General features: G+C 52.9%; 8 protein-coding genes across 18 annotated transcripts; 2 read left to right on the top strand and 6 right to left on the bottom strand.

Moving 5' to 3' along the window:
* Window positions 1-55,536: 55,536 nt before the first annotated feature.
* On the bottom strand, window positions 55,537-88,862 carry SDC3 (syndecan 3). Of its 2 annotated transcripts, XR_014185953.1 has the most exons (6): window positions 88,735-88,862; window positions 64,314-64,431; window positions 63,357-63,958; window positions 61,754-62,024; window positions 59,921-61,127; window positions 55,537-58,208 (listed from the first exon to the last, which is right to left on the bottom strand). XR_014185953.1 is itself a non-coding variant. In XM_082071493.1 (5 exons), exons 1-5 carry the CDS (start codon window positions 88,819-88,821, stop codon window positions 60,961-60,963), a joined length of 1,245 nt encoding a protein of 414 aa, XP_081927619.1. In that variant the 5' UTR covers window positions 88,822-88,862; the 3' UTR covers window positions 55,537-60,960. The 2 variants fall into 2 exon arrangements, 1 of the variants encoding a protein (XP_081927619.1); XM_082071493.1 differs by having other exon boundaries at window positions 55,537-61,127.
* Window positions 88,863-91,903: 3,041 nt separating this feature from the next.
* PUM1 (pumilio RNA binding family member 1) lies at window positions 91,904-147,409 on the bottom strand. 8 transcript variants are annotated; one of them, XM_082071404.1, is made up of 22 exons: window positions 147,250-147,409; window positions 142,235-142,608; window positions 132,262-132,330; window positions 126,656-126,764; window positions 124,095-124,273; window positions 121,992-122,158; window positions 120,820-121,090; window positions 117,931-118,024; window positions 116,618-116,734; window positions 111,226-111,377; window positions 109,491-109,629; window positions 108,374-108,517; window positions 107,155-107,448; window positions 104,770-105,006; window positions 103,103-103,370; window positions 102,497-102,626; window positions 101,674-101,808; window positions 100,196-100,333; window positions 98,468-98,593; window positions 98,014-98,135; window positions 96,461-96,653; window positions 91,904-93,618 (listed from the first exon to the last, which is right to left on the bottom strand). In XM_082071404.1, the coding sequence occupies exons 2-22, from the start codon at window positions 142,595-142,597 to the stop codon at window positions 93,487-93,489; spliced, it is 3,579 nt and encodes a 1,192-aa protein (XP_081927530.1). In that variant the 5' UTR covers window positions 142,598-142,608; window positions 147,250-147,409; the 3' UTR covers window positions 91,904-93,486. The 8 variants fall into 8 exon arrangements, with proteins under 8 accessions (XP_081927530.1, XP_081927532.1, XP_081927533.1 ...); XM_082071406.1 differs by having other exon boundaries at window positions 101,680-101,808; XM_082071407.1 differs by having other exon boundaries at window positions 116,618-116,722.
* A 4,897-nt stretch (window positions 147,410-152,306) lies between these two features.
* NKAIN1 (sodium/potassium transporting ATPase interacting 1) lies at window positions 152,307-175,819 on the bottom strand. Its single transcript, XM_082071582.1, has 8 exons — window positions 175,571-175,819; window positions 159,515-159,652; window positions 159,250-159,330; window positions 158,535-158,732; window positions 157,875-157,935; window positions 156,087-156,168; window positions 153,164-154,286; window positions 152,307-152,601 (listed from the first exon to the last, which is right to left on the bottom strand). The coding sequence occupies exons 1-7, from the start codon at window positions 175,622-175,624 to the stop codon at window positions 154,277-154,279; spliced, it is 624 nt and encodes a 207-aa protein (XP_081927708.1). The 5' UTR covers window positions 175,625-175,819; the 3' UTR covers window positions 152,307-152,601; window positions 153,164-154,276.
* Window positions 175,820-180,744: 4,925 nt separating this feature from the next.
* Window positions 180,745-189,234, bottom strand: SNRNP40 (small nuclear ribonucleoprotein U5 subunit 40). Its single transcript, XM_082071338.1, has 10 exons — window positions 189,015-189,234; window positions 188,217-188,346; window positions 187,821-187,914; window positions 187,086-187,251; window positions 186,469-186,591; window positions 185,386-185,506; window positions 184,588-184,670; window positions 184,094-184,155; window positions 182,876-182,979; window positions 180,745-181,147 (listed from the first exon to the last, which is right to left on the bottom strand). The coding sequence occupies exons 1-10, from the start codon at window positions 189,201-189,203 to the stop codon at window positions 181,098-181,100; spliced, it is 1,122 nt and encodes a 373-aa protein (XP_081927464.1). The 5' UTR covers window positions 189,204-189,234; the 3' UTR covers window positions 180,745-181,097.
* A 244-nt stretch (window positions 189,235-189,478) lies between these two features.
* Window positions 189,479-198,165, top strand: ZCCHC17 (zinc finger CCHC-type containing 17). Of its 3 annotated transcripts, XM_082071731.1 has the most exons (8): window positions 189,479-189,628; window positions 189,728-189,847; window positions 190,619-190,676; window positions 191,067-191,167; window positions 191,541-191,632; window positions 192,119-192,219; window positions 192,375-192,523; window positions 197,436-198,165. In XM_082071731.1, exons 2-8 carry the CDS (start codon window positions 189,806-189,808, stop codon window positions 197,613-197,615), a joined length of 723 nt encoding a protein of 240 aa, XP_081927857.1. In that variant the 5' UTR covers window positions 189,479-189,628; window positions 189,728-189,805; the 3' UTR covers window positions 197,616-198,165. The 3 variants fall into 3 exon arrangements, with proteins under 3 accessions (XP_081927857.1, XP_081927859.1, XP_081927858.1); XM_082071733.1 differs by having other exon boundaries at window positions 189,485-189,825; XM_082071732.1 differs by having other exon boundaries at window positions 189,493-189,825; window positions 192,375-192,530; window positions 197,442-197,619.
* Window positions 198,166-198,981: 816 nt separating this feature from the next.
* On the bottom strand, window positions 198,982-202,021 carry FABP3 (fatty acid binding protein 3). Its single transcript, XM_082071473.1, has 4 exons — window positions 201,825-202,021; window positions 201,253-201,425; window positions 199,373-199,474; window positions 198,982-199,264 (listed from the first exon to the last, which is right to left on the bottom strand). Exons 1-4 carry the CDS (start codon window positions 201,895-201,897, stop codon window positions 199,211-199,213), a joined length of 402 nt encoding a protein of 133 aa, XP_081927599.1. The 5' UTR covers window positions 201,898-202,021; the 3' UTR covers window positions 198,982-199,210.
* Window positions 202,022-204,053: 2,032 nt separating this feature from the next.
* Window positions 204,054-205,725, bottom strand: LOC309449387 (cAMP-dependent protein kinase inhibitor beta-like; the record flags this gene model as incomplete). The annotated part of the gene is made up of 4 exons (XM_082071462.1): window positions 205,699-205,725; window positions 205,073-205,228; window positions 204,607-204,758; window positions 204,054-204,136 (listed from the first exon to the last, which is right to left on the bottom strand). Exons 3-4 carry the CDS (start codon window positions 204,749-204,751, stop codon window positions 204,054-204,056), a joined length of 228 nt encoding a protein of 75 aa, XP_081927588.1. The 5' UTR covers window positions 204,752-204,758; window positions 205,073-205,228; window positions 205,699-205,725.
* Window positions 205,726-220,266: 14,541 nt separating this feature from the next.
* Window positions 220,267-226,181, top strand: SERINC2 (serine incorporator 2). The gene is made up of 10 exons (XM_082071245.1): window positions 220,267-220,373; window positions 222,981-223,142; window positions 223,702-223,889; window positions 223,977-224,056; window positions 224,175-224,312; window positions 224,435-224,604; window positions 224,695-224,785; window positions 224,912-225,047; window positions 225,288-225,497; window positions 225,818-226,181. Exons 1-10 carry the CDS (start codon window positions 220,335-220,337, stop codon window positions 225,954-225,956), a joined length of 1,353 nt encoding a protein of 450 aa, XP_081927371.1. The 5' UTR covers window positions 220,267-220,334; the 3' UTR covers window positions 225,957-226,181.
* The last annotated feature ends 55,398 nt before the right edge of the window (window positions 226,182-281,579 follow it).

The following is a 281,579-nucleotide window of genomic DNA, read 5'->3' as shown; positions in this document are numbered from 1 at the left end:
CTGCAAACTGTCACAGTCCCCTAAACGCCCATGTCCCACGTGTCCTTGTCTTCGAACGCAGTCCCAGACACAGCCCTCCAGCTAACCAGAGCCGACCTGCACTTACATTTCCAGCTGTTACGTACTGAGGAGCCTCTTGTGTCCTTGGATACAAACAGTTTCAGGAACGGAGCCAAATCACACCCCAGGCCACAATTTATTGTGTTTTTTTAAGAAAACGGGAGTGTAATTGATCTCTGCACAAACTCTCCAGAAAAATCAGCTCCACGCAAGCCTTATCTCAGTCCTGCTTACAACATCTCAGCATAATGGGGGCTATTTATGTCCCTGACTCCTCTAAAATAAAACACATTCTTTAAGCCATTTGCAGGCAAGATCATCTCTGTTTCTTCAGCAAATGTATAAATAATGATAACGCAGCCAGAAACACGCTTTATAACTGGGTCTTTGGTAGCACAGGGAGTTGCATCAGCCTGTGCAGATGTTCAGCCTCCATGGACAGGCACATGGTGCCTCTCTGTTATAGTCCAAAAACCTTTTGCAAACAGAGAGGAGATATTTGTATTCTTGCTCTTTCCGGAGGCATCGGTCCCTCAGAAACACAAATGGATCATATTCATTTCTCTTTATCTTTCACTACAGCCCAACACCTGGCTCTCCAGAGGCGCCAAACACTTCCAGTCCCCTTTGAGACAACCACTCACCCACCCTCTGCCCCCCACCATGACTTACCACAGGACTGCTCCTGGGTGGGTGCAGGCAGCACAGGGCCTGCTTTTCATGGTGGGAATTACCGACACCTGCACCCACTTGCATTTCACCCAGGTGAGCAAATTCAGAGCTGTAGTGACCCAACCTGCACGGCCTTATGACAATATAGAGATTTTCATCTAGACACCACACAGAATCACAGAATCATTTTGGTTGGGAAAGACCTTTAAGATCATCAAGCCCAACTGTTAACTGTTTAATTACAGAAGACTCCCTTAAAACAAGTTGCAGACAGAGCCCGCCCAGCTCAGCTTCTCTGGAGCAGCCACATTTCTGTGTTCCTCCTCAATATTTGTTTCTGTTAATAGATGGAACTCCTGCCTTCCTGGGCTTCTCTCAGGTGGCTGCGATGCCCCCAGACTGCAGGGGGAGGCAGCGACACCACAGGATTTGCCCACACTCCCAAAACCTTATGCAGCAAAGACAGAGCTAAATCCCAAGTCCCAAGCTGGGTTTCAGGTTTCTTTAATACTGTCAAATATTTTTATTGTTTCTGCTTTATTTTGCACTTAGCGTGAGACAGTCTGTTCCCAGGAGAACAGTTAAGATCGCATTTGGCACATACCAGTTGTCCCCCACGCCACTCATCAGAATAAGCAGCAGAGTCCTATGGGGACAGGGCTGAATTAGGCAGGATGCAAATTACCCCTGACTCCTGCATACACGTTGCTCTGCACTGCTGAGAACACAAATGCATATTAGCAATGCAGTTATCAGAAGCATTAACAAGAGGTCTGGAAAGGGATGGATGGAGATGTCTTTAAGTACAGGAGAGCAGGAAGCAACTTGTAGGAATAATGTATGTTTTCACAGTGTGGAGAGCAGTGGGCTGGTTGGAAGATCATCCCCACTATCACAAATCTTGACTGGAAGATCATAGTGGCAGATTTATTCACAAGGATGAACAAGACCCGGGTGTTCATACTCAGGAACATCCTTTTGTCTGAGTGCATTGCAGGCTGGCACATTCTTACTTGCTGCTGTTGAGCCTTTGCTGCTCTGTGTGAATAAAAGCCACCCCGTGTCTGGGTTTGGTTTTCTAGTATTCCCTCCCTCCCCTGTACCTGTAACTCTCAGCGGCTGCAACAGCAAGTGCAACAAATGATGATTCTTCAGTACAAAGGTGGGAACCCCTGTTTCTAAATGAACTCAGCAGAAAAACAAACAAGAACAACCTGATGCGTCCTCCGGCTTTTAGGAATCCAGCCTGCAGAGCGCAATTAAGAGCAAGATCACTCAGCAGTGGCTTTCCAAAGCCTCTTGCGTTGCTTTCCCCCGCCTGGCAGGAGAGAAGGGAAAACATCAGCCTTCCTCGGTGCAGCGCTTGATCGTGAACTAATGCGCAGCTCAGAGCCCAGACGAGGGAACTGAACCAAATCTGATTAATTAGAGTATCCAGACAGGCAGAATCCTTCCTGTGCTCTTCTCAACACAGCAGCAGAGATTACATTTTACCTTCACTCAACAGCGAAGGAAGAACCAACATCCTCTGGGGATGGCTCTTACGCCTGCACTGCCGCTGTTGCACTTGGTTTGAAGCAGCACTGGCAAGGGAAGGCTCATAGGGATGCTGGTGGCTTTCAGATGCTGGGCACAGAATAAAATACAGAATATACAAGGCAGGAGCTCAGATCCACTTTCAGAGTGGGCAGAAGCTACTGCCCGTTTGCTGCCAAGTGTTTGCTGACGTTTTGTAGCTCAGCATCTCACAGACTGTGACCGTGTCACCGAAGTCATCTCCCTGGGGAAAGCAGAGACTGGATGAAGGCTGAGGAAGATGTTCCCACTACATTAAGGTCACTGTTGGTTTCAAACCAGCCAGGACCTCATGGTACCGCAACACTCAATACTGCTACAACCACCACTGCTCTGCATTAGACAACCAGAGAAAGCCTCTCCCATTCCTATAGCGCCAACTGCCCAATGTAAAGGCTGTTATAGCCTCGTAACACACTTCTATCAGTTCTGCTAATGCTGGATTTGGAGCCAGAAATAGATTTCACAGAAGCTGTGCTGAACATGTAGCACCATCAAAGGGCTCTTTGCCGGGGCTGTGGCGCAGATGAAGTCTCCTTTACAATTTTTGTGGAGTAGGTGATCATAAACAACAGCCTATGAGTATATTTACACCAGCAAATTGGGCAATGTTCAGCCATGGGCCTGTGCCATTAAACAGGGCTGTCTACGCTCTGAACTGCTAAAATGGCCCTAATACTGTTCCCAGCAAACATTTAAATAGTTGTTCCTGTTTTGGAAGGAAAGGTTCCTGTCCTGAGCCACTCTCGAGCCGTGCCCTGGGACAGCCCTTGTTGGTACAGGCCCGTGTAATGCCAGGGAGAGTTCTGCTAATTGTGAAGTCTGCTCAAGAAATGCCCTGTCCCTGTTCCTGTCCCATCTGCCAGTGGAGATGGAGCTCGCAAAGGCAGATGGAAAACAGACAACCGGCCCCCTCTGCTACCCCTCTCTGGAGGGATTTACGGACTATTTGCAGTCACCGTGGGTGCATCCGCACCTTCCCAAGTCTAACACAGCAGCGTGTTCATCAGCAGGAACGTGCCGGCACAGCGGCCCAGGAACAAAGCAGGTAAAGAACAATAGGAATTCATTAAGCAGCACAGCAGAGCGCTTGGCTCTGATTTCACTCCCTTCCTAAGGTTTGTGGAGCTACTAGGAGGTAATTTGGTCGTGTGGTAGGAGAAGTGACTTACTCAGCTTTGAGGCTGTTGATTTGTTTTGGAGGTTTTTCCTTTTTATTCCTCCCAGCCTTTTCTGATTTCTCTTTCAACAAATGGTGTTAATTTGTTAACTCAGGTTTGTTGACTTGGTTTATCCTCTGCCATGGCATGATGCCATAAAGCCCCTAACAGCATGGGTGAGAGGAGATAACTCCCAGGTGGACTGGAAAACTCAGATTATTGCAGCCCGACCTGAATGAGCTCAATTCCTAGAAAATGCTGAATGCCCAGACCTGAGATTCCCAGAGTTTTTCATTGCTTTTGAAAACTTTTATGTGAAGAATGGTACTGCTTGTGGCTGGCTAGTTAGATCATAGAGTCGTTCATTTTTATAATGCTCTCTGGTGGTTTCTAGTCTGGGAAATTTAGTTAGGAAACTTGTTTTAGACTTTTTCTTCATATTCTTGAAAGAGCAGCTCCAAGAAGGTATAAATCATAGACCTGAAGGGCTGTTTAACCAGTTCTTAAAAACTTCCAGGACTGGCAGTTCCTTAACTGCTCTGGAGCAGCTCAAGTCTCATCCTTTAAAACAAAACCTATTCCTTTTCAAAGTCACAAATTACCACAAAATTGTTCTTCATTTCACACGTAATACAGCACTGCAGTATCTCTGAAATCAGGCAGCAGCCATTGCGTGCAAGCGATGAACTTCTTAATGAAGCCTGTAGCTAAAATGGCTTCTGTGGTATTTATTGTGAAGGTCTTTTGGACAACCGGACAGCAGAAGCATCGTGCAGCTGCCGAAAGCACGAAAACAGCAGTGAAAATAGGTATCTCGGCCTGAATTTCCTTGCTCTGTGGTGTGGTACATGCGAGCTGGCAGCTGCTTTATGGGTGAACTGAGGGGTTAAGCGGCTCGGGAGCGCAGCGGGAGACACACGTTAACGTTACGAGGCGGTGTCACTGCCCGCTCCTGGGAACAGAGGCACGCTGCAGACGTGCAGCACAGCGCTGTCCACCGCCCACCCTGCCCTTCAAACCGCTCACGCCTAGAAAACACTCACAGAGGGACAAGGCTGCGCCAGCGTTTCCCTGCAAACCCCCAGGCAGCGGAGCGCTCGGCTCCAGCCTCCAGCTTCCTTTCAACAGCTCTCCGAGAGCCTGAAGGATCCTGCATCCTTCCAAGCATCCCCGCGACGCCCCATCTCCGCAGAGGGTGCTGCTGCCAAGGCTCAGCCTCTTGACTTCCTCTTGTGGTGGAGTTTCTCCTTGTCATTCTGACCCCATTCAGTCCTTGTACTTAATGAATTCCTGGCACTTTATTAACGAGAGATATCCAAGTGTGATAAAGGCCATTTTTACAGCGTTGGATGAGTTGCAAAGAAAAGCAGAATCGAATGCTGTCATCAAGGAGATGCTTAGCTACAGATTATAAGAAATCTTTACACAGCAGAAAAGAAAATCTTGAGGTGCGGAAATGGGACTTGGCAGTTTGAGACTCCAGTCCTTGTTTTGTCATGGACACCCTGTATGACTTTGCTGAGCCTCGAAGGGTCTAATCCTGTGAAGTGCTGGTCCCTTTTCTATTGATCCAGCAAAATTCAGCAGCACCTGCCATTTTGTTTGTATGAAATTTATTCAATTATTTTCTTTCTGGTACAGAGTTGATGTGTTCTGACTTTGCTGCATTAATGAATTGTAACAGGCAGTGCCCACTTCAGCTTTTTCTTGCCATATCCACCTGCATTATCTGCTCCGTGATGGGCGTTTCTATTCCTGCTCTCATCTCTGCTGTCTTTTTCACTCCAGCCCTTTCCTGCTGCGTTGTCTTTTCCACCCTGCGTTTGCTAATGGGGAATATTCCTCCTTTGCACTTCTAAGGGCTCTTTCATCCAGGGATCCCGAAGCATCCAGCCTCCTCAGTGCCCCTGTGAAGCAGAGAAGGTAACAGCATAATTCACACGTGCACATGGCAGAAGCATTGAAGAGCTAAACGGATGCAGCCAAAATGCGGAGGTGCAACAGCAGGAAGGGTCTGAAGAATCAGGATGGTGTGGGTTTGGAAAGGGGCAACCTTGGCCAGGGTCTGACAGCCAAACCAAAGGACATGACCTTCCCTAAGGGCAGCCGGTGTCCCCGCTCCCGCACAGCACTTGCAGGGGCCGAACAAGAGCCTTCTGCACCACGTTTAGGGGACAGTTTCCCAGCATGAGGGCACAGCAGTTTGCCACCACTCAAGAGTTTTGATTTGGTCCCTGCGTTTGTCCCACGCTGATGCATTTGGTTGTTCCAGACACATTCAAAATGCAAATAGAGACAGATCCTAGAGAGGCTGAATGTCATCCCTCTATGTCTTTACTTAAAATCAAATCCAGCTTCATTTTAATGTCCTCCTTGGGCTGGGCTTAGCAATAATTTTCACTTGTATGAATACGCTCACAATGTGTGTATACATATTTATGCCGCTCCAACAGGAAATAAAAAGTCATCAATAAAGCATATTATTTCTACAACTACAGCAATAACACGAGCAGCGACAGCAGGCATAGAAAAACACCATTTCTCCGGGGGTTTGGCAGAGCGCGGGTGCTGCATTTAGCCCTGTATGATATTAGCTCTGGAAGACTGAGCATCCTGCCCAAAATACCATCCCGGAGAACTGGACCTGTAGCATCCCATGTGTTTCAATCAGCTTGGCAAGTCACGGCTGGGGAGCTGCGGAGGAGAGCAAAGAGCAGAGGAGAGGATAACGTAACCCCTGCTCCCTCCAGCTGAGCTGTACGACAGCATTTCAACAGCGGCGGATTAACAAGCTCCTTCTCCCGCTCCGGTCAGTGGAGGATTGCGGGTGCGCACACCGCTGATGCTCAGGCTGTTTCCTACCCAGAAGGGGCACCGAGGTCCTTCTGACGGTGACACGGTGCAACTCTTGTCCTCGGGGCTGATCTCTGGCAGGTGGCAAAGAGCGCTGGCCGCTGGCTCCCTGCTGCAGGAAGAGCTGCTGTCACACGCCTGCTGTGCATTCAAATCCAGGCTTCCAGGGAGGAGGGGAACACGCTGGGTCATGCTGTCAGAGCAAAGAGCAGCTTTTACACCTATCGGGATGTTCTCCGGCCATCTCCTCCTCCTCTATACATTAAATTTGTCCCTACACTTTGTCGGCCAGTGTTGGCATATGGAGCTGGGAACCAGATGGGCTGCTTGCCCTTAAGGTAGGTCTGGAGATAGCTCTGCCGCACGGCTGAGAAAGAGGATTTGTGTGTCAAGAGCCCTCGAGACCCCAGACCCCTCGCTCTCCCGCAGATCTGTATGGCCCTGCGTCAGTCACTTGGGACATGCCATGCAGATGGACCCAGGCTCCTTTGCCCAGCCTGATTTTGGCCAGTGTGAAGCGTTTCAGATGCTCCATCACCCGCGTCTCACAGCACCCTGAGGGCAATGCTACAGCTTCTCCCTCACTCTTCTCTCCCATCCATTATTAGGTTTTATGTTCTGTTGCATGACAGAGAAATACCTTTTCTGGATGCTCAGCTCTTTGCACCTGGAAAAGATGGACAGACCCTGCTCAGACTGAGATCTTGGGAACAAAGGCCGTTTCCTCCTGCTGATCCCTGCAGCCCCAGCAGGTCCTGATCTTCATTAGGACTCCAGCTTCTGGTGTAATTGAGTTACAGTTTAATGTACTGAATGCAGGATACTGGAGTCCAGTTCAAGTGGAATACATCGTAATGCATTAAGCATTTCTCTTCAGATAAATAACTGGAGAAGATGTGTTTCCATTATTTGTGCATGCCCTCATATAGAAATGGCAGAAAGCCTAGGAAAGGATTACGTTCTTTTTTAATTCAATAAACAAACATATAATGATGTCTTCTGGGAACTTCTCTGCAGAAAAAAGCAGAGATTTGCCTCCCTGCTCCTAAACTCTGATACTAGCAAAAAATACCCAGAAAAAGGGTCTTTTTATCCAGGCTTCAGGGCAAGAAGAGAGCTTTATCCTCACTGCTCCTGCGCAGCAGCTCTGGGGTAAGCCCGGCAGTTCCGCTCATCTGGGATCCTCCACTTGGGTTCAAAAGCCTTTTCTCTAAGGGCAGAGCAGAAGGTCCCCATTTGAATTTTGTCCCCTCCAGCCCTGGGCAGGCTGCATTTACAGTCTGTGGTTTAGATCAGGAAGAGACAACAGGGGCTGATTCCTTCATCAGGAGAATTTAATTAAGCCTGCTGCTTAAATACACAACTCCAAACACTCTAAATATAGGTTGTGCTTTATGGAGGGAGAAGAGGCAGAGAAATCCTTTATTGAGATACAGAGCAGAGATGTCAGCAGCAGAGCCTCTGAAGCAGCAACATACCCAGCTGCCAGAGGCGTCTCTTAAACCAACTGTTTCTTGGTGGGAGAGAACAGCAGATTCAGCGCCATCATCTTCCCTGTGTCCAGCGATATTCATGAGCATCTGTCCCTTGTCTCTGCAGGGAAAGGCTCGGCTGGCCCCAGGAAGGACGGGAAAGCCCTGTTTGTGGTGCTCACTGGGTCTTTTATGGCAAACCCCCCTTTTTTTTGCTTCAAAGATTTCACCATGATAAAATCACCCAATTCAATAGAAAACTAATCCATAGAAATTCACTAAAATTAGTGAATTAGCTCCCATTTATGGATGTAATTAGGTGTCTGAGACCTGGCTGGAGGGCGGTGGGACTCTAGGCTGGTTGATTCACAAGCCCTGTGGCCGGAGCTGTGCCATCACCCCCGCTGCCAACCAAACTGAACCAAACGCTGGCCAAAGGACTTATCTGAGGTTATCAGGAGAATCCATGGCAGAGCAAGAGCTTTTGACCGTGTTAACCTACCACGAAGGTCTGTACCTTCATGCAAGCAGCCTGTCTCCGAGCACAGCTGCAGCCTTCTCTGATAGCTCATTTAGGAGCAGTAATTTTCCCAATGAACAACAGACAGATGTATTTTCCTTGCTGTTATGATCACACTTGTAGGTGATGGCAATAAACCAGCCGTAGTTGTATTTCAGCTGGCTGAGAATCAGGAGAAAGTACCTGAAATGAAGCATCTCTGCCTCCTGTGCAAGCCGTCTAGAAAGGTGCTTGAGGTAAGACAGCAGCTGATCTAATTCCCATCTGGCAGAGCCTTCGCTCACAGACAGGCCGGCCCTTCCCACAGCGCCCCACGAACAAGGAAAACTCGCTGCGGTGATAAACTGGGCTGTGGTGGATCTTGTCCACCACCACCAAGGACAGTCCGCTGCTCTGTGCTCCACCCTCATGGCCAAAGCAGTTATAAGGCAGCCGAAGCAGTGACAGCTTTCAGAAGGGGGAAGAAACCCTCCCCGTAATCCCCAGCTAAGCTCTTGCATCCAACCATTTCAGCAAAGGCCGTTTCTGCGCCATCTGCCAGACTGCAGCTAAATCTGTGCCCCAAACACGCTCCTTTCCTGAGTCCTCGGAGGGGATTCGGGACCCAGCAGAGAGCTGAGAGGAGAAACACGCTGCTAGGGCAAATCTGCAACCTTTCACCTTACCGTGAACGGTGCTTGACAACATCTTAAAATAGATGGATCTGTGAAACTGGGTAGATCTGGAGCATCTCAGGAAGAACAGACTCTCTCTCTCTTTCTCATCCCTTTGTTTCTGCCGGCTAACGATGCAGACAGAGCTGAGCAGCTCTGGATCTTCCTCCCTTTCTCAGGCTCTTGCCCTGTTCATAAGAGAGGTTCAGTCTGTCTCGGGAGAACAACTGGCTCCAAGGAAAGCCAAGGGCAGCCAGAGCACGTCCCCCTCCCTCCACCTGCCAGAGCCTACAGAGAAACCTCTGCAGCAGAACACAAGATGCGAGCCAGGAGAACTGTTCCTAGAGGAGCACCGCTGGGCTTTGAGCGTGTTTTTTGTGCTGATAGAAGTTATAGGAAAAAAAAGAATAATAATAAAAAAGGGCAGGGATGCCCCAGTCCTGGACAAGACAGGTCTCAATCAATAACCCTCAAAATGGGATCTGCTCAAGATGGAGCATCCAAGGAGGTTAAAAAGCTCAGGGCTTGTGGCTTTTGTCTGCTTGTCTTTCCTTCCCAAGCTTTGCCCTTCATTTGACTCGAGGGATATTACACCTGTGACAGCCCAGTCCCAGCACAAAGACCCAGTTCAGTGACGTACTCACAGGCTTTGCCTTGGTCTGGATACTTTTTTAAAGCATATTAAGTTTACATCAAAACTTCTTCCAGTTTTCCAAGACATTCCACTCCATCGGAGGAACATCTCTACCCCAATGGGAGCAGCAGGAGTGTTGTAAAAGTCCTCTCCCCAGCTCACTGTGAGCTGAACATTTTGGGTTGAAAGCTGAAAAACTTGGTTGTCTGTATTTGACTTTGTATCAGTCTCACACATACCTGTACTTAACGTCATCTATCAGCACAGGGTCATCAAACTCGTAACAGTCTCAATATTACTGTGCAATTTCCCTCTCTTGCTGCAAGTTCTCCCTGCGAATCCCAGAGAAGATATGAACACTACATTTAGGCTGAAAGAGTCAAAGCTTAATCTCAGTGCAGGACACATAAGAAATAATATCAATAAGAGCACTTCCCCCCCCGCCGCCTTCTGTATTATCGAAACAGTAGAGATCGTGTTATCAAAATCGACTTGACAACTCTGACCAGAAAGCTGAGATGGAGAGAAAGGGAGGTGATTAGAAGGGAGAAAGTCTGGACCCATAGCTGAAGGCAACATCTGCAGTTTCTGCTGCTTCTTGCTTGTGTGACTGCGGGATTGCCACCCCAGGACGAGTCCCAGGGAGGGCACGGCTGCAGACCAGGCAAGGGGGGGCATTTTGGTGCTGCTGCCGAATTCTGGCACTCACGGCAAGGAACAGATCTCGGCATGTGCAACCGAGCAGCGCTCCGAGGGCAGGGCTGCAGAGGCTTCCAAAAGCACAGCTGAAGCAAAGCATCAGGCAGACGACAGGCCCTGCCCGCACCATCTGCCTGCTCCCTGCCTCCCCAGGCAGGAGGAACAGCCCCTGTTCTGCCGACGGGCGCCGTGGGTGCCAGAAGAGGCGCCGTGCACCGCGCAGAGCTGGGAGCAGCTCGTGCCTCTGGCCCAGAGCAGGGGAGCCTCCCGTCCCTCAGCCCCGCTGAGATGACCTGTCAGAGGCACTTACAGACTTAATCTGTCTTTACGGTGAGGGAAAGGAGGTTCGGGACACAGCAAATTGATCCAGGTGTGGAAACGTTGCTTTAATGATATCTGCAGAGGGAGCTGGAAGGCCACTAATGGTCAGCCCTGGCTCAAGGAGCTCTCCTGCACTTCAAGAGCTTGTGTTCGGTGCTTCCAGGATCTGCAAAGTCAAGGGCATGTCCTAAACCCAGTGACATCAGTGGGTGTCATCTCCACACACCCTGAACTGAGGAATCTCATGGTCTCCCACTGATTTCCACGCTGATTCCCACAGGGCCAGGGCTGGACCTGGGATCTGCAGCACGCGGGACATTTTTCAGTCAAGACAAGGAGCCCTGGGTCCTGTGAGGGAGATGGGAGAGGAAGAGCGTGGAGAGGAAACCTGCCTGGGCTGCAGAGCACTGGCTGGCTCTTCCTTTAGGATCTACTGGTGGCCATTGCGGGAGACACAGCAGGATGGGCTCATGTAGGAAGGACCCAGAGGTCAAAATACATTCAAGAGGCAGCAGATTCAGACCTGATGTCCACCTGTCTTTCCCCAAAGAGTTCAACAACCAGACCCCTACTGACCTCTGTGTAGGAGATGGGTAACCCCAAAGAGCTTTAGCCTTATATTGAGTATATTCCTGACAAGCTCCTGGAGCCACTGGTTCTGTTTACAAGCCAGAAACATTGCGGTGGTTGCTTCACCTGTCCCACTTGGCCCCAGCTTGATCATCATCACCAGCACCACAAAATCCACCCTGCGTCACACCCGCGGTGGGAGTTGTGCTCTGCCAAGTGCTCTCAAGGAAACGTAAGGCAGAAAGCCCCTGAGCTTCTTTAATTTTCTCCCTTTGCTCCAGACTGGACAGATTTGTGTCACACCAAAATCCAGTTAAGTCAGTCAGCATCGCTAAACCCTCCAAGCCGAACTAATGGATGTCACCATCTCACCAAACAGCCCAGCAGTTCTCCCCTGCGATGTTTGCAGGGAGATCTGCTCCACGGGATGGGAGAGGGCTGTCATCAAAGCCCACGGCCACGTTCCTCCTCCGCTCAGGGGAAGCACAGCCGAGGATGTGCGCCATCAGGGGGTGTCCTACTGGGACTGACCCTCAGACCCCTGAAGAAAAGGTTTGAAGTGGGTAATTAGCTTTGATTAAAAGCCTTTTGCTGTGGCAGAGGCTCCTGTGATTTGCCTGGAGGGGACAGAAAAAAGAGCGGAAGGAGCAGATGTTTGGATTTGCTCCCCACAGACGGGGTGGGATTCAATCCGCTTTGACTGTCTCGTCCTTCGCCCGGCTCCCAAGGCAACGATGCCGCAGCACCGCTCGCCTGCATCCTCTCCCCATCCCTCTGCAATGGGCTGCAGGGAGGGGCAGGCGACTGCAAAGAACGCTGAAATGGGCACTAATTACTGGGAAATAAATACTCCCACCCCACCTATGGTATGAATGCTGCACGCCTTGATAAAGGTCAGTAATAGACCAAGGAGACTGTAGAGTGATCACAGATGTGGAGGAGCATCCAAGTGATGAGCCCTCAGTGGGAGAGAAACTGAGGCAGCACCTCTGTGGCTTTATGTCCCCAAACGTGATGTGACATTGTCAAGGAGCTTGTCTGTAAGGCACGGAAAACCAGCCTCATGAAATACTTTGATATCTAGAGTTGAAAAGAGCTATTATTTTTATTATTCCCATATGCTTCCCTTGCGAGGTGTAGCCATTGGAGTCCTCAATATATTTTCCCGAAGTACAGACGATAAAACAATAACCGTAAAAGTTAACAACAAATCCAATTCTGTGGTGCTGCTGGGACCATCCCTGTGAGAGGAGATAATTCAGTCATTTCCCCGCTATTGCTCCCAAATTAAAATGAATCAATTCCTCCAACGTCAGCTTGTTTATCATGTCTGCAGGCTGTCAATACACAGCAAGTTCCTCAGGTCCTGTGGGTTCCTCCGACTTCAAAAAACTCAATCTGTCTTTGAGATAGCATCATTACAACAGCTAAAATAATAGTAATCCCTCTTCACAACCTACATATTCAAATCCATCTTTGCAGGTGCACCACGAAACCCAGTGCTGCTGGAAACTTTCTGTCCTTGCTCCCATCAGGTCCCAGCAGAGGGCCAGGGTGGCCCCCAGGGAACACAGGAAGCCAGAAAACCAGCAGTTTGTTCTGGTAGGAACCGCTGGAGTGGCCAGGAATGGGGAGAGAGAGGGAAGGAGGTGGAGAAAGGTGCGGGCTGTACACAACACAGCCGTATCTGCGGGTGGTGCTACGGAGCGGCTGTTGTTTACTTGGTTTTTCCATTTGAGAACGTGGACTCACTGTCGCTAAAACTTTTCATGGGAGCACAGCAGCCTCGACAGCATCCTTTCGAACAGACGATCCCCTAATGGTGCAGCGATGCCCCTCTTCCAGAGCAGTTTCAACCGCCAGTGCGTGTGAGAGACTTTTGAAGGCAGAAACGGTGTTTCTGTGTTGTAGCCCTTCAGTGGATTTTTTCCTCCAGTACCTTACGTGACTTTGAACTCAAAGAAACTTTCAGTGCCTGCAGGATCCTGTGGCGAGGAGTTCCACCGGATAAGCGCCTCTTGCACAAGGAACAGCCTCCTGTTGTTCATCTGAACCTACTTCTTGTATCGGGAATGGACCATGAACAACAGTCCCTTGTTCAGCTGCCCCCAGGCTCTGTCCCCTGTCCCAGCTCCATTTCAATGCACACTTTGCATGGCAATGCCAGAAAAGAGGTTTTCACAAAGTCTCGTGCCAACATCCCTCTTCTTAGAGTGAAATCCCATCCAGGACAATGCATTATTGGTTAGGAAAGGGGAGAGAAGATGATATTCAAACCGCACAGCCCTGCAGTGCTGACGAAACCACCCGCAGCTGCCAAATCCCCGTTTCCCGGGGGCGCGCTCGGCTCCGCCGGTCGCCTCCGCAGCAGCAGGTGCTGCACTGGGGCAGAAGGATGGAAAGGCAGCAAAAGGTCAAGTGCTGGGCTGTGCTGTGCAAGCCCGGCTGGCAGCGCCCGCCCTCAGCGGCACGGGTTCACTCAGCCAGCTGAAAGGTTATTCAGGCTTTAGCAAAGCTCAGGAATGAATCTGCCAAGCTCTTGATCCAGAAGTTCCACCTACAGCAGTACAAAAGGGTTAATTGAGCATTGGTGGCCATGAGTAAACAGATACATGGTGGCTGGAAAGCTCACTGGGGCAACAGGATTTTTCTAAACACGGATCCGCACCAGTTACTCAGAATAAAATTCTCTTTTGTCCTGCCAGAAAACGTTTCCAGCAAGCAGAGAACTGGAGGGCTGGGGGGATCCCTGCACCAAGCGCCTCGGCACAGGGAGGAACAAGGCTCTGCAAGTACACGGAGGCTTTTTGCTCTGGCCCAGCACACACAGGCTGAGGCTGTGGATGCAAAGACAAAACGGTTTCTGTGCTCATTCTGCTGCTGTAAGTCAGGCTTGTGGGACATGGCGACCCAGCATCACATCCGTCCTCAATCAGCCGGCCCAGCGGCACCCCAGACAGTGGGGCTGGAACACAACCCACCACTGCGTGGATCTCCAGAGAAACTTCTTCCTCCGCTCTTCGTTATAAAACTGATAAATACAAGTAACTGTCGCACAATTAGATTTCCCATCTCCTCCGACTTCTTAATCACATCAAGATTAATTATCGGCACTCTTATGGTTTTGCTTTATGGGTTTCAGTTGCTTGTCTGTTCTTTTGGAGCTGCTCTGAGATGAGAAGAGCCTTTGAAGTGGCTTAAATGTGAAGATCCAGACAGCAGTTTTGTTAAAGTTGCCTCCTCTTAACAGTCAGTTTCATTTTCTCATCGGGGTTGGATATTCTGAAGTCATTTAATTGCAATTTAATCTTCCCACTTTCTCCTCTGATATATTTCGGTGCAGTTCACCGGGTTGTATTTGCCAATTCATTAACAGCCTCTCTGATATTTGACATTTCACTTTAGGGAAATGCAGGTATGCGATCTTTAATATTTTGAGGATTTCTTAATGAGATTTAGGGCCTATGGGCTGGGAATTCTCTCCTTTTCTTTAATTTGGATGTTTACTTCAGGGCAACTTTGGGGCATTTTTCTTGAACGTTTTGACAATGTGCAGACCTGGCCCGGGGATCAATGGAAAGCAGCAGCAACATTCATGAGAGAGGAAACTCGTAGCTCGTGTTGCCTCCTGAGCACACGGGGGTTAAAAGTCGGGAGAGTTTCCTGGTTCCAAATCCCAAACCTTTTTCTAAGGTTTTTTTAAATTCCAGAAGCATCCTGGGTCATGCCCGTTGCTCTGCTGGTGCAGTTTTGGTTTGGGGCCAGCCGGGCTTGCTATCCTCGGGACAAGGTGTGATAGCACGAGTTATGGCATCCATGCAGCAACTTATATTAAGTGATCATTATTAGAAATGTAGAGACAAATATGCAAAAGTTTGGAAATACCAGAAATTAAGGCTGCCCTTACCTCCCTAATTAGGCCCCTGGTGAGCGTGCATCAAGTCCCAGCATTAATCACCTCCCCACAACGCTCCAGCGTCCAACGCTCTTGCAGCACTTTTAAAATTCCAAACTATTTCTTTTCCCGTTCCCCTTGCAGAGCGCACGTCCCTTCCCGCGCAGCAGCGCCTGCGCCTCCCGCTGCAGACGAGGGCCGCGGGTACCGATGTGCTGCTTTGGGCAGGAGCCAGCGGATGGGTCCAAACAGCCGCCTGAATGCCATCAGCACAACGGGCACCTGGCGGAGAGTTTTGTCTGGCAGGAGGGCTGTTGAATTTATTTGTTCCAGAGCTGTCTCCAGATAAAGGATGTTTAATTTTGCTGTCTTTTCTTGCAAGTAACATAGAGCAAAGGCTCCTCATATTTCCCAGCTCTGCTGCCAGACCACACCATGGAGCTCCCCAAGCACCCATAGAACCAGGCACCCAGCACCCAGGAAGCTGCTCTTAGGGTGACCTGTGGCTCTTCCAGCGTTTTTTGGACTGGAGAAACACTGGAAGATCCCAGTTTCTATGTATCAAGAGGTAGGATTAGCTGGTGGCTGCAAAGCACTCTAAAAGTCAGAGAGAAATATAGCTCCAAGTAGGGTAATAATTAAACTGACGGGCTAGTGATGTTTATGACTGGATCGAACGTGGCCGTGAGGTGACCTGCCCCATGGAGAGCTCAGACCCCGCAGTTTCTCAGGGGTGCCCAGAAGCTGCCGATGCTGGGGATGAGATGGAGACGCAGGGACGGTGTCACCTCTCACCAGAGGGGCACCTGGGCACCGTCGGTGATGCCAAAGTGCACCAGAGGGAGAAAACAGGAATATTTCTGCAGAAAGAAGGTACCGCATCAGAGCTCATATATAATTTCCAACTATAAATCCAGACTATGTGATGTTTTTTGTTCCCCACATACTCTCCCTCCTTAATAACAATATATACGGCTAACCATATGCATTGGCTTATTGCCTCTGAAATGAAGCTTAACCTAATAACACTGTCAAAAGTGGAAACACTGTTTAGTCATTAATGGAATTCTAATAGCAAAGTCATTAATTGCAACCCAATAACACTTCTCCATGCCAGTGCCTTACTGCAATTGTTTGTGCTGAAGAGGCCCAGACTTGCGCCGGCATCTCCTTTCCACATTCAGCAGTGACCAGGACCGGTACCTTCTATCGCCCCGTGTGCCTTTGGGTCAGGGGATTTTCTGCTTGTTATTCACTCTTAGGAAATTTTAACAAGTCTGCACAGGCTCTTTAGAGCTAATGTTGCATGAAATGCAGGTATAAACCAAGGCAGACAGCTTCATAACTACAAACATGCTCTCAAACTGCTTCCATCACCCCGTCTCTTCCCAATGGTTTTATTATGTAAAATGGTTGAGTCTGGAGAAAACCCACCACTGCCAACACAGCAGTGTCAAGCAGGTATTTAATCTGTTATTTAGATATGAAATTTAAATGAAATCACACTGTATCCAAACAAATTCCCAACAAGACTTGTTACCACTGAGTTGCCACATTGAGGAAGTTATTAAAATTGCCGTTTTTTTATTGCAAGAAGGATTTATTTACCCCAGGGGCACCTCATCAGTAGGAATTAGTTCCAAGATACCTGCCTGTGAATTAACCCATGGGGAGCAGCCCTCTTAATGCCTGTACCACCCTTGGAGAGGGGCCGTTAACAGTATGGCGCATGAAAAGGAGCAGAGATGCTGCACCATTAGGCCCGGTCCAGAGATAACGTTTATACTTTGCACTCTTCCCATTTCAAAAAACTATATCAATGCAGAACAGTAAACTTCACTGCCATGAACGTCTCACCCGAACAGGACGCGCATCTTCCAAACAGCTTCAGTTTAAACTTCACTATCTTGAATTTAAAGCCGGTGAAGTGTCTGAAGCGTGTGACAACTCCGGCTGTCACCGATTACCCAAACACACTTGTTCTTTGGATTTTTTATTTTCAAATCTCATTGTAAACTTGCATTTCATGTTTGTTAATGCTGGTTGCTGGTGGCTGAAACCCTTCCCTTCATCTCCCGCCTCCTGTCACCTGTTACCATGTGCTTGGATTAGAAAAGGGGGACCCCAGGGTGGTGCGATGGCTGAAGAAAAAACACCCACATTGAAGCCCAGACCTTCTTCGCTCCTGTTCTGAGCTCTCCTGCTCTGCTGGGTGACGACTGCGTGAATTATTTTCAATAAAACAGAGCAGAACAGTCCACATCCATCTCCTCAGAGGAAGGGGACAGACTTGATTAATTTTAGTGAAGCATGACGAGGTCAGAGGTATATTACTGTTAATTCATCTACATATTGATGAGATGTCCAGCGTTTTCCGGAGGACCCAGAGCAGGACACACTCAGCATTGCAGAGCCAAGTGTGCTGTCACAGCCCCGTCCTGTAATCCTCGGTGTCACTGGGCCATTTCAGCCCATTTGACAAAGGGGTAAAGGTCTCCAAACCATCAACACCTTACAGCTCGCTGCAGAAAAGGAGAGATCTGAGCGCTAAAACAAAGATCCAGTTTTACTACCCTAGAAATGCAGACATTTACAATTCTTTGCATATGGAAAACTCCTCTTGGTCCATAAGTTCATTTTATATAGTGTGATACGCTGCAGAAACCCACTAACATATCTCATACATCTATACGTTATTGCCAAACGCATTGCGAAACAGGCCTGCTTGCCCAGTGTTTAAAGTTTGTTGTATGACACAGTGTGCCCCAATCTGCTTAAGAGCCTGTGAAAGTTTTCAAGTGCGCACACGCGACGTTCCTGACGCCTTAGCGCCCCGGGAAGCAGCTCAAAAACTCCCGTCAAGACTAAACTGGTGTCTTGAAATATCAGGGGAATTTCCTTGCAGCTTTGCGCCCAGACTTGTTTTGGCTGAGAAAGTGTCAAAGACTGTCATGTCCTTGTCTTTATAGATTAGATGCTTTTGATCGCCTCTGCTTTCATAAAGCAGTTCTTGAGCTGCCAGCAGAGATAGATCTTCTCAGAGGCCCAGGGGATTGTGATTAAATTAGAGGTCGGTGTTGGCATCTTAAAGCCTTGAGCCTTTCTGCCCCCCCTGGCTCCTGCTGGACCCCCCACAAGCCCCCGTGATCCTGTAACTCAGCCCCTTCCCATCCTTTCTCACCTTTTTTGGCTGAAAATACCAAAGAAACGAAGCCTCCCCATGCAATAAAATCTTCCAGCAGGGGTAACAGTCTACTGGATCAGAGCCGTGCTCCTTCCAGGCCAGCGCCAGTTCCAGCAGTAAGAAGGAGGGGGTATCTATGAAGAACATCACCCTAAACCATCACCAGCACCCTGTTTGCACAGGACCAGCCTGTACCTGGGGGAGCAGAGCAGGCTCTGGAGAACGGAGCGGAGCTCGGGGTGGGATGGCTCCTGGTGCCACAGAGCGGGGTCGGTTGGTGATGGGGGTCTCTCCAATCTCACATCTCACTCGCCAGTGAGTCCCAGTTGCCAGCAGACGCCCTTAGTGGAGGTTTATCTGCCCCTCCCCAGAGCCAGCCGCACATCTCCATTTGCTCTTCTCTCTGTGCTTTCAGTTCTACTTGGATACACAATATTTTCCTAAATCTCACCTTGTTACTGACACACTAAAAAAACAACCTTCCCTCCTCCCTGACTTCTCTGTGAATTTAACATCCAAGTGCTGTTATTAAAGCTCCATTACTTTTACAAAATGCGTGACAGATCATCTTGTGGTACCCTGTGAAGTACTATAAATAATTAAGCTTCAACTAGACTTGTCAAAATAAATGAGCAGAGTAGACTCTACTCTGCGGTGCCTTTTATTTTGTTTGTTTGTGTTGCTCCTTTTACTTTATCCGCTAAATTGCAAAAACACGGTGATCAGAGCAAGGGGCTCCTGCCACCGGCCTCGTTACCACACCCCAGGGATTAACCCCCCGCTTCCCAACTGGCAGGAGGTTCGGTGTCTTCTGCAATGTCCAGACTTGGAGGGGATTTGGTGGCCAGGTGCCTCTTCCCAGCAGCGTCACATCGGGGGAGGAAGCAGAGCTCCCTCTGGAAGGTACATGGCTCCTTCCCAGTGACTTTTGAATTATTCATCGGGAATTAATAGATTTGACAAATCCAGGCTTCTCTGCATGAATTACCCACAAAGCAGGAGAGATTACGCTTTTCCCCAAAATTTATCTTTTTCATTTACAAATTGATCAGCAACTAAAATTAGCGCAATGAGGCTGTGCGGGAACTTCATCCCAAGGCTGCACCAGGAGCACGGTCCGTGCATGGGCTGGGAGTTCACACCTGCATCCCAGGGAGGACAGAGGGGTGACACCAGAACTACACCCCCAAAACTCTGCCTGGGTGCTGAACTGAATGCGGCTGACAGATCGCTCTTGCTCAGTGCTGCGGTTCCCCTTTGCCAGCTTGAGCTCTTGCTCACGTCTGATTTTGAGGTGAAACTGTGGCTCCATGCCAGACCTGAGGAAGTGTGCTCAGAACAGTGAATTTGCGCAGCAATGGGCAAAGCAGCGGCGCTCAGAGTCACCCTCCGAGCGAGGATGAGCCGCCGGGGAGCTGAGCTGCGCTCCGGACGCCAGGCAGCCCGGCGGGTCGTTACACGTTACCAGCATTAATTATCCCCCCTCCCCTGTGCAGGCACCTCCGCCAGTAATGATCACCCATCAGCCAAAGGGCCACCCTTGCTTTTCTCTGCCTCTAATTCCGTAATTGGAGGGGAGGAAAAAGGGAAGAAAAATCAGTGCTGAAGTGTAAATCACCACGTTAATCTCCCTGGCGCTAATTGTGTGTTTATTTTGAAGGGAGGGGCGGCTGGTGGGCAGCCCTGGGTAACTGCTCTCAGTTCATCAGCGCAAGCAGCTCCCGGGAGGTTTTCAGGAGGACGTGGGGGGGTGAAGATGTCCCTGCTCGTGGCAGGGGCGGCACTGGGGGAGCTTTGAGGTCCCTTCCACCCAAGCTGTTCTGTGATTCGTTATGATTCCGTGATCTGGTTGTGCAAGGGGCGGGGCAGGGACCACAGAACTGTCCCGTGCCGGCCCCTTGGCCAGCCCTGCGGAGTCAGCCCCGTGCGCCACGGCGGGCGAGGGGAGAGCAGAGCAAAGCCCGGAGAAAAGCCCCTTTGTGCCAGCGCCCTGGAGGAGACGTTTGAATGCGCCACTATCAAAAGCTCCTTTTAGGATCCATTTCGCTTAGCTGCCAGTTGTTTTTCAGTCCATTCACATCGCTCTCCTCTGAGCGTCTCCCAACTGTCCCGGAGCAGGACAAAGCTGGGAACGTCCCTTGCCAGGGGACACTGCGGTTGCTGGAATCAGACCAGCACAGGCAGCACCAGTCAGTCTGAGCACCCCACAGTGCAGAAATCCAGACCCCGGGGGCAACGGGAAGCCAGGATTTGCCCCTGTAACTTGTTTCCGTTCAGACAAAAAGACAGACATGGCCAAGCCCCTCACATCCTTCCCTACAACTTATTATAATGTTTGTTATCTGTCCTGCCTCCCTTCTCTTGCTTTGCAGCTACACATGCAGATGTCTGTGCTGCAATCCCAGCAGCCTAAGAGGCACCAACAATTCAGCGTTTTCCCAAAGCAGCTCCGTCCTTGCTCTCAAGCACACAGCCCAGGGACCCAGCCCAGGGACCCTCCTGCTCATCGGCACCAGGGGAGGCACTGGGGGTGACGGGGAGACCTTTTCAGTGTTTCTGTCCTCGCATTAGGGCTGTACAAGTCCTAGAAAAACCCACAGAAACGCATCTGTTCTGGTTTTCCGTGCTCTCCATCTGCTCTGGTTTTTCCTCCTCTCCATTTTCCTCTGTGGACACAGGGAAGCTTGCTGAGCCTACAGATATTTTTAAGTTTCAACACTCTCTCTTGCTAGAGGCTTGTTTGTGCAGTTTCTTATACCTTGGGCTCGGATATCTCTGCGCCTATTTTATTCATGGTGATTCAAGGCTAACAGCAACACACGCAAGTTTTACCTTAAACCTCCTATTCCCAGCTGCAAGTCTGCAGAGAGCAGCACACGCTTGACATGCTCCACGCAAACAATACTCTTCGCACTACCCACCTTGAGGAGTATGATCTCCTGAAGTACCTTGAGAGATAAAGTAACCATTTTCCTGTACACTGCTGACTTGAACTCACATTTATTCAGCTTAAACGTGGTATCAAGCTCTACCGAGCGACTTTCATGCTAAAAATAATTGCGGTTTTCCAAATGCATTACAGAATTTCTTACAAGATGGAAGTCCAGGGAGTATTCCCGAAACCAGAATATAAGGCTAAAGAAATGAAAGAATAATTTAGAGCCTTAGAAATTGGATCATTTATTTTTTCTTAATATTACAAAATTCATAAAATCAATGATTCATGGAAATATTTGCCTGGCCATCAAGTCAGCTTTGTAACAGGGTAAATAATTGAGATGCATTTATTACATTATTTATTTGAAAATTCACAACATAAATAATTCAAAATCAGCTAATTATCTCAAAACTGGAGGCTAAAGGGAGAAAGCACAGTCCATTAGCTACGGCCGCCCGACGGAATTTGATTCCACTTCCCGGGAGATGCAAGAGGCCGGGTTTGGAAACCAGCGGGGACACGGGCACTGGGAGCCGGCCCCACGGGCACAGCGAACGTGGCTCCTGGTGCCCCAAATGCGGGTCCCGTCCCCGGGACCTCAGGCTTCGCTGCTGAACCGGGTGCAGGACAAGCTGCTGCCCGCGCTGGTGACCGATGTCCCCCCGGGTCCCCTGTGCCCTCCTCCCTGCCCCTGGCAGCCCCCATGCCTGGGCCAGGCCTTTTGCATCACAGCATCTGGGTATTTTCCACTCCTGTCAAGACTTTTGCCGTCATTAGCTGAGTGCATGTTGCAAAAGGCATTTATCACTGACTGGAAATGTTGACTATCTACAAATATATTATAAACACAGATTATTTTTTTTCTGCCTCTTCTGACGCTAGTTTCCGAAATGCACCAGCTTCATTGTTAGAAGTACAGCCTCTTCCCTCCCTCCCGTCTCCCCCCTTTTTTAACCTTCAGGTGAAGTCTGACAGATACATGGCTGCTGCTTTCAAACCCTGAACCTCGTCAGGAACCCTGGACTAGAGGATTTCCTCCTATCAGACCTGCTTTTGCAGTTTAGGAAGAGATGAGTGTCTGGGGTACGAACACAAGCAAGAATTATAAAACAACATTATGCCTCTGTTTTATAAAGTGCCACACAAGCAAATGAAGACTTATGCACCTACTTCACATAAAGCATGAATTTCCTATTACGTAGTGCTGTTATTATAATTGTAGCAGCAACAGCAATTATTCTTAATAGATGTTTTGCGCAACAGTGACCGGAGATGTCACCTGAGAGGAAGCCCCCGCCGTGCCGCAGTGACCCCCCGGGGTGATGGGACTGTCAGCTCCGGGAAGTGATGTGTACCCATGACCGCCCTAGGCAGTTCTGTCACCCGGGCTCATGTCACCGGTCACCGGGTCCCAACCTTCGCTTGCCTCTGTGTGCAGGCGCAGCACCTCTCTCACAGCACCCTGCTTGTTTCTCAGCGCATCCAGCGGGAAAACAGCCCATTCCAGCAGCCCAGGGCATCTCCCCACGCCCAGGACCAGGCTGCACAATGTCCCCTGGAGCAGGGGGACCCCCGTTGGGCCGGACTGGAGGTGCTGGGGCTGCTGTGCAAAGCAGCCGGTGCCGCTCTGATCTGCATTCTGCCGCTGTACAGTGCCACCCACCTCTGTGCAGGGGAGGGCAAAGGCTTTGGAGAGATTTTCTCTCACAATACCTCTGAAATCTCTCCTCTGATCAGTATGCCGGGGCGTACTCCATTCAGCAGACATCTCCTTGTGCTGTCCTTTGCCAGAAGACTCAGAGTTTCCCCTTCTCCTTGCACAGAGCTGCCTTTCAGCTCGAGACCTGCTTTAGTTTCAGGCTTTTCTCTCCCCAGAGGAGTCATTAGCTCCAAGTCATGTCTTGTTTTGCCACCAGTTACACAAGTCTGGAGTGATGGCCCCTCTTTGAGCGCGGGTTCAGCCCTTGGCTCTGCAGCCGTCTCTTTCGGTGACATTGGCAGTTGTTTTTACCTAAGCCAGCTGTGTCCACGGCTTGTCAGCCTTAGAAGTGCTTCCATCTGGATGCAATCTAGACCTCATGTCACCCTCAGGAAGCTGAGAAAGCCACTGGTTCTGGCAAAGGAACAGCACAGCTATTCTGGACAGCTTGTCTGGGCTGAGCTGTGATGTTCTTCTCCTCCTGGGAGCCGCGAGAGTCAGATCCTGGCTCTTCACGCCGTGCAGCTCACTGGAACCACTGCGGGTGTGACATCTACCCATCCAGCAGCGCATCCCACCAGGGACAGCAGCTGTCCCTGAAGAACTGGGTTCTAAATGGCCACTGCCCTCCCTGCTAACCTCCCTTCATTCTCTTACGAGTTGCCTCTGCAGAGCTTACAAGATAATAAAAGAAGTAGTGATCGTGCAGCTGATTCTTATGGCTCTGCCTGTGCCAGAGCCTCCTGCCCACCCAGCACAGGTCAAGCTCCCAAAACAGCCCGACCTGCCACGGGGAAAGACGACGTCCAGCGCTCCCAAATCTGGGCTGTCCCCACTTCACCGTGACCTGCAGAGCGTTTCAAGATCCCCCGTGTTGCTCAGGGAGAGAGTCCCCGTGAGCCCCGCTCTGGTGACAGTGACATTCAATAACCAGACACAGGGGGGGATGATGGCCCGCGCTCGGAAACAATATCTCCCCTAATCCCCAAATTGTGTCTCCTGGGGATCGTTAACCAAATATCTTGTCCACAGCTTAATTGTAGCCAATTATGCCAGCGGGGAAAAGTGCACCTTCATTGTCTGGACACAAAGAGGAGCTGAGCAGGAGAGCTGGGATCAATCTGCTCAGAGAAAATGTAACAAATGGGCCTTTGTCAATATCTTTCCTCATTTTTTTTTTTTCTTTTTCTTTCTTCTTTTTTCGTTTTTTTCATTTTTTTGGCTTATTGCCAGGCCCAAGAAACTGGGTCAGGGGTGACAAGGGGACCGAATTGAGGTCAATCGGAGGGAAAAAACACCAGGCAAATTCAAAAGGCGTGGGTTTTGTTCAGATTTTAAGTGTTCCTTTAAACTCCTTACAACTGAAAGGAAGAACAGCCCTAGCTGGAAAGGTCCTGCTGGGTCTAAAGGAAAATAGCAGGGTCTGCTTTCCAAGTGTTTGAGTTGGGGGAGGGCGAAGGTGTGCTGGGAAGATTTTGGTGTCTCAATCGTGCTTTTCAATGCGAGGGAAGCACCGCAGCGAACTGCGGCGATGGCTGAACAGCCTTCACATCCCAGTGCATCCCAGTGCACCCCGTGCACGGCGGCAGCTCGACCAACCCTTCTACATGTGCCCCATGACTTTGCAGCGCATGGGGAGCTGGTTCCAGTTTGGCCGATGCCCGTCTCGTCTGCCCAGCGCAATGGGCACCCGACTGCAGGCTGGAACCAGAACTGTCATAGAATCATAGAACGGGTTGGAGGGACCTTCCCTTCCACGTCTGGGATCTGCTGGCGTGGCCTCGGACCTCCAGGATGTTTAAAGGGAGGGAGGGGAAATGCAGAAGAAAGCTGCTAATACAGGATGAACAAAAGCAAAAGAAATACCAAAGCCTGTGGCTAGAAAGAGGAAAAGCAGACGCGGGGCCAACGCAGCCACAGAACGGGCCGGGCAAAGGGCGGAGGAAGTGCCAAAGAGCGAATCTGTGTGTATTTTCTATTAAAGTGCTCTGAAAGGCAGACAATTCATTGTGCGTCTGCCTCATCTCCTGCACCAATTAATTCACTAATAGAAAAATTTCACACAGCCTCATCAACCGTGCTCTTCCTCTCATGACTGCTTTCCATCGGCTTATACATATTTAAAATATCTCTTAGATCTGCAACACTGAGAGAAACTCCTTTCCGAAAAAGTCTCCGACCAACAGAGCCCATCGTTTAACACCAGGACAAAAGACAACGCGATGGTGACGTGCAGGATACAGCGCTGGGCTCACATCCAGCCCAGGTTGGTGGCAACCAAGAATCAACACTTTCTTATGGTGTTCTCAAGAGTTTTCCATTAAAGGATGGAGGACTAGGGTCAGATAATCACGGAATACGCGGGCAGCTGCAGGAGGGGTGTCAGCAGGGGGTGCTCTTCACCTGAAATCACAGCCCCACTTGGGGGGATCAGGGGAAGCTCCTGTGTCTCAGAGCATCCTCTTCAATGGTGACGTCTTGGCCACTCATGACCATTGAACTGCCCAGAGACCTGACTGCAAAACCAGCACCTCACCCAACAGCTCCATTCCCTGGGACATGTCCTGGCCATGAACGCAGGCTGATTTGTTTTAAATGTCAACGCTGCTGCTCATGCGTACACAGAGAACCGGTGGGTTGGACGTGGTGCCCTCCTGCGTTCTGTCAGCAGAAAAATGAATGGTCCTGTCCAAAAAAGGGTGTTTGGGTGCCTCCTTTTCCTCCTAACCAGTGGCACAGAAGGCTCGCAGCTCGGCTGTGAGTGGACGCTGCCTTCCCATCATCGTCCAGCAGCATTTCGCAGGTCTCGGGGCTGGTGTGTGTTTGTCTGCGGGGGATCAAGCACCAGCCCCTGTGTAAGCAGTGGGATGCTCCCAGCGCGGCTGTCAGGCCTCCGGTGTCGGGAGCATCAGTGATGCTGACAGCTGGGGATGCGGAAAAACCAACATTACAAACTGAGCCTAATTGGTGTGGAGCTCTCGGAGAGCAAACAGAGACACTGGGGTGCCCGAGTCTGCGATCAGAGTGGTGACATTTCCCTGGAAACAGCCCAGAGCTCGGCTCGCTGAGCACCCGGGGGCAGCGCTGAGCCCTGGGGGCAGCGCTGAGCACCCGGGGGTAGCACTGAGCACCCAGGGGTAGCACTGAGCACCCAGGGGCAGCGCTGAGCCCCGGGGGCAGCGCTGAGCACCCAGGGGCAGCGCTGAGCCCGTGCGTGCTCTGATCTCCCCAGCTGGTCTTTGCAGGAGTGTCCACTCCAGCCTCAAGACCTAATTTTGATGTTTCTGCAGATAAATCCTCATTCCAAAGCAGCTGGGTCTGACACCATGTGAAATGTGTCTGCTTTGTGCCAGACTTCCTGACCCACTGATGTTTCTGGCGTGTTTTCAGCTCTTCTGGCCAGCTGACAACTGTCAGCATTCAGACATTTCTTAAGTAATTTTTCCTCCATCACAGGGTCTGAACCTCCTCTCACCTTCCCTGATACCAGGAGCTGATGTTTGGGTAGAGCAAAGAATCCAACATGCTCCTAAGGCCATTTGGTGACGCAAGAAGAAGAGCAAGGAGGTTCAGGTTAATAGATAATATTTACAAAAAATGTAATTTCTTAAGACAGTCTTTGGAAAGCTCAAGTAATCCGTTCAGGCTGTGTGTGACAAGCATCCAGCCAAGAACTACACCATACCCTGGGTGCACAAGCCAGCAGGCAGCACGATTTGTATGCACGGCCCGTCTGGGCAGAACTGCTCTGCTCTACAGAGCTTTCTCAAAGGGGAGAACTGTTGGGTCGGTGTTTGTTAAACGCGCCGTGTTCACCCTCAGAGCAGCGCACAGTAAGAAACCAGAGCGGCTACATCTCCTTGGGGGAAAAACGTGGTGCGGAGGGGTGGCCCCGGGCACCCGGAGACGTGGAAAAAGCCTCCGCCAGGAAGGAATGAGACCAAGGAGGTCAGCAGACGAAGAAAAACTCTGCTTTCTACTTCACGGGGCCAAGAAGCCTTTTGTCTGCTCTCCTGCCACCCCCAAAATACTCCGTATAGGCTGTACAGTCACTCCGCTCAGTGAAAATGAGGCAATTTCCACAAATCTTTATTGCATTTATAATTAAGAGGCACCACTATTTCCTCCCAGCTGAATTGCCTTGGAAGATCAGGGCTTGAAAGGGGCTTGCTTTGAAACAAGGGCGATTGCTGTTCAATTGGTTATTGATTATTAGCCCATTCTCATTCCTCAGGAAAAGGAGGCACTGAGACAGAAATACTCTGCCTGAGATCTAAGACCTTGCAACAGCTTTGAGAAAAACGAGGATTATTTATTGAAGCACTGGGCCAGTAAAAGCAAACGTGATGGTGTCTATCGATATTTGATTAGGATTTCATTAAGGGAGCAGAAATATATTATTAAATAAAACTACTACCCATTATAGAAAATAAAACGTTACGCTGCTGTCACATATAGCCCATGATCTCTATTCTGGCCCCATCTCTGACACTGAATCCATGACCGAATGATGCTGCTGTACTGGAAACCTCGCCTCGGATTTTCAAGGCAGAGAGATGTGCTCGTGTGCAGAGACGCGCAAACCCACGGGGAACCCCGCACCGGCCCATCCCACCTCCTCAGTATTCATGGCTACCGATGAATATTTTACAAGGCTTGAAATATTTACGGTTGGAGTTGACCTTTTTTTTTGTTGCTGATGCATCACGCGTGGTTAGATGTGATCGTTCCGCGGTGACATCTACTGAGCCATGAAAAAGTCACAAACGTCATCAAAGGCTGGTGCACCACGAGGAATGCTCCCTCCACCAAAAAAACCAAATGGGGCTGTGGGAAGAGCCTGTCCTGACATATCTACTGTCCTGGAGCAGACCCGAGGAACGTTTCCATTCCATATTATGTTTTGCAGCTGAGTGACCTTCCGTGCCAGCCAAGTCCAAAGATAAAAGAGGGTCACAGCTTCCTCCTGGGACCGAGACAGGTTTGGGAGCCAGGAGCATATAAGAAAGATGGGGACATTCCGTGAACAGGAGCCCGTCCGCCAGCAAAGCAGCTGGTGGTGTGTCCCCAGCTTGCAGGAGAGCACAGGGCAGCCCATCCTCAGCCCCAGGCTGTGGGTTCCCGTCAAGGACTGGATCTCAGGACCAGCTCCAGCCCAGTACAGCCCAGAGCAGCCCAGCCCATCACAACTGGACCAGGACAGCTGAAAGCTGCTCGCAGCTCTTCTCCCATCTGCTGCTTCCTGGCACAGAGCAGCAGCCGGGCAAAGCCTTGGGGACCTGCACCCAGGCCCACTTCGCATTCGAGGCCATCTCACGTGCCTCGAGCTCCCAAGCAGCCCAGAGCAGCTGCAATTACTAAATAAAATAAAATCAAAGTGTCAGAAGATGCCACTTAGAGCAGCATTAAGCACAAGCAATCAGGCCATGCACCAGCAAAGGCTCCCGGTTGCACAGTCCTCAGCTACTCTGCTCCGATTTTGAGAGAGAAACTGCTAACCCTGAGCTCACTTTGAGCTCATTTAAATCGAGTATTAACAACTCATCTTCATTTTTCACCTCTCATACTTTTCTCCCTTTTTTCCCCTCTTTCCAGCCCATTTCTTCTTCTCCTTCTGCCTTCCTTCCCCTTCTCCCCCTGCCCTTTTTTCCCTAAAGAAATGAACTGAAGATGAAAAGTATCTGTTCTCTGTTTGCTTTGCGACTATTATGACTGTTCACTGTGCTTCTGCTGTCTGAATTCTGGAGACAGGGCGCAGTAAATGGGATGTTTAATCTTGCTGTCAGGGCCATATATCATTCCCCAAGCTCCTTCTGGGGTAACAAGAGCTGCTCAATTGACAAAACAAGCCAAGGAATGAATAAACCAACAGAAAACATTCAGCCCATGCTATTAATCCCAAAGAGCCAAAGGCAGATGCGGAAGGAGAGAAACGCACACCAGTGACTCCTGGTCCCTGTGGTTTTCTGGAGGAGTTTTGGCCATGAGGAAGGTGAGATGCTCCGAGCACATGTGCCTTCCCACAGCATCCCTCCCCAAACGTAATGCTCCGTGAATCCCACCGGCTTGCGACAGACATGGGAAGCAGCAGCACTTTGCCCTCCTCCCACAAGTCAAATTTCCAGGGCGAGATGGACTTAATTTGTGTCTCCTTGCAGTGGTTTCCCCTCGCAAGTGCCTGATGTTGGAAGGCGCTGCTGTCAGCGGGATGGAGGGTTCGTTCAGGGGCTGGAGGGCTGAGTGGCAGTGGCAAGGCCAGGGTTGTACTTGGGGAGCAGCGGGATGCCTGCGGTGCTCTCGGCACATCCTGCTGCTCATTGCGAGCAGAGGGTGCCTGTGGGTGCCCGCGCGTCCCGGGTGGCAGCGGGTCACACAGACGCTGGCAGGTTATTTATCTCTGTGCTTTCAGGCTGAAAACAACCTGTCAGACTAAGCTGCTCTGTTAGGCGCTGAACCGTGATTTCTTCTTACGCCTCCCTCTGAAACAACCAGGAGTGACCATTTTTAAGACCTCCCACAGGGATGCTGAAACCAGTGCAAAAGCCAGAAGTCTCCAGAATTTGTAGCTCTGGAGGAGCCTCACACCATCCCCAGCCAAGGAAACACCCCAAACGTGGATCCAAACACCTCACCTGCCTCCAAACTTCAGATACAGTCCCCGGAGACCTTGGCTTGGTCCTGGCAATGCCTTGGCCATGATGAGGCTTAGGGAGATGGATCAGAAGATGTTGGCCTAAAATGAATGGGCTGAAAGTCGTTTCCCACTTTCCTGGTGCTTGACGTGTTCCAGATGCAATAGTCCAACAAACACAGGAGCAGCAGAGATTGATAACGTGGTGTGCTCAAGGTCAAAGAGCTGGGCGCTGACTGAGGTGCTTTGCCGTGAAATATTCAGCTGGGTATCAGCACATCCGTGTGATGAATGTGTGTTGTGTGTAACATGCATCACCCCGGACAGACCTGCTGCTGGTGGCGGGGGGGGCAGAGCTGCACCAGGGAGGGGGTGGGACGTGCTGTGCTACCAGCAATGGTATTTTCAGTTCCTGGACAGATCATTGCTGCTGGAGGGGTCCCTGTACTCTGCAGTCTTTCCGTCCCCTCCACAGGGGGAGGACGGGAGCATCTCCAGGAGGCACGTGCCCCACAGGCCCTTGTAGCATCCGGGATGATGAAGATGTTTGTTAATGGAGCTGAGATAAAAGGCAAGACTCATCCAACAGCGAGAAGTTTCTGGAGATGCCCACCAGCATAATAATTGCAGTATTAAGCATTCAGAGGGTACTTAGCAATGCTATCGTATGAGGCGGGACTATCAGACGGCCAATAACGCATGCACAGAGCCACCCGATCGCGGAGCAGCGGCAGGGGGAGAGGAGGGAGAGGGGATTTAGAGCATCTCTACCTGCTCGAGCCGTGGGGGTGGGGGACGAGAGCAAGAGAAACTATTTCAGAGCTGAATGGAAACGCTTTTAAGCATAAACAAATGAAACATCTGAGATCCCAGATGCTGGCGGGAATGGATGCCAAGGTCGGTGTTTTTCCTCTGTGCATTCTAACGGAGAACGGCTGCCAAGCCTGCGGGAGCGGCGCAGGACGGAGCCTCCCAGGGAAGCGATTGCTTTCACCTGCAGAACTCGAAATACCCCATCCCACCTTGGCCCGGGGAACTCGCAGCTCATCCCGCCAGTGCCTCAGATGCCCAGAGCCTGGCAGGAGCATTGAGGTGTGACCTGGGTGCACGGAGAGCTCGTGTCCACATACGCACTGATGGGGTGGCTCCAACACAGCCCACAGGAGCCGTTCGCAATGGAAATCAGTTTCGCAGAAGCAGAAAGATCCATCTCGCGGTGCACAAAGGCTTTACCAGCCCCTGGGACAGCTGGGAGGCCGCGTCACCTGAGTGATCACTATTCCAGCCCCATCTCCGACACTAAATTCATGACCAATGACTTTAATCCATTCAAAGCAGTTCTTCCCCTGTGCCTCAGTTTCCCCTGCCTTGAAACAGCAACACCTTCTTGATATCTTTAACCAATTTGATTTGGGGGTTGGGGGTCAGCTCTGAGTGGTGCAGAGCAGTGCGAAATTATGGTGCTTATCAAAGTTAATGAGGATTCACATATGTAAAGCTGCAGTGGACCAGACAGGGCACTCAGCACACCAGGATGAAACCCTGAGGATTTCAAGCACTCACTGCTATTCTCGTTTACATGACCACTTGATCAATAGCACATATCTACTATAAAAAGTGGAGCGAGGGATGTAGGATATGGAGACATAGAGAGAAAACATCTGTGCTTGCAGACATTATTTAGAAATGAACCGGGAGCCCTGAGCTTGCTCTGCACAGCCCGGTTGGCAGGGCCTGCGAGGTCCGCTCCACAGCACTGAGGGGTCCAAAGGAACCCAAGAAAGAACTAAAGAAAACCATTAAAAATGCAGCCGTTACTTCTCCTAAGAACACATTCTGCGTGCATTACCTTTCTTCATACCTACACAAGCAGCAGCGTGTTAGAAGAGGACCATGGGGACCGTGGCACCCTCCTGAGCAACAATGAACAATAGAAAAAGACTAGAAAAACGAACAATCCCCCCACACAACCTAGACAGGGATCTGCTGTCACTTCCAATCAAAACACTCATCAGCATCCTATTTTCCCCGCACTGCCACCAGCGCTGCGGTGCTCCAGCTGCCGTCTCCAGGCTCCCCCTGCAGCAGGGACACGAGGGTGTCACCTTCTCCTCGGCTGGATTCCCACCGCCCGGACCTCCCCACCGAGGACCCGCAGCTCCTGGTCTGGGCAGCCTGGGCCAGCAAAGCTCCCCCAGTTCCCTGCGTCTCCCATGCGGGATCTCCCACAGTCCAGGTTCCCATTAGCTTTCTACAGTCAAAGCTTGTTGAATTAGTCTTCGCAGGATGACACAACCAGCAAGGACCTCGTCTGAATTGCACAAGGCTAATGGAAAGATGCCCTTCAATTCACACCCCTGATATATCGGGGGGTTGAGGTGGTTCTGAAGGTGGTTCTGCACCCTCCAGAGATGCTTCCTGCATCCCAAAATACATCTCTGGAGTCACTAGAATGATTTGCTGCCTCCATCAGTGGGAGGATGGAACCCGACTTTGATGGTCACCAGGGGAGCGATGACTCCCCGCCTGCTCTTGCTGGTAAGGCCTGGAGTAGTTTAGATTATTCAGAAAATAAAGGGTATAAAAAGTGACTCTGGATCCTAGTTAAAGAGCCGAATTAAACCGAAAGAGAGCCTGGAAACAGCCAACAATGGGTGCGACCTAGAGCTAAGAAATGCACAGCACACAAGGCCTCGCTCAGGAGGACTGCAAAGAAAATATGTTTTCCTGGATTTTTTCTTGCTCTCAAGTGTGCGAAAGCCACTAGACAATCAGTCTGGATTAGCGAGACATCTGATTAAAACGAGCGCCAAGAACAATGGTTGCTGATGATGAGTAAGATTGGATTTAGGTCACATCAAAACACCGTGAATAAATCATCCCAGTAAAGACCAATTACACCAGATTCTTTGATTGACGAATAGAAAGAAAAAAAACCCAATCTGATGCATTTCTAGGCATTTCTTTAACCTTTCTCTGCCCAGAACTAACACAACAGTTTTCCAACAAAAGGCCAACAAGGAGTAACTTCCTTGCTTTTTTTTTAGCAAATCCAAGATTCTATCTTAAATCATCCTTTAAAATAACGACTAAATACAGGGATCTTTAAGCTGGGTAGTACATGTTCATTCTGGCTTATTGTGTTAGATGTGTACCTTCCCACAGCCAACAGCCTTCATCCATCTCCTACATCAAGTGCCTTTTTATTTGCCACCAGTTATTTTTACTCAATCTGTGCTCACTGAGCTCTTAAATTATTATTTTAAAAAATAATCTCCCTATCATCTCACTTGAAGATACAAAGAACAACCCAGGAACAAAAGGAAATTCTCCCTCTTAATGGTTCATTGACTTGGATACAAAGCTCAGCCTGACAAAGCCTAAGTGGATTGCAGAGTTCTGCCTGCTCTAAGCAGCTGGTTCATCCTAGACTTAACCAAACGCCCACTGCCTCAGCAGCTTCTCACCCACCAGAGCCCCAGCACCCTAAATCTCCTATTGACTGCTGCACCTATGAGGGCACCCTCAAAATCTGAGCTTAGAGGTACAAAAACTGCTCTGCAAATGCGCGTCCCTTTCTGCACACTCAGAACCAGCCAAGGGCCGTTGGGCAAACCCTCCTTTTGGACCCGGTCCTTGAATCCTTGAGCTCTACCCAGAGTTTCCTGGGTCCTTGTTTGCCCTGGGAAGTCCCAGCTCACCGTGCACAGCCCTGTTGGTGCCTGGGCATTGCTCTCTTGTTTTAATGATCCCCAAGGCTGATGCAGAACGATTCCTATTCTGTAATAAATACGCCTGGATTGCCCCCAAGGTGAAGGAGAAAGGATTAGTTACTAATCTTTCCTGATAGAGCAGACCAAGTTAACAAGCTTATTGATTTTGGTAAATAAAGCTCTTTCTGTCGCTGCCTTGTTTATATAAACACAAACGTATATTTAGATAAAGCGCATATTGCCAGCCCCGTGTGCAGCATCCCTGGTGCACGCTGGACCAAGCCACTCTCCAAAGGTCTTCAGATCCCTTGCTACCACCAAAAATATCACTGCAATATGCCACATCTTTGCTAAATGTCTGTGAAGCACTTACTGGTTCCTGTTTCCAGCAGAAGCCCCGAGCATCTTGCTCCAACCTGCCCCGCCGGGGGACGCGCTTGCTGGGAATCGATGGTATAATCCATTTTGTTCTGTCTTGCAATACACTCCTACACTTAATCCACAAGGACACCGTGGTTTTGGTGCCAAATTAGTGCTGGCACAGAATATGTGCATCACCTGCGCCTGGGAAACCACCTCCACAGGTTCCTGACTGTATCGCATTTGGCATCCTTTACAGTCCGGAGGTTACGCAGAGTTCAGTTGCAGCCTTGACATCAGCGCTGGAGCACCACGGGAATTCGGTTCACAGCCTGACATAACACTGAGAACGACCTTCCTTCCTATAAAGACATGAATTACAGCAGATATTTAAGTATATATTACTAGCCACTGTAACACAAGAATATGTATGATTAATCATATGGTGGGTACATCCATATTCTTGTATTTGTGTGACAGCCCCAGCGCAGTCTGGCAAAACTCACATCCTGACACAAGCGTATTCTTGACGAACAATGTTCTTAATTACCCACGTAAGCAGTCAATCACTGATTTCAGTTCCATAAACTGGTGACCAGATAAGGTCAGGAAGAACTCAGCTTTTTAAAAAAAGTTCATAGAAGATAAAGACAAGTGAAAGGGAAATCAATAAAAAGATTAAGCCATTTCTATGAGTCACCTAAATGAGACAGCTACAAAGGAGAGAGGAAAAAAAAGGTATTTGTCATTATAAGCAAAAGGGGAGATGGTTTCATGAAATACTTTTTATTCTTTTCCCAGATGCTGCCTACCCAAAACTCTTTGAACAAGAGCTCACTAGAGCAGCCCGGACATTAAAGCCTCTCCCCCCACAGCCGCGTTAGCGGAGCAGTGGGGCTTCCAGCAGAACCAGACACAGCTTTCCTGCTGGTAGAGCAACGTCAAGCACAAACCAACACAAACATTTAAAAATCTTGCAGGGCTTCTTTATACACCGCAAAGAAATCCCAGCATGGCAGGATTCGCTTGCTAACAGGCGGCCTTTGAAGGTCACCTTAAAAAAATCCCGGGAGAACGCAAAGCGCGGAGCAGAGACCGAAACGCCTTAAAAGGAACTTTCCCGGCCATCAATTCGGCCCTTGCTATTGCTGGCAGCCACATAATAAAACCTATTCATAAAGCTCCACTTCCAGCTCCGTGGGTTTCTTGCCGCCACCGCTCCTGCTGGAGCCTGTTCCAGGGTCTCGCTCCTCCAAGCTCCAAGTCATTCTAATTTCCGGACTGGGTTTATTGATGGCCATTTTGTAAGGGTTTGGTCACGGGCCAGCCTTGGCCCTTGGTTCTCCTCCCCGTGCTGAGCTGCTCTGCTCGGGGACAGTCACCGCATCGCACCCTCCGCGGCCCTGGGGCAAACGGGACCAGCAGGTCCCCCCATGGTCCTTCTGCAGTTGAACCCGAGTTCTCCAACCGGACAACTTGCGAAAAGAGCAGCGACTGCCTCCGTGTGTTGGATCAGTTATGTGAAGCCAGGAATTATTCTTGACATCAGGAGGGAACCATTTCCTCTGGCAGGCAGGCTCCAGGTTACACCAGTCATCATACCGGTACTGCAGCACCGCACATCTCCCTCCCCTCGAGAGAGGAGATGTCCCGAGATAAAGAACGGAGCTGCCTGTCATGCCAAGACCTTGGAGGTTTACCTGGATATATCTCTTTACACGGGTTCTATATCAGGTGGAGAGAGCAGCATTCATCTCCTCCAGCAATATCAGAGCAAAATCTGCGCTTTACTGGTCTGCCACCGGGCTTTGCAGCGAGACGGGGCCCTGGCAGCGCCGGAGCTGACAGGCTCTACCGCCTCCACTGCGATGCTCCGAGCAGCATCATCGACATCTCCAAGAGCAGGAAATAATTGAAGCGGAGACAAAGAGCTTCAGGAAATTGTAGCAGCTTCGACAGCGATTCTTATGTAAACATAACTGAATTACGTTTATGTAAGAAAATATTGTATTTGATTTTTTATTACATAGATATTTTTGCCCCGGGATCATTTGAATTGCCTGTGGGTTTTCTTATGTTTCCAGTGTTTAATAACAAGGCTTCAGCGACAGAACATAATACGACACGCCACTCGTGAGCCGTGACGGAAACAACGCGGCGCATGAGCCGCTCCTGCCGTGCGGCCGTGACACGGAGCGTGTCCTGGCCATGCAGGAACCAGTACGAGATGCTACTTTCATTTGGACCATTTCCCACTTCTTGAACAATTAAGCCAGTTTCTACTTGCTACTCATGGAGAGAAAATTTTCTAGGGAGTCGCCTGTTTGTTCTGTAATGAAAATGTGACACTTCAAACAAGAAGACAAGTACTTAGCACACTAATTAGAGCGGAAACTCTTTTCAATATCCAAGGAAGGTGATTCCAGTCTAACAGTGAGCAACAAACACTACAGTTATCTACTGCCATACAAGCCTGCATTCTCACCTCCCTTTAAACATCTCAAAGCCCTTTGCAAACACTCATAAATTCAAATTGTTGATTTTTTTCTCTATCTCCATCTCAAAGGCAGGTGTGAAATGAGGGAGGGAAGGGTTGCAGCCGTGAAGGGGTTAAAATGGCTTTCCCAAGGCACCATGTGCATCCCTAAGCAAAGCAGAACCTGTAGCTTCTGTGTCTTGAACTGCACCGAAGGCAACGGGGGCTGTTCATCCACAACACGCGAATAAGACTCGACACACCAGTACCTGCTCCATAAATCCAGACATCACCAACGTGACTTTACAACACCCCTTCATCCTAAATAATGCAATAGATGTAAATGAGAACTGATGTGTTCATATAGATACATTTTACATAGACATCGCATTTACATATTTGCAGTCACAACAGATTCAAAGATTGATACTGATACCCAGTATAGTTTTATGGTATCTATTAAATGAATTACCCTCTCCATCAGAGAGCTATATGTGATGGCGTATTCTCCCCTGAACCAATACAAACAGGGCTGGGAGTGGAAGAAGTCATTTAGATAGAGTGCTCTAAATGTCAGGTCTGCCATCTATGTTATTAATATGTGATAAGTGGACTCTAGGTGATGCTCACTGTGCGATGAGCGTTATGAATGGAACAAGCTGCATCTACAATTAATATTCCTCTTGATATATAATTTGTAAGTGTTTTAGAGAGGCTGTAAACAGGAAAAGCTTGCATAGAGATGAATGAATTAAAGGGAAGGGAAACGAAGAAAGCGAGCAAGCAAGCAAGAGGAAGGGATGGACTAAACCCCACACATTTACTGGTGTCCCACAGACCACCACTGGGCAGCTCCTAAAACCCAGGTCCTTTGGCACATCATGAAAGTAACAGAGAAAACGCTAGTTAGAGTAAACCAGGTAACTTCTAAACCCACGCTTCTTATCCTTGTTCAGAGAAAACCTAAAAAATATGTGTCGTGGGGATGGACAGAGACCGCAGGAGGATCGGGGTGAGGCCGAATCCCACCAGGGAAAACTCAAAGCATCATTTTGACCTTTCCCCTGGTGATAGTTGCTGTATAAAAACAGAACAGCGAGTCAACACGGTCTAAATAAATGATGAGAGGCAGCCAGTGAATACAAAAGAGAGCCAGCAAAGCACCCAGGTAACAACACGGTAATGAGCATGGTGCCTATTATATGCAAGTGCTAATTCCAGCGCATGAATGGCGTTGCCTCCGTCTCGTTTCCCGAGCATCCCCACAGCGGTGCGTCTGAAAGCTGACAGCGCCTCTGCTCACCTGCCCTCTGGACAAACCGAGGGCTGTCGCTTCCATACCTAACAGCCGGCATCTCCCACCAGAGTAAATCCACACCGAACGCGACATGAAAAACCAGCATGCAGTGTGTGTGCTTCGTGTGAGTGACAAACCGCTCCTGACAGCCCAACTCATGCTTTTCCAGCAGGGATCCCAGAGGATCCCCTCTTGACAGGGCCTTCCACGTGCCTGTAAGAGAAGCTGGGACCAAAGGGGCTGGGGGATGGAGGACCAGACGGTCCCCAGTGCCTCTCCTCTCCTCTCCTCTCCTCTCCTCTCCTCTCCTCTCCTCTCCTCTCCTCTCCTCTCCTCTCCTCTCCTCTCCTCTCCTCTCCTCTCCTCTCCTCTCCTCTCCTCTCCTCTCCTCTCCTCTCCTCTCCTCTCCTCTCCTCTCCTTCCATCACCGGGAGCCTTCTGGGAACCGCCGCTGGGACACAACTCTCATTTATCCCTCTGTTCACAGGGACTGGGCATTATTTACTGAAGCTGCTCAACGCCTCAACAGCATTTGGAACAAGTAGGAAGTGCTGCATTTGTAAAGAGAGAGTCAGAGAAGACAGGAAGAAAAGACCCCCAGTAATTGCTCCTATCCATCATGCTGCCTTCTCCGCTTCGCTCCCACCAGCTCTGCTGCTGTTGACACAGACTCTGGGCACTCCCAGCTGGAGTGGGGATGACTCGTACACTTCTGCCTTCCCTTAATTCATGTTATTTCTTTCAAAGTCAAGCAAGATGGAAGCAGAGCCCTATTAATTCTGCAGATGGATTTTGCAGCGAGGTGGGGTGGAAAGGAGAGAGCTGGGTGCAGGAAGAAGCACCAGACCCGCCATCGGCACAAACACGCGGGGGAGCGTGCACACACCCCTGCACATGCGCAGAACTGGTGCTGCTGCTCGCCCTGGTCCCGGCTCGGCTGCTCTGCATCAACCAAACGTGTTGCAAAGCCCCGTGCCACGCTGGCAGCTTTTCAGTCGAGTTTGATGAACGTGGGAGCGGGGATTTCAGGTTGTGTACGGCAAAGACACACACTGGACAAAACACCCGAATCTTTTAACATCAGCTGAACACGTGAGCCGAGACTAAAGCAGCGTTGGACCAGGGAGAACATGAATTATTATATCCACCGCACTATCCCCTGCAGCTGGCGAAGAGGAAACCATCTGTGTTTATCTTCTGTTGGCCTTCACCTATGGCAAATAGTTTTTCTTAATTTCTAATATGGACTACAGCTTTTGAAAATGTTTTCTTTAAAGCAGCTATTAAGAATGAAGGGTTAAAGTTGCCGCTTTGTATCTGTAACGTGGTGCGGTATAACCTGCAGCTAAATTACAGCGGGGCAGACAAAAGGGCACCGAGTCCCCGCTGGCCTTGCAAAAAATTGCTCAGGTGCGCTCATGCATCTTCCTGAGCAACATCTCCACCAGTGAATCCTGCTTGCTGAGGTGGCCCTTAATCAAACAAGCAGCTATTACCTGTGACATGGCCAGGAATTTGATGGTTTCCCCATCATCAGCAGGGAAGGAGAAATGCTTTACACAGTGGCTAGAAAAATCCTTTAAATCCAAAAATCAAAGGGCTGTGAGAACAGCCCTGGAAGAGGAAACGTCTCCAGGAGAGGTGATCATGTATTTCATAGCAATTTCTTTCAGGCATTTCCAGGCAGGTCATTCTTACCAGGGATGACTCTTTACATATGTCCTCTACCTCTGAGGTTAGAATTTAGTGTTGAAAGGAGCTGGACAACTGTTTCAGTGAGCACGGGTGGTGTGTGGGATGAACAGACACAGGTTCCCATTTTCCTCTCATTCCCGCAGAAAGCCAACCTGGAGAAAGAGCTGGGTGGGTGTTGTGCAACACGCGGGTAACGTGGTAGTAAATGGTACGTAGGCAGGAGTCATGCAGTGGCAGCATATACCTGCTACATATACATGAATACATGAGGGACATCTTCTCTAGGGCTGCTACAATAGCAGTTGTAAGAGGAATTTAGAGACACGTGTGGTAATAATCTACAGTGGCTCCAATACCTGCGTCTAATGGCCTTGGTTTCTCAAAACAAGCCGTTCTCGGGCACCAGCAATGGGGATGCATGTGGTTTTTAGCGGCTCTTCCCTCAGCAGCCGGTGCGTTGGCAGCCGGGTCTCCCGTGGGCAGACAGACACCGGGGACACGAGTGCCCGATTCCACGCTATTTCCGAAGCGGTGACCTATATACGAGCCGCGCGCAGCAGATACCGGTCAGAGCCGACGAGAGACGCGTCTCGCGCGGCTGCGGAGCCGCTCGCACAGGAAGGGTTTCGGAGCCGCTCGCACAGGAAGGGTTTCTGCCGGGGTCGCCCGCCCTGGCGGGCAGAGCTCCCTGGTGCCGGGCTCCGTGATGCGCAGGAGCGCGTCGGTGTGCGCAGCGACCGAGCTGAGATGCGAGCATCTGAAATGCTGGAGAACAACCCGTGTTAAAGAGGATGCGATCACGCACAGCTTGCTGACACCACAGTTCAGCAAATGGTGCCATTAGCAGATGAGTCGATTTTATGGGAACTCCATACACACCCTCTCCCTTTAGTAGGGCCGGTTGCCCTTTGCTGCTGAGCTGCTGCGACGGGTCCGTCACGGGATGCGCTCAAATCCTCCCCCTCTCATGGCAGAGAATCCCTGTCTGCGAGCACCCAAGGGCCGTTGGACTAGATGACCTCTGAGGGTCCCTTCCAACCCATTCTGTGATTCTAAGCAACCTCTGCCAAACCTTCTTGAAACAGCCCACGGAGAAAGACAAAGAACCCCAGACCACTTTGGAAGGTATTTGATCTTTGGAAATGCTGCTAACAGCATGACCCCACTTTTGGGGAATTCCCAACCAGTCCCAAATCCTCATCGTGCCCTGCATGGGGCAGGGACCCTCCCCACCGCCCCCGAGCCCCAGCCGTGCAGATGGAATACGAGCAGCTCCATCACACAAGCTCCTGACGTTTGGTTAAATGGGGGTTCCCTGTCACTTTGCAGAGGGTCCTTCAAAACCCACAGAAACACACGCCGCATTGCCTACAAAATCACACAGTTTCAGACAGATCTAATAAAAATATGGGGGGAAAAAGAAAGACTGCAATAAATACAGCAAAAGGTGATGTTTCACAGTAGGTTCCAACCATATGTGACAGTGGGGGAGCTGGTAGAAATCAGGCTGCAATAGAAACATCACCTTTTGAACGAGATAGTCTATCTGCTAAATCAGTTCCCTCTCTCATCAAATTAAACCCGCAGCCCATTTAATCAGGAAAGTCAAAGCCAGAGCCAGTGTCTCGGGGGAAGTTTTATTGGAAGCAGGTTCTATCTCTGTGTGAAGGAAGGAAATATATATATGAGACTGCATACTAATACTAAAGGATTTGTCAGGAGGAAGAAAAGAGGCAACTGTTCTATTTCCCCACAGAAAATTATCTAGGTTGGGGAAACATGAACTGACCCAGTTCTTGAATTTCTTTTTTAAGCATAGAGAAGTAAACCTTGTTACCATGTTTCTGACCTAACATATGATCTTTGAAAGGCACAGCAAAATTGTAATAGACTTAAAATTGGAGGGAAGCAGGCTAGGATGAGGGTACATACTGTGGTATCTATCCTGAGAGGGGGTTTGAATTAGAGTCAGTCCCAAGAGACAATGTCTTCTTGCCTCGGTGCTTCCCGGCAGCACGTGGTTCCTGCATCCCACCTCTGCAATGGGCTTTGAGCTCTTCTGGGATGAATCCTTCCCTAGGGAGCACAAATCCCTCTATAATAACAGCCAAACAACGCTAACAAGGAGGTATGGCAGAGGGGGAACAAACAGGAGAATAAACCTGGAACGGAAATGGACAGAGGACGATACTTCACTGCCTAAAATCAAACCAGCCTCTGGGAAGGAAGAAGTTGAATTTAAAGCAACCATTTTGGAGATAAAGACAACGCTAAAATTACTGTTCAACATTATCCCAAAAGGCAGATAATGCCTAGATTACATCTCCAAAGTTTCATCGCCTTAAGCTATAGGCGAAGGAGGAGGGGGAGTGCAGGGCACAGGGAGGGGGGGTTGATTTCCTAGGACTGCCATGAGCCACGCTGACTTGGACTCCAATCTCCGGTGTGTTCAATATGTAGATTGACTTAGGCTTTCTCATAAGTAATTTAAGAAAACAGCATCTGGGAAAATAAATAAATAAATAAATAAATGAGTCTTAAGTAATGTAAAGTCCCTGCAAGCACAGGCAGCAGCAGGTCGGGTCTCTAGCACAGGCAGCGGCGGTGACGCAGTGTCTGGCAGGGGGCCAGCGCTGTGCGGCGGAAGAAGAGGATTTCCTGCCTCTATTCCCATCCATCGTCACTTGCTGCTCGCCTTTGAACACAGCTGTGTGTGTGGAGATGCAGACGCCTATGGCTGCGGCAGGAGCCCTCCTAGAGCTCCCGGCCCCCAGGGTTTGCTTCTTTCCCCCCCGGCCATCGCTGGCTGATCCAGGAGGTGCCCCGAGCAGGGGCCAGAGAGGAAAGGTCCCGTCTGGCACCTCAGGAGCAGCCGGGTAATGGTTCAAAGAGCAGGATTCTCGTTGCTGCCACTCCCGGGAGAAAAATCAACATCTCTCCTTCATCCTCCCTTTGTCTGGCCTGTCTGCTTAGGGTCCAACTCAGTGAAGCATTTAAACGAACGCTTAAGTCCCATTGATTTCGAGGGGATTACGCACACAGCCTGAAATTAAGCATGTTTTTAAATGCTTTGCTGAACCAGGGCCTGAAAAATGTGGTTTGCGGTAGAAGAGGATTCTCCTTGTGTCTTCCCAATGCCTCGGCTGAGCATCCTCAGAGCACACTGGGACCAAATCCGGAGTTGTTTTCCAAGATGTAACAAAAGGCACCTTCCTGACCTCCAAACAAACTTTGTGTGATACGCTGGGATCCTTTGGGTTTGCTTTAAAAACTGAAAACCAGAGGGGAGCATGGTGGCCCGACCCATGTTGAGCTTTACTCCACAAAAGCTGAGCTGCTTCTCCTGAACTTTTCCACCAACTTTCAACCTGAAGGAAAAACCGAGCCTAGGACACTTCAATCCAAACTTGAAACACTTGGCAAAATGAGAAACAATTGAAATCAGAGTCATAGGGGCTAATGCAAAGGGGGGGTGATGCTACTACCCACCCAACATAGTCTCTTCTTCCACAAATTTCTTTGTGATCTTTAGTTGGCACTAAGTAACCACATTTTAGTATTAAAACTGCAATTTGTTCCAAATGCAGTGGCTACGGGAATGCCACATCCTATTCTTAACAGCTCCATGATGTATCCACAGCAAGCCAAACCCTGTTCTCAATTACCCCAGTGTAAATTCACAGTAACTCAGTACATAGTCCTCTGTGGAGGGAGTTTAGCAAACAGATGTTTTTGAAATCACATTGCAAGGATTTGCATATGTCATGATAACCAAAAAAGCTGCCAATTAGCGCAGAGGAGCCATCCATAGCAGACACTTCTGTCAGCTCGGTGGAGGTGAAACCTTCAGGTGCCACTGCCCGCGCTCTGGATGGCAGAGATTTGGCAAACTGAGATCATCAGACAACACTCGTTTTATGCTCCCACCCACATGCAGAGACACCATTTTACAGCAGCATAAATCCAGGAGCGGGAATAGGAGCTCTCAGTGCTGTCCCTGCTGCTGTCCCACTGCCCGGGATGGGCCAAGTCCCATCTCTCAGCATCTGCAAGCGCTGAGCCGCCGGCTGCCCCGCTGGAGAACACGCTGCTCAGCACGCTGCTCAGCCCGGCAGCGGCCGAGCAGGGCCCGGACGGGCTCGAGGGCAAAGCTCTTGAGAAACACCCACCGCTCAGCAGCGGGAGCGCGCCCAGCCCGTCCGCAGCAGAGCTTCCCTTGCGTGACTCCCCCTTTCACGCGCCCGGATGCCGGCGAACCCCTCGCCAGCGGGACAGTCGCTGGGGAGGACGTGCCGGGGGTTTCCCAGCCACCACAGAGCTCCCATTGTGGAGGGAACACAATGGAGTCACCACAGAGCACATGGGCAGGGCCGGGCTGGGAGAGCAGCGCTTTGATGTGCCGGAGGAGCTGCTGTGGGGTCGTTAACCCCTGGGGCTCAGCACAGCGCTGGCTCTTCCCTCGGTCCCCTGCAAAAGGGCCCTTCGACTGATGGATCCCATCTGACACGGGGGATGCTGAGGAGAGCTGGGAACCGAGTGTCGGGATGCTTGTGCCAGAGTGCACTTGTTACTGAGGGTTAAATCCAGGCTTCACCCAACATAGCCCATCGCTGCCATCCAAGCGGGCAGAGCCTTTACTACCACATCTCCAGACAAGCAGAGCAGACAGGAGTGTGTTTCAACTTGGCTTTAAAGACAAAGCAGGAGCAGCCATGGCTGGCTTTATTGCTCTTGTTTTACAAGCATATGTTGTTTGGGAAACATCTGAAACGAGCGCAACCCGACACAAGGCACCCTATGCAAAGCATCCTCTGTCAAAGGCGGAAATCTCAGACACGTGTCTGAAAAAGACTTGAAAGCTTTTTGTCGTTGTGTTGCTGGTGGTAATTTTGTTAAAAAAAAATAAAGAAAAAAATAAAGGGAGAGCCTCCTTTTTTCAAGAACTCGCCCAGATGTTTGTGGTTTGGGACTTTTCCCCTTGGTGCCTGCTTAGTCTCATGTATATTGAAACCTGCTCTGCTCACACGAACAGGGGCTCTGAACCGTTCAAAGGGTCTGGAGCGCAGCCGCTCGCACGGAGCTCCGCGCTGCTCCCCGCGGGGGGACGGGGGCCAGCGGCGGGAGGAGCTGCGAGGGCAGCCCGGCCCGTGGAGACAGAACGCAGGGAAACGGAGCTTTGAAGCAAGAAGTCCCACAGACACACGCAGGCATCTCTCCAGCATAATGTTCCCAAATTCTTCAATGGTTTTACGGGTGGAGGTAGAAAGCACAGCCCACGTCCCATCATAAAAGAGTCAAGACCTTCTCCAAGTGTCCCCCAAGCTGTAACTGCCTCCTGTCTCCCATCAGGGCACCGTGTGGCTGCTCCAGATGTCACCTCTCCTCTGCAAACACTTACTGCACAGTTATACTTATGTATATAGTGAAGGCGGCTTAAGACAATAGAGACAAGAAGACTAAGAAACCCACTTGGCATCAGGATGAAATACGGTGCATTTAGGAACAGTTGTGGTGCAATGGCAGGGTAAGAGCCTGGAAAGATGCAGACCTTCAAAACTACTTGAATTCCCCCTCCAGAATTCGTGCCGCCACATCCAGAAAGGCACCGTTTTTCTGATAGATGGAACCGACACAGAAACTTGGATTTGCTGCCTCCTCAAAGGGCATCAGGAGGAGCTGGTTACTACCCGAGTGCCAAACGCCTGCACAGCCGCCTCGCAGCCCCAGCCGTCCAGTTAGAGTTGTCACTCTTTTCCACCCTGAAATACAGTTTGACCTGAAAGAGCATTTAATTGCAACATTTTCCAGCCAGCCAGGAACTGTCAAATGGCTGATCAGAGCTGAGCACAAGCAGACACTCTGCAGTTGCAAGGCAGAAAACCAGCTAATTATCCCCAGATTATACAGACTGCAGGAGCTGGTGCTGAGGGAGCTGAGCTATCCAGTGGGCTGGTGAACCGAGTCCTCTTGGCTCAGCAGTGTCAGCTCAGACAACAGGAATTTGGCTGCTGCCGTCCCAACATGTCCACCCACCTCGTCCCTTCCATTCCAAGGGACATCAGCATCTCAGGCTGATCCAGGCCGCATGGCTCATCCAGCTGGCGGATGTCAGCAGGAGGAGATGCACGGCCTCTCCAAGGTCAATAAATAACGCCCCTGGAACAGCATCCTCCAGCAGGGAATACGCATGGCTGAGGCTGGAGAGAGGGAGGAGAAAAGCCCCCCTGCTCTCCACATCCATCACCGCTAGACTGGCCTGAAATGGATCCAGGCAGGATAGATGTCGCTAAGTAGGTACATCTTTCAACAGGCTAACGAGGAGATGTGTTAAATCTTAGCAAAGACACCTGAATAATTCAGCAAACAAAGCTGAGGCAGGTGAGAGAACGGGAGGGAGCTGAGTTCACAGCTCTGAAAAACCCAGAAGCATCTGAACCGTCACACCGGCTGCAATGGCAGCCCCACGGTGCTCGACCGTGTGGGTTTGGGCTCACGGGTGCTGTTCACCACACAGTGCCCAGAGGCCTCATCCTGCTGTCACGGGACTGGTAGCAGAGCCAGGCTGAAGATGGGGACCCGCAACGCCCTCAGAGAGAGGGTCCTGAGGATCAGATCCCTCCTCAAACCTTAGTCCTCACCTCTCCTCCCTGCCTTTTTACACATATTTATATACATAATAATTCCTAAATGCTAAGAAAACATAATGCTGATACCGGAGACCTCTGTTTTTTTCCGTGACTCTGATGCCCCGGGACAAGACAAAAAGGTGCAGAACTGCCTTGTGACCGTCAGCGCAAAGGGCATGGCGCTTCCCCCGCACCCCTCCCCGGGCTGAGCTCCTGGGTCTCTTTCTGGTGCAGTCAGCTCCAAGAACCCCACGGGTACGAGTTTACCTGCAAGACACTTTCCTTCTGCAGGAACGTGCCCCATCAGACCAGGGTGAGGCTGGATCTGGCCCTCAAGGCTGGAGGAAGAGTCTCACCCCGTGTGTTACCCTCCCCTACTTCCCTCGTCTTGCTCTCAGGACTGGACACCTGCCAGCGATCAGACAATTTAGCACCAAGTGTCTCTCTACTGATGTTTCCATCAAGACGGGGAACACGAAAGGCTTCGCTGATTTACTGAGGTTCGCTGGTTTTGCGCCTTGACAAGAATTACTAAAAGAATCTCATTACAACCTCCTCGGTTCTCATGGGCCTGGCACGGAGCCACCGGAGCTCGGTGTCCATCAAAGCCTGGCTCGTGGAAGCCCAAAGGGCCGGCAGAGCTGTTACAAAGAGACTCCTTCTCGTCCGGTTGTAGCCGCGGCATTCGTGTGGAAGCAGAGGGAAGGCTGGAGGATCAATGGGGGGACGCGGGCGCTCTGGGGGGAGCGGGACATGGAGCTGAGTGTTCGCCTCCGCCTGCCCTCGCCCAGCTGCCAGCAGGACAATCACAGCTCCGGTGGCTGGTTGAGCATGACCTCCCCTTGCCACAAAACCCCCTCCAAGATATTTGTTGCTGCGAACAAGGCACTGCGAGGATTTCTTCTCACTTTTACACGCGCTGCTTGTCAAAACAGCAGCGTCCAGCTTGTTAATGTTTCTTTATAACATTTACACAGCAGCTGCTTTTCTAGTGGCCGTTAAGATGATTCCACTTGGCCGGTGCCTCCTCACCTCCTGTTTGTGTCACAGTAATCTGGCTCGGCGTCTTTTGGAAAACCAGTTGCATTTTATGAGGGCTTAAATCTGGAGTCATCCCCACAGGGCTTCCTTTAAATGTTTTCATCGTCTCCCTTTCCCCTGCTCTGCAGACTCCATCACAGGAGAAATATTTTCAAAAGCTGGGTTAACTTGCTGAGCCGTCATTATAAATCCAAAGCAAATAGGCCTGAGATGTTCCTTGCAGGCCTTTTATTCAGTGAAATGAGTTCAGCATCACAGCAGTTGCTTTGCAAATGCTCTGCAAAGCTTTGAGTCTTGCCCATAACCGTGAGGTCTCTGTGCTGCCTGCTCCTGGGCCCAGGTAGGTACCAGCAGAGCTGAGCAGCAGCACACGGTCCCTTCCCATCCCCACGGGCACCAGCACGTGCCAGCCCTGCTCCCATGAGCCCTCCCTGCCTTATCTGTTGGTTCACCTTGACCTTGAAAGCGGGGTGCAGGGATGGACCTGGATCTGGGTGATGCCAATGAGTCAGTCCCTCTCTCTGCCCTTTCAATGCTTTGTCTCTGGGGAGTACGGCTGCTGCAAGGCAAGCGCTGGCTCTGCTCGCCAGATCCTCAGCTGCCACCTGAGCAGGAATAATACCTTTTGCGTTTAGTCACATCTAACGCAGGCTAGACGGGAGGAAGTTCTGCATGCTCCTTCAGCTGCTCTTACAGGTGGGTCCTCTCCATTCCATCAACTGCTGTTGTGGCACATCCTTGTGCTGAGAGATATACGAACACAGTTTGTTCAGCCTCTGGTGAAGGCAGATGAAACCCTCACTCAATTTCTGAGATTCAATCGTGCTAAAATCTATCAATTAACTAAAGACATTGGTGCTTGCTAATGTCAGACTAATTAAGACATGCTTCAAGCACTTCCTATTAGTTATTCTTGTGGTTATTAGGTGTGGAGGAGATGTGTATAAATAGATGAGCTCTCTGCTAAGGCAGGAAAAATTGTTGCAAAATTAGGCTCTGGTGGTGTGTTCTGAAATGGAGTTTGAGCAATATTGCTACTTAGCAAAAGAGGGATTTAATCTGTATGTATATATATTATGTATATATTAGCCATATGACAGGAGCATATTGAAACCTCTCAGGGGATTAGGACCCTCTTACATTATGCACTGTATGACAAACTGTAGCTACCTAAACCAGAAGGTTGGCTTTGAGTGTCTTTTGAGCACAGATATAAATCAGACACTGGTTGTACCTGGGGCTACTGGAATTGGTCTCTACCAGAAGCACGTGTTGAACGGAGCGTGGGACACGGGAGCTGGAAGAGCAGAGCACCGCTGGACCTTCCCCTGCTGGGATGCTGCGCGGCCGCACAAGCGGCTCCTGGTGCCTCCGTCCTCAGTCACCTGCAGCCCTGCCGGCGACCCCAACCCGCCGGAGATACCGTGAGCAGCCCCAGGGAAAGAATTCCGCTATAGATGTAGTGGAAATAGGTCATAAGAAAGTTCTGAGGGGAAAGTTGCCATATAGGTTTAGCTTTTATTAGACTCCTGACTATTCAGACAGGAGGAAAAGGCTATAAAAGTCCCAGCTACAAGGAAATCTTCCCTTCTCCGGTTAGACCAGAGGACTGACCCATGGGGTCTCTAGGAAAACGAAGGCCTTCATCTGTGCTCCTGCTGTTAGAAAGCACAGCGACAGCGCTCTGTGGTTGGAGAAAGTCTCTGTTCGCCCTTCCCAAGCCCCTGAGCCGTCCAGCATCCCGAAGGAGCTGCTCTTTAATCAGGCGTCTGAAATAGCAAACACAAGAGTCATCCGGGGAAGACAGCCCTACAGTTAAAAGAGGAACTTACTATGAAGCCTGAAACTAAAGAGAACCCACCCATGAGTCTCCTCCTGCAAGTTATTCTTTTCTCTATCCAGTAAAAACCTCAAGGGATCAACTCCCACTAAATTACCCTCTTCTCTGCCAGCCAGAAACTTGTACGCATCACCTCCCACTGAATCACCCTCCTCTCTGGCCAGCCTGAAACCTCCACGGCTCACGGCCCCTTGAACTCCTATGCCAGCCACAATTCATCCTTTCTGTCGAATTTTCATCCCCAGGTTCTTCTCCAAGTGAAAGATCTGAGGATCCATTAAGGAAAATGAAAACAATCTGTGGGCTTCTCGAGATGTCCAAAGCAGCTTTGCACCGCCAGCTCCTGCCCAAGCCCGGCCTCTGCTTTTGCTGCTCCTTTAAAGCTCCCTCAAATGAAACAGGTATCAAGAGTTTTCTCTCTTTTCTTGAAATAGCTGCAGCTTTGGGGATTATTTCCCCCTGTTCTCACAGTCTGCATTGGACATGTAAAGCTTCAGCGGCTGCCTGGCTCCAAATCGCTCCGTCCACCCACCGCAAACCGCTGTGTACATTGGTGTTGTGATTTTCCTCTTCTCCATGTTCCCAACCCAGCTGGAAAGGAGCTTGGGGGAAGACCCCAGGTCCTGCTCTACGGCTCCTGCACCAGAGCAGGACCCTCCACCTTGGCAAGTCCCCCCAGCTCCGTCCCGGCCCCACGGCAGCCGCCCCCAGACCTCGGTGCTACAAACACGGGTTAACGTTCCTGCCTGGCTACCGAGACTCAGTGGGATAATTTGCATTTCAGCAACATGAACCCCTGGCAAAACCTTCAGCCTGCTCAAATCTTCCCACGCCGGGCAGCTCTGCAGTCGCATTTCTGCTCGATCCTCCTCTCGGCTCCCCCAGGAAGGACAGAGTCACATCCCAGCAGAGTCAGTGGGCCCCGAGATGTGCAAACTATGGCCATGAGAAAGAAGCAGCATTAAACATTTTTCTTTCCCCTTAAATCTCTGGTGAAGTATTTGATCTGGCAGCCTCTCCTACATTTATCACAGAAGATAATCTTTGCCGTTTTGGGCTAGTGATAAGGAAAAACTGCCTGTTATCAGCCGAGCAGCTCGTCTCAGCAGGAGACGTCCCATCCTGGGCACATCAAGGCAGATTTCATTATTAAAGAAGCTGTTTGTTTGCCCTGATCTATGGAGAAAAAAAAAAGGAAAAAAATTAAAATGGCCATTTCTTTTGTTCTCCACAAGCAGCAAATCAGCGTTTCTGCTCCGTCTCCATTACCTGCTCGGTGATTGTCACCGCTGAGTTTCTGCTCCGTCTCCATTACCTGCTCGGTGATTGTCACCGCTGAGTGCCTGGCGAGACTGGCGAAGGATGCTAAGAGCTTTCCTTCCCCCTTTTGCAGCACCATCTGCTTTTGTCTTCTGCAGGCAAGGAAACCTCCGCTGCTTTTAAGGGGGCGGGGTGGTGTAAATGTAACCCCGACTTTATTTTTAATGTGATAAATGGTAAAAAAATAATCAAACGGCCTTTTGCATATCCAGCGGTTGCCCTCAGCTGCTGCAGGAGCTGCTTTGCTTGCAGCAACACCCTTTGTCCCGCGGACCCCTGGGCTCCCTGCCCTTCGCCTCCTGAATTAGCGAAACAAGGTGAGAATTGGGGTGTTTCCCGGGCGGTTTGGGAGCAGCTGTTTGCTCAGGATCTCCGTCCCCCCTCACCTCAGGGCAGCTCTGAAGGGGGTGGGCGACAGCAGCTTCCTACGGAAACGCTGCAGAAATCTGGAAACCCAAACCAGTACAGATCGTTCAAAGTCCTCCAACAGGCGGATGGGGGGGACTCCGCAGCCCAGGTGCGCGGCCCCTGCTCCCATCCCTGCCTCCAGGATATTGTTACTCCCCTTTGCTGCAATTTGAACTCATAATGTCTTATCTTCTTCACCACAGACATTGGAAATCAGATTTTAGTTTCATCACACAATTAACATTCAACAAAACCAACACTTTTTAAGGGAAAGATCTACTTCACTGCCCTTCTTAATGCGAATATTTTGGAGTAATTTGAAATTATGCAGCTTGCCGTTTCCAAAGATTACACTGTAAGTTTTCCCATTTAAAAATGACAAACCATTTGGAAATGTAAGCCAATTGCCACACCATTTCCTTGCAGAGCCATCGTTTTAATTTGGGCTATTTCAGAACTACTAGAGAAAAGCCTTCCCACTGAACAGGTGGGATTGTTTCCCCACCACCTGTCCCTGGTTTTGCCTCCCAGGTCCCATCAGACACCTCACCAGCCCTCACTGCTGGGACTTCTAGGAAGCTCATAATTTCATATTTCCCCCCCAATCAAAACCAGTTCAACTGGTCATTTGTAGCTCGCTGCCTTGGCTATCAGTGCAGATGTGTGCACACAGAGATGAGTTTTCTGCTTCACAGGGCAGAGTCCGGGGGATCCAGGCTGCAGCAACTGTCCCCATGTCCCCACCCCGGGTGCAGTCACCATTCACTCGGCCTCCCACACAGTTCTCCTCATTTGAGCTTGTGGTACAAAACGTTTCAGCAGATTATTCAGCACCTCCAGGAGCTCTTGAGGAGGCAGAAATAATGAAAATATATTAATTAGGCTATTATTAATTTATTCTAATTTTTAGCTGCTGACATCCTGCTCGGCACCAGGCTGGGCTCCAGCTGGTGGGGCTGCAGTTGCAGATGGCAAGAGCCATGGAGAGAGGATTCTGTTGGAGCCCCGCTACACCCCAGGTAAGCGAGGCATGGGGAGCGGGGAGGAGATGCAGGGGCTGCTCAGGTACCTCAATAACAGCCCAGAATTTCCATACTGATTACATTTCCTGCCCAAGCAGTTTACACAGTCGATAGTATCTTAGAGGAGAGATGGTCACAGCATAGAGAACAGTTTAAGGATGTGAATAGTGTTTTGTCAGAGCATAGTTAGGTGAGATGGGAAGGTTGTGGTCCAAAATCATCTTGGTGGAGCAGGAGGACCCAGAACACATGCTGGCCACAGTTTTATGTCACATCAGACAGGATCAGGGCTTTGTGTGCATGTCCACATGGCCGTGCAATGCACTCTGTGCCTGAACCATCCCCCAGCTCCTCATCACAACCCACCGAGACCTTTCAAACAGCCGGTTTCAGGAACGTCCCTGCCCGGGGCAACACTCCCCATGCAGAATACACAGGAGGCACAAGCGCCTCCAGCCCAGCTGCTTCCCCAGCTGTTCCGCTGATTTTGCCTGTTGAACTCACTGCCTGCAGGGGGTTTGGGTTCAGAGTGCTGGGCTGTTGCAGAGGGGAATGCCCTGGGGTTTGATAACGTGGATTCAGGCTGAAACGGGGGCCCCGGGCTGAGCAAAGACCTCGTGTTTCGGAGCAGGAATTAACTCCAGAGAGTTACAGCCAGGAAAAGCGCTCAGCTCCAGTTCAGAGCCTCAGAAGGAATCATTTCCATCCTCAGCTGACACTATTACAGAAATTATTGGATTCAAGAGACAGGAGAGAAATCACTGCGTGTGTTTCAGTTTCCCCAGTATGTGACTAAACAAAGAGTTCAGCCAAAAAGCCTAAAACTTCAGGCGCAGTCTCCAGGATTTCAGGGTCTTGCCAGCAAACTCCCCGCCTTCCCCCACCCGCCGTGTCCTCACCCACCGCAGCTCCTCCGGGGACCCTTCTGTCCTGGGGCATCCGGAGACCCTCCCCGTGCCCCAGGTGCTCGTTAGAACCGCTCCCGTGCCCCGGTGCGCACACTCGGCTGTGAAAGCTCGGCCTTACCAGCCACCCTGAAAGCGCTTGGAACTCGGGCCAAACTGAGATCGAACGCAAATAAAGGTGTTAATTCCCAGCATACAAAATTAGGAGCATCTTACCTGGCACGGGAAACATCCGGCAAATCGGTTAATGAGCTGGTTCGCAGCTGCACGGATCATTTGCATATAAGGGTTACCGCCCACGTTCCTTAATTGGGCTCCTGATATTTAAAGGGAAAGGTGTTACTGAGAGTCGTGGGGCAGCTGGGTGGGGTGCGGGGGTCATGGCACCTTGCTAAATGGCTTCTCAAGTTATTTCCCAATTTCTACAGATTTATTTTAACTTTTTTTAAGCAGAACGCTCCTTCTGCGGCAGGAAGTCAGCAGGATTCCCCAGCCGTTCTCCTGGCCAGGTGAGCTTATGCAGATCAGACCTGTAGGCAGCTCCCCAGCCGCTGTTGTAGCAGGGTGATGGTGCCTTTCACCGCTGACACAATCCTTTTCCTAAAATTCACGGTTTGGAAAACTAAGAGGCTTCAGTTCCCTGACCACGTCAGGAAATACTCTGCATGGCGGGAGGAGTGGGGCTGCTCATGCTTTCCTCTGGAAGTCATTGGCAGGGATGGAATTTGGTCTGAGGCTTATCAGAACCAGCTGATCCAATTCTCTGTTCCCAATGACTTAGTGCTGATGAGAAACAATTGCAGAAAATAATGAGAAAGGCAGAATCAGATTGCAGTGTTTGGATTTTTATCTAAATGGAACACTTAAGTTGTTTTAGCCTTTATTACTATTACTGTTTTGTTACAGGCAGTAGCACAGGGTCCCTATTATTTTTAATTGGCTTTGTTCCTCGTTAGATTGAACACAGATTGTCAACCAGCAGAATTTCTCGTTGAATACAAATCCAGGCACCAAATGTCCAGGCTCCAGCAGTCCTGGGTAAACACTGATTTTTCTGGACCTTTCTATTGAGGGAAATATCCCACCAGGGAATTCTCTGTCCTCTCGGACGTAGGACACGGGGCGAACTGTCCTGTCCGCCCGTCATGAGGATGGATGCAGCCTCAGGAAAAACAGCACCTGGTTTGCCATGGGAGGAAATGCCTCTGGGCAGGGCGGGGGTGGGTGAGGGACAGTGCAAATCCCAAAAGTATGTTATCAGCACACGTGCCAATTGTCCTGAAGCAGGTAAATAATGGGAAATGTTTGACTGCTGGATTAGTTGGCTATTAATATCTGCTGATGCTCAGGAAATGTTGTCACGCAGAGCAGGAATAGGCTGCTCTTTGCCTCGAATCCTGTACAATGGCCCAAAAATACTCCGAGGCGGCATTCTGGAGCCACTGGCGTCTGCCATGCCCGATATCCATCGCTCCCACCCGGCTGTCCTGTCCTGGAGACCGGGACGAGGAGCTTTATCCGGCCATTCTTAGCTGGGATTTTATTTTTTATGTATAAATATATATCATTTTTTTAGAGGACTTCCTGCCCTTGGAGAATAGGGAAAAGAGTCAAGGGGGAAACACAGGGGAGGAATTTGCTGAGCCCAGTGATGAGCTGGGTGGGAGGGACCCCAGAGGGAAGAGGAAAAGACAGGAGTGAGGGTGCGGGTGTTGTTTGTTCACAGCGGTGCAGAGGACTCTGAAACAGGACTTGGTGCGTGCAGGATCAGACCTGCGGGGGGGCAGGGAGGAGGTGACTTTTTTTAATACCTTTCCAATTTACGAAGATCACTTGGAATTCTGGCCCTGTCCTCTGATGTACTCGCTGTCCCTTGCAGCAATGTATTGTCTGCAAATTTAATAATAATCGGTGTTAGGCCATCATTCAACTGTTAAGGAAAATATTGAATAAACCTGCCCCCCGGAGAGATCCTGTCTGTGTACCCACTCAATCTGTCCGTTTGGACAGTGAGCTGCTGATGAGCACTCCCCAGGTACCTTACAACCGAGTTTTCCACCCAGCCTACAATAAACTGCATATAGACGAGGGCGTCCTGTGGGACAGTGACAGCACCTCGCTGCCCTGGCCGTGTTGGACACAGACAGGTCCCTGTCTGTACACAGAGCACAAAAGGACAGTGGATTGATTTGACACATCGGTTCCTGACGAGTCCATCAAAACCAATGTCTTCTGGGTGCTTACCAGCAGCGGGACTGTTTCATCCAACGTTTTACCCAGGACAGTGGTGACAATTGTGTGTATGTCCACGCTCTTTCAGCTCAGGGTTGGTGTCTCGGGGTCTTTCCCAGCTGTGGGCAGCACTGGACACTCAGGTGGGTGTTGTGGCTGTTCGTGTGCAATTGTCTAAAAGCCCTTTGAACCAAGAGGGGGTTAGTGCCTCTGGCCTGCTGGTTTGCAAGGTGAAGTCTCAATTACAGTGTTATTTTTGTACACTCTGCTCATGTAGCAGAGATTTGTAAAGGGTAAGTCACAGGGAGCCCCATTGCTGCAAAATAAATCCCCACTTGGGCTATTTGGGGTTATCCCACCAAATCCTGGAGGTCTGCAATGGTGCTGGGGGAAGGGAACTTTCCCATAAGTGCCGTTTGGTGGGAAAAAAATATATACAAGCAATGGGGCCGTTAAACACATCCAAGTGTCTCCTTGCGGAGGCCAAGGGCACCACTGCCGGATCCCTCACCGTGTTCCTTCCAGGAGCTGCTTTGGCAAGGAGAGCCAAGACCAGCACTAAACCCGGCAGGCGATCTGCAGCACAAAGCCAGCGGAGCCCAATGAGGAGCCCAGCTAAACCCGGCCGGCGATCTGCAGCACAAAGCCAGCGGAGCCCAGTGAGGAGCCCAGCTAAACCCGGCCGGCGATCTGCAGCACAAAGCCAGCGGAGCCCAATGAGGAGCCCAGCTAAACCCGGCCGGTGATCTGCAGCACAAAGCCAGCGGAGCCCAACGAGGAGCCCAGCTAAACCCGGCCGGTGATCTGCAGCACAAAGCCAGCGGAGCCCAATGAGGAGCCCAGCTAAACCCGGCAGGCGATCTGCAGCACAAAGCCAGCGGAGCCCAACGAGGAGCCCAGCTAAACCCGGCCGGTGATCTGCAGCACAAAGCCAGCGGAGCCCAATGAGGAGCCCAGCTAAACCCGGCAGGCGATCTGCAGCACAAAGCCAGCGGAGCCCAATGAGGAGCCCAGCTAAACCCGGCAGGCGATCTGCAGCACAAAGCCAGCGGAGCCCAGCGCCGACAAGGTTTAAATGACTTTATTTCTTCTTTCTCCTTTTATAAATGGGCACAGCACAGAAATAATTAAAAAAAATAGACAGTACCATTACAGTGCTAGATCCATTGGCAAAGGTTATTTTTATAGTCTTTTTTAAATTATTTTTAAAGTTTTGGCCATTGAGTAAGAACAAAAACAATTAACAAACATTTTATTTTGTTTTTGTTTTTTTAACAGACACTATGAAGCAATTTAAGTACTAAACTCTAAAAGAGTTATGTACATACAAAAAAAACCTTCTGTTTAAGATATGTTTCCTATTAAAAATATTTACATGCATTTTTTCCCCTCCCATGTTCACTGAAAGGTAAAACACTTGTAGTTTCTTGTATTCTTAAAGACTTTTCCATTCTCCTATTGGGAATTTACGTCAGCTCCAAAGAAAAAGCAAAGTGGGGTTCACTTGTTGTTGGGTTTTTCTTTTTCTTTGAATTATTTAAGTCTTCTGGAAAGGGGTATTTATTTTTTTTAACATATATCAATGGAATTTTTTTCTTTTTTTTTTTTAATTTATACAAGAATGTTTCACGTTTATTTACACGAGAACCAATGGGAGGCGGTTCCTCCTGGAGCAATGGCCGCGAGCGTTAGTGGGAGACAAGCGCGTGGTTTTTAAAAAGCAGTTCTATCAAACTGCGGTGGATATATAACTGTCTGCAGGCAGCGGTTCTGGCTGGTTTGATTGTCAGCTGTAATTTATGACTTAGACCAGGGGACCCAGCACAGGGGTGGGTTATGCACATGGAGTCTCTGCTACCCTTGGGGTCTCTGGAGATGCAGCAGATGAGCAGTGGGGAAGGTGGGGGAGAGAACCGAGCTCTGGGCATGGCACGGGCAGCTCCGGGGGGGTTCGCCCCAAAATAAAACTAAGTTTAAAAAAAAAAAATAGAAAAAAAGGTACACTCCAGCCTGGGACTTCTCTACAGAGACTGGGGGGGGCGCGTCCCCGGAGCCGCAGGCACAAGATATGGGGGGTAAAGTGGAGGAAACGTGGGGCTTCAGCTGCTTTGCCAGCAGCCTGGGCTGTGCTTGGGCTCTGCCGGGGATGCGGCAAAATGCCCCTTATCCCAGCCCTGGTGGACCCCGACCCAGCGGCCGGGATCGGGCCCTCGCTGGGACAGGGGGACAGACGGACGGAGCCGGCAGCGCAGGGACAAATCCCGCGGCAGAGGATGGGGCCGAGGGCTGCGGAGCCCAGCACGGCACCGGCTGATGAACCCCCCTCCTCATTCACAGGGTTTGCAGTGAGCCTGTGCACGCGCGTGGGCTTTGTACACACGCGTATATACATATATACATATATATTAATTACATACACATATATATACATACAGACGCCACACGCGGCCCTGTCACGGCAGCCGCCAGCCCGGCCGAGCAGCTGGCGAGACGCCGCTGATTCTCAGCAGCCTTTCAGTGCCGCAACTTCAATGTCACTTTAGGAGCTGCTGGAGCCTCGTGGAAACCTCGGAGCCCGGAAACGCTGAGCATCATAAAAAGGGTGATAATTTAAAAATCCATTCTTGATTTTAGCTAATGGTTTTGCTCCTATTAAAGCCTCCGCGTGGGTGACTCATGGCAGGGGTCGGAGAGCTCTGAATGGTGCGGGTGGGGAGCAGGAGCCGAGGCGCACGTGGAGCAAAGCGGCTCTTGCACGGGGACCTTCAGCACCCAGCAGGCAAAATGGGGAGGGAATGGGAAATGGAGAGGCAAACCAGCACTCAACAGCACACATCCAGCCCAGTGCTACCACTGGGAGACCTCCCGGTGCAGAGTCCTGCTGCTGCTTTTTGAAAGGTCCAAAATCAAAGAGATTTTTGGAGGAAAGGGGCAGCTCCCAGCCCTGCAAAACTTGTCCGGGGCTGGGTTCAATTCCATCCCGTCCCCCTTCCAGCCCACCCCCTGCCCCATTTGGGCTCTCACACACATTTTCTGGTCCTCCCTTCCCTTTGAGCCCCTCCTGCTGCCTCCTCCTTATTTATATGGCCCGGGAGTCACCGGTTACTTTCCCATTCTCCTCCAAGACATTGGCTGCCACAAATCCCAGGAACAAGAGACCAAAACCCAGCACAGCTGGGAGAGGAACCGGCACCATCTCCCACACCTGGCGACTGCAGCTCTCCTAAATGCATCAGGCTGGCACAGCAAAGTCTTCCTTCAGTGCATCTATCACACACACACACAAATCTGGAAAAGAAATGGCAAAGCAAACGAAAAAGCAAATAAAAAGCCCGCACGGGCCACCCAGGTCCTCGGGGCGCACAGCTGGACGGAGCAGCACATCTGGGCTGCCCCGCTGGGACACGCAGCTGCTCGTGGGCGATGTGGCTGCGAGGGACGCGCAGGGGCGGGGGAAGGAGCCGGATTCGTGCGGAGGGGATGGTGGGTGGGATGCTCCAGCGCCCGTCAGAATTGAGTTTCCTACAAACCTGCTCCGTGGCCAAATCAAGAGCTGAGAAAAGATGGGTTATTTTTGCTCCCAAGCATCCAACAACTAACCCGCTGCTCCGGGGAGCTGAGGTGACCGGAAAGGCTCCGTCGTGATTTATCCCCCAGAAAAGATGGGCTCCAAACCCAAGAGCCAGTCTCCTCGAGCTCACATCCCCTCTCCAGGCAGAGAGCAACACAGCGAGCGCCTGGAAGCAGCAAACATCCCATGAATTAAGCATTTAGTCAGTTCTGATTGCCAGTTTCATTGCCTTCACCTATTTTTTTTTGTTTCCGCATGTGGTCATCTGGTCCTTTCAAAGGCTGCCAGAGGAAGCCGAGCCTCCTCCTCAGCCTTCCTCACTGCTGGATCTGCAGCGGCTTTAAGTGCCAGGATTACAACTTAACACCAGCCGAGCGAACCGAGGTTAAGCTTGAGTGAATAAAAAATTGTATTATAGAACTCCGGACTATTAATGGGAAAAAAAAAAATAGAATGAAGATTAGGGAAGCAGCTAAGAAAAGCAGCATTTAAAAGATTAAGCTGGGAGGGTATTTTTAATGCAAGCTCAAAAGATTAAGTCCACGTTTTTCTGAAAGATGGTGATTTTTGGGTGGCCTTGATACTTGATGTGCCCAACTCACTAAATGATGAAGAGGCTCAATTTCTGCTACTCCCCAACAGTCAAGGCCCTTTGTGTAGTCCCGAAAAGACCCAAACCCATCAAAACCATGAGTTAAAACTCTCTTTTTGGAGCAGGTTGGAGAAAGTGGCTCTTGGAGCCAGGGTGGCACCAACCTTCTTCGGACACGTGGTGCCCCCTTCACAGCAGCAGCAGCATCATCATCCTTGTTTTCCACAGCCGGGATGGACCCGAAACATGGGCAAACACACACACACACCCCCCTACACCATCTGCCTTTCAGCATCACCACCCAAGACATCAATGGGACCATCTCCTCTGAATTAAAAGAGCCAAACCAAGGCTGATTTGGAGGCTGACGTCTCTAAACCGGGATTTTACAGCCGGGCTGTGCACGGGGTTCCGCTCCCTGCCCGGCAGCGAAGCCGGGTCGGCATTTCGGGTCACTGTCCCTGCACCCCAAACCTCACATCTCCACAGCCACAAAGTCCACCAGCCATCAGACGCAGTACAATGAAAATTTACAGGGATTTCTATTTATACATATATATATATATATATATAGCTGTGTATGTATGCAAGTATATATATATATATATATATATATATATATATAAAATATGCATTTGGCCTCTCAAATTCTAACACAAAGAAGCACTTCTGTCTTGTAGCCTCCACCAGGGTCATAAATCCCTCTATCCACTGACACGCTGAGGGGACAAACTGTCACCATGTCTGTCCAGGTTAATTAATTCATGATGCAACAGAGTCAAATCAACCGTGTTTTTCCCATTTTCCTGTTTAAATTGCTCTAAGAGCAAAGCCTCGGTCTCCATGGGGCACCATGGAGCTCGCGACCATCATCAAAACAAAGCTCCTTGACTGCGGCACAAACAGCGCTTCAGCTAATTAAAAGCCAACTCATTGCAATATCTAATTGACTTTTCTGTGCAGAGCTTGCTCCAGACAAATCCTGCCTTTCTGGAAGGGACGGTCGGGCCCTGCTGCTCTGCACCTTCAGTGGCCTCGGAGGAGACACCTGGGTGACAGTGGCTTCCAGGAGCTTTTGCTCTCGGGCTCCTGGGGGCCCCGGGGGTTATACTGGGATTTAAGCAACAACAGAAGAAACGCAAATCATCATCTCCGGGTCTTGCAAAAGAGGCAGAGCAGCCAAGCTGCCCTGGGGCTGAGCGGTGGCAGGTCCCCGCTCTGCCTCACCTCTGGGGTGAGCGGCCCTTGGGGACCCCTGCCCAACCCCCCAGGGGACAGAGTGTTACCTCCGCTTTGCATTTATTTTCCTATGTCGTGTCTCAGGCCTTGCAGAGCTGTTTAATCCCCTCTGGAGGAGCTGGGAGAGGGTTTAGCTCCTCCACTTCCAGCTCCCCCCAGGCAGCGTCCCGCTCCGTTTCACAACCAGCGCTCTGGGTCGTACTGCGCAAGCTGAGATTTATTGGTCACAGTGAAAACGCAGCTAAAGCAAAGTCCCTTCTCCACCGAGCCCCTCGGCGGGCGGCGACGGGCGGGTTCTGCAGATTCCGGGTCCCTGGCTGTGCGCCGTGATGCGGTGAAGCGAGGTGGCGGCAGCGCGAGATACCCCCATGCAGCTTCTTGCCGCTCCACAAGCTCTCCGAAGAGTCGATGTAAGGGGGTCATTTCCAGCGTATTGGCCAGGTATGTGTATATTTGTTTTTTCACCACTCCAAGAGCAAAGCCCGGGGCATCAGGTATTCCAGCCCCTTGTGCTTTCTTCGAGGTTCAAAGTGTATCTGAGAGCCGCATCCTCTCTTCAAACAGAAGCAGAGAGCAAGGTAATTCCTGCAAAGCAGCCAACCCCGTTCAAAAAAGAAAATGCAAAATAAAAACAAGAGAGGGGAATGAAACGTCCCTCCTTTCCAAAGGAAAAAAAAGATAAAATAAAGAAGATAAATCCAAACCAACACCCCTGCGCCCCAGGGCTGGCAGGAGGCGTCCGGATCCCAGAGTCCGTTGTGTTGGTGGGTAAGCCCGGTGAGCTCCGGCCGCTGTCCCGGCCGCTCCCGGACTCGGGCTCCTCGGCGCCGGCTCCTCGTCCCGTCCCTCCCGCGCACCAAGGCCAGCGGGGTCGGGCTGAGCTCAGCGACGCGCGGGGCGCTCCGTGTTTTCATCATGCCCAAGATGGGTTTTCTCCTTTAGCTGTTGCGGGTTTTGCTTTTTAAATTCACAGTCTGATCCAAAAAAGAGAGACAGAGAGAGAGAAAGAGGGAGACTGGATGAAGTAGAGGAGGAGGGAGAGTTTGGAGCGGGGAGGGAGGGAGCACGAGGCACGCCGGCTCTCCTTCTACGCGTAGAACTCCTCCTGCTTGTCAGGCTTCTGGTACGTCACGTTGGCTTGTTTGGGCTCCTCCAGCGTGTAACTGCCCTCGTCCTTCTTCTTCATCCGGTAGATGAGCAGCATGACGAGGAAGGCGGCAAACAGGGCTCCCACCACGCCGCCCACGATCACCGCTGCAAAACAGAGAGGCACGGCCGTCAGTGCCACCATCAGTGCCACCCGCAGCCCCAGCGCCGCTCACAGCACCACTCTGAGCTCAGAGCACCGCTCAGCACCGCTCACAGCACCACTCTGAGCTCAGAGCACCGCTCAGCACCACTCACAGCACCACTCTGAGCTCAGAGCACCCGCTCAGCACCGCTCAGAGCACAGGTCATTCAGGGGGATCGTTTGGGATCCCTGCTTGGTTTTGTGCTTTGCAAGTTTGCGAGCAACCTTTCTCCTGAAATCTATGGTTAAGAAAACTGCAAATGAGGGTGATGGGCTAATGCAATCATGCAATCACAGAAGAGTTTGGGCTGAAGGGCCCTTCCCAGCTCCCCCAGTGCCACCCCTGCCTTTTCAGTCCGGAAAGGCCGCAATAAGGTCTCCCTGGAGCTCCTCTTCCCCAGCCGAACAGCGCAGCTCTCTCAGCCTGTCCCACAGCAGAGCTGTTCCCCCCCTTGCATCGTGAGGATCGTGTTCCAGACTCGACACTGCCCCTTCCAAAGACTGACCCCTCTCCTGGCTGGCCAGCCCAGCTCTCTGCCCCCCAGACACACCAGCTCTCCCCGCACAGGCCCCCGGCCCCAGCTCTCACCTATCAACACTTCTTTCCTCTCCAGGATGTTTTTCTGGGGCAGCTGAGCGGCCGAGTTACCCGAGTCTATCGTGTTGTCCATCAGCCCCGGCTCCGGGTTCTTGCCCAGCGCGGGGCCGGACGGCGGCGTCACCACGGCCATCACCTCGTTACCCAGCTCGGGACGAGTGGTCTCCTCCTCCTCCCGGATCTCAAAGTCCCCGCTGGGGCTGCTGCTGACCGGGACCTCCAGCTCATTGTCGAGGCCTGTCGTCACCTCCCCTGGCTCCATCTGGGAGAAAGGACAAGATGGAGCAGAGGACAAGGACCAGAGGGCGGCTCCTGCCTCCAGCAGCTCTGCTAGAAGGACATCACAGTACTGATGACAGTGGTCCTCTGAGCAGAGCACGTGGGGGATAGGGTTGGGGTGTCCCTTCCGTGCATCACTGAAATGGATGATTCTATTGCAGAGCAAGCAACACAACCCGATATCTTGATGGTGACCAAAAGGCTGAGGCCACCATGGCTCCATTCCCTTCTCTGAACTCACTCCAGCACCTCAAGGACATTCTTGGCCTGAGGGGCCCACATGAAGTGATGCAACCCTGGAGAGCAAATACAGGCTGGACCGATGAGCCCCTCCATCGCCCTCCCACCCAAACCTGACCAATTCATCGCCTCCTGCACATCCCCACACCTGCAGCTCCCTCGGGGGCAAAGTCCCCCATACCTTCCCCCTTATCCCAGCAGCCTGACCTACTACATGTCCACATGCTGAGCTGGACCACACTGAGCATCCCTGAGCAAAACGTCCCCAGGATGCCACCTTCATGGAGCAAACGGCTCCCTCCACAGCTACCTCAGGATGTCACAAATCAGGATGAGCAAAGAGCTCGATAGGCCAAAGTTGGAGAGGGTGAGCAGGAGCCCTCTCCATGTCCCACCGCCCCTGGCGTGAGCGCATGGCTCACTGCTTCCCACAAGCACGCGGTTTTGTGACAGAGATTAATTGAAGGTCAGCAAGTGCCCGGAGCGCTATACGTACATATACCTACACAGAAAAGAGGGACTAGTTTAGACAAATCACTCCACCCTTCAGTCACAGTGGTTTTCAAAGGGCCCCCGAGGGGCTCTGAATGCGAGATGGATCAGCGGATTAAATCCCCCGTTCAGGGTGCCCGACGGGCTGGAAATGCACCGTCAAGTGTAATTGTGGAGTGTTTGTGCCTCACACTGATGGGCTGTGAGTTGGGAAACAGGACAATGAGCCCAGACACCCAATCCAGAGGAAAGTGGATCTTTCCCCATGGTGCAGTGGCACCACCAGCCCTGACACCTCCTGCCCTGGGAAACTGCTCTGGAGCAGCTGGGCAAGGTAGAGATGGGGGCAACAGGGATGTGTGGCACACCCATGGGTGCCCATATCCCCCATCACTTCTCACACCAGTCCCATCACCACGTTCTGCCCATGCTAAACCCTCCCACCCTTTAATCTCTACTCTTCAGCTCCCGAATGTTCCACTCTCAGGATGGATCCACCCCAAACGCTTCCCATTGCCATCCCTTGGCTTCAAAACACAGTCCATAAGCCCTTGAGCAGGTGAGAAGGGCTCCTGCCTCCTACCTGGGGGGCCTCTGTGGGCGGCAGCGTGGCAGGACTGGATGGCAAAGCTGTGCTTTTATCTGTGAGGTCTGCAGTCCTGGAGGTGCTTGGCTTTGGCAGGGACCTGGGCTTGGCTGTGCTGCTGGGGACGAGCCGCGGTGTGGCCACCTCTGTTGATGTGCTGGTTTCGAGGACGGAGGTGGTGGGTGTCTCCAGGGTGGTGGCTCGGGTGGTGGCTGCCTTGGTGACAAAGGGGGGCAGGAACCTCCGGATGGTGGTGGGTTTGGCGGTGGCCACGGTGGTGCTGGTGGTGGTGGCCACGGTGGTGGTGGTGGCAGCCGTGGTGGTCGTAGTGGTGGTCGTGGTGGTAGGGGAGTCGCTGGCAGTGGTACTGGTGGTGGTTGCTTTCCAACTGGGGACCACGGGTGTCTCTGTCACCCTAGGGATATACAGGACGCTGGTTGTCTGCTCGGGGGTGGTGTCCTCAGCAGGGAACGGTTCGAAGGGCGTCACCACGGGCTGCACCGAGGTGACGGGCAGCACGGCCGCCGTGGTGGGGAGCGTGACGGACGTGTCCGTGGTCAGGCCGCCTGCCGTCTCGAGCCCCGACTCCTGCTCAAAATCTGAAAGAGGGCGAGAAAAGCAAAGGGTGAAGCTGCTGCTGCCCTGGCATTTCCCAGGGCTGACATCCCCGAAAACCCAAGAGAATGGGCTGGTTATGGGCTCAGCAGAAACCAAGGGCTGCAAATTCCCAGGTGGTGGCTAAAGCTCCTCTCTAGGGTCAGTGAAAGCTCTACAGCATTGGCACATTCTGTCGTGCTGGGGAAAGGCTGATCCTGTCCAATATGACCAGAGACAGAAGTAGGAAATGGAGACACCTGAGCCCAACCTTTGGGACTGTTCCCTTTGGTTCTGTCCAGGAGAAGGCAGGAGGGCGGCTCCGGAGATGGGCAACGGGTGATCCCCATGGCTACTTACACCCTGAGCCGGAGCCTGAGTAGACATCGTCCAGTTCATCGTCCCCAAATGGGTCATCGTCCCCGGAGCCCTCCAGGTCCACGGGCCTCTCGTAGTTCTCATTGCGCCAGCGCTGAGCCTGCAGCCGAACGGGAAGAGACCAAACCATGAGCGGTCCCTGCAGCGACACCCCCGCGCAGCCCCCGTGGGGTGACACACGGTGACTGTCCCTATGCTGGGGCAGTTCTGGGCCCCTCACACCAAGAAAGAGCCTGAGGTGCTGGAGCGAGTGGAGAGAAGGGAACGGAGCTGGTGAGGGGCTGGAGCACAAGTGTGATGGAGCGGCTGAGGGACCTGGGGGTTGGACTCTGATCCTGACGGTCTCTTCCAACCAAAATGATTCCGTGGCTCTAAGATGGATCGGGAGCACAAGCTGTTGCTCTCCAGCTGAGCCACCCCGAAACATGTTGGTTTGGTTTTTTTTCCTCAAAACAATTTGTTGTTGCAAATCTTTCAGCCAAGCTGACATTTTGTGGAGAGCTCACATTGACTCCAGTAACATTTCCCATGGAAATGAGCCCTCTGGAAAAAGGGAGGAAAAAAAACAACGGCCTTTGGAAACACTTAGAAAAATTCCCTGTTTGGCTCCCCAGCTAGCTATTGTTTCAGTTTAGATTATTTTCATGTGATTCCTGGCACAGGTGTGAGAGTAACACACTGTCAGCTGCCATAACTTGGACAGTCTCAATATGAAACAATATCAGACTTCAAATACTCCACAGCGCTGCTAAAACGTGAAGAGCCCTTGCTAGTAGGACTCTTAAACATCTTGTTTTGCAGATCAAAGTATCTCCCTTTTGTGTTGCAAGGAAGGAGTTTGACACTTCATTACAAACCAAACAAGTAGGCTTTGATCTGCAAGACAGCATCAGATGTTCCAAGATGTAACAAGCCAGGTTAGTACTTAAATTTAAAACAAAGGGGTAGAAGGGTCCCCTTTACCTATTAGAGCATTTTACCTCTTGACAACAGCTTCGAGATTCTTTGTTTTCGTTCTCAAATGGAACAAAAAGGAGTTTTGTAAAGTACAGAAGGTCCCATGACACAGAAATTTGGGATTTGACTCAGTTTTTAACCCCACGTCTCTTCTCCTGGAGCCCATGGGCTGGAGGGGGAGAGCGACCCGCAGCTCTGGGCTGTGCTGGGGCTGCGAGGAGCGAGGACACTGCCAGGGCTGCCGGGTGATCGGTGCCCCAAGCCCGAGCTAAGGAGACACCTGCTGCCCAAACCCTGCCTGTGTCGTCACCGGGGTGCTGCAGATGTACCCCTTGTGTCACACACCCACAGTGACAGCGCGAGCACATCCCTGGGGACATAAATCCCCCAAGAAGGTCAAGGGGAGTTGGGCTTTTAAGTGTCTGTGTCTCCTGAAAGCACTGTAGAGCTTGTCTGAGTCTGGTCCTTTATCTCCTGCAGTAGCATCTCTCTTCCCTGTCACCACCAGTGATACCCTGCCAGTCCCCAGTGTGCCACACACTTGCCAAACCACTGGGAATACTCAGGTCTTTGCCCCAAAGATAACGCACCATCCCGGAGCTTCAAACACGGGGTCCCCTTACACACCCCCACTCCACGGCTTGGCTGGCGCGCCAGGAACGGCAGCCAAGGGCCGCAGCAGCGCAAATCACACCCAAATCCTGCGCTAAGAGCCTTGGAAAGCGAGTGAGAGCTCAGGCCCTTTGGCCCCGCACCGTCGGAGCTGAGCAGGGAGATTAGAGGCGCTTCGGCCCCTCTCCATCCTCTGTGCGTATCCAACCCCCCCGGCACGGCGCATGCCGCATCTCTCCCCCTCCTCTTGCTTCATCAGGGTGGGTGATACCATTTTACAGGTGAAAAAATGTAAAACTCGGGTAAAAAGTCCCACTGACACACTCAGCACCCCCACGAGCAGTTTCCCACACTCACCTGAGGATTTGCATACTTAAAAGATGGGGAAACCAAGGCAGACACGGGACCCGCCCGCCGCCCCCGCAAACCGTACAAACACACTCCTACAATCCCCTCTGCATCTTCGGACGTGTCCTGGGGGACGGGGACCAGCTGCTCTGGGCCTTCCTAAACGCCCTGCACACCCTTGCTCACGCGGCCCTCCTTCCCCAGGCAGGGAGGAGTAGGATGTTCTGTTCTGTAGGGTGTTCCCACTCCATGGCAGAGCTTTTGCAGAATCTCCTTAAATTCCTAAAACTTGCCCCAAACATTAAACCCAAAATGCACCGCCATTGCAAAAACTGCCCTGCTGAGTGTGTGGCTTCACATGGGGAGGAGGGGAGCCTTAGAAACCCATCTCTAACCACGGGGAGAGGCTGGCGAACCTCCCCGGGATGCTCTCAGGCCCTTTGCCGGTAGCCATCGGCATGGCAACAGTCGCCATGGAAACCACCTCCTCCATGGTGACGCATCCATGGCTGGTGCGGGGCGATGGGTGGTGTCCTCCAGCACATCCACCCAAACTGGGGCTGGGGTCTCCTTCCCAGGGGTGTCAGAGGAAAAGAGGAATGAAACAGCCTCTTGGGTGAAGTGGGGACAAAAGCCGCTTTCGAAAGCACGAGGAAGCTCCCAGGGGACAAATCCCGGCTCGAGTCCCAGCATCTGCTTTCTGTGGGACTTTGTGGGGGGTTGGAGCATCTCCCCACATCCCAGCCGCCCTGACTGGGGTTCACCTGCTCTAGTCTGGGTGGTTGGAGTGACCGGGGATGTTTCCAGCCCTCCTGGCTGTGGGCGGGAGCTGGAGAGATTTCCCTGAGGGAATCAGAAAGGAAATAAAAAGCTGAAATTTGGTGGTTTCTAAGGCAGCCAGGATGGTTCGTGCAGGTTTTTGTTTCATGTTTTCAGCATGAAACAGCCTGGAGAACAGGCTGGTGTGATGCAGGTGAGCACAAGGACCAGCTTGCTGTCCATCCTTCCCCATCCCTTGATGTCTCTGCATCCCATCCCGCTCGCCAAAACGAATGGTAAAACCAAACAGCCAGCGTCCCAAAGGTCTGTTTGCACGTCAGCCCGGTGAGGCAGCTCTGGGCAGCCCGAAGCCCCGCTCCCAGCCCCACAGCCCCGCGAGGGACAGGACGAGGTGGCAGGAGAACGGCCTTGCGGGACAGAGCAACGCGAACGCAACGGCAGAATTCAAAAGCAGCAATTTGCCCTGCGAAGGAGATGCCAAATCTGGCCACGTCAGAAAGCGCGGAGGACACAGCCAGGGTCAGCAATCCATCAGCGGCTGAACGCCGCTTTCGCTGGGAAAACGCACTTAAACTGAGAACATATCGCAGGAAAAGCGTCAATTATTTCTATGGTATTTTCCATGGGATATTTTCAGTTAATCACCTCTTGAAAGCAGCTTTTGGGTGTTTTATATAGAAAGCCTTAATAACTCACCTCAACACGTGATTTAGCGACACTATAAAGAGTTGAAATAATATGAACTCGCACATAAAGTTGGAATGAAAACATTGTTTCTGAACCTTAAGGACTCCACAATTCTTTTCCTATTACAAAAAAAGAAATCACTGAATTTCCACTCTTCGATCCAAGGCTGCGAGTTAAAAATAAATCCGTTGGAAAGTGGCTCCAGACAGCAGCTCAGCGCCACCAGGACCAGCCGCTTTGGGAGAAGACGTCGATGTCCCAGTGTGGTCAGTCCTGGTCGAGATTCTCCCTGAGGACTGATGCTAAAGACCACCATGATGCTAAAGACCATGGTTGGAGTTTGGGGGTGCAAGATGGAAACCAGGGGCTGGTGCTCATGGCCAGCAAAGATCTCACTCACAGAACGCGGTGTGAGCTTGGGCGAGCAGCAGCCAGTGATTTTGTGTAACTTCATTCTTCCCCAGATTAATTAAGCCCCTGAATAACAGCTGCCTAAACCCCAGTGCATTTTGATTTAATAGGGCGGTTATTTTATGCAAGTAAAATAATCATTAACATTTACCAAAGAGCGGCAATTATGCCGGCTTCGTATCGATTCTCCGCTGCCAATGTGGGCAGAGCTGCGAGGGGCCGGGCTGGGAGCGGCTGCTCCCCAAAACCTGCCTTCGGTTCAGTGATCGCTTGGGGAATATCACGAACCACCAGGTCCGGGTACCCTGGCCCGGCTCAGCTATCTGAACAGCATCTCTTTCTCCTCCTCCTTGGGATCATCCGTCTCATTTTTTCTATCCCAGTTCTTCAATGGATTAGCGCCAGATCCTACCCCACTACAATAAATATCCCCGAGCCAGGGTTGGCATGAAAAATAGCAAACCTTCCAATGTAAATTGTTGCCAACACCTCATCTCCCAGCACGCTTTGCTTTTCACCTCCAGGGAACTGAAGAATAAAGAAAAAACATAAACCAAACACAGCAGCAGAAGTGCCCACCCCCTGCTGCGTGTGGAGCGAGGGATAAGGAGGCACGGAGGAGCCCGGCTCGGCTCGGCTGGGGTCGCATCAGGCGGCTGAGGTGGCTCCTTGGACTCCCTTAAACCCAAAGCACCCCGGCGACCACCCTGTTTGGCTCCTGTGGTTCAAAGCCCAGCCCTTGGCCCCACAGCGGTGGGTCTGGCCAGGGCTGGTGGAGCACTTGGCTGGAAACGATGCTCCAGGCAGATGTGGTTTCCCCAAGCTCGGGTGAGCCAGCACGGGGAAAACAGACTTGTGAGCAATAGGACAAGGGTGATGGTTTAAACTAAAGGAGGGAGATTCAGGCTGGACATGAGGAAGGAATTGTTGCCCTGAGGGTGGTGAGAGCCTGGCCCAGGTACCCAGAGAGGGGGTGGATGAACCATCCCTGAGACACCCCAGGCCAGGCTGGACGGGGCTCTGAGCACCCTGAGCTGGTGAAGATGGCCCTGTCATGGCAGGGGGGGCACTGGGGGGCTGGGAAGGTCCCTGCAACACAAACCCTTCCATGATTCTATGATTCTAAAAGCCAAGCAGAGCTGGGCTCTGCAGACCCCTTGGTACCCAGGAGTGGGGAGATACCTGTTTGCTCAAAAATCCCTGTCCCACAGAGAGCATCTGCCCACCCACAGACACCCTGCCCACCCACAGACACCCTGCCCACCCACAGACACCCTGCTGGAGCAGCCCCGGGCAGGGCCGGGCAGCCCGCACCCCGCTCTCCCCTGCCCTCCACCACCTCCCCGCTCTACCTGGCCAGCCCCATTTCTTTCCGCCCTGCCGGGTTCGAGATGGGCTCCAGACTCGTGAATTCCCCTGGGTTTGCACATTGCCATGGCGACGCAGGCAGCTCCGGGCAAATCCTGCCCTCTCCGGCACGCTGCCCGCGCACCCCGGGCCCCATCCAGGGATGCACACGGGGGTCCCAGCCCCCCGACTCCAGCCACCGTTTCCTCCCCAGCTCTCAGGAGCTGCCACCATCAGCGAGAGCTGCCCCCACTCAGTCATTACAGAACTGATTTAATTTGCTCTGCTCCATAATCCTATTGCGGCTTAACGCGCAAAACTGTCTCGAGCTTTTCTCACCTTCCACAAAGGCGCGTTTCAGAGCTCGCTCCCCTCCCTGAGACTCAGCTCTCCAAAGAACTGCAAAATAGGACTTTAACTAGATATATATTTGTTTTTCCCCTGCCCTTCCTGGAGCGCGTGCGCAGGGGCTGCTGCGGTGTCTGTCCAACACCCCCCCGGCGCAGGACGCTGCTCATTGGCGTTTTGGGATTCACACGCTCCCCGTCTCGCCTCCGACTCCTCCGCAGGGACCCAACAGGGTCCCCAGAGCCACCCCCAGACCAAACCAGGGGGAAAGATGCTCCCGCGCTCCATATCCAGACCACAGTGAAAGCGTTTGGCCAAGACAAAAGTCTTCGGTGCTGTCAAGGGGTGGGGAGCTGTGGACACAGCCACATACTAAATATATATATATCTCTATCTCAGATTGGGACTTCCATGACTCCAAGGGCCACCATCACCTTAAAGATAGGTTAAAACCTCCTTGCTCTCCCCAGCAACAGTTAGAGAGCAAAAGCTCATTTCCAGCCCCATTTACTGAAAAATAAAGACCAGAAATTTGGACCTCAACACCTCAAAACTAGAAGAACAAACGAGCAAACAAAAGCCTTGGGAGCTTTTACGTCAGACCTGTTAGTGAGAGGAGCTGGGCAGAAAGTTTTGCACATCCAAAAGTTTTGTCCCATGGAGAGACAAACCCGACCCGAGGAGCTGCAGGAGCACGTGGGTGGAAGAGCTGAGGGGCAGCACCCTCTCTCCTAATTAGTCTCCTAATTATATCTGAGAGGCTTTGGGTGGGGCCTGGCCTAATTATTCACACCTAATGCATCCTCCTGCCTATTGCCCATCCAGAGTGGGTGAAAATAAATTGCTCCCCAGTTATTTTGGCCTCATAAGGGGTTTTTTGCCAATGAGTCCTGCAGAGCAATCGGGTCCTTCCAGGTTTAGCTTTTCTTCTCAACCCCAGCAGCAGAAAGGGGAGGAAAAAATAGGTGTTGGGGACAGTTTGGTACAGGGAGCCTCAGACACTGGTGTCCTTGTTCTCTGGCAGCCACCCTGCACAGGGAAACCTCATCCTGCGCCCTCCCCGCTCACATTTCCCAGCTTTTCTGTGTCAAAGCGCTGATGAACAGGCAGCAGTGCTCACAAGATACGATGGTGGCACCAGCCCTTCAAATGCAATGATTTAACACTCGGTGTCATTAAAATCAAAACAGGGATGGAGGAAGGTTTTGCATGTGCTGTGCTCCTGTCTCCTGCATTTATTGCACATCCCTAACGTGCAAGGGGGTTGGTCCCTGTTGCAACCATCCTCGAGATGAGCCCCCAAAGCAAAGCCCCAATTTTTTGCACCTTAAAAATAGATCGACGGGTGATTAGATTCGGAGCAACCGGGTGTTAGCGCTGCAGAGGGGTGTGAACACTCCAGCTCGGGCTCCTTGCAAACGGCGAGTGATTCCCAGCACACATGTAAGTACTTCTCACCGCCCAGAGTAACCCAGTTTCTGCTGTCTGGCCTCATCACTCAGCTCTCCAACGAGAATTAGAGCAGGGGGGGTTCACACCGGCCTCCCCGCCATGGCCAAGGAGCAGAGGGGACGCCCCAGAGCAGACAGTGGTCACCCAGGCCACAACATTCATTTCATCTGCGTTTTACAGCTTCAGACCAACCCACCTCCCTCCACGAGTGCTCAGGAGCAGGTCCACATTTCCCACCCCCAGCAGATCAGTGCTGGAGTTCCTCGATTTAGAAGGAAAGAGAAAAAAAAAAAAGGTATTTCCTCTTTCTAGTCTGCACACAAAGAGCCCTCAGCCCGTATTTATCTGCCCTGAACTTTATCTGCTGCAGTTATTCATCTGGAAATGTAATCAATCTCCCTCCGACAGCACCGGCCCCCTCGGCACAGCCGCCCTCCCCTCTGCAGCCAGAAGCCTCAAGCAATCAAACCTGATGTGTGAGAAAGGAAAATACAAATGCAATTTAAAACATTAAAATTCCCTGCGTGGGGCAGCTCACGTTAAAACTGCGCTGTCTTGCACGTTACCCTTTTTTGTGCAAAAGGAGGAGAAATGGTCCCAAGGGACCCGCTGGAGCACCCCAGCAATGGGGTGACCCCAAACGCGGCCACCGCTGGGACATGGGACCTGGCTCCCCACACGACCCATCTGGAAGCGCTTTGGCTCTGCGGGAAAGCTCAGGTTTCCAGATGAAAGAAAATGTCTCGAATCTGCCGAAGCTCAGAGCCCTGACCCCAGCGCTGCCCGTCTCCGGTTACGGCTCCTTGCCCAGGAAGCGCCGGCCCCGCAGGGCTCGGCTTACCCGGAAAGTAAAAGAGCTGGAGGCTTCGAGCCTTGTAAATGAGCAAAACTTCTGCCAATGGACAGAACCACCCCGTGCTCTCACCGTCCCCACTCTGGGGATGGGGGATTTAAAGGCTTTTTGCATGCGCTGGGAAATATTTCAAGATATCCCGTCCGCATGCGACATGTGTACGTGTGAAAGGGGGTTGTGCTGCTGGAAAGGGTTGTTCGAATATTTATACAGCCCGAGCCTTCTAGTTTCCTGCCCCCAGATGAGGTCCTCTTAATGAAATGTAGCTAAACAAGCCGCTTCCATTCTGCCTTTCCAATGATAATTACACTGATACAGTAAGCGGGATGGCAGCGATTCAACACCTCGCTGGAGAGATGAAAACCAGCGTCCCTAAGGCAACATCAACCAGGCAGCATCAGCCCCCAGGCCTGGGAAGAGGGTTTGTAATCAGTGGTGGGACCTCGCCGGGAGCCCCCAGTCTGAATATAGTCTGGATCTCCCCTCTTTTTGCTGAAGACTAAACCCCTTGTGCTATCGCAGCAGGACCTGGTAAAACTGCTGCATCCAGCTCGGCCGGGCTGGACGGCACCTGCGGCAGCTCCAGCCTGGACCCCCCAAGGGCTGCAGTGACCCAGGGGACAGTCACATCCCTGCGCACTTCAGCAGCTCCTGCTGGAGCAGGGACAGACCCGCAGCCCAGCTGGGGCTCCGGAGGGCGACGAGCGGAGCAGGAGCCGTGCAATGGGACTGTGCTCCATCCCACAGGCAACGGCAGCATCCCGGTGTGACATCAATGTCCCCAAGCCCCACACATCTTGAAAGGGCAGCTGTACGTGTGGGGCAGCCTGGCTCACAGGGAGCATCCTCCCTACTGTTCGAGTCACAAAGCAACTGGGCAGCAGCTCCCCAGGACACCCGGATCCTCTCCCCTCTGTTTGGGCACACGGAAAGCCAAAAAACGGTGTGTCCGGGGTGCTGGGGCCAGGACCCAGCACAGCATCCTGCCCAACACGTTCACGCACCATCTGGCCCTCACAGTGATGGGCTCCCAGAAAAAGGAAAAAATAAAAGAAGATTTTCGACTCCCTAGTCGTTTTTTTCAGATGTAAAATTGATTAAAATAAACCCAGTGATCTGACTTAGCTGTTTCTATTTAGGACCTGAAATAAGGACTTGTGAGCCCAAAAGCTTATCTGCTTTGGAGCTTTTTTTGCCCAAGCGTACCGGCTGCTCTAATAAAAGATACAGCCTCTCTGTGCCAACCTCGCACCCGCGTCCTTCGACTGCCACGCTCCCCCCGGCCAAGCGCCATTGATTTCTGGCTGGAGTAAGGAGCGAGGTCCCCAACTGCCACCGCTCAGCACGGGAGCGACAAGGGTACAACTCACCCAGCTGGAAAAGCCATGGGGCTGGTTTGGATGCGAAGGAGGCAGCAAGGCTGGGGTGCACGTGAGGCTGGAGCCCAAGCCCTGGAGGGTCCCCTTGGCTGTTTTGCTGTGGTTGGAGACAACAGGGGACCTGAGGAAGCGGGTCTGTGCTGGGGAGCACGTTTGGATGCTTAGACTGGGAATGGGGGACAGGAACGCTGGGATGATGGACAGGGGACTGCGCTCCCACAGCCCAGCGCTCCCTGGGTGCCCAGTCCCCAAATCCCAGGCTGAAATGGTGACACTCCTGCAAATCGGGCTCCCAGGTCCTCCAAATGGGGGATGTCCCCTGCTGGGGACATCAGTGGCTGCTGCCCTTGTGCAAAGAGAGCGGTGGGACACACGCCTCGCCGCAAACCCACCACAGCGCAACCCCAGCAGCGGGGCTGGTGCACCCCCGCCCCTCACAGCAGGTTTCAGCAGCACCCGTGGCCGTTGCTCCCTGGGGAGCAACCCAAGCTCGCCCTGCGCTCGGTCCCTCTGCCCGCAGCCAGTTCAGCGAGGGACAGGGCGAGGATTAAGGATGCGATACGGAGGGGATTACCCACAGCCCTCACTGGGCACCCAGATTGCCTGTGCCGCGGGGGGAGGGCAGCGCAAAACCTCGTGCCTTTGCACTCCATGGATTTTTTTATGGTGTAATAAAATGGAGGATTTACCTAAATGCTCAAATTACACCGGGGGGTGCGCATGCAGCGGCAGAAGCGAGCGATGTCCACTGCAACGGGTGAGCAACCCACGTCTGACCAAAGGGGCACTTTTTCCCCAGGAATTCATCACCCCCTGCCAGTCTCTGAGCAGCTCGGTGAGGCACTTCCACCCCCTTTTCACCCACGGGGAAACTGAGTCATGGAGCAAACGCCAGCACTGGTGTAAGTCAAGTTGCCCATTGACTTCACTAGGAAAGATGTCAGAGACGAGCAGGAATCTCACTTGCTCATCCCTACAGGCACAAGCATCAGCACCCCTGAGCACCACAAAGAGCACCCCAACCTCCCCGTTACACCCAGTAGCCCAGAACTTGCGCTCGTCCCAGCTCTGCTTCCACCTTCCCCCCTGCCTGCTTCCCAAAACGCACAAGGACACGTGTCTGTAGATAAAAAGTGGTATTTTTAGTGTCTCGTATCATTAACCTCTGGGACTCGCGGCTACGAGTGGCATCCCCAGGGACGAGGATTCCGAAGGGTGCAGCAAACCCAGGGACGGGGCACGTTTACATCAGCCAGAATGAAAACAAGGCTGTGAACCTGCACGTCGCTGGTGTGAAGAGGTTGTCCTCTGTGTTCATCCGAAATAAAGTGTTTTACACCCTCCAGGCTGCTCTGAAAACACACGCTTCTCGCAGCCTGGGAGCGGGAACACCGGCAAAGTGGCGATGGGTCTGCTCTCCGTGGCCCCAAAACCACACCAGGACCAGGCTGAGAGTGCGATTTGCCAGAACACTGAGGATTAATGCAGAGTTTCCTTTAGCAGCTCCCTCCCTGCTGCAGGGATGCTCCAGAGGATGCTCCAGAGGATGCTCCTTGCACTCACTGCATAGACATCCCGATTTCTGCCCTTTGCTCATCCAGCTGAGCCTCACTGAGCTCCATCCCCGGGTCAGGATCAGCTCCGGTTCCCGATGTGCTGAGCTCACCCAGCCTTTAGCATCTGCAGCAACGGGTTTGCACAGCACCCCACAGCCCCTTTATCCCGGCACATTCCTGTTGCCTGGCTCAAATTTTCCTGGCGGTGGGAAAATCCAAACTACAGCACCGTACCAGCTACTAGTAGGAAAATTAACTCTATCCCAGCTGAAACCTGGACACATGCAGAGGACCGCTCCCCCGCCCCCCAAAAACGATGCTCTTCAGCCCTGGCATCCAGCATCATTTGACCCCAGCCCAGATTCGAGGGGTCATATCCCAAGTGGGCAAAGCAGCCCCCAGGGAGATGTCCCCAGTGTCACCCATGGTGTCACCACTGTCCCCCAGGAGGTCATAAGCTCTAATTGCAAGACCCCTACTGGCTAATTTCCCCTCTCCAAACCCCCCCACCTCCCGTCATCCCTCCTGTCCCTGCGGCTTTATCTTCCTAAGCCGATTGCCGGTGAACCTCCGGTGCGCGGGCGCGCCAGCCGGCAGGTGAAGCAGCCGGTGCGCAGGGGGCTGCAGCAAGAGCCTGTCTGCCGGGATTAAAGGGAATTACAGCCACTGCTTAAAGGCTGTGGTGGCCGCGAGACAGAGCAAGGCAGGAGCCAAAGTGCCACCCGAGAGTCGTGCCCAGCCATGAGCATCCTCCTGGGGGCTCCCCCGACAGACATCCTCCCTGTTCTGTGCTCCCCTTATTCTTCATCTCGCAACCGGGGCAGGAGGGTTTGGTCCAAACTTTCCATAAATACAAGTGGGAGATGCCCATGAGGTGTTTTCCCTCTTTACAGGCTGAGAGAGTTGGGGTGTTCAGCTGGAGAAGAGAAGCTCCGGGGAGACCTTATTGTGGCCTTTCCGTACTTAAAAGAGACCGAGAAAAAAGATGGGGACAGACTTTTGAGCAGGACCTGTTGCGATAGGACAAGGGGTGATGGTTTTAAACTGAAGGAGGGAGATTCAGGCTGGACATGAGGAAGGAATCTTTTACACTGAGGGTTTGCTCCTGCAGGGACCAGATGGCTCGAGGGACCCTAATCCCAGCCGGCTTGGGACCTGCAGGCAGCTGGTGCAGCAGAGAAGCCGCGGGGGTAGGAAGGTCCCAAACCAAGGGACAGCACCGGAACACGGGCACTCTGGAGGGGGACAAGTCGCAGGCCGGGGCTGCAGCAGCTCCGTGATGCCGTCGAGGGGTTAATCCTCTCCCCGAGCAATGATGCAACAAGAAAAATATGTGAGAGCCCCAGCATAAATCAGGTTTAACACCCCCACAGCCTCCAAGCTGAAGGAGCTGCGTAAAACCCTGAACTTGACAATTGCATAGTCCTTCCCAGGCTTAAAACCTACCAACCAACATATATCCCACCAGCTCTACACCTGGGGAGGGCACAGCAGGGATGGGAGCTGCTGGAAGGGTTGGGAGGCAGGGGGCTGGGTCCGGGTTTGGTCCCTTCCTGCCACATTTACCATCATGGATTTAAAAAAACAAATCTCCTGTTTTTCTCTCCCTAATTATGGCCAGAAAAGCTTTGCTGTGCTGGGGAGCGTGGTCTCTGTGCTCCAGCTCCTAATTACAATGCAGAGTGTGCAAAATACAGGTCACCCGGCGCTATTATTACACACCTGGATGGTTTCCATTAATTAAGGGAGAAAAAAAAAGGAAAGCTGTGGAGGGAGATGTGCAACATGGGAGAGATGGATGTAAAAATACCCGGCGTGGGGACGAGCCGCGGGTGACTCACGGGGACTCGGCAAAGCGCTGCCAGCCCCGGGACGCCGAGCAGATGGGCCCGAAGACGGGCTGGTGGCCCGTCCCCATCTGTGCTGGGTCCATGGGGATGCTGGCACAGGCTCCCCAGCTGGGGACAATGGGGATAACGGGGGTGTCTTTGTGTCCCGGGGCGGTGCACGGTGGACAAGGGTGCTGCACGATCGGCAGGTGGGCGAGGGGAAGGACGAGATGCTCTCCCTAACGCCCAATCCCCAGCAGCAAATCAATCCAGGAGCCTCTCAACACCCTCCTCTTCCTCAGCCTTCCCACGCAATACACACATAACACACACCAGCTCCGCTGCCACCTGGGGCTGGCTCTCTGTATCCCCACAAATAACAAAAAAGGGGACATTATTTTTGTGTCCCCCAAACCTCTGACCTCAAGTCTCATCTTGTGCACAGTGAAACGTTCCCTGCAGCCCAGCCCCAGCGCTGCCAGCCTGCTGTTCCCTGCCTGCTTAGATAACAGCCCTCTGCTAAACAATGAAAACGCAAGGAAAAGAGCAATTATGCTTTTCAAAAGCCAGCCAAGCGCAGCCCAACCCTCCCACCATCCACCAGGCCCTAGTGCTGAGACAAGGGCAGGAACCAGCAGCACAGATTGGGTCTCCGTGACCCAGCAGGTCCCATCCTCTACCAGGGCACAACCCATCCCGCAGCGGGGAAAAGGCTTTGGGGTGCTTGGGGAGCCCCATCCTGGCTCCTCCAATGCTGGGAAGGCCATCACAGTATTTTAACTCATACCCCCTCCTTAATTTTCAGTGGAATAAGGAGGACAATGCTTAATTGTGTTGTGGGAAGAAGAAAATGATCTCACGGCTGTTTGTGGAAGGAAAGGTTTTGGCTGGGAACGCCTGCGCGCTGAGGGAAATCGCCCACGACGCGGGTGGGACGCACCCCAAATGGCTTTTCCGTGAGGTTTGCAGTGGGCTCAGCCCTCCCCAGGACCAGCTCAGCACGGTTATTCGGGGACGTGGGGACACAGCCCAGGGACCACAGCCTTAAAAACCTCTTCTGCTTTTGGGCACATGACGCCCTTCCCAGCCCCAGCGGCCACGGTGACTCAGGAGGCTGAAATCCCCTGGTCCGGGGCCACCACCGTGTCCCCTCCTCCCATGGGGAACCCCTCGTGGAGCGAGTTGTCCCACCGGCTGATATTGGCACAGGTCCCATGTACCATAACGTAATTCTTTTGCCCCCTAAAGAGACTAAGGAGAAATGTGGGAGCCCCGAAACAGCCCCCGGGGAGGACAGGATGGCTTTGGTGAGCTGTCACCGTGCCAGGAACGCTCCACCAAAACCGCAGCCACGGCAGTAAAAAGCCTCTTGACGACCACAAAAAGCAATTGTGGTATTTTTTGTTTTACTATTTTTGTTTTCTAAATGCCACTTCATTTTCTGGGATTGGCTTAATTGTGGCCATTAAGGTGTGCAGGGGGAACACTGAGGGATGGGGGTTGTTGTGGCGATGCTTCGTGAGAAAAATCTATGGCTGCCCCAATGCTGTGATAACCATCACCCTTCTGCTCCTAAAACTGCTGCAGCTAAATTATCAGAGCCCTGTTGCCCCTCCCAATCCGCTCTTGTGCTGAGCCACAGCTAATGAACTTCCTAATAATTAATTAGGATTAATCAGGAATATGCTAGAGCCTCTTGCATGCAGCTGCAGATTAATACCAACTCCCTCTCCCCAACAGCCCCTCAACCGCTGGCAAAAAAAAAGGAGGAGCCCTTTTCCCAGGCATCCCTTTGCCTTGTGGCATTTAATTAGGAATAATTAATCAAGGGTGGTGCTTTGCTGACCGCCGGCTCAAGCAGCAGGACGGGGTGTTTGCATGTATTTGACGGGAAGGAGTTTCTGCCCACCTTCCCCAGAGTTGTCATGGAAATTGTAATGGATGTTGATTAAGATGCTGCGCTTGCCAAATGCAAACGTGCTGCGGTTTTCAGCGGGACCTGAGGAGACTGGCCAGGGAAATGCTGCACCGGGTTAAATGGGCATCGCTGCTGGGGACCCGACCTCATTCCGGGGGGGGGATGGGGGAGATGAGATGCCCACGTCCACCCAGACAAGCTGCGCGCTTTGCAAATGCGGCTTTAGAGGGGGTTTTTCTGCCCTGACACTGGGAGGAATGAAAAACCCCAGAATACTGGGCAGCAGGGATCCAGGGTGGGATCCGCCCAAAACTGCTGCCAGAAATGCCCGTGCAGGCAGAGGAACGGGCAGGGATGCGGGCAGGCTGCTCAGCACCATCTCCAGCCCGGACCAGGAGGTGATCCCAAAGCTTCTCCCCCAAAACGTGCAGACCCGCGAGCACCCGCTGTTCACCCCAGGGGTGGGAACAGTCTTGGACCCACCTGCGGGGCCCTGGGACAAAGGAGCAGACAAGGAGGGGACAAGGAGGGGACAAGGAGTTGCTCAGCATCACCGAACCACAGCCATGCGAGTGCCCAGAAATAGCCCCAATTTCCATATGTAGGACGGAGCCGGCCATGCCAGCACGGCCACGACCTACTTTCCTCCTGCCCTGACGGGATGTGGGCATGTTCGGGGCTCCAGAGCTTCAGCTCAGCCCCCCCGAGCAGCCCACCCCCCCACACAGGGACTGCCAAATGTGCCCGTATCCCCGAACGGTACCAGCAGCCCTGCAGGGGACAAACACACCTGTATCTCTGCCCAGGGAGAAGTACAAGCACCCCCGTATGGGGACCAGGACAGGCATCCCTGCACAGGGATGGGTACCGGCATCCCTGCGTGAAGCGCCTGTTGTCCTTCATCTCCTGCCCCATCCTCATCCCAGCCTGGGCAGGGTAAGGACCCGTTTGCACCCGATAAACCCAGATGCAGCCGGCAAAGGCGCTGGGGAAGTTCATTTGGGGGCTTCCCTAATTAACCACATCCAGACACACGCAGGAGGCGTTGACCCCACGCCGGCGTCACTGCAAACACCAAAAAGAAGAAGGAACCCAATTAACTTCTTGGTGCCCTTTCATTTTCAGTCAAAATTCAGTTTTTAACGCGCTTGCAAGAGCCACAAGTTTGGGTTTCCAGATGGATTTGGCACATTTTATGGGAAGGGGGGTTTAGACCTTATCCCATCATCCAGAGCCACCGAGATGGGAGAGCGGGAGGCAGGGAGCCTGAGGATGGGAAGCACTGGGCAAAGAGCTGGAATAACACACAAACCCTGTTGTTGTTGTTTTATTTTTTAACTCTAATTGCTCTTGCTATTTTAACCGAGACAGACATTTCCTTGACGATTTTCAAGGGCTATAAATGTTTTATGTCCCTTTCCTCCCCGCTCAGACGGCAACTTCTGCTGGTGCTCAGCTCAAGCAAGACCCGGAGCGGAGCAGCTGGGGGTGCAGGGGGTGCAAAGGGACCGGGACAGCGCTGTGGGGAGAGGATCCAGCCCTGTATCCACACGGAAAATCGTCATCCCCCCACGTCGTGCCCTCTCCTTCCCCTGTTCCTAGAAGGAGGAAGGAGATCCCACTGCCCGGCCCCTGCAAGATGTCTTTCTGCTGCAGAAAACTATATATAGTGCCTAAACCCTTTGGGGGCTTTGCTGCTCTGCGAGGTATTTATAGCTGGAGGCGAACTCGGACTGCACTCGCTGGAATTGCTCCGGGAGAGGCAGGATCAGGCCTGCGCTGGGCTGAGCATCCCGCCTGGCAGCAGGATAGACCCCAAAAAACACCGTCACCCCAGCGCCAAGGCTGAGGAGCTGTGGGGGCTCACCCACCGGGGAACGGGGGCTTTTGGGGAGAGACGTGGATTCAGTAACGTCCTTCTCCGCTGGGTTACAGCACCAGGGTGCCCAGCCCTGGGGACTCACCCGGCTGCACACGCGTTTGGCTTCAGCTGGGGCTGCCGAGGGCGAACCGGGACCTTGGAGCTGGGTCAGAAGGAAGGTCCCGTGTGTGGCTTTAAACGCCTCAGCCCAGAGAGTCAGTCAGATGAACGATCAGTAATTAATCCAAATTAAAGGCAAGAGGGCAAAGAGGGGGAACTATCTGCATCGCACCAATTACAGCACTGAGGGATGCGGCTCACAATTAACACCCCAAAAATCCAGGGTGTCCTGCCCAGCAACGTGAGTGCCCGACACCCCAGTAGCACAGGGGACACCCCAACAGCACAGGGGACACCCCAAGGAGCCGAGCCAGCCCGCCCCCCCTGCCGCCAGCCCTCTGCCACAGCCTAATTGCAGCTTGCCAGGCGCTAACGAGCAACTTGCACCCAAAACAATTATTTGCTGATAAATGGGTAAAACAGCTCTTTTCAGTGCTAGAAGCAAACAGAAATAAGTGATTCCAGAGGCCGGGTGCTGCACCTGCACAGCTCCGCTCACCTGAGCGTCCCAGCCCTGGGGGACACGATGTCCCACAATGTCCCACGGCCACCAAGCCCGGCACAGGACCCCAGGTCATCCCAGTTCACTTGATGCCACAAGTCCCTGTTGGATGCCCAGATGCTCACTTAAAGCCCCGTTTTCCCCATCAGCAAATATGTGTCAGCACCCTCCCTAATGAACACCAGGCTAATTAACGCCAGGATCCCCCCAGGTCTGCACGGGATGTTTGTCATCGTCCTCTGACAGAGGCAATGGCAGCACCGCACCGGGCGGGAGCTGGGTGCAATCACTGGTGGCTAATTAGGGCTTAATTAGCACTCATTAGTGCCATGGAAGCATGAGAAGTGGGTGCTCTAGGTGCACCCAAGCACACTGCCCCAGCTGGGGTGCACCGAGCTCATCAGGCCTCAGATAGAGGGGTGCGCCCTGCAAACCTGGTTTAGTATATTCGGAATTATTTGTCCCAGATGAGGAGGGGACAAAGGGAGCGGTGACACCAGCCGAGGACCAAACACCCCAAATCACAGGGACGTGGTGGCCATTTCTGCCAGTGCCTCCAAAAAAGGGAACCTGGTCCTCCGAGCACCGCCCGAGCTGCGCAGAATCAGCCCATTTCATCAACAAATACCTGGCAGCTCTGGGTTTTTCCACTGGGCCGGCGCCAGCGCTCCGGAGCGGTTTACGTGCCCGTCCCGCCGCCTCCCCACGCTCCCGTAAGTGACATCTCGGTGACACGCAGCTCCGGCTCTTCAACACCCTCATCCCAACCGCAGGAGGTTCCCACAACACCCTCCCCGAGCACCGAATAAACGCACGTGCAGCCCGTGCATGAGGGAGAAGGGAAATTAAAAGCTGGATGATGCTGCTCACCAAAAAGCCTCCAAAATGGGGGGAAAAAAGTGTTATTCCTGCATCCTCTGATTAATCTTTATGGAGTGCGCTGGTGACGTTTCCCAGCAGCATCTCGGGACACAACAGGACAGGCAGCACCTAGAAAAGTTGTTAGGAGTCCAGTGGACACAAATTTGCCTTATATGAGCTGGAAATGGTGGACTGACACAGCTCAGGGCAGCAAAGCTCTTTGCACGCTCCGTGCCAGCGCCACTCGCTGCCTCCGCAGGGAAAACTGCCCTGGGGAGGAGAGAAACACGGGTGCTTTCTGTCCAGCTACAGCTTTCCTTGCAAAAAAATAAGAAGTAAACAAGATATCTTTTTTAAATGCCCCTTTCAGACCAAAACTCCCACTCTCTCTGCCCAAATCGCAGCCCTCTGCTGTATTTTGGACATTTGCTAAGGCGAGCGTCACGCACCAACTGAGCCGAGCTCGGGCGCCCGCCCTGCTCGGCCGTTACTCAGCCCGACCAACGTGGCTCGTGAAACCGCTCGGCTCCCTCCTCCTCCTCTGGAAAACAGCATTTTTTGGCAAATAAACTGTTTTGCCAACAAGTTGTGCTCCGTGCTGCCTGGGAGATGGTGCTTGTTCCCGCTCCAGCCTCTCCATCCCAATTCAGGTCCCACACTGGGGCTGCAGCGGGGGGGACACACGCCTGGGCTCCCCCACATTGAGGGGTTTTTTCCCCCCCTCTTGCTAAAATAATCCTTGTTTCTCCATGGGCCGGGAAAGAAGCAGCAGCCCGAGGTTGCTGCTGTTATTTTTATCTTGAAATAAATAGTTTGAGTGGCGGCCAAGCTGTTCCGAGGGAGGGAGACGCTTTGCGTCGTGGCCACAGCGATGTAAACACACGCGGCCTCCGGCCCGGCAGGGGCAGCGCAAACATCCCGGTCCGAGCGGAACGGGCTGAAATCGCCTGTTCTGGGGTGCCAAGGTGGAAAAGGGGGATGTACAGTTCGGGGAGCATCACTCCCAGAGTGGGGACCGCAGCGGTTCCCATTGCTGTTCACCCCCAAAATCAGTGCTGTCTCCTCCATCTGCTCAGTGCATTGCGTGCACCCCCACGGCTGAGTCAAATATGGGTTTAATGAGGTCCAGAATTAATCTTTTGAGTCAATTTTACCTAACAAAAAAAGAAATGCCTTGAAAGAACCAGCTCTGACAATGCTCTCACCTCCGCGACCGCAGAAAGGAGCATCCCTTTGCCACCGACACACCGCCTTCCATCTCTTTCCTTCCCAACCACAGCAAGACCCCCAAACACACAGCTTGGGGGGGCAGAAGCTGCAACCAGGCTGAGTTTGGCAGCCCCAGGAACTGTTCTCTGCCTGGATCCAGCCACGTCCCTCCCCCCTCGACTCCAGCAGCTCCGTCCTGCCCCGCGGGGGCACCGGGGGGTGCTCACCCCGCGCGGTGCGCACGGAGGTCGCCGGAGCGCTCGGGAGCTTTGCATGAGAAGCTCAGCGTAAATGTCAAATTAATTAACTGGGAAAGATGTATGCATGGCCACAAAAAGCCCTCTGTTTGCCCCGCCGCCCGCCTCCCACCTCCGCGGTCCTGGAGCCGGGCGCCGGCTGCAGCGTGCGAAACAACCGCTGGACAAATTTCCTGCCCCCTCTATGAAGCATCACACCCGGGGAACAGGCATGAACACCAAGTGAGGATGGAAAAGCTGGGGAAACCTCGCCGGTAGCTGCCACACACTTTTTCGATACCATCTCCAGGGAGCAGCATCTTCTGCCATGGCCAGGCTAACACCACCGGGGTGAAACCAGAGAAACGTTCCCCTTTCTGCCCATGAGAGCCTTGGTGGCATCGCCCATTTTGCAGGATGAATCCTTCTGCAGCAGCTCCTCGGGGTCCTGAGCCAAAGGAGCCTCGTGCGGTGTTAAAGCGGAGCAGGGAGGATGCGGAGGGAAGAGGGATGCTGAGGGATGCTGAGGGATGCTGAGGGATGCTGAGGGATGCTGAGGGATGCTGAGGGATGCTGAGGGATGCTGAGGGATGCTGAGGACCACAGCTCCGGTGAACGTACCTGCCCGCGGCTCCCGGGGGATGCCAAACCACACGCTGAAGGGGGTTTCCCAGCAATAACTGCTCCCTGTCCCCCGGACGCTGGGGCTGGGCTTGTGGAGGTGCCGAGCACCCGGCTCGTACACCAGGGAGCAGAATAAAAGAACACACACACCGGAGACACACAGGGTGCAAGGATGTGATCAGCTCCAGCCTCCCCATCCCACACCAAGCATGGGGAAAGTTTTGAGGAAGGAAGACGTGGATACAGAATTAACGCCCTGACCTAAAACTATTGTAGAGTCTTTAAAGGCTGGGACAGGGAAAGGCTCCATCCCCGCAGGACATGGTGCCTCCCGGCTGGGTTTGGTACCCGGCTCACGTTGCGCCGGGACGGGCATTCCCCGCGTCCCGCTGCCGTCTCCAGGGCTGCCACGCGTCTCCCAACCCCTTCCAAGGGAAAAGAGCCTTGGGGACACTTGGGGACTTAACCCCCACTTAGCCCACGCCACACGTGGGCAGGGACAGGAGGTGCCAGAGGACCCTGTGCCCCTCAAGAAGCTCTGGGACCATCATCATTATTATTATTATTATTATTATTATTATTATTATTATTATTATTATTATTATTATTATTATTACTTTCACTGAGTTTCCTCACAAACTTGCTCCCCTGTCATTTGTAAGCAGGAGCCGGGTGCTGAGCTCGGCTGGGAGGGGGGAGCTGGGCTGTCCCACCAGCAGGGCGGGTGGAACCACCGCGTTGCCCCAGCTCACACCGGGGAGCTCAGATCCACCCGGGGCCAGGCTGAGTCCTGGCACACTCAGCACAGGCCACACGACTTCACAGCCGCCCCCAGAGCGCCCACAAACCTCAGAAAGGAACAACCCACACTGGACACCAGGCAAACCCCCCAGGAACAAGGATGCCCTGCAAACCCCCGCATTGGTACCGGTGGGACCCAGAGCTGGGGGTGCTGGAACCCCCAAATCCTCTGAACAGAGAGGCGGATGCTTCACCCCAAATCTCTGTCTCAGGTTCCCACCTTCCCCATCAACCCTCCGGATTGTGCCAAGGGTGGATTTTCAGGGATTGCAGGGTGCAAGGGACACCGTCCCACACTGATCCTCGCCAGGAGTGCCCCACGGACACCCCAGTGCTAAATCAAATCCACCTCCCCGATACCCGACAGTGAGGAGCAGCAGCCCCAGAGCTGTCCCAGGCAAAGCTCCAGTGAGGACACAGACGTGAGTAGCCGGGATCTGTGGAAAGGTTACAGCTAATCAACGTTCTCAGTAATTAAGGTGACGAGTTGATCCCTAAGCTCGTGGCTCCGCCAGCCAGGGCCGAGCCCAAGCATCCTTCCCCAGGGCAGCGAGGGACGCGGGGTCCCCAGTGCGGGCGTCACACTGGGCGGGCTGGAACCCCCGCTCCCCCCGCATCTCGCCCAGAGTACGGGCCACCCTCGCTGATTAAAGCTCATCAGCCACTGCTTTGCCTGCGTCTCGTTACCGTGAGCACGGCTGCCTGGCGCTGCCCCCTCTGTCCCCCAAAGGTCCCTGGATGCCACTTGGCTGCCAGCATCCCGACTCCCCACCCCTGCCCTGCGCAGAGGATGAGGAAGAGGAGGAGGAATCGGCCACCCCCTCGTCCTGTGTGTGGTCTGCGGGGTTGGGAGCAGCCAGAAAACAGCCTGTTCTTGGATTCCCAGGTGTCTAATAAGGGGTTCAGCTTATCCCTGCTATGAGCATCACTGATGTGGGGGCTCCTCTCCACCTGGATCTCCCAAAAAGGTCCAGACCTTGTCCCCTCTCCAAGTGGTCCCTAGTCAGCCCCAGAGCAACGAGGCAGGGGATGGGGTCAGCGGGGACGTGTGTGAGCTCATGGCAAATCCCGGCCAAAGCCGAACCTGCGTGTCTACGACACCGTCAGGAAAACCCACTGCCAGGATCAGTCTCACCAGGGGATGCAGCCCCCACGGCGGCACACAAAGGGTTAACAGGACCGATCCCAGCGGGACCGATCCCAGGGCCAAGAGGGATCACAGCTACCACCAGATCAAAGGGAAGAGCCGAGTCCCAGGAGACTCGTTATGGTTCCCAAACACTCCAGCGAGGCCACATCCCTGTGTCGAGGTCAACGTCCCCGTTCCCGCTGTGCTCCCCGGGTTGGGGACAGGGGGACGCGGCGCTGGGCCCATCCCAGGAGCTTGTGGGCTCAGTGCCAGTGGGAGCCAGAGTTATTTGACCATTCTCCATAGTGCAAATACTAATTAATTAATTGTCCAGGTGCTGCTCCAGGGAAGGGACCAGCATACAGCACAGGGTTTGCAGGCAGCGTTACCCAGCTCCCTGCACAACTGCACCAGGGGTACGGGGGTCCCCAAATCCATCCCCATCCCATTGCCACAGGTGGATGGATGCACCAGAGCTGTGCTAAGTCACCGCGTCCCATCCTGGCAACGCCAGGGAGAAGCCAAGACTTTGTCCAACAAGACCCAATTATTTAAAAACCTCAGCAATGAGAAGGTGGGAAGATGAGCAACCTGCGCCGCCATTCACCAGCTGAAATTCCACAAACAGAGAAGAGGGAAAGCATATTGGGGGGGAGCAAACACCCATGCAACCGACCCCGTGCCCACCACGGGTGCCGGAGATGCTGGCACAACCACACGCAGCTCTGGTCACCACGGGCACCTGGCGATGGAGAGGAGCTGCCAGCACAGCTCGGGCTTCCCCGGATCAATGGCAAAGCGCAATATTAGGCTTAATAAACTGCCCTTTGATACACCGCACAAGCGGCCGCGCGGCATCACCGAGAGCTACAATATTTATCGCCGCTTGGATGAGTAAATCACGCACCTGATGGTCTTCTAAACAGCAGCCTCCTCAGAAACACCAAAGTTGCATTTGCCTCTTCAGGACGGAATTACCACTGCCAGGAAAGCCGGGATAACACCCCACGTGCACCCACAAACCAAAACCCCAGGAGGATGGGGAAGAGCTCTGGGTTACTGAACACAGCCGGTTGCATGCAGCCAGGCCCTGGGATGTTTTCCTCTGGAGCAGAGGAGGAGGAGGCGGCAGCAGCCTTCCTCCTGTTCCTCCTGGAGCAGCTGCTTCTCCTGACACGCTGGAGCACAACTGGTTGCGTGGGAAAAGCAACTCCTCGTTGCAAGAGGATCCTTCCCGGAGAGCATCACCCAACAGGCAGCTCCCAGCAGAGCCAGCCCGGGTCCCGCAGGCGCTCCCGAGCAACTCGTGGAAGAGCGAGGAGCGGGCAGGGCGCGGGCAGGGCGCGGGCAGGGCGTGGGCAGGGCGTCCCAGCCATAGTGAGGCGGCAGTGGGGAGAAGCAGTTCTGGAAGTGCCACCCAGAAACACAGACCCCTTCCTCCCGCCGGTGTCCAAACCCTCCTGTGAGTGGGGCTGGAAAACCCCCGGGAAAGAAGCCGGGCAGAGAAGGGCAATGCCTGTGCAGGCAGGGGGCAAACTGCAGGCAGGGCTTGCCTGCATCTACCCCTGTGCGGGGCTGGGGATGCAAGAGAGATTCCAGGGGGCAGGCACGGGGGGCTTGGTGCCTGCAGGAACAGAGCAAACCCCCCCAAGATTCTTCTGCCACCAGAGACTGGGAGTGGGCAGGAGCGGGATCTTCCCCCTTTGCCCCCCGCAGATTTATTTTTCAGGCATTTCCCTACGACCTTCAAATGGCACCTGTCTGCACCCCCTCCCCGCACAGCCAGCAGAGCCCCGTCCCCCTGCCCGACTGCCCCGTCCCCAGCGCCGCCCCAGGGAGGGGGACACACCGGTCCTGCCTGCGCTGCTCGCTGGGGGCTGCGGGTTGGGGGGGGGTTGCGGGCAGGGGGGGCTTGGGCGGAGCGGGGTGCTGGGAGCGCAGCCCCTCAGGAGCTGGTGCCGCCCCCCCAGGAGGGTCCGAGCTCCAGGTCGGGGGCACGGGGTCCCCGAGCTCCCCCAGCCCGACCCCACCCGAGCCCGCAGGGTGCCGGCTCCAGACCCCGCTCCGCGCCGGGTCCCAGGGCAGGGTGCCCCCCCTCCCCAGCCGGGTGCCGGTGCCCCCGCCCGGTACCGATCCACGCTCCGCACCGAGCCCGGGCCCACGCCCCCAGCCCGAGGCGGGTGCCCCCCACCCGCTGCCCATGCACGCTCGGTACCGATGCCGGTCCCACCCCCGCGCCCGGTACCACTCCCCCTGCCCGGGGCCGGTCCGTGCAAGATGCCGGTATCAACACCTCCAGACCGGTGCCGGTTCACGGACGATCCTGATACGGGTCTCAGCCCCCCCGCCCGGTACCGGTCCCCGTGCCCGGGGCCACTCCGCGCGCTGCCGGTGGCCCCCACCCGTTGCCGTTCCACGCACGATCCCGAAGCCAGTCCCGGCGCCCCGGTCCGCTCAGAGCTGCCCCGCCCGGTACCGCTCCCCCAAGCCGGTGCCGCGGCCGGTCCGCACACGGTGCCGCTCCCCCCACCCGTTGCGGTTCCGCGCACGGTGCCGGTCCCGGGGTGTCCCCCCCGCACTCACCAGCGCGGCGCGGGCGCTCAGCAGCAGCAGCAGCACCGTGAGGCTCCGCAGCCCCCGGGGCGCCGGCGGCGGCACCTCCCCGGGCATCTTCCTGCCGCAAGGACGGTGGCGGCGGCTGCAGCGGCGGCGGGAGGCGGCGGCGGGGGCGGGGAAGGGCCTTTGTTGCCGCCGCCCGCGGGAGGCGGTGGGTGGGGGTGGGTGCGGGGCCGCGCCGCCCTCCCCCCGCGCCCCCCCCGCGCCGCCGCCCCGCACGAAACGCCGGGACGGGGCCCCCGAACCTGCCCCCGGTCCCGCTGCCCCCGCCCGGCCGTGACCGCCCCGGAACCGGCCCGGGGGGAGCAGGGTTGTGGGGAGCCTGGGGCAGGCCCCTCGGGGTGGATAGAGAGGGGGATGTGGGGCAGATTGGGGTGAAACAGGGGTAGATGGGGGACGGGGGGAGGTAAAGGAGGGGACTGGGGCAAACTGGGCAGGGGGGAAGCAGATGGGAGAGACCTTGGGGTAGATGAGGAGGACCCAAGGGTAGATGCGGGGACCCTGGGGGAGATGGGGGACGGGGGTAGGTAAAGGAGGGGACTGGGGCAAACTGGGGGGGAGCCTGGGGCAGATGGGAGAGACCCCGGGGTAGATTGGGGGAACCCAAGGGTAGATGGGGGGGTCTGGGGTAGATGGGGGTGACGTGGGACAGATTGGGGTGACCCAGGGGTTGATGGGGGACCCAAGGGTAGGCGAGGAGGCCTGGGACAGATGGAGGGACCCTGGGGTAGATATACAGGGAGACTGGGGTAAAGGAAGGGACTGGTGTAAAAAGGGGGGGCCTGGGGAAGACCGGGGGGATCCAGGAGTAGATGGAGGAGGAGGAGGGTGGGAGCAGCTGGCAGGGACCCTTGCACACTGGGGGGCCCTGCGACAGATCAGGGGGGCCAAGAGTAGATACAGGAGGATCCTGGGACAGACGGGGTCACCTCAGGGTGGATGGAGATGAACCAGGGGCAGATGGGGGCTCTGGGATGTGCCTCCAGGTGGGACCCCCCCTGCTCCGTCCCCTGGGCCTGCCTTCCGTGGGACCCTCGGTCACCCTCGGGTGGGTGCTGGGCCAGGGCCACCCCCGAGGGTCCAACCCAAGAGGGGAAAATCCTCCTGGCCGAGCCGGGACTCGCTCCCAGCCCCACCAGCAGCCCCCCCACCAGCCCCACAGCACCGCGCCTCAGTTTCCCCTTTCAAAAAGCCAGCTACGCCGGTGGGAGCAGAGGACGTGGGTGTCCCTCATCACCAAAGTGACACCCATGTGGCTGATGGGTGACCCTCACCTGGCTTTGCTCTGAATTTGGGTGTTGGGTCACCCCGGTGGGCTGCGGGTGAGCTGGGAGCAGATGAGATGGGATATAACCGAGTCGTTCCTCACACGCGTGTGATTCCTCCCGGTGGCTTTCACACACTTTCTGTGAAAAAACTAAAAATATATTCTCATTAAAAAACCCTCATCTGAATGCAAAATACACGCCAGAGGGGACACGGGGGGAGCAGGGGGGTTACCTGGAATAAGGGGCATTGCCCTCCCAGCACCGCTGGTTCAGGAGGCAAAATCAGCCCCATTCGGCTCAAATTGGGCTGCAGCCCCTGGCCCGGGAGAGCTGGGGCACGTCCCCCCAGCTCCCGCGCAGCTCCCGTTCCATGGGAAACTCAGAGCAACCCGCTTCTTTGCGGGGTCAAATATGGCGGGGGGGGGGTCCTGCCTCGGGGTCCTCACCTGAGACAATTCTCTCCTTTTAAATTGCTCTGTAATCAGCGGGATCGAAATTAAGTGTTTTTCTTTCTTTCCAAGTGTATTAATACGAGGGAGAAGCTGGCAGAGTCGGGGGGGGCGGGGGGGAAACCCGGGAAAGGCTTTGGGTGGTGCAGAAACACAGCGGGGATGGGGTGGGGGCCGGGGGGTGGAGCTTGAGGCGGGGGGTCAGTGGGGGGGTCCCGGGACAGTGTGGTGTCTGGGGGGGTCTGTGGGGGTCCCGGGGGGTCCCGGGGCGGGTGTGACCGGCGCGGGCCGTTCCCGGGGCTGCACCGCCCCGCCGTGGCCGCGGCCGCCCCTGCAGCTCCGCCGGGGGAAGCGGGAGATGCTCGGGCAGGTCGGGGGTGATGAGCCCCGGGTGCGGTGGAGCCGATGTCGAGGTGGATCCCGGTGTCGAGGTGGATCCGGCTGACAGCGCAGCTCCTGGGTGACGCGATGGACCTGGGGTGTTGTGACAAACCCAGATTTCTCCATGGATTTCTGGGGTGCGTGAGGAAGAGTGTGGGCAGCAGGTCAGGGGGGTGAATCCTCCCCCTCTGCTCTGCCTGGGGAGGCCACTTCTGCAGTTCTGGGGCCAGTTCTGGGCTCCCCAGTTTAAGGAGGACAAGGAATCACTGGAGAGAGTCCAGGGAGGGACACGGAGATGCTGAGGGGTCTGGAGCATCTTTGTGATGAGGAGACACTGAGAGCTGGGGCTGTTGAGCTGGGGAAGAGAAGCTGAGAGGGATGTGATCAATGGATCAGTATCTCAGGGTGGGTGTCAGAGGATGGACCAGACTCTGCTCAGTGGTGCCCAACGCCAGGGTGAGGGGCAACGGGCACAGACTGAAACACAGGAGGCTCCATCTGAACATGAGCAGAAACGTGTTTGCTGGGAGGTGCCGGAGCCTGGCCCAGGCTGCCCAGAGCGGGTGTGGAGTCTGCTCTGAGACATTCAAACCCCTGGGATCCTGGGTGATCTGCTCGGTGACCCCGCGTGAGCAGGTGGGGCTGGGGATCCACAGAGGTCCCCCCAACCCAGCCAGGCCGGGGCTCTGCGATGAGAAGGCACCAGGACAGTTCCTGTCCCTCTCTGCAGGAGCTGAAGCGACCAAGAGACACGGGGTGGTCGGTCACCCCCGAGCCCCTGCCAGACAACAGAGGCTGCGGCTGCTCCAAGTCCCTTTGGGCTCTGAAGAGGTTTCGATGGGCTCACAGATGGGGGGAAAACGTTTAAAATGGCAAAACCCCCGCGGCCAGGAGGAGGGATGGGAACGGGGGGAGGCAGAGACACGTAGGGGCCTGTCCTGCTCTGTGTGTTCCGTGTGCCCCCCCGGCTGCTCCCCAACCCAGCGCGGCGCCTCGCCGGGGCGGCTCCGGTGAGGGAGTTTGAGGCAAACGCGGAGCCAGATTCCAAAGTTCTGTATTTTTCAAAATAAAGATCACACGTTGTTTAGAGACAATCTACACAAGAGTTACAAAAAATAGTCGCCCAGGCATAAGCATACACAGGTTTGTTAATTATACACATATGGTTACAAGTGTGCTTGCAAAAAAGTTCATTGGAAATATACACAAGGCTCTGTAAATGTACACCGTGTAGTGTTACAATTCTATATTCAAACAAGGAAAATTGACAGTATGTTACATTCACTTACAAGTAGACAAAATGCAAAATACAGTTCATCTTCTGTACAAAAAGGGAGGTGATTCACACTTTACAAGGTGAAAAGGGACTCTGATTGTAAGGAAAACCAGGGGGCTGTACTTTTGCACTTTTTGTTTCTTACTGTCACAAAATAAGCAAAACATTACTTTTTAAGATTCAAAAAAACACTATTTGGAACTGAATCATTTCTGTAGAACATTTAGAAAGGATCGCTACTGTTAACTAGGTGACAAATAAAACCAAGCATTTATTCTTCCTTTAGACATTAACTAGGCTGTATAAAGAGAACATTTCCTTCAAAAGAAAAAATTTACTTCTGGTTGAAATTACAATTTACAATATACAACACTATATGCTACGACCATAAAAGGTGTGAATATACACTGAAATGCACAGGTTTTGCTAATTCTTTTTTCTTACCAAAAAACGGGTTTATGTCGATTCAAACTTCTCCACATTTACATTACAGAGGTTTACAAATGTACAATTGTACAGTCAGAAGTATGTTCCACTACTAGGGTACATTATAGATACAGATCAGACATCAAAACAAGAAAATACTACAAATTTTTATATATGTAAAGTCTACACCAAGTATACACTATATATTTATAGAAGCAAGACCAAAGCCGAGTTGGATTTGTTTTTCCTCATGCTAAATAATCAAGTTGTGTCTCTCCAGGTTGACGGAACCACCCGGGCGGGCGGGAACACCCACCCGGCCCCGTTAAAAGCGGCGGGGGGCGCGTTGTCCACCCGGCGCCCGGAGCCGCCCCCGCGCTCGCGCTAAAAACAAAGCATTGACAACTTCCTAAACTTCATTTTCTCTTTTAACCGAAGCTTTAGCAAGTTGAATTTCTCTTTATAAACACCGTTAAATGTGTCGTTGGCGCCATTTAACTAAAATTCCAACCTCTTGCTGACTTTTGACTAAAAGAACCCGGTATCTGCCCAGATTTGCCCGCGAGGCAGATGAATTAAAAACGGTTTTTGTTTGTTTACCTCAAACCAACCACCCTGAAAGTTCCACATTTGGAATATAGATACAACAGTGAACAAAAATGTGGCCTTCCATGTACATTTGATACCTATGTACAAGTATTCTATACACCAGTAAAACAGCAGGGCAATTAGTTAATTAAAAAAAATAATTAGTACATGTTATGCATAATAAAATTAAAGAAATTTACAAAGGCTTTTTCTCTTTTCTTTTTTGTTTTAGCAGTTTAGCAACCAGAAAAGGTTTCTAGGCGTACACTGGGACGTTGCCGGTTGCTGGTTGTAGGTGCGATGGCCGGTGCGCTCCCCCCACGCCGCCGCCTCAGATGATGCCGTTGGGGGGCCCGCAGATGGGCCCCAGGTCCACCCCGTTCTTCATGTAGTACTTCTCCAGCTTGGCCAAGATGTGCTTGCCGTAGGTGTACTTGCGCAGGGTGGCGATGTGAGGCCGGATCTAGGGGATGAAAGAAGGGGTGAGCGGGTTTTAGAACTGGATTTACGGCCCCGCGGACGCTGAGCGAGCTCCGGGTGCCGCTCGGCAGCAGAGAGCGGAGGACGATAAAACGTCCGAACTATTAAAGCACCATTTGCTGTGATCACCTCCATTACCGTGACTCAAACCAATGTTCTGTAACTCACTGATATTATTTTTAGGAGGACCGTCTGGTCAAGCAGGCGGCATCGTCTTGAGCCGTATTACTGGAATCAGGGTGGATGGGGGTGTGGATGAGAACAAGGCTTGTCACACCATCACGGAATGTCCTGAGCTGGGACCCACAGGACCATGGAGTCCAACGTCTGTCCCTGCACAGGACACCCCACAGCTCACCCCGTGTGTCTGAGGACGGTGTCCAGTCTCTTGTTGAACACTGTCAGGTTGGGCCGTGACACCCCCCGGGAGCCCGTTCAGTGTCCAGCACCTCTGGGGGAAGAACCTGCTCCTCGAGTCCCACTGACCCTGAGCAGGGTCCTCGGCCCCAACTTCACTTCAACACATCTGCTAAACGCCCCAAAGAGCTGCGGGTTGGACCTGCTGCAGGGAGGGGACGCAGCGCTCCGGGCTGAACTGCAGCTCAGCGTCTGAACCTGACAATTAAAGGATTTATTCTAAGCAGAGCAGAGGTCTGGAAGCAAATTTCAGCCGCTCACAGCACCTCAGAGCAAAAGTCGCTGGCAACACCACTAAGGCAGAGCCAAGGGCCGGCCCGGGCGCAGCCCAGCAAGGAAAGGGGGTTCTCGCAGTCACATCCTTACGCTGCACAAGTTCTGGCCAGTTTCAGAGGAATGATTCATTTTCAGTACTAGATGAGAAATATCCCACACCAGCAGCACGTTCACTCAATACCACAATTACAACAGAGTCTGGAAGCCCTGGGGAGGATGGGAGCAGCAGGGGGATGCACCATCGTCCCAACCTGAGCCAGGACTGGCCTAAAACCCCACGGGAGACCCGGCCCGAACTCGTCCTGTTGCACCAGCTCAGCTCTGAACCCTTTAAATTCCTATTTCAGCCCAAGGACCATCTTGTCATAATCAGAAACCGATGCCTTTGCCTTTCCCCCGTTCCCTTCCCACGCAGGTCTGGCTGAGGCACAAGAAGCTCCCCGGCCCCACCGCTCGCTCCCCATCCATCCGTCATTCTAACATCTCTACTTTTATTTTTTTAACTGACAGAACTGGCTGTTAAATTAATTTTTCTTTTTTTTTCTAATAAAAGCATTGTCTTTAACAATAACACAAACTGCTTGTTTGTGCTAATAGCAATTCTTACAATTCAAAAGCAGCAGTCGATACGCTCAATTTTCCCCATGATTTCACTCAGCTTAATAACGGCGCTGAGATCTTCATCCTCCGCCAGTCCTGTCATCCCTGTGCTATTTCTGACAACCACACCGATAAGCTCATCAGCATTTTATTCAAAAGACATTGCTTGACGGGAAACAGAACGTGTCAGTGATGATCATTCATACCTTTTTTTTTTAATATATACATATCTATATATAGATTAGCAAAGCTACAGGTCACTCCACTATAATTAAACTGCGTATATCCCTTTCCACACATTTTTATTTCATTATCTTCATCATTTCTTTTGGACTAATACAGATTTTGGGTTAAAATAACTACTCTGAATGATTCCTAAACCTATGAGTTAACCTCTGTGGAGACTGTTTCAGCTGCACCTATGCTTTTTATATACTGATCTATACTGTTTATATACTGATAACTGCCCTGTGTAGGTAAAAATCAGCACCTTTGCACAGAAAATACCCCCTCTTTTTACAAGAAAAAAATCACTTGCTCCGTTTCACTCAAGGATTCTTAACTACACCTGATTTCATTGGGATTTCAGCACAGTTCCCTTAAAAATTAATATGGGTTTTCCACGCCAATGTCAGTATTTTATTTCTACTCTGGCTGGTCCTTTTCTCAGAGTAACAGACCCTGAAACAACGGGACTGAAGAAAACAATCTCTGTTCCACTTCACATTAAAAGCCTATTTTTTTCATTTGTTATAAAGACCCACAGGTGTGACCTTTAAAGGCAGGAAAATGAAGACATAACCTGATTTCTAGCGGCTCTTGCCCCTGAGGCCGCAGGCACAGAGCGCTGGGAGGCAGGACCGGCAGCAGCGCATGTTTCATTCCAAAACATCTTCATTTTTGACAAATATTAAGTCCTGAAACTGTTAGGCAGCCAAACACTGCAGCGTAACGCTAAAGTGTGGAAGTCTCTCACCCAAACCATGTTCAAAACTGAGAAATAGAGCATTTGATTAACGGCTCCAGGCTCAGATGTCAGAGGAACACGCGCGCGGTGCCACCAAACGTCCCCAGCAGGGCTGCACGGCTGCACGGTCCGTGCTCGGGGTTTAGGCGCTGGGGTCTGGCTCGGGGTTTAGGCGCTGGGGTCTGGCTCGGCTCACAGAGCGCAGCAACCTGCTCTCCTCAGCCCAGGCTGGTCTCAGAGAGGGCAAGAGTGTCGTCATCGCCAGCGCGTCCCCAGGCCGAGCGGCAGCAGCACCGCAGCCCAGCTCTCGCTGTTCCACCGGCGCTCGCTGCGCCACGCGCAGAACTGGGTTACTGGGTCAGGAGAGATTGCTGGAAGCAACAAGCTAGTTTTAAGTCCAAACAGCATCTCGTTATTTCACATTTTCCTATTTCAGCTGCTACTGAAATACTCGACTTTGAAATACCTCCGCTGTTAGGTAAATCTAATGGCAAAAGAAATAATCTCAGCCTTATTTTGGCAGTGACAAGCCCTACGTCCCCATCCATCGCCGGCAGCTGCTTACCTTGTGCATGACAATCTTCCGCTGCGCCGGTTCTGCCACATCGATCATCTTCTGTACCACGTAGTTGGCGTACTGATCTTTCATCATGGTGTATAAGGCACTGTGAGGGCCGTCGTTCATAGTGCACACCTCATCGATCAGCATGGCGCGCTCCGTACGGGACGCGTGGGTCACGCACTTCTCCACCACGTTGCTGGAAGAGCAGAGGAAGGACAATTCGTGAGCAGGCGACGTCTGCTGGGCTTTCCATCCGCCCCGAGCAGACCTGTCACGCTTCTGGCAAGGACGCAGCGTTTGGGAGAGAAGTTGTGCAACGTGAAACAGAACAGCAGTCCAAGAGATTCGAGCGGGATTTTGGGTAAAGGACCAGTTCGGGTTTTATTTCACCCAAATATGTGCAACGCTACAACGATGCTGTAGTTGAGATCAGCGTCTGTTCTCCTAGCGAGCCCGGCAGAGCAGCAGATGAGCTGTTCTTTGTTTTTCTCAGTGCTGGAGCACAACAGGAACCGAGGTCCAAGGTTAGAACAACAGGGAAATGCTTATTTAGGAACAAAAGATCTAAGCAAAGACAGAGAACTTCCACCATCCCGGAATGTATTAGATATTAGACTGCCCTCTGGAGAGCCAAGTTAAATACGGTATATGAAAGGGGATGGAGAGTTTTGCTGCTCTTATCTTCTGCATCCCTGACTGATAAAGCCACCGAGTGGATTGCCACAAGTAGCTCCGCTCAGGGACACCCTACACTAATTAACGCTCCATCCGGAAAGAAGTTCAGGAAAAAAGAGCAAAGCAAGTCAGGGAGGCAGAATCTGAAATAATAACATTAATACCACACTCTTCTAATTCTTGTTAATGTTACACTTCCTTTGTGTCCGTGAGTATTAAAGCACTATTTTACTTTCATAAAAAGGGGGAACACGGAGCCTTTGAAGAGCTCAGCCTTCATGTTCAAATGGCTCGAAACACACACAAAAGGAATTTACAGATGTGGGAAGTATTACTGTGTCCTGACATCCACCGAGGTACCTGGGTTTTGCTGCTGGACTAACAAGCTCAGACTGCTGCGGCTTCCCTAAGAGGATTTCATCACGTGTGTCTCAGGACAGCGAGACTCAGTGTACAAACAGCACAGATTCTTCTGTGAAAAGGGGGGATGAAAAGAATCGTTGCTACATTGATGCCCCAAACTCCCCTGAGGCTTGACACAGCATCCCAGAGACAGCGAAATGCTCTTATGGCCTGTTATCATCCAGGGGATAAGGACCACTTAAAACCGCCAAAATAAAACAAACACCACACAAAAAAACCTCTTGGTCAAGTTGAAGAACTTGGACTAGAGCTACTCTTCCACATCTTCCGCCTCCTTCATTACAAGTAAAGCTTACCTTGCCAGTCACTCATCCCAGTGTACAGAGCATTCTGTTGATAAGCAGCAAGTTATTTTCACCTCTTTTCCCCTCCCTACACCCCAACCCCAACTCTTGGGCAAGTCCAGCACGTGTCGGTGCTCCCACGGGGTGTGGAGACTTTGAGGAACAAATTCCTACCTCGCAAATTTGTGTTGACTCAACACGAGCACGTTGCCTCTGATTTCTGCTACAATCTTGCTCTTATCCTCAGGCCGACCATGTTCTAGTACATGCTGGATAACGTAGTTCCCATACTGATCCTGTTTGAGAGACAGAAGCGTGTGACAAACATGGACAGGAACCGTTAATGTCAAGCAAGGTTCTTTTAGGGACATGGGTTAGTGCCAGAGTCAGGTTACGGTTGGACTCCATGATCCTGAGGGTCTCTTCCAACTGAAATGATTCTCTGATTCTAATTAGTGAAGGTGCATTTCTTGTCTGCTACATTCTTCCCCATTCCTCCTCAGGAACGGGGTCCCTGTGTTCAGACAACCCCAGCAACAGCCCGGAACAGGCTGCCAGGAGCTTCTGGATACAAACCAGTAACCAAGAAACCTCTGCCAGCACCCACGTTCCCCTTCCCCACACTGACCTGAACGAGCTGCTCGGTGTGTTGGTGAAGCTCCTCCAAGATGGGAAGGGTTTGCTCAGGAAGACAGTGCTCGAGGATCCTCTGGATCACGCGGCAGCCGTACGGGTGTGTAGACAACGCGAAAACCTGCAACACAGACAGGCAAGCACAGGCAGCGACACATCTGTTAGCCTTTGTCAGTCCTAGAAACCTTTTGGAATTCAATGAATCCACAGCGTTTTTCCCCGAGCATGGCAGGTAACGCCGGCTTGCACGGCAGCTCCAGAGCGTCAACTGGAACCTTCTGCCCCGGGACCAACTGGGCGATCGCGGGCGCATCACAGCCCTGCCTGTACTTCAGCTTCCCCATTCATGGAACACGGCAACCAGCGATAAAGCCTCTTGATTAATAAAAGGAACCCTGGGACAGCCAAGCATTATTAGAAGCTGTGTTAAAACACAGTTTCAGAAAAATAAATCCAGCGTAACGTCCGCCAGCTACATATTTTAGGCTTTGTAAGAAATAGTATGAACCAGAAAGGCTAAAAATGCTCAGCAAAGGATTTTCTTCAACTATACGGATGTCTAAAAGCCTTAATTGCGCTTAGGAGAAGTGACAACAAAGAACCTTCTTTCTCATTGCTCAGGGATTACTAAATCCGCTGGTAAGAACATGACACATTTCATTACTGCTGCACAGTTTTCTGTGTAAAGCACAAAGTCCTATTTGGTTGCTTAAAATTAACAGAAGTAGCAAATCCGAGCACTGAAGTTAAACTGACAGTCTACAAATTTTTAATAACTACGGAGCAAACTGTGCAGGAAAACAGGACTTCAAGTGCAATTAACTGCAGGGAAACAGTCTTGAGGTGGTGAGTTTAATCTTTCACATGAAAGTTCAGATGAAACTGGGACGGCTGGTCAAAGAAATGTCAGAGCCACCAGCCGAGCTCCCGGGGCTGCTCCTGCCTCACCCGGCTCCCCAGCGAACGGCCAAAGCTCAAACTCCAACCAGCACATCTGCTGAGCGAGTTTCCAGCTCAAATCCTGCTTGTTTCGACACAGCCAAGCAAGTCCCCACTTTGACAACTGGTCCAGGGGCAGCCGAACCAGTAAAGCCTGGTTCTTGCTGAAATAACCCCGGGCTGTCCTCACACCCCTGTGGCTAAACCCTCAACACTTCAAAGTCTCCCTCCAAAGCCAATTAAGTTGAAAACGCCCAAACCAGTGATTTTTGTAATGGAAGACGAGCTGACTACAGGCAGAATAAAGGCAGTTACCCAGTGAATATCCAGGACATCAATTCAGGAGAGGATACAAGTAACTGCCCTTCTCCAGATGAAACTCCTGTTTGTCCCCCAGTGCGGGGCCCTAGGGAAGCAGCAGCTCCCTAAGCTGTGCTCACAGAGAGGATCATCAAGTTTACTGCACCCATCCCAAAATTCTGCTCACCACTGTTACTATGAAGATGAATTAATAAGAGACTTGTTTTCCCCTCCATCAGTCAAAAAATACTTGACGTTCTAGGGACACAGGTTTTTGCAAGGATGCTTCACTGTGAAATACCCGCACAAAAATGATAAGAGACACAACCAAAGAGCTTCTGTCTCCCTGACGTTGCTGTGTAAACCCTTCAACTGATGCTTGCTAAAATGCAAAACAGTTGAACAAGTTATAGCCATTCTCATGCTATTCAAAGCAACGTATAAGAACACAAAGAATGAGTCAGTGTCTTGGGGGAGGACTCACCTGCCCCTTAAAGGCGTCGATGATGAACTGCAGGGACTGAGGCTGCACACACTCGATGCACTTCTGCACCACGTGGTTCCCGTTCTGGTCTTTCACGCACTTGAGGACGTGGCCGTCCAGCTCCCGTACCATCTCATTCTATTGGGAGGAGAGGAACAAACAGAAAGCACCACCAGGATTCGCAGCTGGTACATGCAAAGTTTGCACTGCTACTCATGGTCGAGAATAGGGGAGGTATGAAGGATGCACCAGCCTATTTCCAACTGCAAGTGTTTCAGTGGCCAAGTGCTGAGAAAGAAAAATACTATTACAAACTAAAGGTGAAGCACTCCTTTCATTGAACGTGAGTTTCCTCTTCCAAGTTAAGTACCTCAATTTAAGAAACGTTACTGATCCACAGCTTACTGTGCATCCCCCATTTCCTCCTCCGCCCCCTCAACGAAATCTAAAATGCCCAAACTTCACAAACTCTTCGGCTTCACGTGTCACTAAAACGGGGTCTGCACTGGGATAAGACCTTGCTGGTATTTTACACAGGCAAGGTGAAACTGCACAGTAACTAAGGAATCCCAGCAGGTAACGTTTAAATATGACTAATGCACTATACGTGCAGGCTAAAAGCTTCACAACCAGGAAACAGAATGTTATTTTTGTGAATTTAACCATATTACAAACTGGCTGAGTTCAATTTTGCCACTGATACAAAATCAGGCATTTCAGGAGCACAAAGTACTCAAAATAACTTTCTGGAGACAGAGCATTAGTAAATCCTCAGACCAGCAGTGCCGGAGTTTGGGCTGCAGCCCATCACCTGCTGACACGCTAAGGCACCAGCTTAGCCTAGGCCTGACCTAAAGGGAAAGTGTGCTCCTAAAGCCTTGTGCAGTTTAATTTAGTAACCTACATTGAGATTCTTGCATTACCCTTCCCAACACCTTTATTACTAGCTCGCCTAGCACATTTTTCATCTGAGTTCCTCGTTGAAGCCCAGAGGAACTGCTTCATTAATGAGCTCTGGGCGGGACCCTGGCGATCATCCGCAGCTCTGCAGCGCCAGGCCCGGCTCAGCGGGAACCGGGACTCGTACATCTCACTCGGCACGAAAGTGGAATATTGACCCACATATCAAAGTAGTGATATCTCAACGAATATTAAAGACAAAACCCTGGCACTGCTTTCTTCAAGGCATTTAAAAATAACTTCTAATTCATTATCATCCCTCAGTTTCCCCTACATACATAATTTGGTTTCAGGGAATTAACAGACAATCAACACCAGTACCAGTGAAGTGGAACAAGGAGATGACAACGAGACCCAAGAACAGCGCCACATACTTATCATGCACATGAAACATAACAAACATGCTATAAACCAAACCAAAAAAACACCATCCACAAGAGGAACAGAAGGTCGGGGTTCTGGTCACCAAACGGCAAGAAACGTTAAACATCGAGAAGAAAGTTAAAATTGAGACTTACAATTACCTGCTGGTCTGGAGGAATGAACTCGAGGGCCTTCTGGATCACTCTGCAGCCGTACATCTGCAGAGCCAGGGACAGAACGTGCCCACGGATCCGCTCTGCCAGGGCCAACTTCTGCTCCAGGCTGCCAAACTGGGGAGACGAAAACCAGTCAGCACAAGCGCAAAACCCTCCCGCGGCCAAGCGGCACAGCCGCCCTCCCACGCCCAGGCCGTAAACAAGGAACAGCGCAGGACGTGAGCAGGCACAGGCCAGGCGGCTGCTGCACCTCTGCCAGACGTGTGAGAAACGCCAAAGGTGCTGGAGCCACCAAGGTGACAAGTGCCCACTCACTGCCCCTGGATGGGGCTGCTGTAAAATTACTGGGATAAATGAACCACCAAGACTTGGTGGAGGAAGAACAGACCAGACTCAAGGAGGAGAGATGGGCATCTGCTCAACCTCCGGGTATGAAACCCAACACTTCCCTCCAGCAGATGCTCTTCAGTGGAAAAGTTTCTTGTGTTCCTAAATATGTGAGTGCTGACAGCTCAGCACAGCATCCCTGAAAAGTCCTGTTGGACCTACATCTCCTGTGTATGTTGCTATTTATTCGCAGGCCTTTCGCATCTCAAAGCAAAGTGTTACTTTTCAGATCAATCTTTACGAGTCTCGCACCTCAGTCACCCCAACAAGAAGGAGGGAACAGCCCGTGGGGAGGAGATGACATCAGTGTTCGCAGGTATCCACGGTTTTAGCCAAATAAGAGTTTCTACAAGCTTGTCCAGTATTTCAGGACAGCGGGCACCTAAGCAAGACTTGCAGGGGGCTGCAGACTTACTTCGAAGAACTTCTGGATGACGTAATTTCCAAATACATCGACCATTAACTGATAGGCTGCCTGAAGGATCTCGTTGAACACGAGCTGACGTTCTGCTGGGGTAGCGCGCTCCAGTTTCAGCTGAATAAACCTGAAAAAAAAAAAAATCAACACATCTGTTAATACAAATTCCTTTCAAAAGCTTCGTACACTAAGCTCTCGCAAAACAAAATATTAAACCTATCCAGCCATCTGAAACCTCAGGGTGGTTGTGGCCAGGAGGCCCGTGGCCACACGTCATTGTCAATACCCCAAAAATCTCCTCATTCCAAGCAAATCAGATCTTAGAAGAGTAAATACATCAAGGTCTCGTGTCCAGACAGCTCTTTGAAATGAGTTTAACTATGCCAGCGGGACTAGGAGGCAAATTACGAAGTAAGCTCGATTTTAGAGGAGGAACTCCTGCTATCGCCACTGGTACCCAATACGAAGAAAGGTCAGAGTACCACATTACTTGGCTTTTCACACCTTTTCACTGTTCTGCCTCTTTGCTTGAGGATGTGATGCAAATCACTCAAAGAGCAGCTGTTCCCAAAGTTCCCCCCGGCACAGGCTTTCGAACCCCACCTGGACCCATGCTGATCCTGAGAGAACTCCATGATGTGCCCAGCGATCTCCCTCAGCTGTAAATTGGGGTAGCGGTTGTTGCGGAAGTCCTCGAGCAGCCTGCTCCGGCCGGAGGGCATCACGTCGGACATGCCGTAGCGCAGGCGGGACGAGGGGAAGAGCGTGCTGCTGGGGCTGAACAGGCTGGACGCGCTGCTCGCGCTGCGGTACTTGGCTTCGGCCCCCGGAGCAGCTGAGATGTAGCGGCCGCTCCCGTTCGTGAGCCCTCCTGCAAAGGATAAAACCACCGGGATTTCACACACCGTGAAATAAAGCTGCCGAGGGATTCGGTTTACTTCTAATTACTCCTTTTCCGCCGCAATGGGTTTCTGACATGGTTCAACCAGGGAGTATGTATCTCAGCTAAGCCCAGTGAGCTGCCCCCAAAATAACTGCGATGGGGCCGTGCTCGGGCGTAGCTCTGTGGTGTTGGTAGGATCAGCTACAGATTCAGCAAAGAACAGACTGTAACAGCTTCTGTTCTTCGCTCTGTGTCAAAACTGTCTGTTGTCAATTCCACCGCTCGCTAACCTGCTGTTTCTAGTTCCACCTTATCCTCCGTCCCCACGTTTTTTTGCAGGTTGCTGCTGTGCAACCGACTGATAGAAGAGGCTGGGCACAGAATTGAGAGAGATAAGAAAAGGGCAGCAAGGAGTACAAAAATTTTTGATAGAAAAAACAAATCACTATTAAATACAAGTAACAATAAATTAGAAACAATAAATACTTTTAAAAATCCTTTGCTTTCACAAATGCCCTACAGATTTCCATCCACACTAAGACAGTCACGGGTATGGGGAACAGGTAACACTTCACCACACAGTTTGCAAACTGCGAGACTTGACAGGAACCAAATTAAACCTTTATACAGTGTCCTTGCCTATAATTGTTGGAAATGTGCTGAGAGCTCTAGCAGAGAACTCTCCCCTCTCTCGCAGGGCTCGGGTTCCCTCTGCTGGTCACACGCCGCAAAGATTCCTTGAGCCACTGTGGTTTTTCCCGGGTGGGACAAAGTGCTCCCAGGAAAAAAGCTCTAATCGCATGGGAACCTGAGAAGCCAACGTGAGGCAGCGAGGACAAACCGCCTGAAGAACACAAAAGCTGCCAGAAGTCTCTGCTAAGAAGGGCAGAGCTTCAGGGCGAATGTCGGTAGAGCTGTCTGCAAAGAGAACAGACCCTGTCCTGGCAGCTGCGTATGAGCGGCTGCAATAAAAACATTAAGTGGAATAAAATAAAAAAGAGCTGAGTGAACTGCACTTCTCTGCCATCAGCTTTTAGGGATACTAGTGTAGAATAAAGGGGCAAAAACCCTAAAGAAGAGACAGGACTCCTGGAAAAATGTCTGGGATATGTCAGGAGAATCTAGATCTGGGAAGGACAAAGCGCAGACTCTATCCTGGGGGTTCTGAGGCGGACGTGTCACTCGGACTCACACCGTGACAACTGAGCCTATTCTGAAATGGAAACTCATCTCCATGCTCACTGGGACACTGCAGATGGACATTACCCTGAATTACTGACTTCAGGGAAAGAAAAGGACGAGCCAAAAAGAAAACCCCGCGGAGCAGCGGGTGTCTCACCGTGGTGGTCATGTCTCCGTACCAAGGGACAGCGGCTCAGGCTCTTACCCAGGTTTAAACTTGAAGATGATCCGTGTGAAGACAAGGAAGGCGGTGGAGTCTGGGAGTGGCCGGGCCCTTGGCTGGGCAGGGGCATCCCCACGGGGCCGGGAGACGAGGAGAAGCCGAGGCCGTTATAAAAACTGTGTCCGATGGGTGTCAAACTGCTGGACGTTCTCTTGTACAGGTCGCTGCTCCCGGTCAGGGAGTCCCGGCGGGAGCCGCTGCCCGTGTTGGAGTTCGCAACTGAAAAGAGGAAAAGAGAATGAGGTGATGTCGATAAACTGCCCGGGCCACCAGTCAGTACAACGGCCCCTCCGAACCTCCCTGCTCCAGGCCGGGGTTTTCCTAAGGGTGCTGCATGTGCCCAAGTGAAATGCACTCATTAAAACCATGTAGTCAATGATTGAGCAGAAATCCCTGATTTAAAAAATTAGCTTTGTATTTACAGTTTTGTAGCTTTTATACCAACAGAACACATCCAGAAATACAGCTCCAAAAATCTAGAAATCCAGGAAGATCAAGAAGATACGAATCTACCTAAAGGAAGCGACAGAACGAGACGCCAGCGAACATTCAGGCTTTGGGAAACAAACACTTGGCGCTTTGCTGCCGAACCTTCCAAAGGTCTGTGTTCTCCAGAGCTCTTCCCCCTAAGCCTATCACTTGGTTTAACAGAAGATATTAGATCACTTAGATTAACAGAAGATATTAGATCACCCTACAAGCACTGCCTCGTATTTATTCTTTGGCCATTAGAGCTAAAACAAACCCAACACGAGATTTTATCTGCTCGTGTTTACTTAAGAGTATGTACAGCTTCGTGTACATTAACTTGAAATCCTTGTGCTCACCTTTCATTCATATCAGAAAACAGCTCCTGTTTGCACCAAGCTTTATTGGGATGGAAATCAGAATTCGATTTAACACACCCCCCCAGCGTCTTTTGAAGAGTTCTCTTGACAGTCTAATACAAACTCTCTAAATGCGCTGCCAACTCGAGAAAAAAATCAATTTTGCATTAAAATCTTGTTTAATAAATAGTGAAATTGTTAACTGTAATGAACTGATCATTTGTCATGACTGCACACAAGGTCTAGAAGCGACGGCCTCACGTTTTTATTCATTGACTGAGGCAAAACAAGTTTGTGCATCTTGGCATTGAGCAAACTACTAATTGAATTCAATTAGTTAAATACAGTGAAGTGAAAGAAGTGGATGCTGTGTTTACCTGAGTCCATGAGGGTTCCAATTCTCAGGTTGGGTTTAAGAAAACTATTTAGAATAACTTCTATTTAAAACGGGTTTGATGCAGTAACAGCACGTCCTTTGGTCTCCTATGACGGAGCAGGTTCAAAAGGCACGTTTTAACTTGCCCTGCACACTGATGAAAGCAGCGAAGTTCAGGACATAATTACTACCTCTGAGACTAAGCAGTAATTAAAACAATTGTTCTACTTCAAAAAAACAAACCCACAGACACCTTCGGGTTTGCTTTTTTCTGAAAAAACAACAAAAAATCTTTGTCTCCAGCTGCCTAATCGCAACCAGTGAGTGACTTTCTTGGTGTGTGATAGAAACAATCCCCAGAATAAAACACAAAAACCACCTCAGATCAGCTTTTTGAAAATCACGAAAAGTTACTTGGGTGTTTTTCTGAGGTCAGACTTGGCACACGGGTGGACACCACCCCGGAGCCCCTTCCTGTTAGTCCAGCACCACCAAGCACACGCAGGGAAAGGCAAAGAAACTCAAAGCTGCTTAAAAACTTCATCTGTGGCAACGCAGCAGGTGAGGGGCTGGAGCACAAGTGTGATGGAGCGGCTGAGGGACCTGGAGAACAGGAGCTGAGGGGAGACCTTCTGATCTCTGAACTGCCTGAAAGGAGCTTGGAGCCAGGGGGGTCGGGCTCTGCTCCCCAGGAACAAGCGCCAGGAGCAGAGGAAACGGCCTCAAGTTGCGCCAGGGGAGGTTGAGGTTGGATTTAGGAACAATTTCTTCCCCAGAGGGCTGTGGGGCATTGGAACAGGCTGCCCAGGGCAGTGCTGGAGTCACCAGCCCTGGAGGGTTGGACATGGAGATGAGGGTCTCAGGACATGGGACAGGGATGGGTTATGGTTGGACTCTATGATCCTGAGGGTCTTCTCCAACCAACATGATCCTATGATTTTAAGAACAATAACATGTACAACAAAACAAATTAATTACTTTGGTACTTCTAATATAACATCTATTAAGTTCCACCAGAAAGTGCTGCAGCTTTTGAAAGCCAAAGTAGTCCCCAAAGGAAAACTTCCACTTGACCTGAGCGCAGCAGCTCCGTGCACCAGCGGCTCACCAGGCACCATCTGTATTCGGAGCCACCCGCTTCTCTCTTTCTTCCCCCGTTCTCACCTGCGGTCCCAAAGCCGCCCAGCGCAGAGCCCAGCGTGGCACCCAGAGAGCTGCTGCTCCCGAAGCCCAGGGAGGTGTTGGCAGGCTGGGCAGAGCCCTGGGAGAAGAGGGAGCTGCTCTGGGAATTGCTGCTGAGCGAGTTGCCGTAGAAGGAGCTGGATGCCAGGTTGTTGGTGGGCTGCTGCTGCGGCTGGGGCTGCGGCTGCTGAGTTCCCAGAGGCCGGAATGGTCCGTTTGTCGTTCCTGCCAGGCCGCCCGCTGCGCCGTTGGCTGAAGCCGCAGCCGCTGCAACCGCTGGAGAGAAAGTAATTGGAAGCACACACAGAAAAATTCATTTTCGTAGCAGCTTCAGAAGTTAAAACTTCAGTTCCTTTTATTTACTATGGATTCTTTTTCTTTCAGGATGAAAACGTCCCTTTCACAAACTCTCCTCACTTTGTATCTGAGCTCTACAGAGCCGCTGAATATCAGCAATGCCTGGTCATCACTGGTTCGTATGGCTACACACAGCAAACACACAACAATGTTCCCTTTCTCCCGGGATCTGAGATTCAAGTCAATACAGCCCCACACGTAGCAATATCCATTTAAGAGACATAAATTTTGAAACGAGTAAAACTGTCCTTCAGTGCGTGAAACGCGATCCTGCGGTGCTAAGAACATCAAAACCAAGGACTTTTGTCTCTCAGCCAATTCCCAAGTAACAGAAAAAGCAAAATAAACAAGAGCTACAAGGAAACAATTAAAAGGCCCATTTCATAATCCGTTACTAATACTGCAAGGACTGCTCACACGCAGAGATTCGGGCTGGAAAACTTCTTCTAAAGCCCTGAACTCCCCAAGAACCCTAATAAACCCCCAAACAACCCACGGCAAAGACCAGTCACATACCATTTTACACAAGCCAGGTGATCACCTGAGAGCTCTACTCAGGCTAAAACCTTTCACTACACGGGAAACTAGATGCTAACAGACAAAATTTAAATAACTGTCATACGAAACTCCGCAAAATAGCAGAGCTGGTGCGCGGCTGCCTCTGGAGGCTGCTCGGGAGGCTCAGCACACTGTGCGCACAGAGGTGTTCTCAACAAACCCCGCGACGGGTCTCAGTGAGGGCAAGTGTGTCATCACGGCCGGCGCGCCCCGCGGGTCCGGGTCACCCTCCATGGGGACGGGGCAGGTTGTCACGATCCCCCCGCCAGGACGGGCCGGGACTCACCTGCCTGCGCGGCCGAGGAGCTGATGATGACGGGGGCAGGGGCCACCAGGCGGACGGGGGCGCCCAGCCCGTTCCGGGCCCCCGCGTTCACCACCAGAGCACCCGTTTGGTCGTAGTAAGCGGCAGGAGCCAGCACGGGGTAACCTGGGGAGGCAAAGCACAGACGCGGGGTAAAGCAACAAACAATGCGGCAGGCGGATCAGTCGTCTTCGGGCGAGCACAGCACAATGAGATTGTCAAAGGAAAATCTGAATGGAAAAAGCAACAACAGCTTTTGCTCTGTATTAACAGTCTACAACTTCACACTGGTAAGGCTTCCAGGTACAAAAGACTTATTTTCTCACATTCTTATGCCACAAAAAATGCCACGTAGCAACCATGTGACACTTTCAGCACGGAGACCTGAGGTCAAAATAATCCTCTTTTCTTACATTTGACCAGCAGGACATACTTGTACATTATTCAAAAAAAATCCTTAAGTTTGCCCTTTGCCATTAAAACAATATTCTGTATAACTGGATGTCAAAAGCATTTGTACCACACGGCCTCATGGATCAGAGTTAAAATTCAGGCAGTAGCTGTTCTCTTGAAACCCCTAAATTACAGTAAACCCAGCTTCCTTTCATTAATTCTCTTGTTTTTAAGCCACTAGTATTGGCCTGGAAGAAATTATGAAGAGCAAGTCCTTATCCTGTTAAAGTCAAACACCTGGCAGGGATGGGAAGACAAGGCTAATGAACGGGACTAAGATAGCTCTGAGGTTTTAACACAAAGATCACATAAGCTAGCATGATCCACAGAGAAATCTGAAAGCAATTTCCAAGAGGAGCCAGCAATTTTTTTGGATACACAAGCAACTAATGCACTCGTACAGCAATACAGCTGATAACATTTGTTTCCATCTGTGGCAAAGAGACCTAAACCCTGATTTAAGTTAAATGCCGCACTGGTAGTTAGGGTCACATCTAACAGCCTCTTGAAAATGCCATCTAAGCCCATAGGTTAACACCAAAAACCAATAAAAACAAAACGGTGCTGCACGCCCGGCAAAGGTGCCAGCACAGACAAGATGCCACTGTCTGAGCTGTCCCGGGCACGGGGGAAGCCGCAGCCCTACCCGGCATCCCGGCCGCCAGCCCCTGGCCGAAGGCGAGCGCAGAGTTGACGGCGGCGGCGGCCACCAGCGGATCGGTCTGCTGGCCCTGCTGGTTCTGGTTGGGGGTCAGAGGCCGCTGGCTGGCTCCTCCGCGCAGAACCTGTGGAACAGAGAGGAACATGGCAGCGCTGCGGTGGCTCGGGGACGCCGGAGCAAGATGCACTCACCACACACAGCAGCAGTCTAGTGGACGTTCTCGCATGCAACGACAGCTTTGTCACAACTAGAGTGAGACAACCTGTCCCCTTTACCCTGGACAGAGCTGCCTTGGCCATCACAAACCTTCACATGGGTAAATGCAGAAGACTCATTTAAATAATACACCCCCTCTCTGGCTTACTGAGCAGAATCTGGAAATGCTCCATCATCTGACCTCTTTCATTTCTTGATATACCTGCCATAATCAGCCCTTGGTTTCACAGCCGTCTGGCCCAGCCCAGAGAACATTTGGTCTGTGCCATGACAGCACTGAGCAGAAACCTTAAAAAGCCCAATGGAGGAGCTGGGGGCTGATGACACGAGGTGACAGGGGTTTTTCCAAGCTGCCAGCCCCCGTAGAAAACAGCGACCCAGTGACATGACACTTACTCATCGGAAACAATGACCAGAGATCACACACCGTCTTTTACAGGCGGCTCTTGTGGTTTAAGCACACTGCTCTCCAAAGGGCCAACGGCAAACTGACCTTTCTGCAATGACCTGTGCCAGGTCATTTTGCTTTGCAAAAGCCTTTTACTCCAAGTGGTGATGGAACAACCTGCACCCACAGCAAGGTCAGCTTATTGAAACAGCCGTCCTTTGGCCCTCCATGTGCTAAAAGTAACATTCTGTGCCACCCCATAAAGTTATTCAAAGGAAAAAATGACTTTGTGCACTGGGAGACTGCGAGATGATGCTGAATTTAAGTGACATGTTGGTGTTTGCTGTCGCTGTTACAGCCTGAACGTGAACTCTGTACAGACACCGTGCCAGGGCACTGGGCAGAATCCATGCGACGGGCGGCAGGCTGCAGGAAGGCAAACGCTGGCGGTTTTTATAGATATGCTGTTAAGATGCTGTAAGCATCACAAATCAACTGTCCATAATCATCGCTGTAGGGTTCCAAAATATTTGTCTCAGCACTGCTTAGAAAAATTTCATCCAAAAAATATATACCATATCCTCTTACGGATGGAAGGTTTGCATTAAAAACAATACCATGAACCCGACTCATGCTCGCTTCATGGCTATAAAAGTAATAAAAAAAAATATTTAAAAGCCTACTGATGATTGCTGGTTTTACTTTAAGAGCCTGAGCCTTGGCAGCGGCTCTCTGAGCACACACCGTCCATACGGGTGAGGCTCCTGCTTTGAATGCCAAAGCAGAAATGGCTTTGAGACGCTCCTACCGCTGTTCTAACCGAGCGCACGGGTACCCGTGGGAGCTCCGGGACCTGCCGGCTGGGGAGGTTTGATCATTAACTGGGTCAGGAGCAAAGTGTTCTCCAGAACTGTGGTGTGAAATAACCACAGTTAAACCCTTACCTGCTGCTGGCCCTGCTGGCCCTTACCTGCTGCGTGCCCTGCTGCGTGCCCTGCTGGCCCTTACCTGCTGCTGGCCCTGCTGGCCCTTACCTGCTGCTGGCCCTGCTGGCCCTGCTGGCCCTTACCTGCTGCTGGCCCTGCTGGCCCTGCTGCGTGCTCTGCTGGCCCTTACCTGCTGCTGGCCCTGCTGGCCCTGCTGCGTGCTCTGCTGGCTGGCGGAGTTGGTGGCGGCGGCGGCGGCGGCCGCTTGCTGCTGGAACAGGCTGGCGGGGTAAACGCCCCAGGGCGTAACTCCATAGTACTGGTGAGGAACCACGGCCGGGCCTGAAACACCAAGGGAACCGTCAGTGTCACAAAAACACCCGCCGCTCCTCTTGGGGTTAACGAATCATCACCAGGTGAGGGCTTAAAATCCTTTGCAAATACAGAGGGATCCTGTCATTTGTATTATTTGTTTTTTAAAAGCTTAGAAGTCAGACCTGAAATTTCATCTTTACTGTTTTTTACCGTATTGGGTGAGACCAAATTCTGCTACCAGCGATCCTGTTGAAATCCCGTGTTCTTACAGTTGTACCCTAATTTTATAGTGAAGGAACAAAACTTTCTAACCAAAAGAGAAGGAAACCTGTTTAAGCACAGATATACAAGTCTCTCCTAATCTTGGCTGACACTCAGAGCTCAATAACATCTATATTTAGCTCCCCAATCAATTTTTAAAACCTCTTTGCATCTGGATAGCGTTGAATACTTAAAATACTATTTTCTAGTCACTCAGTCCCACTTTGCATTGGCAAACCACCGTAAAAGAGGCTGCATGATCCTGTATGATCCTGTATCTTTTCACATCCCTCCTCAAACTTAAGAGGTTTAAAAAAATATTTAAAAAAATCTCGGAGAGCACCAGAAAAAGCGCCTGCTGCAGATTCTGTGTGGTTTACCGAGTCTCAGGACACCACACGTTTAATTTGGTGAGAGCAGAACAGCAGCCTATATCCTTCAATAACTGCAGCTGGCAGAACGCTGAGCCCGCTGCGCTGAACCGTGGGTCCCTCCCACCACGCAACCCCGAGGTGAATCCAATAATACTTTTTAATATGTCTGTTCTGTATCATTTGGAAAGGTCAGCAGAAAAGCAGAAGCATCTCCTTTGCTTTTCAAATACATCACCTGTCCCACGGGCTCCTGCCCTTATAGCACGATGGCCTTTTGAAGGTAAAGTGCCATGGTCATTATTTGACACTGGAGAATAAACAAGTTTTTAAGTGAATTTGAAGCACACACTTGCTCTTATATGAAGTAAAAACAGCTTCTATTTTAAGAGAGTTCTAACCAAGTAATCTTATATTGCTGTTAGTTAGGTCTTACGGTAAGATACTGCAAGGAGAACAAGTGTAACACACGCACAAAATGCAACTATTTGTCCAAAGAGACTGAAAAACTATTGTCCCAAAAATGAGGGTAAAAAGAGAGAGGCAAAAGGCCACCGCGTAGTGTCAGCCTGGCTGTGGCAAAGGGGGAAAGCCAGGACGCGTGTGTCAAACGAGCTGCTCCGCAATGCAAAAGCAACTCGCTGTGCAACAGACTGGATCTCAGTGACCAGCGCTGCAGAGACTCGGCTACACCTCAACACGTTCATCTCATGTTCAACATCAAATGTTAAATTCATATTTCAGAAGTGTCAGAGTTACTCTCCTTTTGGTTTTAATCATGCTGCTTTCCCCCGTTCAGGCCTTTGGGGGGTCAGTGACACGCGGGCCCAGCAGGAGATGTTGTTACACAACAGCCTGTTTCTAACACCAGGCACTTCAACACGTGCTCAACAGTCGGATTTGTCCCTCGCACTAAAGCTCAGCCGCGAAATCCCCCCTTGCTGGGTTTACTGCCTCTCGTCAGAAGGTGACTCGTCTGCTCGCTCGGGGTTCTGTCTCGGAGCAGCAGCCACACGTTTCTTACCCCCAGGAATTCCTGTGCAGGGGTAGCTAAATTAAAACAAAAAAAGCTACAGAAAACTAATCGGTCCCACTATGGTAGTGCCCATCTTGACCTAAGTAATTACAGACATAGAGCTAATTGGTGGATTAGAACCTGTTTACATTCATGCAGACGAGATGCCAGCTGCAGATCCTGCACTCCACAGGAAAAGAGCTGCAACTGCTCCCCTTCATGCAAATAATTAGTCTGCGTTTGCCCTCAGGCTATCGGGAAACTGCTGCAACACCATTTACCTGGGCAAAATCTGGGCATCTCTCTGGCTTATTTTAATCTCAGTTCTAATTATCAAACAAGCGTAGTCTAGATGAGGTTTCTTCCTAGTTAGAGGTTGCTCATCAGATCTGCCAAAGCCTCAGGTGTTTAACAGAAGAAGAGGCACAAAGTCTTTGAAGTTTGCAGGCAGCTGGGCTTAAAAGAGCTGCGAGTCTGGCTCAGCTCATCTGAGCGCGAGTGGGCTCATTACCGAACAGCGTTCTCAGTGAGGGCAAGTGTGTCATCATCGCCAGACCCGGAGAAACGCGCACAGCGCCTCCTCACTTCGGCAGAGATTGCACCTGCTTTTACACTTATTAAAGATACACATATATAAGAAAATAAAAGCCATTCTAGAGCCTTTGAAATCAAATATTCCCACTACTACGTCTCGCACGCTGGCCACAGACACCCACAAATATTCCTTTCAAGCAACATTAGCAAAACCATCTGTAAGTGTGTTCATAACCAGCTGTTGTGCCTTGGTGGCGCAGGGGCCGTCCGCAGCCGAACCGCTGTCTGCAGAGCGGCCCCCTCGGCCAGGACCGGCACCGAGCCCCGCCAGCTCCAACGGCCGCAAGAACCTCACGGCTGAAAACGCAAATGCAACTGCAAATAGCGACTTTATCAATCACCAGCGACTTGCGAGCCGATCGCTTCCCAATTCCCCAGGAGCACCACGTGCCTTCCTCCTGTACGCAGATTATTCCGGCACCCACTTCTCTACAAAGAGCAGAAACACTTTTCTACCTGTAACACACCACCCGAGGGAACCGACATTTCCCAACGTGTCTCACCAAAGGCGAGATTTCCTCTCTGTTGAGTGACATCTGTCTCCAATGACAAAGGCAATTTCCCATCACTTTTTAAAGACAGCAGTATCCTCCCCACACGCTTTAAACTCACAATTGATTTTTCTTCTTGAGTCTGGGAAGGCCCTCCCTCTGCATTCAGATTTGTTCTGTAAAATGCTACCATTGTTGGGAAGCAGAGACTATTATCACAGGGCTGACAGTCTCACAATCACGTAAAAGCTGCCATAACGGCAGAATCTTAATTGACAGAATTATCTCTGCCATCAAACACACAAGTTTCCCCTCCGCTTTAAGAGTAACTGTGAGCAATAAACCACCAACGACTCTAAACTTACTTCTTCTATCTCATAAACTTTTCCAGTCCTCCCGATTCAACGCTCTCGTACGTATCGGGGAGGTCTTCTGACTTCATACATCATTCTACCTGTTTAAATTGCCCACGCCCTTTCAGTCATTACAGAGAAAACACCTCCAGAGCTGCTGAGTCCAGAGAGAACCGCTGCTTTTCCTCCACCAAACATCAGCAGCAGTGAGGTTTGCTATGGGCCGTTTCCAGCCGTCAGGGTGCGCAGCCCAGGGAGATGGGCGAAGTCACTCGTGTTTCTCAGGGCTGTAACATTGCGGCACATTATACATCCTTTTCTTTTGCTTTCCAGAGTCATAAAGATTAAAAATCATTCAAGTAGAGATCCTGATGCCAAGTTTTGGGATGTTTTAGGTATCCTGGGGTATGTTATTCCCCAGTTCCAATTTATACGGCCTCAATCAGATATCAGGCAGCTGCAACGCTGCCGAGAAAAAGGGGAAAAATAAAGCAGTTGTTGCCGACACACTCGCTGTTTGCAAGAGATCTGGAGGCAGTGACGTGTGGGCCTTCTCTGGAATCAAGACGCTGACCCCTGCTCCGCTGAACGGCAGCGCGTTCCTGAAGCAGCAGCACCGGCTTCAGGAGCGCGGGGGTGACGCAGAAAGGTCAGCAGAATCCTCTTTGTCTGGTATTCGCTCCCAAAGCGCCTCCTCTGACTCCAGCTGGAACCGCTATCACTCCGGCACCTCTTCCCCGCCAAGTCCTGCAGCAGCTTCCTCCTTGTGTCTGTCACCAGAGCTGGGGTCACTCATTCACTGCCACACATTCATCATCACATGAGAGTTTATCGACCCCTGGACTATTAGAAATACCCTTGTACTCCGGCTCTTGGCTTTCTGCCATTTCATCACAGCATCATCTGTTTGCCAACACCACGTTGTTACCTAATCTCGCACTGTTATTATGCAATCAGCATGCAAAATTCACAACAGCCAAAAAGTCCAAAGCTCATATTCCAATTACAATCTTGATGCTTTACATCCTTCCATATGATCCACTAAAAACACCATCTGACTGCGTAACAGTTGCTGAAATCCCATTCCAGAGCTTGACCTGATACTGGTCTCAAAGCTTAACGGCAAAGCAGCCGTTATGTAAGAACTGCTAAACACGCCAAAAAACTCACGTACCAAAGGCCAGCGCCGCCTGGCAGAACGTGATACCCACACCCAACCAACCTGTGACGGGTGTGATTTGGTACAAGCGATGTGCTGCCAGGATGCGAGTTGTAAGCAGAGGGTGGCAACAGCTTGCAGACTCCACTAAAAACCAAAAACTGCTCTGAACCAAGCAGGTTTTGTTTGAAATGTGGAAGATTTCCCTTCCCGGTGGCTCACAGAAAGAAGAGCGTGGCTATAAAGATGTTCTCCTGAAAGTGCGTTCATCCTTCGTCCTCAACGCTTAGGCAAGAACTTTATGGCACTCGCAGCAAAAGTTCAACGTACAACGTGTTCGCATGCTGCCGGATAAGCTGTTTTACCGAGCTGTCATCTCGAGATACAACAATTTTGGTTGTGACAGTTGGTGAGAATTTGGAAACTGGTACGTGAACGTTTGGGAGAAAGATCTCACATGAAGACAAGAGCCACCATCTTCGCTCGCCATCTGGAAACTGCATATTCATACATAGGCTTCACAGCAGATATGGGATGTTTTTATCTAGAAACCTAAAAAGCGTTAATTCTCAAGAGAATCTTGCAAAAAAGCAAAGGAATCATTTGCAGGATGCGCTGCAGTACATTAAGCTGAACAACAGTGAGATACAACTTTCCTGGCAGGAAAACACGTCCTCCATCTCTCCAGCATTTAGTGGGTGTCTTTTCCAAGGTATCTCCCACTACCACCAGTTACCAGAAATCCCCAAACACGCAGCAACGTTCATGTCTGCAAGTGCTGCGTTTCAGATCTGCTCTGGTTGTTTATCCTCAACAGAGATGGAGCCCGTAGCGAGCGTGACACCAGAAGCATCACATTTAATCTACAGAAAATAGGGTTTCCAAGACAAATTGTTTCACCTTGCTGATATACCATTACCTCTCCACAGAAATGACCATGTACTAATATTTAATTTTCACAATCACAGACTCGAAGAGCAGTTTGGGTACAGAGGAGGGTCAGGACAAGGGGAAACGTCTCACCTAACGTGGCCGCTGCTGCGAGTCCGGCGGCGTAGGGGTCGGTTCCCGGCGGAGCGGCGCTGATGATGTACGGGTTGGGGACAAAGGCAGCAGGGGCCAAACCTGCTGAAAACACACCTGTCAGTAAAAACAAACTGCACTAGGAATCCAGCGCTGCCGGAACACCTGGCTGCCCAACGCAACAGCTCAGCTCGCTTTAGTATTTGCAAGCTTTTTACAGGTGGTTTTCTATGGGGAGGGAGCAAACTCTGTGATTCCCAGAGTTTTAACAGAACAATATACAGAGAATACCATTTACAATAAAGAAGCTCAATTCCAAGGATGCAATGCCCCGTAAGGAAAACTGAAGTGCAAAATAATATAATACCCACACTTGCTCACGTATCTTTGCAGTGCAGACACACCCTTACTGTTTAGATGACTATTAACACCAGCTAGATATTATCTAATTGCTTGTTATTACTCCATATTTTCTATAGCAAGTTGACTGAGAACTGATCTGCCCTATTTCCGAGTTCCGTGCCCGCTCCACCATGCCAGGACCTCAGTTAATGGGTTTGGAAGGAGCTCGGGAGCGCACAGGCACTATCGCTGCCGTGCGGGCATCTCCCTCCTCTGCAAGGGAGCAGTTTAATCATTAGAGAAATTACCGGGGGGCGGGCAAGGGGCATGGGGGGGGGCGAAGCTGAGGGGGAGGAAGTTCAAAAGCTAAATGATTTTAATTCAGGTCTAGCCCTGAACTCCAACAGGCACAGGAGGGCGCTGCACAGAGCCGGGAGTGTCCCAGAGCGCTGGTATCACGCTTTCAGGTAGGAAGAAACAGCACTTCAAACTGCTTATTGTGTAAAAACGCTTAACCCTGAGAGAGTCTGACTTGAACCATCCACGAGTCGCCCTTCTACAGTCCTCCTGCTTTTCCCAGCACAGGATTAAGCGCTTCCTTCCCAGGTAATCTCTGCTGTTTTAATGACATGAATCATGTGTTTGCATAAATCACATCTTCAGCTTCAGGTCAGACCCCAGGCAGCTGAACCACAAGACGCACACTCAGGTGTATATCGAGTTGTGCTTTTCCCCTCGGTTCCCTGTGCTGTTTACTCCAATTCACACCTCGTTCAAAGGACTTCAATACCCTCCTGCTTGCATGCCAAATACCAGCTGCAAAAACATATTTAGGATTCTTTAAAACCTACCAAATCCTGCCCCCCCCCCCCGCCCCGTATTTTCCCCGATGTATTCTGAGCATTAACAGAAGTGCAGTAAAATGTAAAGCATTAAATAAACAGAATAAAAGAAGAATAAAGAAGACTCACCTATGTGGGGCTGGTGGGCCGCGGCCAAGGCGTATTGCTGCTGCTGCGCCGCCGTCAGCTGCTGCACCGCCAGGGCGTTCGGCCTCTGGAACAGCTGGAGCGACAAAACACAAACACGGCCCTTTACTCTCGCACTGAAAGCATCCTCTGCGTTCCCTTTAAAGCAATTCCTTTGCACCAGGTTTATTTTTACAAATACAGACGCTTTGCTGTAAAGGGAAACGTTTCAAAAGGAACGGAAAAAAAAAAACAAGCCCCTTTGAAATCAATTGCGCGTGATAATCCATCTGCAAAAGAAAAGTGTGTATTTCTGAAGTGCAGCTAAACCACAGCGAGGGGTTCCTCTGCCATTCAATGACTCGATGATCTTGAGGGTCTCTTCCAACCTACCGGATTCTGATTCCAACCCGTGCTCTCCCCAGCGCTGACTGCAGCCTGGGCAGCACCAGCAGCTGCCACCACATCATCTGGGTTTCTTGTAATTCATCCAGGTCCTTACTACAAACTTACTTCCCCAGTTCCCAACGCCTCTACCCAAACAAAACGTTCCCTGAATCGACCCAATAGCAAAGCATCGTTCAGCTCTGATTAAAACACCCCAGGATCCGCAAGCTGAGCAGCCGCTCAAACCAGCCGGGAGGAGCGTTCATCCCTCCGACGGCCACGAGGGCCCATCGCTGAGGCGGAACAACCCCACAAACCGCTGCGATAAGTGTCTTCTCTCTCCACTCACTTGGAAAAAAAATACACCTAAATGCTCCACAGTTTTCACTCCTATTATCTCTGCCTTTCCTTCAGACAAGTGAGCTACTGCAATAATGATTCTGCCCAGATTTTTGGCATCATTGAGAAAATAAGGAGGTTTTTATAGACAAAAGCTGGAGTTGGTTCTCAGGAGAGCAGGACAAGCAACTGCATTGTGAAGAAAATCAGAGTGCGGTCTGGACGAGTGGGTGGTGAGGTGACTGCGAACCGGCTGACGGGAGGAAGCCGGAGCCGTGGTCAATGGCGCGGACCCAGCTGAGGCCTGGATCTAGTGCAGGGCACGTGTGATGGCTTCCACACCTCCCAAAGGCAGCTCAATGATCCATTTTTGTATCAGAGGCACTAGCAAAAAACACAGAGCTACTCAAAGTATTGATATTGCACCTGCTGCTGTTGTGTTCACAACACGGGGGGAGCTCATGGAGGGAATTCCACGAAACCAGCACATCCCAGTCTCAGTTATTCCCTCACGGAAACATTGCGAGATTAGATTTCCGTAAACCAGTTTCTTCTGCAACAGAAACATCTGACATCTCTAATCAGATTACACGTGGTTAAGACGTTCCCTTCTTAATATTGCTTTTAGCTTTACTTGCTTGTAATCCCTTCCAACTACATGATGCTTCCCAACGGACCAGGAAAGACACTTTTACAGGCGGGATCCTTTCCTATTGCCCCCTGCCAGCCCAGCGGGAAGGACTAGAAGGCAGATTTCCTTCCCACGGGCAGCTGGGACCCCCGCGCCCCCCACAATCCCCGCTTCACAGACACAAGGGAGAGATTTAAATCCTGCTTTTTAAAGGTGGGAAGAAACCAATAAAAGCCACTCGACACTGTAAATGAGCCTTAATTTAAACAGAAAACACTGACAAAATGCAAATTACAGGCTTCACATTCCTAGTTATTTTCCCATCGCTAACGGTTCTTTAAAAAGCGGTTCTCTCATTTAGCTCTAACGTGTTTTTAACAAATATACAAGTTTCATTGTTTGAAAGTCATTCTTGGGAATGCCAGGCCCTGCACCAGAGTAAGAGACTTGACACCAGCTTCTCTTTGCTTCTTTCTGAGCTCTAGTGCAGCTACACAGCTTAATCATTAAAAACCTTTCCATCATTCACCTCCCAAACCTGCTGTATCATAAACCAACCGATCAAGCTCTAACACAGATATTTACATTGCTTTTAAGACCACGATATCTCTCTGAAGTTGGGTCTTTAGCACAAACCTGGCAACGGTCTCTCCTCAATGCCGAGCGCCAACGAGCTATTTGTTCAAAAGATCAGATGTTTCAGGAAAGCCAGGGCTCGTTATATACTCTCACAATCAGCTACAACAAAGGATTTTATTCTTCTTTGAGGGATATCACACTTGGAAAAGGAAAGCAATAAAAGTTTACAATCGTTACCCAAACTAGCAGGAACAGGAGTGGATTACGAGTCGATCGTTGGATTTAGGCCCAGCATTCACCAGGAGCCAACAGCAAAGCCAGGACTCGCGTTTCTTGGCCGGGATGAGAAGCTCAGGCCGCTCGCGTGGGAGAAAAGGTCAAACAAACCCGCCGGGCTGAGATAAAGTTCTGCAGCGTTGGACTCCGACCTCGGGTTTTAAACCAGGCCCAAGTCCGAGAGAGTCAGTTTAAATTCATTATTCCTTCAGTTTGCCCCGTTTGGTGCTGCGCGGATCCCAAGGCCGGGGCTGAACCGGCGTCTGGCCCTTAAGTCACTTTAAATGCTCAAGGGTGGGTCGCGGGGGGTGTTTTGTTGTTGTTGGTTTGGGTTTTTGTTGGTTGGCTTTGGTTGGGTGGTTTTGGTTTGTGTTTCTTGTTTGGTTGGGTTTGTTTTGCTGTTGTTTTCTTTGGGTTTTTTTTGTTTAGCAGTTTTTACTAATTTAAACCTCTTCTGCAATGCAAACTTAAGCTATAAACGATTGACAGAAAAGCGCTGTGATAACTCCTGTTTACTACAGGTCCTCAGGGCTGCTCTGCAGACGGCTCAGAGATGGCAAAGCCATCCCAAGTCTTCCTCCATCCCCCTCCAAACCTCCCTCTGTCCCTCTCCCCACCAGAAGAACCGGCGCTAACCCAGGACGACCCTCTCGGGACAGGGCAGGACAAGGACACGTTACCTGCTGCTGGGAGCTGTAATCGAAGAGCCCCACGGTCGCCGCGGCCGAGTCCACGGGTACTTGGGTGCCAGAATAATCAAACTGCAGCGGCTCCATCCCCACATGCTCCATGGGATCCAGAGGGACGCTCTGGGACTCCATGTTGGAGAAATCCTCCACCGGTTTGGCACCATTAGTGCTCGCCAGCTGGGCCAAACCCTCTGATCCGTTCTGGTTTGGCCCCAGCAGATCGACTTCGCTAGCGGAGTTCTGGCAGTTACCGGGTGTACGGCTATGGAAAGAAGATACTCGTCACTAAGGGTGTCCACTGAATGCCATGTCACACAGAGCCAACAGACGCTAGAGCTCACCAGAGCTGTTCAGAGATGTTGTGATAAATGGGGGGAAAAAAATGGTCTGAAATAGCTCCCTAAATGAATTCTACAGAACAATTTCTATTAGAAAAACAAACCACCACCATCCACAAAACCCCCAGCCCCACCTCAAAGACCCGTTACAGTGTAAGGGTAAAAATAATCCAGTTTCTTTTTTCTCCTCGCTTACGAGAGTCAGTCAGAAGAAGCCGGGATTTCAGAAATGCCAAAGTTATTTTTTCATCGAGCTCTCTGGTAATTATTAACCATGTGACGCTCTGGCACCGTATCTTGCTCGCAGCCTTGCAGACGTAGCTGCTATGGTTTCCTAATGCCGACCAGCAGCACTGGACTGGGCGGGCAGCGGCTCGCGTGGACGCAGAGCCAGCGCAACGCGCCCCCGCACGCCCGGTTTGCTCTGAGCTTCCCTACGTGTCGACAAGAGGCCAGCGAGAAACACCCATGCATCGATTCCATCAACAGCACCACTGCACAAGGCTTTCATCCCTGGGGAGCTACAAGGCACATCCAAAGCCCCAACTGTAATTCAGACCAGTATATAATCAGAGCCAACATCTCCAGTAGGTGGTTCCATAAGAATCCCACCCTGAGTCTTTACAAAAGACGTGAAAATCAAACCAGACTACAATATGCTCAGACTAGAGTGATCGGCTGTTACCCCCCACCCTCTCTCACTGCGTCCCTGTGTACACTGTAACGTCCTTATCGAACTGTTTCAATGACTCAAAGGCTTTTGGAAAATCTTTCAAAAAATATTAAGTGCAACCCTGGTTAATTATTCACTAACGGTGCACGTACCTGAAGTCTTTGACATCTGCGTCGATCCCATTCTGCACAGGCAAACCATTTGTTTTATCCATCACATCCCCCTCCTCCTTCAGATCTCCTAATTTATCGCCATCAAACGTGCCCTTATTTTTCTTATCCCCTTTGTCACTCTCATCATTCTCTGCATCCCTTGGCCCCTGGGCAAAAGAGACGTGATTTTAATAAGCTTAGATTTCAGATCCATTTTACTTTTATTCTGAGATGGTAACAAATCAAAGAAATATGTCACAATAAAGTGAGTCACTTGCAAACATCAATTCTTACAAATAGAAATATAAAAAAGCAAAATAATCAATCCTAATTGAAAAAGTAACAGAATTAGTTCTCACTCTTCCAAGATGGGTTTTATCCATCTTGTATTTAGTAATTCGGGATCTGCTTCTATAGGCTCTAAAAACCCCACCCCAAAATAATTTTAAAGACTATTTATCCAAGTCATCTTTCTAGATGGGATGTGGGCAGTTCAAAATTAACCTTTAAATACAACAGTGTGCACTGAAGGGCTATAAACTGAACGAGCCCCCGAAAGCCCCCGTCCTGCTGCCCAAGGTGCAGCAATGGGCTGGACAGGCGCAGGTATCTGAGCAGAGCAGGATCACATCAGCCGGGGCGTTACTGTGGATTCCAAGGCACAGCTCCTTCAGGAGCACTCCACTCAATCACCAGCTCGATCATTCGTTTCTATCATGCTAAAACACATTTTTTGAGGAGAAATGAACAAAAAAAAATGATTGAAAAAGAGATGATTTCTGTTCTGTTGAGCGTTTTAGGAGCAGCATTACAAGTGCAGCATTTCTGCCCTTAATGCCTGCATTTTGTTTCACTTGGGAGAAGAATAAAGGGTGATTATGCCAGGGGCAGAGTTTTGAACAACAAAAGGGAGAGGAAAAACAACATAATTTATGATAAAAAACAGCAAGGGGCATATAAACATATTTATCAGAGCCAGCTTTGGTGCTGTCACAAAGCCATTCAGACCCCACCTTCCACTTCATTTGAGGGAAAAGCACTTGGTACATAGCAAGGCATTGGAATCCTGTATCAACTACATCATTTTTCCATTCTCTCTAATTGGAGAGGGGATTTTCCCCCCCCCATATTTAGGAAAAGAAAGATTGTTTTAAAAGCAATCTTCTGATGCTTCTGTGTTTCTTCAATTTAAAGAGCAGACTTGGAACTGCCAATCACAAATATGGATTTGGAGCCCAATTCTCACTCACACACTGTGTGTTATTCACCAGGGAGCCCCTCTGTCTCAGAACGGGCTCCTGAGGACGGTGCTGCAGGAGACACCTCTAACCCCAATCTGGGTGATAAATTGGCTCCTTCCACTGATTGTTCATGTCTCAAAAATCATCTTGCTCAGGCTCAGGGTTCAACGAGGTTATCAGGTGCCCACTAATGAGGGACCAAAATAAGGATGAATGAAGCCAACCCACAGATAAGCACAGCAGCACAACAGTAACAAACCTACTCGGCTTTTATGTGTTCCAACAATTCCTGATCCGGCGCTGGGCCGATGAGGTAGAGCTGAGATGTGGCCAATTTCTCCTACAGGGATGGGCCTTGATTATGCCTCTCGCATCCTTAAATCGGAGGCAGCAGCACCTCTGCACCCTTCCCCACCCACAGAGCACAGGACAGCTCCATCTCTCCATGGGCAATGATACCCCGGAAGCGCTCCCCAGCCCCATGGCTGTTCTAGCTACGTTACATCTCTAGCGTCGTTACACGGAGCTTTTTGTTCTCAGCCAGCAACAAAGCAGCCACACGCTCATTCAAAAACCACAGGAATATTTGCATACTTTTCCCAACAACAAGCTTAGATGAGGTGTTATTGCTGCTGAAGAACCTGGGAACGTCAGCAACCGTCACATCCATCTCCCACACCACGTCCCTCAAGTCAAGAACAACAGTTATTCTGCTAGCTGACCCGTTTTACAACAGATAGCTGAACTAAGAGCAAATAAAGAAACATCTGCCTTTAGGAATGGATTAACGAAGGACAAACCAAGCAGCAAATGGAGAAAAGAACATGATGGGAACTCAAATGTTAGAATCAGGCAGACTTACAAATCCTCCTTTCCTTAGGCAGGAGTCTCCTGGAGACGAGCTCAACACGTACTCCACCATGCTAACGCCAAGCCCGCCACTCTCTGAGCGGGGGGACAGCACCGAGTTGACTTCGCTATTCACATGAAACCCCTGACCAGGTCTTCTCTGAACCATAATGGGCTGGGAAACAGAGTGATCTGGAACGAAAACATGGGTCATTCTTATCAGTAGATCCAACTATTCAAAGAAGGCAAGTCATTACATACTTTCTAGGGTCTTAATTGTACTAAGAAGTGCCAACTTTTGGACTCTGATGATGTCCAGCAGAAAAAGCAGAATGGCTTTCTCACTTTTTAAAATATTATTATCTGTAAGCCTACAAGCAATAACTACACTTAGAGCCTAAAATCATAAAATTTCAGAAATGTGAAGTCCAAGTAAAGGTTGCAATTAAAAAAACAAAGCTCTACTTTTCAGTTTTAGTAAAACTCTCACATTAGTACAGTGAAAATACATCAGTCTTGGTTTGTCCTTTGAAACATCCTACTGTTAAACCAGCCCACATTCGCTTTCTTGGCCATGTGAACTGGCATATCCGTGTCACGACCAGAGATTCTCTCAGCTGCTACGTCCTCAAGAAAAAGTTTATGAGAACTTCATTTCTGCTTCTTCTCTCACCCCCAGCCCTTTCTCACCCCTGCAGCGTGAGGGTCTGCGATCCAGCCACACCAGAGCCAGCTGTCTCCAGGTCCTTCCGAGCTCTGCACACACCGCTGGCTGGGCAGAGGGGACCCTGCGTCCCCAAGGAGCAAAGGGACAGATTTCTCTGCTCCTGGCAATAGTCAGTGAGTCAGAAATACCAGGCACACATCCAGCAGCTGCCGGGGACGGTGGAAGGGACAGGCAATGATATTGGTACTGTAGCTGCCTTATAAGCTGGCGGGAGAAGTAATTCTGTTGTTGCTTCTGGCTACACTTTCCTGCCTTCTCCCCCGAGACTGCACGAGCTTCTCTGTGGCCACAAAGTGAAGTGGACTGGGGAGATTTTTCCAGGATAAAGTTAACAAAGAACTGACAAAAGGTAGTTGTAACCCAGAGCGATTCCCAGCAGTGGGTCTCACTGCACCGCTCCACAGCTACTGGTACCAGCGGGATGGGAGAGAAGGGCGGGCAGCACCAGCCAGGGCTGCTCCTTCCAGCGGTTCTGCCTTTAAACCAGCAACTTCAATGTGCAGTAGTGGAGAAGCAAAGCCGCATGAGGGTCTGCAGTGCAGAGTGGACACAAAGGAAAACAGGTGGGGCGGAGGGCATCTTACAGAAAACCAGACCTGTTCCACGGGCCACGGAACAAGTCTGGCCAGGGACACCTCCAAGCTGTGCTCCCTGCTCCAGGGCAGAGACCTTGAGCAACTACTCAGCCCAGGGCCATTCTCTTCATGTGAGCTGAGCAAAAGGGAAACTCTGACATCCCTGACTCACAGACAGCGGTTCGGGCCATGGTTGGGGAACAGAGGCTCCTAAGGTGCAGAGGACTGATTGAAAATAAACAAAGCAGCTGAGATGAAGGGCGTTGACTCATGGAGATCGGGCGGTGTAGGAGGCTCCTGCCCCATGTCTACCCTGCCTGTCTGCTGGATGGAACCCGCCCCACAGACACAGCAAAGCAGGAATTCTCCTCAGCTCTTGCTGTGCAGGGTCTGGCTCAGCCCTTAAACCCTCCCTCAAGTTCAGCTGGTACTAATAAAGGTGCTGGTGAGGAGAGCCGGGATGCAGATCCACGGGATGCAGCTGCTTCCCAAAGCCTGCCCGGCACCCAGCCAGGCTGCGACATCCAGCGCAATTCTGAGCAGCTTTATCCCCTCTTCACAGCCAGTTTGAAATTTAAATAATAAAAAACTGCCCTTGCAACTATCCCAAAGCCTTTTCTCTACTAAGGGATGTTTTCAGCAGGAAACCCCAGCCGACGGAGCAGTTGCTCTAAATCCCATCTCCCCTGGAGCTGCAGCTCCGCGCAGTCGTTTGGAAACTGCACAAGATGCTCAGCGGGGTTTAAGGAGCATATTTGTTACATACAGAAAGCACAGAAAACGAAAAGTAAAAGGTTAGCATTTCAAATTCAGCACATGCACGCCATTTTTTGCCATTTAGCTAAAACCAACCTGAACACCCTCCGCTCCACTCCAGAATAAGGGATCGTCTCTGACCCAAGATCAAAATTCTTGGCAGATAAATTTCAACACTACTAATTTAAAACAACACTTTTTTGTCTTTTTTTCAATTGAATGTTGCTGGGTTTTGGTTGGTTGGTTTAGTAGTTAAAAAGTTCTGGGGTTGTTTTGTGTTTGTTCAAGTAATCCAACCCAGGGCAGAAAATACAGCAGGAAGTTTAAATCAAGATCTCAATGGCATCTAAAATCTTAAGCAGATAAACACACGGGTACACACGTTCACATTAGAAAATGTTCTTGTAACTATGGACATCTTTTAACTCTATCACAAAACAATGCGGGTTTTTCTAATTGTTTTCTATTACATTTCTGTATTCAACCCCAACTAAATCAAGTAAATAGTTGAGCTACCTGATGTTCCCCAAGCACTGTCTCTCCACTGATCTCCCAGAAATATCCCTTTTGGTCCATCTTTGCTGGAATCATCAGATTCCCAAAACTTTTTACCCGGCAACAGCTGCTGCAATTAAAACAAAACAAAAAACACAACAAAAAACAAAGCATGATTAAAATAAGTATAAAATGCAAACATAAACCATAAGCGTCTCCCTTCTAAACATGAATCAATCATTAAACACAAACTGATACGTGCTTTATAATCAAAATATTTATGTTCTCCTAGGGTGAAAGCCATACAGCAACTGAGATAATGATTCAGTCTCAGCAATCCTCTGCCATTCTTCAAGGCTTTATGAACCCACACACGTCAGCACACACACACATCGACATTCTCCAGCCTCCTGGTGAGAGCGCTACTTGGAAGAAGAATATCAGCAGAAAAGAGCCTGTTCTGACCACAACGTTATCGTGACCTGAGCGGCGAGGAAGGCTCTGAACGGCCCCAGCACATATTCCCGCCTTCGGACCCCAAGGTTGTGATGCTGGCGGGGCCAGAACAGCCCCAGAGGTGCCAGGAGCTCCCACCTGGCGCTATTGAACGACTGCTGAGGACCCTCCATGCTACCGAGGTTATTTGTGAACACTAATAAGAGTGAAGGGTTCTGGGCCACCGCACCTGCCACGCGCGTGTTGCTCCTACCGATGGAAAGAAAGAGGTGATGGGCTGAGAACCAGGCAGAAAGTCATCTTTGGCTTGAATGAATCCAAACAAGATTGTCCCGTAGATCGTGAGGCGGCAGAAAGAACGGCGAGCCCTGTTTAGCAGAAGTATTTTGAAAATAGCAGCTTCACCGAGGAAACACCTGCCGTGTGGCATCTACATATGGCGAGGGAAATTTCCAGCCCTGCTTAAGTGCCTTACGTGTCAAGCCTACAATCTCCAAATTAAATCTTCAGGCTGAATGAGATGTATGCGATTCAGACGGGAAGCAACAGTACATTCAGAGCAAATTAACCAAATAAACGAGCCTTGCCTGCTGAACTTGGAATAAAACTAAAGGAACTGGAAGATTAACAAGTACTTGCATCTGTTTGAAATTACCATAGAACAAACAAGAATCATCAGATTAGTGGCTGTCTCTATACATCACAAGCGTTGATAACTCTGTACTCCATCGGCAGACGTGCAAATTCAAGGGTACAGCAAAAGAGTGTCTGCGACATCTCTCCTTCCATTCCCTGCAGTCAAATATTCGGTCAAAACTCGGACCTCGAGTATCAGAAGTTTTTCAGTACGGAAACACCAAGCTTTGGTCTTCCTCAGTATTTTAATGCAAGCGCTAAGCCACCTCTGGCTTTTTATTGTCTTCTTCCTACCAAGAGGACAAGACTCAACTTGTTCTTTTAACTCTCAAACCACTGAGTAGAAAACAGTGTTTCCCCGGCTGCTCCTTCTCCACAACCAAGAGATACCGTGAGGTATCGGCATGTCACTCACTTTTCAGAGACGTGCTGGTGCCTTATGGCATCGTCACCACAGCGCAGGGCTGCTCGTGATCCTCCGCCGAGCGACAAAAGCGGGAGAGCTTGCGCCACGCTCCCCTTTGATGTGATCCGAAAATAACTCCAGACAACTGCAGGGACGAGCGACTCCCACCAGCAAGACTCATCTCCAAACCCAGACTAACCTGCTCCTCCATCTGCTCCGCGGGTGACGACAAGGAGGTGAACGCCAAGCCAGCGTGTTTATAGACATAAACAATGTTTATAGACACAAACACACATCAGGTGTGTTACAATTTCTTTAAGCCTCTATCATCCCCATATTTCTTAAAATGCAGCTTTTTCGGTCCTGTTGCTGCCACCCCATAAAAATAACTACTTTCCTCCTTATTCCATCTCAAGGAATTTTGAAGAAGAAAGCGATACGGACTGATTAAACAAGATTTTACCTGCAACCAAACACTTCTTTGCCAACACCTCACGGCGCAGGACACCAGGTGTCGTGCGGTCACAGAATCCCAGAACGTCAGGGACTGGAAGGGACCTCAGCAGCTCATCCAGCGCAGCCCCTTGTTCCGCCACGCGCTGCTCCAACCCAACCGGGAGGCTGAGCGCGCAGCCATCATCCCTCCTGAATTATGCAACAGGCCGTCAACGTGATTAATTTTTCCTCAGGGAAAGTTGTCAGTTGCAATGAAAAAAAACCAACCTAAAATTATTTTAAGCGAACATCACCCAGTTCTTCAGGTTGGAAATTTCAGAACATGCAGCAGTTTAGAACTGGACTAGCTGACCTGTTCCCGAGTTTTTATTAAAATTGACCCTATATAATATGAAAATAATCCTTCTAAGCCCTCTTACAGGGGACTTACAGAGTTAGGCCAATATTCAATTTAGTAGAGCGGGGAGGAGGGGAGGGGACGACTTACACATCAACAGGAGCAATTCTACAATCCCCAAGTACGGAGCTCGTGCATCCAGATCCCACTGAGATGGGATTACGAATTAGACAAATTAAGTAAACTGATGCCCTTCAGACAAGGAAAATATGAAGATAAAAGCCGCCATCTGTGCAGCTGGAGAACTCGGTTTATCTGCAGCAACAGGTAGGAGAAGGCAGAGCACGTATTTACAAGTCACATTTGGGCAGCACTGCGGGTTTACAAACACTAAGATGTTATCTACCCTAAAAAATGTTGCCATCTAAAAACCAAACAAGATAGGGAGGCTGAGCACACATCGAGCATGCCGAGCTTAAGTGCCACGGGCAGCTGTACAGCTGCTGCAAGAAGAGCTTTGCTCTGCCCTAACAAAGAACACGCAGCTCTCTGCCGGCTCAGGGCGTTAAACCGGCTCCTAGGAGGGTCTGAGAGCACAAAAAACGGGGCGATATCACATTACTGGGAATACAGTGGGGAAAGCTGAGCAGTGAGCTGCCCCTCGGCAGCCGCCAGCATGGGCACAACAGCCCCCGGTGCGTCCTGCTCAGCTCCTCCGGGTCCCGGCGCTCGCAGACCTTGCCCGGAGCCGTCCTGACGTGCCAGTGAAGCTGCTGTGGCACCATCAGGCTGCACACACGGGGCTTCAAGTCTCCCCTTTCTAGAGCTGCTAGCGCTGGAAAAGAAATACAATAAAAAACACACACTCTCAACACTCTGAGCAGAAACATTATTCCAAACTGTCAATACTCCCCAGCCCAGCTGCCAATGAATCATAAGTTTATGAGAACATCATTAGCAGGGAGTCATGTGAAGGGCTTTAGCATCTTTTTTTCTTTTGTTTTGCTTGGATTTTGGTTTGAGGTTTTTTAACCAGACACCCCGGCCCAGCGTCACAACAACTCTGCTCACAACAAAGCGCCGGTCACTGGAGGGCAGGGCTGCTCCGGGACCCAAGCGGGACGTCGAGGGGACGCACGGACAGGGGAACCGCGGGTCACGTCAGCGTTTGATGCTCACGAGCTCTGCCACAACCAACCGGGGGGTTGTAGCAATTCTATTGTTCGGCCAAAGTGGATTATTGACACTTCTGCAGGTAAGGCTCAGAAGACACAAGATAAAAAAATACAAGTTGAATTTGCTCTTTTCCTCATTTACTTCAGACTTTTCTTTCCTTAGTACGTTGACTTTTCTCCATGAGTTTCCTTCACGTTCCAGCAGCAGCGGAGGAACTGCCAGTGCCTCACTAGGGCAGCTCACGCTGCACAAAATCAAAGCTGGACTTGAAGAACACGGCCCTGAAAGCCAATACACACCCCGCAGGGATCTCAGTTTACACAGCTCCTTACACCGGCCAGCTGGATCTATTCTGAAATACCCTGGGGAAATACAGAGAAAATTCAATGGCTAAAGAAAGGAAAGTGTGAGATTGAAGGAGAAAAACCCCCAAGAAAAAACAAGAAATAGTGTCTAAGCTTCAAGAGAAGGGTGAAATGTCACTTTTCCTAGAAAAACACACACATTCCAGTATGTGGAAAGCCCGGTGATGAGAGGATCCGAGCGCCAAAACTTTCTGCATCACAGTTACAAGAAGGGGGAAAAAAAGGAGTGAGTCATTGGAAGGGAAACCTCACAGCCCCCAAAAAACCAAACCCAAATTCACTTCTCTCAAGAAACGGATGAATAAACTAGGAGTTGGTAAAAATCAGCGTATTTAGGAATGGCTTCAGGCATTTGAGCTGACATGACCTAATGCCACGTTACGTACCAAACAAGTGCTGTGTGACTCTTACCGGGCTTCCAAAGAGCCTGTGCGCTCTATATCTGAACATGAGCGTCTTGCCCAAGCGAGGCGTTAAAAAATAATATTCAGAGAACATTGACACCCCCGTCATTCCGCCGGCATGCTTCATATTGACACGCATCAGCTGGTTCTCAGCAGCTTTAGATGGATTTTTAATGTCATGTTTTCTCCTTTGCAAATCAGTTTTATCTACTCTTAGTCAATAGTCTCAATGTGGGCTAATACACCCTAGAGAAAAAGAGATTTTTCCTATCGAGTACTGCCAAATTAAACTACAACTCAGTATTATGATCTTCCAGAGAAGGAAGGAAAGGAGATGAGAGAAGCTGAGCTGCAACACCATCGATTCCCCGGGGTGTTTCACCTTGGGGTGAAGCCACCACACAATAGTGCTGCTTTGCTCTTTTCTCCAAAACAATATTTTTGGGGGTTTTAGGGTTGTTTTTTTTAAACCTGGCTCATGAACTAGGTCACAGAGATAGGATGGTCTAAACAGGGAGAAAATAAACCAGTCTGAACTTGACAGACGAGAATGCAGAAAGGAAGGCTGTCCAAAACAAGACCTATATATCAAGCTGTCCTGCTGCTCATTAATATCCTCCTACAGGACACGATTTTCTCCTCTTTGTTCTTCCACAAGTGTCTGAAGGGAATGACTACAAAGGAAAAGGGAATAAGTCAAGGAAAAGAAGCATTTACATGCAACGTTGAGGAATCTGACACAGCCAACTACAGCAACTCGCTATTCTTTCAAGACACCCTAAAAACAGGCAAGTTCTCCTTTTCAAAGAAACCCAACGGCCGTCTCCCCCAAATCTGCGCCGTGGGACTAAACACTCGCTGGGTTTCTGTGGAGTTGGAACCGAAGGGCCCGTTATCTGGCGCTCCCTGCTCAGCGCTCTGACCTGTCCGGAGCACTTGGTGCCTTCAGCCCTGATACAGCCCTGCGCTTCACGACAAGAATCAAAAGGTGGCCAGGAGTGGAAACAGAGCAGCAGACAATGCCAGACAACTAAACCCACAACATTCTGGGGTCTGAGATCACTGGATCCCAAAATAAACACGCTACAAGTATTCTAACACTTGTCACAAGACATATTTCTAACTGTTCTTTTGCAAGCACCATTTTCCTGTTTGATGATACAACAGGTGGAGGGCTTAGCTGTTCCTCCTACTAAGATGTATTCCAGCCTGACAGGTTTTTATGTTGTTAAAGCACAAACGCACACACACACACACACACACACACACAAGCTTCACAGTCACAATGGAGACCTCTCAAGTTCAGAATCATTCCAACAACCTCAATAAACTGTTACTTCTTTTCCTCCTCCCCCAAAACACCCGCTTTTTTCTCCAGGCCTTTCGCTTACCTCTCCCATGGCCCGTCCTTCCAGAGCAAGCGCTTGAAAATCATGATTCAGTTCATCCATGGAACGCACCTATTCATACATGGGTAAGAAAAACTTATGAGGAAATGCTTGTCTTTTTTTTCATGATAATCACAGTTTACAGCATTTTTTCTGATACAGACTGAGAGCTACACTCCATATTACAGCATGTAACAAGGGTACTGATCTCCAAAAGATGACTTACCTTTAAGACTCCCAGAACCTACAACAATTAAGAGTGTTGGATTTATACACACACAAAAATGGCAAAACTAGCAATTACTTTGAAGACACACAAAGTCTAACACAGCCAACTTTACTACGTGTATTGCAGAGAACAATATTGCACAGCAAGTTGCACGATTTCAGGTGACAGAGTCAGTGCATAAGCGAGAGAATCGGCATTATTTCCGTTCAGGTGAAAATCAAGTAAAGACTCTTGTACAATACTCAAGTTACATACAAGCAACGCCTTAAGATCAATTAGATTCAATTAAAACGGGAAAAAAACAGCAAGCTGAAACTGTTAGCTAAGTAACTCAGATATGTTGAACACGCAAGAAAACACTACATCTAATTTTCACTCTGAAATCCGACCCAGGCAAGTCCCTACAGATGCAGCCATGGAGCACATGGGCAGAAACAAAGAAAAAACACCCGACTATGGACCTGAGGACAAAGCACAGAAGTTGAACCACGTGCCAGGATTCAGAAGTTATTGCCTCCTCCGACAGCTTATTACAGCAGCCGCAAACACATCAGCAATACTACACACCTACTCCAGGTTTACACAACCCTGCAGCCCAACAGATCTGATGCACCTTTTTGCTAGAGCAGGGGCAATAGTTTATAAAACACCTATTTATGAGTAACCCACATGCTCTATTCACTGCGTCCCGTACAGGCACCTTGCAGGACACGCGCTGAGCAGCTGATCTGGGTGCAGCCTCCTCTGGGTCAAGGGAAGGAACCCAGTAACACTTGGTGGTGATTTATAGGAGAAAACAAACCAACAAAAACCAACCCCCACACCCCCCCAAAGGGGCTGAGATGCTCCCGCAGCAGCCTGCCTGCGAGCGGCACCACCCGCAGGTGCACCACGCTCACCCTGGCCCTGACTCCCACAATCCTGCCTCTACTGCCAGCAGAACCAAGTCAAGACTTGGCTGTGATGACACTTCATTAGTATTTTAAGACGAGCTTAGTAAAATATTGTTAAATTATCTAATAGATATTTATGTAATTCACCAATCCTCAACGGTCAGTCACTTGGAATCACAGTTTAAAAATAAGATAACCTCTTATTACTGCATGTCAGTTCAAAGTTATTTTCAGTTATGCCTCAGTCTTGCCACCTTCTGCAGCGACACTTATCGCATCAGCCAGGAGCAGAGTGAAAACAAGACTCCACCTTCCAGAAACCACAGCACAGACTTTCCTGCACCGTCACCTGCTGAGACATCTCGGCGGCCTCCTGTGCGACACAACTCAGACCAAATTCTTCCATGGAGCATTTCAGGCTGAACTCATGGAAAGTGCTGCAGCCCCCAGACGTGCTGAGCCACAAAGACTGAACAGCAGCAAATTCCTATTTCAATGAGACATGTGAGGAACGGAGAAACTCCCCACAGAGGTTCAGGAGGTGGTGTTTGTTACTCTCACTGCTAAAGCAATGTGCACTGACCCAGGAAAAGCAGAGGCTGCTTACTGCGTGTCCCCCAACTTCGCCAAAGCAAATCAACCCCCAAAGGTGGATCTGTGCTATGGGAACCTCGAATCAATCACTGTATCTATTTGTTTGTAATACAGGCCAGTTTATTATTCAATTGACAAAGACCGTACCCAAAATTTCCCCACTTGTATAATATTAAATCACAACACCTCTTCACCTCATTTTCTTACAAGTGTGCACAAATATCACAGGGCTCCTTCATTTCCTTTGAAAGAAGAACAAATGGCTTCTGAAACAGCAGAGCATAAAGCCAAAGTCATGACCTCCTACACCTTAGCATTCCAAAAGGCAGGTAAGACTCTGGAATGGTCATTAAATGATACAGTCTACAACTTCATTGGGGTCTAATTCCTGTCAACTATCACTGACCCATAACAGACACGCAGAGCAGAGTCACGATGGTGGCAACACTAGAAACAAGGAGGTCCACAGAGAAAGAACTTCTTCACAGATGAGCGCTAACGTCAACGAGATGTGATTACCATAAAATCTGGTTCACCACCGAGCCAGAGTTTTGAAAGAAATCCAGAAGACAACGCCAAGATAAATCGGCTGCTGGGGGAAGCGATGCCCTGACGTCTGGCTCCGACATGACAACCTGGCTCCTGGGAGGAAGAGGTGATGTGGAGCAACACGGGGAAGCGCAGGCAGGCGGGTCAGCTGCAGTCTGAGCCGCTCACCAGTGATCCAACCAGACCTGACTCCTGCTCCCAGGCACCGCCGCTTCAGACTCCCCCAGCAAAGCAAACGTGGAGTGCGCAACCCCGCGCGGCACCGACAGACCTCCCAGTCCTCCGTGGAGAACGCTCCTCCCTTCTGACAAGGCACAACCCAGCACGGTGCTGTCCGAAGCCTGCTTAACAAAACCGAGGCTCCGCGCATCAGCACCACTGCTACTGAGCGGGAGTTAACAAAACAACTTGACTGCACAAAAACATTCCTCCCCTTCACATCAAATGCTGCTCAGGAATTACGTAAATCCCACCAAAATTAATGAGAATTTCATTCAAGAAGAGTAATTTCCATGCACGCTAATATATGAATGTATGTCAGTGTAACACTCCAGTTTACAGCCACTCACTGACTCAGAAATAATTTCCTGCCTTCGCAGAAAGTGGATTTGTCCAGCGCACCAAGAAACTGGAGTAAACCCCAGCGGGCTGCTGCGCTTCGCCGGGGCCAAGGTCAGTGCAGCCTCTCCAAAGCCCTCTTAACCAATTTTCACCTTTGCTCTGAAAAACGTGCGATAAAGCGAGAGCCAGCTGTATTACTCATTACGCAGTCACTCTAGGTCAACCCTCCAAATCTTATTTTCAGTCTCCTGAATAAAAATTCTTGGCCGCACACAGACTGAGGCTACAGAGGCCTTTCCAAGTTTCAATCGTGGATCCCCACCGCCTGTTTTAGACACACACGGAACACTTTCTGCTCTCACCCGCTGCCCATCGCAACACAAACCCATCTCTCTTTAGGTCAAGTGGTCACTCTCCAAACTCAACCCCCCGTGCAGCACAAGAGTTTCTTGGTAACTCCACATCAAAGGTATTCACTGTGGGTTTTCCAAGCTCTCGAGCTGCACACAGCTTATGTCAGGCAGTCACCTCACACACAACACTTACACTCTTTTGAATATGAACAAGATTAGAGGGCCTCGCCATTGCAGAACTCAACGGCAGCAACGCGGGAGCAAACGCTTTCCTGGTCCCAAAGTCACACAGGTGTCAGTCCTTGTCTGTATCTGGGACGCTCCTGTATTTATACAGCTATACCAGAAATAAAGCAATGATGTTCTGTGCTCCTGCTCATCTACCACACCACAAACCCAGGCGAGACACTTTTCCTGCCTCTGAGCCGCCCGAAACACACTCTGTCACAGATACAGCCAGTATTTACAGGTTTTGGAAGCGCTTATAGAAGAGCAAAGGAGACTCAAGCGATCATCCGAGCATCACCAAGGATCTATATCACCCATGAGAGAGGGAACAACTCACGGAGAGCAGGATCATCCCAAAGAGGGGCAGATGCCCCAGTGCTAAAAAGCCACAACGCAGCCAAGGATGAGCAGGGAAACCTGCACAAGCACCAGTGTGCCCCCAGTAAGGACCAGTGAAGATGAGAACCTGCCAGGACACACAGGGCTGCTGGGACTGAAAACTCCGGTTAATTTTAACCCAACAAACAACAAGGCCCAGGGGGCAAACTGGCACTTGTCAAAAGGAATTGTGCTGTCAGTTAAATTAACAGAGCCAGGGCCCTGAACTGTCCTTACAATTCCCAAACAGGGATTTGAAGGACCTGACAAATTAACAGGAGAGCAACATATATTTACCTTCTGGATTTTCAGTATCATCTTTTTTTATTCTAGAATAATCCAAAGGTTTTTTCCTAAACTGATAGCTACCGAAGTAGCTGAACTGTAATTTTAAGTAAATATTACTGTAAATAATCAGTGCTAATACTGCACCTTATATTAAGCAAATACAGTTGCTAATATGACCTTTACATATAAATTCAAAGTGTAATAATGCATCACATTTCATGGTCTGCAGGTGTCTCCGGGGATTGTACACTAGTCTTATATATTAAGGAATCCTCATTTATGTAGAACTGATATTCCCCCAGGCAGACACACAGCAAAACTATCACAGGCTAAATTTCACTCTTTACCACAAAGGATTTTTTCTTTCAAGTGATGTTTCCCAGTAAGAAAAAGAACAAGTGGAATTAAACCACGGAAAATACAGAAAGCCAAACATACAGGTGAAAAAAGAAGCAAACAACCTAGAAAATCCTTTGGACAAAAAGCAGCTGAGAAATATTCCAGCCAATGATGTAAAAATCCTGTCTCTGGAAGCGCACCCTGAGCCTGAGGGTTTGTGAGTTTTATTTTTTGAGGTTGGACAACATTAAACAGATTAAATATATGCATTTACTAGCAGTAACAGCGACTGAAGAGGGTTTAAACTATCTGTTTCTATTAAGCCAATTATGTTAAATGGGGTAACCGAAGCAAACTAGAATGCTGCTTCTCAGCCTCCAGTTTGCACAGGGACATTGCAGTGGGATTACTGCTCAAAAAAAAGGGGCAATGTTACTATGAGAACAGAATCCCAGAGTGTCAGGGGTTGAAGGGCCCTGGAAAGCTCATCCAGTGCAATCCCCCCATGGAGCAGGAACACCCAGCTGAGGTTACACAGGAAGGTGTCCAGGGGGTTGGAATGTCTGCACAGAAGGAGACTCCACAACCCCCTGGGCAGCCTGGGCCAGGCTCTGCCACCCTCACCCCCAACAAGTTTCTTCTCAAATTTAAGTGGAACCTCCTGTGTTCCAGTTTGAACCCCCTGCCCCTTGTCCTGTCACTGGTTGTCACCGAGAAGAGCCTGGCTCCATCCTCCTGACACTCACCCTTTAGATATCTGTGAACATGAATGAGGTCACCCCTCAGTCTCCTCTCCTCCAGCTCCAGAGCCCCAGCTCCCTCAGCTGGGATTGAGGCAGGAAAGAACAAGAAACATTAAAAACATTCAGGCTGCTGCCTGAATCAAACATCCTTAGAACGGAGGGGGAAAAAAATGGCAGGTGAAAAAGCCTAAATACTTTGTAGGACTCAATTTATATACTCACAAGTTGTTAAAGTTTTTTTAAATTAACCAAAGGTTTACAAATTCCAGATGGAAACAAGTGCCACCTACTCAGCTGTGGGAGACTGATGGTGTTTGTCTTGTTCGAACAGCTCATATAGCACTTTATTTAAAAAACATCTACCCTGAGTGCACACATACACATATATATATATAGGATCTAGTAGAGAGAAAAAGACTATTTACCAGCCGACAATAAGCAAAGCACCGCACACTGTCAACAACAGGCCTGCACCATCATCTAGATCCAGGGTTAAAATATGTCATTCCATCAACTGATTACTGCACTATTTTTAGTCCTCTCCTATAACAATAGCTGGTAAAGAAAGAATGTGAAGTCACAAGTATTAGACAGGATTAGGTGGTTTAACTACTATTTTTGTAGTAAAGGATTCATCATTAGAACTGCTACTACCATTAGCACTGGAAGCAAGAAGCTATCGAAATTTCAGATTGGCTAATGCTTCACATGGCATTTAGCCAAGGTGATTAATGATTCAGGGTACAGAAATAAATGCAAGAAAGGCCACCTTTCTGAGTGGCTCAGCTTCGTTAGCTAATTATGGTTTTCCTCAGATTTTATTCACCAAGGGAAGTGCTTTATTAATGTGGAATTTAGGTTACCCTGCGATGTCTTGGGCACAACGTTGCTGGGGTGCAAACTTGCAAAATACTGGATTACTGGATTCCTTTCACTCCCACCCCTACAGATTCAGAGGAAACATTCTTAAAATCACTTTCTGAAGGTCTCGAAGTGGTTTTTCTCCCCTGTACAAGAAAAGGATTCTCCAGTACCCGATTTTAATTATCCAACTTAGCCAATTTACGCGTGCTCCTTCTATCTCAGGAGGAATTTTCAAAGGGCAATGCAAAGCTAAAAACTAATTTAAATGTTCCAATTCCTCTTCCCCAAGATATCCCCTTTGCTATAGAGAAACCTCTGCGAAACAAAGCAGCCAAACTAGACATTACCTTCCAGCAAGGTATTCTGTTCTAAATTATCTGGGTATTAAGTCAGCACAGCCATTTCCATGTCAACCAACTCACCGTGACAAGGAAGTACCCACGAAAATTCAACAGACTGAAGGAAACATACATCAGCAAACGATCTTCAAGAACAAAGCCACGTGCTCTATCACGCGGCGCACACGGTGAAGGACTCGCTCCGTGCCTTCAACTCCAGCCTAGACAACAGCTCTAGAAAGGGCAGCTGCCAGAATTACCTTCTGTCTCCACTTGAATGCAGGTTCCCAGTTCAGAAGTTGCACGGTCACGCTGCCAAAAGGCAAAACTGAGTATAAAACCCAGTCCCGGCCCTGTTGCTCTCACTATTCTTCACCAACTGTATGTGAAAAATTCCCCACATTCAACAAGCCGATCCCTGCAGAGTTCTATTGTCTCAAATTATTAATTAAACATGCTCTCAAAGAAAGTAAATCCCTAAAATCATTTGCTTCTACTAAGCAACTCCCATATTAGCCTAACTGCAACCCAGACAGTCTGAGCGTGTCTATTCAGTGTAATTCCGAGGGGACCGCCACCAGCGATGCTCTGTCTTCGCCAGCTCAAGAACATACGTGTGCGCACAAGCCGCAAGAGACCCCATCCACAAAAACCTGCCCAGTTTTCCTACAAACTTGCTCAGTGTCGATAACGTCTCCTTGACTGATACCTCGACTGCTTTTTCATTCCCCTCAGGAGCAGTGGGTGGCTGTTTGGATTTGTAACGAGATACGCAACCAACACAAATCCAACCCAGGCCATTCCTCAGCAGGAGTCATCTCGTACCTCTTCACTCACCTACTCCAAGTGAGGTTCTGATCTCGACCCATTTTTTGCAGGATAAACAGCGAGCAAACACCCCAGTGCAGCTATCAGAACTGCACAAACAGTCTGAAGAGCAATCGGGCATCGTAGACAAACAACAGCCTACACCTCTTTGGTTTTAATCTTAGAATTGCTGGTGGACATGGACAATCTCGCTGCCTTTTGTGGATAAAAAAAGACTACGCTTTGCAGTCAAGACCTGGCTGATCAAGTGTCTGCCATGTAAAGTCTGGCGTTAAGTATTTGTAGCTGCAGACAGCTGCAGTTTGCTCAGGAGTTCAGAGGTTCCAGTCCAGAAAATAAAAAGGCCAATTTTACCACTACTTCAGTGTCTACAATGAAGAGGAATTTATCGTATATGCTGTTTGTGTGGATGGCTTATTTTTGATACCTAAATATGCAAAATGACAGTAGCATCTGTAATTGCTTAATTTTACATCAACACTTGCATATCCCTCCAGCTTCTGGGAGAGAAGGGAAAAATGCAAAGGGAAAAGAAAGTTTCTAGGTAAAATACAAAAAGAAGCTGCTGTCTGCAGCAGGAGGACACCATGTGCATCCTGGGGGGCAGAGAGACTGTCTGAAGTCAGCCCGACTAAAGCATTCACAGCTCGGTCCTCAGAGCTGCTGCTCCGAGTACGAAGGAGGAACAGCCAGCACCAGGAAAAAGGAAAAAGAAAGGATCCCGTCAGTTCAGTTCTCACAACGCTCAACGCTATTTAATAACACATAATGAAATGCTATCATTTGGTAAAAAAATCACTGGAGTATTAGCACCAGAGATAGATGTCTGTCTACACGTGGAACCAAGAAGAAACTGGGATTCAACAATTAAAAAAATCCCTCTACCTTTAATTACGACCTCCCAAGCTCTAGGCAGGCATTAACCTATATTACCCTGTAATTATTTTTTTCCAAGTTTCCATTATCTTTTAGCTACTGAGTTTCCTAACCAGTCTTCAAGGCAACGAGGCAAGGGCCCTCCCTGCATTACCTTTGGAAGCTGAAAATCCAAAGTGCAGTAATACAAGTGTATCCATAAGCAAGTGAGACTTAGCAGACACCCCTAACCATTCCCTTCTCTGCGCGTCCCAGCACTTCCTTCCACTTCTGTTCTTGCAGGACAAATTCAATTCTACCTCAGCTAAGCCCAAAGTGAATTAAACCATTTTGTATGCATAAGACTAGTTCTCGCTCCAAGGAATTTATAATTTAAGAAGGAGATGCAGAGGTGGCCAAAAAAATCAAAAGAAAAGGCAGTACTGGGATTACATATATCCCACATTCTGTTTCCCATGAGTAAAACCCTGAGGCAAACAGAGAACCACAGAAAAAGGGGCACCCAAGAAAGGCTGAAGCAATAAACACAGACAGAACTGCTCAGCAATCACTGGAGTGCACGGCATCAAATGAGAGACACGAGAAAAGCGTTACTGCCCATCTCAGAGCTGGCTTTGAAGAAACGAAACATGAGGATTGGTTTGAAGACGTGTACCGAATGCAGAACACCCACGCCACGTGACAAATACCTTGTACCCGATGTGAAAACCACCAGGAACTAGAACGGGTAAGGTCCCAACATTAACTATATAATGGTGGGTATTTCTTGAGGGGAAAAACAGAGAAAGCATCACACACAACCTTGTGAGCTTAGCCCTGCAGGTATGTTTTGTCCATACAACTTTCTCAGACATATTCTGCCTCTGAAGAGTACAAGTGTTATTTTCTAAAAGTTCATTTAAACTAGTATAAGCTAATGAGTTTTCCTTTCATTAAGTGGACCGTTTCTTAGTATCATTTAATTCAAGAAGTTACAGAAGAAAAATCAAGCTGAAGAGCTTGTTGGCTATTATTTGAAAAACTAGAGGGAGGAGCTATTCAGAAGCTTGCAAAAGCTTTGTGGTTGCTGCTCCGACAATATTTGTGGGCATCGTTTGCTTTTAAAATGTGCTTACACTCCAGTTCTGCTCCCTTAGCAGAGGAAGCACATTTTCTTCGCCGAGTTACTTACAGGTCACAGACAGCAAGCCGGAGTGAGTCATGGACTCATTTAACTCCAGCACATCTGACAATGCAACTGAAGAGATGTCGAGTAAACGCTACTACGGCGACGCGGTTTGGCCCGCTACCCTTTCAGAAACGTTACCTCGTCGTAAGAAGTTAGCTGTGTTTCTAAAAGCACCATTTCATGACATTAAGGCTGTTCTCTTCTCCGCTCAGCTAAGCACATAAATAGCTCCTTCCCCTCCCAGTTATAACCAGAAAAACCCAAACCCATAAACCCCAAAACAAACAAGCAAAGAAACACAGGAAAATACATTACCAGCGACTTCCAGAACTGTGTTTCTCAATATTGGAATGGTAAAAGCCCAACCTACATGCATTGGCAGTTTTGTAATACCATTACATAAGAATTATTTAACTACAGCAACAGATTTGAAAAGCAGCTCCAGTCACTGCTACACTGGTTCACACATAAAAAAATCAATAAAGGGAATGATAAATTTTGCAAACATGCATTTGACTGTCACAGAGAGCGCAACAGGATTTCAACACCCTCAAGAGCAGAACGTTGCAGCTCATAGCTACCAAAGCACCGCAATCCTGAAAAGAGAAAACAGAAAGTACAACTGTTGCCATTCCAACTGCACAATAACCAGCTCAAGCTTTAAAAGGTGTCATTAAAAGCATCTATCATGAACCCGACGCGTTTACATGTTGAGTTTGGAAACAGAGAACTTTTTTTTGTCTTTACCTGATGCTCTGCATGAATGTTATCCCCAGTGGGCCAGCGATGTTTGCTGTTATTATAGCCGCCTCCACCGCTTCCTCCTCCCCCAAGCTGCTCACCATGCTGCCTCTGGAAGAAATAATCCACCATGGCGTCGTCCTGGGAGCGGCCCGCCACGCCGATGGAGCCGGGGACGGGGCTGGCGTGCGTCCCCGCCGCCAGCGCCTGGTTTGCGGGCGGCTGTGCCTGAGCCTGGGACCCTGTTCCAGATGTCAATACGACAGGCATGGTGGGATTAGCTGTGTCTTGAGCGTGCTGCTTCAGGTGGGGGCTGAACGAGTCCTGCCAGAGTACTGCTTTTCTCTTCAAAACACACGCAACGCTCATTCCACCAACACCTACGGGGGGAGAGATGGTGAGAAAGAGAGCAGGGAAAGAAAACGTGAAAACCTTACAGCTTCGCCTTTACATATTAAATAACACACCCATCTTGCGACTCGGGAAACCTCACGATGCCATATCTGACTCCTTTTAACGTAGTTATTTGCTCCATTAACCTAGCAACTGAAATATCACAGGAAAATGCACGCTAGCCAAAAATCTCACATATTCTGTGCTGCAAAGTGTTATCAGTATATGCAAGACTCATGTAAGGTGCCCATTAAGCTGAAATCAGAATGCCCATTTATGTGACGGACAGGACGCTGACTGGAGTGCTGCCACCCAAGATTGCTAGAAAAAGCCTCCGAAAAACCCAGTGGAACACAAATTACACCATCAGTGCCTGCCATGCTTGTTTACACCTGACAAATTACAAGGCAGATCTTCAATCGATATCCAAGTCCTGCTGCACCACGATGTGTTCACTCAGTCATGCAAAACATCAAGGCAACAGGTTTTTCTTTTCAAATGCAAACTTCAAATACCAGATTGCTGCTTATACAGTTAATTAAGTCCCAAACACAATGTGCATTCTTCCTACAAACTCAGAAGGCGGCTTTGGCCATGAGAAGGTAACACACACCAGCAGGTTTGGTAGGAGGTGCCCTGGAGAAGGAGCAGCCAACCAGCCTGTGGCAGAACCTTCCAGAGCCGGAGCAGCCAGAGCTGACGGTCCCAGAAACCACCCAACACCAGAAATACCCCAAATACTTCGCTTACACCCAAAATCATCTGCCGCAGGACAACAGGCAGACTATGCTGACAGCAACTCACTCGTTCACTAACCCCTCAAATATTTTGATAGCATCCCAGCATCACAAAACCACACAGGTTTGTTGTTTTAAGACAATATTATCAGCTGATAAGACATTACCTGTGTGTTCTCCCCCGTTATGTAACGCTAAAGCCAATGCACAGCACACACACAAAGCAAATTTGTTTTTAAAGGTGTGGTAGACTCAGAATTATTATTTTCTTAAGCACACTGCTAGTTTATTTCTTCAGTTACCTGAATGCAACACAAACACCAGAGAGGTACAAGGACTGAACGGGTGGGGAAGGGTGAGCAGCCCCGTGGCCGCACCACAGCTGCACACCGGCATGGACATGGGGTTTGTTCTTCCTGTTGTCCCTCGGTGGCCGTGACCCCCGGCCCTGATCCCCACAGCAGCTCTGGGGGCCTGAAAAGCGGCTCCATGTCCTCTCTGCTCCTCACAGTAATTTGGAACAACACTCAACTACTACAATAATTTTCCAACAGTGGAGAAAGTTGACACACACACAAAAATCCCCAAATCTTGTCTTTGATCAAATTTACTCAAGGTTTTCCCACTCATTGACAACAGTGTTAATATTCACAAGAAAATGACTATAAAAGCTGCAGAGATACGACTTTTCCACTGCACATGCAACATGTATTTGTTGACACACGCAAAGCCTCCGTGGCCACATGAACAAGCAGCTCTGCAAAGCTTTCTATACATTCAAAGACCGTCACAACTTCGATACCAACAACATTTCACAGAACCAACTCATTCGTTTTTCAAAAATGCTGGAAATCACCACCTTCCTCAAACACTCCATGAAACTCTCTGACAACACCTGGTATTGCTAAACCTTCACTGATTTTTAAGAATACAATACTATTAATTACTGGTATTTTCCCTTTAGTTTCTCTTTAATAAACATTATCAAAATCCTTCAGTAACACGAAAGGAACTAACAAAGCTTCTCTATGCAGTAAGAAAGAAAATAATTAAGTAAATACAGGTAAGAAAGTAAATACATCACGAAGCTGGGGTGTAAAATAATGGCAGACAATGAAATCTGAGCAGCCCCTACTAAAAGAAGCTACAAGTTATCCCAGAGCAGTCTTTAAAAAAGTACAGGAAGATACTATGAATCCACAAAAGCTTTCAAGTATTCCTGCACTGTGAAAAGCCCCTGTTTCCAGGGGAAATGCCACTACTAGGAATCACGAGTGGGCGCCTGCACAGCCACAACCTCACTTTGCTCCCTCAAAAGGCAGCGCTCTTCACCAGCACAAATTAATTTCTGATTTAACCTGCACACCAATCGTTAATAACGGTGTCACTATAAAAATTTGGGGGGGTTTTGAGGCTCTACAAAATCCCAGTCGAGCTACCAGGCAGTTACACACAAGTGGCTGCTGCTCGCAGACGCTTCCTCTTTCGTCTGATCCAGACAAGGCAGCTCCAACACGAGAGAGAGAAAAAAAACTTGGCAAAGGCGACATTTTGAAAGGGAGCAAAGGGAAAAGGAGCATTCTGGGTAGTTCAAGTTTAGTTCCAAGCCGTGTTTTTATAGAAATGCCGTGTTAAATGTAGCGGACAGCTGAATCCTGTCATTCAAAGCGCACGGAGCATCAGAAATATGTGAAGTCACCTACACAACGCACGCTCACGAGCGAAGCGGCAGCTGCAAGACTCGCTAATGGCTACCGGGACCTTTTTCATTCCCAAACTCTTCGTAAAAATATATCATCAACTTTACCTAAATAAACCCTTCGCTGGGAAGAGTCATGTATTTACAAACAAAGGCTTCTACGCTGCTCCAGCATGCTCAAAAAAGGACAATTTTCCCTTTCCCTTGATAAAAACATAGCATGTAAATAAACCGTGTTATCATCACAAGCAAAATCCTTTTGACTATGGGATGTTCCACAAGCAACAGAAACTTCGGAACCACCTCCAAGCAAGTTTTAAGCCCAAGCGGCGCCGGCGCCGAGTAAGGCGGCTTTAATCCGCAGCGAGCGCAGCTCCGCGCTCCACCGCTCCTATTCAGTATTCCTCTAAAAACAACAGACGATATCAAAAAATTAAGTCAGCACAAGATCTGCGTTTCAAAGAGCTCAACCATGAACTAGAAGAGAGTCTGGGTCGGGTGGCTTTGGGGTTTTTGGGGTTTTTTTGAAAGTTAGAGTGGAAATTTAAGCGCAGCCATTGTTCAAGAGCCGTGTGGCCTACCAGAACTTTTAAGGCTAAACCTTGTGTTTTCCTGAAAACATGGGGAGACGCAGCAGGACGCGGGCGCACCAATCACCAAAATAATTGCTTAAACCAGCATTAAAACACTGTAATATAAATGCTACCCCTTACCCCACCTCCCTCGTTCTCAATAAAGGAAATTCCTTACTCATGATCTGTCGAATAAAATCTCTGCTCAGGACAAAGTTATTAAACATTGACCAAAAAAAAAAAACAAAACAACAGAGTCTTTCTTAGTTTGGGGCAAGAGACAAACTCTTAAAAACACAAGTTCGCAACTAAAAAGGGCCAAATGCTGTTATTACATGAAAACGAGATAAAAACAAGGGGGAAAAAAAAAAATACAAAAACAAAAACACCAGGGTCACCCAGCACACCAGAAAGTATCGTCGGCATTTTCCTCCCCTCCCGTTTCGAGGCACCGACCCTCTCCCTGCCGGGGACACCGACCCCCCAGCCCCGCCGAACACCCCCCAGGGCCGGGGGGTGCGAAGGAAACACAACCACCCCCCCCCACCGCGGGGCAGCACCGGCCGGGCCCCCCGGGGCAACAAAGCGCGGCCTCGGCCCTTCCCGGCGGGCCGGGCCGGGCCCCCCGGCAGCAGCGGAACCCCGGGGCGGGGAACCCGCAGCGGGCCGGGCCCGGGGGGATGCGGGCGGGGGGCGCCGGCGCCGCCCGGGATGGACCCGCGGGCCCCCCCCAACAATAACACCCCCCTCCGTGCCGGGGCGCGGCGGCGGGAGCCCGGGGAGCCGCGCACGGGAGGCCGGGGCCCGCCGCGCCCCCCTCCCCGCTAACAATAGGGGCCAGGCCCCGGCCCCCGAGCGCCGACAAGGAGCCGGGCGGGAGAGCCGGGCGCAGCGCCCCACCGCCGCTCGCCTTCGGGGCGGCCTGGCGCCGCTCCGCCCGCCCTCCCCACCAATATGGCCCCAGCGGCGGCTCCGCGGAGGTGCGCGGCGCGCCGGGGGCCCGGTCCGGTGCCGATACTCACGGGCGGAGCGGTAGGATGAAGACGGATCTCGGCCCCCCCCAGGCCGCTCGCCGCCTGCCTCTCCCCCTGCCTTTCACTCCGACAACATGGCGGCGCGGCGGGGACGGGCGCCGCGCTGCATGCCGGGAAGGCGAGGCCGCTCCAAGCGCCGGCGGGCCGCCGCTCCCCCGGCCGGGCCGGGCCTTGCCCGCGGCCCCGCGCCCCGTTCCGCCCCCCCAGACCCGCACGGCGCCGGCCCTGGCGCGCCCGAAGGGGTCAGGCCGTGCCCGGCGCCCTCCCGCGCGGCCCTTCCCGGGGGTCGCCGCTCTCCGGGCAGGCCCGGGCCGGGTTGGGGCCAGGCCCGGGTTGGGCCCGCGGCCTCAGGCTGAGTGTGGCCCCTTCCCCAGGCGGGGCCGGAGCACAGGCCGCGCTCAGTCTCACGCTGCCGCCGTCAGCGCTGCCCGGGCTAACGGGGCTGGGGTTGAGCCTCCCCTGCCGCCGCCCCGGCCCTGGGCACCCCCAGCCCCCGGGCCGGCCCTGGGTAGCGGGGAGGCCGCAGGGAGCCGCCACCTCCCGCCCGAAGCCCCCGACACCCGGGCCTGTGCGCACGAAGACCCACCCAGAGGCGCAATCCCAGCGGAGCGCGGGCTCTTCCGCGCCTTCGCCAGCCCAGCGCCGGCAGCCAAGCACAATTTTGGGGTGTTTTCCCCCCACTTTTCCCGGACTCCCTCTCCCCACAAAGCCAGCGCGGTGGGGAAACTACAGAGCCCAGCGTGCCCCGCTCGGAGCGGGGCGGCCATCGCCGCCAGCGCCGCACGCCGGGAGCGGTAGTTCTGCGGTCACACCTCCATGTTAAAGGGGCCGCGCGGCCGGGAGCGGCCGCTCCTGCCTTTGTGCGCCTCCCGCTGCGGGTGCTGGGCCCGTGTGTCCGGGGGGAGTCAGCGCCTGCGCTTGACACGCACACGCGATATTTTCTCTCCTCCTGGCCAAGCAAGCGACCCACGCGTGAAGAACAGGAGGGAGGTGGCGGCGCAGGGAAGCGGCTCGGGACATGCCCTCGCACGCACAGGGAGAGCGAACGCGCCTGGCCCGGCGTGGCGGCCGCGGTGTCCCACGGGCCCTGGGCAGCGCGCGGGGTCCCGCAGACCGCGCGGGGCTGGCGGGAGGTTCCCCTCAAGTCTGGGCTTTTGTGGGGGAAGCAGCCAGGTTGCGGTTTCAGGTGCTACACGTAACTTCGAGCCTGGTTTATCGCAGTCGTTAGAGCATGAGCAGAGCCTGATCCAGCAGAGCTCGAGCTGTGTGGCTGGCACCCATTTGCTCCCCAAAGGGCTGCCGGGCGATGGGTGTCTCCGCTGACACGCTGCTTCTTCCAGCGGCAGAACGTGCAGCCCAGCCAGGGCTTGCGGGAAGCAGAGCCTCGCCCCGGCCCCTCCAAAACCCTGCGGAAATACAGCTCACGGCTGCAGCCTGGGCCGTGCTGAGCACCCCGGCCAGGCACGCTGGGGAGCCTCCAGAATAAAGAGTTAACAAAGGCTTTTGCGGTCAATGCTGGTTTTTAAGCCAACCCTTGTACAGCCACCCAAAGCTTCCTTCAGCCGGCACCGGCGTGGCTTGTTTGACCCGCTGCCAGGCAAACCCCTGCTGTGATAAACTGGGTTCGGCTGCCTGCGCCGCAGCAGCGCGCTGCCCGAACGCGTGCGTGGCGCTGGGCACGGACTCCGCTGCTGTGCTCCCATGCAGCCCTGCCAGGCCCCGAGCACCCCAGGAACGGCTGCAGCGCGGATCGTGCACAACGAGCAGCTCCTGTTGGCGAGGTCTGGCTGCCTCTGGGCTTTTCACCACAATAGGAGCATCAGCAGGTTCTCCTGGCAAGCGTTCCTGACGGAGATGCAGCTCATTCTGCCGAGCTGCACTGCCATGCTACAAGGAAATGGCCTCAGAAACACGCTTGTGCAGTAAGGCCGGATCAGTTCTCCACCTTCCAGCTGGTAGAGCCCTAAACCTGGCTCTGCCGTGCCATGGTGGACCATGCAACATCCCCAAAGCGCCGCCAGCGTGTGCAAGGCCAGCCTCATGGCATAGCAGAGTTGCAAATGGTGAAACTGTGTTGTCTTGGCACAGAGCAAATAAATATGTTCAGACACCCTTGTTCTTTAAATGCATTCTGCAACATCTGAACATCCCAGGCTCATACAAGGCATGAGCATTGACTCCGAGCTGACGAATATTTGGGCTGCGAAACGTGAGCTCTTTCCCACAGCACGTCTTCACCACGCGGCCCGGGGGAAGGAGGGCTGGCAGGTCCCTACCTGCCTCTGCTGGCCGGATTTTGGGGTGCTGTGCCTGCAGACCGGCAACCTCGGCACCCCACGGCGCTGGGGGGGGCGTCTGGCCCCGAGCTGCGGTGCCGGCGGAGCACGGGGGTCCCGAGCAGTGCTGACCCTGCGCTGCGAGCCAGAGATAACAGCTGCACCGCAGCGGCTGGCAGCACACACCCAGCCTGCTTGCTGACACCAGAAACACCGTTTGTGTTAATTATACCTGGGATAATTACATTTATACCGGTATAATGAGAGGGGGAGGGAAGGAGTCCTCCTGTGGATGAAGTATTAGTGGTTAAAACCCACTTACACCAGTAAGTAGTTTATTCAGTTGAGGAAGAAAGGCGCGGAGAAGCGGCATGTGGGGACACGCAGCCCTGTGGCTGTGGGACTGAGTTGGAGTTTGGGTTCCACCACCAGCACCTTCATCCCTCCCGCAGAATCCACTGAATTACTCGATTTCTTTCTAAACCAAGCCAAAACCTGCTGAGGTATTGATGCAGGATACTTTCAAAATGTGCTGGCTTGACCAAAAAGCTTTAGGAGCCAACTACATCATTCAGCTTCATCATTGGGATGATGTGTCATCAAACCATGTTGCCTTGAGACAAAAATGACCAGCCCTGCAGCTGGGCAGCTTTAGTAGTTTTTCGTGAACACGGGCTGTGTGCTCACCCCGCCATCGCTCCATCGGCTGCTTCACAAAGACAACCAGAGACCTCGAATCATGGACCTTCCCCAGGGACCTTCCCCCGAGAGCCCAGTCCCACGTGTGCAGATACAGGTCACACACGTAAACGCTTTCCGGGTTGGACCTGTCGTCATCAGCAGCCCCAGACGGGAAACGTCCCTCCGTTTCTGCAGCAGCCTTCAGCGATCAGATAAAACTGTGGTTTTCACCGACACTTTTCGCCTACAGGTTTCCACGCTCACGCTGAGAAACCCAACGCAGACGTTTCCAGGAGTCGGCAGCCAAAGTGTCGAAAAGCGGCTGGTGAAATGTTGCGGTTGCGGCAAGCTGAAGGGAGTTCTGGCTGCGGACCCACCTGATGACAGGAAAGTCTGAAAGTTTCGTTTTGGCTGGAAAGTTGCTGTTTCTTGCAAAAATACACCCCCCCTAAAATGAAAGTTTTTAAGCAACACCCACCCATCAGCTGTTGTACCAAGCCTGACACAGGGTCCCCGCTCCGGGGTGTGAGGACAACCAGCAGGGAACTCTGGGCAATGCCTTGAGGGTCATTAACAGCACATCTCGCTATTTCTGTGTGCAGGAAGGCGGCTGGCAAAGCTGTGCCACACACCCCACGGGTGGAAAGCAGCTCTGCCGGGGCCTCCTCCGCATCCCGCTGTCCTGCCGCTTTGCCACGGCTCGCAGAGCCAGCGCCGACAGCCAGCCAGAGCCAGGCGGCAGAGTGCCCTGCAGAAACGCAGACAAATCCAGGGGGGGTTTATGGGATCCAGGGTGGGTTAAATCCACGCTGAGAATGGACACACAGGACTCCTTCTCATTCCTATGGGGTGAGGAAGGTGCTTCCCCCAGGGACCAGGCAGCGAGAAATGTTTTTGGCATCTTCGAGTGCCCCTCTGCCAGCCCACTGATAACAGTCTATTAGCAAGAAGGTAATTGAGAAACCTACAGTAAAAGCAGCCACACAAAGAACGGACAGAAGCTATAAACCAGGAAAAAGGAAAGTCTTGTTTGTTTTTAAACCGCGTGGGTTTTGCCCCTGGATCTGGCTGCTGAGACGTGTGACAGCAGCGAGGAGCGGGACCGAGCCCGGCTCCACGTTCCTGCCCCTTCATCAGCCTTTCCAACGAACACCCACCCACGTGTCACCTTCCAGCTGCGACCAGAGGTGATGGGAGCACCAGAAAGAGCATCATCTAGGGAGGTGGGGCTGGGGACTGCGGGGGCGACGCGACACTAGGAGTGGGATGTCCCTTGGGGATGCCACCGCACGTCCCACCTGGCAGCGACCACTGGAGAACCACCCATCCCAGCTAAGGAATCAAAGGGGGAAAAACAAGGCCCAGGATGTATTTCTTAATCAGTTTATCCCTGAAAGCAAGCAAGAAGCTCCCCTCCAGGCATGAAAACACCATCATTCTCATTCACTCACGGCATCCCACCGGCCTCACTCCTTCTCCTGATCCTGTTTCCTTGGACCAGCCGTATTTAATTCGGCACACCTAGGACCGCGGCAGCCGAATCTACAGATCTCCTCAAGTCCCTGAAAAGCATCTCTATGCCTTTGTTTGAGGTTGTGAAAGCGGCTTTTTTACTCCTTAACATCTGTGGCTTGCCGGGTTCCCGCGGCTGCGGGAGGGAGCCGGCGCTTCTGCGCGGGGTAAATTAATCCTTTGTTGCTCCTCAGCCGTTTCTTTGCTCGGGTTGGGATGGAAGAAAATCAACTCGTTTTTCTTCCTGCCCTTCCTGTTTACAGTGACACAGGGTTTCTTCACATGATAGTGGCAAGAGATGCTTGGACTCTCTAATTACATCTCAGCCACGGCCAGGCAGGGACAGTGAGGATGGACCAACTTGGCCCAGGGTGTAAGGGGTTCAAAGCAAAGCCTCCTCAGACCCCCCCATGGCTGTGGGGAGCGGTGCAATGCCCACACTCACATACTTTTAAAATCTGAGATGCCCTGATATTTTTCAGGGCAATAAGAGCATCGCTACTGGGGATGCTGCACCCGTGTCCCGGCTTCAGAGTGGGGTGCGAGCAGGACGGGGCACATCTCACATCGGGGATGGCCGAGGCACTCGGGTGATCACTCATATCAGTTTTAGTTCAAAGAATTTCTCCTGCTGCTCTGGAAATCAGATTACGGCTGTAAAACCGCAGGGAGCTGCTGGGGACGATGAACCCTTGGTCTGTTGGGACCTGGGGACAAGGCACCCGCCATGTTCCGAGCACCCTCCTGCTCGGCAAGGGACGCGCCGGCCGCACAGGGAGCAGGAGACTCGGGCGTCCGGGGGGAGGGCGGAAAGGCAGGAGATGTTTTCCTATCCATTTCCCAAGAGGAATGAGTGATCTGAGACTGTACTGTGCCCAAAGCGTGGGGTGGATGCGCTGATGCCCACACCCGGCCCCGAGGACGCTGCTTTTCCGCATTTCTGCTTTATTCTTTTTACCTTTTCTTTCTGTTATTTTACCATCAGAGAAGAAATTACCTGTGCGGGCAGCGAGGGAGGAGGCGATATCCCCCTGGGTGACGCAGAACCCGCGGGCGCGAGCTGGCAGTGGTAATTGGGGGGGAAAAGCCAGAACTAAAAAAATCCCACCACTTTTTAATCGATTTGACTGCAGGAAGAAGGGAAATGCCCCAACACCAGAACAGCCATCAGGTGAAACTTTCCTTCGACTTTTATAATTACAGAATAGAAAAGAAATCCTCGGTTCACGTTACAAATACAGTCTCATATAAAAACAAGCCAACTGAAAAAACAAAGGATTTGTGGAGCGCCGGTGCCTGGGTCCCGCCGAGCTCAGGAGGGAGGGAAGCTCTTCGAATGGGTTTAGATGATGGGAATGTTTCCTTCTGCATCCCACGGGGTTTGAGAAGGGTTTTGAGTGGGTGGGTGTCTGCCCATCCCATCCCATCCCGCCCCATCCCATGGCAGGTCAGTGAGAGCATCCTTGAACCTGGAGAGGAAAATGAACCCTGGAGATGCCGCTGTCCGCAGAGCTGGGGATGGGGTGTGTTTGGGGGGTTGCTTGAAAACCACTATTTTCCTTGGGAAAAGGAAAAAAAAGAGGGGGAAAGGGTGGCAAACTTATTGCCTGGCAAGGCGGCAGCTCGGCCGGAGGGGCCGGGGGTGCAGCCCGGCCCCTGCCCAGCATTTGGGGCTGGGCAGCTTTGGTCCTTGGCTCTTCCCAGCTGCTTGTTGGGAGGGACAGAATAAACAACAGAATAATCACTTAAGGATGCAAACCAAAAACCCCCAGATAACCCCAGGGCTGGAGGAAAAACTCCTGGGAGGCAAAATTAATGTGACCAGATGCAAAGGGGGGTTTGGGGCCAGATCCAGGGGAAAGCACGTCCCACCACAAGGGGAAAAAGGAGCTTGGGGGGGTGCTGAAATTCTGCGTGAAACGACTTTTTCCTTGCGGCTTCTGAGGCTCTGAATTCCCCATTTTGCAAAGCGATCGCTGCCCAACAGACCTTGTGCATCCCCCCTAAAAAAAACAACCATTCCTCATGTACCAGCATCATCGCTTTGCTGCTGCCAAACCCGATGGGTGGATGAGACTGCGCAGGGATGGAGGGGCCGGGGGGTCCGAGAGGCACCGGCCGCCCCCCGGGGCGGGCAGAGCGGGGCTGAAGGCACCACGTGGGCCTGGGGAGCCGGCGCAGGCTCGCGGGGGGGTCACGCTCAGCCAGAGTCTACTCAGGCACTTTAAATTAAACTAAATAACAAAAAACCCCAACAGAACAAAACAAACCAATAATTAAAAAAACCCAACCCAAAACATTCATTAGATTCGTTAAAACAGCCGGCAAAGGGCTGTGTCGACAGCAGCGTCAGTATTGCCAAATTTGAGCGAGATCCCCCCAAAATCCGGCAGGGATGGGGAGGCCATGGGGGTTTTGGGTGCTCTGTTCCTGCCATAGCCCCACGTTCAGGGAGGCTGAGGCAAGATGCTGACGGTCGGATCCAGCTCCTCGGGATGAGGGGATCAATCCCAGCCCCAGCCCCTTCGACGCTGTTCCATCCAGCCAGGGGGGCTGGAAAACGCCTTTTGGGAGCAAAAACCCCATTTTTGGGGCCAGCCCACTCCCAAACCCAGCGTTTGGGGAAACTGTCCCAACCCCAGAGAGGACAAGGCTGGTCTGTGCCCCACTGTCCCCAAAGCCAAGTTTATGTCTCACCCTGCTCCCAGTTTGCTCCAAACCAGCTGGTTTTGCCCCAATCCCGTGCCAGGCCCCCCCGCCCGGCCGCTGCTCCGGGGGAAAACCAGGCAGAGAAGAGCAGAAAAGTGTCCAGCAGCGATGCTGCCACCCCGTGTGTCCCCACGTCCCCGTCCTGGGAGGGTGTGGGAGCCGGGGGGGACAGCACAGCTTTGGGGGGTCCCCTTGATCCAGCCCCGCCGTGGGTGGGTGGTTTGGGCTCGGGGGATCCAGGCTGGGATGGATGTGCAGCTCCTGGCTCTGTTTGCGGGGGGTCCTGTGGGGTGCGGGGAGACAGGAGGGGACCGGGTGGCTTCACGCGGTGTCCCCGCCTGGCCGGGGGTCGTGTCATTGGGTGTGGGACAGTTCGCTCTGGGGGTCCTGTCGCTCTGGGGGTCCCACGCTGGGCTGGATCCTGGCAGGAGGGGGTTACCCGGACCTGGGAACAGAGGGGAGAGGGGGTCAGGGTGACACCAGGGTCTGGGAGTCCCTGTCACAAGGGGGGCCAGATCCTGGCACAGGGCACACACAGACACACGGACAAACAGACACATGGACACAGCACAGGGCACACACACAGCCCTTCACACCAGAAACACGCCCCGTTCCTTGGGACAGCACACGGGACCCCCAGCCCTGTCACAACGGCCCCGGTCTCAGCTCCCAACCTGCGTTTCCCACCGTCCCCATGTGCTACAGGAGGGATTTTGGAGGTGAGAGCCCCCGTCTCGGGGTGGGGGACAGACAGTGTGGGTACCCAGATGGCGGGTGGGGACCTGGTGCCACCCTGGCCAAGCAGGAGGGACCCGAGGGGAAGAGGAGCAGTTGCTGACACGGCACATCCTCCTCCTTCCGCTGGGTGGAAGCCCTCCCCCGCGCCCGCCATTAATCCAATTACAGCTAATTGGGAACGGCACAACAAGCTTTAATTTGTTGGGCCAGGACGCAGCCCCGCGTCCCTCCTGCTCAGCTGTCCCCTGGGGACACAAGTGGCCGGATTCGCTCCACTGAGCTGGGACAGCACCTTGCACATCCTCGCATGGGTCACAGGTGGCAGCGAGACCTCCCGTGTCCCCCCGAGGTGGGGCCACCGCTGCACCAGCACCCCCGTTTCCCCTCGGGTGTCACCGTGCTGCCACAGCACCCGCTGTCTCACACCTTGGGGACAGGGTGCATCCCCCCAGCCCCATGAGCCTGACCCACCACTGCTGTCAGGGCAATGGAGGCACCTTGATATAAATTACAGCTTCATTAATTAGGTGGCAAGTTATTAATGAGCTGCCGGGGTAGGACGGAGGGGGCTGCGGGCAGGGGGGCTGGCAGAGCCGTGACAGTGTCTGGGTTGTGACCCCTCCTGGGTAGAAAGGCCACAAGGATGCGGGTGGCCCGCGAGCTTGATTAATTAGGAAGCAATCTAATTACAAGGACTGCTGGCTGAGCCAGCCCCGCAGGTGGGGAGTGAGGCCGGGGAGCCAGGCTGCACTGTCCCCAGTGTCACCGTGGGATGGGTGCTCTGGTACCTGGGTGGGGGCACAACCCATCCCCAAACTGTGCACCCAAACCCTCCATCACCCACTGCAGGGGCAGGACACCCACCTCAATCCCCAGGACGTGCCACCATCCATGTCCCCGTCCCGCTGTGCCCCACTCACCCAGGGACTGGGGGGCTCTTGGGGAAGTTCCAGCTCGAGGCACAGCACCCATGGGTGCTCCCCCGCACCGCTGCACCAGGGAGAGCACACAGGAGACCCAAACACCCAGCGAGGGCCCAGCAACAACACAAATGTGTTTGTTCCACCGCAGCCCCCTCTTTGCATCTCTAATTGCATGGCGTGCCCTTGAATTTGCATAGAAGGCTTAAAATATAATTAATTTTTGGCATCCGGCAAAGCCCACAGGAGGCTAATCCCTTTAGATTTCGCAGCCTTATCGCGTTTGAGCATTTATCTAGTTAAGCTTAATGGGTAAGGGAGAAGAAACAAGTCAGCTGCACTTATCTGAAGAGCTGTGCTCCCCCGGGCGCGCTGGTGCTCAGCAAAGGAAAACAGCAAAAAGCACAACAAGGGCACGATCCCCCCAAAAACTGCCCAGCCCCAGCCCCTGTGGAGCTCCTGCGCTTTTTGAGACCAAGCAGACCCACAGACCCAAATATTTTGGGTTAGGATGGTGTGATGAGGCACCTTCGAGGGGCTCCTGCATCCCTGAGCATCCCCAAGGCTTTTCCCCGGTGCGGACTCACGTGTAGAGCGGCTGTAGCTGTAGGTGTGACGTTTTCTGGGGCGCCTGGTAGCCGTAGGAGTCAAAGCCGCCAATGAAGTCGACTGGGGAGAGGGGGAGAGCAGCGGGGTGAGTTGCGAGGGCAGCAGGGCGGTTTCCCTGCCTTCCCTGCCCCGAGGGTACCCGTGGCTCATGCAGCTCACTGCAGCACCCCAGGGAAATGCAGCATCACAGTTTGCGGCTGCATCCCGGGTCACTGCAACGTCCCAGGTCGCCACAGCATCCCAAGTTGTGGCAGCATCCCAGGGAAATTCAGCATCCCAGGTCATGGCAACACCCCCGGTCCCAGCAGCATCCCAGGAAAGCGTGGTGAGAATCAGAGGAAAGGAGCTGGACCAGCTTGCAGAGATCCCTCGGGCTCTCCTCTCCTCCCACCATAGCCCTTGCGTTGCAGGCTGGACAAAGTGGTGAAAATTACCCTATTATTGCCTCCAAGTGGGCATCTAAGGAGAGTTATGGGGGAATTACATCTTGTTTCAAGCCTGTCATTTACGGGAATTGCAGACACCACTATATCAGTTTTCACAGCTGCAATTTCCAGCCCGGCAGTTCATGGTTTTAAACTAAAAGAGGGAGATTCAGGCTGGCCATGGGGAAGGAATTGTTGCCCTGAGGGTGGTGAGAGCCTGGCCCAGGTACCCAGAGAGGTGGTGGATGAACCATCCCTGAGACACCCCAGGCCAGGCTGGACGGGGTCTGAGCACCCTGAGCTGGTGAAGATGTCCCTGTCATGGCGGGGGGGGCACTGGGGGGCTGGGAAGGTCCCTCCAACCCAAACCATTCCATGACTCTATGATCCTTGTGGTCCCTTCCAACCTGGGATTCTCCACCTGCCCCCAGACCTGAACCCTCAACCTGCTCAGCCAGCCCAGGAACGGGCACCACGCGCAGCCAAGGGGGGTTTCCAAACCCCCCCGGGACCTGGAGTGTGACCCATCTCCCCAAAACCAATATATTAGTCCCCATAGAGCTGAGATCTGGGTGAGTTCACATGTGGGTGTCCAGGAAACAGCAGGAAGCTCGAGAGGGGAGCCCAGTTCTCCCAGCATATTTATCTTCCCGACTTAATATTCAGCCAGCTCTCAATTTTGATGCCATCCATCCATTTCCAAATCTAATAAGATATTCCATTAAAAAAGCTGCATTTGAATCTTGGGCTCCAGCAGCATTAATATTAAAAGTGTATTGAATGCAGGAGTTTGTTTGAATGCAAACACGCTTCAAAGCCGGCGGCGGTAGATAAACCCTTTTGCCAGCTCCCCCGGTACAGAAACAAGTTATTACCGCAGGCAGTGTCCAATTTCACACGGAGATTTTCCTTTTCCGCTACATCGGCTCCCGGCAGCGCTGCGGTGAGAATGTGGGGGTGCCGGACCCGGCACCTCCCGGCTGGGACCATCTGTGGGTCCCGGCCCCGGCGGGGCCGCCGATCCGGTGCGTGGGGAGGGAGCGCGACGCCGAGTGCATCCCGGTGGCTTTTGCCGCGCGGCGGTTGTGGCGCGTCCCTGCCCGCGGGCGGCTGGCGGGAGCTGCCAGCTGGCGCGAATTAATAAATGGCAGATGAGCACTTAATGCGGTTGGACGGCTACGGCCTCAGCCGCCTTGGTAAGTGGGGCTGGGGGCTCAGCGCTTCTGGAGGGGTGTTTTGTAGAATAACTTTGGAAAAATGGGGCAAAAAACCCAACTGAAGGGATCCTTTCACCCGCCCGCAGCCCAGGCACCGCTCCCGTCCCCAGCAAGTGCCACTTACAGCTGTCTTCTTCCTCCAGGAACACTTTGCTGACGTAGCAGGCGTAGACAAAGCCAAAAAGCTGTGAAACAAAAGCAAACGGGGAGAAGTCGGTGAGAGCCTGGCCCAGGTACCCAGAGAGGTGGTGGATGAACCATCCCTGAGACACCCCAGGCCAGGCTGGATGGGGCTCTGAGCACCCTGAGCTGGGGAAGATGTCCCTGTCATGGCAGGGGGGCCCTGGGGGGCTGGGAAGGTCCTTCAACCCAAACCATATGTGATTCTGTGATTTTCTTTGAGCCTCCCAGGCTCCCCAGGAGCTTTGCATCCCCGTGTGTCCCCTTCCCACCTCCCCATGGGGTGACAGAGCTACCAGGAAGGGGGGACCCCCCCCTTACCAGCAAGCGGCACATCCCACCAGGTCCCACAGCCGAGTGTGTTACACTGAGAGCCCCCATTCCTGCAGCACCCAACCCATAGCAGGTTCTGGGGTGGGCAGCACCCCCGCAATGCTCCTCTCCTCCCACCCCTAAGCCGATGCTGCCCTTGATGCTACAGAATGGCTGTGTGATGGCGGGACACCCCCAGCTGGAATCTGTCCACCCCAGTCCCTGCCATCATTCCCTCTTTCTCACTTCGCAATTTGGGATGAGGAGGAAAAGCGGTGGCGGCCGCCCTTACCGCCAGGAAGATCTGCGTGGCGCTGCTCACCACCTCGATGTACTGGTAGTCGAGCAGGCAGCCGCTGACGGTGATGACGTGATGGTCCTCGGGCGCCAGGTTGGAGTTGAGCACCGGCGTCACCAGGCAGCCCGGCCCGTTCTCCATCCACCACGAGCGGTGCAGTGAGGTATTGAAGGTCATGATGAAGTCCCGGTCCTGCAGGAAGGGGCAGAGGAGGAGGCACCAGCTGTGGAGCTGGGGCTCTTTGCAGAGTGGGCGGACACAAAATGGGCTTTTCCAACCCAAGGATGCTCCACGAGCATCGCAGGCACCCGGGGCAGCTGATGAACCCCAAATCTCCCTGATGCACAGCCAGTGTCCTCAGGGTTTGTGGCGTCCCCCCACACCGGTGGGCACAGACCACTTGGTGAAGCAGCACACAGGTGTGCCATGACGCCCAGGTGACATCCCGGATGTCACAGAGCTGTCACCAGCACAGCAGCTTGGCCTTGAGGCAGGGACACAGCTGCTTGTGATGCTGCAGCTGCATTCAGCCATCCGAAAGATGGGACCATGGGATCACCCCCCCCAGCGTGGTCCAGGGATGCTGGGCAACCTCCTCTGCATCCCTGGGGGTTTTGGGTCCTTTTTGGGGACAGGGGAAGGAGGAGGGTGAGAGCAGGACAGCAGGGAGGATGGAAAGATGGAGGGAAGGCGATGGGAGCAGCGTTACCTGTGACAAGCGTCCAACCTCCAGGTAGAAGCAGATGATGAAGGCGTTCCAGCCGACCCACAGCACCAGCCACACCGCGTACTGCCGGGAGAGAGCTGGTCAGGGCACACCGTGCCGAAACACACCCCCGCTCCATCCCCCCAGCTCGCTGGATCCCGCCGGATCCACAGGGATCTGGGCTGGGATGCAGGACCTGGGGCTGAGCCATCCCCAGGGTGAGGATACTGCACCCAGGCGCAGGAGCATCCTCCCCAGCAGTACCTACCATCATGAGGTATTTGGATCTGTACTGGATGGTCCCAAAAATACCCAAAATAACGGCCATGATGTGTAAAAAATTCGCCAGGATGGGTGCCCACTGGTAGCCCAGGAAATCAAAGATCTGCCTCTCCAGCGCCGCGACCTGCAGCAGAGCAGAGGGGGGTTGCAGGTGTTAGAGCAGGACACCGGTCACCGCAGCGGCTCCCGGGGTGCTGAAGGCAAAGAGCAGCTAGTAATTAATGGGAAGTCCCACGGATAATTAGTTGCAATAGGCTGAAATGTCTGCGTGACACATTGGCCATGGTGGGCAGGCGTGTGGTGGCGAGCGAGGGGTTATCAGGAATATTTGGAGCTGAGAAGGTGGAGCAGGGAGCTGCCGGCTTGTTGTCCCACCAGCACCCTCCATGCTTCAGTTTCCCAACGCAGCATCCCTGCCCAGCCAGACCGACCTAACGCGTCCTAATTCCAGGGGGGAAATAAATGAGGTGGCAAAAGTCCTTCCCTAAGTGTTTCCTGAGGATGGGGCACGGCTGATGCATCTGCCTGTGCAACCGCCAGCTGTGCCTCAGTTGCCCCATCCATAAAGCATCACGCACTGATTGAATTGGCTTAGCAAGAGCTCTAATTAATGCCTACGTTAGCCCAGCTCCATCCTGCCCGTGGGTGCAAAGCCAAAGGCAGAGCTGACAACCATGGTATCCCATTCCCTACTCTATTCCCGGGATGGGATCTGCTGGATCCCTGCCAGCAGGACCCCAATTTCCATTGAAGATGACACAAAGACAAGGAGCATCCCCGGCATCCGCGGGGCCGGGACCAAGGATGTTTGCATTGCGGCTTAACTCACTTCCACGCTCCTTAAACTCTCTGAGAAAACAGCCTTTGGAAATACTTACAACCAGGCTGTAAATCTTTTAAATTGAGAGACGTAAATAATAAATGATACAAGGAGCACAGCACTCAGGGTTTCACAGCCGCCCATCGATCCGGTGGCTGTTGACAGAGCTGCTGAGCGGGGGGCAGGCGGGAAGGCTGCGAGTTTTGGTATCGGTGAGTCTCTGAGACCCTCAGGATCAGGGAGTCCAACCATTCCCCCACCCCAACACTGCCCCATGTCCTGAGAACCTCAGGTCCATCTGTCCAGCCCTCCAGGGATGGTGACTCCAGCACTGCCCTGGGCAGCCTGTTCCAATGCCCCACAGCCCTTTGTCACTAGTGGCCCCAACCAAAGCCAGGGAACAAGCCCAGCCCAGCTACAGGGCTCAGCACCACTGGTGAGCAGGACAAGGGGTTCTGCAAACTCACCACACACCCCACAAGAAACCTCTAAACAACCTGGAAACCAGCAGCATCCACCCCCAAATGCAACCTGTAGGGCTCAGGGCATCCTCCCCAGGCCATTTCCCTCCCATGAGGGGCATTTCTTATGCTAATAGCAGCCTCATTTATTGACCTCCCCTCATTAACACCCTGCTCTCCCCTTCCAGGTGTTGCTGCTTCTCTGCCCTGATGCTCCTGGGGGGGCGGGGCTGGGAACCACACACCATCCCACTGCTAATTAAGATAAACCTGCAACTGATCAATGCAACGAGTTTTAGGGCTCCCTCTTAATTAAACACTCTCTAGTTTATCGATCAGCCCCAAAAGTTCCCTTTGCAGCAAATCACATCAATTAGTCAGGGGAAGACGCGCGCCAGAGTCCTGCTAATTGAAACGCCTTGCCTGCAATGATTTTATTTTAATCAAGGAATCGAAGTGGGCGAGATGTGGGGACCAGGCTCCAGCAGCGCGTGGGGTCCCCGGGGAGGATGTGACAGGAGGGGACGGGAGGGCTGTGACAGGAGGGGACAGGCGGAGGCTCAGCCCGGGACTCTGGGAGGCAGAACCGGTGAGGCAGAGCTGGAGAAAATGGGATTTTTTAGGGGTGTTGGCAGCAAATTGAAGTGCAAAAGAGTTCATCTGTCCCCGCGCCACCCTCACAGTGTGGCCCAGGGCCACCCCTCACCCTGCTGCCCCCACCAGGGACAAGCCAGAGCCACCATGGTCCCCCCAGCCCACAACCCTGCCTGGGATTTACGGCAGCCCAAGGAAGCAGGATTGGCAGCAGATCCTCCATCACAGCTGTCACACCCTATGGCTCTTAGAGGCCTCTCCAAAAACCACTTAATTACCCCCAGAGCCAGAGGGACGCAAGGACTCGGCCACCTGTGGACACAAGAGACCCCGAGGCTCGTGTGTCTGTGCTCAGCAGCCCCGGCAATCGCAGGGACGATTCATCCACGTCCCCCTCCCGCAGTGCCCAGGGAGGTGACGTCCGTGTCACCAGGGCCCAGGGCAAGGACACTGGCCCAGCTGCGGCCCCCGGTCCCCCAGGCTCCGCGGGGGAGGTGGCGCTGACCCCTCCCCGGCTCCATCCTCTCGCCTCGCCTGCGATGGCGATGACATGTTTGCTGACACACACACATAAATATATTATTGCATCTCCAAAGCCTCAATAATTAACGAGTGGAGGGAGACAGGAGCTCCGGTGCTGGGGGGTCAACTGCTGGTGGAGCTGGGGAGAGGGGAGGGAGATGCTCCCTCCAGTCTCTCCCTCTGCCCCCCCAGAGGTGCAGAGCTGCATGGCTGGGTGCTGGGTGACATTCTGGGGACATCCCTGCTGCTCGCTGTGCCCTTGCGACCCCAAAGCCTCCCAAGCAGCACCCCAGGGTGCACCAGCACCCCAGGGCGCAGCAGGCAGTGGGTCATGTTTGGGGACACATGGCAGTGACCCCCCCCTTCCCCAGCTGCATCTCAAGCCGTGTCACCCCCCACGGCCAGGCAGTGATTCTTCTGGGCACATAATTATGTATTTAATTGCTTTGAAATTATTGAAATTGCTTGTCCCTGACATTCCCAAGGGGGAACACAGGTGTCTGGAGCATGTTGGGCACTGGTGACACAGAGGGGGGGCCACGGTGACATGGGGGTCCAGCCCCATTAATTCACAGGGCAGCGCAGGCAGCACGGGCAGCGCAGGCAGCGCAGGCAGAGCGGGCAGAGCAGGCAGCACAGGCAGCACAGGCAGGATGCTCGCGGGCTGCCCGCTGCCCTTGATCTCAGCAGCAGCATCTGCGCGTCGGGCTGGAATGAACCCTGTGCCCTCCCCTGCGCGCTGCGGCCTGGCAGGAGCGGAGCGGGGGCTCCGCTACCCCCCGATGGGTTATTATCCTTCAGCCGGGCGATCTCCTCCCGAACACCATATGCCTGGGGCTCGCCGGGGATTTAACTTTTCATTTCGCTGCATTTTGAAGAGATTTGGGGTTTTTGTTCCGCCTTGAATTCCCCTCCGCGCTGCGTCCGAAGATGCTGCGAGAGCATCGCCCTCCCCCCAGCTTGTCCTGCTTTTTCGGGGTAGAAATGCCCTGTTTCTAGGGGTCTTGGCCAAAAAAATCATGGGGTTTAGGGAAAACACACCCCCTAAGCAGAGCTACGGGGCAGGACCTGGCCCACTAGCGCGGTGCTTGATGCTGTTGGTCCCCAAGGGACACGTTTCCCGCAGCCCCCAGAGCTGGGTGTCCCCAGGCAGTTGGAGCATCACTGGGGGGCTCTTGGGGACCAGCTGGATCCTGTCCCGGTCCCCAGGAGGGAAAGCAAAGCCCATCTCCCTGCCCCAAAGGACGCCACACGGTCCTGCATCCCCACCCTGAGCCCCACAGCACCTGTGCAGGCTCCCCCACCCCTTCAACCTCTTTTTTTTAGGCAGTTTAAGGTGTTTTGCTGATTTTCATTCTTGTGACACCTTCGTCCTGCTCCCGGGGAGCCCGAGGAGCTGTCGGAGGCATTTTCATCTCGGTACCCACGAGCCGCCCGCCTCCACTTAGGGAAATTGGCTGCGATTTAAATGAACGGCAAGCGAGTGAATTGACTATTAAGAAGGTGCAAACACCGCTGTGAACCCAGGGACTTCATTTAATGACTTGGAAACAAGTTCTTGACCTACTTCCAACTTGCAAAAGCCTTCATGAAATCGCAAAGGAAAAGAAATTAAAGGCGCCGGAGCCTCTGGTATCAGGTGGTGACGAGCAGGATGCAGCATTTGGCCAACAAGATGCTCTGGGACCGAGCAGCCCCATTGTAAAACATGGGAGGAGCAAAAAACGGGGTGAAAGAGGCACAAATCGGGTCCTTCCACAGCTGTTGCAACCCCCCTGTTGATGCCAGCGGGTTTTGGGGGCTCCTGGCCTCTGTGCATCCAGCATTGCTGCATTTAGGAGCTCCCGGCGTGTGGCTCAAGCATCCCAGATCTCCGGGATGCAGCTGCGGGTGCCGGGGACACAGGCAGAGACTTGGGGTGTGCGGGGTCCCTCTCCACGGCTCCCCATCGCCCACCCAGCACCCACCCGATGGGCTTTCCTTGCTCTCGCCTGTTTTTTCCCACCCCCACCCCCGGTTATTTATTTCATTTCGCCGCATCCGGCAGCGTTGCCATGGGAACGCGGCGGCAGCCCCGGCTGGATGCGCTTGTCTAGACGCTGCACCCCAGGACCGCGCTGCCGGCAACCTGCTCCCTGGGCTGGACACGGCCCCGGTCCGGGCAGCACCCCTGGGTGCGGGGTCACCCCCTGCACCCATCCCCAGCACCCCTGGGACACCCCGGCACCCCAGCTCTGCACCCCAGATCTGAGCTCCTGGCTCCATCCAGCCTTGGGGGTTCCTCTGCTGTGCAAGGGGGGCTGGGGAATGCAGCCTCGGGGTGCCGAACAGCAATAATAATAATAATTAATAATAATAATTCCCCTAAATGCAGCCAAAGGGTTGCAAAGTGCCCTTTGCACCAGGAAGATTAAATCAAGCCCCCTCCTGGTTTTGCCTCATCGTAGGGAAGGGAAACTGAGGCACAGCATGGGGGACACCCCCAAATCTCTGCAGTGCTCTGAGATGCCGAGAACAGTGAAAGCCGGGGCAGCGGGTGTCCCTGCGGACAGGGATGCTCCATCACCTGCTCCAACAAAGCCCCAGGAGCCGCTGCTGAGCCCATCGGCTCCCAAAAGCGCCGGTTTGGGGCGGATTTGGCTCTCACTGCCCCTCATGTCCCCAGCAGAGACCCACAGCCCCTTGGCACCCCCAGAGGGCTTTTAACTCTTGTTTTTTCAGGCAAACATCACACATTTCAAATTTCCCATGAGCAGGTTGGTTTAACTCCAATACAATATTACATCTATTTAACTTTAAAACAATATTACATCTATTTAACTTTAATTCAAGATTACATCTATGATTTGCACCATCCTAGAAATGCCGAGATGAGACGTTTTTCTTGCCTCCCAGCAAGGAAACGTTTCGACGCCGAGGAAAAGCGGAGCAAGCGGCTCATTCCCCATCTCGCCCAGGGCAGCCCGGCTCCAGCACAACAGGATTCATCCCGCTGGGAACTGCTCTGTCGCCTTGGGAATTGCTCCAAACTCATTGGAATGTCTAATGGGGAAACTGAGGCACGGAGGAGTGCCGGAGAAGACCAGAAGCTCAATGGGCGGGTCGGCCCCGTGTCATGCTGAATAACCAGCTGGGGGACGGAGTGTGAATGGGGGTGCCTGCTGTCCCCTTGGTCCTGTCCACTCCATCCCATCCCATTTTATCCATCCCATCCACCCTATGCCATCCATCCTATCCACAGATTCCATCCCATTCATCCATTCGTCTCATTCTACCCCACCCAACTCATCATCCATCCCATCCCATCCCATCCCATCCCATCCCATCCCATCCCATCCCATCCCATCCCATCCCATCCCATCCCACAGCCAGTAACCCTTCAGCCGGGTCCAGCACAAATCCCCGATCCCCGGCTCAGCCTCAGAGGCACTTGCTGTCTCCAAACCATCAGCAATTGTCCCCCCACAAACGCCGGCACCAACAAACAGCCTTTCGGATGAAGAAAAATGGGATTAATCAAGCGGCTCAATTAGCCACAACAAGCCACGGCTTGTCATCACGCCAGAGACTCACAGCAGAAACCACACCAGTGGCACAGCCTCTGAGAGGCTGGGAATTCATTAAAATGGAGCAAAACACCCTAAAACCCCCCTGAGCAAATGGGGAATTGCTCAGAGTGGGGCGATTTCTCCCACGAGTCCGGAGATGCCGGTTTGCCCTTGGGACACGTTGACAGCCGGGGCTGGAGCTTCAGTCTGGGGGTATCGGGCTTCAATCTGGGGGATCTTGGGATTAAACCTGGGAGATGTTGGGCTTAAATCTGGGGGATCTTGGGGTTAAACCTGGGAGATCTTGGGCTTAGATCTGGGAGATCTTGGGGCTTAAATCTGGGGATCTTTACCTTAAATCTGGAGGATACTAGGTATAAAATTGGAAGATCTTCGGCTTAAATCTGAGGATCTTGGGCTTAAATTTGGGAAAACTTTGGCTTAGATTTTGAGCATCTTGGTCTTAGATCTGGGGGATCTTGGGGTTAAATCTGGGGATTTGGGGCTTAAGTTTGGGAGACGTTGGGGTTAAATTTGGAGGGGTATTTGGCATAAATTTGGGGGATCTCCGGCTTAAGTTTGGGGAGCACACAGGAACAGCAAACAAGACGAGGAGCTGGGAGAGATCGGGGGAGCTTGACCCCCTAAATAACAAATGGGATGGGGAGCAAGCAGGAGCGACTGCTCCTGGAAAAGCAGCTCTGGGCTACTGCAAAGAGCAGGAATGGGACAAATCGCTCTCCAAATATCTGCAGAAACCCACCAGATGAGGGGACAGGTGAGATGGGACAGATCCCGGCTGAGACGGCCCCACCAGCCCGTGCTGGCCGAGCCCATCCCGACAAGGATTAAGCCGCAGGCAATTTCGATGCTAATTCTCCCAGTTAAGTTCTTTAGCCCGACATCTGTGAGAAGCAAGAGGTAATTTCCCCCGGATCTCAAACGGTGCCTCAAAGATGCTGTTAATATAATCCGATAGAGGGGAGAGAAAAAGAAAAAAAAAAAAAAAATATATATATATATATAAAAAAAAATCCAATTTACTGACTTCTTTAGTGACACCTTTCGTAATCAATTCTCCCAGGAAAGAAATACTGATTAAAGCCAAGCGCATCGCTATGGAAACTGGCATCCCTCCTCCCCCGGCCCGCAGGCTGGGAAGGAGAAAATCGGGTGAGGAAATCTGCCTGGTAACAACCCCCTTAATGAGCTGGGGAGCAAAAATAATCCCTGGGAGCGGTGGTGCTGCGAAAGGAGCAGCCGGTGGCAGCCGGCGGGGAGGCGAACCCGCCTGCCGCTCCCCAAACATTGATCTTGATGGGAGGGTAGAGCTGTTTTGGAGGAGGAGGGGATGCTCCTGCATCCTGGAGGGGTGAAGTGGAATCCGAGGGTGGTACCCACGGGTGCGCCCCCCGAGTCCTGCGTGTGTGGGTGTTACTTCCAGCACTTATCCAATTTTTTAGCCTTAAAATACAAGCCAAAACCACCTTGAGATGCGGGTTTAAGAGATTCAGCTGCCCCGCAGCCCACGAGGAGGTGGCGGCACAAAAGGAATTTATCCAATAAAGCCAGCGGGTTTCCCTCTCCTCGGGGCGATTCCCCGACCCAGGGCAGCAGGTGCATGGCTGCCCGCCCAGGCTGGGCTGCCACCCCCGTGAGCAACACCCTCCCGGACCAGCGGTTTTGGGAGAATTGGGGATTTATTCTCCTTTCTCCACTGAATGGCAACAAGTTCCTGGAAGGGACCGGGGTCTCCTCCTGGCTGATTGTGTCCCGCACCCCAGCACCCCACGAGGCAAAGATGCTTGAGGCACCCATGGGTGCTGGTGGGACAGGGATAATCTTCCCATGGGGTGAATACAAAAGTCTCCGGGTGGTGGGAAGCAGCCAGGCCGGCGGCGAGTGGCACAGAAGGGACCTGGCTGCTCCCCAAGCACCCCGACGCTTTTCGGGGTGATTTACAGAGCTTCAGTCTGCACAGGACATCATTAGTGCTGCTCATTATCTATTAAGGGATTTAATAACAAGCCAATCTGACATTTTCCTTAAATCCTCCCCATGGCTGTGACCACGGATGGGAGCGCAGCCCCGCGGCTCCAGCACCGGGACTGTGGTCCAGCTGGAGCATCTGAGCCCCATCCACCCGCAGCCCGGGACCGGAGCTGGAGAGGCACCCAGAGGGATGCGCCACCCCAATAAACCCAGAAACCTGAACAGTTTGAACAATTCCTTTAGCAAAAGAGCCGTTTCTGTTAAACCCACCGATCCCTTTCCCATTCATCATGGAGAGGATTTAATAAGGCGCCTTCGCCGTGACCACCGGCACATTATTAAACGCAGCGATTAGCAGCTGCCGTGGATGGGAGCTCATTAGAGACTTCTTAAACATCCATAAAAATTGCTTTTATTAATTAGTTCATCCTCTTTTTATACCCACTGCATTCAGGAAGCGGGTTTTGGGGTTGATTTTACGGACCCCTTTGTTGCATGGTGGTGGATGGGGAGCCCTGGGGCTGTCCCGCTCCGCTCAGCATGAGGTGACAAGGGTGACAACGGGATGTCGCGGCGGTGACAACACAGTGGCTGAGTGGGGGGACAATGCCCCGAACACCCCAAACTCTGCAGCAGGGTCGGTACAGCCCCCGGCATCACGGCCAACCTCACACTGGGGACACTGGGATTTTCCCCAAAAGTCTGTTTCTCTCCCCATAACCACGTGGGATGCCTTTCCCAGCTGGGAGGTGGGTGCTGCCCCCAGATTCGGCACCCACAGGGTGCTGCCCCAAGCCTCCCCCCGCTTTGGGTGCCCTTGCAGGAGGGATTAGGATTTCCAGATCAACGTTTTGGGGAAAACCCAACTCAGCATCACCCATTAATTGTCACAGGGCTGGGGGGGACTCCTGGGGAGAGACGAGGGGATAGGGCATGGCCAGGGTTGCACAGGGACCCCAGCTCTTGGGGACCGTCCCTGCTCCCTGCGAGCTCCTCGCCTGGTCCCAAGCCCTGCAGCATCGTCCCCGCGGTGTCCCCACCTAAGGCCAGCTGTGGCACCCACGGCCACCGGGCTGCCCCACAGCCATGCCGGGGATGTCACTGCCAACACACACGTGCCACCTCCAGCCCTGGGGAGCAAACAGGCCCCTCCAGACCCCCCAGGTGTCACTGCACCCCAGCAGCCACCATCCCCACCCTGCAGGGGCACTCGAAGCCAGCCCTGTGCCACCCCCGTGCCCATCACAGCAGTCTCGATGTGTCCCCTCCTCCCCGAGACGAGGGGAAACTGCGGCAGATGCTACAAAGAGCGGCCAGGAAAGGACGGTTCCGCCTCAGAGTCCCGGCAGCTGCCAAGGGGAATTGGCAACCGGCTGGTGATGGGATGGAGGCGGCAGAGGGACGGGAGCTGGGGGGGCCCAGGGATGCAGATGGGGACACCGTCCCCCAGGGTGGGCGAGGGGGACAGGGCTGGTTCAGGGCCAAAATAGGGGGGAAAAAAGAGAAAATACAGATTGGAGCCTGCAAAGGGTTTGTGCAAAGCTGCTGGCTGGTGCTGCACCTTCCCGGGGCTGCGGGACGTGGGTCAAGGCAGCGGGGACCCGGCTGAACCCCACGGTCACCCCCCTGTCCCCGGCCCTTTGCTGGAGTGGAGGAGGAGGGGGAGGATGTGTGTGCAGGAAAGAGCCCCAAGGGGGCCGGGACAAGGACTCACAGCTTGACATTTCCAGGCGATAGCTGAGGACCACCATCAATCTGAGCTGTTAATGCGCAGGAGTAACGAGCGGACAGGGTTTCCCATGGGAAACCTCAGCATCGCTTGCTGCGCTGCTCCAGTACCCTGTGCTCCTACACCCAGCATCCTCCAGCATCACCCCAGCATCCTCCAGCATCACCCCCAGCATCCTCCACTCGAACCTGAGCATCCTCCATGACAGCCCAAGCAACCTTCTCTCCCCTGGGACATTTCCAGCTGGCGTTTTGTATCTGAGCATCCCGGTGCGATGGCACGAGCGTGCCTGGGGGACAAGGTGTCAGGCAGAGACACACACTGCTCCAGAACCAGCGTGGCGTGCCCACGACTCCCTGCATCCCCCAGACTGGGCCAGTCTCTGAGGCAGAGCCAGGCCACCCCCAGCCCTTTGGTTTCCCAGATCACGTCCACCAAAGAGCTTCACATTTCCATCCTCAGCAAGAGCCCAAGGGAAGCGAAGCCGCCCTGTCCTGCACCGGCTCCTCTCCGGCTCCCTGCTGTCCCCAGTGTCCCCAGGACATGGGCTCTGCCCCACAGACCTGCTGTGGGAAAGGGTGTTGCTATCGATCTGCTTATGGGAAGAGACCAGACTGACCCAGCGCACCAATTAGCCCTAATCAAGGTAATTAGCCTGAGAGCCAAGCTGCAGGCCAGCCCTGAGCGTGCTCTTTGCCCTGTCTCTGCCTGTGTCTCCTGTGTGTGACAGCGCAGCTGTGACCCCGGGCCAGGCATGCTGGCTGTGTCCCCTGCTTAGGTGACACGCAGCCTGGGCAGTGAGGATGACGAGGGTGCCAGGACACGGCCAGGCTGGGAGCCTGACAGCTCGGCCAGCACCGGTGGCTTTGCTGTGCCATTGCTGTCACCCGGGGTGCCCGAGGGACGCTCAGGGGCTGCCCCGTGTCACGTCCCTCCAAGGGGACAGTCCCCACTGCCACTCACAGCCCAGATGTGGAACCGTGTGTGCACAGTGAGTGATTTGCACACACTCGTGTGACAAAGGGCTGCGTGGCACGTCCCCAGCGCAGGAGATTCCTGAACTGTCCCTGCTGTCAGCTGGGCAGGGACACTATTAAATAACACGGTAAAATTTCCTTCTGCCGCAGAGTAAAAACCAAAGACGGGTGAAATTTCCCAGCCAAGCACACGGGAGCCATTATTAATCTTATTAATAAACCACTCAGAGTTTAATGTCCTGTTTAAATACGATGGGGGCTGCTCTCTGCCAACTTTGCCTTCCCAGTTTTCCAGGCCGTTACATACGTATTTTGAAAATTGAAATAAATATCTGCTTCCAAATGGAGGGAAGAGAAAAGAAAGACGCCGAGTCCCATCCTGAGCGCCTCTGGCCCTCCAAGCATCCCCCCAGAATTCGGGCAGGGTATCTTCCCCCCACTCAACCCCCAACGCTCCAGCGCCTCCAGCTAAAAACTGTCCCCAGCTCCATGCTGTGAGGGGGACAAGGACATCCCTGGGCATCCCAGGAGGATGCGGGATGGGGACACAGCCTGGACCGCTGGGACCCTGTCACAAAGCCACCCGGGATTAAATCAGATTGCTGATCGGCATCTCGACACTCTTAGGGCAGCTTAGTCCCGTTCACCAGCCAAACTTGGGAGCTCAGTAAGAAACAAGATCAAGTTTGGCTGGACAAGACTCATTTTCCCAGACACCAATTAGGCCATCAGGTTTTAGGCTTTGCCGACCACGTTGTGCATCAGCCTTTCCTTCCCCTGCTCCCGCAGCTCCGGTGCTGGGCCAGGCTGTTTTCTGGCTCATCCTCTTTATTTTCTCTACAACCCAGCCCTCCGAGACATTTATTTTCCAGTCCCCATTGCTCTCAGCTCCGTTACGAACCGGCGTGAATGATTTAGAGAGATCTTCAACCGGTCTTGTTAATACTCTGGGGTGCACATTAGCTGGTCCTGCAAATTTAGATGTACTGCACTTTAATCGCGGTTTTAATTGCGAGCTGTAACGTTCTGCCTTCCCAAACGCGCGCCAATAAACCTTTATAGCGGCCTGTCAAGCAAAGCTGTGCCGGTGAATAATGGGGATGCAGCGGAGGATGCGCGGCCGCGCGGAGGTCTCGCCGGGCTGGGACGCTTCCCCACGACCACCTGCAGCCACGGACCCTCCTGTGGCTCTTGGGGTGGTCACCCAGGGAGGTGACAACGTGGGTTGGGGTTTTTCACACCTCTAACACACACAGTTCCCCCCCGGGCTGCCTCTGGATCCTTGGCACTGCCCATCCCCGGAGCATCCCCGTCCCTCCGCGCCAGCACCCACCGCCCGCAGCACCCGCGGGTGCGGGATCGTCACCGCACCCACCGTGTCCCGCCGCGGGGAAACGAGGGGCTCTGCGTCCCCGCCCCCGCCGTCTGCCCCCCATTTCCATGGCAACCATGCAAATGTGAAAGCTTTCCATAATCATTAGGGAGCGGAGCCGAGCAGTATAAACAGTGACTGCAGTAGATTACATGCCTATTATGAACAGTCGCGCCTTCTGAGCGCTGGTAATTATACCTAATTGTGCATTTAATTGTGTAATTGAAAAAACCCCATCCAGAGTTCAGCCCGGGCTCCTTTCCCCCGTCCCCGCGGTGGAAGGTGCCGGGGGCAGCTCCGGCCCCGCTGTCCTCACGCTGTCCCCACACCAGGATCGGCCAGGATGGGAACCGCACGAGGACAAAAGATGCCGGCAGACGGTGGCGGTGGCTGATTCTCGCTGGATTTGGAGGGTTCGTGGCCAAAATTGGGCAAATGAGGTGGGAGAGGTGCTGGGGCTGCCAGGGGACAGCAGGGCTGTGAAGTCCCTGAGGGTGCAGCAGGGTCCCACTGGGGAAGGGGATGTCACCTGGGGCTGGTGGCTGAGGGATGCTGGGGATGGGACCACCCGCTCCTTTCTCTCATCCTTCGTTAAGTCGACCCCGCCAGCTCCTTAGGCTCGGTGATGGGGGGTCACATCCTGGAGGCTCTGGGTGCCCCATGCGAACCCCACGGCTCAGGCAGGCAGGATGGGGTGGAACCGCAGCCCCGCTCCCATGGCACTGTGCAGCACCACATGGCACGGTACGGCCCCGCATGGCGTGGTACGGCCCGCATGGCACGGTACGGCCCCGCACGGCACCGCACGCCTGGCAGGCTCCAGCAGGCTCAGCCGCGCGGGAGGTGCCAACGGAGCTTTGCTTTTCCAGCCAATTAAAGGAGAAGGAGAGAAACAAAGAAGGAAATGAAACCCCGGTTGGGAGTGACACGGAGCTGTGCCAGGCGGAGGTGGGAGCGCTGAGCACCCTGTCCCCACCCAGCGCCGGGGCTGGAGCTGCATCCCACCCCAAACGAGCCCCACGCCGCAGGGGAGCTGGTGGGGTCACCGCTTTGGGGGGGAGAAGGAGCCCACTCAAGCCAACCGGCCCCACAGCAGCACCAGCACAGCCCCAGGGCACAGAGCGGGACAGCCAAGGGACATGGGACAGCAGCTGGACAGATCCAGGCGGACCTCAGGCTCCAGCAGTCCCGCACCGCTGCCTCCGAGGTCTGGTACCGCAGCACCGCCGCTGCCCCCACCCTCCACCGACACCACTAGGCTCCAGAGTTAACGAGGGTCACGGCTTACATCTCTCACACGCCTGTGCCCGTGCTGGTGCTGTCGAGTCGGGTGGCGTCACCTTTGGGTTCATTTTCTATCCAACCACCTCAGCAGCTCTCACCTTTACATAAAGGAAAGATAAACTCTCCCGACAACAATGGGAACCCCAGAGAAAGGTTTACTAAGCCACCGCAAGCACCCCAGCCAGTCACTGAGTCTCCCAGATGATGGGGAGAACCAGCAAAAACCTGAGAGTTTTGATTTCATCTCACCTCATCAGCACCGATACCTCCCGGCAGCCCCTCTCGAGGTGGGGCAGTGCCGGTGGGTGTCTGCAAAGTGCATTCCTGGGTTTTTCTAGTGAAAAAGAGGCAAAATCTGGTGGGTGCTGCTTGTCCCCTGGGAATGAGGACACCCAGTGCTTGCAGCACCGCCTCACGAGCGCTGGAGCAGTGTGTAGGATATTGGGATGCTCCGAAGCGGCTGCCCAGGCTCCCCAGTCCGAAAACCAGTTTCCCAGACGGGTTCGGGTGCAGCCGCTGCCCGGGGTCTGGGCTGCGCGGGGCAGCGCGTGTTCCTGTCCAGACCTGCCTTCTCCCCCCAGCACAGGGGCCTTGCACGGGGACCCCCTGCAGGCTCCGCGTAGGGAAACTGAGGCACGGGCTGGCCGGCGATGAGGTGTGGCACACCAGCGCGATCGCTGTTGGCACAAACTGACCCCAAAGCAGCAGGGCACGGCTTCTCAGGCAGCCCCAGCACACACCAGTCCAGCCAGTCCCGGTGGCTAAGGGCTGTCCCCTCCCATAGCGCAGGGAGCCCGTGACAGGCATCAAGGCCACCCGGACCAGGGGACACGGGCCCCGTGGTGACGTCCCCGTGTCAAGGGTGTCACAGAGCAGCCGAAGCAGAGGAGAGGAGGAGAGATGGGGTCAGGAGTCACCCCCCATCCCCATCATCCCCTCCCAAACCTCAGCACCACCTGGTCCCGGCCATGCCACCTCGGGCATGAATCTTGGCCTTGGCCACTCAAAGGGACACCCTGATGGCGCCTGCTACGTCCTCACCGCAGAGCTGGCTGCCGATGGGCACCCAGACCCCAAAACCCAGGGACCCAGCAGCGCCTTCTCCCCATGGGGGGTGGGTGTCACTGCTCTGGGATGTGGTGCTGGGTTACGGGATGAGCCTGGGGTGGAAAGGCCACAGGTAAGGGACAGTTCCAGAGCCAGGGCTTTGGGGACGCCAGCAGCACCAGGACACACAGGGGAGGGTGGGGAGGAAAGCCTGACCCCAACCTGCAGCCAACCTGACCCCAACCTGCAGCCAACCCGACCCCCAACCTGCAGCCAACCCGACCCCCAACCTGCAGCACAAAGTTCCTCCGGCTGCGAGCAGGAGCGGCTCTCCCACCCCCGAAGCTCACACTGATTAACTTTTTCCCCTAAAATAAATAGATTAAAATCTCTCAGATCTAGGATTTCTCAGGGAATAAACGCCAACAAACCTTCTTAGGAGCTGAGCGGTAAAAATGAAAAGTGATCGAAAGCCAAGAAACTCCTGCAGACCCAGAAAACACCCGTCGGATTGATCCTGAATACAGGGGAAGGTGAGGAAGTGCAGAGCAAGACTTTACAGACCGAACCGCAGAGACAGCTGGGGACACAGGAGGCCATTCCCGCTGGGGACACAGGGACTTCAGCCCGGGGATGAGCCCACTGCGGCTCCGCAGCCCAAGACTGGGGACTTGGCTTCCAAGCTTCCCGTGTTCCCCCAGAAAAGCTGCGTCCCCCCCCTACCCAAAGGTGGGGACCCCTCCCCGCTCGCTGCCCTCCCCAGGATGGAGAATGAACAAGAGCGACGCCGGGAAGCAAGTGCCCGTCAGCAGGATGTCACCGTCATCGCCGGAGGGGATCCGGAGCCGTGTCCATCGCTGTCCCCACCCTCCCCATCACCCCCACCCCCGGGGACACCACAGCACGACCGCCACGCGTTTCGGCCACCCCCCCCTCCTTTTCTTCGCTGCAACGAGCCCCGGCATGGCCGCGGGGACAAGTTGTAGGCTGCTGATCCTCCGTTAACGAACGAGCTGTCCGAGATAATTAATCGCAAGCTCATCGGTGCTGGTTTTACCAGAAAACCCCCCAAATACTCCCCACGCTCCCTTCGCCTGCTCCTCTGCCAGCACCCTGATGAAGATTGATTCGCGAGCGGCGGCAAGAATGGCACGTAATTATTACAAAGACAACAATCTTATTAAAATTAAACCTCTCCCTTCTCTCTGCCCCCGACACCCCGGCGGCCCCGGCCGTGGGCAGACGAGTCCCGCTCGAAAGCAGCAGAGTTTACAAAGTGCTGGCAGCGGCTCCAAGTTTCCCTCTTACCCCAACTCGGGGGACCAGCACCCCAAGAAACATCCTGGGAGTCACTGGGATGCGAAACCGCCGGCGGGAGCGAACTCGGAGGGAAGCGGCTGCAGTTGGGAACAAAGCTCACACCTGCTGGAGACGCATCCCCAGGCGCCGGCAGCGCAGGGAACGGGTTCGCATCCATCTCCCCAGCCCGAGACAGGGGACACGGCTGGCGTTTTGTTCCTCCTTGATTATTTTATATCTTTCTTTTTTTTTCTTTCGGGGGCGGTGGCAGCGAAGCGTCCCCAAGCTGGTCCCACAGCAAGGTCACCGCGAGACGGAGCGGGTAAGGGTGACAGCCAACATTTCGCACAAAGCACAACCCGGCATGCTGATGAGCGCAGGCGGCCCCTCGCCTTACCAGCTGCAGGCAGCAGAATCCGACCAGCGTACATCTCCCATTGCATCTCCCCATGGTTTCCCAGCCGGAGCCTCGGATTTCCGCCACCGTGGCCTCTCGTCGCCGTCCTCCAGCTCCTCACCAGCAGAGCATCAGGGGGGCACCAGCACCATGTCCTGCTCTCCAGCCTCCGGCCAGCCCCGGGACTTTCTTCACAGCAGCCCCGGCGCCTCCCGCATCCTGCCAGGTTAGCACAGAGGCGGGCTGGGCTCACACAGGGGCATCGCCCCCCCTTCTCCGCCTTCCCCTCCACCCCCGAGCCCCGCTCCCCCCGAGCCCGCTACAGCCCCGTCCCCCGCTGCAGGGACCCCGGGGCCGCGCACGTCTCGCCAGCCATCCCCGGGGCGCGCAGGTTTGCGCGGAGCCCGCCCGGCCCCTCTATTGTCTCTCCCGCACAGCCGCGCTCCGCGCCCCGGGGGCGGGCGGGGAGGAGGCGGCGGGTGGGGTCGGGGGCGCGCCGGGCAGGGCGGGCCGCGGCCGCCGGAACAAGGCGAGCGGCGCTCCCGGCGGGGCCCGGCGGGCGGCGCGGCCGGGCGGGGGGGCGCGGGGCCGGGCACGCCGCGCCGCGCTGAGCGCTTGGCGGCTTCCGGGGGCGCCGGGCAGCGCGGCCCCCTCCCCGCAGGCGGCGGCGGGCGCGGCTGCTGGTTGCTCCCGCCTTTCGCTATCGTCAGTATTTGGGTTTTATTTAATCGCAGATTATTATTTTTGTTTTCCCCTCCGGAGCCAGGTGGGGCTGGGTTAAATCCGGCGATTTGCAAACGCAAAGGGCAGCTGAGCTGCTGCCCTCCCCCTTCCCTGCGGCCCTTGGGTGGTGGCCGGAGAGGCAGCACAGGGACCCCGCAGCCACCTCCTCTGGGGACTCCCTGGGGCGGCCCCGCCAGGGCAGCAGCTGGGCCGGCAGGGCGGACAGATGGCTCAGCCCTGGCAGGAACAGCCTCCCGGTCCTCCCCCAGAACCGGCTCCACCGCCCGGCACACGTGGCTCCAGGGCTGGAACGACCACTGGCCAGAGGCAACACAGCACCCAGGCACCCAGGTTTGGGTCTCTGCTCCCAGAGGGCTCAAAGGCTCAAATGCAGCAGGTCTGGGTAAGGAGGTGGGTGCAGGAAAAGCTGGCAGAGTATGGCCCCTAAACGCCACCCACCCGGCTCGCCTTTGTTCTTTTTCACAGCACACCTTCAGGGGGATCCGAGCGTGCACATCTGCCGAGGAGCAACCACGATGCTGCTTTTCCAGTGCTTTAGAAACCTCCTTTGGAAATGCACCCCGCAGAAGGACTTGGGAACAGTTTGCTGCTTTTCAGTTCCGTGATTTCTCAAACCTCAGCCCCGAATTTTATAAGGGAGCATCTCCTACAGCAGCCCCACGCACACTCTTACATGCCAGAGCAGCTTTGCACAGGAGCCGAGGGGCTGCAGCCTTGCAGATGCGTTTGTGTGCAAGTGTTGGTTGGCCATGGTCTGGCCTGGCCCATCCAAGCTGGCACGGGATCACACGTCCCTGTGTGCTGCTGGGACCAGCCTACAGCACCCTCCACACCGAAGCTTTTCCTTCATCCTCCGTGGTGGGAATTGCTCCTTCCAGTGCAAGACACTGTTATATGCTGCCCCGAGTGTTTTGGGAAGCCCATGAATGCAAAAACCATGCCACAAAAATGCAGCATGACGCTCTCAACCAGGGGTCCCAGGAGAGCTGGGGGAAACCAGATGGAGCCGGTGGGTGTTTGAGACACAGGAACCTCTGCAGTGAGAACCTCACTGCTTGACTCCATCAGCCCCAACGCTCCTGGCTCCTCACCTCCAGTTCTTCATCAAGAGCCTGAGCAAGGTCCCATCACCCCGTCCCAGGTGTCCCGGGCTCTTAGGGGTTACCTGGGTGCATAAGGGGGGACCAGCCCCATCTCCAGGACCGAGCTTGTGGGCTCCTCTGGGATTTAAGCACAGCAGAAACCTGGAGCAGAGGGACCGGTATCACCCCATGGGTCAAAGAAAGCAAGGACCCAAGAGCCCGTAGCATCTCCTTGGCAATGAGCAAATGCGCTCTGCTCAGCCCTCCAAAAAGTACTAAAGAAAGGCAAAACACGCTGGTGTAAAATCATGCAAACCGATACAATGGCGCTGCGATCCTGCTTGGCTCCCGACCAGCTGGAGTTTCACGAGGAATCAATTTTAGATTAAAAAAGGTCAATATAGTATGTTGAGGCGCTTCCCTGGGAGGCGAGGAGATAACTTCATTTGCGAGCGGGTGGGAAAGGAGCCCAACGCTTTGTCTCTTGCTCTGCTCATAACTCACCACCCTCCAAGACTCCACACTCCTTGGCTGTTACTTGTTTTGCAAGAAAAAACTCAGATGACCAAAATTATGGAGGAAATATCAGGAGGAAATTGAATCAGGGTCATGTTATATATATATATAACCCCCGGATGAGCATCAGTGATGCTCCCAGTGCAGCCAGCAAACAGTTATTTGGGGGAAGAAGGAGGCACAAAGCTGCTGCAGGGCAGCCAGGCTGGGAATGCTGGTTGATGCCTTAAAAAAAGGCAAAACCAAGGTAAAAAGGGGGTTTTAGTTTAACAGAACACGCACAGAGGTCGTCACAGTTTTGCAGCCCCAAGCCTTGGCTTTGGGTTGGGTTTTTCCTCCCTTCTTTTCCTTCTGGGCTCTTGGGGATGATATTTTTCCTTCTTTTGGGCTGAAACCGTTGTCCGGGCTTGGTGGTGGTTCGGAACGAGAACTTTGGAGGCGAATTTATACCAAAGCAGCGAATCTCTGCGTGGGAGAGGCTGGTGGGGCCGCGCCAGCCCGCGGGAGCTGCTGCGGAGACAAAGCCAAGGGGGCTCAGGAACACCTTTCACGCGCTCAGGCGGTAATTAACGGCACTAAGAGACAAAATGATGGGGTTTGGCATGTTTATTGGCAAAGAAATCTGCGGAGGGACCCTATCCATGTGAGTTACAGTGAAGGGAAAAGATATTTATTCCGATGCATTATGTAAATCAATGCGGGATAAACACATGCGAAAATCATCGGCACAGGTCATGCGTAATTAAGCTGGTTGGGTAATTCCCCTTAATGGGGAGCGGGGATGGGGTTTGTGCTTACCTCAGGTTAAATCCCTCCAGAGGCTGATGGGTGGCTGGATTTTGGCTGAAGAGCCATGATACACACACCTCAAGTGATGGGATTCAAGCCCCCAGTTAGCCAGTGGCACGGGGCTGTGCTGGGCCAGAGCAGCCTGGGGACAAGGACACCCCAGCCCTGGGGCAAGGGATGTCACAGCCTTGGGATCAAGGATGTCCCATCCCTGGAGTCAAGGATGCTCCGGGAAACCCCAGTGTCAGCCCTGGACTCAGGACACCCCATTGATGAGGGGTGCTCTCTGTGATGGGGACCCCAAATCCAGGCACCAGGCTCGTGCTGGGGCGCTCTGCTGCTGGCCTTGACCCTGACCCCAGCCCTCCTGGCTTCACCTGGGAACAGCCCCAAGTGCCAGCGACTCAGAGCCCTGAGTGTCACTTGGTGTCACCCCACGTGAGGCATCTGCCACCAAGGGACCAAGGGAAGCGCCACGATGGAGCAAACCAAACCACCTCCAGTAATAACCACACATCTATTTAACCAACCTCCCCCCAATTTTAACATAATTAGCCGTCAGCCTGCCAATCAACGTCAGCTCCCGTGGATCGCCGTTAATGGATCGCTGTTCAGCCGGCTGTTATTGAATCGATATAGAAATTAAAATGCATTCACTCCATTCTTCCTCAGCTGTCATCTTATCTCGGCGTCTAGCGAAGAGTGAGGCAGATTACAGAATCCATCATCATTTAGCCTTTGTAGCTCGCAAAATTCATAATTAACAAAAAATTTCTATTCACTTGCTCATGTAATTTAATTAGTTTTCCATTAAATAGAGACTAAATATCATCTAATCCCCCAGCAGAGCAAATAATTGTTTTCCATTCTTTTAGAAATTATCACTTGCATATTGTAACTATCAAAATCCATTAGAAGGCTCTGAGCAGCAGCGGGGAAAGGTGGGGAGAGCGCTGGAGGGGGGACAAGGGGGTAATGAGAGGGGTGGCCGAACTGAGACCTCCTGGCGATGTCCCCGTAGTGCCTAGCATGGGGGTCTCCAGCACCCAGGCAGGATCTGCACCCTGCCCCGTGCTGGGGTGACGCAGCCGGCGTTCCTCACCAAAGCTGTTTATCCGGCTCCCAGGACAGATTTAATTTATAGTGGAAATCTCTCAAGCAAATACCTCCCTTGGAGGAATAAACCTGGTTAAGAAAACAATTTTCTCTGCGCTCAGCCGATGCTGTTAACGGTTTGCTGCTGCTGTGCCCTGCGGCTGCCGCGGGATGGGAAGCAAGAGGTGCCCGCGCTCACTTGGGGGCAGCCGGGGGGAAACCGGCCCCAAATCCCCCCATGTTGCCGCCCAGTGTGGGACATCGGCCTGTCCCCGACGGCTGGTGGCAGTGCTGGCCCTGGCAGTGTCTGCGAGGGGTGCATGTGTGTGTGTAGTGTGTGCATGTGTGTGTGTAGTGTGTGCATGTGCATAGAATCACAGAATCACATATGGTTTATGTTGAAGGACCTTCCCAGCCCCCCAGTGCCCCCCCTGCCATGACAGGGCCATCTTCCCCAGCTCAGGTTGCTCAGACCCCGTCCAGCCTGGCCTGGGGTGTCTCAGGGATGGTTCATCCACCCCCTCTCTGGGTACCTGGGCCAGGCCCTCACCACCCTCAGGCCAACAATTCCTTCCTCACGTCTAGAAGGGAGTTGGGTCCAGAGCAGCTGCCGTGCACCCGCCAAAGGGGCGCCCGGCGCTACGTGGGGCTCAGCCAGGCCGGCTCCCCCACCGAGCTCTGAACACGCTGCACCTGTCACTGAAAACTCACTCCCTACACATTTATTTACAGCAGGAGGCTGGATTTTACTCAAAACACAAAAATAGGCTTCAGCAGTAGCCCAATAATTATTTCAAGTGTGGTCATTTTTATTGCCATGAATAAAAAATAAAGCTGCTCTTCTGAAGTGAACGTCGATGGTTTCCCCGGGTTATATACGAGCGAGGGCCTTGATTTAGTATTGTACAATAGAAAAGTAAAACAGAACAATAAATCCCACGCACACAGTTCTTGTAAAAAGCTGTCTATTTCAGTTTTGACCATATAAAAAAAAACAACAGACATTCAACAGGGAATATACAAGCCACATGTGGAATTTAAACAAATTTTAGCAATTTCAAGTGATCCGGGTAGGGGTTTAATAGTCGGTGGTACAGCCGAAATGAAAATATTTTCAATTTGAAATTTTCCTTCCTCCCCAAAGATTGGGGGGTGGAAAGGAGCCGTACGGTGAGAATGGGCGGGCGGAACAGCGGCCAGAGGGGCTCACTGAGCCACTCCAGTGCTTCCCGCCGCCACAGGGGAGCAGCGTCGCCAACGGCCGTCAGCCGGGCGGCGAGGGCACCGACCCGCCAGCGCCGTCACTGGATCTCCCCCATGTACAGCCTCTTGTCGCTGGACGCGGAGAGAACTGCGGGGGAGAGAGAGGAATACGAAAATGAAACACAGCGGTTTGAGACCTGCGCTAACGACACGCTGTTTGAAGTACTCGCTTCGCTTGCTGGAAGCCAGCTAGAAGACCAAACCTCATTTGTTTCCCAAAAAAACACTTTGTGGAATTACAGCTCTGACACCTCAGCACAGGCTGCGTGCGCTGGCTGCCGTTCCCCGTCCCAAGGCAGGCATCGCCGCGTCCTGCCTGCAATGTCTAAGCATTAAAATGCTAAAGAGGAGCGTATAAACACACTCTCCAGCATCATGAAACACGTTTTTAATTGCTAGGAGAGTTCAGATCGCAAAGCGGACACCGCCGTCAGGACTACGTGCCACTAGAGGGCACAGGCCGGCCAGGAAAGCCGCGCCAGGACGGTGCTATTTTATCAGAACAGGCAAAATGCAGTCGGCACCCAACCACACCACATCAAGCCACCATAATTCAGAAAAGGCTCTTCATGGGATTCAAGACACGAGCATCAAAAGAATGACCCAGGAGTGCTGCTCGTGACACCGACAATGGTTTCATCTGAGTCCAGGAGAGATCTGGGGATTTCTACGTGAACGTCTGTCATCTACGTCTGGCGTCTGTCATCTCACTGCATTTGGGCTCCCCGTGCACCCTCCCGCGCAGATAAGGATTGTGGAGCAGGTGCAATGATTTACAAGATTAACGTTCCCAGACGTTAACAGAAATCAATTGCATAACTCGTATGCAACGCCTGGCTGGGTTTTTAATTTTTATTTTAAGCTGAGTGATTGATTCACAAAGAGCTCAGCGCAACAGTTGCAAACACACGGCAGAGGAGAGATCGCTCTGCTCCTCAGCGTGGTCTCCAGCCTGGAGGCAGGGCCATGAATAACCGCGGCACAAGCCCATCGCTCACTGCCCTGCCGCAGAGACCGTCAGCCCCGCGCAGCCGAGCTCTTGGCTTCACTTTGGGGCTGACTTGTGTCAGTTTTTGGCTGGAGCAACATGGTGACCTGGCTGAGGGTGCAAGTGTTCCCATAGAAACACAGAGCACCCTGCGGTCCTGCCTGCTGTGCCCAGACACTGATACGAAACCTGCTCTCAGCTAATGCAGGGGGGTTACAACAGTTCTGAAAAAGCCACCAGCTCTGATATGTGACACCCCGCACAGGACATCTCTCGAACGGGGACAAAACCCGCTGCACAAGGAGCCTTGTTTGATCCCTATGGCTTTTGGGTAAGTCAGAGGCCACAGAGATGCTCCCAGGTTACTACAGCTCCTTCCATCGTCACCGAACATGTGGTCATACCCTTGTGTCCAAACCCAGGTACCCCAAAACTTTTTCCAATGGCCCTGGGAAAGTGTGGACAAGCCCCTGGCAGCGGCAACCAAGCCCCAGCTCGTGGCCACCCGCAGGTCACCACCAGCCCCGGCCACCGCAGCTGCGCTGCTGCTGTGCGGCTGTCCCCCCAACAGTCTGCGCAGGGGCCGGACACGGAGCAAAGCCCCCAGGACACGGAGCAAAGCCCCTGAGCTCAGCCCAGGACCCCCAGGCACTCTCAGCCCCGCTTCCATCTGCAGGAGAGGAGCAGTAAGGGACCTGCCACCCTTAAGTCTGTCCATGATATGTGGAGCTACGGGCCACAGGCGATTCTGGGGCTGTTTTCCAGAAGATAAAGTCTAGCCAGCCCTGCAACTATTTCCCCAGCTGACCTGATGTGGGGAGGACTTACTAATGGGTTCCTCGGGATGGAAAGCCAGTTCATTCACAGACCCAGCGTGGCCTGGCAGCTTGTACAAAATCCTCCTGGATGTGGTGTCCCACACGTAGACAAACCTGCAAGAGAGTCATGATGAGCATTTGAGAAGGGAAAGCTCCTTGCAGTGGTTCCCCACCCCGGCTGAAGCAGGTGCAGCTCTCAGTGTGAATAAAGAAGGAGTTTCTCAGGAGCAAAATGCTGCGTGGCCACATCCAGAAGAGCAGAGGTGGGAGCAGGCAGGAGCTCACGTGGCAACCTGGTGCTAAAAGCCTCAGCACCATCACAGCACAGCAGCCCCATCTCAGCCCTCGGGGCACAGGGATGGGTTTGAGAGCACAAGGCCCTCAATATTGCAGCAACACAGTGGGAAACAGGAGAAAATCATTCTATGATTCTATGTCAGGCATTGGAACAGGCTGCCCAGGGCAGTGGTGGAGTCACCATCCCTGGAGGGCTGAACAGACAGAGATGAGGTTCTCAGGGACATGGGGTAGGGCTAGAGTTGGATTATGGTTGGACTCTATGATCTTGAGGGTCTCTTCCAACCAAATGATTCTATAATTCTATAATTCTAAGATGTGCCGCCAAGCGGAGCTCACACACAGACATTTCTCCGCCACGTGTGCCCGTCACTGCCCGGCAGCGCTGGAAAGGAGTCAGGTCTCAGCCGCTCGCTGTGACAGCCCCCCCGCTATATCTGGGCAGCGAGAGCTGAAGTTCTCCCTCTCCTCTATCAGAAACTCGTTAATTTGCTGATTACTACTGCTCCATGCCCTGGACTCCGGCCTGCAGGAATTCCTGGCTCGATGTCACCGCGAGCGCATCTGGACACGCTCCAGCAGAGGCTGGTACCCTTCATGTGACCTTCAGTGTCTGGCACGGCCCCTCTGCCGCCTTCCTCCCTTGATCGTTTTACTCCTCAGTCGCCTTAATTTATAGAATATCTTATTTAAAAGTCCAATATGTGCTAATTCAGTCAGATCTTTATTTCTTCTTTAATTAATTAAAGGAAGGATCAAGAATGACCCTTGGAACACCACTGGTGCCTCCTGCAAGCTGCCACACAGCAATTTAACGGGTATTTGTGGTCCTTATCGGTACAACCCCTCACTACACGCTTCCCCCAGACCCTCACAAGCATCTGCTGACGTGACTGCAAGAACCTGGGCCACCAATGTGGTGGTAACTCACCTGTCAGCCGATCCCCCCGCGATTTTACTCCCATCCGGGGACCAAGAGCACCTCAGAAGATTCTGAAATTTAAAAAATACCACAAAAGTGCACAGATCTATTTCCAAAGAAAGATTTTGTTTCCCCTTCTACTCAAATTAAAGTCACCGTGAGACTTTAAATATCATGAGCATCACTTTAATGATCTCCCTTCAGAAGATGAGGTGGTAATTAGATTTTATTTTATTGCTGGAAACATCCAGTGCCTTGTTATTTTACACAAAGTAGATAGTAAATGTAGAAAATACTTAATTTACAGCTAATTGTTGCTGAACCGAGCAAAGAAATCTTGTTACTGCATCTTTAATAGGAATCCCACTTTGTGCATTAATCTTTCTTTGATTTCTTATTAACGCCTTTCTGGTTTAAACTTGGATTTAAAAAAACAATTTACGGAAAAGTTAATAGCAGCAGCATTTTACAAACAATCACGTCTCAGCCTGCAGTCCACTCACCTTCTCAAAATTATGCACGTTCCCCTGGAAAATCTTGACACATCTCTCCTTAGGGGCAAACGGTCGCACATCCCAGATGCGAACTGCAAGAGAGAGCGGGCGGTAATGAGCTGACGATGGCAGAGGCTTGGGGACAAGGTCAGTGTCTGGAAATGTTCCTTTTCCTAAGACACGCTGCTAACGAGCAAAGCCCCGGTCACGCTCCTTGTTCTTTTCACACCGAGGTTTCCCCAGAAGCAAAAGGAAACCAGCAGCTTTCCCCTGCAGAAAGCTTTGATGTGAAAGGTCAAACGCAGAAATCTATAATTATACTCAGACCGCTGCCAACGGGAGGGGAAAAACCCAAACCAACTATTACCCAAACGAGCCACCATCTCCTTAAATGAGCATTTGCTTTATTCTCACACACTCCATGATCAGGCTGCTCATCAGATCAGCTCCGCTGAGCACCCCCACACAGGAGAGCGGCGGTTTGGAACCCGCTGTCACACCCCGCTGTGGGGAAACAGCCAAACCGCCCCAACAAGAGCCAGACCACAATCACGCTCAACTGTCTGCCCAAATGACGTGTGTCCCCGCTGCCCTTCGGGAGTCGTGACAAACCCTCCCGATGAAGCTGCTCCCTCCTGCCAAAGGACACGACTCTGACTGGCATCACAACAGGAATTCAGGTTTTATCTCTGGAGCCAAATTCAGCCCATCCCCACATCTGGCTCTTGCTTTTCTACATCAAATTATTTGAGCTGCCTCTTTCATAACGCCACGCAAAGCTGCGCTCTCACGTCAGGTGGGACGTACCTGTGTTGTCCATGGCGTTGGAGAGCAGGTAGGAGCCTTCCGAACTCAGACTGAGCCCCGTCACCGAGTCCGCGTGTCCCCTCATGGTGTAAGTGAGCTTGTTCTGGCGAAGGTCCCACACCTGTCAGACACAACACTGTGGCTTAACAAAGGCAGCCAAGACGGTTTGAGCTGCCATTTCCAAAGCATTTCACACTGGTAGCGGTCAGTCAGCTGATGACATCAGCTTTTGATTTCTGTTGGCGGGGTCTGAATGGCTAAAATGTGAGGCTATTTTATGTGTGTTGTAGGAAAAAATGGAATTTGCCCCTTGGAAGACTTCTAAATGTGTCCAACCACCGAGGAGTTAAATGTCAACAGCCCCACACATGTGGGAATCGCTCCCATCTGGCTTTTGCCCCCAAATTGCACTGACTGATGGCACAGAGCAGTTGTTTAATCCCCAAAATTTCACGCTGCTCTTTCCCAAAGAGTTATGGCTTTTCCAGGGGCAGTCGGAACAGATCTAGAGTCAGTGCTACACTCAGCGACGGCTCTGACAAGCACGTGCTGCCCAGGCCTGGGAAGGCTGGCGCCCGAGGCTGAAAGGACAGTAGAAGACTGAACTGTCCAGCTACCGGGAGGATCTCGGTTACCAGCTGAATGAAACACTGAGCTCGCTCTTAAATTAGAACTTTCCACACTAGCAGGTGACAAAGTGCATTGTAAACTGGAGCAGAGGGCAGAGAGTGTGGATGCGTCACCACATTTTCTCTAGTTTACCTCATATATGGCTCTAGAGCCTCCGGGACGGGCACACGCTGCCAAAAGAGCCAGCAGACACGGGCTGCAGCGGGTGACAGCAGCGCTGGGACGCCTGCCTGGAAATGCCAGGGCTGCCCAGGCTGTCACGTGGCAAACAGCCCTGGAGCAGCTCCCTGTGTGTTTATTGGCCCTGCATCAACAGCGAGGTTGGGCACAGCGTGTCCGCACGGTCCTTGTGACTGTAAAATTAACCAACATGCTCCCATGTCTGTCCTTGATGTGATGAGATGGAAAAGGTGTGTGTGGTGGGAAAGGGACACAAGGACATGGGTGTCCTACCTTAATATCGTTGTCAATGCCTCCGGATATGATCTGATCACTGGTGTCATTGAAAGTCACTGCCAGGACCTGGTACGTGTTCTGGAATGTCTGGACAGCAGCTTTTTTCCTGATATCCCACAGCTGAAAAGATGCAGCAGTTGTAAAAGTTGCATATAGATATTTAAGGATAAACTTACAGAGTTGCCTTAACACTTGGTAGAAACTCAGAACACTTGTCTGAAATTCTCTCTTTTAGATCTCAGGAGATCTCTGCAAAAAAGAATGAAAGCCCAGTGTGGTTGGAGCACAGGAATGCGGGGAGGGAAGAAGGGACAAGTGTGTGAGATCTCAGTATCTCTTCATCTTTTTCCTGCTCTGTTAATGCAGTTCAGCAGAAAAAGTATAACTGGGTGGATGAATCTCCTCGCTCTCTCCCCAAGCATTACACAAAAAAGAAGCACAGTCAAATTTTATTTAGAATTTTTAAATTCTGAAATCAAACTTAACAGATAATGAAATAATACAAGTTATAAAAAGCTGGATTTAGCCCCCTTAAATGGGAAGAACACCCAAAATGTTTTCAAAGACCCTGCCTGATGTTCACCCCAGACCATCCCCTCACACGATACACTGACCTTCACTGTCCCGTCGTCACTGCCCGTGCAGACCAGCTGCGGCCCTCGCCGCGCCGGGTAACAGGAGTTCACGAACGAGGTGTGGCCCTTCAGCCTCTTCACCCTCTCTCCGGTCTCGCTGTCCCACACAGCCACGGTTTTGTCTGTGGACGCCGAGAACAGCATGCTGCGGGGGAGAGCGGCTGTGAGGCGCCCCGTTGCAGACACCGTTCCCCCTTCCCACCTGTTTTACTCTTAAGTTTTGCAAATAATGCTTGAAATATTTAGTGGGAATAGGCCGTGGCAAAGAATCTCCCCCATATGCCAAGACAAAGGTGAAGTTTCAGAGGAGGCCAACTGGCAGTGGGGCAGCTACACTAGAGGCACTTCCATTAACCCCATTTGTAGACACGTATAAATTGGTTTTCCGCCTCCTCACGCACTATTGGGGGCAAACACAGGAAGAAAAGCTCAGTGGCAACAGCTCAGATGCAAAACAAACATCTCACTTGTTCTCTTTTCCACTCCAGTGACCAACACAAACTTTCTTGTGTCCCTCAAGACACTTGGGCACTGGCAGGTCGTGGGGGATCCCAGATCTTAGACTCAGACTCAAGAAGGCACCAGGTCTCACCTGGGAAAGCCACACACAAGCGCTTGCTGTATGTGCCATGGACTGAGCAGGGACTCAGGGACCTGGCCAGCAGAAAACATCTTCCCTCAGAAAGAGCCAAAGGCCATTTGCACGTAACTCACCTGCCGTCTGTGTTATAGTGCAGCTCCATGACTGCCCCGCTGTGTCCCTTCAGGGTGGCGTAGTTGTCACAGTCCCCGTAGACGTTCCACAGCACTGAGGGACAGGAACAGAAAGGTAAGTACAGGAAACAAACACCTCCCCGCTGGGATGGAGCTGTTCTCTGGGAATTCAACAAAAAGAAGCAGGAACCATCACCGCTGTCATCTCTAACGTGGGATGACGCATGGGTGAAGGGGCTGGAGCACAAGTGTGATGGAGCGGCTGAGGGACCTGGGGGTTCAGCTGGAGAACAGGAGCTGAGGGGAGACCTTCTGATCTCTGACCTGCCTGAAAGGAGCTTGGAGCCAGGGGGGTCGGGCTCCCCACCACAGCATAATGGCGAGGCTGGTACTCACGGATGAGCCTGTCGAAGCCGGCGGAGGCGAGGGTGTTGCCGTTGGGGTGGAACTTGCAGCAGTACACCTCCCCTTCGTGCCCCGAGAGCAGCATGATGGGCGCCTGCAGCGAGGAGCAGCGCGGCGGGCCCTGCGGAGACAATGGGGCAGCCGGGCGAGGGTGTGAGGAGCCATGGAAGGAGGAAATGCTGTTTGCACAACTGGGGATCCGAGTCCCCAGCAGGTGGGGACTGAGGTACATCAGCTATCAGATCCTGAACGTAAAACAAAGCCCCTTTGCACTAATCATGGAATGCAAAACGATTCCTGTGGTTAAAAGTCAGGCTATGGGGACGGTTAACCAGACAGCCAAGAAACCATACCTTAAATGGAAATAAATCAATAAGGGAGTTATTAGAATTAAACTAGTGAGAGAGGTAAACGGAAGCAGGACACCGGGACTGTCAGGTAGTCTGTGAATCCCGTACCCAACCAAAGGGGAACGGGGAAGGGAATTTGCAGCCGGGATTTGGGGGGGATATAAGCAGCGGCTTTTTGCCCTGGTCTGTGTGCCTACCCGGCCTTGCAAAATCGTTAATAAAATATGCTTTGCTGAGAGATCCTGCCTGGGCTTATTATATTGGCAAGATAATCGCTCCTACAAGGGAACGCCATGGAGGAAACAAGGAGCATCCCCGGAGCACGGCCAGGCCCCCCGGCCCCGCCATCCCCCTCACCCCAATCCCGCCATCCCCTCCCGGGTGTTTCTTCTCCCCGCCATCCCCTCAGAGGCCGTTTCCCCTCAGCCTCCCCCCGTACCGCCTGCAGCAGGGCCCCGGCTGGGGGCTGCCCCCCCCCGCCGCCGCCCGGCGCCCCCGGCAGCTCATGGCGGGGCCGCTTGGCCGCCGCGGGCACGAGCGGGAGGTCGGGGCCGGGGGCAGCGCCGGGGGCGGGGGCGGGAGCGGCGCCGGGGCCGCCCGGGACCTTCCGCTTCTGCTGCTCGATCATCGCCGCCGCCGCCGCGCGCCCGCTCCGCCCCGCCCTCCCGCTCTCCCATTGGTCAGCCGCATAGCGTCCGGCCGCGCCGATTGGTGGAGAAAGGCCGGATAACCGGCCCTCCTCCACCTGACGTCCGGCGCGCGGGTGACGAAAGCGAGGCGTGACGTACTGGCGGAGCCTGAGGGAGGGCGTCGCCTAACATGGATAAAGCTGATTGGTTGAGATTTGCCACCCACTATCATTAGGCGCGGCGATTGGCGGAGCGGAACCTCACGTGAGGGAGGCGTGACCAGAGCAAGATGGTGGCGGTTCGGCGGTGCGGCGCCGGGCGCTGACGGGCGCGCTGTCCCCGTGCCCGCCGGGAACCGGCCCCGCGGCCTCGGCCCGTGCGACCGGCTGCACCCCGCGCTGCGAGCGGCACCGGCGGCGCTCGGGTCGGTGCCGCCTTGTAGCCCAAGTGCCGGTTACCCCCGTCACCGCTAACGGCTCAGGCCGCGGGTGGCTTCGTGCGTTAATGAGCTGTTTCCTTTCAGGGCGTCGCTCCGAGCGCGGGTGGCGGGTGCGGCCGGTTCTGGTGGGGCCCCCGGAGCGGCTCGGGGCCGGGAGCGGCGATGGAGGCGCTGCCCGAGCTGTATGCGATCTTCCAGGGAGAGGTGCGGGCCGGGCCGGGGCGCTGGCGGGAACGGGCGGGTCTGTCCCGCGGGAGCGCACCCGGGGGTGTGTCCCGGGTTTGGGTACGTGCGGGTGTGTGTAAGATGCTCACCTGGGCAAACACGCACTGGGGAGGCCCGGCCCCTAGGCCTGGGGGCAGTTTTAAGCCCCTCACGCCAAGAACCCCTTGAGGTGCTGGAGCGAGTGGACAGAAGGGAACGCAGCTGGTGAGGGGCTGGAGCACAAGTGTGATGGAGACTGAGGGACCTGGGGGTTCAGCTGGAGAACAGGAGCTGAGGGGAGACCTTCTGATCTCTGAACTGCCTGAAAGGAGCTTGGAGCCAGGGGGGTCGGGCTCTGCTCCCCAGGAACAAGCGCCAGGAGCAGAGGAAACGGCCTCAAGTTGCGCCGGGGAGGTTGAGGTTGGATTTAGGAACAATTTCTTCCCCAAAGGGCTGTGGGGCATTGAACAGGCTGCCCAGGGCAGTGCTGGAGTCACCAGCCCTGGAGGGCTGGACATGGAGATGAGGGTCTCAGGACATGGGGCAGGGACAGGGGGGGTTATGGTTGGATTCAATGACTTTAAAGGTTTCTTCCAACCAAAGTGCGGTTGGCTGAGCACCGCTGCTCCAGCATTGTCAGGCATTGCGGTGTTGAACCTGCCTTAAAACCTAAAACTGGAGGAAGGCAGAGAACCATGATGTAGGCTTTTTGGGCTTGTTCTAACCCATGTTATGCAAACAAAAAAGGTTTTATATTGATTGTCTTTGCAGGTTGCTACAGTGACAGAATACGGGGCGTTTATAAAAATTCCAGGCTGCAGGAAACAAGGTTTGTCTCTCCTCCTTTGTTCAGGTGTAAATTCATGTTGGCATGTTCAAGCCAAGCAGTCATCCCTGGAATTCCAGGCTTGCTGGCTTTTAGAAAAAAGCTTAGAAAAAGGTTTGGTTTGGTTTTGTTTTTTTAATTAGTAAGAAATCGAAGTTCTTAGAAAGCTTTTAGAATATGATGATATGTTTACATGAATACCAAAAAGCATTGGAGGGCTGTTTGGTGACTTCATGATTTCTTAGAAAATCATTTGAAGGTATTGGACAAACTGTAGAAGTTTTCTATAGTTAGATAATTTGTCCAACTTGTTTCTTTTATGGGCTGCACCCCAAGGGTTCAGTAGAGACTTGTCTCTATTTGTCCCTTTCTTTTTTTCCAAATTCCACGCAGGCCTCGTTCACAGGACTCACATGTCCTCCTGCCGGGTGGATAAACCCTCAGAGATCGTCGATGTTGGAGACAAAGTGTGGGTGAAGCTTATCGGGAAAGAGGTACCGTTAATTCTGCGTTTTGTTGGGATCAAGGTGGAAGCTGCCTGGGGGCTGGATGCTTTGAGAATTACAGCAAAGCTTCTGAACATGCACTTGGGTTTGGTCAGATTGAAAACAGAATATTAACCTGGACAAACCTATAGTTTGATCATGTCTCGTGACTGAGATAGCTGCTTAACTGAAGCTGTTTAGCTGGAATACTCTGAAGTGTGAATGCAGCGGTGAAATAATAGCACCAAAGCACTTTCATGTATCTTTTGTAGCACTGCTCTTTGCTATTGGACAAATTCCTTCCTTCTCCCTAGGCCTCCAGTCACGGTGTGGCGATCAACATCCCTGTCACTTCTTCTCATTCCTTTTCTTCCTCTTCCAGATGAAAGACGACAAACTGAAACTCTCCCTCTCCATGAAGGTTGTTAACCAAGGGACGGGCAAAGACCTTGACCCAAACAATGTTTCCCTTGAGTAGGTAAATCTTCTGAGCAGAATATAACAGATCAGGCAGGTTTCTGCCTCTCCTGGTTCTTACTCTCTAGGTTGCCCGTCTTTTGGAGGGTGAGGGGGCTCTTTCTGACCCCCCAGTGTTGCGCTGGCTGCCCGGGGGGCTGAGCGAAGGTTCTCCTGTGCTTGTGCTGCCTGGCAGGGCTGGAGGAGGCTTTATTTTCATACTGAGCATGTGTGTGTATTCACATACAAAATACGTAACTGCAGCTCCCTGCATTTTTCCTTTTGCAGAGAGGGCTCAGTTAATCTCAAAAGTAGAAGGTGACAAGTGTTATCAATGTGGCTCATTCTGCTGAGCAGTTGATCAGCTCCACTATTTGGTTTAGCTGATCAAGCCGTGTTTTTAGAGCAACATTTGAGAACACTTGTGCTTAGGCTGTGTCTGTATAAATATACGAGGTTAAAGATGGGAGTGGATTGAAAATGGAACTGTCCTTCTGTTTCCAGTCAGGATGAGAGGAAAAAACGCACGTTCAGAGACTACACGAGTCAGAAGATCACGCTGGAGGCCGTCCTGAACACTGTGTGCAAGAAATGTGGCTGCAAAGGTTCGTTAGAGTCTATTGTTGTGACTAATAACGAAAAGATTGTTGGCAGCACTTCAGGTGTCTAAAACGCAATTGTTAAAAAAAATAAAGGGTGGGTTGCTCCTTCAAACGCTGTTTTACAGGTTGTTTTGCCTCCTTCAAACGCTGTTTTACAGGTCATTTTGCCAAGGAGTGTTTCATGCAGCCTGGAGGTACCAAATACACCCTCATTCCAGAAGAGGAGGAAGAGGAGGTGGCAACAGCAGGATATGAAAGAGAGAGAAAGACCAGCACGGCTGAGGATTCTTCAAAAAAAAGGAAAAAGGTACGAGGTGCCTTGGGCTGGCCTGGAAAGTGAGCCGGAGAATCTGTTCTGTGCAGTCACATCTATGGTTTGCTACAGCAATGTGATTATCAGAAAGTGGCTCAGTTTTGTGCAGGTTCTGTAGCAAAACAGGAGTCTGCTCTGCAGACTTTTTAGTAATTCTTATACTTTTTCCCTGGATTCTCTTAAACTGACTTTAGGATGATTTTGTGCTATAATGCACAGTCCTCAAAAGACATTTCTACTGTGAGAAAAGGATTATTTTTATTTTTTCCCTGGGCTTTGTGAGGCTCTATAGAAATTGCTTCATTTTCCTGGATTTCTGTCATTCTTGCCAATAACCCCGTTTCCCTCCCATCACACTTCTCTTGCCCTGGCAGTGTTTTTGTCTGAGCTGGCTGCAGCGGGTATCCTGACCCAGCCAGTGCCATGTGAACTCTGCTTATCTGCACACGCTGGGGAAAATCGCTGGTGTGTTTGCACAGGGAGCGAACGCCATTCCCAGGCTCTAAAGCCATTTTTGTCTACGTGACAATGTCAAGAGATAAGAGACCTTTCGTGGCCAGTGTTTGAACTCTGGCTTCGAAGCCCTGGTGTGAAACATAGGAGAGACCTGAATCCAAAACTGGAGTGTTTGAGGGTCGGTCTGTTTGTCCAGCAGCGAGTACTCCAGTTCTAGACTTGAGTAAATAAACTGTTTTATCAGCCCCTTCGCAGCTGGAGTCCAACTTCTAATTATACTTCTAAAGCCCTATTTTTTTCCCTCTTTCTCTTTCCTGTTCTTTGGCCTGTCTGTGTCCCTGGAGAGACGCAACAGGCAGGAAAGGTGGTGGACTTCTTTACAGGAGAGAGAAAACCGCAGTGTAACTTCTGAGGGCATAGTTCTCCGAGGCTCAGTGTGGAGTTAAACCAGTACTAGTGGTAGTAGGAGAGGCTGGCAATGGGGAACAGAGGAGTCTGCATTTGTGGCAGCACTCGGAGCAGTCCAGAGCGACACTGGCAGCTGAACTCTTGCTTCCAGTCTCATCTTTCACTGGTAATGTGGCCTCTGGCACTTTGGTAGCCCCTTATTTGAGAGAGAGAGGAGTAGCCGGGGCTGTTAGTGGGATTGTAGGTGGTGAGCAGGGGTGTTGTGACTTTCCTGTGACAGCCCCTGCCCTGTTTCTGCCCGACAGTATAAAACAAAGTCACCTGTGTGACTGTTATTTAAATGCTGTGGGGAAAAATTACACTGAGAAGTGCACAAACAGCTCGTTAGAGGTGGGGACTCCCTGTGGAGTCTCAGCTACAAGATATCTGGGTCACTGTCCTGGATTTGTTACTGATTTTTTGGGGTCTGTGGATTAACAGCCTTACTTTAAATCTTGCTTGTTCCTTTGATCTTCCTTCCTTCTCAGGGGGGGAGATCAAAAGTTTTCAGATGTTTTCCAGTGCTGGAAAATAAAACTTTGAGCTTTTGGGAGGCAGGATGTGGGATCCTCGCAATGAATGGCTCCCTTGTTGTCTCGAGTGCCTGCTGCGATCTTGTCTGGGAGCCACCATGTGCTTCCCCGCTTCCTGCAGCCCCAGAGGCATTTACACAAAGTAGAAATAGCTCAGTCTACCTAGTGACAATTGCCTTGCTGACCCCATCCCATGTTTGTAACATAACGGTAGAGTTTATATTTTCAAATGAGTAGATGGGGAACTGCTATCTAGCAAGAAACCGTTTAGTGTCATAGCAACAGTATCTACATTTTTGGTTGTTCATGATCAACATTTTTTGTTTCTTTGTTCTGATGCTTCCTTGCAGTTTCTGGGTGCTCTTTGCTCTCCCCAGAGATTTCTGTCCTTACAGAGATGCTCTGGGGTCCTCACCCCCTTTTCTCATAGAATCATTTAGGTTAAAAAAGACCTTTAACATCATCAAGTCCAACCTCACACTGCCAAGTCCACCACTGCCCCATGTCCTGAGAACCTCATCTCCGTCTGTCCAGCCCTCCAGGGATGGTGACTCCAGCACTGCCCTGGGCAGCCTGTTCCAATGCCCCACAGCCCTTTGGGGGAGAAATTGTTCCTAAATCCAACCTCAACCTCCCCAGTCTGCTGAGCCGGCGCCAGCGGGTGAGAGAAGCCCGGGGCCTTCACTTGGAGGCATCACTAGATGGGGAGAAGGAGCCTTGGTGAGCCGGACAAAAAGCCACGTTTCCTGCCCCACTACCTGTAATTTGAAGAGGTTGGATGGCGGTTTGTTCAAAGCGTGGCTGCGCACAGGCATGGGGAACAGCACAACGCGGTCAGATCACAGTCCCAAACACAACGCATAACAGCGTTTTACATTCCACTATGGAAGGGAGCGTAAAGGGAGAAGCCTGGAGCCCCCAAGCCAACAGCTCCACTTCTTTTCTTTGCCAAGAATGTCCCAAATGACCTCGAGGCCACCCTTGGGCTTGCAGAGGGTTTTACAGGGCGAGGTTTGCTGTAAGTCACCCCCACCTTGGCAGGGCTCTCCGTGCCATGCGCTCCTTTAGCGCGGAAGCAGAGACAAGGAGGAAGCCCAAGGGCACGGCTGTGCCAGTCACAGGGCTACAAGGAGGACAAGTCTCGGGCGAGCTGCCCTCCTTGGCCAGCTGCTGCGGGCATCGCAGCCACCCCAGGAGCCGAGCCAAGGGAGAGAAAACAAACCCACGGTCGGATGATGGAAACAGTGGCGATCAGCCATGGAGCTGTGTGAGATACCTGTGCGGAATCAGAGTGATTGCTGTGGGCAGGTATTTTCACCTGCTCAAACGCAAACAGGCTGCCCATGGGGACTGAAGGTCTGATACTGGTTCTGTAGGTCTGGCCTGGGACGCTCCTCCCTTGGGTGCTGCCTTAGGCCTGTCACACACCCACCCCACCCGGGGGACAAGAACCATCCTGGCTGGAAACAGGTTGGGAAGCATCCACATGAAGAAAATTTGCTTCGCAGAAGGAAGCTCGAGACACAGCAGCTTGTGCAAGAAACGAGCACTCATCTGTTTGAAGCCAGAAGGAGCACAAACAATGAGACAAAGGGCAAAGGTGCCTTACCACAGACAAAGGGCAAAAGCAAATCGTAAGTCTTTAGAATAAGAGGATAGTGAAGAGTTAAATCTTTTAGAGAAAGGGATGCAGCAAGGAGAATTTTCTCAAGCTTTTCCAGCCTGTGCACATGGTGAGAAAGTTTGACAAGACCTTAACAACTAACAGAGGTTCATTCCAGAGCTTGGAAAACTTTCTCAGCATGTGAAGGCTGAGGACAGGACAGGATGTCACACACGTTCCTTCAGGATTACAGGGGAAATGAAAGTACATATGTGGACATTGTGCTGGCTGAAAGAAAAAACAAATAAACCCTCAGTCTCCCCTTGTTGGGGGCTCCGAACAGCCAGACTGCTCGCTCCAGCAAATCAAATGTGCTTTCGGGGCAGGACTGCAAGTATCGCAGCATCAGCACACGCTGGACCGCAAATGTGGCAGGGAGTAAGCCAGAGCTTAATATTTTGTGTAGCAGGAGGCAGTGCTGCTGTGAAATCATTCTGCATGAGTAATCTTCTATTAAACCACAGGTTTCACTAAACTCCAGCATCCCAGCACTGGGAGACAACAGGCCCCTGGTTACCAGTTGACTCAGCGTTGTGCAAGCGGGAGCGTTTCTCTATTGTACGGGGGTGGTAGCGCCAAAGCCACGGCCGGATTTGTGCCTCCAGCGGTCGGCTGCACCCCCAGCTTCAGACCCCCCTCCAGAACCAACAGCTGCTGGTGGATGGAGCTCAGCTCAGCAAACACTCCACGTGCACAAACATTCTGAGTGGATCTTGCCCAAGCAGCCTCTCGGTGTAAAGATCCCGCGAGGGCCAACAAGGATGGAGACCGGCACGTTACAAGTGCTTTGCACGTCCTGTCCAATTTATGTAATGATTACAGTTCTACCAAAACAGAACAAACATGCTTCAGAATCTCTCATCTACACCGTCTGTGGTGGGAGCTGGCGTGTACAAGAGCAATGGGCTGGGCTGCAGCCTGATATTCTGGTTCTGCTGCTGCTGGGGTTGTTTTTCAAAAGCTGGCACTGAGAGGGGCCGGTGAACACACCAGGCTCCTCCGGCCTCGGGAGGAAGGTTGCTCCAGGCTGTACCTCCAGTGTTAGCACGCTGCTCATTCTGAGGTATTTGATTTGGAGATAAGAGGGGAGTGTCCAGAGCTCTTCCCAGAAGTTGAAATCTTTTTTGCCAGAAGACCCTTATGTGGAGTTATGGGCTTATGGTGCTGTTTAGGAACTAGTAAAACAAGTGCCAGCTACAAGGCAGGAGAGATTAAGTCTTGATGAACTCCAGGTCACAAAACAATGAGGAAGGTGCGGTTTTGACATGAAGAGACAACATCTGCGAGCAGCCTGCCTGCGGGTCTTTTACAGGGCGGGAGAAAGAGCAGCAAACTCTGTGAAAATGCATCACAGCCCCATTTATCATACCGCAATTCCAGGGACCACTGCAAAGCTACACCAGGGACAAGTTACTGTAGCTGAGCAGAAGACAGATGCTTTTGTAGAATTCAAATTAAAGGGGTTGTTCCTGGTGCTGAAACAGCAGATCTTTTCTTGGAAGGCAGAGAGAAGGATCAGAAGGTCCGTTTGTGCTCGGCGCCTCCCTCCCACGCACGCTGCGCGTTCCCATAGAAGCTCCTTCACCCTGCGACCCAGAGATCTCAGTGACCGGGACGCAGCCGCCAGCGCCCCCGCAGCTGCTCCCAGCCCCGCGCAGCCCAGCGGCAGCAGCATCCCCGCTTCTGCCTCCGGCCGCTCCATTGCTCAGGGATTATGGGAGGCAGAAAGTGTCTCACTGCCCTGGTGACCACAAGTGACAGTTTTCCCACGTGCAAGGTTCTTTAATTCTTTTATTTCGTTTTCCAGGAGAAGAAGAAGAAAAAGAAGCACAGGAATGAGCCGTCCTCCGAGTCGGACTCGGACAGCTCGGACTCGGACAGCGACGGCGCTCAGCCGGCCTGCAAGAGGCCCAAGCGCCCGGGGAAGCCCAACAAGGCTCAGAAGAAGAAGCACAAGAAGAAGCACAAGAAGAAGGCGCGGGACTGAGCAGGCGGGCGGGGGCCCGGCCTTGAGTCCCTGCTGCACACCACGGGGAGCGAGAACCGGGCCAGCGTGCCCCTCGCTCCGGGGACAAGGCGTTTCCTTGTCCCAAAAGTAACGCTCAGCATGTGGTGTTACAGGTGTTGACTTTGGTACAAGTTGTCCTCTGTTAGCTTAGGCGCTGGCTGCCGTTTTCTGCCACCAGCAGCCACGCCTGCCAAAATTGGCTAATGCCACCCCTTCATTGCCACCTGTCCCGTCCTGCAGCCTCGTGGTGAGCGGCTGGCGCTCAGCCGTGCCCTCCCTGAGCGTCCCCATGCTTGGGGATGGGTGGTTGGTGCTGGGCCCTGCGATGGGGCTGCATCCTGCAGCCGGTAACGCTGCGGAGCCGCAATGGCTTTGGTCCCCAAACCCTCCCCCCGCCCCACTCGTGTTATCTGCAAACACTGGGGGTAGAACAGTCAGAAGCAAATGGGGGAGTGGAGATATTGTAAGTCAACATGAACTGCGGTGTGTTTGCCACCTTGGTAAGTGATGGAAAATAGATCTCCCCAATCTCCAGTTGTACTTTGTACCGCGTCTTTTCTTCTATACACTCCACACTTCATCTTGGGCAGTGCAGAGTGTGCTGCCTGGGCGAGAGGGGAGGTGACCCGCATTCGGGGTTTGTTTTTGGACAGTCTTGGCTGCTGTCAGAGGCTCCCGGGGGTGGGAGGGGGGTGTGTGCTGAGATGACCCTACGAGAAGCCGCCTGGTGCCTTCTGCTGAGGAGCAACTGGAGCATAAATCTTGTAACTGGAGCTGAAGGTCAGGGGGAAGGTGGCAGACGGCCCGGCTGTGGTTGGGCTGGGCTGACGAAGCCTGTGGGGAGGGACTGGTGGGGCAGATGTGCCCAACGGGGGGATGAGTCACTTGTGGTGCCACCGGCTCTGCCGGGAAGCGAGAGCGGGGCTGGGGCTGCAGCACGAGGAGGACGTGGGGCTGCTGCCCCTTCTCCCTGCGCTCTGCCCGTTCTGCCCCTTCTCGCCCCAGTTCCCCATGGCCGAGTCCCCGTCTGGGGCCACGTTCCGGCCTCGCCACTCGTGACCTTGACTGCGTCGTGCAGCATCAGCTGATGCGCTGGCACCGCTGCCCGTCGGCGCTGGAGGGACCGCGGGGCCGCAGCGAGCCGGGGGCTGGCAGAGCTGCGGGGGAGGAACTGACACCCCCTGGAAAAGCACGTTCCACCCCTCACAGCCTCTCCTGTTTCCACAGCGCTGGGCATTTAACCCCATCGCTTCCAGGGTGTCTGGGCTGAGACTGGCGAGGCTCAGCGCTGTGGGTGAGCACGTGCCAAAAAAGCCTTTTTTTCCAACTAAACTGAGCACAGAGCTGTAACAACATGGCCTTTTTTATTTTTCCTTGTGAGTTTTCCCATTATTAATTAAAAAAACAAAACAAAAACAAAAGAACAACCACAAAACCCCCACCCAAGCCCCAAGTGGCGATGGGGCCGCAGGCTCCGAGGCCACGGGAGCTGTGCCTGGCGCGGGGTGAGGACGGCGGCGATGCGGGAGGCGAACGTGGCACCATGTGATGGGCAGAGGAGCTGGGGACAGCGTCTATGTCCCCTTCTCGTAGGTGCGGGTGGAGACGACGTTGCCCATGGTGAGAGTCTGGTGGCAGAAATGGCGATGGGTTAGTTGTGCTGAGCTGGTGCAGTTCCCACCTTGCCCTGTTCCAGGCTGTACCCCCCCAATTTAGAACCATTTCTATTTCCTTACCAGAATTAATTTGCCATCCTTCAGCTCCCGGACCAGCGATGTCTCCTTCCCGTCCCACTTCTGCACGTGGACGAGCTTCCCTCCATCCAGCTTGACCACGGACTGCGGGAGAGAGCAGGACCCACCGTCACCCTCCTCCCCAGGGATTCTCAGCTCCAGGGGCTTTGTCCCTTGGAGGGGACGATGCTGAGTGTCCCCATGCTCACCCAGAGCCCTGTGGGGCTCAGGGACAGGCTGTGGGTGCCACCATCGGGATGTCCATCTGGCAGCATCCCCCTGTTCTTTGTCAGCCGAGTTCAGCATGGGCTGGATCCTGCTGTGGCCACCAGCTGGGTCACAGCCCCGGCTGCCACCGAGTAGCCCCGTCACGGTGACCCTGACCCAGGGTCAGCACCGGGAGCCCTGCCCAGGGCCTCATCCTGCTCTGGGGCTGCCGGGACCTGATCCCAGCTGCCTCCAACCATAGCTCGCTGGCTCCAGATGTCAGATGGGGTGCAGGTATCGGGCAGGTATTGGTGCTTTGAACCGAAGCCTCCGCCTGTGCCGCAGGGCCCAGCAAGGGCTTTCGGAGGAGCTGATCCGGCAAACTCAGCCCTGCTCACCAGGGCCGCTGTTTGCTCAGCCGCTGCTGTTGACTCAGCCCCAAACTCCGGGCCGGTGCCAAGGCTGGTGTGACAGCCGGTGCCAAGGCTGGTGTGACAGCCAAGCAGGGTTGTGGCGGGACAGACAGTGGCACCGGCTGCCCAGCCCCATCCTGCCCTGTGCCCCCCAGCTCCTCCAGTCCCCCTGCAGCTCAGCTCTCCCCAGGGCTCAGGGGCCCCATGGGGTGGGTCGCCCCATAGCTCAGGTGCCCCCATAGCCCCGGTCCCTGCATGGCTGGGGGGCGCCCAGAGCTCAGCTGTCCCCACAGCTGGGGTGTCCCCACCACTCAGGTGCCCCACACATTCTGGGTGTCCCACAATTTGACATACCCCACCGGCCCCATCCCGGTGGCCCCACGGCTCCGCAGCCACCCTGGCCCCCCCGCCCCATCATGTGCCCTCTGGCCATGGGCCGAGGGGCACGTGAAGGGCACGTCCCCGAGCCACGGCAGCTGTGGGGTCACACGTCTCCGCTGCTTTGAACCTTTTGGGATTTTGTGAGCTATGAGCCCTGAGTTGCCCCCCAGGTCCTGCCCGGGAGGGGGACACAGGGCTCCCAACTGCTCCGTGCACACGTGTTCTATTCCCAGCGGCTGGGAAACAGGGAAAACGCAGGGGCTGGATCCATCCTGCAACACCAAGTGCCTCTGCGGGGTGGGAGAGACCACGAAAGAAGCTCTGACCCCCCCGCAAAGCTTTTTTAGCTGGCTCTTATGGGAAGGAACAGCCTGACCGTGGAGGTCCTGGCCTCCCTAGGGACCCCCAGAGAGGCATCAGCCCCTGGCGGGGGATCGGCCAGACAGGGCTGCCCACCTGCTCCGTCCCTGCTTCACAGGGAAAACAAAAAGGGGGCTCCACAAAGGGGTGTTGTGCCCCTGTGCCCCCCAAGCAAGGACAACACTCGCCACGACCCCCCACATCCCCTCACTGCCTCTTGAGCAAACCTGTGGCCGTTTGCAAGCCAGGCTCTTGCACAACGTTCCTGGCAGCTCCAGGCCCCCCCGGGGAAAACCTCCCCGCACAATGGGGCAGGGAGGGAAAACCTCCCTGCAAAACGGGGCAGGAAGGGGGCAGTGGGTGGGACCGGGCGTGAGCACCCGCACTGGCGGGGTAACGATTTTCTGCTGCCGAACACAAAAAGGATGGAGCCCCCGAGCCAGGAGCTGATGGCCGGATCCGGCGAAGCCCACAGAGCATTTCTGGGGGTTCCGCCGCGGGGGGGCAGGGGCTGGGGCTCACCTTGACGTGCCTGTCGTCCGCCGTGGTCTCGTCAAACTCCTCGCCCAGCTTGAAGCTGATCTCCGTGTTCTTGAAGGTGCTGTGGGTCTTCACCGTGACCTTGTCGCCGTCCACCTCGATGACGGTGGTGGGTTTGGTGAGCCCGGCCACCTGCCGCGTGGCGAAGCCCACGCCTGGGGGGGGGCAAGGTTGGGGGCGCTGAGGGGGTGTGGGGGGGCAGGATGTGGCCATGAGCCTCTGCTCCTGCCGGCATCACCCCGGAGATCTTCCTCACAATGGAGGGGGGGGATGAACCAGGAGAAGGACAAGACCCCCTTACCCAGCTCCAGGCCCCGGGCACAAAGCCCCGGAGACCCCCCGCAAAACACCCCGGAGCCCCCCCACACCACCCCGGATACCCCCCATCAACCACCCCAGATACGCCCCATCAACCACCCCGAAGCCCCCCCACCGCCTGCAGCCCCCCAGCCAGAGCCCCGTGCGCGGGGCGGGGGGGGCTCGGCCATGCAAATGGGGTGCAGGGTAGAAAACAAAGGGGGTGATGTCCTGACTGCAGCCCCCCCGCAACTCACCCAACGCCTTCATGTACTCATCGAAATTGGCCGTATCCACCAGCTTCCAGGTGCCCACGAAGGCGTCAACCATGGTGCGGGGGGGACACGCGGGGCGCCGGGCGGGTCCGAGGGCGCGGGGGGGTCCGGGCCGTGCGCGCAGCTCCGCTCCGCACCGCCCAGCTCGCGGCTGCCGCCCGGCCGCGCCACCGCCTTAAATAATGTCCCCATCACATGATTGAAGCGGCTCCGCCGCGCCAGGAACACTCCGCGCTCCCACAGCGGCAGCGGCCGCCCGGCAGCGCCCCCGGCCCCGCCCCGGCCCGGCACCCGCGGCACGGGGGGGTCACTGCTGGGGGAGCAAAGGGGGAGCAGCTGTGCCATGAGCCGTGTGCGGTCCCTGCGGTGGGGCGGCCAAAGGGTGCGGGATGGGGGGAAGCCGAGGCAGGGTGCAGGTGTGTGCCCAGCCCATGGCAGACTCAAATTGGGGGGGGTAGGTGCTGCCTGTGGTCTGTGGGTGGGGGACATGGCCAGGACATGGGGACGCCAGCGATGGCGGTGTCCTTCAGGGTGACCTGTCCTCGGGACAGGGAAGCTGAGCTGGGGAAACTGAGGAGCAGCAAGTAACCAGGGTGGGGGGGTCAGGCATCCAGGGGAGTGTGGGGACATGTGTGACCCCACCCCGCTGTGTGTGTGTGGGGACACGTGACCCTGTCCCTGCTCCGTGTCTGTGTGTGGGGACACACGTATGACCCTGTCCCTACCCTGTGTGTGTTGGCACACACACATGTGCCCATGGTGATGCTCTGTGTGTCAGGGGGACACTGGGGACAAGGACAGCCATGGGGTCATGGGACCCACAGCATGTCCCCCCCAGCCCCTGGGGACGCGCCTCCTCCTGCCCCTGTCCCCAGGCAGCGGAGGGTCCCAGCTGGGGGGGTCGGGTGTCCTTGAACCCCGTGGCTGCAGCACATGCCTCCACCTTAGGGACTTTGGGGACAAAGTGGCCAGGTCTGGGAGGGACAGTTTCTCCCTCTCTCTGGCCCCAAGTTGTCATCACAGACACCCAAAAATAGCTGAGAGCTCGTGTTCCGCCTCCTCCCCCCAGCAGTGCCCCCGAGCGGGACCCCTTGCCTTGCGTCCCCTGTGGGTGACAAGCTCTGGATCCCGTGGGATGGGTGTCCCCCCATCCAGCTGGGACACCCGCAGGACACGGCTCCCCAGGGACAGACGGGCCATTTATTCCCCAGACAAGTCCCTGGGGAGCCAGAGCCCCCACTCACACCCACCCCCAGCCTGGGAGGTGATGAAGAGATCAGGGACTGTCACCTGTCCCCTCACCCTCCTGGGTGTCAGTGTCCCAAATCGGCACAGCCCTGGTCCCCACGCGCGCTCCCAGCCTCCCCCTGAGACACGGGACCAGGAGATGTGGATGTTGACGTGTACAGCTGCCCACGCACAGACACCCACCCATGGGAACACCCACGTACAGGGACACCCACCCACCTGCAGAAGCTCCCACGCATGTGAACACTCGTGCTCACAGAGTCCCAGCACACACATGGACACCCACTGACATGGGTGAGCACCCACGCACATGGTCACTCACACACTCGTGCACAGGGACACCTGTGCTCACAGACACCCAGCACACACGTGGGCGCCATGCACACAAGCACCCCCACACACGAACACGCGTGTACACGTGCCCGTTCACATGGGAGCCACTGTCCTTGCCCAAGAGCCTGGGGATGGCCAGTGCCACCCTGAGGTGCTGGGGACTTTGCTTGAGGGCTGGGGACCTGTCGGTGTTCAGTGCTTCCTCCCCCCGTCTTCTTGAAAAAGGCTCCAGCATCACCCAGGACAAAAGGCCAGGAGATGGAAGTGGTACCCAAAACATCACAGTGAACACCACACTCAGCCAGAAACACCCGCGGGCTGCTCCTGCGACAGGGAGAAAGTCCCCCGGAGACCCCCCCGTGCTCAGCTCTGCCAGATGTCCCAGAAGAAAAGTATTCCTCCCCCCGCCAGGTCCTCGCCCAGGGCGCGGGTGGGAATGGCCCCTCGTCACGGGGTCCCCGCCACGCGATGCTCCCCAGATGGCAGGGTCAAGACGAGACCCGACGGTCCCTCTCGCTGCGGTAGCACCGAGGAAAACGCAGCGGACTCCGGCCGTGCCAGGAAAGCTGGGCTGGTGCTCCACGGCCTCCTCCATCCTCTGCTGCTCAGCAACGGCCCCCCAGCGCGGGGTTAGGACGTGTCCTTCAGCTCGGGGCTGGGGGGCTGCGGGGGGGGCGCCTCCGCCGAGGGCGACTGCATCTCCTGGGCGCTGCCTGCGGGAGAGACGAGGGATGAGCCACCACGGGCCCTGCTCACCCCGTTGTCCCCAGCTCTGCTGTGGGACAGGCTGAGGGAGTTGGGTGTTCAGCTGGAGAAGAGAAGCTCTGGGGAGACCTTGTTGTAGCCTTTCCAGACTTATAAGGGGCCAGGAAGAAAGATGGGGACAGAATTTTGAGCAGGGCCCGTTGTGATGGGACAAGGGTGATGGTTTAAACTAAAGGAGGGAGATTCAGGCTGGCCATGGGGAAGGAATTGTGGCCCTGAGGGTGGTGAGAGCCTGGCCCAGGTACCCAGAGAGGTGGTGGATGAACCATCCCTGAGACACCCCAGGCCAGGCTGGACAGGGCTCTGAGCACCCTGAGCTGGTGATGATGTCCCTGTCATAGCAGGGGGGGCACTGGGGGGCTGGGAAGGTCCCTCCAACCCAAACCGTCCTGTGATTCTGTGATTCCCCGTCACCCACCTGCGGTCAGGGACATCTCGGCCAGCTTGAGGGGCAGGTCGGAGGGGCTGACGCCGGCCGGCGAGCCCAGGATGTCGGGCAGGGCATTGCGCCGGCCCGTTCGCCCGGAGGATGCGAAGTCCAGCAGGGGTTCCACCTCGGTCATTCTAACCCTGGGGAGACACCGTCCCCTCCTCGTCACCCTGCTGAGCATGGCAGGCGAAGGGGACCCGGCTGTGGCCCAGGCTGGGTGCTCTGGTTCAGGGCAGGCAGCACCCCTGGGGAATGGGGCTGAGCCCCCAACAACACCCCCACCCACTCTGACCGCAGGTTCTCCGGGGCGAAGGCAGGGGCCACCCTTCCCATGGGACTCCCTTGTCCCCAGGGTGGGCACCTTTGGGTGCTGTGACTTCTGCTGGTCACAGCATCACGGAGGAAGGGGGGTCCTAGGGGCCCCACCACCACCCCCTGCCCCGAGCAGCCTTACCGCGCGCCCTCCAGCCTGGCCTGGCGCGGCGTCTCCCCCGTGCCCAGGGTCCTGCTCCGCTCCCCGGCCTGGCCGTTCCCCCTCCCAATGTCCCCCAGCCAGCGAGGGACCCCACGGGAGACGGGGGCTCCGGGCTGGGTCCCCTCTGGCTCCAACCTGGGGGAGACAGAGCAGAGGGTCAACGATGGGGCTGGTGCCAGGAGGGAGCGGGGAACAAGCCTGGGGGTGGGAGAGGCTGTGTGCCTGCTGCTGTGTGCAGGCAGTGGTGACACCCACCGGGGTCCCCTGGGCAGGTGGGGGCTCTCCCAGTAACCCCCAGCACCGTGCAGACCCCCCAGCATGGAGCCAGCCCCCGCACCGGCTCATCACCAAGATGTTTGCTCAGCACTGGTAAAGAGTTTGGACTTTTGCAAAGGTGTTTTGCAGCTGCAGACGGTGGGTGGCACAGGACCTTCTAGGGACACGAGGACCTCCACCCTCCCCAAACCCCCCCTCCGCTCACAGGGTGAAAGGACCCCCAGGCAGCCCCATCCCCTCCGCGTCAGACGCTGGTGGCAATGCTGGGACTGGTGTCCCCAAGCTGGTGGCGGCAGGAGCTCGTCCTGCTGTGAGGGGCACAAACTCACCAGTGTTGCCCTGGGAATCGCTCTCCGGCAGAGGACGAGCCAAGGTCCGCGAGTCCTTGGGCACAGGCACCGTGCCGAGCGGGACGAGTGACCCCGGCTGCGTGCGAGGAAGAGGAATGAATGATTAACCCGGCAGGTGATTAGTCACAGGGCGGCTGCCCCATGCGGGGCAGGACCCGGGCCCTTTTCAGCTGGGGAAACTGAGGCACGGAGTGAGGCTCGGGTGTGTGAGGAGGGCAGGTCGGTGGCCCTGCGAGTGGTGGCCGAGCCGTGGAACAGACACAGCAGAGGCACAATGGTCCGTGTGCAGGTGTGTGCACACACGTGCACCATCTACGGCACTCTGGGGCTGCGCGCTTGAGTGTGCATTGGCACACGTGTGTGCATTGGCACACGTGTGTGCGTGTTTGCCGGCATCACCTCTGGCCGGGCTGCTGTGTGTGATGTACGTGTATGTGCAGCTGGCGCTGAGCTCAGGTTGTGCGTGTGCTGTCCTCTGGGACACACGTGCATGCATGGTGTCCCGTGACACACGTATGTGCATATGTGGTGCATTGCAGAACATGTTTGTGCATGCATGACACCCTCTGACACATGCATGTGCATGCACGGTGCATTGTAGTACGTGTGTGAATGCATGGCATGCCCTGGCACATATATGTGCATACACAGTGTCCTGTGGCACATGTATGTGTATGCCACGTGCCCTGTACGCATATCAGCACATATGCCAGCTCCTGTTAGTGCCAGCACCGTGTCACCTCCTGGTCACAGAGTTTCTCATCACACACCACATGTTCACGTTCAGGTCGATCATCTGTCACCGAGTGTCCCACAGCAGCACCTGCTCGCCTGGCGGCCCCTCGGCCCGGCAGCCCCGCTCCGGGCACCGGGACAGGGGAGGTGACGTGTAGCATCCGAGATGGCACAGGAGCACCTGCTGTGTCACCCTGGCACCCGTTTGGGAAGAGGAGCTGGGGGGAGCCAGGTCACATATGCCTGGTGCATGTGACGGTGTGAGCACGTGAGCGTGCAAAGCACACACGTGTGTGCACTCATGGTCACACACACAGACGCATAAATATGGGTGTTGGTCTGTTCTCCCAAGTATCAAGTGCCAGGAGCAGAGGAAACGGCCTCAAGTTGCGCCAGGGGAGGTTGAGGCTGGATTTAGGAACAATTTCTTCCCCAAAGGGCTGTGGGGCATTGAACAGGCTGCCCAGGGCAGTGCTGGAGTCACCAGCCCTGGAGGGCTGGACATGGAGATGAGGGTCTCAGGACATGGGGCAGGGACAGGGGTGGGTTATGGGTGGACTCGATGATCTTGAGGGTCTCTTCCAACCTAAATGATTCTATAATTCTAAATTCATGCATGCAAACATGCATGCACACAGATGCACACGTGTGTGCACACACATAAAGGCATGCATGTGCACATGCATGTACACAGGAATGTACATGTGCACTCGCAAGCTACAAACACACACAGACATACATACATGGCGCACACAGACAGACACACAGACAGACAGTCTCCCTATGCACACCGCAGCCCGCAGCGCTGGCTCAGACCTGGATCCCGGCAGCCCCGGTGGCTCCGCACGCTCACGTCCTGCAGAACTGGGCGATAACCAGCCCTCAGCACCAGTCCCACGGGCAGCAAGTCCCACCCAGCGCGGGGCAAATAGCGCTGCATGAACCCCAGCCCTCCGCCTGAGGAGCAGAGATCTCCCCCTCTAAGCAGGGACTGTTTCTGGCAGGCTTAATGTGGTCTCAACTCAGAAAAGCTCCTGGGCTCACATGGAAGGTCCTCAGGGCCACTGGCTCCTGCTTTAATGCCCCTAATGGGATATAGGAGGGAGGGCAGAAATAAACCTTAATCCCTCCTGGAGATGGGCTGTGATGGAAGAGACTGGGGAGAGGTGGAGAGAGGACAGGAGAGAAGAGCGTGAGCCATCTGAAAATCCACTGGCAACTCTACAGGCTCAGTGTTAGTAATGAACACAAATGAAAAATGGGAAGGATTTACCAAAGTGTAACCATAACATTGAATTAAATGAATGTTGCAAACTGGGAAAGAAAGAGCTGCCCTGGCTCAGAAAGGTGTCATAGAATCACAGGGTGGTTTGGGCTGAAGGACCTTCCCAGCCCCTCAGTGCCCCCCCTGCCATGACAGGGACATCTTCCCCAGCTCAGGGTGCTCAGAGCCCCGTCCAGCCTGGCCTGGGGTGTCTCAGGGATGGTTCATCCACCCCCTCTCTGGGTACCTGGGCCGGGCTCTCACCACCCTCAGGGCCACAATTCCTTCCCCATGGCCAGCCTGAATCTCTCCTGCTTTAGTTTACAACCATGAGAGCATCATCCAGGAAAGTCAGTGATGAGTCCACAAGAGAGGAAAACCCAACGGGGCTGATTTACCCAGAGACCGACAGCCAACAGACAGACCAGACAGCCCCTGGAGCCCGGAACAGCAGATGGCAATAATTAAACGCAGGATAAAATCTGGAGAGCTGAGAGATTTCCCCCGGAGCAGCAGGTTTGGTCCCGGCGGCTCCGTCCCGAGGGACGCGGCTGCAGGCAGCGCCGCTCCTGCCCGGCGCCGGTGCCGGAGCCCGGGGGATGCTGAGCAGCACCCGCTGCCACGGAGCAATGGGCTCTGTCAGCTGTCAGAGGCCATAAACAGCTCCCGGGATCTAGGTGAAAGGGAATAAATATTGTCCTGAACTCATTGTCTCCAGGGCAGGGGGAGAAAATGAGAAAAGGCTCCAGGGATGTTGGCTGGTGCAAGAATATTTAAGGTGGTTAAATGCAGACGGATGTGGAGAACAGGTTTTGCTTCAAGCCCAGAGCCTGGGGACATCCCAGCCCAAGTGCCTGGAGATGATGGTCCAGGCTTAGGCTCAGTCCCAATCCTGCTCATATCCAAATCCTGAATTATTCCACTCAAACCTTTCCCTGGGTTACAAGGGTGCTTTCAGAGGTCATCCTTCCCTTGCCTTCACTCACCCTCTGTCTCCTTTTAGCACGCTTTAGGGCAAACGTTTTTATTTAGGATTTTTTCAGCTGTAGTACTTAGAAATTTATTTTTCGCACTAAATCCTGAGCTGTGTCCTAGCTAATGCCAGCCTAAACCGAACATAAACCCTCCACTGGCTCTGCAGTGGGGCTCATCCAGGCTTGTTGGATATTGGTACCTAAATTCCCATTCAAGGCAAAGAGTAAGAATGAAGGACTCTGAAATGGGACACCAACGATCTCCATTCCCTGTAATTTCTGGATGCCAACAGCACAAGAGGCGGGATTTGCTGCTGACATCCATAGGATGGAGTTGCTGGGAGGAAAAAATGTGCATTATTGCTCTATCAATCCATTGTTGCGCATGGGAATGATGGCAGAGTTCAGCTCCGTTTAATACCCTCGTACAACCAGGAGAAAAAATAGAATCCAACCTGAGTGTCTCCGGACAGGATTTCAGGCCATTTGTATAAACTGTCGCTTTGGTTTATAATGCTGCAAATGTAAATCCGAGCAAGTCCCGCTCCAGGGTAAGAGCAAAACCAGCTCCTGCGCTCGCTGACATCCCAGCCCAAAGTTTCCCCGAGCATCTGCAGGGCAAACCCAAACACCGCCAATGCGAACCCTGGCACCGCCAGACCTCAGGCTGCAACTGCCCAGAAAAACCCCTTTGGATCCTGCAGATCTGGATTGGGATGGAAAAGGTGCTCTGGAGGGCTTGGCAGCTTAATTCCAGCTTTAACCTGCTGAGCACCTGCGAGGGTGCTGGGTGCTGGTGGGAGGGCTGAGCCCGTCTCCCCCCTCTCCTGGCTCCTGGGGCTGCTCTCAGTGCCATCATCTGCATTTGGGTCCTTTTCGAGTCCAAGGGGGAAAACACGACAGCCCTTTTCACCTGGGGATGATGAAAACCCACCTGCCGCCTGCACAGAGAGGGACCCGGCACCGCGGGTGAGTCAGTGTTTGCTCCCATAGCCCAGGGAGGGAAGCAGGAGCTTCCCCTACCACGCGTCTCCATCGCAAAGCAGGTGATCTAACGGGAGGTAACTGCGATGATTGAGCCCTGGGTAATACAGCTCCCACTGTAACCTTTAGTTAACTGCTCCGACGACAGCACAAACTATAATTTTGCATAATAAACGTGTCGCCCACGTCTAAATCGGTTTCATTCTTTAGCAATTTCAGGCTCCCTCCTCCCCAAATGGCTCTTCAGCAGCTGCTCCAGCCTGAGCACCCTGGGTGGGAGCCGACAGATCTGATCTGAAACGCTGGGGACAGGGACGTCCCCGCTTCCCCTGGCTGTGGGCGCAGATGGCGTGGGTGGCACAGGGATTTGTGCCAGGGGAAACCCCAGGAGCTGCAAAGATGTTGTAACACAGGCCATGGGCTGCCCGGGCAGGGGCTGGGTGACCTGCGGGGACACAGGGTGCCAGCTGGGCGCCACCAAGGGCACGCTGGGCTGTGCCATGTCAGGAGCACTGTGGGCTGGGTGGCATGAGTCCCCAGGCCTTTCTGAAATGCAGCCGCATGGTCCTGGGCTCTGCTGTGCACTGCAGGAGCATCCTCCCAGTACGAGGTCCCTTTTCTCCATCTGCCACTGGCCAGCACTGGGAGGAGCGTGGTCCAGCTGGGCAGCATGGGGAGGGCAGCGTGGCGCCCTGGGGAGGCAGCGCTGAGTTCGGAGGAGGCTCCCCAGCTCTGCCAAAGCAGCAGCACATGTGCAGGCACCTGGGTAATTAATTTTGGGCAACGGAACCAGCTGCCAGCCTCCCAGGCCACATGCTGCAGCTGGTACCTGCGGTTCCCCGGGGAGCCCCCAGCATGTGCTCCCCCCAGCTCTCTGGCAGAGGCAGATTTTCTCCTTCCAAGAAGGGAAGGGGAGATCTCCCAGGGTGTCCCGCTCCCCAGGCAGCATCCCCTCGGGAGGGACCAATGCACGGTGAGGAAGAGGTCCAGATGTTTTCCCCCATCCCTACATGGATGTCGGGAGCACCGTCGGGATTCCTTCAGGGTGCCACGTCCCCACCGGGTCCCAGCACCCCGTCCTGTGAGGGAGCGTGGGGTCAGATCACAAACAGGTGCCAGAGCTTCGCCAGCTGAACTGGGAGCTGAACCCCAAGGCTTCTCCCAGGGTGGCTGCAACCACAGGCTCCCCGAGCAGCCCCAGCTCCCCGCCGCCCCCCCCATCCCAGTGCTGTGAAGAAATGCTGCAACTCCCACTATTTGAAAAAGTGAGGAGAACCTGGCTCTGCCACCACATTTCCCCCTCCAAATCCTCTGGCTTTTGGGGGAAAGATGCTGCTGAAAAGATAAATGGTGGAGACAGTGGTAAGGCTCCCCCCATCCCCTTATACCTCCCACCTCTCCTGCCCCATGGTGACAAGAGGGGACATCCCAGGAGGAGCGCAGGCAGCTCCCAGTGAGAGCAAGGGTTGAGGTGTCCCTTGGTGGACAGCCCCAAGGTCACAGGCTGTGAGTATTTGGGGTGAGCACAGGACATCCCGCCTCTGCCACCTCCTTGCTGGCACTGCCACCCAGCCAGGGGACAGGAGCCAGCTCTGGGGACCAGAGGGACCCGATCCAAGCATCTGCAGGGGCAACCTGCCAAAAAAATGCCCTGAAGGCAGCGAGGAGGGGTTGTCCCTGGGGAAGCCCTTTCCTCCCAAGAGGATGACGCCTGCCGAGGTGGGGAGGAGGTACAAGACGAGTGTGTCCCCTGCATGGAGCGGTGCTCAGCCCTGTGCTGGGTGTCCATGAGCTCTCGCTGCCTGGGACCCCCACAGCTCCCCAGGCCCAGAATCACCTGGGAAGCTCAAATCTGGGAAGCTGAGGGCTGGAGCTGGGGGGTCGGGGTAGCTGAGATGAGCATGGGGCAGGGTGGGAGGTGGAGGGGGCACAGGTGACCCCAGGACCTGCCAGAGGGGAGGGGGCAGGGGATGAGGGGCCAGGGTGGGTGCCAGGATGGGACTGAGATGCCACCAGAGGGGTTGACCTGAAGTGCCCACCCCAAGATGAACAAGCCTTGATGGTGCCTGACCACTGCTCACCCCCATCCTCCCAGAGCCACCTGTCCCCAGTGGAATGGGCATGGACCCCCCAAGTCCTTGAGAGACACCCCACTGTCCTGTTTAGCACCACAGCCTGTCACTACGTTTCATCCCCCCCAAATCATTCTGCCCCCTGAGGACATCGCCATCTCCCCAGCCTCCCGCCTCTCCACCCTCTCTTTGCTCTGATTTGCAGCCATGGAGCTGGCACCCGGTCCCCAGCGCCCATGGGCACAGAGCATCATCCACCGCCATGGCCCATGGCCCCTGTGCAACCACGTCACCGGCACCCGCCACCCACCAGCTGCTCACCTGGGCTGTGCCGGAGCCGGTGCCAGCGTCGGTACCGATAGCGATGCCGGTGTTGGTGCTGCTGCCGGTGTTAATGCCTGTCCCGGGGTTGATGCTGATAGTGATGCTGGTGTTGATGTCGGTGTCGGTGCTGATGCTGATGTCGGTGTCGGTGCTGATGCTGATGTTGGTGTCAGAGCTGATGCCGCCGCCGGTGCCGGTGCCGGTGCTGCCGCCGGTGCGGTGCCAGCCGGGCGGGCCGGAGGACGCTGCCGGGCTCCGAGCCCCGGGGAAGCTCCGGTTCGCTCCAGCCCCTGGGGCACCCGGGGCCGCCGCCGCCGCCCCGCCCGCCGCTCCCCCCGCCCCGCTCCGCGCGGGGGGGACCCACCCGCCGCCCCGCCCCGCCCGCCGCCCCCCCATCCCCAGCGGGACCGGCCCCTTCCTGCCGCCGACACCCCCCGCACCCCCGCAGCCGGTGGCTGCCAGCGTGCCCGGGGGCTGCGTCCCCCGTGTCCCCGCGGTTTGGGGGGGCGGTGACATCCCCACCCATCTCCCCCCATCAGGCTCCATAGGACACCCTTGCCCCGCGATGCGCGGGGGGACCCAGGCTGGGGGCTCGCAGTCCAGCGCACCCAGCGGCTCTGCCTCCCAGCCAGCAAAACCCCACATTTCCTCTGAATTAGAGTCCCTGGCTGCAGCCCTGGGGAAGGAGCCCATAGCCCCCGTGGGGGGTGGGAGGGCTCTGCTCACAGCTTGGCCCCAGCCCACACACCTCCCTGCGCATTTATTTCAGCCCAAAATAATGGCCAGGCTCAAAATCTTTGGGAAAAACAATAGTTTAATCAATGCGGCTGCACCCCGTGGTGTGCGGTGCCTGGGGGGGGTCGGCGGGTGGGCTGGGAGAAGCTGGTTCTGGCTGGTAAATCCACCTGGTCACGTCACAGCCCCGTGTTTTGCCCAACACAAGAGCTGTTCTCACGCAGGAGGACGCGGGGCAGGGCCTGGGTGCAGAGCAGATGTCACCGGCCTGCAGCCACGGCTGCTCCTGGCATCAGCGTCACCTCGGGGGGTGGGCACGGCCGATGTGATGGGGGTTCCACACCTGCACCCCTGAGCTGGATGGGAGCAGCGAGGGATGTGAGGCAGTGATGATCAGACCCACCCTGAGTGTGAATTAAAAGCAACTCAAATTTGCACGCGGGAACGATAACCCACCTCCCTGGGCTGCCACTGGTGTGCGCAACTGGGAAACAGAGCGGTGTTGGTGAGAGGCTCCAGAATATCCCCTCCTGAGGTGGATGTCCCTGTGGGTGGGGAAGTGGGGAGCGCTTTCAGGGGGGTGTCCCCCGAGTGACAGCGTCCCTGCTCCCCTGGCCCTGCACCGGGATGCTGTTCCCAGCAGGAGCAGCTCAGGGGGCACATTCCCAAATTCCTGGCTCTGGCCAAGCTCCTCTCCCTGCTGACAGGGAGGGGTGACGTTCAGCACGCAGAGCAAGGTCCCCATCCTGTCCCTTCCCCGGGGGAGCTCAGCTCCGGGGTACGAGGGCTACGGGGAGAAGCCTGGCAGAGGTTGCAGACCTGGGAAGGTCGATGCTTTCCTGACCTCTACACCACCCAGCATGGCAAATCGGGACGTGTCTCACCATTCCGGGGTTGCAGAGGGACGAGGGATGCTTGAGCAGCCAGGACTTGGCTGTTCTGAGCCTGCGGTACCCCCGTGCCCCAACAGCTCGGGGGCTGGAGCCGTGGCCCCGGCAGCCGGCAGGAGGGACGTTATCCCGCCTGCTCGCTCACGCGTGGTGACGGGCGACTGGCAGCTCCCGCGCGGCCGGCGGGGAGGGAGCCTTTGCCAGACGCTATTTTTAGCCTCCTCACGCTCCGTTTTCTCCTTGACTGTCTCCCCGCTCCGGAGCAGCCTCGGGCCGAGCACCGGCGATGTTTATCCTGCCTGGCACCTGATGGGATGTGACACCGGCTGGGATGTAACGGCTGCCAGCCCTCTGCTCGGGGGATGAGCGGGAGCAAGAGAGGAGATGCTGCGGGGATGGGGAGGGAGAAGGGGGCAGCCCAGGGTGGTTGGGGAGGGCCCTGCTGGAGCACCCTGGGGTGGGTGTCTCTTCCTCCAGCTGTCCCCAAGGGATGCTCTGCCCACCCAGGCTCAGCACTTCCCCCTGACAGTGTGAGTCTTTGGGGATGCCTGGGCTGCAGGAGCCAGGGACACTGAGGCACACAAGAGGTGTGCAAGTCCCTCCATGTGCATTGATGGCAGCAAAGAACCTTTCCAGACCTGCCTGCATCCAGGACATGGAGCATCAGGAGCCCAAACTCCCAGCTGAAGCTCACAAAGCTCCTGGCTACAAGCTCCAGCGATGCAGAAACATGTCGGCACAGCAGCCGGGAAAGGAAAACATATTTCCAGCTCAGGCAGGACCTGCTCAGCGTTGATACTGGGCTGTGCTGGTGCTCGGTGCTGCACCGACAAGGGAACAAAGGTTGCTTTGCTCTTGGGCTTTGCAGGCATTGGATTCCCCTTCCCAGAGCGCTCCCAGCAGCGTGAGCGTCTCTGCTGATGAGGGACCTAAAATATACTGTCCGAGCCCTCCCAAGTGTCTGGACAGGTCCCGCTTTATCCTTCAGGGAGATGCTGCTGCTCCCTGCTCTGCCACCTGCTTTAAATCCTATTTTCTCCTACAAAAGGGAGGTGCGGGCAGGGAGGAGCAGTGCTGCTCTCCCCTCGCCTGCCCAGCACTGCGGGCTCTGACCTGCGGTAGAAGTCACCGCCCAGGGAGAGCAGCACTCTGCTGCTCCTCTTTTAGATGCATCTTCCCAGTTTCCAGTCCAGTTTAAACCCTGGTTTCTCACTGGGTATGTAGGTGACGTGGAGGAAAGGTTATTTCTGAGCTGAGCTCGCCCCTGGGCTGCGTCAGTCCCTCCGTTAAGGTGCTATTTTGGGAGACGGGTCACAGGGTCTGGGGACCTGCAGGTTGTTCCCTGGCTGGGGACAGAGACTTTCCATGAGCCTGGGCAGGACACGGCCTTGCGGCCACCCCTACATGGGGGAACCAGCCCTGGATCTGCAGAAAACCTGCTCAGCCCTTCGGAAAAACCATCCTGCTCATGAGATGAGGCCGAAGGCAGCGAGCGCATCTCATTGCCTGGAGGATTTAAAACAAGAGGGAAAATGCTGGCAAACACCTCCCAGGGAGGCAATTTGTCACCAGGTAGGGTGGAGCGTCCTGCCGAGAGGAAATCTGGACATCTCCGTGCTGCCTCAACGGGGGATGTTAAGGTCACAGCAGACAGCAATGTCCTTCCCGGGTGTCCTCATTGCTCCGGGTACCCAGCCATCTGGAGCTGAGCTCGCTGCACAGTCCTTGCAGGGCACAGCGATTCCACAGCACCATCTCCCCCCAGACACGATGTGATGGGGGTGATGGAGACCTCCTGCCCCCCGTGCCGTGCAGCTGAGCAGCCCCTGGGTGCGAGCACAGCCCCGCGCATCCCCTCCACACTGGGGACAGCATGAGCTCTATTTCCTATTTCTGTAGGTCAAGGCAGCTGGAACACCTGCAATGAGTTGCACAGGTCTTTGCAGCTCAGCTGCAACTTTGCCATTCCCAGCAGAATGGGAAAATTCAACCGAAATAATGGCTGGGACATGGTGGGATTTGCATGGTTTTGGCTTCAAGAGACCAGATCGGGGTGGTGAGGCGAGCCTTTGGAGGAAAGGTTTGGTGGAGTTAACTGGGCATGAAGAAAGCATCCCAAAAACACATCTTCACAGGTAAAAAAAGAGCTCAGATCTGTTTTCATGCTCCAGTAACTTCCAGCTGCCTGGATGGGGATGTGGGGAGCCCCACAAACTGTCCCCGCCAGCGGAGGGGGATGCCTGCCACGAGAGCCCTGGGATTCAGCCAAACCCACCAGACTTCAGGCCCCGCTCTCCCCAGCAGACCCTCACTGTCTGGCTCAGTGCTGGGGTGCTGTAAACCAGCCAAATCCCCGCAGGCGCATCGCTGACTGACCGAGCAGGTGAGCCGGTGGGGATGCAGGCGCTGCCCGCAGCCCTGCCCGCAGCCCTGCCTGCTCGCTGCCTCCACCTCCAGCAGCCACAGGGATTTGTGTAAAGCTCCCAGCGCCCGGGTTGGGCTTTTTTTATCCCTGGCTGCTTTTACGTTGACATTCTTAGCTGTGCCACTGGCTCCAGCGCTGCTCGCTAACCCCTTTTACAGGCAGCTAAATATAGCCCAGGCAGCTAAGCAAAATCTGCTCGGCAGGGCCACGTGGGGCTCGGCAGCTCCACCACAACCGCGGCCAGGCCAGGGGTCTGCCAGCACCGCGCGGGGACAAGAATGTCCTCGCTGGTGGCACCTTCCCCCCCGCCGTGTCTCGTCCCCATCTGGGTGAGCATCACCGTGGCTTTGATGCTCCCAATGGCATCTCATTGCTTGTCCCTGCTTTGGTGGCCCCATTTCTCCCCCGCCCTGGGCTTTCCTGGGGTCGTCCCACCCAAATGGGGATGTTTTACCCTGGGCTTTATCAGCATCCCTGATCCAGCAGAAATATGGGATAAAGCCCCAGATGCTGCTGCACCTAATAAAAAAGCCACGTGGCTCCGGGGTTCCACGGGGGTGTCGTGCGAAGCATCCACTGCAGGGAGCAACCCCCAAACCTGATGAGGACCCTCTGAGCTCCCCTGCCCCCCACAAAGGGTCTGCAAAGGGGGGAACACGGCTCCCACCCCATGGCTCACTCGCCCATGGGTGCAGCTCAGTTTCTGTCTCTCCTGTCAAACACAGATATTGCTGCCAGAACCGTGAACTCATTAAGGAGACACTGATCTAATGGTCTCCATGCTGGCGCTTGTGGTTTTTTTTCCTTCTTTTTTGTTTTAAACAACAAGGAATGAGGCGAAAGGCTGACTGGAGAAATCTAATTGGATCCCCACGGCTCATTAGCCATTCCTCCAAAAGGAAGAATCATTAAGGCTGAAAATGAACAGGCTCGAAAACCGCCTGCGCCATACGCAGCTTTCCACGGGCATCCCAGATTTGCAGTCCCCGCGGCTGGGATGCCCGGGTGGCACTGGGGACACCCTGTCCACAGGGGATGATGGAAAACGCAGGCGAGGGGCTCAGGGGCTCTTGTGCTGGAGTTTGGAGGAAGGTCAGACCCTTTGGGTGCCGGGAAAGTAAATTGGGGGTCTCAGACCTAGAGCAGAAGCAGCAGCGGTGTGGAGGCTGCAGGCTGGGAATGACAGAAGAGCCAGGTCCTCCTGCCTGGGGGACCAAGGACACCCTCAGATCAAGCTCCCCCCGCTTTCTCCTCCCCCAGCCTCCCTATCCCACCGACTCAGATCCTGGTGCCTTGGGGGGGACATTCAGCTCACAGTGGAGTCACCTCCTCCCCAGATTTTCCTTCCCAGCAGTTGTGTCAGTGCAGAAACTCCTGCCTGACACTCTCATCCATCACCCACCAGGCATCTGGCCACCGCCACCGGGAAGACAAACAGCGTCTGTCCAAACTCAGCAGGGAAATGCCGGCGCTTTTCCAGCCAGTCGCTAAATCAAGCTTCAAGGACAGAGGGTGCCCGGCATTTCCTGGTCTCAATGCCCTTCTCTTTTCTTGCTGGGAGAGGCTTTGGGGACAAGACCAAATGGGAGGTTTGGTGATGGCTCATTATGGAAACCACCAGCTATGTCAGGTCTGCATCACCCCACTGGTCTCTAGGACATCTCAAACTGGCAAAACATCCTCAAAGAGGGTCACAAATGCAATCTCAATGGGTTTCCCAGCAGCAATGCCAGCAGGTAGGATGCCCATCACTACATTCTGAGGGTTTTCTTGGTCTCCACCAGGCTCCTCGGTTGGGCTGATGCATTTGAGATGCATTCTGCTGGTAAGCTGGCGGTGCTGCAGGACAGGACGCCCCTGGTGAACAAAAGGGCCAAAGTTGGAGCTCAAGTGCATAAGGTTCTGCAGGTGCCTGCAATGGTGCTCCCGGAAATCATCCCCCTCGATTCCATTGGGTTTGAATCCCGGCTCCTGTGACCCTGACCACCCTACCTCTGTCTGGAATTAAAGGCCAAGCAATCACCCATTGTGAGTCCTCCTGAGTCTCTGCTTATTACAGAAGAGCTTAGCAGAAAACTAATTCCCTGACTCAAAGACATCCTTAGACAAGGGGGGAGGGAGATGCTGTAATTGCAGGACTTTTGTGTTTGTCCTTCCCATCCCAGCCTGGCTTTGTGCCTGTCCCCCTTCTCAACTGGGGGCTGGAACATCGCAGAGAGGCAGCACAGCTGAGAAAATACACAGCTGGCAGTAAACGGGGGGTAGTTTCACCCCTGGCCCCTCGCCTGGCCCCCCTCACAGCAGCAGCACCCTGAGATCCTGAGAGCTTGGAGCAGTTCCCCAGAGCACCCGAAACACAGAGCTGTGACACCCTTGTTGGCAGCTGGTGGCTGAGGGGAAGGGTCCTGGGTGCCCTAAAAGCCCCACGCAGGAGCGGGGCCAAGCCCCAGGCTGATCACAGAATCACGGGTGAGGAGAGAGGTTGGACAACCCCGTGGACCAGGGGTTTGTCAAACCCCAAATCATTGCCCCAAAAATGCGCCTTACACCATGCCTGCATTTGTCTGCACTCGATGAAGCTCAGGAGGAAAGGTGTTTGATGAATTCTGTTGATTTTCCAAATACAGACTCGATTATTAATTATTATTAATCACCATAATGTTGGTTCATCCATGAATAGCATCGCTCAGGCTCAGCAGGAGCCCTTCTGGCTGCGCCCACTGCTAAGCTGGTATTGTCCCAGATACTGTCACACGAGATCATTTCTTTCCCCCCCAGGTCCCTGGGTGGGAGGGCACCCCTGGCAAGCTGTGCTGCCAGTCTGGGGCCACTCTCAGCCCGACAACCCCCCCGCAGTGGGCAGAAAGTGATCCCCTGGCCACTAATGAACCAGAGACAGGGGGAAGGGGAAATAAAATGTCTCCTTGTGCCTCAGGGATGCTGAGAGATGCAGGAGAAGTAGTGGAGGGGGTGGCTGAGCAGAAAAAAAGGTGTTTTATCAGGGGTCTGTGGGCAAGAATGGTCCCAGCCCTGCTGAGCAGTGGGACACGGGCTGGGGCTCCTGCTGCGGGGGGGCTGGAGGCAGCCTCATGTGCCTGGGTTCATCTCCCATCCTTCATCTTCCCCGTGTGCAGGGTGGTGTAAAAGCAGCGTGTCCTTTGGTGCAGGGGGGACTGTCACAGCTCTGTCACTCGTGGCATTGCTGCCTGCCCTGCCAGGTCCCGCTCCAGCCCTGGAGCCGCTGTCACTGCAGACATGTCACCTCCCGAGAGGTGACAGTGAGGGGCTGATGCTGTTAGGGGCGGCAGTGGCGTGGCTGCTGCTCACCAGCAAAAGCCAGGTGTGGGGACACCCCTGTGACACAAGTCGGGTGTCCTGTCCCTCCTGGCAGCTGGGACCCTGCTTGGCCATGCAGGAGCGGGCAGGGACGGAGCCCAGGCACTGTCCCCAACCGCTGTCCCCAGCCACTGTCCCCACTGCCCGCGGCTGCGTGCACCGGTCTCATACCGGCACTGCCATCTGGTGGCATCACCAAAGGGGACGAGGGGACTGTGAGGAGGATTGGTCCCTCCAGGGTCCACGGAGCCGGCGGGATTTCTGTTCCACGCACGCCAGCAGGCTCACGGCCCTACGAGGCACATGGCGACAGCAGGACCAAGGGGACAACCCCCCCTCCATCTGATTTGCCCTTCCTGGAGGACAGGGACTGAAGGACATTCCTGCTCCAGGTGTCACAGGGCTTCATTAACTTCTCACTTGGATCCAGGTGCCAGGTGACCCAAGGCCCCCACAGCTGCTCTGGGAACATTTGGTGGGGACCTGACCCAGCCTTTCCCAGGGGACCCAGTTCACAGTGAACACACTCAAAACACGCCTCGGGACCCTGCGCTGCCTTCCGAGGAGCCAACCCCTTCCCGCGGTGGGTGCCTGGGCAGCCCCGGGGCCCCCCAGAGCCCCCGCTCCGGGCGCGGCTCCCGCTGTCGGTGCGGTCCCCTCGGCGCTGATCGGTGCAGGGGGATCTGAGCAGCCACTTCCCCGCCCCGAGGGGCTCGGGGGGATGCCGGGGATTCCCGGCTGCGCGCAGGGCCCCGCCCCGCCGCCGCAGGGGCCGCCCCGGGGGAGGCGGCAGCGCCCGCCCCGAGCAGGAGCCGCGGGGCCGGGCCGGGCGGAGCCAGCGCGGCCGCGGAGGGAGCGCGGAGCGGCGGCCGCACCATGGGGGCCTGTCTGGGCGTCTGCTCCCTGCTCAGCTGCGTGAGTGCCCGGCGGGGGCGGCGGGACGGGAGCGGGAGGGGAACGGCGGGGTAACGGGGCTGCGGCCGATCCCGGCACCGCAGCGGCGGGCGCGGCCCCGGGGCGGGGGCGTCGGTGCTGCTGCGGGTCCGGGTGGGAGGGGCAGGGGAGGCCCAGGGAGGTGTGAGGGACACTCCGCGGATGTGTCCGGTACCCCTGGGGGGGCGGAGGAGATGCGGGGAGTTCCAAGGGAAAGGCGGAGGGGTGCAGGGGACCCCCGGGGGGTCCGGGGAACCCCAGGGGGATGCAGGGGACCCTTGTATCGATGCATCCCTCTGTGTTTGGGGGGATGTGAGGGACACCCGGAGCAGGGCATCCCACAGCCCCCGGGGGTATCCAGGGGAGACCCAGGGGGTTCACCCCAGATAATTCTGAGGCTCATGAATGTCATGGTTGAGGGGAACATGGAGTCTGAGGGTGCCTGGGATGCTGTGCCCCATGCACCTGGGGGATCTGGGCAGCTGGTGGGGTGATGCCCTGCTGCCCCTGGGGAAGTCGGTGGTCCTGGCCCCCCTGCTCTTATATACTGGGGGATCCAGTGCTGCTGCAGCCATGCGATGCTGAGGGGCTGGGGGTCCTGCCTGGTTCTCACTGCCGAGCCCCAAAGCAGGAGGCTGGGGATGGAATACGAAGAAGGAGCCGGGACAGGTGGAGCTGCTGTGTGTGGGTGCCATGGCCCAGGGCGGGTGCAGGGGGTGTGATTCGGGGTGCTGTGCCCGGTGACGTGGAGTGCTGAATTTGGGGCGCCGTGCCCAGTGACGTGGGGTGCAGGATCCAGGGTGCTGTGCCCGGTGACGCAGCCGCTGCCCACGGCCGGTGCTGCCGCTCCTGGCGTTGCCTCACCTGCGGGCACAGGGCCAGGCAGGGCGGTGAGCCGCCCGGGAGCCACCAGCCTGGGAACGGGGCCGGTTTCACAACCTGACCTCAAAGTTTTGGAGGTTTAACGACCAGGAGCTTTTGAAACATAAGATCAGACGGAGGGCAGACTGCAAGGCCTCTGTCTGCAACATGCATCCAGTGCTTTTCCTTACGGGCAGGTATCAGAAAACCTGGGAGTTACTCTAGAGCAGGGATGGGGAGGTTCTGGCCTAATTCTGGATTTTTTCCTAAAAAAAATGATTCTGGCCCAGGTTGTGGTGACAGGGTAGGGTCACTGTATAGGTTTAATTCTCCTATTCCTTCCAGTGGAGCTGGTTGACTACAGGGGTGTTTTAGCTCCATTCTGAACTGAAAAACCACAACACAGAGAAAGAACCAAACCAAAACCAACCTCCCATCTCTGCCTCTCTCGCCAGCGTCTGCACAGGGCTGCTACGGGCAGCGCGGTCACCCCGAGCGGCCTTCCCTGGCACACGCTGGGTGCTGCCAGCAGAGCCCAGCCCAACCAGAGTGGACCCTGGGGCTCGTGCAGCCCCCAGCGTGGTTTGGGCACCTCCTGGGGACTGTCAGTGTCATTGTACCCCTGCAAAGCCACCTGCCAGGCCTGAGAGCCACCAGCCTCCCGAGCGTGTGTCTGGCCCTGTGGGTTTGGTACTCATTAACCTGCCGGGTTGTTAATTTAACAGGAGGTAAAGACCGGTTGCTCAGCATTGCGTTGGGTTGACTCAGTCTCTGCATCCTGGGTTTTGCTGGGGCGAAGGCAGCTTGCAGAAGATGTGTTGTTGGGCTGGTGGTGTTGGACTGGTTTTGTTGAGCTGGTGTAATTGGGTTGGTGTAGTTGGGTTGGTGTAGTTGGGTAGGTGTTGGGTTGGTGTAGTTGTGTTCACGTTGTTCCCTGGCTGGGGGGACTCTCCCAGCTCCCAGGCCCAGGAGGGAGCGGAGCAGCCCCGACGTGCGAGTCGTGCAGGAGGTGAGCTGGATTTAATGAGGAAGTGGATAGCGAAACTGGAGAGATTAATCTTTCATCTGCAGTGGCTGAAAACCGATACTTCCTCGTTACTCCACCGCTCTAATGCTGCCGCCGCTTCCCTTGTTGGCTTTTTCCATCCCGCTGTTTGGCCGCTGGCCGTGTTCATACTTAGGGGCTTTTCAGAGAGGTGTATCAGAGCGTGTCCTTAACATGGGAGGATTTTCCTTGCTCTTAACCCACTTGTTTTTGAAGAAAAAGGCTAAAATCAGGAGGTGTCCAGGCAGCAGGTTGGGTTAGTGTGTGGCACAGGGCTCCTTTGCAAAGGAACTTAGATGGGAGGACTCAAGAAGGGCACCAGAAGCCATGAAAAAAGCCTCCTGGTGACATGGGACTCTCGTGTGTCACCAAGAAGCTCAGCGGGACGGGGCTGCTGTGCCCCGTTACCTTGGCAGTTGTCTTCCCATGGTTGCGAGAGGCTGTAAAACCTGAAATACAGCTGTGGAGCTTGGCCACGTAAGAGTCGTCCTCGAAAACAAACCTCTGGCAGGCACCAGGGATGCTGAGGGCTTCCAAAAGCCTCCTCCTAGAAACCAGCTTGTCTACCTGCAGCTTTCCCAGAGGTCAAGCCCCAAACCCAACAGTCTCTTAAACAACAACAAACCTCACCATTTTCCAGGCCAAATGTCAACCTCTCTGACACGGGGGTGCTCTCGTTGCAGGTGTCCTGTCTCTGCGGCTCCGCGCCTTGTCTGCTCTGCGGCTGCTGCCCCTCGGCCAAGAACTCCACCATCTCCCGCCTCCTCTTCACCTTCTTTCTCTTCCTCGGCACCCTCGTGTCCATCATTATGATAATCCCTGGCGTGGAGAAGCAGCTGTACAAGGTAAATAACTCCCGGAGGTCGCTGGGCTTGGTTGTAATGGGGAAGAGGTTTAGCCTGTGGTGGGTACATGAGGCTGAATCAGAAAGTGAATTTTTGGGGCTTGATGTTGGTTCTATTCCTTCTTTTTTCTGAGCATCTCACTGAGGGAGGGTGTTATTAACCCTGTTTTTCCATGGAGGAGAAAATGCAGCAGGATGAATTAATGCGTTATCTGGTTTTCCCAAATGTGTCGCAGGAGACATCCCATTTTTGGGTTCAACTGGCCAAGTGACTTGCAAGTCACAGAGGTGGGACTCGAGCTGGCGGGAGCTGAGGTCTGCCAGCAGAGCTGCTGTGAGGGCTGCGCTGGGCTTTTTGGGAAATGCTGGTTTCACCCAGCTTCCCACTGACCTGCTGGGTGGCTTTAGCTGTGTCACCCCCCACTGGCCCCAAGCTGGCCAACCCCTTGCTTCACAGGTGGCACTGGAGCAGTCGTGGGCTGGCCCAGCTTTGGTGGCACCAGGGCTCGTGGCGGGTGTGGGGTGCTGGGGTGATGCTCACCCTCCCGTCACCTTTGCAGCTCCCCGGCTTCTGTGAAGGCAGCGGGTCGGTCCTGGGCGTCCAGACCCACGTCGACTGCGGCAGCTTCCTGGGCCACAAAGCCGTGTACCGCATGGGCTTCGCCATGGCCGCCTTCTTCTTCCTCTTCGCGCTGCTCATGGTGTGCGTGCGCAGCAGCAAGGACCCGCGAGCCGCCGTGCAGAACGGGTGAGTATCGGTCCCTGGGGCGCTCACAGAGCCCCCTTCCCCACTTGGTTCCCGCTTGCAGACCGTGCCTCCTCTCTCCTCCTGCAGCTTCTGGTTCTTCAAGTTCCTGGTGCTGGTGGGGATCACGGTGGGGGCCTTCTACATACCCGACGGTGCCTTCACCTCCGGTGAGGACCTGCCCGCCCCGTCCGCTGGGTTAACCCTCAGCACAGGGTCAAACCCAGGCTGGAGCTGGCAAATTCCCATTTTCTGTGCTCTTAACTGGCTTTTCTCTTGCCCTCCAAGTCTGGTTTTACATTGGCGTGGTTGGCTCCTTCCTCTTCATCCTCATCCAGCTCGTTCTCCTCATCGACTTCGCCCACTCCTGGAGCCAGTTGTGGCTGCGCAACGCGGACGAGAGCAACGCCAAGGGCTGGTACGCAGGTGGGTACGGTGGCACCGCAGAGGGTGCAGGGGTGGGGGAACTCATCCTGGAGGGGTGACACTGAGCTGGCGGTGACCTGGGGCTCTGCTCCACCCTCTTTTCTTTTTGTTTCCTCCCCCAGCCCTTTGCATTGTCACCTTTGTCTTCTACGCCGCCTCCATTGCGGCTGTAGTTCTGCTTTATGTCTACTACACCAAGCCTGAGGGCTGCACGGAGGGCAAGGTCCTCATCAGCATCAACCTCGTCCTGTGCCTCATCGTCTCTGCTGTGTCCATCCTGCCCAAGATCCAGGTGAGGTGACAGGGGGACACCTGGGAGGCCGGTGGCTGTGTCACCATGGGGTACAGGACCAGCCCTGAACACCCGCCGTTGTGTTTGCAGGATGCTCAGCCGCACTCGGGGCTGCTGCAGGCATCCCTCATCACCCTCTACACCATTTATGTCACCTGGTCCGCCCTGGCCAACGTACCAAGTAAGGAGGATGTGGCCTTGGGTTCGGGAGGGAGGTGCATGGGGCACGGCCACACACTGGGGTGGGTGCTTTGCCCCCCTGGGTCTCTGGAGAAAGGTGCTGAACCCCTTGTGTGTGTCCCCTCAGCCCCAACCTGTAACCCCACGCTGCTGGTGAGGAACAGCACCGTCTCGGCGATGGCCACGCAGCCGGTGACAACCTGGTGGGATGCCCCGAGCATCGTGGGGCTGATCATCTTCATCCTCTGTACCCTCTTCATCAGGTGAGGACTTGGTTATGTCCCTGGGACGGCACCATCCCTCTGTCTGCCTGGAGCAGAGAGACATTGGGGGGCTTTTAGGGAAAGGTGATGCTGGAGGGGAGGTCACAGCTTGGACCAGGGTTTTTGTCACTGAGTGTCTCTTGCAAAGCTGTCCCCAGGCATGGGGGGCTGAGCTCGGGCTGGGGGCAGCCGAGGAGGCAGCGGGCAGGCAGTGCTGAGCCTGCGTCCCTCTGCCCGCAGTGTCCGCTCCTCGGACCACCCGCAGGTCAACAAGCTGATGCTGACGGAGGAAAGCGCGGCCGGGGCAGCCGGCGAGGCGGCGGTGGAGAGCGGGCTGCACCGGGCGTATGACAACGAGCAGGATGGCGTGTCCTACAACTACACCTTCTTCCACCTCTGCCTCCTCCTCGCTGCCCTCTACATCATGATGACCCTCACCAACTGGTACAGGTGGGCAGAGCTCCCGCGGGAACCGGGGACTGTCCCCCTTCCTCTGTGTCGCCTTCCCCCAGTGTCCTCCCTGCTCTTGTGCTGGGCAGAACTGTTTGCTGAGAGGCATCCCTATGCAAGCCCACTTATCATTCACTCTAATCAGTGTTAATTATTTTGAGGTGGCACAGGGCTGCCTGCAGCAGGTTGTGCCTGGGGTCACTGGCTCCCTCCTGCAGCATCCTTGGCTGCAGCCGCAATCCCCTGGGACATGGGGGGAGCAGGGGGATGTCACCCCTCTGGCGCAGTGATGGGTGCCACCCGCTTGTTTGCTGTTCCAGGCCTGACGAGAGCTTGCAGGTGCTGACGAGCCCCTGGACGGCCGTGTGGGTGAAGATCTGCTCCAGCTGGGCCGGGCTCCTGCTCTACCTCTGGACTTTGGTGGCTCCACTGGTGCTGCCAGACCGGGACTTCAGCTGAGGTGGCCCTGGGCATCCCACTGCTGGGTCGGAGCCATCGTGGCCTTGTCCCTTGAGGCTGGGGACAGCCCCAGCTCTGCCTTAGCCTCGTGTTTGCACGCAGGAACATCTCTGCTGGGTTGTGCCTTCTTGCAGGTCTTCTGTTTTAACTTGAAAGAGATGAAGTGCCAAGCAGGGACAATCAGCAAGGGCTGAGAAAGATTTGAGGATGTTTTTAAAGCTCTTATCATCTCTGTGTTTGTGTAGTGCCTTTGGTGGTGCCTCTTCTTCTAGTGGAGACCACTGCCTTGCCTTGGGAGGGCTTGGTTTTCACCATCTCCCTTGGTACCCTGGGACCGTGGTGCCTTTTTAGGGGGCTCTGGGAGCCTGGGCCCTGGCTGGTGTTGCTTCCCCAAACAGCCAGGAGGTAAGTGAATTCTGGGGATTTGTGGCCGGAGGCGGATGTCCCGCTGCGTCTCCCCAGCCTCAGCGGTGGCTCCAGCGCCTCCGGGGAGCCTCTCCTGCCCGGCTGTCCCCGCAGGACACGGCCCTGGTCCTCGCTGGAGCACGGCTCAGCTTTCGCGCAGGCTGCACTGCCCCAGCGCTTTGCCTCCTTAATATGAAGTCTCGTTTGGAATAAATCTGGTGGATTTGTCCTTCTGGGGTCTTTCCTAACGTGTGCGTTGGGTGTGTGGGAGGGGGAGGTATTAAACACCCTAATGCCGGGGTGAGGGCACAGCTGGCTGCCCGGGGGTGCATCGCGTGCTGGGGTGTACCCGTGCAGGGGTGCTCCCTTTGGGGGGCTGTACCCCGGGTGGGTGCACACGGTGGCGGGGGCCCAGAGGGGGTGAGCGGTGCCTGTCGCGCTCCCCAGCGGGGGCTCCCCCGCAGGCAGGAACGGGCAGCAACGGGCGGGGCCCAGCGGCTCAGCGGGGCCGCTGCCGCCACCAGGGGGTGCTGGCAGCACGCGCTGGGGCCCGAGCCCCACACCCTGTGTGCATAGTGTTCCCTGCACCCTGCCTGCACCCTGCCGGCACAATGCACCCTGCACCTTGTCTGCATAGTGCATCCTGCTTGCACCCTGTCTGCACAGTGCATCCTGCACCCCACCTGCTTTCTGCACCCCGCCTGCTTCCTGCACCCTGTCTGCACCCTGCACCCTGTGCTTGGTCTGCACCCTGCTCGCTGTGCCCGGTCTGCACAATGCACCCTGCTTGCACCCTACATCTTGCCTGCACCCTGCGTGCTACCTGTACTCTGCACCCTGCCTGCACCCTATACCCTGCCTGTACCCTGCCTGCCTCCTGCCCCTCTCACCCTGTACCCTGCATCCTGCACTCTGCACCCTCCGCCGTGGCTCACCCACCTCGGCCCCCAGACGCTGCCCAGGGCCCCACAGCCTCGTTTTATTCTCTCCAGTGCATGGTCTCCCTTGCTTTTTATTTTATTCATGGGATTAACACATCGGGCAGCAGCCGGACTGGATTTTGCTCAAAAGAGGAGGGGAAAGCGTTTACATAATTCATTTAAATGAGGCACCCGGGGAAATCCAAATTGGACTTCCAGCATGTTTGCAGTGCCACGCAGAGCCCCCTGATCCACATCTGGAGCCATTAATGCCTCCCAGACGGACCACAGCGCATGTATAATTAATTGTGGAGCAGAGCCATTGCCCAGCCTCTGAAGATAAGCTCAGAGGCAAAGGCAGCGTTTCCCAGCACCATCCCCCCGGGGCATGGATTCATTTCAGTGGAGTTTTTCTCTTTCCCAAGATGTTCAACCCACCTTCCCCGGGGTAGGAAGATGCTGGGGAATCAGTGGGGTCAGAGCAGCAGGAGGAATAAGCTGAGCTGTGAAATCTCAGCTGCTTGGTGATGCTCATGGGTGAGCATCATCTGCTCGGCTCTCCGGTGTGTTTGAGCTGAGCAGAGCCCCGCGGCGATGGGCAGGTGTCAGGGCCGAGAAAACCTTCTATAGCGGGGAGCAAACGGCTCACCAGTTATACCCAAATGTCATAGAATCATTTGGCTCAAGGAAGGGGGGGCTGAGCCTCCGAGCTCAGAATATCCCAGAGGGCTGAGCAAGGAGTGGAAACATTTGCTCTGACAGTCACTTGCACCTTTGGCTTTTACAAATGTGTCCCATTTCCACCTTTTTTTTTTTTTTATCCTTCCTCCCAAAATGCTGACGAGGCGACACGTCACATCCCAGCTTTGCAAGGACTCATTTTGGCTGGAAAAGACCCCCAAGATCTTTGAGTCCAACTGCTCCCCACCCCTGTCCCTGCCCCATGTCCTGAGAACCTCATGTCCGTCTGTCCAGCCCTCCAGGGCTGGTGACTCCAGCACTGCCCTGGGCAGCCTGTTCAATGCCCCACAGCCCTTTGGGGAAGAAATTGTTCCCCAGATCCAACCTCAACCTCCCCTGGAGCAACTTGAGGCCGGTTCCTCTGCTCCTGGTGCTTGTTCCTTATTTCTAAAACCCTGGGGTGGGAAGTGACTCCTCAGCCTCCCTGCTGGTTTCTGGAGCTGCTTTCTCTGCCTCCAGCATTGCTTTGAAGAGCAAAGGAGGGATGGGAAGGAATACAGAGAGTAAAAAAAAAAACATAAAAAAATCCCTCAAGCTTGAACCCCACTGCTAGAGAAACATCTGTACCTATAAATATCTGTGGATGTGAGTGGGAACAGACTGTATCTCCAGCAGCGGCGCAGCCTCGCCCCAGCTAACCTCCCTCCAACACGTGCTCCTGCGACACATACACGTCTCTGCAGCTTTGCCGGCGTTTGCCACGGATAAAAAAACCCAAACTGGTCTTTAAAAACAACAACAAAAAAGCTAAAAAATGAGTGTTGTCTTTTTGTTTAGAGCTCGGTCAGAGGGAGGGTGACCCGTGGTCCCGGGGGTGTGACTCCCTGGGCTGCAGTGGGGCTGTCCTGCTCGTCCTTGCTGGGACACAATGTCCTGCTGTTACCCCTTTTGGTGACCTTCTCCATCCCGCCAGCCTGACTCACGTGTGCTCAGAGACACCTGTATCGAGTGCAGACTCACTTTTTGACCACACACAAACGCTCCTGCAGCCACAGTGGTTGTTTCCGTTCATCCTGGTGCTTATTCCTGGGGAGCAGAGCCCGATCCCCCCTGGCTCCAAGCTCCTTTCAGGCAGTTCAGAGATCAGAAGGTCTCCCCTCAGCTCCTGTTCTCCAGCTGAACCCCCAGGTCCCTCAGCCGCTCCATCACACTTGTGCTCCAGCCCCTTCTCTGGATCCTGCAGGCAGCAGCCACAGGCTCCCCCCTCAGCGCTCAATCCCCCCTAAAATAAAACATTTCCTTTGCTTCGAAAGAGCCACCTTTGGCTCTTTCACATGAGTCCCATTTCCACTTTTTTCTTGGCTTCCGTCCTCCCAAAATGCCGATGAGGCGACACCTCATGTCCCAGCTTCACAAGGACTCAGCTCGCTCCAGCTCCCGGAGAAGCCCCATCCCAGAGCATCCTCCCGCCCGTCACGTAGGGCTGCCGCAGATGTCCCCGCTGTCCCGTGCGGGAGGCGCTGGGGACCCTCGAGCTGGCGCGTGTGTCAGCGATGGGGCAGCGGGGTGGGAAGCACAGGCTGCCCTTACGTCACCCTCCTCCACCCTCCCTCCCTTCTCAGGAGCACGGGGGCACTTCTGGTTTGTTTTTTCCTCTTTTTTTTCCTCATCTATCTGTAACAACTGGGACTTTTCATCAGCCACCTCCCTCCCCCTCTTTTCCTCTCTGACTCATTCCCTTCTGCCCTTGCAGCCGGGGATGTGCGGGTCCCCACGTCCCACAGCGATGCTCTCCCTCCAGTGGGGTGATCCGTAGCGGTGACACCAACAACGCAGCCCGAGAGGGGCAATCCCAGGGCAAGGGACAATGAGGGACTCACTGCAATGAAGTGAACATTTTCTTCCTGGTTTTACTTATTCTAACAGTGAATTTCAATGCAAGAAAGAAACGCTTGCTCATCTCATAGACATCATAGAATCCCAGAATAATTTTGGTTGGAAAAGCCCTTCAGGATCATCGAGTCCACCACTAAACCCTGTCCATAAGTACCACATCTACAGGTTTTTTAAATACCTCCATGCGTGGCTTGCAGGAGGTCGGGCAGGAGAATGGGCAGGAGCAGGAGCTGAATCAGGTCAGGCAGAAGGAATTAAAGTCTCCGTTTCCACTGCTCAGACACTGAAGTGTCTTTGAGGGTCTGGACTGGAGGATTTACATGCGATTTGCCCCAGTCATTTTGTTGCTTCTAGAGGAAGCAGCTGTTCAGTGAGGAGGGACGAGGGCTCCCCTGGCAGCGATGCCCGCAGTCCCTTCTGGTGCTGTGGAAGGAGCCTGCGCCCGGCTGCTGGTGGTGTTGGCTTTGCATTGCCCTTCCCTGGTGCCAGATTGCTTCGTCTCCTGCGTTTTGGAGGAGGAGGAGGACATTTTGCCAAATTGCTTAAAAACCTACAAACACACATTTTGTGCTAGAGACCACAAGAGCCCCCGAATCTCTGCTGTTGGGGCTGGGCTGGATGGATGCGTGAGCAAGGTGTTGCCCAAGGAAATGAGTCGCCATTGGAACTGAGGCCCTGGGGGGGTGACATGTGCAGAGCCCCAGGTGCAGCAGCAGCCCCTCGGCCTCCGCCGTCCCCTCCTGTCCCCTCGTGCCAGCCCTGGGCAGGGTGCAGGCAGCAGCGCGAGGGTGGTGGGGGGTGCATCCCCACCCACGGAAAACCATCTGGGGCTGCAATGAGTGAGGCTCAGCTGATAGCGAGCAACGCTTCCAGCGACCGTGGGCGCGGGGATGGGGTGAGGACGGCTCGTCTCCGCAGCCCCCGCTTCCAGAGATGCTGCTGGGAGTAGGAAGTGAGTAGACGTGGATTTTTCTTTTTCCAGGAGATAAGGGCTAAATAGGAGGATGGGGAAGGGGCTTTGGTTGCTCCAGAGTGGGACCTGAACAGGGGAAGAAATCTGCTGGAAGAGGCTCTTGGCTGCGCAGGGCGCCCGGGTGCCTTGTCCCCGCGTCTCCCCGGGGACGGCAGCTGCTCGGGCTGCCTCTCCCTTTCTCACAGTCTTGCGCTGTGGTTGTCATGAGGATATCAAAAATAAATGAGCAGCTCAGGCTCTCGCCTGGGGAGTTGCAGTCTCCAAGGTTGGATGTGGCCACGGTCACACTCGGTCTCTCCAGCACGGGAGCATCCGAGCGCTCCCCATGGAGCACCCTGAGCTCACCACAGCCCCGGGCAGGCGGTTCTGCACCCGGAGCTGTGCTGGATCATGCCCTGGGGCACGTCAGGGCTGCCCGTGGCTGCAGGCGGGTGTGCGGGGTCCCGTCCTGCTCACGCTCAGCTGTCCTGGCCATCAGCAGGAGCTCAGAGATATATCTGGAAACCCACACAAGTGCACGATCAACCCTAAATACATCATCCCTGACAGATGTTTCTCTCTTTGGGCTCTAAATCCCCTGGAGAACAGTTAAATCGCTCTGGCCCTGGGGATGCTGCATCCTCCCCAGACGAGTCCCTTGCTGCAGCGGCCGGTCCCGCTCTCCCCGTGCAGCTGGGCAACACCTAATTAGTCCTTACAAACAGCATCCTAATTTCCCTCCAGTTTATTCTGCTTCTTTTCACTGACATGTTTTCAAGCTGTTAATGACACCCATTTGGGGTTATTCTTGGCTATTCTGGTGGGAGCTGGGCTGTCAGTGAGCGACCAGACCTCCTAGACTGTCATGCCAACACTACATCATCGCCAGAGTGGAAATCAAGCAGAACGCACTGTTTTTAACAAGTTATTTGAAAAGCAGTTCCTTCACCCCGTGGTACTCTTCTTCCTGCTTCTTCTGCCCCTTTGGAGACCCCTCTGCCCAGGGTTGGGGACAGCCCGAGTCCTTTAAATCCCCGGTCAGACCTAGAAGAAAACCTGTCTCCCAGCAATATACTTTTCAACCTTCTCTAAATGAGGTTTTTCTGGGAGAAAAAGCAGTTTTTGCGTCATTTTTGGGTTTTTTTTTTAGCATCTCGCTGCCCTCCTGCAAACCCTCCCCAAGCAACCTGCAGGGGATCTTCTCACTGCTCATGCTGCAAGGAGAACGTGGAGCCCCTGGTCCCCTGCCTTGGGCTGAGCTGTCACCATGCGGCATGTCCGGGGTCACAGGGCACCCAGCACCTCTGCAAACACTCCATCTTCATGCCCCAAAGCAGGGTAAATCTTTCTAAATCAGTATCTTTCTCCCGAGGTCAGTTGGAACCAGCGTGTGGGTGGGAATGATTCCTCAGAGCTCTGCAAGCAGACACCGTTCCTGCCCAGTAAATGAGGAGAAATCACACATTTGAGTGACTGACTTGACCTCCCCACTCCCTGTTAGTGGCTCTGGAACAGCAGGTTTCTGTGTGACAGAGAACAGCCCGGGAAATGCACAGAGCAGGAGGGGACTTGGTTTGTTTAGTTCCTATGAAGGTGATTTTGCTCCGGCATGTGCCATTGTCACCCTTGTTTTAGTCACTCTGGGCCAAATTTTCCCCATGGAAGGGACAAGGAGGAAAGTACGCAGCTGTTTTCCCAAAAGATGAACCAAAAGCTTGACGTCTCTCTATACTGTCGATCTCCATATATATCTTTCTCTCCCCATACTGATCTACCCACATGCAATCTGCCGCTCCGCAAGCTATCGAGGTTTCCATGAAGGCCCTGGGGCGATGGGGAGGGAGCTGTTCTAGTTTATGAATGTGCTGAGAGCCTCTTTTATAGCTGGGTTGAAATCTTTACTGCTCCTTTTCCCTTCCCGACTCCCCACATCCTCGAGGGAGGTTGGGGGAACCTTTCCAGCCAGTGAGGAATTTTCCACCTAAATCCTTTTCTGACCTAAAATCACTTCTTATCTTTCCAGCAGCAAACACTATTTCCATAGAAAATGACTGCTCACTCAGCAAACAAAAACCTCGAGTCCTCAGCTTCCCGGGAAGAGGGGCTTTTCCCTGCTTGGTGAGCACCAATGAACATTTTTAATCAAAAGCCTTTTTTTTTTTTTTTGCAAATAAGCTTCCCCATTATCTGCCCTAAGGGGCCCATCCCCAGAGTTTCCAGCCCCCCCGGACGAGGGCTGGGAGCCAGCAGCACATCAGCTTCCTGCAGAGCTGCTCAGCTCCTTCAAACCACCAACACTCAGAAGGAAAGCCAAGGAACCCATCAGACCCCGCCAGCGAGACTTGGCTGCCAGCGACGGCTGAACGCTGAACACATTTCTGACGATGCCGTTGGCAGCTTTGCCTCTCCCTGGGCTTTGCAGGCCCATCCGTGGAAACGCTCTCGCTGCTTAATAGCAAACACGTGGGCATGTCGGCCCCTTCCCCGTCCCGCGGCGGGGTGCAGAGCGGAGGTAGATGGCAGTGATGCTTCATCTCTGCTCCTGCTCATCCCGGCCGGCAGCCCCGCTGTCCTTGCACAGGGCTTGGCAGCAAATCCCAGCCTGGCTTCAGGGCTCAGCTGGCAGCACAGGGGACCCTCGCAGGCCAAATGAAGGGAGGGCTGGTGTCTCGTTGCTGAGGGCTGCTGTCAATGTGGGAGATAAACCTGGAGCAGGAAACCTCCAGAACCTTCCCTTTGCGTTTGCTCCCCTGCTACACCCACTTTCATTTGCCTTTTGTGTCTGAGAGCTGGGGGTCTCCCTTGGGGCCGGGAGCAGCTGGACAGATTTCCCTTGCAGATGGGTATGTGCTCCTTCAGCGCCTCCCTGCATTGCCTCAGCTTTGCCCACAGTCACAAGCACTGGAACACTTCCAGGAAGGCTTTTCCTATCCCAACAAGTGCCTTGAAAAATCCCCTGAGGAGCTGCAGTGGGGCTTGTGTAGCAACAGACCCATCCAAGGAGGGACAGCGGGGGTGAAACCCGGCCGCCGGTTCCACAGCACGAGCCCTGGCAGCGTTCACAGGTTGTTTTCTGCGGGTGCATCAGGGAAGTTCATGTTGCTAAATCTTTCCAGTGTGGCATGACGGCAAGGACGGTTTGTAACGCATTTTGCCCAACCCTTTCCCGGCCTGACTGTCCCCAGCCTCCCTCTCCTTAGCTGCTCAATCCCAGCACGAGCACAGCGGTGCCAGGGCTGCTGTGTTTCAGATGCCTTGTGCTGCAGACCCGAATCCTCTCACAGGAGGTCTCTGATGGGCCACAAACACCAGGGACAGCACAGGGGTTCCTTCATTCCCCCACGGGCCCTTCAAAGGCAAATCGAGACCTCAGCACTAAATCCATCTGAACAAACCTTTGCATCTGTGGTTGTCTGTGGCGTGAAAGTGCCCACTCATCTTCCTCTTAACTGGAGCCAGGTGACCCTTTTCTGAGCACAGCACCTGTGATGCACTGGATGGATGCAGATACTGGCAGTGTTTGAAGGAGAAAAGCTATGAGTGAGTTCCAGAGAGGAATTTGCAAAGAAGAACCTGACTGCAGGAGTGGGGGAGATGAGTGCATCCCACGAATGGCTCGATGGGGAGAAGCATGTCCCTGGGATGTGTGACGGCACACGAAGGCAGGAGCGGGACGTGGTGGACGTGTTCCCTCAAGCAGCGTTGGGCTGTTCCTGCTCCAGCCACGCTGGGGTGAGCTCGGGCACGGGGACAGGAGCTGTGCTCATACTGCTGGGACTCTGGGCAGGGACTGGGGCTTCTTCCAGGCACGTTTTCTTTTACTTTGAAAACAGCTTAAGCAAAAAGCAGAGATGGCCCTGACCTCAGCTGTGAGCTGGGCATGCAGATCATGGTGCTACCAGCCAGGCTTTGAGCTGACCTAAAACATCTGCTCCTTAGTGCTGGTCCATGCTGGGTGGGGACTTGGCAGAGAATTTCCACGACAGGCATCCATAGCTGAGAGTATTTGGAAAAACCGTTTCTCTTACCTGCCCTGTTTCTGTAGGAATTGTGCTTAGTTTCCATGGTATCACAGCATTCAAGTTCCTCCCTTCTCTCTTTTCCCCAGGTAGCACTGGGGAGGGGAGGAAGCCAAGGAGGGTGAACAGCAGGGAGGTCACGGTGTTACCCCGAGTGACCCGAGGAGCACTGGGAGTCACCCGCTGTGGCTGCAGGTCAGGCAGCTCCACTTTGACAAGCTCAGGTGTCCTGGGTGGGGCAAAGTGCTGTAGAAGGGTGTGTCTGTGGGAGGGGAGAGGGATGCCTTCATCACCATCATCATCATCAATGGGGAGGGGGCAGGCAGGAGGCTTCCCTAGAACATGAAGCTTTGGTGGTTTCCCTTTGTATGCACAAACCACAGAAGCGACAAGACTTTGGAGCATAAGTAAGAATAGGTTTTTTAAAACCATTTTCCCTCCTGAGGTAGGAGGGCTCTTGAGAGGGGTCTCAGCTGCCCTGTCCTCTCGCTCACAGACACCAGGGACAGCAATGATGCACTTAAACTCATCACAGCCTGTCCCCTCGGACCAGCGCTGGGTGGCCCAGCAGGACCTTGGCTCTGTAAACCCCTCCTAAGCCATGGCAGGTGCCTAAGGGCTCTGTTGCATTTTATCCTTAAAAACATGCATTGCCTCGGCTCCCCAGCTGTGCCACCTCTTGCTTCTTGTCTAAATAGGCCGCTGGGTCCACTCTCTGCCATCCTGAGCTTGTATCACACCCTTGGACATGGGATTATAGTAATCATATGGTCACAGCAGTCTATATGTTACCGGAGAAGACAGTAATGCTCATGCTCAGAAACATCTGCAGAACACGCTGACCATGTCTTATAGGAATATTATATGGGACTGATTATTTGATTGGAAACACAGAGATAATATATTTAAAGGGTTGTAAAATCTGACCCAAATTGCTTTTTGATTATTATTCCAAGCGGATTTAAGCTTGGAGTTGCTGATATAAAAACATAACTGACATAATTAGTAACAAACATCAATGTGGTGAGGTTTCTTTTATTACTTCATAATTTGAAACAGAAACTGTTCGTGGTATCTTCTGGGATAAAAAAAAATGCACAGAACGTCTGTTCCAGACGGTTTGAAACAAATCTGCTGGATTTGATGAAAACGAAGGAACAGACTCCAAGGCCTGAAGTTTGTTGATTTCTCTGCTGCTGTTATTTCCAGTTAAAGTGTCGTCTCGGTTGAATTTTCTATCAAAATTTTTTGAGCCGGATTTGGAGATGTGTGAAGCTCAGTCCCACCAGGATGTGTCTCGCACAGCGTGTTCCACGGAAGGCAGCAAACCCCGGAGCGTGAGCGCACGGCTCGCAGCTTCCCCACACAGCTGCCGGGTGGGGATCTTGCTTTTCCTTCTTTAGTCTTTGCAGCAAGAGGCAGCACGGATGATAGAAAGGGTACGGCTGGAGGGGAGGGAGCCGGTGTTGGACAAGGTCAGCAGAGCAACATCAGCAGAGGAGTGTATTCCAGTAGTGTGAGCTGAAAACAAGCCCCAGGACAATGTGAGAGACCTCGGTTGGCTGCTACGCATCACAGGGAAAAGCGGCAAGACCTGAGGCAGGGGGACTGGATGCTACGGCTGGAACTGCCACCTGAAGGAGGAAAAGCACTCAGAGCTCTGTGCTCTCAGCAGTTTTTCAAGTTGGCCAAAGTATTCAGTATCTGCGAGTCACATCAGGACAGCTGCGAGGAGGAGGGACGCAGCTTTATTTGCAGGTCTAGCAGGGCACTCTCACTTCAGTCCTGGTGATTTTTCTCCTGCTCACCAGCACCCAGAGGAGATAATGTGTCAGACTGGAAGTGTTTGTAGATGAGAGATAACAACTGTTGAAAAATTAAAATTAAAGTCCTTAGAAAGTGTTAGCCAAGGTGTAGAATCACAACAACAGTAACTGCAACACCTGCAAAGTGGAGTGTGAACTTGGGGAATGCAGGAGGGTGATAATATCTTGCTGTTTCACCCAGTAACAAGTCTTAGAGGTAAATTGTCACCTGGCCAGGGACAAGGAAGTGGCCTGGGAGACATAAGAAAGCATGTGGGCAGGTTTCAAGAGGCAGATACGGTCTTGCCAGTCCTTTTATCTGTGGTTTCAATGCATGTGCTAACAGTTACAGTCCCAGGGAAGTTATGCCTTCATTTAACCCTTTTGTTTGACTCAGGTTCTTGGATCCTGCTCATTGCAGGGGTTGGACTAGACGACCTTTGAAGGTCTCTTCCAGACTATTCCGTGGTCCCGTCTGTCAGCTCGGGCAGAGGGACGGGGGCTCCTTCAGGAGCCTGGGGTTTGCAATGCTCTTTGCAGCCACACTGCAGATCTGCCCACAACGCTGCAGGATCTGCAGGTCCAAACCCCTCCAGCGCTGAATTCCTGCCTGTCCAAAGGGAACAGGCACAACACACCCAGACAGGGTCACTTACCTTTTCTTCTCAAATGAAAGCAGAAAGACAAACACTTTCTTTCTCTTTTTCCGGGCTGTTACAGCAATTTCAAGAGAACCATCCTCCCAAGTGATTCTCAGCTTCCCAGTCCTGGCCAAAGGGCCGCACAGCAGCCTGTACCCACTGCGGTTCAGGGGGATGGCGAGGAAGCTTCCACACGCACAGGTTGCTGGTAGGTGGCGAACACCTGTGTTAAACCCTCAGCCCAGCAAGGAAACAAACTTTACAGGCTGCTTGGGTAGAGGGCACAGAACAAACCTGACACCTGTGGGCGCGCACACCAGCTCTGCGCTGCACCAGCATGAACGACGGGCTGGCTCTGGGCAGATGAGCGAGCGGCGCGTGGTCTTGTCCCTAAGCAGAGTCTCACAAGCAACGTGATGCGAGTCTGAGCAGCCATTGCAAATTCTGCTCTAGCTGGAGGAGCGGAGGCCCATGATGTCCCAGCTTGGGATGTCTGGTCCCAGCTTGCTCAAGTGTTGTGAGATTGATGTACTAAACGTGAGTGTTGTTTGCAGATTGCAGATTTGGGAAGGAAATCTTGGAAAAGCCTAAACCCAAGACTGTCAAGAGAGAAGTGGTTTCCTTTCTCTTTTTCTATCCGTCACACCTGCCAAACGCTCAACGCAACCCCAGGAGAACATCCCACATCCACTTATGGCAAAAAAGAGTTTGAGGTTTGGGAGGGTTTGCCTCTCGCTGCCAGAGGAAACAAAGCAATGAGAGGACTTCTGCTTTGCAGACACGTGCAACGTGTGCCACAACGCACCTGGATTCTGGCCACGTGGGAGCGGTGACCGAAGGAAGGCTCAGGCTTTGCGCTGGTGGATGGACACTTGGGAGAGACAACCCTGAGCTCTGCGAGACGGATGGTTGTCCTGAGAGCGCCTGTTTGGACACCACCGTCCCATGTTACACATCTGCAGAAAAAGTTGCCTTTTCCTTAGTGTGTAACCAGAGAGGGAGCAACGCTGGTCGTTGTCTTGGCCAGCCCCCTCTCGATCAGCGGTGTCCGCCCCTGCTTTCTGCTGACAACGGATTTCAAAGGCTGGATCCATGCTGCGAGCAGAATTATTTCCTGATACTTACTCTAAGTTTACTGGCAACTAACTACCACTGCCGGTGGTGAACATGCAACAGGCACTTCCCACCTTGTGAGCAAGAGAAACAAGCCCCTGGGTTTTTTTTGTAAATATGAATTTTACAGAAATATGCCTTTTCTTCAAATGTTTATTTTCATGACTCGGGGTCAAACAGCCTCAAGTACAGCGATGTTTTCTCAGTAGGCTTCGATTTGAAGCAATCCAAGAATGCCTGGAATCTGCTGCGGAGTCGAGCTCCATGTCCCGGTCCTGGGCTCACGACGCGGGACGTGGCCGAAGGTCCGCGTGAAACACCCGCCCTCCACATCTGTTTGGTTTTAATTGGAGATTTATGATGAACAAAGGCAGCTCTTGGAAGAGTTACTCTTCTCTGATTTGCCTGTTGGACCAGATGGACAGAAATAGTTTCACATATTAGTCAAATTCTGGATGGCTACTCACCATAAACTACAGGCAGGCATGAGCAGAATGGACATTAGATTGTCATTGATTTATAGACAACCACAGAAAATAAATTCTGGCCTTGTATGGGGATGTTAGCCACTTAAGTTCCAGTATTGATCTCCAAGCCAGGAGACTGAAACTCCAGGTTTTCATTGCCCCAAAGCCAGTAGCGGTAAAACTTTATATTATCCCTGGTGAATTTGTGCTGCACATTGAATTGGAAAAGTGATCTGAGGAGTAGAACAGCAGATTAAATCGTTACATTGGAAACCAGGGGATATATATCCTAGGCTGCAGTTCCAGGGCTTTGCTTCTCACTATCTGCTTTTAAACAATGAATATTTAACAAGGCAAATTTATCCACCTGCACTCATAATTAAGGGGAGATAAATTGCATTCCTAATTATTCCTAACAAAAGGAAAAGCAATTTCCTCCAAGATCAGTGAGAATTCCCGTGAAATACAAGCATGTAATGAATTGGGTGAGGTACCGACCTAAACCGAAAGAGGACATTTCCTGCCACCCTCCTCTTGCATTTACCTTCTTTTCTCTTGAAGAGCCGGGGACACAAGGGAACAAATCCTTGTGAGCATCCTCAAGAGGGGAACAGCAGCAAGAGACACGCAGCCCTGCGAACCCTGACTTCACTATCCCTGACTCCTGCGCTGATGGTGCCTTCATCTCAGCCCACGGGTGTCCTCACTTTAACCCTCTGAGTCTCTCCGCCGTCCCACCGGAGTGAGCGAGTGGCTGCGTGGGTCTTAGTTACCGGCTGGGGTTAAACCACGACAGCGGCACGTGATATGCTCATGAAACACAGTGCTTGGCTCTCTTGCTGGCTTTCTGAGAGCCCTCTACAAAGCACCAAAGTATTTAACCCTGTAGTAAATTTACACCAGGAGAGAAGTTGTGAAAGTTCTCTTGCATTTTTGAGGCAGAAAGAAGCAAAGCCTCAATTTTTAATGGCAGAAATTCAGAAGTAATGAGTGAGGCAGCCCTCTCCTCCGTAAATATAGTAGGATCAATTTAAAAGTCAAGGTCTTTGTTGCTGTTCAAAGTAGCTAATGAAGTGCGAGCGCTTGCGTGAGTGCGCTGCCAGCCGCCGCGGCTCCGTCGTCGGGACGCTCGGGAGGGACACGTACAATGGCAGCAACCGTGTTTTGTGAGCACAATCTGGGAGAAAACGGTGATTATGCAAGAAAATATGGCAAAAACAACCATCTGTTTTCTTTTCTTCTGTTGTTTACCCACTGGGTTTTGAGTCTGTAGGGCTCGAGTTTTCCACGTTTTCTCCAAAACAAATAATTGGCTTTTTCGATGAAGCTTGAGATTATCACATAATCACCTGCTTCCCAGAGGGGGTGCTAAGGGGTGATGGCACAGCCCCAGCACAGCGGTGCTCAGAAACGAGCTGTCTCCGGACACACAGAGGAGGAAATCTCCATCCTCCCCGTCTCTACATGTCCGTGAGAACCAATGAACGTTTCTCCTCTCTCTCGAGACTTGCAATTATGGCGACTCGCCATATAGCCTCATAATTAATGTAGTGAATCCAGAGAAATCAAAAAGAAAACTTTTCCCTTTGCGGGCCAAAACACAAGCCTTTTGTTACACCTCTGGCTTGTGTGTCTCCCAAGTGCTGCACAAAGGGAAACAAAGTCCCGCGAATTCCCTGCTGCGCCTGGGTCCCGCTCCTGCTCACATCCGAGGAGTCACTTCCACGCAGCTAATGCTGGGAAAGCATCATGTGTGTCTGACAGCCACATGCAGAGAGAAAAAGAAAAAGACAAACAGCCTTGCTGCTCACTGGTAGTAAATCCTCCTTCCTGGGAGATGCTGGCATTTTTGGGTGCTGTTTGTCTTCAGGGCAAGGGTTTTCTCCTTTCATCGCCAAGGTGCTGGGCGCAGCAGGCAGCCCTTCGTCAGGCACAGCTGTGGGGAGCTTCCTCTGCTTCGTTTGCCTATAAATCATATTGAGAGACCAACAGACCATCCTGCACATACACTCCGAGGGGGCATGCACAGCAAACGGGAGAGGGGAAAAAGAGGGCGCATTAAGAAACAGAGTGACAGGATGGTTTGGGTTGAAGGACCTTCCCAGCCCCCCAGGGCCCCCTGCCATGACAGGGACATCTTCCCCAGCTCAGGGTGCTCAGAGCCCCGTCCAGCCTGGCCTGGGGTGTCTCAGGGATGGTTCATCCACCAACTTGTTCCAGTTCCTCTCGGCAGCCTGGGGCAGCTTTTTAGAGGATTCCAAATTAAACTGAGCTTCAGGTGCTGTAAGAGCAGGAGGGTCTTCCCACAGGCAGCTGGACAGGGAGGTCACAGGGGCTATTTTAACACAGGGCTGGTGGGCAACGCTCAGGCAGCTCGGAGAGGGGAGAGGTTCTCATTGCCAGCCAAACCATCACAAAGCCGCGTTAGAATATTCCTGGGTGGCCCCATGGCCCTGACTGGCAGCAGAGAGCTCAGGGCTGATGTTCGTCCAACGTCTCTCCTGGAGTCAGGCTGAGGATCATTAACAAAAGCTGCCTCGGGGGACTCACGGTCTGAGCAGCTCGGGGGCTCCCAGAGCTGAGCTGTTTGCTGGGGGTGCCGTGAGGACACGGGGGATGTGGCTCTACACTAATGAACAGTCCTGTGTGCTAATTAGAGAAGCGGGGTCTCTGCGGTGATGCAGGAATTACCGATTTCAGGGCTCGGTGCAGCCAGTGTCGGCCTTTGCTCCCTGTCATCCGCACCCAGAGGTGGGGGAAACACCGAGGGACAGCTTTGCCAACAGGTTTCTGTCTTTCATGTCTTATAGTGCAACAGCAAGGGTGGAAAAGGAGTTAAGAAGGCTCCCCCAGTATTCCCCCAATAATTAAAATGTAGAGTCTATTCCTTCTTCCAGTGAGACTCGTGCAGAGAATTAAACACAAGATTAATGAAGTGCCTAATGGTTTGTGTAGCCCCACTCAGAAATAAAGCAACTGTTTGCTCCGTGTGTGACTGGGTGTCTGCGAGCAGCCAGTTTCTCCCCAGCTGATGCGCCGCTACCAGTGACAACTGCAGATGGATGGTTGTGCAGCTTGCCAAGCTGTTGGGAAAAGCACTGACGTAGATCTGAAAGAAATGCTCTCCCACTTGCTGCTTTGAGTCACGGGTGTGAGAACAAAAGCTCGGGGAAGGAGCAATGCCCAGGGCTCGGCCGCCTCGGCCTTGCTGGGTTTTGCTCTCTCAGCAAGGTGACTGCGATCCAGCCAGGGCTACAGCTCTTCAACTGAGATGCCACAAAGCTGCTGGTGACCCAGTGCACTTTGTCACCCAGAACCACAGATCCGTGGGTGGCCGTGACAAGCAGTGTCACCCCCATGCAGGTCTGCCCGCGTCCCTGACGAGCAATAAACCCTTCGGTTCTGTGCTCCAACTGGACGTGTTATCTCTCACTTTCCCTTTTTTTTTAAGGACCACCCGGTTAAAGTATTTGCTCACAAAACACTTGGCCTCTGCGGCAGAGCCACACGCTCTCCCCAGGCCGCGGCACACAGGCTCTCTGTGCTGGCTCCACACACTGACGCTTTCTCCCAGCGAGGGCTGGAAAAAAATCTCCATGGAAAGAGCTGTTGGGCGTTGAACAGGCTGCCCAGGGCAGTGGTGCAGTCACCATCCCTGGAGGGGTTTAAAAGGTGTTTAGACGAAGCTCTTAGGGCCATGGTTTAGTGCTAGTTAGGTTACGGTTGGACTCAGTGATCCTGAGGGTCTCTTCCAGCTGAAATGATTCTATGATTCTCCTCTGTGTCCACCCCCAGGGATGCTTTGCCACGGCTGGGATCACGAGAGGTGAAGCAGGAATTAGAAATGCGCCCTCTCCCCTTTGCAGAGATTCTGGAGGTTTTCTTGCCGTACTCCGCAGCGCGTTGCAGGCTGTGCAGAGCGCCAGCGCGGGGTCAGCCGTCCCTGCCCGCACACGCGTGGGGACTGTTCTTCCTCTGCGGCCCCTGCTGCCTTCCCCGCGGCGGGACTCGCGGTGGGGCCAGGGTGCCTGGTCCCTGCTCCTCCTCTTGTCCCTTTACATTTGCTCATAGGAGGAGCTCAGGGACCTGTGACTGTGTCCTGGCGTTTGTGGGCATCACAGTGGTATCTGGTGGGGTTCGCCTACCAACCTGTCTGAGGAGGAACCGCGGGTTGAAAGGTCCACAGGGAGACCCCAGGAGGTGGCATCAGCCAGCTCATGTCACCCCATGTCCCTGCTGGGCACCAGCCTGGCCAGCTCCCCCAGCCACAGGTGAGACTCAAACCTCCTCCATGGCCAAACCTGGGACTCCCCTGCTCTCCCATCAGGACGTTCTTCCTAAATGACTCTAAATGACCCTTCCCTGGTTCCAAGCCACGTGGAGAGCAGTTTATTCCCCTCCCTCTGCAGCAACCTCTGCATAGCTGAGGGCTGTTATCACGTCTGCCCTCCCTTCTAGACTAAACAGTCCGGCTTCTCGCAGCCTTTTCCCCTCAGGTCGTGTTTTCCAGACCTCTGATCACGTTCGCAGATCGTCTCTGGACTCTCTCCCACTGAGCATCGTCTCTCCTAAAGTCAGTGCCCGCTGGATGATGTTCTCCGGCTACGCACGAGAAGCAGAAGGATTATCTTGCATTTCTTATGGACAGCATTTGGATTTATACCTCCCAGGGGACGGGAGAAAGCCAGCCTCTCCTTAGCAGCTCCACTAATCACCCATGTATGATACTGTCTCCCAAAATCCAAGGATCACAACGCATAGCATTTCAGGCAGTTTCTTCCTCATTCCGGTGTGCCAGGAACCGCTCGCTGGGTTCCTGGTCTGGTGTCCCCACACCTGGGAAGGCTGGAAGCCCCATGGTTACCCCAGAACACAGTGCAGAGAGATTAGAAATGGGCAGGTCATAGAGCTAGGCAGAAAAAACACAACTCCCATCCCCCGGGAGAGCATTGGGAAAAACTAAATGTTTTTCTCATAGAAAATCAAAATTCTGAGAATCCTGGGCTGAAAACCAACAAGACATCTTTTTTTTTCCAGTTCCAGAAATGCTCTGCAGTGCCTCATGCATCCTCTGGACCTTCCTCTCTAAAGAAATGCCAAATTCCGTCCCCCAGGACACTCCGCCACCTGCCTTCAGCTGACCACCCTGTTCCGCCACGGAGGAGCCTCCATCTACCCCGAGCCATCGGAGATGTCATTCTTTGGCAAAAATGCACCTTTTTTAAACAGACAAAGCAATCCGTGATCCAAAAAAAACCCCATGGTGTCCCAAAGGTGTCAACAACCCAAGTGCAGCAGTCGTTCAGATGCACTGAGGATGTTTTGCAGGAGGGAGGATGGTGCCCAGGGAGCTCCGGGCTTCATGAAGGTGGGAGTGGAGCATCCCCATCCAGACACGCGTCCAGCAGCAAAGCAGCGTGAGCGAGATGCTGTTTGGCCTCTGGTTTCAGAGATTAAAGTGACACGATAACTGGGGGTCTCAGGGAAAGCTGGTGGGACAGGACTGGGCACAAACTTACATGGACATACATCCCCCGGGACTAACCAGCATCCCGTCTTGTCCCACCTCTGGCAACGCAGCTGAATGGGAAACAGTCTGTCCAAGCGCTCATGCTGTAAATCCATGAGAAGCTGTATTTCCTAACCAAGGGGCTTTTACAGTCCTTACAGTAAGTAATAAAACTTCAGGAGGATTTTCTTGTGGTTAAACACTGGGGCCTGTTTTGGCCAAGCAAAGTGGGCTCTGCTCTGTCCGCCGGATGGAGTGGAACTGGATTTATTGTTATTTATGTTTCGGTTTGAGCATTACTCAGAAGGTAATATTAGTCATAAAGCTGGCTCCCTGCACGGCTACCCTTGTTTTCCCTGGGTTTCTCTTCCTGCCTTTAGCTGAATTCTCTTTGACATGAGCCATCAAACATTAAACTGCACATAGATCACATATAGCCAGGGCTGGCAGGGTTTCTGATTTGGCTTCTCTCCGCTCTACAGCTGTTTGGAGAGTCGCTTTGCTGGAAGGAGGGTGGTCCAGCCTCCTGCCCTTTGAAGTACGGGGAGCCCCCAGACACATGCTCAGACTCTGATGTCCTCTCAGCTTGTCCGTGGTCAAACTGCAGCTGGACTGTGGCTGCAAAACTATCTTGTTTTATGAGGCTTTGCACCCTGAGAGGAAGAGCAGGAATACAATAACTGCCTTGGGTGCTCCATCCTCAGCCTCTACCTGCAGCCAAGGGACAGAAACGGGGAGCGTTTCCCCCCGCCAAAAGCACAGCAGATGAATTGCCCAATGGACCACTGGGGCTTCTGCCTTGACGTGGAGGGAGCTGAGGGGTCTGGCTCTGGCTGAGGCATCCATCCAGCCTTGAGACATCTAAAATCAATAGTGCAATCCTACCTCGTGCTCCTTGCTGTGTGCCGCCTTCCATTTCCTACATAATTCCATCTTCCTGACCGCAGTTTCTGCTACATGCTGACAACTGCACCCATCATCCATGCAGTTCGATGTTGTTCCTGGTGGACCAAGCTGTCCTTTGTCATTCTGACCACTAGACCCTGGGCTGCACTGGGGTGACCGAAGCATCGGGACAGTGGGTACAGACCAGTGCAGGGGGATGCACAGAAAGGGATTTCCCTCCATGTCTTGTGGAAAGCTATAGCCCGGGAATAGGATGGTGTCTTCCCAGTTAATGCTCTCCCTTTGGCCACACCAGAGCTGGGAATTGCCTGGAAGAGAGAGGCAGGGCTGGCTTTTTACTGCTGCTAATGAAGAGTGAGCCCTCCCCGACCCTTGCATCACATGAATGTTGGCATCGTAGGTCTGGCTGTGCTTTACAGGGCAAAGCCCGTTAAAGAGAACTGAAGTTTATTGCCCTGTTTGAATTCCATATACCTCCGGATGAAAAACAAGACACTTAAAATGATAAAAGGGCTTGTTTTTTATTTACTGGAGTGGCAACAAACCGCTGAGCTCCATCACTCTCGCAGGCTGTGTTCATGCAGATCAGACACTGCCAGGCACAGCCTTTCTTGACATAAAGCAACTGCCTGTTTGCAGGAGAGGTTTGAAGGGTGCTGCAGAAATATCCGCCTAGAAGTCTGCGGCTGATGTCGATCCATCCTCGAGCCCTCCTGCCACGGCCGCATCCCTGTGCTGTGCAGGGGAGAGCAGGATGGGGGAAAGGGGTGACATCGGTGGTGGCCGTTCCAGCGGAGCAGCCGTACGGGAGAGGGAAGGGGATGGGAAGAGAGATGAGATCTGCTGCACAGGGTCAGGATGATGTCGGAATGAGATGAAGAGGGTCTGAGGCAGGGAGAGACTCCAGAACTGTGAGGAAGAGGAAGGTAGAGAAGGGCAGGAAGGAATGGTGAGATCTGCACTGCCCAGGGCCGGGGCTGCAGGAGCGGGCGAGGTGAAGGTGTCTGAGCACCGAGCTTCCCGAGCAGCTCACCCCCGCCAGCCCTGCACGTGTTCGCCCGATGCAGATGCCTCTGTGGGTGCGTGTGCTCTGTACAGCATTACCTCACTGCAGTGAAACGGCAGCAGGTAGCAATGCAGCAAACTGCAACCCAGGGGCCAGCGCGGGCTTCTGGCTTCTCCCTCCAGAATAAACCCACACAAGTGGGAATGGGGAGGCTTTCAAATGCAAAATGCTGGGGTTTTGACCAACCCCATCACCTGAACACAGTGCCATGGTCCTTCGAGGAGGAGATGTCCATCAGATTTAGGAACCTGGGTGGGCACACACGTTGCAGCGGTGGGAGCCCACGGTGCAGCCTGCTGCGGTGATTTAGAGGCTGCTACGGGGGAAACAAAAGGCTCCGTTCAACGTGCCATCCTTGGATGGGGACCAAGCTGTCATGGCAACCATATCAGTGTCATTCCAGTATCAGGACACACATTGCAAAACAGATACGGCTTAAGGTGTCACCCCTGGAGCCAGAGGGGCCTGGTAGGAGCTGGGGTCCAGGGGACAGGCTGTCCCCTCTCGCCTCTGGGGCCAGCAAACCAAGGTGGCCACATACCCTGTTTCCCCAAAAATAAGACAAGGTCTTGTATTAATTTTTGCTCCAAAAGATGTTTACTTTTTTACATGTATAGATGCTAGGACACTACTGAAGTTGACTTTTTAAATGAACTGTAACTAGGGCTTATTTTTGGAGTAGGGCTTATATTTTGATCATGCTCAAAAATCCTGAAAACTCATGCTAGGGTTTATTTTCTGGATAGGTCTTATTTTGGGGGAAACAGGGTAGGAGACTATTTGCATCCCATCCTTGTCCATATGGAAATCATACGGGAGCTCTGTCAGTCCAGAAGGTGGACATGCTGAACTTTGCCCAGGAGGAGTTACATTAGTATGTGAATAGCAAGAGATAATCCCGGCCTTCGGGCCAGAGCTCTGAGCCGCAGCGTTCGTGTTTCACAATTCCCGCTGGCTGCAGAGAACGTTGTGTGGCTGTTTACAGACACTTCGTTATCCAAGCGATGCTGATGAACTGGAGCAAATTCCGCTGGGGGTTTTTGGAGCCAGCTTTGCAAAGGAGGCTCCAAGGGCCGGGTGTGCTCAGGATGCACAGAAGGACTCGGGTACACTGCAACATGCTGCCTGTCAGGTGCTGCAGCCACCTCGAGCAACAATTGGGACGGTTTGCAGCGGTCAAACTGATCAATCTAGGCAAATTAAAATTTAGGCTGGGTCTTGGAAAGTCTAAAAGGATGTATGAGAAAAACTTGCAGAGGCTTTTTGAATAGGAACTTAACACAGGACCAAAAAGTGACTTTAGAAGGCAATAAAAGGACTGACTTATTTTCAGATGAATTATATGGCCATCACCATGTATTTCCTCTCTGCCATCTTCAGTGCAGCTACAGTAACTGCTCTGTGGAACGAAGGGCTTGGCCATTCTTCTAAACCATCATTGTTCACACTCGTTTTCACTCCTATAAACTTTAGTCAGGCAAATAATTCACTACGTGCAGCCTATTGCAAAACTGAACCCCTTTTTTTCTGTTTCTGCCCTGTAAACACGCACGGTAAACATGTGGCTTTCTTCACTCTTCATTTATTCAGCAAGTGCAAACAAAACTTGTTTCTTTTGTCACCCGCAACATTTTTCCCCGATTATTCACAAGGTGTGTGTCAGGCAGGACGTGCAACCGCTTTACTGAAATCAATGACACTATTTCTGATTTTTTGGCCAGCACCCCAAAATAAGCTATACAGGCATTTTTGGCAGGACATTTTGGCATCCTTCCGCAGGTATTCGCTTTCTGCAAAGGACAGTCACATTCCTACAAATAAAAAACGGCCTCCAAGATGTACGTGTACAATGAACCGCAAACATCAGTGCCATGTTCAAAGAGACTTGAGAAATCACCGGAAGATTTACGGTTCTGTGCTGGTTGTGTGAGCGTCTGCTTGCAACCTGGGAGCAGGAACGCTGCTGCATGGAGCTCGAGACACCGTCCTTTGCAAGCACACGATTATATTATATTATATTATATTATATTATATTATATTATATTATATTATATTATATTATATTATATTATATTATATTATATTATATTATATATTATATTACATTGCATTACATTGCAGCTCTGGGCTGTGCCTGCACCAACAGGTCAGAGCGACGGGCACGACAGAGGAGCCTGTTCACCGAATCCAGGGATGACACCCGCTGGGAGAAACTGCAAACGTGTTGGAGCACAGGATCTGAATCCAAAATGATTTTGACAAGCTGGTCTGAAAAAATTCAGCAGGGACCCGTGCCAGGCACCGTAGATAGGCGGCTGCACAAATAAGGCATAGAAAGGACCGTTTGGGCAAATGCAGGGGAAAAGGAACTGAAAAAAAGGAGAGAGAAGCGGGAGCTGGTGGATTTGAAGCTGAACGCAAGTGGCAATGGGATTCACAAGAGAAATAAACGTATGAGAGAGAGGATGCGAACAAAGAGAGGAAAACAAAGTGTCGGCATCGTGGCCTGTGGGGAGGGAGGGGGCGCTGGGGCTGCTGGTGGGACCTGCAGACACAGCCAGCGCTGCGAAGGGCGGAAGGAAAAGCTGCGGCCGCGGTGAAGAGCGCAGGGAGAGCTCAGAGCGCAGCCACAGGACGGCTCACACCCACCCGAGGACAAACACCAACAGATACCGGAGAGACCCACACCAGAAACCCTCCAGGGCAATCCCCGGCTGATAGTTTTTTCCCATAAGATGATTTGAGCGTCAAAGCTGCTAACACATGGTGCAGTTAGAAAAGGCAACACAGTCCTACCCCAAGTGCAGCAAATTCCTCCTGGGATAAATCAGGCAGTGGGCTCAGAGTTTCCACTGCCGGCTGATCCGTGCCCAGCGCCGGCACAGCTGCCTCGCTGAGATTAGCTCCAGGATCATGCCCTGACCTTTACTCCTCCTCCCTTAGCCATTTTCCTGTTTATTTACTAAAACGATTCAAAATTCCTACCTTTGCGGGCACCTTAATGCATCTGGAGTCCTGCAGTACCTGTTGAGTGATGCCAGTAACAGGAGTTTAGTTGCAAGGACTGCAGAAGCTGCTGTTGGTTGCTCAATAACCTCAATTAACGGCAAAACAGGTGTTTCCCTCCAAATCTGCACTGTGTGGGGCAGCAGCTGACCCTCCTTGCAAAAATCTTCCAGCAGGCTGTGAGCAATTTGCTTTGTTAGATCAGTAAATATGTTGTCTTGGTTTTATAAGCTTTTTGCTCCTTAAGGAGTGTAATAACTGATGAACTTACAGTTCACCAGGGGATTTTTAGATGAGCTAAAGAAGAAAAAAGGCAGGAGCGCACAGGGTTAAAGCCCTGGGAAAGCATGTGCTGCAGCCTGGGAAACTATCTCACCGGCCTGAAAACAGACCCGCTGCTTTTCACGTCCTGTTCCCTATTCTCAGGGGGAGAAGTGCTGTACGGTTCCCTCCAGAAAAGGATCAGGTCCATCTTAACACTAGTTTATTTTTTATTTCTTCCTACTTGTCTTAAGTTAAGGCTATTTCTGCTCTCTGTGCTGAGAATGGCTTCAACCTGAAGCTTAATTTCTTATATAGTATACATATAGTACATATAGTACATATACATACATACTATACATATAGTATGTATGAACACCCTCCAGCAGCATTGAGAACAGTTTTCTCTCCTTATGTCGCAATGTTCCCAGCTGGTTTTCCCACTCCCTTGCCGCACCAAAGTTTTTGCCCATGAACCCCACAGAGGTACTGATGATGACCCACAAGGAGCGGGGCAGCAGAGGGGCTGAGCGGTCACTTCATCACAGAAGTTTTACGAGCGGGAAGGTTAGAGCCATGGGTTGTAGCTGCACTATCAATGCATAGCACTGGTGCCATACCCGCACCGTCGATGTATAGCACCGGTGCCATACCCGCACCATCAATGTATGGCCCTGGTGCCATTCCTGCACCTTCGATGTGTGGCCCCGGTGCCGTACCTGTGCCATCTCCATGCATGTCCCACCAAAATGATGATCCAAGTGCTGCAATGAAATCCAAGTTACTGCTCTGGTTCCATGCCCCGAACCGCTCTGCTGGTCCCGCCCGCTCCGTTCGGCCGCGTTTGGCCCTGCTGTGACACGGGCGGGTGTCACAGGGATGCAGGCTGGTGGCAGCGGGGCTGCAAGGATGGGAGGGGAAGGAACCACTGAGAAGGACAGATCTGAGGCATCATCCTCACCTCCTGCATCATGGCGCATGGAGTAGGACCCCCCCAAGCCAAAACAGCCCCCCAGTTCCACCAGCATGGCGACACTGACTACATTGCAGGGGGATTTTCTCCAGAGCCTGGACCATGAAGTGGCCCAAAAGGAGCAGTGAGAGCTGAGCTCAGTCGCTCTGCCTCCCAAACCATGGTTGTGTCCCTGAGCTGCTCATCTTCCTGCACAGGTGACACATGGGGACAGCCTCCCCAGCGGGTCAGAATGTGACGTTCCTGTCCCCTTTTGTGGGACGTATTTTCGGAGCGACCTGCAAGCGCCAACCACGGCATTTCTCATGTGTAGCGTCGGCAGGCAGGAGCGCGGCAGAGCTGAATTTAGTCACATAGCTCTCCCGAAGTGTCACTGCCAAAAGGTCACCGCATCTCTCCTTACCCTGCTGGTGCGGCGCCCGGGGGAGACAGTGGCTTTATGTAACCCAGCCTTGTCAGGATCTTGTACTCAGCAGGGCAGCCATCCCTCCCATTACTATTTCCTGCGAACAAACAGCCTCAGTGCTCTGCAGCATGCTCAGCACCCCCCGTGCCACGGGGCTGAGCCCCGTGGAGACAGCGCTGCTGCTCGATTGCTCTCCATCCTCTCCGTAGCCTGGCAGCTGCCGCCGCGCTCCCGCCAGGCCCGCTCTGGATTTCCTGTGGCAGCTGCTGCCATCAAACCTTGAACCTGCAGAGCTGCAGAAGGAAGGGCCGGACATGCCCGGTTCTCATCCCCCTCGGCGCGGGGCAGCGGATCAGCCCGGGACGCGGCCGCCGCGCTGGGAGCGGAGCTGCTGCAGACACACATTCCCAGAGCCCTGGGAGGGTGAGATCAGAGCGGCCCCTCGGGAGGAGAGCGCCGGCACAACACCAGCCCTGGGATTGCTTTGTTCAGAGCAAGAGAAAACAAACATTTCACTTCTTAATTAACATCCTTCAACCTTCAAACACGCCAAGCAATTATTCTTTCTATATGTCACTCCGTCTAATGACTACTTAATAATAAAAGCCATGCTGGTCTGCAGCCTTCAAAGCCAGGAAGCAGATTTTAGAGTTAATCTCCTTTCACAACAAGCTTCAAAACATGTCTGTGTTTATTCTGGGACAAAACCATTGGGAATGAATAGGCCTGAACAGGGCAAGCATTTTTTTTTCTGTCCAGGATTTTTTTAATATATTGTTATTAAGAAAAGTAAAGCGGAGTAAAGCGCTTTGAAATGATGGCTGGAAGGGGGCAGCAGGCAGGGCTTGGAGCCAGCGAGCCTGGACTATCTCTGCAAGCAAGAGCCCTTCAGCTGCAGAGCTGGTTAAAGGCTGGGCCACTCACCCTCCCTCTGCCCCCTTTCACCATCCAGCTCATTTGGAGCTGAGCTTCAAACCCCTTGGGCTTGCCCACAAAACCATCCCCACGGGGGTCAGGGCTCCTGCAGCTCCTCCTGGCCCGGGGGCTGTGGGTTTGGAGTGGGGGAACCCGCCTTGGTCCCGTCCCGCAGTGGGAACCAGCAGCAGAGCATCCGGATCCAGAAGCTGCAATGCTGCCCAGGGTGGACATCATGAGCATCGAAGTGCTCTGATTCACCCCAGGGAGAGGTCTCTTGTCAGTAATTGCATTTTCGTCTTCAAGAACCTTTCCCAGGTCTCCATATCCCCACGCCTCGAACAAGATAACCCTTTCCCAGTGTAATAGGGAATGGAGGAGTGGACAAACTCAGCCCAAAGCACTAGAGACATCAAAGCGAGGGAGCTCTGTAATTTGTGGTGTGTCTGCGAGGCGGGCTTGGAGAGAATGAGGAAAACTCCTTCTCCAGAAAGATGTGGCAACATGAGCAATGGGAGGGGAGGAAGCCTTTGGGGAGACGTGGGGCAGTGTGCTCAGAGCAGTATGGATTTGCATCAGTTGGAGGTGTTTGAAAGGTGCGGAGATGCGGCTCTCAGGGACATGGGGCAGTGCCAGGGGTGGGTTCACAGTTGGACTCAATGATCTTGAGAGTCTCTTCCAACCAAAATGGTTCCATGGCTCTATAATTATTAAACGTCTGTCTTTCCAATGAGGAATCAGATGTTCCAAGATGGAAGACCATTTGAAAAAGAGAAGAAAGTGAGTAGAAATAATAAAGAAAAAAAGCAGTTGCACTGAGCAAAAAGATCAGGTCTGGACACGCTACTGCAGAAAACAAGGTGGGAAGGACAGCAAAGCCCAGCCAGCTTAGGGGAGACGGTTTCCCACAGCCTGGGGATGAATCAGGGTTCCGGCTCTGGCTCCGCTGCTGTGGAGGTGGCTTTTCCTCGGCTCCGGCCACTGACAGCCAGGGAGCGTTTGACTGTGCAGCTCCAGTGCTTTCAGGTGGGAATGAGGCACCTAAATAGCTTCTTGGTTTGGTGCTTGGTCTCACTGGGTCTTGGCACCTCGGCTAAGAAAGTGCTGTCTCCATCCCTTATGGAGGAGTGATGGGGATGGAGACGTTCCACTTCGGGTATCTCCGGCAGCTTCCTCAGTAGCCTTGCTGGAGGGCTGGAAAAGGGTTAACAACACTCCCAGCTGCCAGATTTCCTATTTCTGAGCCATGTCTGAGCTGGGACACCTTCCACCCGCTGCACGTGGAGCGTCTGGCAGGAGAACAATGCACCACGAAAATACCAACGCAGGTGTCACTGTCACTTATGAAAAATGTGTCCCACTTTTTAGACTTTTGAGGAATTAATTGAAAAGATATTTGTGGGTGTTATTGTAATGGGGTTTGCCATGACAACCGTTACAGCTACTCAGAAAAAAACAGGAGGGGCTCGCGCTGTCACCGGGGCCATCTGTCCCTTCCGTGGAGGGTCATTATGAAGCCGTGTACCAACCTCCCCGAGCCAAATCTTCATTTCAGCCTACAGTGACAAAAGTGCTTGGCACAATTTATCACAAAGCTGCTCTCCTGAATCGCTGTTTCTTTTCTCTGCACTGACATGATAATTTTCTCTATATCGGTGCAAATTAAATTCTAATGAGGAAGCTTCGCATTTCAATGTGATGGAGAGCTTTTCTTCTCCAAGATGCACAGAAGCATCGCTCCCACTGTGGAGGGAGGGGAAGGGATTGAACACGATTCGAGGCACGCAAGCTGAGCACGCTTCCTCGCCTGTGTCTCTGGCGCTGCCTCCCGGTGCTGGAGCTGCAGGAGCCCTCAGCAGCCCTGGGAAAGGCGGTTTTGCTAAGGTGTCTGATTATTTTTGGCCTTTAATGCTATGGTGTGATGTTGTCTGGTTGACCACAGAACCCTCTGAGGATGGAGGGGGTGAGCGGTTCCTAAAAGGCATCTGGGATGCAGGAGCCGCCCTGGATGGGGACAGAGGTGAGCGCAGGTGCTTCCCTGCTCTGGAACTGGGGTTGGCTCTCAAGTATTTTGGGTGGCACGTGACACCATGGGGTCACAGAGCCCAGAGCTTCACCAGCGGGCAGGAGGAGGCCAACCCTCTCAATTACTGGAGAGCCCATTGCTGGGTGCCTGCAGACTGGCAAATTCTGTTTGAATCTGACATTCAATGTAAAGCCAGGAGCAGGCAGAGTCGACTCCAACGAAACCGCGCTGGTATTAGCTTGACCCCGTAATGTGAATCTGCTGTGCCCGCGTGACGCTGCGCATCAGAATAATCCCCGACATCTGCTGCGGGACAGGCCAGAGCCGCCCTCAGCGCAGCAGCGGCGCTTTATTTGCCTCAGTGGCCTTTACTCCAGGGTTGCTTTTGGCCCCGAGAGTGCAAGACGCTGCCTCCGCAGCGTTATTTACTGGATGCCTGTCTGCAATTGTAGCTGCGCTTTTTTGGATGGCGACTTGTATGCTGCGCTTTGGAAGCTGCTCATATTGAATCTTCACAATGAAACTCAAGCCAAAAGATACTGGGCAGAAAGCAAAAGATTAGAGGCCCTGGAAGAAGTGGTCAATCTGAGGCATTGCTTTTCTAGGAATGCTATTTCCAAGTAATCTCAACTGTAAACAAAGTCTGCAGAAATCATAGAAAATAATAAAAATAATTGAACTCTGTCCCTCCTTGGAGAAATGCGGCTCCTGGGTTGTCCCCGAAACCTTATACTGGAAGGAAATAATGAGTTGTTCTGGGGAAGTTGCTTAGAAGTTGCTTGTAGGACCTGGGTCCGAGAGTGCTGCAGCGTCCTCAGCCCCGTCCTGCGCTGGAGACCCATCCCGCCGTGGTCTCCAGGGGAGAGAGCGGAGTCAGAGCTCGGTGCCTCCCCTGTGGCCTCATGCACGTCATGATGCAACTTCCCAGTACAAGAATTAATGCCGAGTAGTTTGCTTATCCCGCGGTGCTCAGTCCCAGGAGGGCAATGCCCTGGCTGGGGCGGTGCTGGCACATTTAGCTGAGATGCTTTGCCGCACGCTCAACCTCTAACTTGGGAAAATGCGCTTGGAGGGTCCTCAGGGCTCTGCACAAGTGTGCTCCCTGTGCTCCTGGAGGCCAAGCCCGTGGAGCTGTGTGCACGGCGGCTGTGGGAGCAGAGCAGTGCACTGGTTGTTCACAGGAGGACTGAGTGAAGGTGCAAGGTTTGTTCCCCGAGACCTGGACGCAAACCAACGAGCTGGCAGGAGCAGGAGGGCTGGAGACTCAGGTGTAAAGCACAGTAACTCCAGTGAAGGACTAACACCTTATGAGATCTTAAATAGGAGATCTGCTAAATATAGTTGCATTTTCCTGTATGCATCTAAGAAAAGAAAACTTGGGGACTAGCAGGGCAGCATTTTAGCCCTGTCTATGATTAGCCAGCAAAGGACATTTCCCAATGACTTGCCTACTCAGTTCCTCTAGATTATCTGGAGATGATGAACGGGAACGTATAGAAATTTCAAGGGTGTCATCGCTGCTGTTCCGTCTGTAAACAATCCCCAATGGACATAAATCCAGTTCTGAACCACAGTTCAACATGTCCATGGGCAAGAGGCTACACCTTGAGAACAAAGCAGAGCTGCCCAAAACCGCGCTGCCGGTTTGATGTGGAGGGCGAGCTGGCTTCACCAACACCTGTGGCGAAGCTCCCATCGTGCAGGAAGAGCACCCAAAATGAGAGAACAAAGACATCATTGTTCATTACATTAAACCACAGCTTCAGCTTTTGATGAAAATAAACCCAAACAAACCAACCCAAATGTTTTCAGGCAGCATTTCGACATTGGAAATGGCAACCGAGGATCACCAGCCCTGCTCCCCACACCAAGCGTTCTGCCATTACAGCTCCTTTGAAGTGCTGAGGAAAAGGTGAAGGAACACACAGCTTCCAAGGGCTTTTATGTTCATTTTGTGTGAAGTCTTGGCAGAAGTTTTGTGCCAACATTCCAAAAACTGACAGAGCTTCCTCCACGAGGGCTGCTGACTCAGACGAACATCTGCTCACTGCTCTTGAATGGCCACCAGAAGTTTCTGGGAAAAAAATGACTTGCCTGAATACATGTGTAAATAGATCCTATGAGATATAAGAATATTAGAGAGTACAGCTTCTCCATGAATGGAGCCAAAAAAAGTGCATCCTACATAGTCATATGGATTTGATTAGCTTGCTGTGTATATCTGTGTTAACACATATCCCGTTAAGGACACACAAGGAATTAGAGGACTTCAAATTTCTTGTTCGTACTCTGCTGATAAGAACATATTTTTGGAACATTTACATTTCCAAACAAGGGAAATGCTAATTACAGGAATCTGTGAATTAGCTGCTGTTCTAAAGAAGTCTTTTAATCCGTTTTTTGCAGTGTCTTTGTTCCAGGAGGGAACGTGGCAATTAGCGCTGATTGTGTGACTGCTTGATTATCAGCTACTGACTTCCACTCCACAGTGCACTTGGAAGAGACGTTTGACTGGAGGGACCAAGATCACAGCCCAGGGTGTCCCAGGGCTTGTACGGGGCCACTCTGGACATGGAGGAATCTGTAGCTTTCCATGACATTTTCTAATTTTGTGGGTAATAAACAGTGGCTGGTATTACTGAAATTAACTGTGGAGACGTTAGCCTTTGTCGCTGTGTAACTACCAGTCTGATAAGGAAGGACTGTCCTGAGATGCGCGGTGACTCACAGCTGCCACAAATGTGTTTAGATCACACCAAACTGGTCTAATTTCCTCTTTGACTGAGCAAGAGAGAGTAAATAGATAAGGAGGAGCAGTAAAAAGTCATTTAGATTGAACTTAGGAAGGCTTTTGTATTGCCTCATATGGTATTTTCCCAACTCACCTCTGGAAATGAGGTCTAAGGATAAATACTGAAAGGTGCAAAATTGGCTGGAAAAACATGTTTGGAGCAAGATATTCGCGGTGTCTCTGCGGCCCTTCCTCCCACCTCCCTCTCTAGCGGCTCAAAGCGGATCCTTCGGCCGTGGCAGCGGGGGCGATGGAGGTGAACGGCTCCAGCCCCAGCGAGGAGCTGCTGCAAAAGCTGCTGGGATGCTGCGAGTGCTGGAAGATCACACGGGTTCAGAAGGCAGCCGGGAAAATGCACAAAAAGAAATGCATTTAGGGTCTTCAACTGCGAAGAGCCCACCTGTAACTCAGCAAACCCCAGAGGCACAAACCAGAGGGGAAATTAAGTGGGGAACCATCTCCCTCTTCTCTCTGCTCACCCACGAGCACCCACAGCTGCCTCCTTGGTCCGACCCCACTTGGCTTTTCTTGCTCTCCTCAGAAAAACTCTGCCCATCAGAGAGTTTTTAAGGAGCTGGAGCTGTTCTCAATAGCCGCAAGGCCAGCGTATAATGAGCTTTCAGCTTATTGCTACTAAGTGGAAAGGCACGATTAAAGCCCATTAGCTACCGTGACATCACCAGTTTGGAGGCAGCTCTGGCGCGGGGCAGGAAGGGGGCAGGACGGCCGTGCCGTGGTCCGACAGGAGCCTGGGGAAGCGCCGGTCCTGGGAGGCAATTCCTCATCATGCAAAGAGGTCGTGGCTGCTCGTTTCCAAAACAGAACTCGTTACTTTTCACGAATGCTCTGTGTGCTGGAGACAAGCACAGATTCACCTCCTCTGGAGAGCAGCATCGCGGAGAAGGACCTGGGAGTCCTGGTTGACAACACATTGAGCACAAGCCAGCAATGTGCCCATGCGGCCAAGAGGCCAATGGTGCCTGGGGTGCGTGAGGAAGAGTGTGGGCAGCAGGTCAGGGGGGTGAATCCTCCCCCTCTGCTCTGCCTGGGGAGGCCACTTCTGCAGTTCTGGGGCCAGTTCTGGGCTCCCCAGTTTAAGAAGGACAAGGAATCACTGGAGAGAGTCCAGGGAGGGACACAGAGATGCTGAGGGGTCTGGAGCATCTTTGTGATGAGGAGACACTGAGAGCTGGGGCTGTTGAGCTGGGGAAGAGAAGCTGAGAGGGATGTGATCAATGGATCAGTATCTCAGGGTGGGTGTCAGAGGATGGACCAGACTCTGCTCAGTGGTGCCCAACGCCAGGGTGAGGGGCAACGGGCACAGACTGAAACACAGGAGACTCCATCTGAACATGAGCAGAAACTTGTTTGCTGGGAGGTGCCGGAGCCTGGCCCAGGCTGCCCAGAGCGGGTGTGGAGTCTGCTCTGAGACATTCAAACCCCTGGGATCCTGTGTGATCTGCTCGGTGACCCTGCCTTAGACGTTCTATGTGCTCATCTGAGAAGGGCATTAAAGATCATTTATAGGGAGTTTCTGCCCTGTTGGATTCTATCAGAAACACTAACAAATGATTACCCAGGTTTATTAACACTTTGTAAATTTATTAACACTTTGTAAAATACCTATAAATGGAACCTTAATATATAGTATAGCCCAGAGCAGCCACCTAAATAAAAAGGCATTGAAAGCCGCCGTCGCTGTGCAATCGCTGGCAGTGGTGCTTGCGAGGCTGTGGCGCGGGGCCAGATGTTGTCAGGACAGCTCTGGGGTTTTGCTGATATGTAGCACAAGGTTTGATGAATGCTGCTTTCTTTCTGAATTTGGAAATATTTTGTTTTGCAGGAGAGGGGTTGGAAACGCAGGTTTTTCTTCTGCCACGCTGAAAGGAGAATATAATAAAATAGCAAAGGCCTTTTTGCTTAGCGCTGCCACTGTTTTGGGCTTGAACGTCTTGTGTCCAGCTCCCTGAGTCGGAGCGTTACCCTTGTTGGGGATGAGCTCTCCCCAAAGCCGCAGTGGGAGCCCTGAGCTGGGGCTGCAGGGTTTAGCCCAGCCTTGAGTAATGGAAACACCAGTGAGCTGTAAGAGCTCTGTAAGCTGAGCCCAAGTTACGCAGCCGTCGAATTGCACATCAGGCTTCACCTCTTGCAGTTGGAGTTTCCTGAACAGTCTCTCTTGAGCCTGCCGAGCTCGGAGCTCTGCGCCGGGGGGTCTGGGGAGCGGCGGGAGCTCTGCAGGAGCCCAACGCTCCAGCTGCCCTTGGAGCCCCAGCCCAGAGCCCTCCCGAGGGATTTTAACAATTTGTTCCTCTGGAAATCAGGCAGGAGAGGCTGATCCACAGGAGAAGCCTCATCTCAAAGGCACAGAATGTGCCAGATGCTCAGCTCTGCTCCAGCTCCAATCGTTACCCTTTTCTTTTTCCTTTTGGTTTCCCAGTTCATTTCTGTTCATCTTCTGATAGTTCAGACACACTAGTGCCACGCATTCGGTGGTGGGTTTCCTTAAATAATGGAGAGGGGATTGATATGATCAGGTGTGGACAGAAAAGCATCCAGTGATTATACAAAGATGCAGTGTTTTCGTGTCTCAATACGAAGCAGAGAATTGCTTCTATTTATAGAGAAAATAGCTCAAGATTCCTAAACAGTGTTTTGCGAATTTACATTCCTGTGCTCTCTCTTTTCCTGCAAGCATTTCATATGTACACACCACTATAATTTAGGAACCCGTCGACCCTACACATTTCATGTTGCTCTGCCATCGTTTCGCCCCCTCGTTCCAGGAGCAGAGCGGAGCCAGCGTGAGCGCTTTGGAGGGGTTTGCACAGAAACTGCTTTTCAGAGCAGCTGCTCCTGCCCTGAGCCGTTCCCAGCGCCCTCCGCACAGCGGCCAGAGCGCACCGCCGCATTAACAATTAATAACAGGGCAGCACCGAGGAAACAACATGACCATAAATTTGCTTTAATTGGACAGGAATGTTGCCAGGTAACTTCCTTCCCATTTTCTTTCTGGGTTCTTCATGGCTCAGCGAGGCTCCCCCCTCTTTAAGCGCAGCCCTTTGTCCATTATCCGCCCCAGGATGCTCATCTTGGGGACTCACTCCATCAAGGCTTTTGGTGTCACCTACTCATGGTTGAACCAAGACTACTTGCACCTGACAAATCTCGGGAGCACAGAGGTGAAGCACAGAGAAGGGCTTTATTACTGTGGTAATGCAAAAAAAGCATCTGGAAGCCTTGAAACAAGTGCGGACCGGGCTACAGTTACTGCAGCAGGAAGAGTGACGGGTCGGGGACCGGCAGATGGTCCATCATCCTGACAGGAGCAGCTCTGCGCGCTGCGGCCGGGGAGCCTTGGCCTGCAATATAATCCCTGTAAGATGTCAAAAGCTCCTTGAGCGATGCAGAGCATCCCGGCTCCCCGACGGCTTCGGCAGAGGAGACAGCGCAGGGCACCGGCAGCGCTGCGTCCGGCCCTGGAAAAAACAGCGTGTAGTTTTAATTGTATGAATTAGGTCACTGCCTTCAGTGTGACATGGACACGGGGTGTGCAGGCTTGTTCAGACACAGCTGGAGCCCAAATGAGCTGCTGTGGTTAATCCCAGCACCAGGTTGTAGCATGGAGGGTGTTGGGCTCTGCTCCCCGGGGAACAAGCGCCAGGAGCAGAGGAAACGGCCTCAAGTTGCGCCAGGGGAGGCTGAGGTTGGATTTAGGAACAATTTCTTCCCCAAAGGGCTGTGGGGCATTGGAACAGGCTGCCCAGGGCAGTGCTGGAGTCACCAGCCCTGGAGGGCTGGACAGACGGACATGAGGTTCTCAGGACATACAGCATAAAAAAATCTCATTTCATCAGTGGATATTGCCATATATATAGCATTTATTTTGGAGAGGAATATAGCTGGAACAGCTTCTAGAAAATAACTTCACCATCTTCTGCCTGATTCTTTTTAACATATTTCAGATGTCAGGTACTGACATCAGAGCAATGGGGTAATGATGCCCGGGGTGCCTGGGGCAGGAGGAATTCAGCACCGGACTCGGCTCTCCAGAGGGCAGCGGGCCGGAGCGAGCTGTGAATGGCAAGTGTGCTGTTCAGAACAGGCTTCAGCACTTTTGTTTTACAGCCCAATGTCAAAAATGACATTTTTCTTCAATAGAACAGACAAAGGGAGAGTAAGAAATACAACGGCACCAATGTCATTCTGTGCAGTGGATAACGAGGAGGAGGAAAACAAAAGACATTTCTTGGAAATCTCTTATTTTGCTGATACCCGTAATTGCCCATTGCAGAATAGCTCGGTTTCTCTTTCTGGTCAGGCATTGTCCCTGGGTTACAAATACGTCACAAAAGTGCTAGATCATAAAGTTTACAAGTTATGTGAGGGCCGACTTACTGTATAATTACCTTGTTTTTGCTCTGGGGCATTGCTGCCTTCAGCCCTTATTCTGCAAGAGCTCGTGGGCAGCGGGGCAGCCAGAGAAACAAAAACGCAGGCAGGAAAGAGGAGGTGCCGCGGCGCTGGGTGGCTCGTTCCGCCATACGCTGCCGGGGTCGGGAACCCCGCGGAGCCCGGGGCACAGTGAAAATCCCCTGGTTTCACATCCACACACCCCAAACCACACGAGCGCGAGGTTCCCAGATCAGCTTGAAACCTCGGAGCTGTCGGAGCCAAAAGCGGGACAATCGACAAGCAGGAACTCCAGCCGAGAGCTGCTGCGGGAACGCTGGCCAGGAGAGACAAAGAAACATTTCCAAATAGAGAAATGTGCAAAAGCTTTGCTGCTGCAAGGATAATATTTGCTATGCTGTCCTAACCAAATACGCCACTCAGCACTCTCTCCCTTATCCCAGTTAGTGCAGCGGTGCTGAGCCAGGCTCAAAACAAAGTTAAAAATCCACTATTTTGCTTTCCAGACAGGGCTGTTTTCCCTATGAAACACAGACTTCACTAAATGTGTCTTTCTGTTATACGTATCAGCCTTAATGCAGATTCATCATTAGATGCAGCATTTGTTATCCACTGCTTGCTTTTTCATTCTCACTGTCTTGCAAATCATTTCTAGGTGTAATTAGCTATTTTATAAAATAAACGGAACCCCACCCCCTAGCAGAAATCCCATTGCAAGTTTCAGGCAGAAGAGCGACATTTTGGTAAAGTTATTATAGGAAGAACTTTACAACCAGGAGCTCTGAGCAGCTTTAGCCATGAGGATGCCACCAGCTCTGCTGGTAACAAATGGCACCGGGATGGGCAGAAGCGCCGTGTTTTTATGCAGTATAATGGGTTACGTCTATAGAAAGAGCAGCGTTGCACAGAGAGGCATAAAAGATCTCCACGGTGCTGTTAAATAACAAAATGACCATGAAATCCAAATCAAGCACAGCACGCCAGAGCCAGATGCAGCACCTATTAAAACCGAGAGGAACTCTTAATTAAGGGCAGCGGATGGGGCCGCTGATCCTGCAACGCGGCTCAGCAACATGCTGGCCAAGTGCTGGATTTTATGGGCAGGTTTAAGTGCTGTCGACTGGGGTGAGACATTAAGTGTCTCTGCAGCACACAAATGGATGTAAGCTCAGGTTTAAGTCCTCTGTTAAACTGGGGCTTTGGAATGATGTTCCTGGGAGCAAGAGGCATGTTGGTCTTGCATCCTTTGGATGTCTGTGTGTCCTCCGAAGGCACCCCATGGTGTGAGGGTCTGTTAGGTCTGACATGTTAGAGCTGTTACAGGGCTGGAGAAGCTCGGTTTTGGTCTTAATGAGACCTTTCAAATGAAAAGCAAACACTTAGTTTCACATTTTATGTCACAGAGTTGCTTTGAGGTTGGAAAGAGACCCATGAATCATAATTTTACAGTTGCAGAATATGATTTCATACTTCCCAACTAAAGTTTTAGAGCTCTCCAGTGTAAGAAAATACTGCTATTTTTATTTATACTTTAAAATAATAGGGAGGCTTTGGGGAATGAATACATTTCTCAATAACATTTTTAGAGCCCTCTTTGCAAATGTGCAGCTTCCACACATCAGTTTTGCAGCCTCCATCCTAAGGGGAGGCACAGAAGAGGCTCTTGATGCACATGGGAACAAACGCCGCCCGAAGAGCTGGAGCCGGCACCCCCAGCACGCTCCCCGGGCTCTGTTCACGCCTTCTGGGGCTGTAAATATTTTAAGGCTGTGGAAGCTTATTTATTAGTAATTTTGGCTTTGTGTCTGTGTTCCTCCTCATTTGGGCTGGTGCGTAAGTGAGGAATGGCACACGGAGTCCATCCAACAGCTCGGGCTAAATAAAACTCCCATGGAAACTGCCCGTGGCCCCTTTATTAGAAGCCTCACCCTTTCATTTTTTTCAGGCAGAAAAGCACGAGGAGGGAGATGCTGCAGGGAACCCATGGAGATGGGGAGCTGGGGAGATGGGGAGCTGGGGAGAGGGGGAGATGGGGAGAGGGGGAGATGGGGAGAGGGGGAGATGGGGAGAGGGGGAGATGAGCAGAGGGGGAGATGGGGAGAGGGGGAGATGGGGAGATGGGGAGATGGGGAGATGGGGAGATGGGCAGAGGGGGAGATGGGGAGAGGAGGAGATGGGGAGATGGGGAGATGGGGAGATGGGCAGAGGGGGAGATGGGGAGATGGGGAGATGGGGAGAGGGGCATGTGGTGGACGTGGGCTCCTCCACCTGCTGAGCTGGTGGCGCATTTTCTGAGCAGAACCAAGTCCATAGAGGTGAAGGGCTGAGATGTGGGAAGGACCGTGGTGATGAGGAGCAAGAAGGTGGAGAGCAGGTTACAGCCCTGTCCCCCTTCCGTCCCCGCAGCGGTGACCCCAAGTTTCCTGCTGCCTCAGGAGCCCACTTTGTAGACATCGAGATGGAATCCTCAGGAGGGAAATGTAGGAAACGCTCAAATATTTAAGTCCAACCAAGCCAGAAAAGGATTTCACTTAGGATTTCACAAATGGCAAAAATAGGGTTGATTTCAAAATAAAAGAGAGATTAAATGAATATCATGTAACCTATTAATATCTAAGTTACAGCTCTGCTGCTTCTTCGCTTAAAAACAACCCCCTCTTTCTTTTCACCATATGGAATCACAGAAACAAAGAAGTTGATTTAGATTGTTCAAAACTGGACTTATGACCCTTATTTCTGCTCGATACTGTGGGGAATGGTCTCTTGACTGCATATGCACTTTCATCCTGGGGGAAATATAACCCGGCCTCTGGTAAATATCCAAACGAATGGAAATTCTGCTGCAAGATTTAAGATGTTATAAGGTTATTTTTTTTTTAACTTGTAAATAGAGACATCTTAAAGTGCTCTTAAAGATGCTTTACAACAATTAAGAAAGAGACTTTAAGAGACCGCAGATCCAGGATGTCAGCCTTAGCACTTTAAATAAAATTAATAAGTCTCACAACTGTAGACGTCTTCCTGCTTGAAAAGCAGTGAGAGCCACTCATCATTCTCCAACCCATTAGCGGAGCCGATTAAGGGCCTTTTCAGGGCTGCAGCACCCTAATTCAAACAGTAGAACTTTGCTTTACACCCTCAGTGGCACTGCAGGAGTATTTGGAGCTGCCCTTCTAATTAACTTTAAATGATCTTGATCAATGACCAATCCGGTTTCCTAGTCTGTGTGTGTCCTTCCAGGTTAAACCTGAAATTGCCCTTGTATCAGACTGAGGGCGCAATGCAGGAGAGTTGGCTGAAATGACACAAAACCCGCTTTTCAGACAGTCTTCCACGGGGAGGGAAGCAGAGCTCCCCTAAGAGCAGAAACAGGGACTTTTTAGTGCTGTCTCTGACTTCTTGTTACTATCTTGGCATAGAAGCGAACATGAATGACTCAGCCGACATCACTTCCCATCACATATGACCGGCCGTAGGTTAAAGTATTCACTAAATAGATCATTCAGGCCCCACGGATTTGCCAGCACCGTTTTAGGAGCGCAGCTTTAGCTGCTTTCCCAGCGGAGGAGCAGCTTTGCTCTCCCGCCTGTCTTCAGGTGTCTCCGTAAGTCAAACATCTGTGTTTCCTTGAGGGAGGAAAGGGCGCAAAGGCGTTTCACAATGCTCCTCCAAGAAAACAAAGCTTGCACGGTTCCCGCTCCCCTCCGGGGCTCCTGGAGCCGGTGTCACGGGGCTGGGACCAGCTCAGGAGCCACTTGCCAGCGAACTTCGCTTGGGCACGTCCCGGGAGCGGCGGCTCCGCTCGGGCGCCCGGCGAGCGCTCCCGGTCCCGTCTCCGGCTGCCGGGAAGTTGGTTTCACTGCTTTCCCTGCTGTGGGCTTGTTCTGGAAGGCACCTGGTGATAATCGTTATTGTGTGGACATTCAGGGGCTAAGGAAAGCGTTCTGCCCGCCAAACCCTACTTTTCCCTTTTTCTTCTCCCCATTAATGCACAAGGCAGCTGCAGGGCAGGAGGTGCAGCAGGGACAGCTTCCAAATGATGTTTGTTCAGTCAAATAAAACCCTTCACTTCCTTAAAATAAGAAGAAAATATGAAAACCATATATTTAGATTGCGGCACGGGTACTTTTCGAGATCTGCGGCCAACAGGAACAAAACATTAGCTTTTCTCAACAAGTCGATTCAAATTTTAACTCTTGTAAAGTTATCTTCTCTGTACTAAAACAAATAGAAAAGAAGGGCGTTTCTAAAGAGGATAAACAAAAATGAAACCTATTTGGCTCCTTTGCCAGCCTTAAAGACCACGAGACAGCAGAGGGAATGTTAAGTGCTTTTACTTCCATAGTCTGTAGTGTTCTAGTAATTGTTATCTTTTTTTTTTTTTTTTAATTTTTAAACCTCAAATCACTTTGACCAGGTAACTAATACATGGTATTACTGCAAATGCAAACATTCATGCAAAAATGGGGAGTTATTTGTGCATGAGACGCTCAAGGTTAATTGAGCTTTTAACTTGTACACTGTTTGACTTGTGACTGTCTGGAGTATGTGACCTTCATGTTTCCTTAACACTCTTTTTTCTGCATTTATTGCCTACTGCTCTTTAAAGTTGCTATTAAAGCAGAACTGTAATGCAAGTGTTAAAACCTGATGGCTGGGAACTCCGTGTGCTATTTCATTCCAGTAATACCGGGACTGGGAAGTGTTTTGACTACGTGTGAGCACAGGATTTCTCCCTGTTTAGGGCTGGGATTCTCACACTTATTAGATCACAGAATCATAGAATCATTTTGGTTGGAAAAGAGCCTCAAGATCATTGAGTGTGACCATAGCCCACCCTGTCCCTGCCCCGTGTCCTGAGAACGTCACCTCCATGTCCGGCCGGTGGCCCTCGAGCCCCGTTTGTGCGCCGCTGTCCCTGAGCCCGGAGCGGCCCCGCCCGGCGCAGGTGCCGGCAGAGCCCCCCCCGCCCCGGGGCTCCCCACGGCCCCTGCCCCCGGATGGGGAAGCGGAGGGGCGGGACCCCGGCCCATGAACAGGGTGCCCAGCCCAGGAGGGGCCCGGCCCGGCGGGGCTGAGCAGCCCCGGCCCAGCTCACGGTGCCACGGCCGGACCGACCAGGCCACGCAATGTCCCCCCGCCGAAGGCCCGTGGAGGGGTGTGGGAGCGGCGGGGCTGTGGACGGAGATCGGGGACCGTCTGAGGAGACTTCCCGGGATGGAGCCCCCGGCCTCTCGGTGAGTGAATTTCTTCTGGATTGATCCTCGAGTGAGCCCGTTCACCCCGGCCAAGCGATTATTTCTGCTGGGACCCTGGGGTGAGAGGCCTCTGGATTCGGTGAGCGGGGCCTCGCGTGCTGTGCATCCTCAGTGTTGTTCTGTGATCGTTCAGCTGCTGTATCGAACCTGCAGGTTACTAAATGTCCCCGGAATGCCGAATAATTTTGGCTAAACCCTGTTTCCAGTCGGTGTCTTTGCTAAACAGTTCTGTCAAGAATAGAGTGTGTGTGGAGCTTAACGCCGGCCCGAGTCCATGTTTGGGTTCGAGGTCGTTGTGCTGGAGGCAGAGGCGCGAGCTGTGAATGTGCATCGTGCACCGTGTCTGAACCTCAAACAGCTGTTAAAATGTGTAGGTCGAGGAGGGTCCTTGAGGAAGGATCATCGCGCTGCCCCATGGACACAGCACGTACCTCCCAGGATGAACTGAGGGATGTGGGAAATGGTTTTGTGCCGGAAGAGTTGGGGAATGCAGTTGATGTCACTGGTATGATGGAAACATTTTCCCTCTTCGTTGTTTTTTTTCCAAATCAGGGTAACTTTAATGCCGTTGCTCATGCTTTTTGTTCTCTGCCCGTGTCTGGCTGGGCAGCTGGACAAGGCTCTGGTTTGTTCTCTCCTGCAGCGGCAGCCCGCGCTGCCCCTTTCCCGCCCCAGAGCACGGCTCCGGCTGTATCCAGCACCCCGGGGCTCCTGAGCACAGACACAGCAGCAGCAGGTCCGTGAGTTCATTCGACCTTTTGGTGAATCAGTTGAGACGTTCATAGAACAGCTCAGTGCCTGCTCCTGCTCTTTGTGGAGCCAGCTTTGCGTTTTTCTCATCTTGGAATGTTATAAAACATGGGATTCCTAATGTCAGTGAAGCTCAGCTCCTTTCCTCTAAATCAATTTTGAGGAGACCAGGCAAACAGAAACCAATAATTTATCTCAAGGAAATTTAAAGCACCAAATTAATGACTTTGCAAGTCTGCAGGGCCTTGTGCTGAGCTGGACTGGCCAGCCCAAGGACACCAGGTCTACCCAGGGGTTTGCAAGCTAATCTACCACTGCTTTTCCATTAATCATGTTTTGGAAGGGTTGCTCCCAATGAAAACACTTCATTTTGGTTCAACCTCGGGTCTTACCTGTTGGAAGACCCAGTCTGGGTAGATGAAATAAGTATTTTTGCTGTGGGCAAGCTGAATGTTTTGTGGCTGCTTGTGAACTGCTCTGGCAAAGGCGGAGCAGATCTGGCCTGAAGGAGAGAGTGTCGAGATGTAAATGCAAATAAAAGCAATCAGATCAGCCTCATTTCTCCTCTGCCACTTTGGGGCAATCATGACTTCTTGTGAGAAGTCTTTCCCTGAGCAGAAACAGCATGTGCCTCCAGGGAAGAGCATGAATGTGCATGGAAGGATTCACTATGCCAACAGGTGTGGTATTAGAGAGGAATAAAAAATACTGTTTTATGGTGAGTCTGACCTCCTTCTCAAATAAAAGCAATTTCAAGTGTTATAGGAGTGGGCAGCAGCCTTCTTAATACACTCCTAGAAACCACTGAGGTGACAACACAACATATGCCTGAAGTACTGAAACATTGAAACGTGCTGTAGTTCAGTTTTCACCGTTTTCTTTCCAGAGATTCAGAAGTTAATCGTATCCCTTACCTCGAATGACCTTTGCGGGAGGCGGAATCATTTGCATTTTGATGCACTGGCATTTTCTAAAGCGAAGAGACAGAAGAATTTTTATCACGTTCAACAACTCTGTTGCCAGGGGCAACGCTCATAAATCTGCTTACCAGCATCAGTCCCTGCATGCAGCAGAGGGCGGTGTTTGTGTGCGCAAAATGCATATTTATAGATGAATTATCAAATCTCTCTTGAACCTTGGGCGAAAGGTATCAGTTCAGTATCAGTCAAATGCACATGTTAGTTTGTTTGCAAATTCCCTTGCAACCGACTGTGCGTTAGAGGAAAAGCGCTGGTGGTGTGTTTTAACTTATACTGGATAATCCCTGTCCCAGAAGACTCGTGATTTAAAAATCTGGCTCCTGCTGCATTGCTGCTGTCCTCCTTGATAACACAGCCTTCCCTGGCTCCGGCTCCTCGGGGTGCGCTCTGCCCTGTTCTAAAAGGAAAACTATGCAAGGAAAAATCGCCCATTAAACTTTTGCTATGGTTGTTTAGATGAGAAAAGCGAAGCAGAGTAAAACTCCCGACATCCATTTCCTTAGCTGAACTTGTTTTCAACGCAGGCCATCCAGCTTCAGCCTCGTGTTGGCTCGTGCTCTGCTAATGGTGCTGTCGGCTTTCTGATAGCATAGGCATCAAAGTTGTTTAATTGTCGGTGTCTGTTTTAAAGTGAGACTGACACACGCTGCGTTTTGGAGGATTCCCTGAGTCCCGCTCTTGCTAAAACCTTTGGGGAGACCTGCAGGACATTTTGTCTGGTCTTTCGCTTCTCCCATCTGGGTGAGGATGGGGCTGGTGGTTCCCAGTGTTTTAAGGCATTTGTGAAGGTTGTGGAGGAAAGAGCAGGGAGGGTCGGTGGGTGTTTCTCTATCAGAGGCTGCCGGGAGCCTGGGAAGGAAGGTAGAGCCAGACTGTTAAATTTTATGTTTCTGCATTTAAGAGGAAACTCTCTGACAAATCAGACAAGAAAATGATATGTTGCAAGAAATAGTGAAGCCGCTGGTAGGATGGTGGTGTCCTTATTTAACTTCTTAGCAGGTTTTAAAACATTTTTTATTTATTTTGTTTTAATTCTGGCTGGGCTTTGTGAGAGGAAGAAGACGTGTCCTGCCTCTCAGCGAGGCAGCAGCAGGAGAGAGCTGCCCTGCAGACAGGTGCTCGGTGCAAACTCCCCTTGTCGCGCAGTCACTTCAGGCGATGTTTTATGGGGACTTAATTACGTGAACTCTCTTATGAAGAGGAAAGGCTCAGCCTCCCCAATACCTTGCTTTCAGACTGTGCTTCAGCTGGGAACTGATAATGACTGATGTGTAGCAACTTCTCTGGCATTTACAGCATCATTTCAGCTCAGCCCCTGGCCCTGGTGCAGCCCCGTGTGTATGTGATGGGTCCCTGAGCGATAGCGCTGGAGTACAAAGAGGTTTTGCCTTGGGGCTACGTGCAGGAAGCTGGGTAGTTAGTGGAGCCTACAACAGAAAGGTGAGCTCACTATCTATTTTTTGTTGAGTAAACATCTTGAATAACTTCATTTTGTTAAGTAGGAGCCCTTATGTGGTGTTTTGGTTTTAAATAAACTGACTTGAATGAAAGGGTAGAAGGTGGTGAGGTGATAAAAAGGGTGCCAGGAAAACCAAAACCTTCTTAGAATAGGGAGGGGGAAAAGCCATAATGGAGAAGAGAGAATAAAACCAGTAGCTGGAGTGCTGAATGGTCTATAAATAGTAATAAAGTCAGATTGGGGAGTCAAGCACCAAATAGACTTTCACTGCCACTGACAATTAACCTCTTGCAGCATCCCTGGCTATGGAAGGAACTTCATGATACACCGAATAAGCCTCTCTCTGTCTGTAAATACACAGTGACTTACAGGCGGCAGTGTCCCAACCCGTGTGGTTTGTCTGTCTGTGCGGCAGGTGTCGACGCAGCCCCCGAGCAGGAGCTTGAGCTCTTTATTCTGGTACCCGCTGGGCTCCGGCGAGGGAGGAGGCGGCGGAGCCCGGGGCTGGCGGCGCGGGGCCGGCTTCAGTGAGAGCTGCTGGAGGCAGCGTTGGCCCCCGCCGCTCTTCCAGAAAGGTCTGTGAATGCAGGTGTAGTGAGAGGGTCAGTGTTTCATTTTGCTGGCCTGAATTTTATGCTGTTTTGCGGAGACATGGGAATGCAGCTGAGTTGCTGCTCTGTGTGAGCAGAATAATCCAATTTAGATTCAGATTCCTGCATGGGAAAATCAGGGTGTGAGGGACGAGGAGACAGTGAGACCCAAATCATTCCTGGATATTAAGAACCCTCCCTATACAAACAGTGTGTAGCGTGTACAGTTACAGGCGCTGGAAGGTGCTCGCTGGTTGAGCGGGAGGTTTCCCAGGCTGCGATATCCCTCGGCATCCCCGCTGAGGGCCGCAGCCGCTCTGCTGCGTCCACCCAGCAGCCCTGCAGCTGGAACGGACCTCAATATGTATTTATCGTCTTTAGTTTTGCTAATAACTGCACTTGCAAGGAAGTCAGTGTCTGTATTCGGCCGCGGTGACTTGGTGCCGGGCCGCTGCCTGTGGGGCTGAGCCGCCGGCTTCCTCCAGTCCCAGCTGGAGGCTGCTGAGATGCCGTTTTTCCCCTGATGTGCTCTCAGCTCCCTGTGTCCAAAATGTGACTGTACCAACCTAGACACGTGTGCAACAGTCCCTGGAGATCTGTCCCCAGAGGAGATGTGTCTTTGAGCTTTTCTCTGGCACCTTCTGCCATGAAATGACCAAGGTGCCACCGGCTGACAGTGAATTTTGGTGGTGTTTATGTTCCCCAAGGGGCTCGGATGTTCTTTATCAGAAAGAGAAAAGAATCCTGGGTGGTTCTTGCTGCCTGTGAGCACAAACCTGGGCAGCTGATCTGAAATGCCAGCAGCCTGCGAGGGTCGGAGGTGTGTTTGGAGGAGACCCAGGACGAAACCTTCCCTGTAGCTGGTATGAACGTTACCAAAGTGCTCATAGGTACTGGCTTAGCACGTCCTTTTATTGGCTTCTTTCAAAGATGCTTTGAAACAGCTGAGGAAGTGATGACTGATTTTTGGATTTCCCTTCCTATGGTCATTCAGGCTTCCACTGAACTCCTCAAGGACTTCTCTCCTATTTTTTTAATGCAAAGAGTAAAGTCATTCTGTTGAAGTGTAGTTACGTTCAGAAAGTCAGGGTAAAATCATCTGACAGCATAGTATGCATATTGAAAAAGGATATGAGGTGTTATTGGAAACTCCCACGGAAAAACCATGAGTTAATTTTATAAGCCACAGGTGGCATATTTTGTTAATGGATGTCATCATCTCTGAATAACTCACAGAAAATCTACAACAATTGCTGCACCTCCCAGCTGCTTAGAGCAGGCCTGTCATTCCTTCCGCCTCGCCAGCACGCCATCAGGAGGGGGCATTGGAGCAGCTACCAAACACGACTTGTGCGAAATAGCTGAGGGGTTTTCGTGCGAATCTTTAACCGGAAGGTCTCCAGTTCATGTAAATTAAAACCATTTTGGATGCATTTTTTGGGTTTCTTTTTCTTATTGAATGACTATGACATATTAAAGGCTTCATCTCCAGGCCGATGCTCCCAAACTTTTAATATAATCAATGGGGTTTTAGAGTGATCCTCTAAACAGAGCAATGGGAAGGAGTAACCTCTGGCTGAAGCTTTAATTACCCACGATAGCAAAGTATGAGACCTCCTAGGAGAGTCCCCTCAAGACTTATAGTCAGAAATAAACTATACCCCTTGAACGGAGGCTTTTCTTGGCAGCTTCGCAGGAACAGCGAACGTATTGAGAAAATCCTGGGTGATTTATTTCTCTCCAGTACTGTTACTTGGTGTTTGAATCAAGAGAACAATCTTCCTGCTGCTTGAGCTGCAATCCAGCATCTTTAATAAATAGAGCTGGTGAGGAAGTGGAGCGACTGAATTGTCAGCTCCCCTTTGGAAGCTGCCCTGATTAGAATATCCATTAGTATAAATTGTATTTTTATCGTTAACCCACTGTGCTAAATATGAAACTGCATTAAGCTATTATACTCTTTGTAGTCACTAAATTGAATTACCTGGTGCATCTGTTTAGTAAACTGCAAAACCCGAAGAGTTTGGCAATCATTGTTATTTATTTTGTGCATTTTAAATCTTTCCTTTGACTAATATGTAGGCACTGTTGGGATTTGGTTCACAGCAATATACCCCTCTGCATTTAAACATAGTTGCTGAGTGCTGAAATTGGATGTTAAGAAAATTGCCTTTTTAACTTTGTAGTGTGTGGTACCATAATTTGCTTTTACTCCGTATGCTCTGGTGCCAGAAGATTTGTTTGTATGAAAGATGATACATTTAAAATGGGCAAAAACTGCATTTCAAATTCCCAGGCCTGTTCAGATCAATACTGACAGCTTAGCGAACATTGAGTGATTTAATGCATTCCTCCACCTGCTAAGCAAGAGAGTGACTTGACCCCAAAAAATCTGTGCACAGTGAAAAAAGCCTCTTTAAATCTCATTCTGGCTAACGAGGAAAATGTGTTTCTTGTTAGTGCTAAGGGCCTGTGCCTATATTAGGGCAGCAGAAACACCTGAGCTGCTCTTACCTGTATGGAGGATGGGGAGCAGAGCCTGGTGCCCATTGGCTGCTCTAGACCTGGAAGGTGGGTGATCCCTCTGGTTTTACTGAGGTGCTCAGTCTGCAAAATGCTTTGGACGGTGTTGATGTCCTGAGGTCTTCTGCAGCTTGGTGTGTCTGTGCTGGGATCTGTGGTTTGTGGGCATGTGTTGCCTAAAAGGAGCCTGGAGCTGGGGGTTTGGTCTCTTCTCCCCAGGAACAAGCGCCAGGAGCAGAGGAAACGGCCTCAAGTTGCACCAGGGGAGGTTGAGGTTGGATTTAGGAACAATTTCTCCCCCAAAGGGCTGTGGGGCATTGAACAGGCTGCCCAGGGCAGTGCTGGAGTCACCAGCCCATGGAGATGAGGATCTCGGGACATGAGGCAGGGACAGGGTGGGTTGTGGTTGGACTCGATGATCTTGAGGGGCTTTTCCACCCACAGTGACCCTGTGGCTCTCTGGTCTGTGGTGTGGCCGGAGCAGCATCCGCAGGAACTCGGGCCGTGCAGCCGCGGTGCTGCTGCTGATCCTACGGCAGGAAGAGAAAACAGCCGCATCGGCTCCGTCTCAGCCTGAAATTCCCAGATGCCAGAACTTCTTGAGATATTCAAGACTACTAAATTTGCTCTAGAAACAAACAAAAATGCTGACAGCTAGAGCCTGCTGATTTCACTGCTTGAAACACAGTTGTACTTTCTTTTTTCTCCCTTCTCCTAAGGAGCTAATGCTTGGTGCAGAGGGCCGGGGCTGCCGTGACTCCTGACTCATCACTGGCATTGTTACCCCGCCAGCTGCGGGACTTCGTACTGTTGATGATCCTTAGTTGGGTGATATTTGCCTCTGTGAGCCTGGGAAGGGAGGGCTGAACCTTTTCCTTGCAGGCTGGGAGTCTGTTCTGTCCAATGTATCCGATTTTAACCAAGTGTCTTTTCAAAGTACAGCTGTATTTCAGCTTTCTGTTTGACTGTTCTTGCTTAGAGCGAGGGGTGACAGGCCAGGTTTGGCTCTTTGGTACAGCTGAATGCACCGGGACATCGGGAATGGGCTGGGAAATGGGACTGAGGTGGCTTGTTTGCGGTGGAGTTGAACACTTGGTGTAATTCTGAGTTACTCTGTCCCTCAGTTACACAGCCTAGGCGTGTCGCTGGTGTAGCAGTTGTATAGCATGTTGGTTAGTACTTAAAAATTCAGAACTGCAACAGTTGAAGTGACTTTAAGCCATCGGTCCAAACCCTGCTGAAGCAAAGAGTAAAGTTCAGCACAGATGTGCTGGTGCTCGGAAACCTATTTGATATATTTTCCAGAGCAGAGTGGTGGTTTTTCCTGAGATATGCTTTTTTTTTTATTTAAATAAAGCTATATTTTGCAGAGCAGAAATTCTCAGTGTTCCTTGCCAGAATGGCCTTTATTTACTTGGTTTTGATGAGCGCTGTTCCCCATGCTGTTTATTTGCAGATCTGCTTTAGATGGCCAAGGCGAACCTACTGCAGGGTTACCGAGGAAGAGGAGACGAGGAGTGCAGACGTAGGGAAGGGAATGAGTGGTTAGTTGGGTGTGCTGTATTTCATGCAGAAACCAAAGAAAGCATTATTCAGCAGTAAATGTCTATTTTTTTCTGCATCTGCCACTATTGAAAGGATCAGCTGCAGTCCAGTGTCTGTCATTATTAACAAACAGCATCAGCAGGAGAGGGTCTCTGGCTTGAATAAAGAACAGTCTAGAATCTATTAGATAATTTTTTTCCAATTGCCTTGGGCTGATGAACTTCTTGTTGTAATGAAATACAAAATGGAAGCTCAAGCAGCCTCCCCTGCCAGGGGTCATTTCTAAGGTATGAAGGACAGCTGCTGGGCAGCAAGTTTTGCAGGCAGGAGAAAAGCAGTAGCAGGATGTATTTGGGGTTTATTTGTGTTTAATGGAGCTGCAGATGCACGTGGGACTGTTACAGTTTTCCTAACTTAGTGTCATCTGCATCTTGATGAAGCAATTACAGAATGGATACAAAGTTGGTCAGACAGCCATATCTGGAGACTAATTACTGTTCCCTGTCAGAATGGAAGAGTGTCTGGAGCGGGGCCTGCGAGGGCCTGTCCTGGCCCTGGTGACATCAACTGTGTTAATTAATGAGAGTACACTTATTAAATCTGCAGATGGCACAAAGCTGAGACGTTAAAGGACAGGATCAGAATTCAAATTGGTGATGACAAAGTGCACAAATCAGAATGTAATTCAATAAGGGCACAAATAAACTTCTAAATATAGACAGGCCCCAGTAAGTGTGCATGCCGAGGTTGCAGCGTCGCCTGGGGGGCTGGAGCCTGCCCGGGGTCTGCTGGAGCAGCGTGGGGCTGCGTGACCAGTGGAGTCAGCTCGCTCTGCTCGTTGTGCGGGGCAGCTTTTGGTACACCGCACTGTAAATAATGTGGAGCAGGCGAGAGAGCGCGTGGAGCAAAAGAACAGGAACGGTCAGAGGGCTGGGAGGTTGGGCTTGCAAAGAAAGGAGAATGCTTAATCTGCGCTGGAGACTGCGTGTGCCATCAGTCTTCAAACTGGTGTTACTGCACAGGGTGAGGATACGTGGAGTATGGTCCGACCCTCATGGTGGGGCTTGAAATGATGGGAAGCAGTGGCTGGATGTTAGGAATATACGGTTCTATAGCCACTGTTGCAGAAGTAGGAGGGCAAGAAGTGGATGCTGAAGAAGGAAAAGAGGTGTCATTTCTGTAACGCTTTTATGTGGAAAGCTCAAGGCTAATCCCACATTTTCAGTGCGATTCTGAATGCATTGTGTAATGTCTCACCCTCTGATGCTGGATGGATGTTCTGTTCCACCTTGGCCAGCGAGGGCTGGACCTGGTAGCCCCGAAGGTGCCCCTTGGCCACAGCTCGTTCTGCAAACACTCTGTAGCTGCTTTGCCTGCGTGCGGGAGATCTGCCGCTTCCTCCCAAATTGGTGAACAAATTCACAATTTAATATGCGGGCCAGAATTTCCCGTCTGGAAAATGGAGATGATAACAGAAGGAAAAGAACAGAAATCCATTAATATTTTATAAAGCATTCAAATGCTATAGCAGTGAGTGCCATAGAAAAGCCTCTGAGGAAATAAACAAATTTCTGTCTTCAGAGCAGATGTTGAAATAATTATAGTAAATAAGGCACAAGGCCACATGCTGAACAGCGGGAGCAGAGCGGGCTGGTGGATCCCTGCTCGCTGCCTGTGCTCCGGGGGGCAGGAACCCGGGGGAAGGAGCCGTCTCAGAAGGGTGGCAGCAAAATTCACACGTGCAACAAGGTTTATTGAAGTTTGGGCAGATAAACCTGGTTTTTGTATTTCCAAGCTTTGGAGACTTTGACTTTGCCATGCTGGTAATTGTGTAAAGCACACTTTAGGCTCTGGTGGATGGAAAAGCAGTGAGACTCTAATGCTAAAACGAAATATTCTGTTGGCTTAAAAAAAATTATCACCTGTAGAAGGGAAGCTGTGGTGCGTTTTAGCAATTAAATATGGTATATATGTTCGGATTAGACAGCTGAGCGTTGGGTAGTTTGTGCCCAGCGAGGTCCTGCTGTAACATCCGCACTATTGCGGTACCCATAGCAATGTGTAACACTCCAAAAAGCCACCAGGAGCACAAACCCACATTTCAGTTGTGCCGTTCGCCGCTGTTGGAGGGACTTGCTCAGCCTCTGCAGTGCACAGGCACATGTTGGGGCACGACGGTGCCTTGGGCTCCCAGGTTCTGCAGTGCCAAGTAATAATGAGCAGGAGAAGGTACTTTGGGATTTGCCTTCTGGGTATCTCTACTCCATAAACATAAATATGCAGACACAGGCCAAAAAAATCCAAACACCAGAAGTTCTGTAATTAAAGCAGTACTAATCTGGCACTTGCTTACTGGTTGGACCTGGCTCTGTGTGCTGCTGCCATTATACGTGTATAGAGATATGTATATATCCGTGTACATATATATCCTGCTAGCGGCTGTTGAGCACCTGTCTCCGTTCTGCCTCAGACGCCCCAGAGCTGCTGAGCTGCTGCTCACCTGCCTGCATGGGATGGACAAGGCTTGCGGGTCAGGTTCCCAGCTGTCCTCGCGTTAACCTTTTATTATTTTGACCTGCTGAACTTCATTGTTACTTTTTTTCATACTTGCATATTTCTTGTGAATTGGAGAAGAGTGGAGGAGGTGCGGGTTGTGTCCCAGCTCTGTACCCTGTTAGAGACCCAGGCTGAGGCCTTTGCTGTGGGGAAGCCTTGTGATCCCGCAGCGCACGCTTTACCCCGATCTCTTGAGACTGCTTTTGAAAATGTCTCTGTTTCGTTGGCTTTAGTGGTGACCATCTTGGCTTCCATCCGACATGTCCCCAGCTCATGGCTGATTGAATTTCCCAGCAGCTTTCTCCATTAGTCCTTGAAGGACCTTTGAGCAGGGTAATAGAATTACAATATGGATCACACAATATCTTTCTGATAATTGCTCTTAATTCAGATTTCACTATGCTTAAGGACATTGTGTATGAATGCCTGTGCGGGTTTTAAGTATCGGTCCTCTAACCCACCAAAAAATGATCCTAATAAGCTATACTGGCATTATTGAAATCTACAGTATCATGTAGGGCTTTGTGCCTTGTCTTTGTTAGAGGTAATTAGCACTCTGAATGTGCACACATCAGATGGTGGCTGAATGGGAGAATCGGTTTAACCCTTCAGCCTCCAGGTGGCATCCCCCTGCGCGCCCTGGGGTGACACTGTGGGAAGTGACAGGCGGGTGTCTCGGCTCAGCGACGCGCTGTGGAGCTGCGTGTGGTGCCAAATCAAAAGCATAGAGTCTGTGCCCGGTTCTCCATGTGTGCGAGAAGGCAATGGCGAGAGTGACGTTTGGTTAGCGGGTCTGTATTAGTTCCAGCGTTGAGTCTCTTCTTTCTTTGTCCCTGTGCCATATCTAGCAGTGATACAGTCAGTTTTAACGTCCCCTGCAGTTCACGGGCAGAGATGGGCTGTAATCGGTCTGTGTGTGGTGTGGTGTTAGCATGGAGAGGAGATGGGGCTTTTCTGCTGAATTCAGGACTTTAAATAGAAAGAAAACACCCCTTAATATTGTAGTTAATTTACTTCTGCATCAAGGAGTTGGATTTTAAGGTTGACAATCAATCCATAAGCATGTGCTTCATGCTGAGCAAAGCAAATCCTGAAGAAAGAGGGCAGGGGAGAGAGGGACCCTTGGCAGAGGTCGGGTGCGCTGCTGCTCACCCGCTTTGCTCCTCTGCACCCTCCACCACGCTGTGCCCGGGGCGATGGCGGCAGTCGGCACATCCTCCGGCATCGCTTGCCTGTCCACAGGGCGTTCTGGAGGAAAACCCCGCGGAGCAGCAGGTTGGGGAACCTGAAGGTGCCCAGCCCCGGGCAAGTCTGTGCCATGTGCTGAGCTGCTGTGGAAGATCTGTGTTGTCTTTCTGGAGCGATAGCACAGCAATGTCAGAGGCTACAGGTTTGTGTTCTGACGCTGGCGGGGTTCAGCGTCCGCACAGGATGGGTTTCCCAGGCCCGGGCTGCGAGGAGCCGGGTGTGCGGCTGCGGTGCTCCCTGTGCCTGGTGGCGTGAGCCAGGTCTCGTGCTGTCCTCTCCTCCAGCTTTGTGGGCAAACTGAGGCGAACTCTTGTTTTTCTCCGTCCCCTGGCTCCAGCCTTAAAAGGGCTGTTTTTGTACGAAATTGAGAAACGATTTGCATGCTTCATTTTCTTTGCTCTCACAAGTCCAAACAGATCTCTTTGCCTCTCTCTCTCTCTTTAGACATCTGTTACTGGATTTCTCATGTTGTCCTCACCGAATTTTGAGCCTGCTGTGAGTTTGTGGCGTGCGCAGGGTGTTCCCGTCGGAGCCCGGGTGCGCGCCCCTGTCCCTCCAGCATCCGCTCCGGCTGGGCCGGCGGCACCGCAGCGCTCGCCGGGCTCCGGCTTTGCCGTGTTCCTTTTCATCTTCGGTAATAATGGCTGAAAATAGCACTAAGGGGCCCACCTCCTTCCTCCTCCTTTGTTCATCTTATTGCTGCTAAAGAAAGTTGAGGCTCCTATTGGAATATGTCGTGAGGTTATCTTTTATTTATTCCTTGCATGTAATAGGAGGAGGGACCATGTTTTATAAAGGGAAGGCATGAGTTATGCATGGTCTGCCCCAGGATTTATGTGAATATGTATGTTTTTATGCCAGTTTACAGCCAACTGTCTGTCTTGTTGGGGAAAAAGTGGCAAGTCTGGCTCCAAGCCAGAGCACAAGCCTGTGACTGTCCCTGCGACTGTCCCCGCGCCCGCTCCGTTTGCGGGGCAGGGTCCTGGTGCGGGTGGTGGGGAGGGCGAAACCCCGGGCTGGGGATGGTTCCCTGGTGATTCCCCTCCGCCTGGTGCCGGTTTGTCTTGGCTCGGTCGCTCTGCACCGGGATGTTCTGCATTCCCGTCTGGGCTGCGTCTCCCATCCACCCGCTGCCCGGGATGCTGCGATCCCGGAGCTGCCCGCATGGCTCAAGGGAGCGGGCAGGCGGGAGCTGCCTCTCCGTGCCCCTCCCTGCTGTTAATTTTTTCCCTGGACATCCCCGTTAGCAGCGTTTGGTGCCTCCGAGCTCGGTAAGGCCACTGGGGGGAAAAGCTGCCAAGCAATGCGGGGCTGGGCGGCTGCAGGAAGCTCGGAATGGGCTGCGAGGCTGGGAGCCGCAGCTGGCCTGGACGTGTGAAAACTTTCCATAAACAGTGCTGCACGCTTTGCGCTTTACAATGAGGGGGTTTTTAATTTTAGAGGAAAAAAAAAGTACCAGGGATGCCTGTTTGATTGGAAATTCTGCAAATCTGTGTCAAGTTATAGTTGATGTTGGGTGTTTTAAATAATTGCTGTGGAAGGATCTGTGTGAATGGCACCGCTTTGAGTTGTAATGTATTTAAAATATTTCTCAAGTGGTAAGAGTTATCTTAAGCGTTGGAGATCAGCTCAAGCTTCCTGCAAATGCATTTGCATGAATTTATTAAGTCTATGTAGGTTTTTAGTCTCTAGAAATGAGTACTAGAAGTTCCGACTTTAAAATGCAGCTTTTTTCAAAGTCCGTGCTGTAAACCTTTTTGCTTTTGTCACTTTTGTTTTCAGTTGAGTGTTTGGGAGGGTCTTTTGTTGTGTTTGGATTTCTTCACCTGACGCTGAGCGCAAGGACAGGAATTACAAACCGAGGCAGTTTGTTCCATTCTGCAATTGAAAACACCCGGGAAGGACGGGCTCCGACCTTCCAGCTCTCGGGACTTCCAAAGCCTTTTTGGTACCTGGAGGTCTTTGAAAATCCGCATAGATGCTCAGCAGGCTGGGAACGTAACTCCTCATTACAATGGTGCTTTGCTATTTCTGTTTTTAGGTATTTTAAAACTCCTGTTAAGGTCCTTTATGGCATCTCAGGGCACATAAACGTATCTGAAAAATCACATGTTAGCCTGGAAGAGTCAGCTCGCTAACCACTGTTAATGCACCTCTCATAGAAGGCACTTAGTTTGATATGCAAAATGTTTTGATAAATCATTATTTCTCCCTTTCCAGAGTATTTTAATTTGATTTACTTAAATGACAACCAAATAAATATGCTGGTTTCATAACATTTCCACTGAATTCCAATTTCAGCTCCAAGACAGCTTGACAAAAATTATTAAATAGTAAATAAATAGATGCCATTCTGTATTTCCTAGGATAATAAAGCATATAAAATAAATAAATTGGGACTTCAAATATAGCTTCTGACTAAGAGAATCTGGGTGATAATTGCTTGACAACACTTACAGAATAGCTGGTGTTCTCTGGGTAGCATTTAACAAGAAACCTAAATTACTGTATACTCATTGCTGTACCGGTTAACAAGCATCGAGTTGTCTTCAGGAAAATAGCTGGAACTAGATAAAATCAGTTTTTTAAAATTAAAGTTTCTTGTGGTTTTAAATTATGCCCAAAATTGTGCTAATTAAATCTCCTCTGAGTCTGGTCTATATTAAAGGGCAGGGAAGGTAGTTCTTGCCCAGGTTTCAGGTCTGTGTTACAAAATCCCTGTGTTATGCTAATAAAGCATCAGTCACACAAGAGCAGAGAACAAGGGAAACAAATATAATAACGTGGGCGCTCGCAAGGCAGGTGAATAATCTGCATTTCCGGGGAGACTGGGCTCTGTAGCCAGCCCCTGGGTGAAGGAGAAACCAGGAGGTCTCAAATCTGCCCTTGTCTGCTGGCATTTGGGGTTCTTTTCCCATTTTACCCCAGATTTCGACATTTTGGGTGAGAAAGCCATGAGTGATGGGGTAGAAGCCCACGCTTTGGTAAACTTCAGATAATTAAAGGTCACTTCAGTATGTCATGGAGGTGTATTTGTGACAGTCCAGGAACCACAATCTAATACAGGAATTGGATCTGGGGAACAGTTTCTTCCCCAAAGGGCTGTGGGGCATTGAACAGGCTGCCCAGGGCAGCGCTGGAGTCACCACCCTGGAGGGTTGGACAGACAGACATGAGGTCAAGTACTTAGTAATCTGATTTAAAAAACCTGAAATACAGGGTAAAGAGACACTTCTGAAGTTCATTAATGAAAACAGAGAGATCATCAAAGCCCCTTTCCTAGAGGAGAGCCCCTTAGTTTCAGAAGTAACAGATACAGAGCTGTGTTACTTCCATCACACCTCCTGGAAGGGAATGGTCAGAGCCCGCAGGCTGCCCGGCTTTGGGAGCACAAACGCGCTCAAATGGCTATTTCAGGTTAGGAGAAACACTGCGTGTTGGAAACAAAAATACTTCCTCTGTGGTTTGCATTGAACTTGTGGCTTATGTTTCTCCTGACATCCATAAAAACGAAAGCTCTAGTTACTGTATTTAAATAGCATTATT

Source organism: Streptopelia decaocto, assembly GCF_964273445.1.
Source record: "Streptopelia decaocto genome assembly, chromosome: 23".
Lineage (NCBI taxonomy): Eukaryota > Metazoa > Chordata > Aves > Columbiformes > Columbidae > Streptopelia > Streptopelia decaocto.
Note: the sequence above shows the minus strand (reverse complement) of the source record. Positions and strands in the feature narration are given on the sequence as shown.

Excerpts from the sequence above, each read along its gene's own strand:
- SNRNP40 (XM_082071338.1), bottom strand. The coding sequence starts at position 189,203 with ATGATCGAGCAGCAGAAGCGGAAGGTCCCGGGCGGCCCCGGCGCCGCT. Across the intron at positions 188,347-189,014 it reads CCGGGGCCCTGCTGCAGGCG|GGCCCGCCGCGCTGCTCCTC; the intron begins GTACGGGGGGAG and ends TTGTCTCCGCAG. Across the intron at positions 186,592-187,085 it reads GTGACGACGGGACAGTGAAG|CTGTGGGATATCAGGAAAAA; the intron begins GTCAGTGTATCG and ends GCATCTTTTCAG.
- PUM1 (XM_082071404.1), bottom strand. The coding sequence starts at position 142,597 with ATGAGCGTTGCGTGTGTTTTGAAGAGAAAAGCAGTACTCTGGCAGGAC. Across the intron at positions 124,274-126,655 it reads CAGTGCTTGGGGAACATCAG|ATCACTCTGTTTCCCAGCCC; the intron begins GTAGCTCAACTA and ends TTTTCGTTCCAG. Across the intron at positions 108,518-109,490 it reads GCTGGCGGCCGGGATGCCGG|GTTACCCCGTGCTGGCTCCT; the intron begins GTAGGGCTGCGG and ends TTGCCTCCCCAG.
- FABP3 (XM_082071473.1), bottom strand. The coding sequence starts at position 201,897 with ATGGTTGACGCCTTCGTGGGCACCTGGAAGCTGGTGGATACGGCCAAT. Across the intron at positions 201,426-201,824 it reads TGAGTACATGAAGGCGTTGG|GCGTGGGCTTCGCCACGCGG; the intron begins GTGAGTTGCGGG and ends GCCCCCCCCCAG. Across the intron at positions 199,475-201,252 it reads CGGACGACAGGCACGTCAAG|TCCGTGGTCAAGCTGGATGG; the intron begins GTGAGCCCCAGC and ends TCTCTCCCGCAG.
- NKAIN1 (XM_082071582.1), bottom strand. The coding sequence starts at position 175,624 with ATGGGGAGATGCAATGGGAGATGTACGCTGGTCGGATTCTGCTGCCTG. Across the intron at positions 157,936-158,534 it reads CCACGCAGATCTTCCTGGCG|CTTTTTGGCTTTGTCTACGC; the intron begins GTAAGGGCGGCC and ends TTTGTTTCACAG. Across the intron at positions 156,169-157,874 it reads CCTGGAGGAAGAAGACAGCT|TCGACTTCATTGGCGGCTTT; the intron begins GTAAGTGGCACT and ends CCCTCTCCCCAG.
- SDC3 (XM_082071493.1), bottom strand. The coding sequence starts at position 88,821 with ATGCCCGGGGAGGTGCCGCCGCCGGCGCCCCGGGGGCTGCGGAGCCTC. Across the intron at positions 64,432-88,734 it reads TGAGCGCCCGCGCCGCGCTG|GCTCAGCGCTGGCGCAATGA; the intron begins GTGAGTGCGGGG and ends GTTCGGCTGCAG. Across the intron at positions 63,959-64,313 it reads CTCAGGCTCCGGCTCAGGGT|ATTTTGAGCAGGAGTCGGGG; the intron begins GTAAGTAGCCAT and ends GCCCTCTTTCAG.
- ZCCHC17 (XM_082071733.1), top strand. The coding sequence starts at position 189,709 with ATGAGCTGTTTCCTTTCAGGGCGTCGCTCCGAGCGCGGGTGGCGGGTG. Across the intron at positions 190,677-191,066 it reads TCCAGGCTGCAGGAAACAAG|GCCTCGTTCACAGGACTCAC; the intron begins GTTTGTCTCTCC and ends AATTCCACGCAG. Across the intron at positions 191,168-191,540 it reads TGAAGCTTATCGGGAAAGAG|ATGAAAGACGACAAACTGAA; the intron begins GTACCGTTAATT and ends TTCCTCTTCCAG.
- SERINC2 (XM_082071245.1), top strand. The coding sequence starts at position 220,335 with ATGGGGGCCTGTCTGGGCGTCTGCTCCCTGCTCAGCTGC. Across the intron at positions 220,374-222,980 it reads TCTGCTCCCTGCTCAGCTGC|GTGTCCTGTCTCTGCGGCTC; the intron begins GTGAGTGCCCGG and ends CTCTCGTTGCAG. Across the intron at positions 223,143-223,701 it reads TGGAGAAGCAGCTGTACAAG|CTCCCCGGCTTCTGTGAAGG; the intron begins GTAAATAACTCC and ends TCACCTTTGCAG.